Source organism: Tenrec ecaudatus, chromosome 12 (genome assembly GCF_050624435.1).
Source record: "Tenrec ecaudatus isolate mTenEca1 chromosome 12, mTenEca1.hap1, whole genome shotgun sequence".
NCBI lineage: Eukaryota > Metazoa > Chordata > Mammalia > Afrosoricida > Tenrecidae > Tenrec > Tenrec ecaudatus.
The window spans coordinates 120,101,082-120,389,439 of NC_134541.1; the positions used below are offsets into that span (position 1 = coordinate 120,101,082).

The following is a 288,358-nucleotide window of genomic DNA, read 5'->3' on the forward strand; positions in this document are numbered from 1 at the left end:
ATACAACTATTATCACCATCCATACATACATCAGTTGTATAAAGCACATTTGTACATTCGTTGCCCTCATCGTTCTCAAAAGAGTTGCTCTCCACTTAAACCCTTGGCATCAGCTCCTCATCCCCCCCCAAATTCCCCCTCCCTCATGAAACATTGATAATTTATAAATTATTATTTTGTCATATCTTACACTGTCTGACGTCTCCCTTCACCCACTTTTCTGTTGTCCGTCCCCCAGGGAAAAGGTTATATGCAGATCCCTGTAATCGGTTCCCCCTTTCCAACCCACCCTCCCTCCAACCTCCTGGTATCACCACTCTCAGCATTGGTCCTGAAGGGATCATCCATCCTGGATTCCCTGTGTTTCCACTTCCTATCTGTACAGTGTACATCCTCTGGTCTAGCCAGATTTGTAAGGTAGAATTAGGATCATGATAGTGGAGGTGGGGGAGGGAGGAAGCATTTAGGAACTAGAGGAAAAATTGTATGTTTCACTGTTGCTACACTGCACCCTGACTGGCTTGTCTCCTCCCTGTAACCCTTTTGTAAGGGGATGTCCAGTTGCCTACAGATGGGTCTTGGGTCCCCAATCTGCACTCCCCCTCATTCACAATGATTTCATTTTTTGTTCTTTGATACCTGATCCCTTTAAAACCTTGTGATCACACAGGCCGGTGTGCTTCTTCCAAAAGATGATATTCTTCCTCCTAAATTCATGAGTAGAAACTGGGGTGTAAACATTTGAGTATGCATCTAAGGTGCACCTGTTGGTCTCTCCCCATCCAGAGGAAAGAAGAGTTATGGAAATCAAAAGACACAGGGGAGCAATTAGTCCAATGATTAATGGCTCACATAATCATCAGTCTCCTCAACCTGAGGCCAAGAGAGCTAGAGCATGTCCAGCTGCCCCTGCAAACTGCTCTGAAAAGGATGACATTAAAAGGTCCTGAGAGAGTGGGAGAAAAATGTGGATCAGAACGTAAATTCATCAACCAGATCAGGCTTGACTGGAGGGATAGAGATTGGTGGGATCCTCAGGACAATGGCTCTCCGTCACCCTCAGTCTGAAACTGAACTCACCCCATGTTGGACTAAACCATTTCAGATCCAAAGGGCAGCATTTACCCACAGACAAACCTCAGAGGGTTAGGAAAGGCTAAATGGAGGTAGGAAACAGAGGAAAGAAGTGGGATAAGGGATAGCACCATTGAGGGGGCTCCATGAATAAATGGAATCAAAATAGGTAGCATGGTTGAATGTCAAGCTATGGTCTGCTCTGCAAACTTTTACCTGATTCAAAATGAAAAGTTATTTTTAAAATGTCGTCATCGGTAATGTGTAGCCTTGACCTGATTGAGGGCGAACTCTCCACCATAACTTACACCACAAAGTTATCGCTTGTTTTGACAAGAGGACAGACTCTTGGCACCTCTGAATTGTAATATCATTGACTGCAGATGGATTGGCAGGGGGTGAAAGGGGGGTAAGGGATGGTAAGTTTTTCTAAAAGATAGAGCTTCTGTTGCGTGACAGCAATTCTCCCAAGAAAGAGGAAAGGTGATCAGAACAAGTAGGCACATACTCCAACCCAGGAAGGTGGATCTTGATGGGGCTATCTAGTGTTGTTAGAAATGCTACAAGGGAAGTCTTTAACCAACAGACATTTATTTTCTCATAGCTCAGTTGGCTAGAAGTCCTAATTCAGAGAACCAACCACAGAGCAAGATTTTTCTCTCTCTGTTGTCTATGGACCTAGCAGTCCTGGCAGATGTCCTGTGTCTTTTCCTTAGTCTTGTGTGTTCTCAGGCCGGGAATCCTGGATCTAAAGGATGTGTTCAATTCCAGGTGCTTTCTTCTCTGCTTCCTTTCTCTCTTGGTATATTTTTGTTTCTTTGGGATAAACATGCCTGTCACTGTAGACTCCAAGCTTCAGTTTTATTTTCCCTTCTTTTTTCTTTTCTTTATTGTTAACCGCTCAGAACACTATTTATGTTTGAGGGATAAATATGGAAGGATTTTTTTCTTTTTTAAAAAACACACAGTCTCTCTCAAGAAATTAAATCGATAACACTATCCTGTGAAGCCCTCTACCCATGTAACTCTTCCTTTCCTTGTAGCTCTGATAAGAAGATGCAGGCCATGCCACATGGAAAACCACTTACGAGTGATGGGCTGGTCACATCGGTCACATCATTGGGCATCACACATCTGCCAAATTCCATCTTTGCATAACTAACCATCATGACCCAGCCCATTTGATACATATTGGGAGGGACACCATTCAATCCCTCTACCAATAGCATGTAGTATCACTGTTCTTGAGTCTCTCTACATTCTCTCTTAAACTGTGAGTCCCTGGACATTTACAAAGGAAAACGAATGCCTTCCTGGCTTATTATTATATCACCAGGGCCTATCGCATAGGCTAAATATAATAACTTATACAAATACTTATTTAATAAATTGATTAAAATGCCGAGTAACCTACTCTACTCCCAGGCACTGTTCTAAAAATAAAGCCAATTGCTGTTGAGCTGATCTGGGCTCCTGACATATGGATCCGATTAGAACTTTATTTTTTATGGTTTTTATTAACCGTGACCTTTTGGAGGCAGATTGCCAGTCCGTTCACCCCAGGCGCCTCTGGGTGGTTTCAAACCATCAACCTTTTGGTTTGTAGCTGAGTACTCAACTATTTTTTCCGTCTGTGGTGGTTATATTGTAGATCAACATTTACCTAGATGAAAAGTGTAGTCTTGGGTGAAAAGTCCAACCTATCAATAAATCAGTCAGTTCACAGCTTGATGATGCCTCCTTGGGGTGTGACTTTTTTTTATAAGAGAGAAACTGGAACCAATCTCTCTTTGTTGCCATTTGCCTTCCTCCTTGCTTGGATTCTGTGTCTGCCCCCAGGGGTGGCCCTACACGGGCCATCCACCCTAGGAGCCGTCAGTGCCTTGCTGTGCTCTCACTGGTCTCGGATCCACAGGATGCTGCACTCACCAACCAGCTTCCCACTCATCTTTCTCCATCATCAATCTATAGCTACGTGATCCTGAAGAGGGCTCCAGCTAGCACTGGACCCATGGAATTGAGTTGAACTGGGCTGGGTTGTCTTCATATTATAAAATTACTTTTTGATATAAAGTTCTTTCTTATACATAGATGCATGTCACTGGTTTTGTTTGTCAACATGACTGAAATAGTTAATGTTTATTGTGCCTACATTGCCAATGAACACATGTGGGATTAATTAAAGGGTGGAGAGATAAATGGCTCAGTGAGCCTCACCTCTCATCTTTTGCTCTTTGATCATCGAACCAGTGTGCAGCTGCCTTGCTTGTTCTGTGCTTCAGTTTGAAAGCTACGCTACCTGTGGGAAACCTAATCCGTGGACTGTGTCACTGTAACTTGAGTTACCTGCTTTGCCACACTATTGGAATTTACACTTTTTGAGCTGGGGACTGTTGGACTCTGTCATCTGGCTGACTGTTGGTGACCTGCTTTGCTGTTTGCTGCCTGTGCCTGGATAGCCTGAATTGCTCTACAGAGGACTACCCAGTGGCCCTCAAGACTTGAAGGACTGCCAGTGTCTCACAACTGTCTCATGAGAGTGAGATGTGCTGAGCCATTTGTACTACTTTATAAATTAATTAACTATTTCTTATGTTATATATCTATCTACCTGTATAAATATTATAAAATTGTTAGCATTCTGGTTTTGTTTCTCAAGAGAACCCTGTCTAACATAATTGGTACTGAGAGTGGTTCTAGAGAAATAAAATTATAAATATGGGCTTTTAAAATTGGCTTTCTGGCCTGATTAGTCTTAACAGCACTGATAATGCTATTTCTACACCCAAAGCATGGATAAGTCTTCCACTCTTACTAATCCATGGTGTGAAATAGCAAAGCTAATATCTATAGTATCACCACCGATGGATGAGGTGCTAGTTAAAGGAGAGGCTCAGAGTCATCATATCTTTGCTATTTTCCAGGAGTTTTGTCAGGACCACAAGTATACAGAAGCTGGTTGACTGGTCCTTCTTACAATGGAAAGTGTGATTAAGGAGAGGGATGGTCTCAGAGCCTCAGAAGCGCGCATCAGGTGCAGACTAACAGATTTAAAAGCTTCCATCTGTGCTACAAAGGAGAGCCTTCTCTCCTCTAGTAATAGAGCTGACATTGCTGAGAACCAGGTCCAGAGTCTCCTTATGTGAGTGGCTGAAATACAACATCCGCTGAATTGCAGATCTAGAGCAGTGTCTGATACCAAAGTGAGGGCATTGACTGGGAAAAGTTGGGACCCTGAAACATGGGATGGGAACATATGGGCTGATGACCCAGAAGAGGAGAATATTGAGACCCTAGAAACAATTGACCCACCCCAGTCAATAGATACACCCCTCCCAGCTGAAGGTATTAATTCACTATTAATAAAACAACCCACACTGGAGCAGATTAGCCAAACTATTCAAGCTGAAATGCCAGGTGGGGCTGCATCGGTAGCATTGCCTGAGGGAGACGCCTTACAAGATATTGCTGAGAGCCCCCAGGAAACACCCTCACCACCCATTATTTCCGCTAGACCCATCACAAAATTAAGTCTCAGAAAGCTCCTAAAGGTGAGTTTGAGATGATTATCCAAGAAGAAGCACGCTATACTCATAAAGACCAGCTTGAGTTTTCAAATACATAAAGCAGAAGCCTGGGCAATATCCCTGGTTACTAAGGGTGTGGGATACTGGTGCATGAAATGTAATACTAGACAGGTCTGAGTTTCTGGATATGGGACCTCTAAGCACAAATTCTTCTTTCAATGTCTGTGAGAGAGGCTAAGAAAGGATCTAATTCTTTATTTGGTTGGTTCGCTGAAGCATGGACTGCCAGATGGCCTAGATTAGACCAACTTGACGTACCTGACCTACCTTGGTACACTGTAGAGGAAGGCATCCAAAAGCTTAGAGAGATTGATATGCTGAAATGGATCTATCAGGATATTCCCGTAGACCCAAAAAGGGTGTCTCCTGAGGACATCCCCTTTACCACAGCCACAAGGAACAAGTTTGTGAAGTGGGCCCCAGCATCTCTTAAAACTCCTGTAATTGCTATTTTATGTGCACCAGGATTAACAGTTAGCACTGCCCTAAGCGAACTCTGACATTTGCCCATAATGGGGCTGATTGGTCCCCATGGTGGTAGAGGGCAGGTGTCAGCACTGAATCAACAGAGACAGGGTGGCGTGGTTATAACAGACAACAAGGTTTCCGTGGTAATCAAAGCAACCTGTCTCGTGTGGAATTATGGCATTGGCTACTTAGCCACAGTGTTCCTAGCAGTGAAATAGCTGGGAAACCTACTAAATATTTATGTGATGTATACAGGCAGAAGAATGCTGGATCAGGTGAACAGCAGAATAGACATTCACAATCACAATCAATTTCCAGACCTAAGCCAGTTTACAGAACCACAACCCCTTAAATGAGGGGGATGCCGGGTCCCTTTGAAGGAGGACCCTGCTACCTCAGTGAAGGTCTATACTGTTAGTCTTTCTTCTAGCCTTCCCCAAAGGGACCTGTGGCCTTTCACAAGAGTGACTGTTCATTGGGGAAAAGGAAATAATCAAACCTTTTGGGGATTACTGGACACTGGCTTGGAACTGACACTAATTCCAGGAGACCCAAAGTTTTTCGAAGGCTCACCACTCAGAGTGGGGGCTTATGGAGGTCAAGTTATTAATGGAGTTTTAGCTCAGGTATGCCTCACTGTGGGGCCCCTGGACCCAACCTGTGGTTATTTCCCCAATTCCAGAATGCATCATTGAAATAGATATACTTAGTAACTGGAAGTACCACATATTGGATCTCTGAAATGTGTAATAAGGGCTATCATGGTAGGAAAGGCCAACTGGACACCATTAGAACTGCCATTGGCTAGAATAGTAAACCAAAAGCAGTACCGCATTCCTGGAGGGAGATTGCAGAGATCAGTGCCACCATCAAAGACTTGAAAGATGCAGGGGTGGTGATTCCTACCACATCCTCATTTAAACTCACCTATTTGGTCTGTAAAGAGGAGAGATGGATCCTGGAGAATGACAGTGGATTATCGTAAACTTTACCAGGTGGTGACTCCAATTGCAGCTGCCGTTCCAGATGTGATTTCATTGCTTGAGCAAATTAATACTTCTCCTGGTACTTGGTATGCAGCTATTGAGCTGGCTAATGCCTTCATCTCAATACCAGTCTCAAAGGACCGCCAGAAGCAGTTTGCCTTCAGTGGGCAGGGGCAACAATATACTTTCACAACTCTCCCCAAGGGGTACATCAACTCGTCTGCCCTGTGTCATAATTTAGTCTGAAGGGACCTTGATCACCTGTCTATTCCACAAAATGTCACACTCGTCCATTATATTGATGACATTATGCTGATTGGACCCACTAAGGAAGATGTATCAAAGACTCTAGATTCATTGGTACAACATTTGCATACAAAAGGTTGGGAAATTAACCCAACAAAAATTCAGGCATTCTCCACATCAGTAAAATTTATAGGGGTCCAATGGTGTGGGGCATGTTGAGATATTCCTACTAAAGTGAAGAATATGCTATTGCATTTGGCCCCCACCCAACAACTAAAAAGGAGGCACAACACCTAGTGGGCCTTTTCGGATTTTGGAGGAAACACATCACTTGGGTGTTCTACTTCAACCTATTTATCAAGTGACATGAAAAACCTCCTATTTTGAGGGGGGCCCAGAACAAGAAAAGGCTCATCAACAGGTTCAGGCTGCCGTGCAAGCTGCTTTGCCACTGGGACCATTTGATCCAGCTGACCCAAAGGTGCTCAATGTGTCTGTTGTAGATGAAGATGCAGTGTGGAGTCTTTGGCAGACCCCTATTGGTGAATCACAGCATAGAACATTGGGATTTTGGAGTAAAGTCCTGCCATTCTCTGCAGACAACTATTCCCCCTTTGAAAAAACAGTTGTTGGCCTGTTATTGGGCCTTGGTGGAGACTGAACGTCTCACTATGAACCACCAAGTCACCATGAGGCCTGAATTACCTATCATGAACTGGGTATTATCTGACCCACGTAATCATAAAGTTGGATGTGCGCAGCAACACTCCATTGTTAAATGGAAGTGGTATATATGAGATCGGGCCAAAGCAGGACCTGAAGAAACAAGTAAGCTGCATGAAGAAGTGGTCCAAATGCCCACAGTCTCTACTCCTGTCACTGTACCTTCTGTCTCCCAGTCTGCAGCTATGGCCTCCTGGGGAGTTCCTTACCATACTTTAACTGAAGACCCAAAATGTCATGCTTGGTTTATGGATGGCTCTGCACGATATGCAGGTGCCACTTGTAAGTGGACAGCAGTAGCACTACAGCCCCTTTCTGGGATCTCCCTAAAGGACAGTGGTGAAGGGAAACTTCCCAATGGGTAGAACTTTGAGCAGTGCACCTGGTCGTTCAGTTTGCCTATAAGGAAAAATGGCCAGATGTGAGATTGTATTCTGATTCATGAGCTGTGGCTAATGGCTTGGCTGGATGGTCAGGGAATTGGAAGGACCATGATTGGAAAATTGGTGACAAGGAAGTGTGGGGAAGAGGTGTGTGGATGGACCTCTCTGAATGGGCCAAAAAAGTAAAGGTAATTGTATCTCACATGAATGCGCACCAAAGGATTGCCTCTGAAGAGGAGGACTTTAACAATCAAGTGGATAAGATGGCATGCACTGTGGAGACTGGTCCTCCCTTTTCCTCTGCCACTCCTGTTATCGCCTAATGGGCACATGAACAAAGTAGACATGGTGGCAGGGATGGAGGTTCTGCATGGGCACAGCAACATGGACTTCACTCACCAAGGCTGACTTGGCTACTGCCACTGCTGAGTGCTCCATTTGCCAGCAACAGAAACCAACATTAAGTCCAAGATATGGGACCATTCCTCGGGAGATCAACCAGCAACTTGGTGGCAGGTTGATTACATAGGATCACTTCCATCATGGAAGGGGCAGTGTTTTGTTCTTACTGGAATAGATACCTACTCTGCATATGGATTTGCCTGCCCTGCATGCAATGCTTCTGCCAAAACTACCATTTTTGGACTTACAGAATGCCTCATCCACCGGCATGGCATCCCACATAGCATTGCTTCAGATCAAGGAACTCACTTCACAGCAAGTGCAGTGCAGCAATGGACCCATGGCCATGCCCATTGAATCCACTGGTCGTATCATGTTCCTCATCATCCTGAAGATGCTGGCTTGATAGAACAATAGAACAGGCTCCTGAAGACACAATTAGGGCGCCAACTGGGTAGCAACAACTTGTGGGGCTGGGGCAATTTTCTCCAGGAAGCTCTATACGCTCTAAACCAGCAGCCAGTATATGGTGCTGTGTCTCCAATAGCCAGAATGCATGGGTCCAGGAACCAAGGGGTGGAAGCTGGAGTGGCACCATTCACTATTACTCCTAGTGATCTACTTGCAGCATTTGTGCTTCCTGTCCCAGCAACCCTGTGTTCCTCAGCCATGGAGGTCCTGGTCCTGAAGGAAGGAACTCTCCCACCTGGAAACACAGCATGGATTCCACTAAACTGGCAGCTGAGAATGCCCCCTGGCCACTTTGGGCTTCTCATGCCTTTAGATCAACAGGTCAGGAAGGGTTTCACTGTACTGAGTGGTGTGATTGATCCTGATTACCAAGGAGAAATTGAACTGGTGTTACATGATGGAGGTAAAGAAGAATATGTCTGGATCCAGGAGATCCCATAGGCTGACTCTTAGTGCTCCCATTGCCTGTGATTAAAGTAAATGGTAAATTACAGCAACCCAATCCTGACAGGACTTATTATGACCCAGGCCCCTCAAGAATGAAGGTCTGGGTCACCCCACCAGGCAAAAAACCACACCCAGCTGAGGTGCTTGCTGAGGGCAAAGATAGTACAGAATGGGTAGTAGAAGAAGGTAGTTCTACCTATTGGTTATGACCACGTGATCAATTGTAAAAGTGGGGTTTGTAATAGTCAATGTATTTTATTTATATGTGTTTCTTGAGTATCTTTCCTTTGTTCATGTATGATACATCAGATACAATTGGACTCTGTGTTTTCATGTATATGTATGATAGATGTTTGATGTTAAGTATAAGTGTGATTTCATTAATGTCTGGAAATTATATATGGCTAAAGAATTGTGTACAAGTGCCAAGTTGGCAAGCAGTGGATTGTGATAGCTAAGGTTGATTGTGCCAACATGGTCAATGAACACATGTGGGATTAATTTAAAGGCAGAGGATAAATGGCTCAGTGAAGCTCACCTCTCTTGCTCTTTGATCATCGAACCAATGTGCGGCCACCTTACTTGTTCTGTGTCTCAATTTGCCAGCTACACTACCTGTGGGACACCTAACCCAGGGACTGTGTCACTGCAACTTGAGGTTCCTTCAAGACCTTCTTTGCCACACTATTGGATTTACATTTCTTGAGCTAGGGACTGTTGGACCTTGTCATCTGGCTGACTGTTGGTGACCTGCTTGCTGTTTGCTGCCTGTGCCCGGATAGCCTGAATTGCTCTACAGAGGACTACCCAGTGGCTCTCAAGACTTGAAGGACTGCCAGTGTCTCACAACTGTCTCACAGGAGTGAGTTGCACTGAGCCATTGGTACTGCTTTATACTTTAACTGTTTATTTCTTATGTTTTATATATATATAATTATTAGTGTTCTGGTTTTGTTTCTCTAGAGAACACCCCTTCCAAGGACTTAACACTGTTCTGGGTGCTCATAATTTAGATGCAAGTAAGATATAACACCTGACCTCATGGAATTCTTTTGCTCTAGTTAGGGATAGGATAGAGATCTACTATCTCTCTATGGATAGAGAGATAGAGCGATATGGAGCCTTTGTGGCATAGTAGTTATGCATTGAGCTGCTAACCCCGAGGTCAGTGGTTGGAAACCATCAGCTGCTCTGTGAGAGAAAGACAAGACTTTCTACTCCCTTAAAGAGTTACAGCCTTGGAAAACCACAGAGGCAGCTCTTCCCTGCCCTGTAGAGTTGCCATGAGTCGGAATTGACTTGATGTCACTGAGTCTTTTCATTTATGTATATATATGGATATGAAATATATAATTAATGTATGTATACACACATGCATGTGCATCTGGACATGGTAAAATGTCAGGTATGCAGAAGTGTGATGATAAAGAGCAAAGCAGAGTGAGAGGACAGAGGGGAGGAGGGAGCGTTATTTAGGAGCATCGTGAAAGAAAGATTCTCTGAGGAAGTCACGCTTGGGCTAAGACGTAAAGGAAGAGTTAAAAGCTATAAATGGAGAGATTGGGCCCTGAGAATATCTGGCGGCAGCAACTTTTATGTAAATTAGAAATGATGTTGTAAAAGAAATGCTTTCAAAGAAAGACTGTCTTAGAAAAGAGCAGTCATGGGACAAGGAATCAGTGGATGAATCACAGGAAACACCTGGCATTTCTGCACTGATAAAGCAGGAAGGGGTTGGGAAGGATGGACAGGTGGCACACAGCTTACTGTTTTCATTTATTTTTTAATTAACTTTAAACATTTATCAATGTAGACATGCACACAAATTAAAAAATAAAATATTAAAGAAAAGACCATAGTGAAAAGCAGCTGTCCTTGTCTGACCTCACTCTGTTTCCCAAAGGATAAGCACAGCTATTAATGTCTGCCTCAGTTTAACTCTCCCCAATCTTTGCTTCTTCCAATATCCTTGTAGAATAGTTTTAGTTCCTCAATTTATCATCTTCGTAACTTTCAAAAGCATGTTTAAACTTCTAGTTCTCTTGCCACCGACTATTGGCAATATCTCTTGATGGCTCTCCTTGAAATATTAGGATTTTGTACACTCACCTTTCCTGCCTCATTTCCACCTCCCAACTTCGACTACTGTTCTAGATAGCAGGAAGATAATTGGCGTACGTTCAAGAGAGAGCATAGGGGTTTCAGGAAATGAACAAGGGTTTGTAAGGCTTAAGTTTAATATGATGTGTAGGTGTACTTTATAACCCTGGGTTGTTTTCTTCTATGCGTTTGATTCTTCAATTATGTTTTATTGACTATGCAAAGACATTCGACTGTGTGAATCCTAACAAACTATGGATAACCTTGAGAAGAATTCCAGAACATTTCATTATGTTCTTGTGGAACTTATACATGAATCTGCAGGCAGTTGTGTGAACAGAACAAGAGAATACGGCATGGTTTAAACTCCGGAAAGATCTGCCTCAGAGTTACAGCTTTTCACTAGAATTACTCATTCTGTTTGCCGAGCAAATAATCAGAGAAGCTGGATTATATGAAGAAGAATGTGATATCAGGATTGGAGGAAGGTTTATTAACAACCTCTGGTATGCATGACGCAAACATGCTTGCTGAAAGTGAGGAGAATTTGAAGGATGTGCTGGTTATGGTCAAAGACTGCAGCCTTCAGGATGGATTGAACTTAATATAAAGAAGACCACAATCCTCACAACTGAACCAACAGGTAACATCATGATAAATGGAGAAAAGGTTAAGTTGTCAAGGATGTTGTCTTGCTTGGACCCACAGTCAATGCTCATGGAAGCAGCAGTTAGATCAAACAAGACATTGCATTGTGTGAATCTGCTCCACAAGACCTCTTTAATGTGTTGGAACGCAAGGATGTTAATTTGAGGACTAAGGTGTGTCTGATGTACCCAGGGTCTTTTCAATTGCCTCATATGCATGGGAAAATTGGGCGTTGGATAAGGAAGACCAACGAAGGATCGATGTATTTGAATCATGGTGCTGGTGTGGAATGTTGAAATTACCGTGGGCTGCCAGAAGAGCAAGCAGATCTGTCTTGGAAGAAGTACAGCCATAATATTGCGTAGAGGCAAGGATAGTGAGACTTAGTCTCATGAGCTTTGTACCTGTTGTCAGGAGAGACCAGTCCCTGGAGAAGAGTAGCGTGCTGGGTAAAGTGGAGGGGCAGCGAAACAGAGGAAGGCCCTCAACAAGATGGATCGACATAGTGGCTGCACCAACGCGCTCAAACAAGAACAATGGTGAGGAAGGCCCCGGACCCGGCACTGCTTCGTCCTGTTGTACGTAAGGCGGCTGTGGGTTGCAACGGACTCACGACATCTAGTCACAATATAGGCTGGATCTAAAAGTATAAAACCAACAAGTCAGGACCACAAGGAAAATACCAAAGGGAATTTCACTATGGCAACGACGCCGCCCCCTGCTTTTCATTGTCTCCTTGACGTGCAAACAATATGGAAGCCTGACCTCCGAACATATTTTTCATTTTAACATATGTCTCAGCCTCCTTCCTTAAAAGAACAACATAGACAATAGGTGAGGCCGGGCTATATCACTGACTCCCAGCCTAGTCTCACTTCTCTAAGAGGGCTTCTATATCTTCGAGCCCACAGCCCCGCCATGTTTCCTTCTCATTCATGAACACCTTTCCCCTGCTAAGCCCATGTGCTTCAGTGACGTGGCTCCAAATATGAACCACGTGGACCACAGTCAAATCTTTGGAAGTGCCACAGATGTTTCTCCTATTTGAAACTTGTCCTCTCTTCACAGGAACCGATCATTTGTTTAGACTATATGGTTGAACTGTCTTGACCACAGCTGATTGGACAGAAAAGGGTCAACAGTGCAGGCTCGACCAATCAGATGATCTCTCCTAGAAATTCGAAATTGAGACTCAAGCTGCCACTTTGAGTTGGCTTCTTAAATAAAAGATGACATAAAAACTTAAAAGCGAGTCTTGATCTTGAAGATTCCAGAGTAGAGAAAGCAATAAATAATTATAAGCAAAAAGCAGAAACGCAAAATAGCATGACCCCCAAGGCTTCTGTGGTGTTCACTGCCTAGTTTCAACTCCTTGCTGAAGCCTCCTGATTCTATAGTCTCCCTTAGGTTCCTGGAAACATCCCCTCCTTTCATTATTCTAGCTCCGCTGAGTTTTTGTTGCTTACAGCTAACATGTTCTAACTAATATGATAGACATCTCATACTCTGTAATGGAATCCGTGCTGAGAGGAACCCCATCCTCGTGTTCTCCAAAGTACGGAGCAGACTGCCTTGCACCCAGCAGATACTCTAGAAGCATTTTTGAATTGAATCAAGAGGCCAGTAAATGACAGTAAATGATGCAAGCTCTTTTTTATTAAAAGCATTTTACTGGGGGCTCATACAACTCTCATCACAATCCATCCATCCATCCATCCAGTGTGTCAGACACATTTGTACCTTTGTTGTCATCTTCATTCTCAAAACATTTGCTTTCTACTTGGGCTCTTGGTATCAGCTCCTGATTTTTCCCCTCCTCCCCACTCCCCACTCCTTCATGAATCCTTGATAATTTATAAATTATTATTATCTTGTCATATCTTATCCTACCTGATGGCTCCCTTTACCTGTTGTCTGTCCCACAGGGAGGAGGTTATATATAGATCCTTATAACTGATTCCCCCTTTCCACCCCACCCTTGCTCTACCTTCCTGGTAGCACCACTCTCACCACTGGTCCTGAAGGGATCATCCACCCTGGATTCCCTGTTTTTCTAGTTCCTATCTGCATCAGTGTACATCCTCTGGTCTAGTGTGATTTGTAAGGTAGAACTGGAATTATGATAGTGGGGGGGGCAGGTAGGGAAAGTGGGTAGGATTTAAGAACTAGAGGAAAGTTATATGTTTCATTGTTGTTATGCTGTACCCTGACTGGTTCATCTCCTCCCCATAACCCTTCTGTAAGGGGATGTCCAGTTGCCTACAGATGGACTTTGGGTCCCCAATCTGCACTCCCTCTCATTCACAATGATATGATTCTTTGTTCTTTGATGCCTGATACCTAATCCCTTTGACACCTTGTGATCACACAGACTGGTGTGCTTCTTCCATGTGGGCTTTGTTCCTTCTGAGTTGGGTGGCGGCTTGTTAACCTTCAAGCATTTAAGACCCCAGACACTATATAGTTGGATAGCTGGGCACTGTCAGCTTTCTTCACCACATTTGCTTATGCACACATTTGTCTTCAGTGATTGTGTCAGAAATGTGAGTATCATGGAACGCCAGTTTAATAGAACAAAGTCTTCTTGCACTGAGGGAGTACTTGAGTGGAGGCCCAATGTCCACCTACTACCTTAATACTAAACCTATAAATATATGCACATAGATCTATTTTCCCATCATCATATATAAATATATTTACATATATACATGCTTGTATTTAGACCTTTATAAATGTCCTTTGCCTCCTGATTCTTTCCTCTATTTCCTTTTACTTTCCTCTTGTCCCACTATCATGCTCAGCCTTCATTTGGGTTTCAGTAATTCCTCTCAGTGACATTCCCCTTAATCAATCCCTACCAGGCCTCTTACACTCTGCTTGCCACCAATTTTGGATCACTTGTTGATCCCTTGTCCCTGGGTTGGTTAACACCACTACCTTTCTCCCTACCTCCCCTTCTCCCATGTCCCCCGGAGCCATCGTTCCCATTGGTTTCTCCTCCAGATTGTTTATCCAGGCTATCTTATTTAGATAAACCTGGAGAGATAATAATATGCATACACACACAAAAAAAAGACAAAGCAAAACAAAGCAACGAAAACAAAATGACAACAACAAAAAACTAATGACAAAAGGAAAAGAAAAACCTGTAAATAGTTCAAGGTCTGTTTGTTGACCTTTAGGAGTGTTTTCTGATCTAGTCTGATGGTGTGTCACACCCTGGCCCCAAAGTCTATTTTTGGTATTCCCTCGGGACTTCCTTGCTGTGCTCCCCTTGCTGTTCTGTTGCATGCCCTTAGTGTTTTGTCTCAGTGTGGTGGGGTCAGATCGGGCGGAATTCCCACACTGTGTCTCCAGTGTTGTCCCCTGTAGGGCTATGGGTCAGTGAGGGATGTTGTGTCTCATAGTGGGGCCAGCCATATGGTCTTCTCTGTGGATTGGCTGCTCTGAGCTGGAATATCATCCTCAAGGCTTGGTGGGCCAGGATGTGCTCCACTCTCTCTTCCTCCCCCTTCATTTGCTCCTGTGTGCTCTGATCAAACAAGTCTCTCTCCCTGAATTGCAGCTTCAGTGCTGTCCTCTGAAGTAAATTCTTCTGGGGGAAGGGGTGGCTGTCCACGTAGCTGGGACTGGGGCTAGCCCCTCAGACCTCTCCACTGGTTCCCTGCTTCATGCAGGTATGAGACACAGCCACTTCTGAGGTCAGGCAAGAAGGGATAAGAGGAGGTACCCAGAGATGCCCTGCCAGCCACAGCACGAGCGAAGAGCTCAGTGCAAGGGGAAAATCCTTCACAGGAGAACTAATCATCAGTTTCAAGCTCTCTGAATGCGTCTGGGTCTTCTCTTAGATGAGTGGGATCAGAGAGGGTCCTCAGCAAAGACAGACAGAAGTCTGACAAACAGGCCTGTGAGTGCTTTGAATCTCCTGGTCCCTGACTGATCTGGTGGGAGAGCCCTCTGGTGGTGAACACGGGCTTAAATGCAAATCTGAAGCTCCCATCCACACCTACACCTTCGATTGAATGAAAGGATGAGGTCACCGCTAGTAAGCTGAAAGACACCATCAGGAACTAACTGACTGCCTCCCTGCCCCCTCACTCCCACTCCAGGCAGGTGCTCTCACTTGCTCCGAATGCAGGTGCACAGCTTCCCACACTCGGTGATCAGCCCCGAGCAGGAATTACACAGCGGTAGCCTGCCTCACCCACCAAAGGTTCAGTCCACAGTATAAAGTTCTATTCGTGGAACACGTATCCTTTTCTTTTGCTTATATTAATGGCCTGCATCCTGACTCAGGACTTAACATACATCAACCTGAGCCCCTGACCTTTTCCCCTATGTCCCACCTGAATATTTAGATTCCTTCTACTCTTTTTTTTTTAAATAAGTCCTTTTATTGGGGGCTCTTACAGCTCTTATAACCATCCATAATCCATCGTGTCAAGCACATTTGTACATATGTTGCCAACATCATTTTCTTTCCACTTGAGCTTTTGGTATCAGTTCCTCTTTGTCCTCTCCCTCCCCCCACCCTCCCACCCTTGTGAACCTTAGATAAATTATAAATTATTATTATTTTCATATCTTATTCCATTCACTGTCTCCCTTCCCCTCCCCCCCCCATATCTGTTGTTAATCTCCCTGGGGCAAGGGGAAGGGAGGTTACACATCGATCATTTCAATTGGTTCCCCCTTTCTTCCACTTCTACCCCCACCTTCCCCCTACCCTCATAGTATCACTACTCCCATTACTGTTCCTGAGGGGTTTATCTGTCCTGGGTTCTGTGTATCAAGAGCTCTTCTCTGTACCAATGTACTTACTTTGGTCTAGTCGGATTTGTAAGGTAGAACTGGGGTCATGATAGTGGCTCTAGGAAACCACACCCTATCCTTCTGGACTTTAATGGCAGAGCTGATGGGTTAGAAGTGTACTTTCTCTTGTTTTACTAAGGATCTGGTCCAGGGGTCCTCAAACTACGATCCGCGGGCCACGTGCAGCCTGCTGAGGACTTTATCCAGCCTGCCTGGTGTTTTTGCCCCGTTTGTTTTCTTACCTCAAAATAAGACATGTGCAGTATGCATATGAATTTGTTTATAGTTTTTTTAAACTATAGTCCAGCCCTCCAACAGGTCTGAGGACAGTGAACTGGCCCCTCGTTTAAAAAGTTTAAGGACCCCTGATGGCAAATGGAATGACTAGGGTGGGAGAGATATAGCTCAAATCATGCAGTCTCTTCAACATGAGCTTGTTTGGAAACAAGTCCTTTTCACCCTCTTGGATTAGGGAAAACCAAGCAGATCCAATAGAGCTATTTTGGTCACTATTAATTAATTCATATTATTTCAGTTTCTGAGAGGAAGAAGAGAAATATTCACTAATTAAAACTATTCTCAGAGAGATCGACTTCAGTTTCCTGTTACACATGACATTTTTCTTAAAAAAAAAAGTCAGCAAAGAAGGTTTTATTCAGTGGAAATTTTTCCTTTTAAGGAAAAAAGTAACTTGTAGAAGATTTTGTATACCTTTGCCCATTCTCTCTTGTTATTTTCCAAGTGTGTCTTAGACTATGTCCCTAGAAAAACATATATATATGATAACACACACACACATATATATATATATATATATATATTATACACACACACACATACCTGAGCATCTCTGATGGTGTAGTGGTTATGTGTTGGGCTGCTAACTTCAGCTACTCTGCAGGAGAAATAAATAGTTGGAATCTCAGAAACCCATGAAGCATTTCTACCCTGTCCTCAGGGACTCAGTAGCAGTGAGTGTGTGATATATAGGCTTATCTCAAGGAAATAGTTCACACATAATTGTAGTGCTGGTAAGTCCCAAGTATGTAAGTCAGGCATTAGGCTAGTTGTTAGGGCCTGACAAGCCCAGTCTGATAAGTCACGTTTTAGGCTGCTGGATCATGGGCTGTGGAAACTGATGAATCCAAGATTGACCGGTAAGCTGGCAGGCTGCTGGATCACAGAATGTGAAAGCCAGTGGATGATGGTGGTGGTGGTGGTGGTGATGAATCATGTACAGTATCCAGATAAAGTAAGGCAGAAAGCTTTGCCAGAATGTCTATAGATAGTGAATGCAGGCCACATACCTAAAGAAATTCATTTCAACTCTTAGATGCTCATAGAAGATCACATCATGTAAGTAATCATATTATATCAAATTCATCCTAGGAGAGGCCTACACCATTACATAACTGCCAATCTAAATCATAGCAACCAAACCAGAGAATCAATATCCAGACAAGTTGACACACAGCTGTAACAATCATAGTCCACCCCTTATCACCTTGTCACCTGCACACAACTCATGAAATCTTGGCACTTGTACACATTTTAAAAACATTTGATGCACACACACAAGGAAGGAAGGAATCCTCATAAAGATTGTAGTCCTTTTTCTCTACAACTGGTCACGTGATCATAGTCATTATTTAAAACTACGTTCTTCCACCACCCATCCCATATTGCCTTTGCCCTCAGCAATCACCTTGGCTGGTCATGGCCCTTTGCCTGGTGGGATGCCAGAACCTCCATTCCTAAATGGTCTAGGCCATTAGTAGTCATGTCAGAATTGGTTTGGTGTAGTTTACCATTGCCTTCAATCAGAGGACATAGTAGTCCTAAGACACATTCTAAGGAATCTCTTGGATTCCAGATATTATTTTCTTTACTTCCATTACAAAAAAAATTGTATTTCCCCTTGGTGATCAGGATTAATCACACCAGGCAAACCAGTAACTCTCCTCTTTCCCTGTTGTTCTACAGCAGAGTTTCCCAAATTTATTTGGCTTACTACCCCCAGAATAAAAATTACTCAATTAAAAACTTTTGTACTATAATCCAGAATAAAGTGTAGGTATCTGATTTTGAATTCCTCGTCCCTAGTTTTTTTTCATTATCACTCAAAGGGGCAGTATCATCCACTTTTGGAAACACTGATCTATAGGCATGAATAGCCCAAAGTGATTGTGATTGGGTGGCATTCTTAACTCCCGGTTCAGGGAAATTAATATCATGGCTCCAGATGGAATTATTCTTCCATATGGATATAAGACCTCAAGACCTGCAGGATCACAGGAATGAGGCAAAAATATTGTGAGTAGATCACTAGAGGAGTAATAGTTATCGATGCATTTCCCATTTTCCTTGACCCATTCATCTGGCCTATTTGAGAAATAGCACCATATGCTGGACACTGATTTGGAGCATATGCATTTCCCTGTAGAATATTACCCCAACCCTGCAAGGTATTGCCACCTGCCTATTGCTATAATCATGTCTTAGCAAATCATTCAAGTTTTCCCTCAATTCAGCTGTTCCAGGAATATGCTAAGACCAGTGAATTCCATGAACATGGTCCCATTGGCACACTTTATTTGCTGTGAAGTGAGTCCCTTGATGCAAGATGATACTGTGCGGAATATCATGATGGTGGATAAGGCATCATGCAGGTCCAAAAATGATATATACAAAGACAAATTTGTATCCAGAATAAGTTATCTTTTCCAGTAGGAATAAAATTCTGCCCTTTCCAGGATAAGGTGCTTCACTTGCACCCAAGTTGCTGGCTGATTGTCCCAAGGAGTGGACCCATATTATGGAGTCAGGGGTGCTGGCAGATTGGGCAACCAGGAGTGGCTGTAGCCATGTTGCTCTAGGTGAGAGAAAGTTCATGTTGCTGAGCCAATTTATAACCTTTATCCATGCTACTTCTCTGTTCATGAAACCATTGGGCAATACCAGGGGGTCTGAGAAAGAGAGTTACTGGTTTTCATAGGTTATATCATCTTATCCATTTGATTATTAAAATACTTCTCTGCCCTTCGTGAGCATTCACATGAAACAAAAATATCTTCACTTCTTTCACCCATTCATAGAAATCTATCAATAAACTTCCTTGCCTCAAAATTTTCAATAATATTCTTTTCAAGTCACCATCCAACCAAACCATTGACCACATCCCACGAATCAATATGCAATCAGGAATATGGTCATATTATACTCCTGGAGCAAATGGATTGATAGAACACTTGAATGGATTTCTAAGATATGATTACAGCAACAGATAATATCTAGAAGGGCTGGGGGTTATATTCCACAGGGAAATGTATATACTCCCTTTCTTCTCCCAAGCAAAGTGAACAAGCAAGTTCCAACCTTTGGGAGGACTTTCCTTCATTACTGCCCTTCAGGGCGACCTCAGAAAGGAGTTTCAGTACTGCCTTTGTCTACTTGTGAATGGTGCCTGCATACCATCTAGAATGATCTACAAATCATAGGGAAGACCCAAAGAGATCATAGGTACAGACTGAGAGAGGGAGGGTAATGACAGGAGTAGAGACTAAGGGCATTTGGACCACTTTCTCATGCAACTTACTGTGCCTTCAGGTGCAGCTTAAGATCAATCTTGTGTATACCTCTCCATTTAATGATAGAATCCAACTTTATGGCTCTTTGAGTTAGACAACGATTTGTTGATGAGGGGCAGCTTAAGCCACATAATGGCGTGGAGAGCCATAGTTAAGTGTTCAGGTTGTACTAAGCACTGTGACTCATCAGTAGCAGCCTGCCAAAGGCACTAAACACCATCTCTATCTGCCACTTTAAGCACCACTGGATAAGCTGCGTCATATGGCCCAAGTGGCAGATTGGTTTACATGGCAACCTGAATCTGTTGTTCTTGGACTCACCCAAATCAAGCCATTCTTTGTTTGTTTGTTTTTATTGAATCTGTTCAATTGGCACATAATCCACATATCATGCAATTCAATAGTTCAATTATCTCAAGAAGAATTGTACAATCATCACCACAATCGATTTTAGAACATTTTCTACTTTCTTATATTCAAAGTTATTAGGTCCCCATTTCTCCCCGGCCTACCCTGCCATGCCCGAAGAAACCATTAATCCAGATACTGCCTATAGATTTAGCTATCCTATATTTCATATACAGAAAAACATACAAAATAACAACAAAACGAACAATAACAAAGTGAAACAGCAAAACCCAATAGAAAAGAAAGTAGAAAAATATGAAAAACTAGAACAAATTTTAAATTGGCCACTTTTGGAGTCACGATATATAAGTTAAAATAGCACATCCAAGTGAAGTCTATGTTACCGACCAGGAATTGTGTCTCATTTTAAGTTTTGTGAGGTTAGAGGCGGTAACTTATCTTTCACTTTAGATATGCCACACACCACAAGATTCCTGGAAATTTCACTTAGATGTAAGGTATCTGAATTTGGGTGGGGGGTTCATTTTCCATTTCTAGCATGCAACTGGTAATTCTAGGGTAGTCGTGTGTTAGTCTGGGTACTTTAGAGAAACAAATCCACAGAAACTCATGTGTAAGAGAGAGTTTTATATAAAGGGTAAGTGCACATCAAGAAAACATCCCAACCCAGTGCTGCCCAAGCCCACAAGTCTGCACATAGATGCTTCAGCACCCAAGGCTGCATCGGGGTAGGTCCATGTGGCTTCTCTTTGGGTATCTCTGGCAGGAAGTGAGCCTTGCCAGCTGAAGCAGGGAATTGGCTAAGGCAGCTGTACCCTGGTCTGACCATTAGAAAGCAAGAGACCTGATAACTAGAAAGACGAGGCTCACTGAGCCATTTATCCCTCTGCCCTTCAATTAACCCCACATGTGTTTATCAGCCAGGTTGGCACAATAAACATTAACTATCACAACATGCATATTTCTTACTATGTCCAATACTATCCAATGTAGTGAGCCAGTGTGATGCCTTGTGTACGGGAAAGGCAAACAAGATGCCCGTGACTAAATGATAATGACACAGTGTTGCTGAGTTGATACTTGGAGGCAGGACATGGGAGGTGTATTGCTGGCTCCGCCAGCTGAAAGCAAATTGCTTCTGCTAATCTTTCAAAACTGGAGTTGAGAAAAAGGCATTGGCTAGACCAATAGCTGCATACTTGGTCCCAGAAGATAGATTAATTTGCTCAAACAATGATATTTCACCTGAAATAGCAGCTGCAATTGGAGTTTCCACCTAGTGAATTTGCAGTCATCTACTGTCATTCTCCAAGATGCATCTCCCACCCCTTTTCCACAATCCAAAGAGGCAAATTAAATGGGACTGTGTTGGTGGTAGAATCACACTCCTACATTCTTCAAGACCTTGATGGTGGCACTAATCTCTGCAATCTGTCCAGGTACATGGTATTGCTATTGGTCCACTGTTTGCTTGGAATGGATAGTTCTAATGGATTTCACCTGGCTATTTCTACCATTATAGCCCTTACTGCACTTTCAGAGGTCCAATGTGGAGGTTCTGCCAGTTAGTGAGTAGATTTATTCTAACTGTGTGTTCTGGAACTGGAGAAATGGGTTCAGGGATACACTGGGCCTACTGTGTGATGGACTCCATTAGTACCTGGACCTTCCTATGCCCCGACTCTGACTAATGGACCAGAGTTATGTTTTGGGTTTCCTGGAATTAGTGAAAATTAAGATCCAAGAAATGGAGAGAATCTCAAAACCCTAACACCATCACATAGGATATGGCTAGTTGTGGTCCTTTGTCTATTCTATTTGGGATATTCCATATTTTTTCAGAATTTCTACTTCCTCCCCACGAAGAAGCATTTGTGAACTACGACATATATCTGCAATCAAATGCATACAGATGGACACATCTAGATGTTCAAATATACACTATACCTACACGCAAGCACCAAACTGTGCATTTGCAACCATCACCTTCATGTGGACTACAGCACTACATGCAGCAACATACCTGTAGTTTAATGTTTCATTATTTTCACAGCAAACCCATGGGTACTTAGAACTCATAGCTAAATTGAGCATAAAAGAAAACCAACACTGCCATCAAATTGACGCTGACTCTTGGAGACCCAATAGGACAGAGTAAAACTACCCCTGTTGGTTTCTGAGACTGTAACCTTTAAATGAGTGGAAAGTCTCATCTTTCTCCCATGGGGCTGCTGGTGGTTTTGAACTGCTGACCTTGTGGTTAACAGCACAACCTGTAATCACTATGCCACCAGAGTTCTCAGAAACTGAGGATAGCACAGGTACATGTACATTTCAACAAACACACACTGACACTACACAATCAAACATATGCATACATGTGCATCTATATCTAGCACCAAGAACCAAGTCTTCCAATGACCTTCATGCCAACATGAAAGCACAAAGCTACTTACGGCCTGGGTGAGTTATGCTTGATAGGACATTTCTATGTTTCTATTCCTCAGTCATTTGAATAGAGGCTTTCAGAAGTGCCGCTATGGGAGTGTGTGTGCCCATGATTATCTCGTATTAGATGCTTTTTCCAGTTAAATAAACATTAGGTGGTTATGGACACATCAGGGACTGAAGGTACAATCTAAACAGCTTCCGTTCCAAATACCTAATCACTGGTCATCAGTCCTATCATGTCATCGGGAAAAATTATTATAGAGACAATTCTGTGGACTGTCCTTATGCAACTCAGTACGTGCTCATCCACAAACCAGCGTTCAGAGCCCATTTACCACCAAGTCCACCCTGATTTATGGAAACCTCTCATATGTTAGACTGGAAGTGTACACCATAGTGTTTTCAAAGTAGATCAGCAGGGACCCCTCTTTTTTTTGAGGTTCCTCCGCATGAACCCAAACCTCTAACCTTTTGGTCAGCAGGCAAGCCCATTAACTGTATGCACCGCCCAGCGACTCGGTATGCCTTAATAAAAATTTAAAAAAACTAGCTCGGGGCTGATGTCTGTAACGCCGGCACTTTCCAGGTTTGCGATCTCTTCCGCACTTTGGGTTAATAAGTAGAGCAGACCTAACTTGCCGTGCCTCATGGGTTGCCTTAGATCAGCATGCTGGGAAAGCAGTCTCCCAGGCCCCTTTGAAAGAGTCTTCTCAGTGAGCACCCCCCATCTTTAACCTACCACATGATCAAATGCAGGGCTGTTCAAATAGATACTAGATGTTTTCAGAGGTCCAAATCTCACACACTCTAGCCAGATCCCTACAAGATAAACAGAAGAGTCTCTATACATTTAGCTCCTTGGGTCTCTTAAGAATAAACGATCGTTTGTACTTGAACAGTTCCGGGTCTGATCGGAGCACGTTGTCTCCGGGGTAATCCAGAGGCTCCAGAGAAAGGAGGGTAGACATATTGGTTTGTTTTCGGGGGAACCAAATTGAGACAGGCTATGTATGCACAGATGTGCCCGTGACAGCACCTTTTGCCTGTTCAAGTGAGCCATGGAGCCAGCCGTCTCTAGGATCCCCCGGCGCCTTTAAGAAGACTCCGTCTTTTGGTTCTTCTCTCTCCCCCATGGGCTCCAGAGGCGCCCGCAGCAAAAGGCAAACTTGCCTGGCTCATTGGTAGGGAGAGAAGTCGTGTTGGGTGGGAGCTGAGAGAGCGCCACAGTGCTTCTTCCCCTGCCCCTTTCTTTAACCCTTCGCGAGCGGAGGGACAGGGGCGTGCTGTGCTGCAGCACCAAGGAGCGGGGGCTCCGATTGCCCAGGGCTCCCGAAACTTTGCGCGGAGCGTGGGCTTGCCTGGGCAGAGCCAAGCCGGCTGGCTAGCCTGGGAAGCGACTGGGGTGAACGCTGTCTTCCCCACCCCAGGTCTCCAGGCCATCCTCTAGAGAGCAGAGGGTGCCGCAGCTGGAGAGGAGCTGTCCCTTCAGCACCACGGACCGTAAAGCTTGGGCATTCGGAAGGCGGAGGGCAACAGGCGGGGAGCTGTCCTTTCAGCACCGCAGACCTTTGCCCTCTGGAGGAACCACCCGGCCCCCTCCCCAGGATTCTCGTCTTTTCTCCAGTTTGAGCGGGGGTGTCGGGAGCAGGCGGAGAGCTTTCCTGGGAGGCTGGGGAAGCGGTGAACACTCTTCGCAGCGACTCGCCTCCCCGCAGTGCTATTTTTTGCCATCCGCCCTCACCCCCAGCACACGCGCTCGCACACACACGCACGCACGCACACACACACAGACCTCTCTGGATTTCTTTGCCTGGAGTCTCCTGGGGCTGCGAAGAGCTAGGCGCATCTCGAGCCAAGCCGGCAGCACCAAATACCGGAGCCATGCCCTGCACAGACCCTCATCTTTACCACGCTCGTGAGGATTGAAAGGAACCGAGGGACTCTCAGGAGGCAGCAGTGATGTGGACCAACCTCCTGGAATCGGCACCCTTCCAAGGGCCATAGGAGACCCAGGGAACTGGAGTGAGCTCCAGACAGGAAACCCCAGCTCTCCCAAAGTCCCCGTGGATGCTGACAAAAGGAGACCTGAATTGTTGCAAGAGCCTGTCCTAGGTTACTCAGCTGCAGAGTGATTTTTTTTCTCCTCCCCTCCACCCTGTGGCACCAACCCTCCTCCTCCAACTCCCAGCTGTCCAGGGTACCATGAAGAATTATGAGGATGTGTGACAGAGGTATCCAGATGTTGCTCACTACTGTGGGAGCTTTTGCAGCTTTTAGTTTAATGACCATTGCGGTGGGCACGGACTACTGGTTATATTCCAGAGGTGTGTGCAGGACTAAATCTACAAGTGACAATGAAACCAGCAGGAAGAATGAAGAAGTAATGACCCATTCCGGGCTGTGGCGGACCTGCTGCCTAGAAGGTATTTACAATTCCTCTCCATGGGTTCAAATAATTTTGTTTCTGATATTCTGGTGGATGTTTGCAGAGATGGAGGCGGTGATGGGGAATGAAGGAGAGTTTAGATTGTTGTTAAGAATATGCAGGTGTTCAGATACTGTTCCCCGCAAGACTGATGCTGTGTGGGATGAAGGGGTTGGGTTTTGCTGATTGTTTTTGGTCTGAGCTTCATAAGAATGATATTTCTTGGCACTCTAGGCAGCGTCTGCGACTGAGAATGTTTTAAAATCACAAATCCTAACATCCAAAAATCCCTAGGCAGATGGGGAACTGCTTTGATCTCTGGATTGTGGTGGGGTCTTTAGCTTTGCTTAATTGAATTTATTTGTCATCGTAGACTTGTTTGTTTCTTCTGAGTTTGGTCTAACTAGATATTTTCATCAACTTCCATTGCCAACCAGTCCCAGGGTGACATATCAGATTCCCCTCCTCCTCACACACATATGTTAAGAAAACTTCCTTATTAATACATCTTTCACTATTTTGCATCAAAACAGAACAGAACTGTTGGTATTTGATATATCCTCTTGTCTTCTTTCCTGCATGATTTCAAAACTTAACACATATTTCCATAAGATTGATATTCCCATAACTGAAACTTCTAAATACCTTCTAAATTCTCAAAATTAGAGGATGTATTCTAAATTAAAATTGAAGAAGACAGACAGACCAATTTTAGAATGTCAAGTCCTTGAGAGCCTGTCTCACTACCAAACTTGCGTTCACTACACCAAGAGTGGGAGTAAACAGAATAATTAAGATGAAAATCAAAGCTCTTTGTAGCCTGAGAGCCCCTGAGGGAAGTCACTAGATTAGAGACATAATAGGAAGTTTTCTCAGATTTCTAAGGAATCGAAGACGCTTGTTAGAATGATGGGCAAAGCGATCTAGGTTTCCTTTTACTCCTCTCTCCTGCTTGCCATTGGGTTTTCATGCCTGCATTCCCACTGGCTGGCATTTGTCAGGGTTTCTTGGGAACTTGCACTTATGCAAATCACTTAGGAAATCATGCTATGACATCACTTGCTAGTGTAATATTGCATCATTCTCTGGCCCTCTTCCCATGCCCTGACACCCTGAACAACTGCTCTGCTGACTGTAGCACTACTACAAATGATGTTGTAGCCATTGCAATTGCAACTGGTGGGAAACCCGAGTAGAAACAAATGAGTTCCGCTGCAGCAAAGACCACTGTACATGAAGTCAGAAGATGTAAGTAATGCAGCAAACAAGCCGGATGACGTTGGCTAGAACATTTACCCTTTCAAACCCTCAGTTAACTAATTTGGGAGGTGAATTAGTTTCTAATCAGTCATCTAGAATTAGTCCTATCCCAAACCCATACCATAACCAGTATACTAACAGAAATGTTATGACAATTATTTTCCCAATACTGACAAAAATTGCAATACTTGTGATCATTTCTGATCAGGGATGGTGGGGTCATTTAATCACCTAAGAGAAATTCCACCATTTCCTTTTCTCTGTTGATAACAAGGAATCAAGCTATTCCTTTTAAAGCTGTGCTTTGGTGGCTGTTTGAAGGTTTCCATGGTTCTAGGAATGACATGGATACCTAAGGTGTCTCCCAAGTGAAAATGGCACAGATAGATACCAGGTTCCAGTTTTTTCCAATTCTTCTGCCTCTTGTGTCCAAACCTGGAAATGCACAATTAAGGAGTGATTTTGGCATCCCCTGTAATGCTCTATGGGGAAACAAAAAAATCGATCAGAGAATTAGTGGAGCCTAAAATTCCAGAGCCTTTTTCAGAATTTACCATTGATGGTTGGTCTCATTTCAAACATCATGATTCACACCTACAATTTGTACACGGAACTGGAACTCCACCCAGGCATTCTGAGCTAAAGTGGGAAAAGTGAGAAAGTGAATCAAGCAGGAATTGGATCAATCTAATTCTTTAGAGAAAATTTGTTTGTCTCTCTAAAAATTGGCATAGCAATTTTTTATTACCTATATAGAAGTCCGAAGGAGCTGTGGCAGCATGTTAAACACAGCAAGATGCACAAATCTGAACACATTCACTGAATTTTTAGCTATGTATATACCAATATCATCAATATCTGGCTGAAATGTGAAGCCACGATTCTTCTTCATGTGCTGCCTACATCAAAGAATTTGCAGGAACCTCATACCCTGCTAGAATAAAGATGTATAGCCATCTCTATTGAGGCTTTCCTGCTTATCCTAAAGCCTGAACACCCTCATTTTTTTCTGCTCCTTTAAGAATCAAGGGATGACTAGGGGATATTTTAGCTCAATTTTATTATAGATCAAATTAGAAAAGGCAATTCTTCCATCTTCTTTTAAACTTGATTGCGTGATTACATTCATGTGGTACAACCATTATCACTGTCCTTTTCCCAATTATTCCTCTGTCATTTACATAACCTCAATGACTCCCCCCCCCCCAAATTTCCCTCTACCTTTCCCCTCCGATAATCAATAATAATCTTTGGTTTCTTTATATTTGTTTATTTCATATAGATGAGGCCATCCTACTGGTCTCCTTTTGTGACTGACTGACATTCTTCAGCATGATGTTAAGGTTCATCTGAGTGGTAAAATGCATTGGCCCATCCTTACTTTTAAAGAGCAATAGGAGAATGTGGATATTTTGGCCAAAAGGAAGAGCATGCTCAGGAGGAACATGACAGCTGTCAACAAATATCTGAAAGGCTGTCACATGGAAGAGAGATGGGAAATGTTCTGTTTGGCCCCAAGGGGGTAGAGGAGCTAGAGAAAACCAGGTATTACCTCAACATAAAGAACTATACACTGTGGACTGAGGAGCTTTAAGAGATGATGAGTTCTAACTCGCTGGAGATATTCAAATATAAGAAGAATGCATTGCTAGTTCTTAAACTTGTCTAACCATTGGAATAATACAAGAAGCTTAAAAAAAAAAGATAATCAGTTCCCACACCTAGATTCTTTGCTTTCATAAATCTGGAGCGGGTGCCTGGAATGTGAATTTTAAAGAAAATTTCCCAAGTTATTATGATGGGCGAGTCAACATTTATTGAGTCTTTATAATGTGCCTACGTGTGTTTAGGTATGTTGAGGAGGATCAAATCCCTTAAGTGAGAAAAAGGATGTTTCCAGTTTTCATTTCTATAACCCACAAGATTGTCATTTATAAGTAACAAATGTGGTAGAACTATTTTAAGAATTCCTTTAAAAAAAAGCTTTTCATCGCCAAAGGAACTCAGTGATGTAGATATCCTTATTGTTCATTTTAACTGTAAATTAGGTGGGGCTTACATTTCATATCATCCACTTTCTCTTCCACAGTTTGAACCACTCATCAAATTCCCCAGTAAGTTACCTTTCACCTATTCCAGGATGGCTCCTCTCCCCTCGATGGAGGGACCATTATTCTGCAGATACCGTTATTATCCTCAGTGTACAGGTAAAGAAATGGAGGCCTAGAGTTTTATAACTTGCCCAAGGCCACACATTTAAATGAGGTAGAGCTGGGATTTGAACGCCGGCAGTACTCGGGAGATGCCATACCACCCCTGGGTGCATTCGCTAGAGAACATTAATTCATGCTCCAGTGACTATTAGTTACTGGTACAAACCTTAGCTTGTGAGACCCATGAGATTTTCCATTACAAAGGCCCAGATTTCAACCACTCAGCATATTTGTGCAGAGTCTGCAGGAGCACAGGAGCCACCAGACATGCAAAGCTCAGAGGCAGCAAAGGACATGCTTTGAATGGGGGGTGAAATCGACCCATGTAGTGACACCCACATTGAGAAACCCAAAGAAATGCCTGACTCATTAATTGGAAGGCATGCAAGGCATTCATAAAGTAGGGCCCCAACCTGCTGTGTGTTTTCAATGGAAGCCTGTGAATTTGAATGAGAACATATTCAGTATGTGATTCTTTCATTAGGAAAACCTCTTGAACTCTTAGACACAATCAAAGCAGTGTATTTAGGTAGTAGAAAAATTCAATGGCCTAGTAGCAAGGGACCCTGGATAGTAATCACATTGCTGCTATGTTATATGGACTGTGCATGTCACTTTCCTCCTTCAGATCCCAGTTTATCCAATTCTAAAATGAGACTTTAGATAGCATGAAGGAGTAGCAAGCCCAATGGTCCACAAGGACTAAGCCAATAACAAAGTGGGAAACAAGAATTTCAAAGTCACCTTAGTTCAATTCTGTGTGGTGGGGGAGGGAAGGGGCAGGGAATAAAAATAAAGAGATGAATGGCAACTGAAACTTGTCTCAGTGTGGGGACAAGAAGGAACAATGAGGACTGTGACATATTCATGGTGAGCACAAGCCCTGTCTAAAGGTCAACAATTACTTGAGTTGATTTTTACCCTGTGGAAATGTACACCAAATATGATGCATTATCCCAAGTAAATAAAAGCCAGATATCCATATTCTTATATAAAATCATTTGATTAAAAATGCTATCAACAAATTCAACTTTTTTAAAGTACTGTGTCACCTTGCAATCCATTTTAGCCCATGGACTACTAGTTTTGAGCCCTGGAGAAGGGCCTAAGAGCCCCTTTTCATCCAAATTTCAAATAGTTGCAGATTGGATTCCTGAATTGCTCCTTATCAGCCAACAATCATTCTTTTGACTCATGAAACAGTTATCTACTAAGAAAAGAAAACCCTCTGAGGATTTTAGAAATGGGAACCAAAATTATGGAAAAGAGGTTTAAAAAAAAACCCCTGCTATTCCTACTACATATGGGCCTGGATAACACCAAACATCTGGCTGAACAACTGAAAAAAAAATTAGTCAGTCATTAGACGCTCCCCCATATTTTCTAATCCCCAGATGGTTGACACTTTTCAGCCAGATGGGGTCCCAGCTTTATTTATGTGTTCAGAAGCTTTTGGGGAAGCTACAAAGATGTGGTTGAGGACAGAGTTGAGAGGACATAACATTCGTTGAGCATTTTCCAGGTGCCAAGTTCTACATGCTAGGTGCTTTCCCTTATGTTTCCAGTCTCCCCCCTTCCCCCCTCCCCAGAATATAAACTCTATGAGGGCAAATATTCTTGTCTGTTTGGAAGACAGCTATATCCCTAGAGCTCATAATCACTGCCAAGGGGTTTTTTCTGTCCTTTCAGTCCTGATGATAATTGCCTTGGGTAAAGATGCAGAGGACAGCAGAATGCTCACTGTCTTCCATAGTTCTGATTGTCTCCTTGTCCTTTTATTTTTCTCCAAATGTCTAAGGTCCATGAGTCAGAAAAGAGAAAGGGGGGAGTTGTAGTCTTAAGGAAAGATGGGAATGAGTGGCCATAGTTGGGGGCATGATTATTTGTGGGGCTGGCCAGAGGTAGAGGTTAAGGTAGGACTATGACACATTCAGCCACAACAGGACCATGTAGCCAGACTGGTGACTCAACTGCAAAAGTACTATATGTTGGCAAATACCACACTCCAGCACACACACACACACACACACACCACTGCAGCTACCCTAGATTTTCCTGGGATATCCCTAGCCTATCAAGACCTGGCAAGTAGAGGGTCAAGAGGTGGCTCAGCAGGGGCCACGCACCCTAGCTTCAGTGCTATGAGATGACAGCCATCCTGACTGGCTGGTCTTGTGTCTACTAGTTGTTAACTATTTTGGCAGTTGTCATTTTGGGTGCAAAGACCTCTTCTTCCAATCCCAGACCCAGGCCCCAACTTTCTGATTCTAGGATTCCACTCATCTTAGGAGGTCGGTGCTCTGAAAATGCTATTCATTAATTTCATCATTTGAAATGTTACGGTTGGATTAGAGGAGAGGCCAATAACCCCATTTCCAACGTTGAGGGATCAGAGTGGGTTATTAGAATAAATTATTAGTGTATGTCGGCGGGGGAGAAGGGGGGGTTGATCCATTGTCGCCAAGTCGATTCTGAGCCGTAGTGACTGTGTAGGATAGAGCAGAGCTGACCACGGGGTTCCGGGGCTAGGATCTTCATGGAAGTAAGACTTCCACATTTTTCTCCTGCAGCAGGGCAGGTGGGGTCCAGCCTCTGATATTTCACTTTGCAGCTGGACACTTCACCAGGGTGCCTCAGGCAAAAATAAAACAAAGAAATCAAGCCGAAAGGGGATTGTGTCCTCTTAATCTGCTCAAAGAGCGATGTCTAAGAAGCTTACCTCAGGACCATCTGATTCTCTCTAGGGAATGTGATTTTATTGGACATTGCTCGTAGACATGTAGGTCCAGGTGCCAAATAGATTTTACGTGGTAGAAAATGGGAACAATGCCTATGAATGGTTTATTCAGTAGAGGTGCAAATGGTTTCTGTTCATTCGAGGAGAGAGCCCCAGCTGTTGTAAATGTATTGCCATTGATCAGTGATCTAGATAATTTATCACTTAATTTTGAATTTCTTTCACTGAAAAAGTACTCATATGGGGTGTGTATATATTGACCCCATAGAACAGAGCAGGATCCCTGGTGGCATAATGGTTACACATTGGGCTACTAATCACAAGGTCAGCAGTTCAAAGCCACCTGACCCGCGGTGGGAGAAAGATGGGGCTTTCCACTCCTGTAAAGAGTTACAGTCTCAGAAACTCAGGGAGCAACTCTCTTCTGTCCTATAGCATCGCTCTATGTAGGCATCGAGTGGATGGCAGTGAGTTTGGCTTTGGTATAGAACAGCATAGAAGTTTCCACAGTTGTAATTTTTACAGAAGCAGACTGCCACATCGTTTTTCTCTGCTGAAGCTGGTGGGTTTGAACTGCCAACATTTAGGTCAGCAACCAAGCACTTAACAAGTGCTGCTCCAGGGCTTTCCAACGGAACCCATTTTTCCGAGGTTAAAGAAAAGCCTATAAAACTCACAGGCTGTTTTCTCTCTCCTCCCTGGCTTGTTAAAAGACAAACCTTAGACACAAAAGGGCATTCAATAATTTTTGAGAGGCATCAACAAATACTATATAACAGCAGGGACTTGGGGATCAGGTAGTCTGAGATTCTTATTGGAATCCTGCCATTTACTGGCTGTGAGACCCTGGAAGCCACTTAATCTCGGAGCCTTAGTCTCTTTAGGATTGAAATGGGGAAATAAAATTGGCAAATAATTTCAGCTGTATCTGTTTTAGTTCCCTTGTAGTTCCTTCATACATCTAAATAATATATTGAATTTTTTATTGTGGTAAAATATACATCACAAACATTGGCTCTTTCAACCATGTAGAAATTCAGTGGCTTTAATTGCATTCAGCATGATGTTCAACCATCGCCATTGATTCCAATGTTTTTATCACCTTGACCCGAATCTGTGTCCCTACACAATTACTCCTCCTTCCACATTCCTGATAATACGAATAAACTGGTAAGTTTACTACCAGATTAACAGGGAAATTCCTGATAAAACTAATAAATGATACACTTGCCTATAATATTCCATACAAGCAGGGTCATAAAATATTTATACTTTTGTGAATAATTTCACTCTGCATCATATTTCCAAGATTAATCAATGCCACAGCGGGTATCAAAACTTTATTTCTCGTTATGGGTGAATAATAGTCCATTGTAGGGCTATCGCTCCCTTTGTTTAGGGATACATCTCTGCGTGGACCCTTGAATTGCCACCATATTTTGACTACTGGGAACAGTGGTGTGCAAGTATCGGCTTGAGCTCTTACTTTCATTTCTTTTGAAGATAGACCTAGGAGTGGAATTCTGGGGTTGCATGGTAATTCTATATTTAAGGGTATAGGAACTGCCAAACTGTTTTCAACACTGGCGGCACCGTTTTACAATTTCAATAGGAATGAATGAGGGTTCCTATCTCTTCACGTCCTTGCTGATCATTGTTTCTTGAATCATTCATTCCAGACAATCTCCATTGGCTTCCTGCCTAGACAACTTAGTGCCAGTTCAGTCTCCCCTCCTCCAGCTCCTTCCAGGATTTCTAACTCCTTAGTAAATTAGTTACTTGTGCTTCCCAGAAGAGTCATTCATGAGGAAGATTGAAAGTGCCTGGAAGAGAGACTGGCATTTTATTCCTGGGTCGGCCAGTTCAATTGCATTTCTGAGAACCCCAGAAAGAGAGAGAATGGCAACAGGGAAGTCTGTTTTCAATGACACAATTGATGAATCGAATGGTTCTGCTAAAAGATGGTTGAGGAAGAATAGCTCATTAGGAGAAAAAAAAAAATCCCTAGCCAGGGCGGCATGCTGTATGCCTAGATGTCACCCTACATTGTTGTCTGGCCTTAGGAGTGAAGCAGGGCTGACCTTGAACCTGTGCTTCACTCACCAAACCAGACACCTTGTTCCAGAATTGTGTCCATCCAAAGGAAGGAGAGCCTTTTATAAATGTTGACATAGTACAATACGAGCCACTTGTAGTCGCCAGTGTTATGAGGCCATGAGTTTTCATGATAGGAATCCAGGGAGATGGACAAATCTGAACCAGAGATAGATGGTCGATATCAGGGCAGTGTGCAGTGCAAAGGCCCCACCCAAACCCATTGCTGTTGACTTGATTCCAATCCATGGTGACCTCATGTGTAACAGATAGACCTGATCTGTAAACCTTTCTTAGTTATAATCTTTTTTGTTAGTGTGTTTTTTTTGGTTTGTTTTTGACTGGTTATAATCTTCACGAAAGCAGATCATTAGACCTTTTTCGCTGTGCTGCTGGGTGGATCCAAGTCATCAGTCTTTAAGTTAATAGTAAAGTGCAAAAACCCTCTGAGCCCCCGAGAAGGCCCAGTGGGCCCTTCGATAAACTATGTTCATATCTGCACAAGAGAGTAAATCTGCAGATGCCTGCCGCCCAAAGAGTGCTGACAATCAGTGCTAGGGAGAGAAGCAGGAACAAGGACCAGAAAAGATTTGCATTCTCATTAAATGAAGTGACATGTTGGCTTTTTTGTCTAACTGCTTGCTGCCATAAGGTAATGGAGGAGCTAAAATCCAAAAGAGGAGGAAAAATAGAGCTTTGATGAATGTACGCAATTGAAAGTTTTAAACACAACCGGAAGGCTTAACAACCAAGGTGAGTGGGAAGTTATGAAATCTTCCCAAATTATCATTAAGCAAATACTGGTTTGGTATAATAACATTGGAAGCCAAAATGAAACATTTTGTATTTTAACTGCACTAGGTTGACACTCCTCAATAAATAGGATATATGTCCTCCATGCTTTATCTCTGAGATTCTACATTCAAGAATCATTGATGTATAGATTACCATATGATTATGTCTGAGGGGTTGGAAAATTACACTCTGTGGCCCAAATCTGATATCCTGCTTAATTTCAAATGGCCCATGGGTTAAGAATGGATTTTTATTTATGAGTTAACAGATTTTATTTTTTTGGAGCAGTTTTAGATTTGCAGAAAATGTAATAGGTAGTACAAAACCTATGGGTTCTGACGATGCAAAATATCAGGGGATATATGTGATATCATTACAATATCATATAGAACAGCTTCACGGCTCGGAATCCTTGCTGAGTTCTCCCTATGCATCCTGCTCCCTTCCGCCTCACCCTGAAATCCTGAAAATGATTGTTAGTTTTACTGTCTCTATAGCTTTGTCTTTTCCATAATACAATAAGTATGTCACATTTCAGAGTGATTCCTTTCACTAATCAATGTGCATTTAAAATTTCTCCAGGCCTTTTTGTAGCTTGATAGCTCATTCCATTGTGCTTTTCAATACTCTAAAGAGGTCTTGGGCAGCAGATTCACCCAATACAATGCATCTTTTGATCTGCTGCTTCCATGAACATTGAATGTAGATCCAAGCAAGACAAAATCCTTGACAACTTCAAGCTTTTGTCCATTTATCATGGTGTTGCCTATTGGTCCAGTTGTGAGGATACTGGTCTTTTTTGCATTAAGTCGTAATCCATACTGAAGGCTGCAATCCTTGATCTTCATCAGCAAGCGCTTCAAACCCTCCTCACTCTCAGCAAGCAAGGCTGTGTCACCTTCGCAGGGTGTTACTAATCCTTCCTCCAGTCCCGACACCACATTCTTCTTCATACAATCCACTCCTCTAACGATTTGATTGGCATGCAGATTGAACAAGGACAGTGAGAGGACACGGCCCCGATGCACTCCTTTCCTGATTTTAAACAAGGCGGTATGCCCTGGTTCTGTCTGCACAACTGCGTCTTGATCCATGGACAAGTTCCACAGGGGCACAATGAAGGGTTCTGGATTCCCCATTCATCTCAAAGGTATCCATAGTTTGCTGTGGTGCTCACAGTGGACACTGGGAATACCGGAATAATGTTGGCTTGTGTTTTATTGATTAGACAAAGGCGCTCAACTGTGAGGACCAATTCGTGGCCACCCTGTGTATGGCAGAGTTGATGTTTTCTAGACCATCATTTTTATAGGAGCAGCTGACCAGGTCCTCCGCCCAACCAGTCGGTGGATTTGAACCACCAATCTGCAGTTATCAGCCAAGTGCTTAGTCCTTGTGCCACCAGGGCTGCTCCCCTAATCTTAGTGATGAGAAATGAAGAGCACCTGCTCTTCAATGCTCAAAGCTCTCAAAGTCTCAAAGCTCTGAGTGTGCAAGAGGAGTCCCGTGGGCCTAGTGCTTATGAGTTCAAAACCACTAATGGCCCCACGGTTCCAAGAAGAGGCTTTTTACTCCTGTAAAGAGTTGTCATCTTGGAAACCGACAGGGGCAGTTCTCCCCTGTCCTATAGGGTCACTGTGAGTCAGAATGGAGACTCCATGGCAGTGAAGTCTTCGTTATTACTATTATTATTATTATTATTAAAGTGAATTTAAACATATCCATGATTTCAAGGATGGCACGGCACCAGGTAGTATTCTATTGTGTTTTGAGCTGGAGCTAACATCAAAGTACCCAATGACAAATTAAGTGGCAGAGCGAAGATTCAAACCCAGGCCTTTTCAATCTGACAACCTACGTTCTCAATTCTGACTCTATTGCTCAGTATCTTCAAAGTATGCTCTGTCGATCCCTGCCATGGGGGTTGGAACGTCTGAAGTCCTTTCAAAGGTTCTGCTACGTCACAATGATTTTCACAGTAATCATACGGTGCTATTCGTCTTTGGCACTGTGCTGGTATATGCACTGATGATCCAAAAGTCGTGTGTGTGTGTGTGTGTGTGTGTGTGTGTGTGTGTGTGTGTGTGTGTAAAACTGCTAGCACCTTAGCACAAATGCAGTCAGTGGAATAAAACTGTGCCTGAAATCATTGTATTCCTTACCATCACACACTTACGGTGGTGGCAAGCCAGTTTCACATTAATATATCCTTGATAAAGCACTAGGAAAGTATTAATTTTATGACATCTTGAATTTTTAATACAAGTATGTATCCTCCAGGTCATTAAAGAGGGGGTGCATATAGAGAACTTACATCGCAAATCATACACAGGACAGGGTGCGATCAAACCATACACAGGACAGGGTGCGATCAAACCATACACAGGACAGGGTGCGATCAAACCATACACAGGACAGGGTGCGATCAAACCATACACAGGACAGGGTGCGTTCAAACCATACACAGGACAGGGTGCGATCAAACCATACACAGGACAGGGTGGTGCCTGGAGAAGGAACATTCACAAGGAGCTTGAGTTGAGGTGGCAACCTTTGTTATTTTTTATGAAACACTGTATTTACTTAAAAAAAAAAGACTGACAGGCAAATTATGGCTATCCAAACTTGGGCATTTGGGAGAGATTTTCTCAAAAATGAGCTAAGTAAGTCTGGAACCTCAAGGCAATCAAGCAGCAGTATTTCTTGCCCATAAAAAAATCCAAGGTTTCGGGTGAAAGCTATATTTTGGAAAATGTGTACCATCTTCCTTGAGCAAATGTGGGTTTTTGTAATTTTGTAGCAAAATGTGCCAATCATTTGGGACATCAGTGAATCAATATTTTTTGAATGGCCAGTGCATGGTGCTACAAACACAGAAATAGTTCTTTTAAAATGTCCCAAGTGCAGGATTGGAACAATGGGGAAAAAAATAACTGATTTCTCAGATTTCACATTGCAAGGAGTTGATTTGGGATGTGATATCAAAGAAAAGACATGCTCAGCGGAGGTTCAAGTCCACCTGCATGCACCATAGAAGAAAGACTTTCTTGGCTCTACTTGCAAAAAAAATCAGTCATTGAAAGTCATACAGTGTAAAGTTCTACTTTGACACCCTTAGGGTCACTATGAGTCGGAAGAGGTTGCGAGGAAATAGGAACTCACAACAATGAGTACGAGAAAGAAGAAAACTTTCTGAAATTGATTGTGGTGATGATTGTCCAACTCTTCTTAACATTATATAACATTGATATATAGTATGTCTATCAATGTAAAGCGGGAACCCTGGTGATATAGTGGTTAAGAGTTGGGCTGTGATCTCTATGGTTGGCAGTTCAAAACCATAAGCTACTCAACTGGAGAAAGATAAGGCTTTCTACTCCTATAACAGTTACAGTCTCAGAAATCCACAGGGGGGTCCCTGTGAGTCGGCACAGACTCGATGGCAGGGAGTTTTATAAAAGGAAATGAGTCCTGGAAACAAAAAGACATCGAGAACTGCTGCTCCGGCTCTACTTGAATTCTCTTGATCCCATTTCAAATGGTCCAGAAGAGAAACTGCTGTCAGAAGATTCCCTTCTAGTGCTTCTCCAGTGGGAGTTGAAATATGGTCCCGTGGTGGGTTCTGGTTGCTCTGTTTTTGAGTTCTCTGTAGTTGCAGCTAAGCTAAACCATTGTTCAGCCATTGCTGGGATATAAAAGGCAACATAAAATTTCAGCAGGCATGGAAAGAGGTGTCTTTGATTAAAACGCAACCCTGCTGGGACAGGGTTTGACAAGGCCTGGAGGATTTATGGTGTCTGTTTCTCTGTTCACGGACACCAACGAAGCTCAGTCATAACTCAACAAAGGATTGAAAGCTTAAGCTCTGTAGTGAGTTTCCATACAAAGTAAGGCCATGACAACTGAGCTACGATTCGTCAGATTTTTGGTGGGTGGGGAATTAATTTTATAAATTGACCAACTTCTAGCTCATAATTAACATAAGCTATATGAGTTCCAGGACAGGCAAATCTATAGTGACAGTAGCTGGATGAATAATTACCTAGGACCATGGCAGGGGAGGTTGAGGGGAAATGGGAAGCTCACATCAACGCCGATGAGAAAGAAGAAAGGCTTCTGAATTTGAGTGAGGTAATGATTGCGCAACTCCCCTTCTTATTGCGGAATGATGACACGCCGTGCTACGTTAATGATCTGCCAATAAAACGATTTAAAAGTCAAAAAGAAAGAAAGCTATATGTGAAGATGGAGAGTTTGCAGAATGGAAGGAACGGTGGGCGGCCATTGGATAAACATTTCTCTTGGCCAATCCCAGTGCTAGTGATGGGGATACCAGGAGAAGGACTGGGTACGCTGCCACAGATGTCTTTTTCTCTTTGTTGTTTTGCAGCCTCACGCCCATTCCTTCTTCTGAAAAAACCACCCTGCTTGTCTTTTGAGGTTGATCATGTCTCATTGTTCATCACGTGGTGTTGGTGCAACTGACCCCAGGGCAGACTTTCAGGATGAGCATATGGCCTAGGGGAGAACTTGGAGATTTGATGAGGTACCTGGAGTTTATTCTAAGGAAGCGGTTCTCAACAGAGGACAATTTTGTGCCTCAGGGAACATTTGGCAATGTCTGAGATTTAAATACCGTATATACTCGAGTATAAGCTGACCTGAATATCCGCCGAGGCACTTAATTTTACCAGAAAAACTATATGAAAAATGTGCTGAACACCTTCCCGCCATGATCGCTGAAGACAAATGTGTGCATAAGCAAATGTGGTGAAGAAAGCTGAAGGTGCCTGGCTATCAAAAGATATAGCATCTGGAGTCTTAAAGGTTTTCAGATAAACAAGCAGCCATCTAGCTCAGCAACATCAAAGCCCACATGGAAGAAGCACACCAGACTGTGTGACTATGAGATGTAGAAGGGAGCAGGTATCAGACATCAGAGAACAAAAAATCATATCAGTGGTGCCCACCTTCCCAATGTGATCACTAAAGACAAACGTTTGTATAAGCAAATGTGGTGAAGAAAGCTGATGGTGCCCGGCTATCAAAAGATATAGCATCTGGGGTCTTAAAGGCTTGAAGATAAACACACAGCCATCTAGCTAAGAAGCATCAAAGCCCACATAGAAGAAGCACACCAGCCTGTGTGACCACGAGGTGTAGAAGGGACCAGGTATCTGGCATCAAAGAACGAAAAGTCATATCATTGTAAATGAGGGTGAGTACAGAGTGGAGACCCAAAGCCCATCTGTAGGCAACTGGACACCCCCTTACTGAAGGGTTGCGGAGAGGACATGAGCCAGTCAGGGTGCAGGCTAGCAACGATGAAACATACAACTTTCCTCTAGTTCTTAAATGCTTCTTCCCCCCACTATCATGATACCAATTCTACCATACAAATCTGGCTAGACCAGAGGATGTACACTGATGCAGATAGGAACTGGAAACACAGGGAATCCCAGGCGGATGATATCTTCAGGACCAGTGGTGTGAGTGGCGATGCCTGGAGGGTGGAGGGAAGGTGGGGTAGAAAGGAGGAACCGATTACAAGGATCTACATATAACCTCCTCTCTTGGGAGTGGACAGTGGAGAAGTGGATGAAGGGAGACATCAGATGGTGTAAGATATGTCAAAATAATAATAATTTATGTATTATGAAGGGTTCATGAGCGAGGGGATATTGGGGAAGGAGGGGGGAAATGAGGAGCTGATATTAAGGGCTAAAGTAGAAAGCAAATGTTTGAGAATGATGATGGCTGCAAATGAATAAATGTGCTTGACACAATGGATTGATGGATTGTGATAAGAATTGTACGAGCCCCCAATAAAATGATTTTTAAAAAGGCTAAAACAATGTCAGGGATTTTATAAAGGAAGCAGGACTGATTTTAATACTGATCAATTGCTGTTGGTTTGCTATTCATTTTGGGTTCTAGTGAATCCCTCTAAGAAGTGGTTAGAACTTTAAATACCAGGATTTTAAAAAAATAGGCTTCTTCCACTTGTGATTCCTATGATATCAGCAGTGAGCTAGACCATATGTTGTAATCACTTCTAATAGGCAGATTTATTTAATCTTCGTAGCAACACCGTGAGCTTGAAAGTACTATTATCCTCATTATACGAATGAGGCAATGGGATGCATATAAATGTTTGAGTAACTTGCCGAAGGTCAAATATCGAGCCTTTGCAGAGCCGACATACAAACCTAAGTCCCGTGAGCCAGAAATGTTTTTCTGGACTTTATTGTAAAATAACTTTTCAAATGGTAAGCGTTTTATAAATTAAAATGAACTAGCAAAAGAATTGATATTTTATTTTACCTGTTTATTTGTTTTTAATTTTGTCTCTTACAATATAGAGGCTTATGAAGAGCTCAAATTAACACTTGCATATGTAAAACACCGTAATTGAAATTTTCCAGTTCTACTGATTTGACATTACATTAGTCCATGCAAGGCATTTTTTACATGATGATAATGATGGTGGTGAAGCAAGTCAAATGTATTAAGTGATTATTGTTCCAAGTCCAAAAGAAATGTGCTAAAAACTCGGCTGATGCTGAAGTAGAGATGATGTAATATATATACTATCATGAATGGAGTTGGGGGCAGTGCTGTTGGTATTTAGTGAGGGCAGTTAGCCATCCTATTTGCCGTAGTCACAATTTGTACTATATGTCTTTTAGACTAAAATATCGGACTCCCTGACCTTCCCACGTAACCACCGAACTACTTTCCTGGACTAAGAAAATCATCCAAACAACAACAACAACAAAACACACAAATCTGATTAGACCTGAAGGGCGAACGGGCATTAGAACAGTGGTTCTCAGCCTTCCTCAGGCCGTGACCCTTTCAACAGTTCCTCATGTTGTGGTGACCCTGCCAACCATAAAATGATTTTCCTTGCTGCTTCATCAGTGTAATTTTGCTACTCTTAGGAATTGGGTGACCCCTGTGAAAGGGTTGTTTGACTACCAAAGGGGTCGTGACCCACAGGTGAGAACTGCCAAGTTTGAGAGATGGGAAGTGTGCTAGGAAGCAGGAACAGCATAGCTCTAGTCTGAAGGTTAGAGACAATGTACTTTAACAGAGAAGCCAAACATTTAGTGAGGAATAGACCAAGGTGCAAATTGCCGAGAGAATGGGCAGACAGTGACAAGATTTGCAATGGGAGAAGTCGGCAATAGTCATAAGCATAGTTGAAACACATGTCAGTAAAGTGGACTTTATCCTGGGGCAAGGAGGATACTTTGGAAGCTTTAAGATAGAAGCTTAACAGTATGACATGGTTAGATATTATGTTTTGAAGTCCATCCTGCCTACAGGAGAGAGAGTGGACTGGATAGTGGACAGGGGATATTTAAAAGCCATTCTGGAGGCCAATGTAATGACCTAGGAACAAGAATGAATGCTCATTGTAGGGAGATTATAATGATAAAAGTTGGAATCAGTAGAATTAGAATTGCTCGATTTTGAGTGTGAAGGGTAATGAAAGAACTCACTGCCATTGAGTCGATGCTGACTCGTAGTGACCGTATCTGACGGAGTAGATGTGTAGGCTGGGTTGACCACATACACAAATCCAGATATACATATATATATGAAAGTGCTTTGTATCAAAGAGTTATTGTATATTAAAGAAACATCCCAGCCCTGTTCAAATCAAGTCCGATACTAGCCCATAACTCTGATACTAGTCCACAAATCCCTCTTCAGACTCAGCACATGCAATGGTGCAAAATGCAGGCAGCTTGCAGGGCAGTGAGTGCAGAGTCTTATGGACCTAGTGGTGGCGGAAGCATCTTCAGGACTGCGGCAGATTTCCACATGATTTCAGGTGGCTTGTCAACAGGAAGGGGAAGCAGTGAGAGAGTGTGGTTCTGCCTTCGAGGAGAAAGAGGAAGAGGCCTTGGAGATTCGTTTATCTTGGCAGCCTTCCAATAAAGCTGCAGCCTGATGGACAAGCTAAATTCCACCCACATGTTCCTATGGGAGCCCTGTTGACACAAAAGAAACTAGCTAGCATAACTCACCCCTACATTCATACCTTCAAGTTGACATGAAATTATGTAACTGCCCTGGAGGTTTCCAAGACTGTGAATCTTAGAGAGTAGGAAGCCTCAGTGTTGCCCATGGAGTGACTGGTAATGTCAGGCTGCTGACCTTGCTTAGGAGTCCAGCTAACAGTCTAATCTGCAATCCGTTACAAAATCGGGGCGTCGCCAGGTTGTTTATTTTAACTGTTGGATGGACAGTGATATCTTTTCATAATGGAAATTTTCTAAGGAGAAATAATGAGTTCATTTTGAGTATGTAGAATTGGAAGTGTCCTTTCTAACTCTTATGTGGTGGTATAGAGAGGATAATTGGATCTGTAGGCCAGAAGTCATAAGGAATTTCTTGTCTAATTATTTATTTATTTATATATATTTATATTTATATATATATATATATATATATCCAGAAAACAGTCCACCATGTACATTCAACCTCTGCGAATTCTAGGATAGGCAACTTATGAAAGATGTTTCAAGAAGGCTCTCTGTGACAGATTGCTAATGTTAGAGTCAACATGAAAGCAGGAGGGGGCTCCCGACCCCATTGGCCATGGAGAGGGTTTATTGGGTTGTGGAATGCAAGTGAGTAGCTATCATTGCAGGCCCTCCATCTGTCTTCCCTCTTTCCGTCTGGGTTCATAGTTAAAGAATCCTTTCCTAATGGTAACCTTTTGAAATGTGAAATGATGGTTTCTGGCTGATCTCCATTCCAGCCCAGGGCTGCTGCTTGAAAGTTATGGGCTTGACATTTCTGACTTGTCTTCCATCTCCGGCTCTCAACAAAACTTTGAAAAGGGCAGTGTTGTTTTCACCCTTTAAATGTCCATCACGCTAATAAAAGAATGCCACTCATAATTGTGTGACTACACTATGTGAGGATGAAAAGTGTGCTAGGGACAGACGTTATGTCAGCAGCCAGACTCAATCTGTTCTGGGGAATTGGGGGACATTTTGCCTAAAGTCATCATAGTACAATAATACTGTTGTGTCCGTTAGAGTTCATTCATTTGAAAATGACAGAAAACTCAATTTTAATTGACTTATGGAGAAAGTGAGGGCATGAGGGAGGGGAAAGAGAAAGAGAGAGAGAGAGAGAGAGAGAGAGAGAGAGAGAGAGAGAGAGAGAGAGAGAGAGAGAGAGAGAGAGAGAATAGCTTTTTTTGGTTCACATAACAAGGTATTATTTGGTTCTGGGGTCCAATTTCCATGGACCCCATTCCTTTAACCATTTTCTTCCCTGCCTCCTTTCTGTTGACTTCATTCCACAGTAATGGATGGGAGACTAATGGATACAAGATGGCTAATAGCAGTTTTCAGGGCTATGTTCTTTTAAATTTAAATCCAGAAGAATAATATGAGTTTCTTTCCCAGGAAGCAAAAGTTTCATAGCATTGCATTGGCTCTGCTGAGGTCAAGTGTTCATCACTGAACCAATCACTATCAACAAGGGGATCCAAAAGCTGATTGGTTTAGGTCTAAGCCATGTTCTCCAACCTTGGGGTAAGACAGGAGTATAGCCCAAAGATAATTATGATAATAAAACAATGAAAACTATTGATCAGTGATTATATGTCAGGCACCACTGTAAGCAGCATGCATGCTTAATTAATTTGATCTTTGTAACAGCCCTATAAGTTAAGTACTGTTGCTATTACCTTATAAATTATGGGGGAAATGAAGGTACCATAAGGTTAAATGACCTGCCCAAGGACACATATCTGGTAAATGACAAAATTAAAGGAATGAAGACGTATCACAACCATCCCAAGACTCATAGTCTTTGTAATCCGAGTCATTTTACTAATGTGGTCATAAGAACTTCCCCTTACTGAATGAAGGTAGTCTAAGGTACTTTACTCTATGCAGTCTCTATGAGATTTTTCAGATGTCCCGCTTTTTACAATTTTTCCTGCGTCCCTCAGTGTTTTTAAAAAGTCCTGATTTTTGGAAAGAATGCACGACAAGCTAGGGTATACGGGTTTCGGCTGCCATGTGGCTATTTCACCAGGATATGAGTTTTATCAACGGTGTCCCGCTTTACCAATGTTAAAATCTGGTCACCTTTGGTACATTGCTCAAAGACAAACAGTTTGGATGTGGATGTTTTCTAGAAGGGCCAGAGCACTTCGAGAGCCTGCTCTCATTTATCTGACTGTTTAGTGATTCAGAGACAGGCCCTGCTACCTAGGTGGTAAACTAGGCCCCAAACTAAAAAGCTTTATTGTTTTGTTTGTTTGCTCATGATCAGCAATGATTTTCCTTAGTTAACCTGAAAACTGAGTTAACATAAAATATCAGTCCACGAGTCTTCAAAGTGTGACTTCCAAATGAAAGAATACGTGCTATGTGAATTCCGGTTTCATACAGAATACCACTAAGACTGCCTGCATAACTGGTAGGCTTCTTACTGGTGTCACCTTCTAAGAAACTCCTTTTCTGTCTGCTAACTTGGAGGTGAGTAAATTGGCTGGGTTGATCCAAGCTACACACCTGCATTGCAAGTAACATCATGAAGCCTCTCACCAGAGTAACCCTGTGGGGTCACCATAAGTCAAGACCATCAAAACATTCTCAACGGCAATTTATCTGGTTTTCTCACCATGGCCTCTGCTCTTAGCCACTATGCTATGATACCACCTAAGTTAGGATAAGGTGACAAGATAAACATAGTAACTCAGCAGTTGACAGAGGGGGTTTTCACATCTGACATCATGTTTTTTCTCAGTAATGTTATGAATGGTCCAGGGCCTAGAAAACTCAACACCATTTTACAATTAGAGAAATGAGACTTAGGTTAATTTAAAGAATTGCTCCTAACCGTACAGCAACTAAGGCAGATAGAAGAAATGATGAAGTCAGAAAGCTGAGAGAAAAAAATAAAGGGCAGCTCCAAAAGACAGAGTAAAATATCATAATGAAGTGTGCAAAGATCCAGAGTTAGAAACCCCAAAAGGAAGAACATGGTTAGCATAACTTACACTGAAAGAACTCAAGGAAAAAAAACTCAAGCTTCGAGTTGCAATCTTGAAAGATTCTAATGGGAAAATTATTGAATGATACAGAAAACATCAAAAGAAGATGGAAGGAATACACAGAGCTGCTGTACCAAAAAGAACTCGTCGGCATTCCACCATTTCATCCAAAAACGGTTGCAGCAATAGATGGACAGGAAGCTGAAAGAGGTGCAGGCCAGATTCAGAAGAGGATGTTGAACAAGGCATATGATTTCTGACATCAGATGGATCACGGCTGACAGAAGAGAATATCAGAAATTTAGTTGTGTTTCATGGACTATGCAAAGGCATTCAACTGTGTGGATCATAACACACCATGGATAGCTTTGGGAAAAATGGGAATTTTAGAACACTTCATTGTGCTCCAGGGGAACCTATACATGGATCAGGAAGTAGCTGTTCAAACAGAACAAGGGGATATTACATGGTTTTAAATCAAGAAAGGTGTGCATCCTCTTATCATATTTACTGTCTGTATGAGAAGCAAATCCTCAGAGAAGCTGGATTATATGAAGAATAACGGAGCATTGGGAATGGAGGAAGTTTATTAACAACTTGCAATATGCAGATCCACAACCTTACTTGCTGAAAGTGAGGAGGACTTGAAGCACTTGCTGATGAAGATCAAGGATTGCAGCCTTCAGTATGGATGACAGCTCAATTTGAAAAAGACCAAAATCCTCATAACTGGACCAATAGGTAATATGCGTGAATATACATGGAGAAAAGGGTCAAGTTATTGAGGATTCACATCTTGCTTGGATCCACAATCAAGACTCAAGGAAGCAGTAGTTAAGAGATCAAAGGATGCATTACATAACATAAATCTGCTACACAAAATCTGTCAAGTGTTGAAAAGCATGGATGTTACTTTGGGGACTGAGGTGAGCCTGATTCAAGCCATAGTATTTTCAATCGCCTCATAAGTGTGTGAAAGTTGGACATTGAATAAGGAAGACCATGGAAGAATTGATACATTTGAACGATGTTGCTAGTGAAGAGTATTTAAAGTACTGTCAAAAGAACCAACACATCTGTCTTGGAAGAATTACAGAGAGAATGCTCCTTACAGACAAGAATGGCAAGACTTCATCTTATGTACTTCGGACATGTTGTCAGGAGAGACCAGTCCCTGGAGAAGGACATCATGCTTGGTAAAGTGGAGGGGCAACAAAAAAGAGGCAGGCTCTCGACAAGATGGATTGACACAGTGGCTGAAATAATGGGCCTAAAAAGAAGAACCTTTGTGAGGAGAGCCCGAACCAGGTGGTGTTTTGCTCTGTTGCACAGAGGGTGGTTATGAGTAGGAACTGACTCGATGACACCTAACAACAATAACATCATAAGCAATAAAATCCAAATTCCAAGAAGGGAATAGAGTTAGAGCTTAAATTTTGGATACTTGGTGCTCAGAAAGCGAAGTATGACAGTGGAGCCCGAAATCTATTTGCAGGGTCCTCACCTGGATTAACCCTCTGGCACCTCTTCTCTGCCTCAAGTCCTTGCATGTGAATATCCTTACTAGCAAACACAGAGTATTGTGAAGTGGGTTCTTATAGTTGTAGTTAGGTTAAAATGTAGCGCTGTATCATTTTATCTTGCTTTGGGCCCATTGTAAATCTGTTCCAGTTTTAAAATTTTAATTATAAGCACAATATATGTCAACAAAGCTATCAAACTCTACAATAACATACTAACAACCACAATTAAGCTATTTTTAAAAACTAATTGTTCTTAGATTAGGGCAATAATTAAGTGTAAGCTCAAAATCCATTCATGTACATATGGTTTATATATGTCCCTGGTTCACTTTAGAGACAGTTTTCTTATTTTATTTGGAACATTATAAATCATTTTAAAAGAATTAAAAATATAGTTGGGAAAAGGAAAGTATACATGTATAGGATGGCATTTGACACTAAAATACATGGATTGTTGACTTGTACAGATTAAAACTTTAGGAACCAGACATTATTTACACAAACAATGAGAATTGAGAGATATCAAAAGACTTTTACTAATGCTCATTCACAAAGCAGACCTATGTCTGCTGGAATAAAACATTTAATAAAAAGTCAGAGACTCCAGACACTATCTTTTTATACCAGGGCACCATCCGCTTTCTTCACCACACTTGCTTATGCATCCAATTGTCTTCAGTGATCTTGTTGGGAAGGTGAGCATCATTGAATGCCAGTTTAATAGAACAAAATATTCTTGCATAGAGGGAGTACTTGAGTGGAGGCCCAATGTCCATCAGCTACCTTAATGCTAAACCTATAAATATGTGCACACAGATCTATTTCCCCATCCTCATATATAAATATACTTGCCTATGTGCATGCCTTTATTTAGACCTCTATAAATGCCCTTTGCCTCTTAGTTCTTTCCTCTATTTCCTTTTACTTTTCTCTTGTCCCACTATCATGCTAAGTCTTCATTTAGGTTTCTGTAATTCCTCTTTGTTACATTACCCTTGATCATGCCTTACCAGACCTCCCATACTCTCATTACCACCGATTTGGATCACTTGTTGTTCTCTTGTCCCTGGGTTTGTTAACCCCACTTCCTTTCCTCCCACCTCCTCCTCTCCTACATCCCCCCGGAATCATCGGTCTCATTGTTTTTTCCTCCAGATTATTCATCCAGCCTATCTTATTTAGACAGACCTGCAGAGATAATAACATGCACAAAAACAAGACAGAGCAAAACAAAGCAACAAAAGAAAACAAAGCAAAAACAACAAGCCAATGACAAAACAACAAAGAAAAGCCTGTAGTTAGTTCAGGGGTCTTAAAGGCTTAAAGATAAACAAGTGGCCATCTAGCTCAGAAGAAACAAAGCCCACATGGAAGAAGCACACCAGCCTGTGTGATCATGAGGTGCTGAAGGGATCAGTTATCAGGCATCAAAGAACAAAATATCATAACATGTGTGCTCACCTCCCCGATACGATCACTGAAGACAAATGAGTGTATAAATAAATGTGGTGAAGAAAGCTGATGGTGCCCGGCTATCAAAAGATATAGCCTCTGGGGTCTTAAAGGCTTCAAGGTAAACAAGTAGCCATCTAGCTCAGAAGCAACAAAGCCCACATGGAAGAAGCACACCAGTCTGTGTGATCACCAGGTGTCAAAGGGATCAGGTATCAGGCATCAAAGAACCAAAACTCAAATCATTGTAAATGAGAGTGAGTGCAGAGTGGGGACCCAAGACCCATCTGTGGGCAACAGGACAACCCCTTACAGAAGGGTCGCCGGGATGAGATGAGCCAGTCAGGGTGCAGGGTAGCAACGATGAAACATACAACTTTCCTCTAGTTCCTAAATGCTTCCTCACCACCCCCAACTATCATGATCCCAGTTCTACCTTACAAATCTGGCTAGACCAGAGGATGTATACTGGTACAGATAGAAACTGGAAACATAGGGAATCCAGGACAGATGATCCCTTCAGGACCAGTCCTGAGAGTGGCAATATCAGGAGGGTGGAGGGAGGGTGGGGTGGAAAGGGGGAACCGATTACAGGATCTACATATAACCTCCTCCCTGGGGGGATGAACAACAGAGTGGAAGATATGATGAAATAATAATTTTTAAATTATCAAGGGTTCATGAGAAAGGGGCAGTGGGGAGGGAGGCGGGGAAATGAGGAGCTGATACCAGAGGCTCAAGTATGAAGCAAATGTTTTGAGAATGATGATCGTAACAAATGTACAAATGTGCTTGACACAATGCATGGATGTATAGATTGTGATAAGAGTTGTATGAGCCCCCAATAAAATGATTTTTAAAAGAAAAGTCAAAAAGAGAGAGGAAAATAGCACATACGTGTTGTTTTGAAGTTGCCATTTGTTGAGCACCCTCAAAGCAAGAGATGTAAACCGAAGCTTGATGACTTCCAAATTCGTAACCTGGGATACTAGCCATCATCTCCTTCTTATACTAGGGCATTTCAACCTTACGGTCAAGGGTAGATTTCAGTTCCTTTCATCTGCCAAAGGTGTGTTTAAGGTAAAGTCCATTTCGATTAGTGTCGTTTCCAAGTTGGCTCCTTCTGGTGTGGCCTATGGTTGATGTTACGCATCTCAAATGGAGAGTCTAAAGTCCCAGTTGCCTATAACACTTGGCCTGGGTCACCAAGGCCCGGAGAGAAACTCTGTCCAAAGTCTTCAATTGGGAACATAATACGGTATGTATTCTTCCATGGGGATTCTATGTTAATAACGTTCAGCATTTTTCCCAATGGCAAGTTGCCCTACTAGGTTGACCCACCAACAGAAGTGAAAACACTTTCTCTGAGACATACATGCGCCCTCACCCGCCATCTCCACTTCTGGTCTGAATGACCTCTGTTCTCTGAGCATCCTTGTAGGAATATGTGTTGATTTGAGGTGTCCATAGAACAACGTACTTTGGCAAGAGCTGTTTGTTCTCCTCCCTCTCTACCCACAACATGAGAAACTGACCCCAAGTGAGGCGAGACCTCCTCCATCAAAGTGGTTTTTAAGATGTACAAATAAAGGGGTGATATATGGATGATGAATATTATTAGGCAGACGTGTTGCTGACGAGACCAGATGATATCACATAACCTGAGAACAGACTCTTGCCTTTGTTTTTATACTTACTCTTATAGTAATTTTCTCATACAATTATTGTCCTTTTGTGATTGACTGACTTTGCTCAGCATAATGGTATCCAGGTCCGTCCATATCATAGAGTGTTTTGTGGTTTCATCACTGTTGTTTTAGGGAGGCATGGCATCCCATTATGAGTTTGCATGAGAGTTTCTTTGCCCATACAGTTTTTCTACTGATGGATGTTTTGGGCTGTTTCCAGGCTCTTGCCATTGTTGTTTACTGTGCTTCGATGAACAAGGAAGAGCATATGTCTATTCATGTTGTGTTTCTTATTTCTTTGGGGTATATACCAAACAGAGGCCTTTCTGGGTTATATGGGATTTCTATTCCCGGTTGTAAGCAGTACCATATGACACCTCAGTACCACGACACCTAAAATCAACAGATATATTCCTAACATGGTTGTACATTTACAAACCCGACAGAAGTATATGAGTTCTAATCTCTCTGTATTCTTTCCAGCATTTGTTATTTTCTGTTTTGGTTTTTTGTGTGGCTTTTTTGTTTGTTTTTAATTGAGCTATCACTGCCTTTCCTCTCCTTTTTATGCTTTCTACATCAATATTTTGCTCATAGAATCCTCCAGTATCTCAACTTGAGGCTTGGATCTTTCTTGAGTTTTTTCAGTTTGAGAAATCCTGAGCATGATCTTCCCTTTTGCTTTTCTAACACCAGGTTTTGTAGATTTTATTGTAATATTTTACTTTATCTTCTTGAGCTATGTTTGGAATCTCCTGTTCCGGTCTTTTACTTCACCATTTATTCGATTCATTTTAGCTACTCAATGTTCAAAAAAAAAGTTTCAGAGTTTCTTCTGACATCTGTTTTTGCTATTTTATTTCTTTCCTGTCCTTTTAATAACCTTTTACTTTCTTCATGTATGCTATCTGTTGAGTAGTAGACCTTAGAGGGGGGAAATATTACTGAATAGAGTGATTTACACCTAAGTAGAAAACTCCAATTTTGATTAAAGTTTTCATTATTGCTTTCTAAAAATTCATTCTGTCTTTTGTCAGGTAGACTAGAGAAACAAATTCATAAACATGCATATGTGTGTAAGAGAGTTGTATATCAAATAATAATTGTATATTAAGAAAACATTCCAATCCCGTTCAGATCAAGTCCATAAGTCCGATACCAATCTATAAATTCCTCTTCAGACATATGAAGCACATGCAATGACACCAAATGCAGGAAGATCACAGGCCAATGGGTGGAAAGTCTTGTGGATCCAGTGGCAGTAGAAGCATCTCAGCTCTGGGATGGGTCTCCACATGGCTCCTCCTGCTCCGGGCTCTGGCTGCATCAGTGTCGTTCCATAAGCAATGTCTCACAGGGAGTGAGTGAGTTCCCCCTCCCCCCAGGGAACTATTTATCTCCTTAGCAGCTCCAAATGAGGCCATCAAGCTGCCACACAATTGACAGGATAAATGCCACCCCTTCACTCTTAAATCTCAAATTGACAGCAAATTATGTAACCACCACAATGTTGTATTAGCTGAAAAACAAAAAAGGCAAAAATTAAGATTTCTAACTTTTATAATGCATTTAGTTGTCTCTGTTAGAAAGAAGCACTTTGCCGTGAATAAGTAGATACATACACCCATGTTCATCATAGCACTATGCACAGTGGAAGAAAAATAGAAGTATCCTAAGTGTTCATGAATGGAGGAATGGACGATATGGTATATGCACACAATGGGTTACTACCTGGCATTAAAGGATAATGATGAATCTATGAAACATCTTTAACGTGATTGATCTGGGAAGACATTACACTGAATGAAATTAGTCAATCACAAAAGGACAAATATTGTGAGACCACATTGTAAAAATTCAATAAAAAGTCTTCACACTAAGGAAATATTCTTTGATCTTATCAAAGGTGAGAGGGTAAAGAAAGGTAAATGAATGACCAGAGGGCAGACACATGCTAATGTGGGTTAAGGGGAAGAAAACATACGATAGGAGGAAGGTTGGCAAAAAAAATGATGGTAGGAGGGGAAGACAGAAAGGGGAGTGTAAGAGTTAAAGAGAAATACTGTTATAACTACAATCCTGCAAAAACAATAATCTACAAGTAGATGCATGGATAAACATGCAAGCTGAATGGGTGTGGGAGGGAAAGTGAGAATCTATGCAAGAATATAGGATCTGTGCAGGTACCTTTCCCTTTTCTTCCAGTAAGTTCACGAATGTGGTGGAACATTGAAAATTAGAATAAAAAGAATGTTTGTCCAGCTGACCTCTGAGGACACCATGGTTAGGAGGAGGACAGGAATGAATCTGTTCATAGGAAATGAAGTTAGAGTCTGTAAATAATTGGGAGCTGAGTCCCATGGCCAAGGTTTCACTCTAGAAATTTTTACTATTTCTTTTTTTTGAGAGAGAGAGTGTGTGAGTGAGTGAGTGCAAAATTTTTACTATTTCTATTAGCCCTTTGTAAATCTGTCATTTAAGTAGAGATGGAATTTGTTGAAACAAGGAGATAGACTGAAAGTGTAATGGAAAATTAGACCCTGACAAAATGTTTTGTTAAAGGACCCTGAAGAGGTGACAACCTCAGAGGGCACTAAATGAGTTTGCTGATAATGCTCAGTTTTGTAGTTGAACCAATTCTTTGTCATTTTTGCCATGCTCCCCCTCTGCCAAGCGCCTGCGCACACCAATCCATGGTTTATCTTTGAGAAGCTGTACAGTCCCCTGAAAGCTGGAATGCTGAGTGCCTTTCATGGATGTCTACCATGTCTATTTTGAAATTATTCTTTCCTCAATAAAAAAATTGAAAAATGTCTTGTAGAGGGTCGGTCAGCTAGCGTTCTCACTAACTTTGGTCTTTAGTGTTCAATGTGTCAAATATCTTCGTGAGATGCTCTGTACATTAAGATGGGATATTCTCAAGGCGGTACTTGACTCTAGTGGACTTGCTTTCATTCTCTACAGCTTCTATATGAGCAACTGGTAGTCTCTTCCCCAGCTGGCCACTAGTCTTGTTCTAATGGATGACATTGAGCCTCTCTATCATCTCTTTTCACAGATGTCATGCGTAGGTCCGTGTGTATAGACATCATTTGTGTTGTTGAAGAAAAATGCTCCGATGAATAGGTCGTTGACCTTGCAAGAGTCTATCGTCCAATTTCTGGTATCATTTTAATTGCCAAAGCCACATTTCCCAACAGCTGATTCCTTTTCATTTTCAACCCTGAATTCCAATGATCGATAAGTATCCATACATTTTTCTGAATAATTCAGATGGAAAACCTTGATAAGCATTTTCAGTGTCATCACTTTTGGTGTTAGTAGTTGGTATATACTTAACAATAATTTTGAAAAATTCACGGTCTTTGAGTTAATCCCAACTCATAGCAACCCTATAGGGTAGAGTAGAATTGCCTGCTGTGGGTTTTGGAGATTCTAACTCCTTATGGGAGTAGAAAGCCTCATCTCTCTGGTGGTTTCAAACTGCTGACCTTGCAGTTAGAGAAGCCCAACACATAACCCACAATGCCATCGGGACTCCTTAAATTTAATACTATTACTACTAATGAGTCTTCCTTGCAGGAATTTTCGCTATTATCCTATCAGTGACAGTGCTGTACTTTAGGATGAATTTTCAAATGTTCTTTTTATTTATTTTTTTTTACAAAGAAGGCAACAGTAGTCCTCTTCAATTAGTCATTCCCCATACTGTTGTTGTTAGGTTCCGCCAAATCCATTCTGAGTCATGGCAACACTATGTGCAAGGAAAGGCTCACTGCCTGATCCTGTGCCGTTCTTCCAATGGTTATTATGCTAGAGCCCGTTGCTGCGCCATTGACCATTGTGTCCATCCAGCTCATTGAGGGTCCTCCTCTGTTCACTGACCTTCTACACTACCAATAAGATGTCCTTTTTCAAGGATTCATCTCTCCTGAAAACGTCCAAAATATGTGAGATGAAAGCATGCCATCTCTCTTCTAAGGATAATTCTGGCTGTACTTCCCAGATACATTTGTTTGTTTTTATGGCAGTTTATGGTGTTTTCGATATTATTCATTAACCCCATCATTCAAATGAATCGAATGTTCTGTAGTGTTCCTTATTCATTGTCCAACTTTTACATAAATGTGACACTGTTGAAAATGCTATGGCTTCACTCTTGTCCACTGATGACAGACTTGTAAACACATAGACCACTGTAGAAGGTGATATGGCGACACCGAAAACAGATGGAAATTGAGCTACCAGATGACCCAGCAATAACATTCCTGGGCATAGACCCGAAAGAAATAAACAGATCACAAACAGACATTTGCGCCCCCATGTTCATCGCAGCACAGTTCACAATAGCAAGAAGCTGGAAACAGCCTAAATTCCCATCATAGAAGAGTGGATTAAAAAAGTTCTGGTACATACACGCAAGGGAATACTACACACCCCTGAAAAATAGTGACAAAACACTCAACTCATGGCTGGATCTGGAAGACATTATGCTGAGTGCAGTTAGTCAAGCACAAAAGGAAAAATACTATAGGAGTCCACTGAGGAAGGAACAAGCAGCAGAACAGACACAAGCTCAAGCTTGCAGGCCATTCAGTCTTCTGGCTGGGGACCAGATAGCCTGCTAAAGAGCTGGACTAGTGCCAATGAATCACACACCAGATAAGTGTAGTGTAGGTCACTTAGTTAGAGGGTGCCTCCTAACAGTGGGGATCAAACAGTCGGAGGAGAGGGGGAAATGCTGTCTGCTGTGTGGTAGTCATTTGGATTTGGGATGAGGTCCCTCAGAGAGGAAGTCCTGTCAGAAGGATGAGGCTTACTGATGGGAGGGGCAGATCAGGAAAGGGGAGAGGAATGGTCAAGTTTGGGTGAACGTAGGTGCATATCTGTTGAGGGGAGGGGAGGGAGGACTGACCGCTAGGTGGGGGAAAGAGAGACTAAGGATGCTCTTGAGATCATTAGATAGGAAGGGTCTTCAGTGGTATTGCAGCAGGAGTTCAGAATTGACCCAAGACATCTGGGGGTAGCCCAGGAAATCAGGCCAGGTGCTGCAAGATACTGGGACACTGAATCCTGGATCTTCAGGGTGCATATCATGTTCCAGAGGCTGCAGCAGTGAGACCCCAAATGGGAACTCCATTGGATGAACTGGACTCTACCCCAGACACACTTGTAAGCTGAGGATTTAAGACAGAAAACACAGAGTGTCTGAGATAGGAGAAGACAGCAGTACCAAGTGTGGTGTACTGTTGGTTGATGAACAAGGTCTTGGTACATTATTACCCAGCATGCTGAATTAAGATACGTATTACCCCGGCAATCCTGTGTTAGCCACTCTGTTATATTCTGCATATGCTTGTTTATAGTAAGGTGTACTTCAGAGATGCATCGCTATTGGGGATCACCCTCTTGAAGATGTGTTATTTGTTTCTTTATTTTTCGCTAAATGAAACCCAGGGATGTTGAGCCTACTTGGAAAGAAAATATAGCAAGGTTTGAGGGGAAGAGGGAGATGGATGGGTGGGGAAGATAAGAGGGAGATGACATCAAGAAGTTCAGGAAGTAAAAGCAAGTTTTGGAAAACATGTATGATTATGGAAGAAAGTATGTAGCTATGTTAGACATGATTGAACTATAGGATGATATGACATCTGTATTGGCTCCCAAGTTGCAGCAAGTTAAAAAAAAAAGTCAGATCCAGGAATGAGGTTTGGGCTTGCACTAAATCCTAGCTCCAACTTAAGAACAATCGGTTCTTATATCATGGCCCTGCTTGATACTCACCTTCATGAAATGATCGCTGAAGATAGAGTACTAAAGCAAGGTGTGGTGAAGAAAACAGATGGTGCCCGGCTATCAATTGCCTTTCAATCAGAATAGGGTCTTAAAGACTCGTATTTAAATAAGCAGCCATCGAGGAGTCAACTAAACCCACATGGAAGAAGCACACCAGCTTGTGTGATCCAAAGATGACAATTGAAAAATTCAAATATGGTGAAGAGAATAGCATCAGAGCAGAAATGATGAACACCCAATTTGTGGAGCACTATGGGGGATGGTGGAAGCCCAAAACTCATCTGCAGGGTATCTAGTCAGACTGAGCCACTGGCAGATCTGCTCTCGCCACAGGCAAGAGTCTCTAACAGACTTACTATCAGGCAGAAACCATTGTATTTCTGATTATGCAGGATCAAACTCAATACTTGACTGGTTGGTCATCCAATAGATGCGACCTGAATCTGTTTTGGGTGCAAGTATCTCTTACTGGTTCCATGGAATTTCTCCCTTGGCTTTTTGAATGTTGCTGGGGGTCTCTTCCTTCTTACACATTATTTGTACTTTTGTCTGTATACTGTTATGCTTTTAACCTTACCTCTTTGGCATAATTTTGTTTGTTCTTGTTTTCTGTTGGGTCTCCCAGTTGTGAAGCACAGGTGGAGTTGAGGCATAATGATAATAACTGATACAAGGGGATGTAGGTTATTCAGGGGCTGGAGGGTCAGTAGGGAGGGGAAGGGGATTTGGGGAGTAAATAATGAAGAAGTAAGGGGAAGGGAGCACTAGAACTGATTGTGATCGCATGATTCATCTTAAAGGTGTTTTAACCATGGGAGGTGATCTAAAATTTAAGGTGGGGTGATTGTATTATTCTCTTGATATGATTGAAAGATTAAACTATTGAATTATGATATGTAAATTACATTCCAATAAAACTGTTGGAACAAAAAAAGAGAAAATGTCATGGTTTGAGTCAGATACATCTTAGTTCTCAAAGTGACATATTTGTTCTTCAACACTTTAAATAGATCTTGTTCGCCAGTTTTGCCCAATGCAATATGTTGTTTGATTTTTTTGACTGCTGCTTTTCTGAATGTGGACTGTGGAGCCAAGTAAAATGAAATGCTTGACAACATAGTCTTTCATCCATGTATCATGATGTCATCTACTGGTTGAGCTCTATAGTTGTTTTCTTTACATTGAATTGTAATCCATACAGAAGGGAGCAGTCTTTCCATCCTCCTCAGTAAGTGTTTAGTTCCTCTTTGATTTCAGCAAGCAAGGTTGTGTTCAACTGCATATGGACGATGGTTCATGAACCTTCCTCCACTCTTGAGTCCTTCTTTATATAGTGCAGCTCAGCACACACATTGACGTTTTAATTTTGGGGGGGAAATAGCAAATACTTTAATGAAGTGCCATAGTTAGAGGAACATCTTCATTGGGGTTAATGGGAAAGTCGCTTCTTTATCCCAACCCATGAACAGCAATACAGGGAGTCAGTCACTCTTTGCCAGACCTCAGGCCTCACATTGCACTACGGACAGGCCAGTCAGCGTACAGCAGTCACCGAGATGCACGTCAGCTAAGGCACGGGCACTTACTGACATATTGCCCAGCCAAAGGGAATGCGATTTGGGGTTCACATCAGTCTACTTCGCCTTCACCAGGGTGGTCCATGTTTTCATTATTCCACATTGCAACATAGGATCTTCTACGTCCAGGGATGGGAAGATGTAAGCAGATAAGAGGAAATGAGAGAGCATCTTCCCGGGAATGCTTGGCACCCAAGTGTGATGGGAGTGGAACTCAGGCGGCCCACTCCTGTTTCTGCAGGGAGAGTTTTGCTGTGGACCACTCACCATCTGCTGCCGAAGCCTGGTAACCCAAGAGCCTCAACTGGACAGTGAAGGTGATGTGAGTTCACCATGCTTTGGAGGAAATTCTTGCCCAGGATGCTGGAGAGGCCACTTCAACAATGTTGGGGACTTCTGTCTCTGGAGCTCCTGCCTCCTTATCCTCAAGCCTTGGTTCCTGGCTCTTGCCTGTCTCTTGGCTTCCCATGGTGTGTCAGGACTGTCCTCTTTGGGGGCAGGATCAACACTCTGCTGGAGCCGTAGATAAACTTCCACTTTCCACCCATTGGTGCTCAAATGGACTTGCTGGCACCATTTTGGCAAAGTGTTCCAATGAACCTCAGTAACCAGAGGCAAAATAGTTGGTGAAGGAAGGTCTGGTTTTGTACTATTTTTTTGGCGCACTTTGGCTTGTTCGCTTGTTTGAGGAAGATGAACTCCTATTTCTTTTCCTAGATTTCCTCGGTTTGACTGGTGGTAGAAGAGCACTTTGTTCACTTGGTTGCTCTCCATTAGGTTCCTCTTTAACTGGAACCAGTGTGAGGAAGAAACTCTCCTCGCCCAATTCCTTTTCTAAGTACCATATATACTCGAGTCTAAGCCGATCCAAATATCAGCCGAGGCCCCAAACTTTACCACAAAACTGCATTAGAAATGTGCTGAAAAACTCGGCTTATACATGAGTATATATGGTAATTCTGTTCCAGTTCGAGGTAATTTGAGGATTCTATTTCCAGGGACGCACAGGACATGACCAACTCAGCCATGCTAAGGGTGTCTGTGTTTCCCCTTCTTAACCTCCAGATTGACTTTTAAAACTACACAATATGCCTTTGTTTGCACAGAAACTGCCTCTTTGTCTGTGTACAGGCTGTACGCGAACACAGTGCGAATTGTTCTAGATTCCCTATGCTCCCCATCTTCCCAATGTTATCCGTAGTTGGTTGTTATCAAAATGGCTGAATACCTTTGCATAGTCAATAAAGCAGAAGTAGACATCTTTCTGATATTCTCTGTTTTTAGCCAAGATCCATCTGACATGAGCAATGATATCCCTGTTTCATTCTTCCATCTTCTTTCTGTATTTCCAGCATTATTCAATATTTTGCCCCTATAATACTTAAATATTTCTACTCTAGGCTTGCATTTTTCTTCTGTTCTTTCAGCTTCAGAAATTGAGAATGTTCTTGCCGTTGGGTTTTCTAACTCCAGGTCCTTTCACATTTCATCGAATACTTTGTCTCCTTGAGTTCCCTCTTGAAATTTTCCGTTCAGCCTTTTCATTTCATTTCTTCCATGTGCTTTAGCTACTGTGCGCAACGGCAAGTTTTCGTTTCTTCCAACGTCCATGCTGGTGTTTTCTTTCTTGTATTTTTAGTGACCTTTTGTTTTCTTCATGTCTGATGTTCTCAATGTCACCCCACAATGATCTGCTCTTCAGGCATTAGAGTTCTGTATCAAAGATGTTCTTGAGATGGTCTTTATGTTTAGGTACAATAGACTCAAGTTCATATACTGGACCTTGTGAACTTGTTTCAATCTTCTTCAGCTTCGTCCTGAACTTGCATATGAGCGCTTGATACTCTGTTCCAGTATCAATGCTGGTCTTGCTTTGTCAGATTGTATTGTCCTTACCTTTCCAGAGATGTAGCCAGTTTGATACCTATGGATTTCATCTGGTGAAGTCCAGGTGTATAGTCACTGCTTATATTGTTTAAATTTTTTTAAAAGTTGTTTGCAATGAAAATGTTGTTGGTCACAAAGAAGGGGGTGAAGGGAGACGCCGGACAGGGCAAGATATGACAAAATAATAATCTATAAATTATCAAGGGCTCATGAGGGAGGGGGTAGTAAGGAGGGAGGGGACAAAAAGAGGACCTGATGCCAAGGGCTTAAGTGGACAGCAAATGCTTTGAATGTACAGATGTGCTTTATACAATTGATGTATGTATACGTATGGATTGTGATAAGAGTTGTATGAGCCCCTAATAAAATGTTTAAAAATATGTTGTTGGTCTTGCAAAGTTCTATTATGTGCTATCCTGTTTAGTTTCTATCACCAAGGCCATATTTTCCAACAACCATGGCTTTCTCTTTGTTTAACATGTTCACATTCCAATTGCCTATAATTATCCACAGGGAACAACTCTGGTTAATTGCTTTATCATTTTGATTGCATGTTTGACCAATTTCAGATGAAGTTGGTAAAATTCTTTAGTTCCGTCATCATTGACTTCAGTAGTCGATGTGTATATTTGAAACCTAGTCGTAGCAACTGTTCTTTTTGTAGGTTTATAGCTATAATCCTACTGTAGACAGCATCACACTTCAAGATTGATCTTTAAATGTTCTTTCTGGTGGTGAATATGATACCATGCTTGTATATATCCCGGGGTTTACACAGCTCAATAACCTGTATTTTAGCAGATTCTTGGGTTTATTCTTGCTCTCCTTAAGTGAACAACTATCGGGGTTTTACCATGAAGTCTGACAAATTCAATTTGTTTAGAGAGGTTTTCTTTATCATTCCTTGAATATGTCTACTGTTTGTTGTCTAAACAAAAACTTACTGCCCTTGAGTTGATGTGGATGGATTCTGACTCAAAGAAACCCTATAGGACAGAGTGAAATAGTCCTTTAGCATTTCTGAGGCTAAAAATCTTTATGAGAGCAGAAAGTCTCACTCCCCCCCCCCCTTTGGAGGAACTGTCAGAATTGAACTGTTGACCTTGCAGTTAGGAATCCAACTCATAATCCACTAAGCCACCAGGGCTCAGAATCAATTCAATGGCAGTGAGCTTAGGTAGAACAACAACTGAGGTTCCTTAAAATAATTTAAGACAAGCAAAAAGAAGCAGACGAATTCAGTGGTCTTAAGTGGATTCTGACCCGTGGCGTCCCCGTATGTTGCAGATAGAGCCACTCCATAGGGTGGGGGGCCATAATCTGTGCAGAAGGAATTCACCTGGCATTTTTCACAAGGCTCCATTGAGCAGGTTAGAACTCCCACCATCCACATCAGTCAAATACAAACCATGGACCTCGGAGTTCCTTTGAAGTCCATGAGTCCCTTTGAAAACAGGAGCTTTGAAAACCACTTGGGCCGCCAGGGCTCCTTGATAATTACCTAGCTAACCAAACATTTTCATCTCTTACGGAGGTTTACAGTTTGGGATATTTATTGAAATGACAAGCTGCTTCTGCTTATTAATTAGATAATGGCTTTCATATTAACAAACATTTTTGTTTTCTAATAAATCTTTTTTGAGTGTATTTTATTTTTGATACTATAATGCCACAGTTGTTATGAGTCAGGATTGACTCAGTGGTAGCAGATGGGTTGTAATGCTGAAACAGATTTACTAACATATAATTTATCGTGTTTTCTTTTATTTGTCAATAAAATCGGTCCATACATTTACTGCAAGGGTTTTTTTTTTGTTTTGTTAAGTTTTTGATATTAGAGTGGTGGTAGCTTGATAGAATAATTTACTCTGAAACAGGTTAAATTACATGGAAATTTTCCTACAACATCACTCAGACCCAGGCCTCTTCAAAAGTAGCTCTTTGACAACTTCTTTTATGTCTTATATGGATTTTGGTCTATAGCAGTCCTTTGGAGTAATTTTGTCCTCAGTAAGTCACTTGCTTCATATTAATATATAAATATTTTGTTATCGGGTGGGACAATGTAATCGCTTATAGATTGCATTTCCCCCTCTCAAACAGTCTTTTTTGTTCCCCTTTATATTTTCATTTTGCTTCCAACTTCATTTATAATTGGTGTCAATTTCTCCAAGATTGTACCACTCAGCTGTTTGTCTTTCAGTCTTCCATTCATTCTCGTGGGGCATCATCTCGTTCGGTGACTTTATTGTATTTTTTTTTTTTTTTTTGTAAAGAGGGGAAGAACTCTGTGAAGGTGGTTTGCCAAATGTCATTTTGAGCAAGATATATTTGTTCTTGGAAATTTTTTAAGCTTGGATTTTGAGTTTCGATTTGTTGAGTTTGGCATGCGCTGACGAAAAAGCCTTGTTTGGGATCTGTCTACCAGTGTCAGTGACAGATGTACATAAAGAAAAATTTACATCAAGAAAATGGCTCGCACCGTTGACATGGGCCAGTTCAAGCCCAGACAGGTTCAAGCTCTCTAAGTCAGATGGTAAGCTGGAGACCTTTCCAGACTCCATGAATGCAGGAAGATCACAAGCTGGTTGCTGCAGAGATAGATGAATGTAAGATCAGCAGGTCAGGTTTGTGATCGGAGTGACCAATGAATCCAAGACCAGGAAATCAGATGGCAGGATGCTGTTGGATCCGACAATCAGCAGGCAGTAAGGCAGGCTGTTGGCTCCCATCCAATGAACCTGGGGTGGATGAGTCAGATGCAGGATCCAGACCCAACAAGAAGCAAACAAGTTTTTCTACAGCGTCCACTTCTACGGGAATAGGCCAACTCTTGAGGACCCTTCCTTTCTATTGCATCGGGGCTGTGACCTGAGTGAGGGGGTTGCACTCCACCCTAATCTTCTTACAATTGACTGATCGCTCACAATAGCTTCCATTAAGAATTGAGCACATTGTGGTAGGCCACATCATGGGGGATTACTGGGAATTAACTGGCAAGCCACTGAGAATCCTGACATGTCAAGTGGACACAAAACCTAACTATCACAGGATCCAAGCTGCCACCCTGCAAAGACAGCAGACCTCCCAGCTATGTGGCATTTGTCAGTGGGATTTACTAGCTTTTGACTCTGTGCCTTACAAAGTCGTCGATAAAATCATTTTAAGAAGCTGTCCAAGAACATACCTCACCGATCACCTGATCACCATCAGAAGACTCGCCTGATTGTACACTTGTTTCAGTCTCACTGAGCCCCATCAAAAGATGAGCCTCTAATTACTGGCTGAATAAACATTATTCCCTGATGTCCTTGGATATCATTTCATAGAGATGCAAAGTTTTAAATCTGTGTCGCTTGTCCCCGTGACTGGGAGAATGGGAAAATCCGTTCTTCTTTGAGTTCATGGTACGGTGGTGACATGCATGTTGCTTTGATGCTGGGAAGCTACGGTAACAGTATTTCAAACACCAGAAGGGTCACTCAGGGTAGACTCCTTTCAGCAGAACCCCCTGACTCGGGGAGATCAGGAAGAAACTCTTGGTGATCTATTTCTAGAATTAACAAATGAAAACCTTATGGATCACAACAAAACACTATTCGACTTGTTAGCCTTGGACCCATCCTCAGGAGGGAGGAGTAACTAAAGGAGGACAGCATGTTGGTGAAGTAGAGGGCCAATGAGAGAGAGCACAGGAGACCCTCAATGGGATGGAGTAGCACAGTAGCCCCAATGCTGGACTTGTAACCGTCTGTGTCACCAGGGCACTTTATAATCAGCATAGCCACTGTTTATTGAACATACATTATGAGCGGGCACCGACTTCAGTGCTTGACTTATATGATCTCATTTAATCCTCACGGAAACCTAAGAGAAAAAAACACCAGTAACAAAAATTGTTATCATTTCATTGATGCCCACTCATGACAATTCTGTGTGTTACAGGGTAGATCCTCGCCACCTGATTTTCTTGGCTGTAGCTTTTAATTAAGGAAGATTTCCAGGCTTGTCTTTTGCAGCTCCGTTGGGTGGGTTTGAGCCATCAAACTTGAGGTTGGAGACGTCCTATTATGACTCTCCCCATTTGCAGATGACAAACTGAGATCGTAAAGGATTAAGTGACTTGCCCAGGTAAATGATGCGGTGGGATGTGAGCCCAGGTCTCCCTGATTTCTTAGAAGCATTTTCTCCCTTTGTTTCGGAAGTGGAGGCCTTGGCAGCTGTTTTCCAAACTTAAACATTGAGCTTCCCGGGTCCCTTCCAAATGTGTTACACAGTTGTGCAGAAGGTCAGTCCTGGGGAAGAGAAAACCAAAGTTCGTCCCCCGTCTGTCTACCTCCCTGAAAGCTCTGTGGGCAGCTAGCTCTCTCCCAGCAACACCCTCTGCATCCTGTCTCATGGGCAGAGCCTGTCAGCGCTTGGCACAGCCTGCTGTCTCCCCGGGACATCTGTGGCTCACTACTACTGTGAGTGATTCTATTTTCCACACATCTTCAGCTCGTTAGAAAGCAAGGCTCCTGTTTGTTGGTGGTTATTTGCAACCTGAAAGCTGAAACACTTCAAAATGATGATTGAGCTGGTTCACATTGGGGGAGAATCAATCACACACACGCACACACACACACTACTCTCTGACACTTCATTAGTGACGATTAATCTGGCGCCTGTTCCAATGGCTGCAGTGATACTGTCCACGCAGGGGCCACCTGACTCACGGTAGTGGTGGCTGAGGCAGCAGGTTCTCAGGCACCGCGGAGCACCTTCCCAGGGCCACCCAACCAGCTGTTGTTGTGTCAGTGTCCTGTGGAAAGGCTCTGTCACCTAGGTCATAAAAGACCTGAAATAAACAGCATTTACCCTAACAGGGCTCTACAGAAAGGAGCGAACTTCCCCTCTCCCTGTCTATGGATGTGCCTGAGAACTTCCTCAACATTCCTCTCAGATTTTCCCCTTCTGGTCTCCAGCCAAAAGAAATCTTTAAAAAGACACATTTGGCAAGAAATCTGCAAAAAGTCCCTTCAGATTGTTATGTGACGGTGGGGGAAAGACATACATATTTTTTAAGCTCTAAAAAAAGCACCTTAGCATTTGTAGGCTTTTATAATTCTGAAACAGCTGAAATGCTAAAACTTTCAAGTTGGCAAGATTGAAATTGAAATCTGCAGAGCCGGTTCAATTTGACAAGAGTGGGAGCTGCGGATTTTGATGAGCTGGTGGGCATGCGTGATCATCACGAAGGGTGGCCACCCACTCCTGGGGTCCTGGTCTGGCTTTCTAGCTGCCTGCAGAACTTGATGTTGAGACTCACTCCTGGTGCAACCGTGAAGGCTGCCCAGTTGTGCTCAAAGCTGGTGGTAGCACATAGAGGTTAAAGATTCAGGCTGTGGAACCAGGGAGCCTGGTTTCATAATCACACTTCCACTCCTTATAAACCATTGGGTTTTGTTCAAGGGGATTAGTCCCTCTGTGCTTTGATCTTGCCATCTGTAAAATGGGGATGCTGTGGGAATCCAGTGATTTAATTCTTGTTAGTTGCTTAGAACTGTACCAAGAACATAGAAAACATTTGCGGTATTGGCTATTATTTAGGAAAAAGGAAAACAACTCCAAAGAAAGGTCTGGGGTGGTGACTAAGAAGAGTGGAAATCTCAGTCTTGGGAAACTGCAAACATTTGGAATTTACCAGGGCAGGGATGAGGTCAGGACAAAGCCCATCACAAACCTATATCTACACTCTGTCAAAATACCCTGGGCTACAAATAGTTAATGTACTTGGCTGCTAACCAAAAGGTGTGAGGTTCAAGTCCACTTAAAGGCACCTTGGAAGAAAGACCTGGAGATCTACTTCTGGAAAATTAGAGGTGTTCTGCATTGACAACACACGGGGTTCCCATGAATCAGAAGCGCCTTCTGGTAACTGCTCGCTATATGCCAGAAACTATACTGGGACCCCAAAATAGCATTTCATTTATTTGTTGATTTATGCTCACCTTGATCCAAAAAAGAATGTAATCCTAATCCTTGGAACAAATAAATACCATTTACCTTTTCCACCTCTGGGGTTTCTCAGGAGGCTTTTTTTCTCATGCATGCTGGCATCGAGGCAGGGGCTTACGTAACTGCATAAAACAGAAGGAAGCTCATCAGCAACATATTGCTGTGCTGAGAGTTACAAGGTGGTACATGCTGGGGGAGTGATTGTGTAAAAATCATGCCTCTTTGGGGTTTGCTTCAGCAAAATAAGGCTCATAAGCATATTTACTGTTTCTCTGTGTTTTGGGAGAGGTTTGAGATTGGGTAATAATACTCAAATGAACATGATTTCCACATTTTGTCACATTTATCCTACCATGGAGTGCCCATGGAGACTACATGTGCTTCACAATATTTATCAAGATCCATAATATATATATTTTAAAAATTTAAACACTCAATAATTCAGCATGTATTTCATTAGCAAAAAAAGTTTACAAATCCTTACAAAAAGTACTTCAGTGATAAAAGGGTTAAGAGGCTTTCCAAGTACACAAAATAAAGACCCTACATAGGGTTTCTGACGCTGTAAATCTTTACAAGATCAAACTCAAAGAGTCTCCTCTTTCTACGGAGGAGCTGCTGGTGGGTTTGAACTCCCAACCTTGTGGCCAGTCAAACAATTGCCAGACAGGGCCACCAAGATAGACTAATTTAAAAATTGCACTAACAAAGCTAGCATGGCTGCCACATCCTTCAGCGGGGACTTGTTAACGATGCCGAAGAGCTTCCACAGAGCCCACTGACAAGGCTGGACTGGAAAGAAGACGATCTACTTTCAATGACTCGGTCGATGAAAACTCGTCGGAGGATCATCAATAGTTTGATCCCATTGTGGCGTGATTTAGGGGCCAACTCAACGGCAGCTGGTAATAACCAAGAAAAATGTGGGAACCACTTCTCAGGCCAAGAACGAGTCTAAACATGCACATCATAATGAACTTTGCTCCTGGTTCACAAGGTTGAGTGTAAACCAGATTTCCTCGCAGCTCTGAGACTGAGGGGAAGCCTAGACCTTAATGTTTTCCTACTTCACAAACTCACTGCCATCGAGTGGATTCCAACTCTTAGCAACCCTATCAGCCAGGGCAGAACTGCCCCCGTGGGTTTCCGAGTCTGTAACTCTTAGTGGGAGTAGAAAGGCTCTTCTTTCTCCTGTGGAGCTCACGATGCGGGCAACCCCAGTGGTGCTGTAGCCAGGCCAACCTGGGCTCCCAAGCAAGTTCTGTGGCATGCCCCTGGGCAATTGCCCTCTCCACGCCTGAGTTTCTTCATCCATGTAATAGAGATGGCAATTGTAGTCATGATGATATTTTGAAGTGAAATAATATATGTATCACAGTGCCGGACACTCAGTAATTGTTCAGTAAAGAGGGTTCAGTCGTAGCCAAAGTAAATAAGTAAATAAATAACAAATAAATAAAATTTCAGAATTAATAGATGCACACCACAGTCCTTGCTACCAAGATCAGATAGGAACGGTTCCATCCCCAAAGGGTGATATTTCATATAAAAAACTCGGTATTCAACGTGGGCTGGTGGCAAAACCCCCAGAGTAATGTTACACAGCAGTCAGGTGCACACCAGAAGTAGACAGATTTAGGTGCATGCCCTAGCTCTGTTACGTATTAGCTACATGACACATCACTTTCCTGGGAATAAGATTCTTCTATCATTGGGCAAAATATTAAGATTCTTCTATCATTGGGCAAAATATTAATTCTTCCTCCTAGGATTGTGCTAGGAGTCCTGGTGGCATGCTGGTTATGTGTTGGGCTGAGATCCACAGGGTCAGCTGTTCGAAACACCAGCAAGTAGCTCTTCAGGGTAATGACTGGGCTTTCTACTCTGCTCCTGTAAACAGTTACAGTCTCGGAAACCCAATGGGGGTCGCTATGAGTCAGCATTGACACGATGGCAGTGGGTGAGTGAGGGTTGCTATGGAAATTCAATGAGATGATAATTGGCAAGCACTTAACATAACCCTCGGCAATTGATTAGCACTCAATTCAGTCATGTGGTTATTTTCTTGGTGTCAGCACAGTAATTCGGCCTTGCTGGTGTGGCTTGAAGGGGCCCTGGTGGCACAGTTGTTTAAGCATTGGGCTGCTAACTTAAAAATTGGTGGTCCAAACACATTAGTCTCTCTGAGAGAGGAGCCTGTCTGCACCCAAAAGGATAGGCCATGTTGGAAACCCTAAGGAGCAGATCTATTCTGTCCTATAGGGTCGCTCCAAACCGAAATCAACTTGACAGTGAGCTTTTCTTTTGACGTTGGTCTGGTAAGAGCCGGAGATACACTTCAGAACAATGACGTCTGTATGCAGTGGTTGGTCTGCCTGTCCTGCAACCCTTCTCAGATAATGCTCCTCCTCCACCCTTCTGATAGTTATTGCTGTCAATGCATCTAAAGATCATAAGCTCTGGCAGCTATTCGAGTGAAGATATTTCATCTTGCCAAGTGAGCATAAAGTGATAGGCTTGTCCAATCAAGTGGGGACTGGAAGACATAGCCTTTAGAAGTTTAGAAGGAGACAGGAGCTTTGTAAGGAGAGGGTTGTGTTGGTCAAGGCCAGATGCACAGGATTGAGATTTGTCTTAGTAGGGAGTCATAGGTAAGGAGAATTGATGCGTAACGCTTCTTGTGAAAGGAATGCTGAAGTTACTGGGGATTGCTAAAAGAAAGAGCAAGTCCGTTTTAGGAGAAACACAAATCTTCAGCTTACATATCAGGAAAGGCAAATCTCCAGAAAAGGACATTGTGGTTGAGAAAATGAGAGGTTGGCGAAGGTGAAGAAGGCCATCGGTGAGATGGGTTGACATAGTGGCCCAAACTCGGGACTCAAACAGAGCAAAGATCATGAAAATGGTGCAGGAAATTTTTTTTTGTTACACATAAAGTTACTATGCGTTACAACTGATGCAATGGGAGCTAATGATCAGATTGGAAGTCACCTCAGTCTGGGTTCAAATTTTGCTTTCACAACGTACTAGCTGGGTGGCTTTAGAAAAGTTGCTTATCTAATCTACCCACGAGATCAGTTAGAAAAGTTCATTCTTATCTAAACTCTCTGTGCCTAAGTTTCTTCACCTGTTAAGGAGACAGAGGAACTATGGATTGGCATATGTAAGATGTGCTGAGCAGAGAGACACAGAAAAGCTGATGGCAAGATGGGGATGGAGGAAAGGGTGAAGAAGACTTGTGGATATGCTTTACCAAAAGAATGTGATTTGGAGCAAAGGCAGACTAGAATGGATGGGTTTGAGGAAGACCCAGTAGGGAGACAGAGACTGGAGGAAAATGAGGAGTAAGCATTGACAAGGTAAGGGTATGGGGGCGACAGGCGAGACGGGCTCTTGAGCCCAGGTGGAACTGGGCAAGCGGGGGAGGAAGGCATTCAGGATGAGGATGAGCAAGGTGGCAGCTATCTTTAGAGCTGGGAGAAAAGGCTTTGAATATGCATATGTACTGTCCTCCCACTGTACCAAAAGGCTTGATTTTTCTCTATCCTTCCTGAGGGGAAGTCATGAATAGGGAAAAAGAGTAAGCAGGAATCCTTGCAGTAAGTTCAGTGTATGCCTGTTTCTTCTGGGGTCAGGCTCCTGGCTCCTTTAATCCCTCTTCAGGGAACCAAAGACCCCCATCTAACCCTTTGTTAAATTCAACTATGTGTTTAGGGACAGTGGGTCAGCAGGAACCGGGCGTGGATTCCTTTTTGTCATCAATCAGACTAGGTCTTCACTCACAGCATGTGGACAACCAGAAATGGAAAAGGGTGCTGGCGAATCCCTGCAGTATCAAGCTCACACTGCTTCCTGCCCTGCCCTGCACACCTCTTCTCCCCTCTCCCTCCTCCCCTGCCTCTCTCCTCTTCCACCTCCTCTGCTTCTCCCCCTTTCCCTCTCTCCTCTTTTCTAGTTCCCTCTTTCTTTCTCTCCCACAAATCTATATACAGTTTCTGTCTTCCAAAAAGAAAAAGTGAGTAGGAGGACAAATTGTTTAACAGCAACGCAGCTATTTTAACAAAATGCTTTGTCCTTTGAGTCAGGCCTAAGAAATTTGCCGGAAATCCAAGCCACGCGGAAGATATAATAATAATTCTGAAAAATAAATTAGAGAAAAGGACCTAAATTGCCCAGACAACATGAAGAACAGAAAGAAACAGATGTGGAGGCCAGGTGTGTGGGAAAGAGGAATAAAAGTGTTTGATTAGAAGGCCTGAAAGCAGCAGGAAGAAGGCAAAACATAATATTGAATCACTGGATCTGAAGTCTGTTCTGTGCCAAACATCTGGCTATCAGGAATGTCTGGGTGATTCCTTGTGTAGATGTGGTCTTCCAGATTTGGGCTACTCTGGATGCAGGCTCCTGGTCGCATCGAGAGGTCCTTGTCCCTTGTATTTAAAGACCCTGGAGCTGTCAAGGAAGCATTTGAAGGCTCTGTTGTAGGAACCGGAATCTTAGCTTTGATCTCAGCTCTGTCCCCAATTAATTCTGTACCCCTTGTGGCCCCAGTTTCCTTCTTTACAACACAAGAAGATTGAACTAGATGAACTTGCTAGTACCAGTTACTGTTGAGTTGATTCCAACTTATGGTGACCCATTTGTGTCAGAGTGGACACAGGGTTCCCAGTGAATGATTTTCAGAATTAGATTACCAGGACTTTCCTCTGAGGGGCCTCTGAGTGAACTTGAACCGCCAGTCTACTGGTTACCAGACAAACACATGAACCTTATGCACCACTCGGGCACTCAGGGTACACTCAAAGGCCCTCTGACTCTGATGTTCAGTTTCTTGATCTCTTTACTCTTGCTGTTCTATTTGTTAGCCAGTTAAGGTTATGGACTCGAGAGCTCCATTGCCTGCATTTGTACCTGGAGATTGTGAGATAGTTGAGCAAGTTACTTTGAACTCTCGGGAGTCTCAGTTTCCTCAACTAGACAATGGATAACAATAGGCTGGTCATTCTATACTCCTTCCACTCAAGAAAACTTGAAGCTAATGGAATAAAGTATTGTTACTAGGGTTCTGGTTCATACATGCACAGGTTTATTCCAAACAAAATATGTTGACACTTGCTTCTGTGACCTATTGATAGCTGCAGACAAGTTCTCACAGCAAAACAGTTGTCTTAACCTCTTTGGCTATAAAATCGATAAAGACCATGAGTGAGAAAAACCGGGACAAACTTAAGGGTCCTATTGCAGGGCATACACACACTATCAAATATAACAAAGGAAACGCTTACAATAGATGACAGAATAGATGATGGAGCTCACTGAAAATAGGACACTTAGATGCATCAAACTATTTCATCAAAAGAAATCCCTCTGTGTTAGTCCAGGTTGACTAGAGGAACAAATCCAGTGACACTCATATACATGTAAGAAAGAGCTTTATATCAAAGAGTAATTGCTTATTAAGAAAACATCACAGTCTAGCCAGATCAAGTCTGATATTAGCCCATAAGTCCGATGCTAGTCCATAAATCACTCTTCAGACTCAAACAGTTACATGCAATGATGCAAAATGTAGGAAGATCACAAGCCAGTTGGTGCAAAGTCTTGTGGATCCAGTAGTGGTGGAAGGATCTCCAGGGCTCTCGCAGGTCTCCAGAAGGTTCCATGTGGCTTGTCAATAGGAAGCTGAAGCAGAGAGAGAGTGTGACCTGCCTCCAGGAAGAAAGAGAAGTTCCCAGAATTCCTCATGAGAAGGCCATGGCAACAATGAAGCATCATCAGCCTGTGACCTGATTTACAGGCTAGACTCCACCCTTCACTCTTAACATCCTCATCTTGACATGAGATTATATAACTGCCACACCCACGGAGTGGGGGGAAAATTGACAATGACACAATGGAAACGGAACTAATCTCTAAAATCTATAGAAAACTGCAACACCTAATAAGAAAAAGATGAGTAACCCAATTAAAAATCGGGCAAAGGACATGAGCAGAGAGTACACCCAAGATGACATCCAAATACCTAACAAGCATATGAAGAAATGCTTACAACAACGGGTCATCTGGAAGATGTAAATCTAAGCCATGATGAGATGCTACCTTACAACACTGACAGCCAAGCTGATAAGACCAAAACAAATAACCGAACAAAAGACACACAGAAAAAAATAATCACACGTTGGAGACTCTTGCAGAGAGATGGAAACCCTCATAAACTGCTGACTGGAATGTAATCATTTTCAACCACGTTGGAAAGTGATGTGGTCCTACCTCAAATAACTGAGAAAGAGAGATTTCATACGATCCAGAAATCCCTCTGCTGGACTTATAGCCTGAAGAAGTAAGAAGCATAACATGAACAGACATGCACATACATGTTTACTGCAGCACTGTTCACAACAGCAAAAAGATGGGGGAAAAACCAAATCCTGATCAGTACCAGAATGGATAGAGATACTTTGCTACATGTACACAATGGAATATTAGGCATCTCTGAAAAACAATTATGAAACCATAAAAACCTCATGGCATGGACGGACCTGGGTACCATTATGCTGAATGGAATTCGTTCATCACAGGCTAAGAACTATTATATTAAATCATTGTGATAGGGGGAAAATACACGTTAGATACTTTTATATCAAAGGGAACAGAATTTGGAGTGTATGAAGGAATGGTAGAAATGGGAGAGAAGATAAAGCAGCAGGCAAGACTGTGATGGGTGTTATCTTGGGTGAAATGGAAGACAGTCATTCACAAGGGGGAGAAGAGAAATCGGGGAGCAGGTGAAGGGTAAATTATCAGGGAGTTCAATGACTAGTTTAAACTGTTAAACACAAAGTTGACGTTCTGAAAGGTAACCCCCCCACCTACCCAATATCATGTGTCATAAATATATATTTAAAAGTTTAATCACTGCAGTGGTTTCAAAGGGGATCTGCAGAGTCAGTTAAATTCCAGGCAAAGACTTCAGCTCAGAAAACAATGGAAACTGTTTGGGGGGATTCCAAAGGCCACAGGAAGGCCATGGAAGACGTTTTAAGAAAATGGCAAATTGTGTTGTGAGAGAAAAAGAGACCAAGGATGTTGTGTGAAGAGCTCATTCTTCAGGAGCTAGCCTACGAGAAGTTTGTCACGAAATCTTGCCCCATCCACCCCACAACCGAGCCCCTGTACCTTCTGACTTTTTGGTTACTGAAACTCTGGGAACATTGGAAAGAAACATGATTCAGTCCCTTGAGGATTCTCAAACTGCCACTTGACAGTGTAAGTGAAAAAGCAAACCAGAATTCTTCCCTGAGGAAAGGGTTAGAGAAATACAGACAGAGGGTAATGGAAGAAAGAATAGCTTCACATTGCTATATTTTTGTTTCATGAAATAAAGGTTTCTATGATCTGGTAGCAATACTTTTTGCACTTACCTTTCTGTATCTATAAATACCCTAGCCTGTAAATCTAAATGTATAACTATAAAAGGCATATCATAGACACAGTTCAGAGTTTACAGTACGTTTCTTGTGACGCCCTTTACAATCGACAATGAAATGGTCAGCCACTGATATGTGGCGGTTGCTCTTCTCTGGTTCCATTTCAGTTCCAATGTGAGGTTGCTGAAGACCAGACAGGTGAGATTACCTGCCCAGCATCAACCAACGGGTGTTTCTGAATTCCTGTTGACCGCGTGTCTGGTTCTAAGACCCATACTGGAATGTTATGGATGGAAAAACATCTTTGAGATCTTTCTAATCCTCTTTCCACTTTTCTCCATAAAACTGACCTCCAGCCTTTCTCTCAGCCTCCAGGATGTGTTTTCCTTGAAAATGATCCTTTTGCTGATACCAAGGGCTCAAGGAGAAGGAAAATGTTTTGAGAATGACGCCGGCAACAAATGTACAAATGTGCTCGACACCATGGATGAATGGATGGATTGTGATAAGAGTTGTATAAGCCCCCAATAAAATGATTTTTAAAAGAAAAAACAAAGATTCTTTCCTTATCTTCCCTTCTGAAAAAGTTTGTGGCTTCTGACAAGACTTCTCACAATGTTAACGCGCTGCACTTGATCATAGGTGAATATAGGTAGCAAAATTGCTCTCTATTGTTCATCGATAATCTCTTAGAGGGTTCAGAGAGGACCTCGGGAAAGGGCACCAGTCTCCCCTTCAGGCAAGTGGGCAAGCACTGTTAGTTTGGGAATGAGAAATCCCTATAAGAAGGGGCATGGCACTATCCCTGCTGGCTGCAGCACTGCCTTGTGCCAAAGTCATGAAGGTGCCAGCTGCTGCTCATTAATGCTGCCCACAGGCGGAGGAAGAAGCCTGTTGGCTCTGGTGGGGCAGAAGGTCTGGGTTCCAGGGCACTGGAGGAGATAATTGACTTAATAGCCAGGGGATGCCTGTCAAGGAGGTCAGGTGATTTCCTCCGCTCCAAAGAGTCTAGGTGGCTGTTGACGATGGAGCTAGCGTCTTCTTAACACTTTGTAAAACAACAAATAAATGCTGTAGAAGCAGTATGCTGAGGGTGAAAGAACGATGGGGTGGAGGAGGCCTGGACTTGTGCCCTGCCAAGGTATGAGCTCTGTGACTGTTTATCTGGTAAAACTAGAAACAACCACAAACTCTGCCTGCATATTTTGCTGGCCTATTATGAAACTTAAGAGGTTGCTGTTTGCCCCCCGGCTGGTTTTCCGCTTGTCTACTCATATCAGGGTGAGTGGTTTGAGCCCTAACAGCTGGGCCATTGAAGGAAGACCCAGTGATTGTCTCCATGAGACAGAGCCAGGAACACCCAATGGGGTAAACATGCATCAGAAATTGAGAGTTAAATGAAATAGTGTGCATAAAAGGACTTTGAGAACCATCAGGCACTTGGTTTGTTCACTCACTGAATTAATTCACGTGATTGTTATTAAGTATTCAGATGGTATCAGCCACTGTGGTGAGTTAGGTAAGCACGGTGACACCCTTCGATGTATGTGGGGCAAGGCAGGTATGCCATTGCAGAGGTTTCTCAGGAGGGCGTTCAGAGGCCCCACCTTAGATTTCTACCTGCCGGTTTAGCAAGAAGTCCAATTCTTTCTTGAGGTCCTCTGTCAAGTTTCCAAGACTCTCCTTGGGGTCAAAACCAGTCAAGCTTATTGGCATTGAGTCAATGCTGACTCACAGGGACGCTAGACAGGGTAGAATTGCCCCTGTGGGTTGCAGAGACAACTCTTTACAGGAGTAGAAAGCCCTGTCTTTCTCCCACAGAGTAGCTAGTGGTTGCGAACTGCTGACCTTGTAGTTAGAAGCCCCTAATATAACCAGTATGCCACCAGGCATTACCCACTACAAGTAGTCTTCAGTTCTGCTTTCTCCAGGCTGGCATCCTGAGTGGGAGCCCAGATACACCTCCTGGAGCCTATAGTATGTCGCAGCAGCCCGCAAGAATGAGCCTTATCTCTCCCGGGCCACTTTGCATCCCCGCTGGGACCAGCAAAGCACGAAACAGATTCCAAACTCACTACTACTGGAGCTGATGTAGGTTATCTCTCAGTCTCCAGGGAGAGGGCAATTTCTATCATTCCTTAAAGTGTGAAAAATAAAGCAACTCACATGGACTGAGTGATTTAGCAATTTGTGGTTTGGGTGTTGCTCTGAGCATACATTAACCCGCCTAATGTATAAGTCATAAAACAACTACAAGAGGAAAGTATTTGATAAATATGTCCTCGTAATTTTATAGATGAGGAAGCTGAAGCCCCAAGAGGTTAAGTAGCCTATTTGTCACAGCTAGTACGTGACAGAGACAGGACTTGGATATAGATTGTCTGGCTCCAGAATCATCAACTTGAACTGCCATGCTTTATTGCCGCTAAGGGGAAGAGATTTTTGAATGAGGTGTCTCACACCAAAATACGACTAGGCTCCTGGAAGATCTGATTCATGCCCGTGTCTGCACGGATGATTGTACGGGGAAAAAAGTCCCAGGATCCACTAGCCTCCAGCTGTCATTCCCTTTCAATGACCTAACAGGGTCCGGAAAGTCAGGGCCCATATAGCCTTCTTCCACCTTCCATATGATCCTCGTACAACATTATCCAATCCCGTTTGTCCAGCGGGTTCCCATATCTTTGCCTCTTGGCCTCTTTTTGTTTATTTGTCCTCCAAATGCATAGCTCTTCCAGAAGCAGACAGCAACTGTTTCTCTGGCAGAAAACAAAATTAAATCTGTTCCTCCCTAGACACCCACCTGTGCATCGCAAATTAATCAATTACAGTTTGGATAAGGAGAAGTCAGGGGACTGCGGTGAGGTCACTTTACCTCTGAAGACACTCCTGGGCCATTCTCTGGGAAGGAAGTTTTCTGGGGATAGGAGCTCACCTTGGTGGATGCTTCAGATGAGTGGGCGTCTCTGATTCCCACCCCCCTTCCCTCCCCTCTTCTCTTAAGTGAAAGTTAGAAATGAATTAGCCCTCTTCATTCCTCAATGTACTTGAAAACTACAACTAGGTCTTACTAATTAAATTAGCTTTATATTATGAAATCAAGTGTTCAAAGTATCATCGGTGGGAGGGAGAAGTGGCTCGATGCCTACATGAGCTGTTGAGATCCCAACGACATGATGTCCTGGGTGAGAAGGAGCTGTGATGGTCATTCAGTGTGCTGTTCAGATCGGTCTGTGACAAGCTGAACAGATATTCTGGTGACAGCAAAGGTCACCAACCCTGGCTTCATAGGACTTTCCCCGGGGAGTGGTTTAAAATGCTAATATCTGTCCTCCTCTCGAGGCACTTAAACAGGACTCTTGGGGAGCAGCTTGCTTTGGACGTACTTGTGCTGTTCTAGTGGGCAACAGGGATGAGAAGTATGGTGCTGTAGAGCTTCGTGTGGTTATTAGTAGTCATCAAGTTGATTCTGGCTCCAAGACACTCTGTGTGTGCACAGCAGTGCAGCTCCATTGGGCTTTCTGGGCTGCAATCTTCAAACAAATCAATCAATTTTATTGTGAATCAGGGAAAGCGTACAGAGCAATTAGTTTTGCATGAAGCAATTTGTCTACATTTCATTTCAGATCATTGATCACAGTCCCCACCGTGCAACATCAGTAATCCCCCTTCCTCCCTGCATTCCTGTTTCCGTTGCTTCGTTCCTAACCCTTCCCACCTTCTGAACTTGGTCCTGGTACAAACACTGTCCTTCTGATGTTAAACGCTTGATTGTTTTCAGGAGTCCTTGCTTCCCTATAATATGGTTCACCTTAAAGACTTATTGTTTAGCTTAAAATTAAGCCAAAAGGGTGAATTCAGTTAAAGGTCTTTAAGGGTCACGAAGGGCAAGTCCCAGGAACTCCTTCAGCCTCTATCTAACTAGCAAGCTTTGTCTTTTTAAAAATGATTTTGAGATCTGTTTTACATTTTTCTCCTACTCCCCCCAACACCTTCCAAAGTGATTCCTTTGATAGCTGTTGGCAGTGTTAGGTAGTTGGGCAGAATCTAGTACTTTGGGTCTCAGGGGCAAAGAGTTGGAGGCACTCATAGTCCATTAGTCTATTGGACTAATTGTTTTCATGTGTCTGATTGTTTATGTGCTTCTCCCCTCAGGAGAGGGAGAGGCATGTATGTGCACCTTCAATGGCGGGTCATCGGCTTTTAAGGCTATAATAGCTACTCAACAAAGTAGGAGATCGACATTGGCTTTGTGGACTATGTTATGCCCTGACCTTGTGGCCTACAAGACTGTGGTCCTGAAGTCTCCTAGCCTAGTGACTCATTCCCTTCAGGTGTTTGCTTATATCTAAGAAGTGTTCATAACTTTGTCCCATGTGTACACTACTATATTCATAAGTAGATTTTCAGCACATGTAAATATATATATAAAGAGTCTCTGCAAAACATATATATATATATATATATATATATATATGTATGTATGTATATACCCTTCATACACCTGGTCAGTTTTCAGATCAACTCATGTATCCAATCTTAGTGTGATAGGTAGGTTTATTGTGCCAACCTGGCCAATAGGAACATGTGGGATTAATCAGGTCACATTTTGATTGGAGGGCAGAGATAAATAACTCTGCAAGGCCCACCCCCCTCTCTCTTGCTCTCTGGTGATCAGAGTATATTGGAGTATGCTGGAGCATGCATGCTGCTGCTGTAGTTAGTTCTCTGCCTCGACCTGTGAGCTACACTACCTGTGGGCCAGGCCAATCTGTGGATCGTGTCACCAGAGCTTAAGATTCCTTCGAGACCTACTTTGCCGCACTGTTGGTGCACACATTGGATTTGGTCAGCTTGCGTTGCTTTTGTTCAATATCCCATCCCAACCTGATTCTATAAGCTCCCGAGCTACTGACTGTTGGTGACCCAACCTGCTGCCTGCTGCCTGTGGGCAGACTCGGCTTGCCTTGACCCAGGGAAGACTCTTCTTTGACTTTGGAGCCAGCAGCCCGCCTAAGTTGAAGGATTTCCGTATATTAACTGTTCCACAGAATTGAGTCGAACTGAACCCTCTGTACTGCTGTGTGGACTAATTAGCTATTATGTTCCTTCCCAATGTATAAATCTATCTATCTATCTATCTATCTATCTATCTATCTATCTATCTATCTATCTATCTATCTATGTAATCATAAGCGTCCTGGTTTCATTTCTCTAGAGAACCCTGCCTAACACACGTAAACTTTTATTAGTTATTGTAGGATTGTGTATATATAATAGGACTTGCCTCTGCTACCTTTAACTCTCATGCTCCTACCACTGTTTTCCTTTGCCTTGATCACTTTGGGGCACCCTCCACTTTTATTGCCTTCACTTTATTGGCATAACAGTTACAAAAGGAGCTGCTAACCTCAAGGTCAGCAGTTCGAAACCACCAGCCGCTCTGTTGGAGAAAATGGAGGCTTTCTACTCTTGTAAAGAACTACAGTCTCAGAAATCCACAGAGGCAGTTCTGCCCTGTCCTATCGAGTCACTATGAGTCAGAATGGACTCAATGGCAGTGAGTGAGTGAGTGAGGTCTTGTTAGTCATTTCTCTCCCATACCTTCCCATCCCTGGTAATAATCAAGGAATGTTTCTTTTTCGTGAACCTTTTCTTGATGTTTTGTAATAGTTATGTTATGTACAATATTTGTCCCTTTGTATTGACTAACTCTACATAACATGGTGTCCTCCGGATTCTTCCCTGTATGGGGTGCTTTATAGATTCATTTTTATTCTTTAAGGTTGAAAAGTATTCTGTTGTATTTATGTACCATAGTTTGCTTATTTATTCATCTGTTGATGGACATTTAGCTGTTTCCAACTTTTTGCTGTAGTGACTAAATGAGGTAGTGGGGAGATAGATAATGACTTTTTCCTTGCAGGTTATATGAGACTGCTGGATCACATAGAATTTCTATTTCCAACTTTTTAAGGAAGTGACAAACCATTTCATGGAGTCTTATATTTCTCCAGGAGGATACGAGGGTTCCAGTCCCTCTACATCCTCTTCAGCATTTGTTGTTTTATATTTGTTGGACTTTGCTGTTTGTATCTTGTGTTAGTCTGAGTTATCTAGAGACACAAAGCCAGTGATATAAAATATCTATATAAAGTTATATATACATATATGTATATAATTATACACACATTTATTTATAGATTGATATATATCATTATATATGTGTATATGTATAATTTTATATGAAGAAAATTACTCTCACATTTGCAGAAGTGGTTAAAGCCAGTCTATTTCAAATTCATGCACCAGGTGGTGAGCTGGAGGATTTTTCCTAACTGAAGTAGCTACAAGGGCCAAAGAACCAGGAAGCAGGAAGCTGGCCAGCCAGTAGAGGCAGAGGTAAATAAATCCAAGTACAGCAAGTCAGGCTTGTGACTGCAGAGCCTAATGAATCCAAGGTTGGCAGGCAACATGACAGTCCAGTGATAGCTCCCAGGGTCAGTGGGTCGATAACCAGAAGTAGGATCAGGACCAGCAAGAAGAAACAAGCTAGTTTCCCCATGGTATCAATTTATACAAGAGTAGGCCACACCCCTAATGAAACTTCCTTTCAATTACATCCAAACTGTAGCCAAATTAAGGAAGTGGTACTCTACTCTATCTTCCCACAGCTGCTCCCCACAACTGATGGAATCATAGAAGATCCCAGCATGGTGCTGATTGCATATTAGATCGAATCATGAAAGAATTCTGGCCCAGACAAGTTCACACAAAACCTATTACATGTGGGGTGAGATGATACCTCATTATTGTTTTAATTTCCATTTGTCGAACAACCAATGACATCACATGCCTGTCAACTTGTTGTACTGCGGTGGCTTGCTCATTGCTGTGATGCCGGCAGAGATGCTGCTGGTATTTGATGTACCAGCAAGGTCACCTGTGGTTGACAGGATCCAGTGCATTGCTAATTCCTGGTGATTGGAATGTGAACAGTGGAAGCAAAGAAGGAGGCTCAACAAAGACTAAGACAGACTAGGATGAAGGAAGAAGTGGTGCACCCCTGAAAACTGAGCCCCTGAAAACCCTACGTGTCACAGCAGAACATGGTTTGATGTAGCTCCAAAGATGAGCCCTGAAAGCTGGGAAATCAACCAAAATATGACGGGGGAAAAACAGCCTCCTCAGAGTGGAGCTGACTTTAGTGGCGGAATCCAAGTTTTCACGGCCTTCATTTGCTGATACTGTATGATAAAAATGATAAATACCCACTGAGAGTTGGAACATGGAATATATGAAGTATGAATCTAGGAAACATGGAAGTGGTCAAAAATTAAATTAAGTGCATAGAGATCACTGACCTGGGCTCAAATGCACTGGAATGTGCCATTTTAAGTCAGAAAATAATATCATACACTATGCTGCGATTGTTGAAGAGGAATGGCATCACATTCATTATTTAAAAAGGATATTTCAAGATCTCACCTGACAGTTGGAACCCTGATGGCATGGTGGTTATATGTTGGGCAGCTAACTGCAGGGTCAGGAGTTCACAACCACCCGTCTGAAACTGATCAAACAATCCATTTTGATGTATTGATAATTACTGGTCGTTGGAATGTGAAAGTTTAAAACAAAGAAGGAGGATCAGCAGGTGGAAAATATAACCATGATAGAAAGGCTGTAGGAGATCATAGGATACAATTTGTCATGATCGCTGACTTTTGCCAAAACCCCTTTTCCACAACATAAACAGCAACTATACGTGTGCTGTAACGACAACAGAATTCTCTTTAATATAACAAGAGAAAAGAACACGTGGACTTTGCCATAGAGCATATACAGGAATCAAATTTACTGCATCTGTGGAAAGGCATGATGGAGAATCTCAGTATCATACAGATTGATAAGGGGGAAATAGGGACTCATTGTGGAATAGGCTATCCATTCCTCAGATGCAAGTTCAAGCAGACGCTGGAGGAAATGAAAACAAGTCCACAAGAACCACTCTAAGACCTTGAGTATATTCCATCGAGATTTAGAGGCCATTAGAAAAATGGATTTGAGACCTTCAATACTAGGGCAGAAAACCATCTGAGGTGTAGGGTGACTTCACAGGATAGCATACGTGGAGAAAGCAAAAAGTAATTAAAAAGATGAGAAATAAGGAAAAGTCCAAGATGAAGTCAGGAGAGATTTAAGGTAGCTCTTGATTATAGAATAGCTAAACTGAAGAGGATAATTGCTTATAGAAAAGATCTGAACTGAAGATTTTAAAAGATGATTCAAGAAGATAAAAAAAGTATAATGATTTGTGCAAAGAACTGAAGTTAGGAAACCAAAAGAGAAAAACAGGGTCGGCATTTCTCAATCTGAAAGCGCTAAATAAAAAAATCAAACCAGTCAAGCTTCAAGTTACAATATGGAAGAATTCTATGGACAAAATATTGGGAAACTCCATCACATCAGGAGAAGATGGAAGAAATACACAGTCACTGTGCTGAAAGAACTGATCTTTGTTCAAGCATTGTAGGGACTCTCATATGACCACGAGTGGAAAGCATTACAGAAAGTTTCATTGAAGTAATGGGTAAAAAACAAGGTTCCAGAAAAATGACAGAATACAAATTGATACAATACTAGCAATGCTTACATGTCTATGAAAAAAATTACCCAACAGATCCCTGGCCAACCAACTGGAAGTTGTCCATATTTGTAATCATTCCAAAGAAAGGTGAGCCAAAAGAATGCAGAAATTATTTAACAATATCTTACACATCACATGCTTTTAAACTTTTACTGAAGAGAAGTCAGACAAGATAGTAACAGTACCTACCCAGGGAACTGCCATATATTGGAGTCAGATTCAGAAGAGGACATGTTCTCAAAGCGAACACAATTTGTAGCACTTTCTGATGAAGCTCAAAGACTATAGCCTTCGATATGGATTACATCGCAGCATAAAGAAAATAAGAATCCTTATAACTGAACCAATATGTAACATCATGATAAATGGGAGGAAATAATTGAAGTTGTCAAGGATTTAATTTTACTAGGTTCCACAATCAGTGCCTATGGAAGCAAGACTTCAAGCAACATATTGCATTGGGGGATTCTGCTGCAAATATGTGTTTAAAGTGTTAAAAAGCAAATCTATCTATGAAGACTAAAATGTGTCTTACCCAAGCCATAATATATTCTATTGCATGATAGTATGCAAAGCTGAACAATGAATAAGAAATCAAAGAAGAATTGATGTCTTTGAACTACAGTATTGACCAAAAATATTAAATATATCCCTAACTGAACTTCCAGAAGAACAAACAAATCTGTGTTGGAAGAAGTACATTCAGAATGTGCCTTAGAAGTAGGAATGGCAACATTTGGTCTCATGTACTCGGGACATGTCATCAGGAGAGACAAATCCCTGGAGAAAGAAAGACATCTTGCTTGGTAAAGTACAGGGTCAGTGAAAATGAGAACGACCCTTGACAAGGTACACTGACACCATGGCTGCAACAATGGACTTGAACAAAGAACAGCTGTGAGGATGGCTTACGAGTGAGTACTATGTAGTTCTCTTGTGCACAGGGTTGCTCTGGGTTGGAACTAACTCCACAGTATCTAACAATAACTATGTTGTTGTTAGGTGCCAACTATACTGGCTTATAATTGCAAGCATTTTTTCATGTTTATTGGCCATGTGAATGTCTTCTTCTTTTTTTTAAATTTATTTACATTTTATTAGGGGCTCATACAACTCTTATCACAATCCATACATATACATATACATACATCAATTGTATAAAGCACATCCGTACATGCTTTGCCCTAATCATTTTCTTTCTTTTTTTTAAATCTTTTTATTGGGGCTCATAAGGCTCTTTTCACAATCTGTACATACATCACATGAGCAAAGCACCCTTATACATTCGTTGCACTCGTCACTCTCATAATTCACCTTCCACTTGGGTTCCTGGAATCAGCTCGGTTTCCCTTTTTTTCCCCCCATCCCCCTCCCTCCCCGATCCCACCCCTGGTCCCTTGATAGTTTATAAATAATTATTATATCTTATCTTATACTCCCCGGCGTCTCCCCTCACCCACCTCCCCCTTGACAATCTCCCAGAGAGGAGGTTACACATAGATCTCCGAGATCGGTTCTCCCTTTCTACATGCCCTTCCCTCCTGGTGTCGCCACTCCCACCGCTGGTGTTGAAGGGTTCGTCTGTCCTAGATTCCCTGTGCCTCCAGATCCCCACTGCACCGCTGTACATCCTCTGGTACAACCAGGTCCGCAAGGCAACGTAGGATTGGGGTCATGATGATTGGGAGGGGAGGAAGCGTTCAGGAACTAGAGGTAGGTTTTGAGTTTCATTGTTGTTACACTGAACCCTGTGTGGCCCATCTCCTCCTCACTACCCCTCTGGAAGGGGTGTTCAGCTCTCTACAGGTGGTCATTGGGTCCCCAAATGTCTTCTTCTTTAAAAAAAATCTTTTTATTGTGAATTGGATGAAGATTTACAGAGATGATCATCGGTTTTACATTCAACAATTACAAAGAGGAAATAGAGTAGTTGCAAACTCCCAATCTGAGAGGAAGTCAGGTAGATTTAACTTGAGTGAAGGGGAAGGTCATGTACACAGCAAGAGCGTGGTTGGGGGAAAAAGGGGATAGAGGCAGGGGAAGACATTGGGAGGAATGCTAGGATTAACAAGCAACAGAGGTAAATGTTATACACACAACCCTGCAGCCATGGTGATCTATGAGCAGATGTATGAATAGACATGCTTGCTGAATGAGGGTGGGAGGAAGAATGAGTGTTTGCCTACAAATACATACATATATACATCCATATATCCATAAATGTTGGAGAGCATAAAAGGGACCAAGTTATCAAAGAACAAAACAATCATATCATTGTGAATGAGGGGGAGTGCAGAGTGGGGAGCCAAAGCCCATCTGTAGGCAAGTGGACATCCCCTTACAGAAACGTCGCAGGGAGGAGAAGAGCCAGTCAGGGTGCAGTGTAACACTGATGAAGCATACAACTTTCCTCTAGTTCTTAAATGCTTCCTTCCCCCCGCCTCATCATGATCCCAATTCTACAAATCTGGCTAGACCAGAGGATGCACAATGGTACAGATAGAAACTGGAAACACAGGGAATCCACTACAGATGAACACCTCAGGACCAGTGCTGAGAGTGGCAATACTGGGAGGGTAGAGGGAAGGTGAGAGTAGAGAGGGGGAACCAATTACAAGGTTCTACATATAACCTCCTCCCTGGGGGATGGACAACAGAAAAGTGGGTGAAGGGAGACATCAGTCAGTGTAAGACATGACAAAATAATAATAATTTATAAATGAGCAAGGGTTCAAGGGGGAGGGGGAGGGCAGGGAGGGGTTAAAATGAGGAGCTGATACCAAGGGCTCAAGTAGAAAGCAAATGTTTTGAGAATGATGAGGGCAACAAATGTACAAATGTGCTTGACATAATGGATGTTGGATTGTGATAAGAGTTGTATGAGCCCCAAACAAAATGATTTTTTTAAAGTGGGGGGGGGACCAAGTTATGAAAATGTCTTAGTCATAATCAAACACCTTAAAGGACTCCATCACTGGGGGTGAGGGCTCAGGCCCATAGCCTCAGGGGAACCCCAAGTTCCATTGGCATAACAGAGTCCACAAAAACAAGGTACGATTAGACTCCACTTTGGTGAGTAGCAACTGGGGTCTTTTCAAAAACTTGTGAATAGTCATTTAAGGTGCAACTCTGGTGCTAGTGGACTGCCAAAAAAGGAAACAAATCTGTCTTGGCAGGAGTACTGCCAGAGGGCTCCTTAGAAGCAAGGCTGGTGAGATTTTGTCTCACTTACTTTGGACATGTTAGCAGGAGAGACCAGTCCCTGGAAAAGGATATCATGCTTGGTAAAGCAGAAGGGCAATGAAAAAGAGGAAGACCTTCAACATGAAGGATGGACACAGTGGCTGCAAGAATGCAATCAAACATAAGAACTATTGTATGAACGGCATAGGACCAAGCAGGGTTTCCTTCCGCTGTATATGAGTCGCTGCTATTTGCAACTCAGCAACACCTAACAACACAACAACACAACAACATGCTCTTTCCCTCTCTGGGAGAAAGAAGAGTAATGAAAATCAGAGACATGTGAAAGTATTGCCAGAGTGCCCCATGGATTGGGTTCTCTCCCTTGCCCAGTTAAGAATAATAGGACAGAGAGCTAAGCTTACCGTGCAAACAAAGAGATGTATTAGAGAGGTATCTGGCAAGTGTAAATGTGGTGGGGATACTAAGGCAACACAAGCCATGGAGAACAAGGGAAAGAGACTTTTTTTTTAAGGTAGCTTAGGTGGGAAGGACATTATTTTATTCATGAGCAGAGGTGGAGAAATCTGTGAATTGGGCCCACATGGGTGAGTTTATGGTCATTGGGTGTGCACCCAACAGATGTTCAAAAATGGAATCCAAGGTAAAGGCTTCTAGATAGGGTGTAATCACATGTTCTGGGATCATGCTTTGCTATGGGGCATCTACCTCCTTAGGTTTGATTCCTCTGCCAGGGTATTCTTTGCTTTGGGGTTCAACTCAAGGTCATGGGTGCCTGGTCTGCTCCTGTTCCTACAACTCGTTTAAGCTGGTAAAATGGGTGAATGCTACAGAGCGAGAGTGGGGAACTCAAATACAGTATTCTTACAGAGGAGAAAAACGCCTGATTCTTGTGGAGAGCAGAGAAAATTGAACATCATATGGGCTATTGTAATATGCCACAAGTTAAAAACATTAACTGGGTGTTGGGTATGATTGAGTCCATATATGTTGACTTGGGGAAATGCCTCAAAGATATCTGAACTTAGAAAATGAAGGTAGAAGCATCCAGCCTCTTTCCTAACCTACCCCAAAAACAATTAGTCCAGCAGGTTCATGACCCATTGCAAAAATCAGTCTGCCTGACTCTAAGGCCAAAATAAGTCAGTGGTGCTAAGCTATCAACATCAACTATAAGTTGGCTCACATTAAAAGGTCCTGGATATAGTGGGGAGGAAAATGTTTAACAGAAGTCAAAATCATAAAAGATATCAGGCTTGGTGGTCAGATCAATACTACTAGAACCCCCCTAGATCATGGACCTTAGTCATCTTTCAGGTCTGGAACTGAATTCTCATGACTCAATTTTCAGCCAAATAGCAGGTTTATAATAACTCTAAAGAGGTACACCAGCTTTAGAATAATCAGCCATTTGAGATCAAAAGGGCAACACTTACCCATGAAGTTCAGAAGACAAGAATAGTTAGGAGAGAAGGAATGGGAACAGAAATATAGGGAGGAAGTGGGATAAGTGATGTTTTACTGAGGAGAGTGGTAGGCTGGGTTGTCGATAGAAACATAACCAGCGACATCCATGTATATTTTAGAAGGGCGGTGGCAGGGAGGCAAAAAAGAGGAGCTGAGACCAAGGGTTCGAACAGAAAGCAAATGTTTAGAAAATAATGATGGCAACACATGTACAAGTATACTTGATACAATGGATGTATGGATTACTATAAGAGCTGTAAGATCTCCCAATAAAACAATATTTTAATTTAAAAAGAAGGAATTTTACACCAAGAAGTAAATTTATATCAAGAAGGCTTACCAGCTCAGTCCAATGCAAGCTGGCCCCTTCTTCAGACTCATGTGGTTGCGCCACCATGATGCAGAATTATGAAGCAGAAAGCAGGGTGATCAAGGACAGGTGGGTGCAAAGGGGCATGGATATCATGGCAGGGCACGACAGTTCTCCAGGTGGCAACCCTGGAGGCAACAAGGGGCCACCCCTGGAGGCAGACAGAGACCCAGCAAGGAAGGAGGTGAAGGACCAGAGACATTCTCACTGCCTCGTACCAAAAGGCCACACTTCCAAGGAGGCATCACCAGGCTACCAGCCTGATGGACAGGTTGGACTGCACCCCTACCTTGTTCTAGGTGACAAAAAAAAATCAAACCACCAGAAGAGCGCTAAACTGGGTATGAATTGCTGGCTGTAACACTGATGATCTGATCACCTGAATATTTCCTTTGGTGAAGTGTATTCATGTATTCTGCCCATTGTTAAGTTACATGGCGTTTTGAAGTTTTCTATAAATTTTAGAGAAAAGTACCTTGTCTGATATATTGTTGATATTAAAATTTTCCTAGTCTCTGGGATCTCTTTTTACTCTTTCAGTGAAATATTTTGATGGGCATAAATATCTAATTGTTAGGGGTTCCCTGTCACCTAGTTTGCTTTCTGCTGTTTGTAAAAAAAAGTTCTTTTTAATAACAAAAAAGTTTTTTAGATTATATGTTTAGGTCTTTCATTCATCTTGAGTTTGTTTTTGTTTATGGTGTAAGATATGTGTCGTATTTAATTTTTTCCCAAATAAAAGTCCATTTTTTTCATTGCCATTGGTTAAAGAGACTGTCCTCCCCATTTAGTGAGTTCCGGCACTTTGCCAAAGGTACTTGTCCAAATGTGGATGGATTTACTTCCAGGTTAACCTTCAGTTGTCTTCCTTGATTTTATGTGTCTGTTCTTCTACCGGTGCCCAGTTGCTTTGACGACCGTGTCTGTGTAGTCGGGAAGTATGAGGCCTTTTACTTTCTTTTACTTCAGCAGTGCTTTGCTTCTCCAGGGTCTTTTTCCTTACTGTGTAAAGTGGATGATTAGTTTTTTCCAGCTCTTTAAAGAATGATTATGGACTCTGACTATGAATTGTAGATCTCTTAAGGCAGTATTGATGTTTTATCATGTGAAGTCTTCCTAGTCATGAGTACAGTGTATTCTTCCATTTATGGAGGTCTCTATTGGGTTCTTGTAATAGTATTTTGTGATTTTATTTACATAGTTCTTTTGTATCCTTTGGGTGGTTATGATAAATTATATTGTTTTCTGTATTTTCTTTTCAGTGTTAGTGTAAAGAAATTGGCATTTGTACATTGATTTTTGGATTTGGGTTTTATACCCTTACATTTTGCTGAATCTTTCAATTATATCCAGTGATTTTCTTTCTGTGTCTCTGGAATTTTTAATGTCTAGAGTCATATCTACTGCAAATAGAGATTATTTTACTTCTTTGCCAATTTGAATTTTCTGGAATCTTTGCATATGCAGTTCACCAGGTCTTTTAATTTATTTTTTAAACATCATTCTGGTGTGTGGTTATGAATTGCTAACCTTTAATTTAGCTGTTTAGTGCAAGCCCTAGGTGCTATCCTGGGCCTTCTTTTACTATAAAAGCCAGAATCAGAAAAAAATACGTATCTGAATTTAGGCCTGTAAGCAAGAAAGGACCTAAGAGAAAGTTGAGCAATGGGTTGATCCACTCACTCCGTGTTTTGTTTGTTTTGTTTTGAGAAAGATTTCATGAGAATCTACTTTACACCAGGTTGGTCACAGTGCTTCACTATTCTCAGTAGCCTGTGCTAACAGATGTGAGCCTGAAATTGCCTGCTGTTCCTGAGACATGTTGGTGGTTTTTATATTTGTCTCTGTCTGTTGGTTAGGTGGTCGTGGAGTGCATAACATTCCCTGTGCACTCGTTGCAGTTGTTGACGATTCAAAGGTGGCTGGATCATGTGACCATAGCCTGTTCTGAGAAGGAATTGGTGACGAACCAAGTTTGCTTTCTATTCCCTGTCAAAGGAACCCTGGCGGTGTAACTAACTACAAAGTCAGCTGCTAACCACAAGGGGCGTGGTTTGAACCCATCAGCTGCTTTGCAGGGGAAAGATGAGGCTGTCTACTCCTGTAGGCTTGAGAGTCTCAGTAACCAACAGGGGCAAGTCTATTCTGCCCTACAACGTCACTGTGAGTTGCAATCAACATGAATTTTCGGATTTTGCTAGTCACTGTTAAGGTCTCTTTCTCAAGGTCGGCTTTTGTGCTTGTCAGGTCATGTAGGCCAATGATGGAAACCGTCGCCTTCCAAGACCAGTTGGCCACAAAGGGAGGGAAAACAATGTTGAAGACCCTCAGTCCACCCACCAAGAGCCCATCTCTGTCCCAGTGGAGGGAGCTGGAGTCTTTATGTCAGAGCAGCACCCAAGGTCAAGTTATTCAGTGACCAGGAATTATGTGTGGGCTGAGTCTTTTCCAGCCCTGTGGAGGCATGGAGCTAACTTACTTCTGCCTCTCTTAGGATAACCTGTCTTGTGTAGGCTTAGTCAAGTTTACCTCCCCACAGTGGGAGCTCAACCATGCAGGGATGGGAAAGGTGGCCATTGTTTTTGGGTAGCATTAGATTAAGTCTTGAGGCCTGGAGGGTGTGGGGAGTCAGGGGCCAACTCACCTTTCTCTTTCTCCCAGTCCCAATGATGGGAGCGCTGGAGGAGAGGTTGCCTGGCAACATCTTGTGGGGCCACAGATAATTCACCTCCTGTCCTTTCAATGGCTCCAGAGCAAACTTCTGCCAGCATGGCACAGTCTTCTCTACAACTGTGAGTTTCAGAACTTGGGTTGTTCTCACCCACCCCCCCACCTCCACTGTTTTGAGATCTTTGCTTAAAGAGAGTGGTTACAGAGCATCTGGCTTCAAGACTGTGTTGGTCTGGGTACATTAGAGAAACAAATCCACAGAAACTCACATGTATAAAAGCAAGTTTTATATAAAGGGTAAATGCACATCAAGAAAACATCCCAACCCAGCGCTGCCCAAGCCTGCAAGTCTAACATTAACCCATTAACCCATAGGTCCAACACCAATCCTCCTCCATCTCACAAAATACATGCAATGACGTCAACTGCAGGAGGAAAGCCGAATCAGAACATGTAAGCATCTCAGTGCTAGCAGGGGTCTCCACACAGCTGCTCCAGCACCCAGGGCTACATTGGGGTAGGTCCATGTGGCTTTTCTTCAGGAAAGTCTTACAGGAAGTGAGCATTGCCAGCTGAAGCAGGGAACTGGCTAAGGCAACCGCACTCTGGTCCAACCATCAGAAAGCAAGATACCCGAGAATTAGAAAGACAAGACTTACCAAGCCATTTATCTCTCCGCCTTTCTATTAATCCCACATGTATTTATCGGCCAGATTGGCACAATAAACATTAACTATCTCAAAGGTCATGTTTTGCCAGATGCCTCTGGGTGGAGTTGAACTTCCAACCTTTTGCTTAGCAGCTGAACTCATTGACTGTCTGCATCAACCAGCGACTTCAATCCAACCCTCTTTGTTGTTAAGAGCCATTGAATCAATTCCAAATCAACCACCACTATGTCACTTCATCTCATCTAGGGCCTTCCTCTTTTTGCTGCTCCTGTACTTTAACAACATGATGTCCTTCTCTAGGGACTGCCTCTCCTGATAACATGTCCAAAATACATAAGCCAAAATCTTGCCCTCCTTGCCTCTGAGGAGCATTCTGGCTTTCCTTTTTCCAAGACACAGTGGCTGGTTCTTTTTGCAGTCCTTGGTATTTTAAATAGTCTTCTCCAGCACCATCGTTCAAATGCATTGGTTCTTCTTCAGTCTTCCTTATTTATCTTCCAACTTCCACATGTATATAAGGTGATTGAAAAGACCAGGGCTTGGGTCGGACGTATCTTGGTCTTCAAAGTAATATCGTTTCTTTTCAACACTTGAAAGAGGTCTTGTGCAGCACATGTACCCGGTGCAATGTGTCATTTGATCTCTTGACTGTTGCTTCCATGAGCCTTGATTGTGGATCCAAATTCTTAACAACTTCAATCTTTTCTTCATTTATCATGATGTTACCTATTGGTCCCGTTGTGAGGATTTTGGCCTTTACACTGAGCTGTAATTCATAGTAAAGGCTGCAGTCCTTGACTTCCATCAGCAAATGCTTCAAGTCTGCCTCACTTTCAGCAAGTAATATTGTGTCATCTGCATTCCACAGGTGGTTCATAAGCCTTCCTCCATTCCTGATGCCCCATTCTTCTTCATATAATGCTGCTTCTCTCATGATTTTTTCAGTATACAGATTGAATAAGTTATGGTGAGAGGATGCAACACTGACTCACACCCTTCCTGATTTTTAAACCGTGCAGTATTCCCTTGCTCTGTTTGCATGACTGCCTTTTGATCCATGCACAGGTTCCACATGAGCTCAAAGAAGTGTTCTGGAATTTCCATTCTTCTCAGAGCTAACCAGAGTTTGCTATGATGCACATAGTCAGATGCCTTTACATAGTTAATGCAAGGCAAGCAAAGACCTTTCTGGTATTCTCTGCTTCCAGTCAAGATCCACCTAATGTCAGCAATGATATCCCTTATTCCACATCCTCTTCTGAATCTGGCTTGAGTATCTGGCTGCCCCCTGTCAATGTACCACTGCAACCAAGGTTGAATGATCTTCAGCAAACATATACTGGCCTATGATATCAATGATATTGTTCTATAATTTATGCATTTCTTTTAAAAAAACATTTTATTAGGGGCTTATATAACTCTTATCACAATCTGTACATATACATACATCAATTGTACAAAGCACATCTGTACATTCTTTGCCCTAATCGTTTTCTTTTTTTTTCTTTTTTTACATTTTATTAGGGGCTCATACAACTCCTATCACAATCCACACATATACATACATCAATTGTATAAAGCACATCCGTACATTCTTTTCCCCAATCACTCTCAAAGCATCTGCTCTCCACTTAAGACCTCTGCATCAGGTCCTCTTTTTTTCCCCTCCCTCCCCGCTCCCCTCTCCCTCATGAGCCCTTGATAATCCACATACTGTTATTTTGTCATATCTTGCCCTATTCGGAGTCTCCCTTCCCCCCCTTCTCTGCCATCCATCTCCCAGGGAGGAGGTCACATGTGGATCCTTGTAATCAGTTCCCCCTTTCCAACCCACTCACCCTCCACTCTCCCAGCATCGCCCCTCACACCCCTGGTCCTGAAGGTATCATCCACCCTGGATTCCCTGTGCCTCCAGCTGCCATATGCACCAGTGTACAACCTCTGCCCTATCCAGTCCTGCAAGGTAGAATTCGGATCATGGTAGTTGGGGGCAGGAAGTATCCAGGATCTGGGGGAAAGCTGTGTTCTTCATCGGTACTACCTCGCACCCTGACTGACCCGTCTCCTCTCCTAAACCCCTCTGTGAGGGGATCTCCAGTGGTCAACATTTGGGCCTCGGGTCTCCACTCTGCACTTCCCCCTTCATTCACTATGGTATATATATACACACACATATATATATATGGTATATATACACACATACACACACACATATATACATATATATAATTTGTGCATTTCTTTTGAGTCATCTTTATTTTGATTCGGTACAGATATACGGATCTCTTCCAGGCTGATAGCTGTCTTTCAAATTTCCTGATGTAGAGGATTGTGTTAGTCTGGGTAAAGCACAGAAACAAATCCATGGATACACATATGCATAAGAAAGAGTTTTATATACAAGAGGAATTGAACATTGAGAAAACATCCCAACCCAGCCCAGTCCAAGTTCGTAAGTCCGATATTAGCCCATATGTCTGACACCAATCTATAAAGTCCTCTTCAAACTCATGAAACACATGCAAAGAAGCCAAATGCAGGACGATCACAAGCCAGTGAGAGGGTAGAAAGTCTGTGGGTCCAGTGGTGTTGTAAGCACCTCTGCACTGGCTGGGGTGTCTCTGTGGTTTTTCCGGCTTCAGAGGTCTGGTTGCATCCATGTGGTTTGTCCGGCTCAGGGCACTAAGATAGTTCCACATGTCTTGTTAGCGGCAATGTCTCCCAAGGAGTCAAGTAGTAAGAGAGAGTCTCTCCTGCCTCCAAGGAGGAAATCCTGGATTTCCCAGAATTCTCAGGAGAAGGCCATGCGCACACAGAGGCCTCATTGGCTATGATCTGATTGACAAGCTAGACTCTACCCTTACATTCTTAATCCTCAAATTGACCAAATGATTATATAACTACTACAAGGATTGAGTGCTTTTAATACTTCAATAGTTTGCTAAAACATTTCCATTGTTATTCCATCAATGTCTGGAGTCTTGTCTTTTGGCTATTGCTTTTGGTGCCATTTAGACTTCTTCCTTCTGTACCATAGGTTCTTGCTCATAGGCTACCTATTGAAATGGTTGAATGTCAACTAGTTATTTCTGGAACAGTGACTATGTAATTCTTTTTATCTTCTTTTGATGCTTCCTGCATTGTTCAATATTCTTCCCTTAGAATCCTTCAATGTTGCAGCTTGAGGCTTGCATGTTTTTCTTGAGTTCTTTCGTTTTAAGATATGCTGAGCAAAAATTTCTTTCATTTTGGGGTTTCTAACTCTAGGTCTTTGTTAGTCTGGGTGGACTAGAGAAACAAATTTTATAGACACTCATATGTGTATAAGAAAGACCTTTATATACAAGAGTAATTGAATATTGAGAAAATATTCCAGCCTAGTCCAGATCAAGTCCGTAAATCTGAAATTAACCCATATGTCTAATACCAATCTATAAAGTCCTCTTCAGACTCACAAAACACATGCAATGACACCAAATGCAGGAAGATCGCATGCCAGTGAGTGGAAAGTCTTATGGATCCAGTAGCAGTAGACGCAGTTCAGCGCTGGCAGGGATCTCCACGTGGCTCCTCCAGTTCCCAGGGCACAGGGTCTATCAGTGTAGCATCTCTCAGGGAGTGAGCTAAGAGAGAGAAAGAGAGAGAGAGTCTCCCGCATCCAAGAAGAATACAGGAGTTCCCAGAATCCTCAGTAGAAGGCCATGCCCACAAAGAAGCCTCATTGGCTATGACCTGATTGACAGCCTAGACTCCACCCCTTCACTCTGAATCCTCAAATTGACTCCAGATTATGTAACTACCACAAGGTCCTTTCATATTTCTTTATATTATTTTACTTTGTCTTCTCCAGCTGCCCTTTGAAATGTTCTGTTCAGCTCTCTGACTTCACCATTTCTTCCACTTGTCTTAGCTACTCTACAACTAAAGGCAAGTTTCAGAGTCTCTTCTGGATTCACTTTGATCTTTTATTCTTTCCCTTCTTTTTAATGACGTTTTGCTTTCTTTGTGTATGATGCTTTTGATGTCTTCCCAAAGCTCATCATGTCTTCTCTCATAAATGTCTGATGTACCAAATCTGTTCTTGAGATGTTTTCAAAATTCAGGTGGGGTAGACTGAAGGTCATATTTTGACTCTCATGGCTTCATTTCTTCTTTCTTCAATTTCAAATGAACTTATATATGAGCAATTAATGCTCTGTGCCACAGTAGTCCCGTGGCCTTGTTTTAGCTGCGAATATTGAGCTTTTTCATCATCTCTTCCCACAGATGTAGGCAATTTGATATCTGTGTGTTTCATCTGGACAAGTCCACATGAATACTTTCCATTTGTGTTGTTTAAAAAAGGTATGTGCTATCTATGAATACATGGTGTGTCTTGCAAAATTCTATCATGCGTTCTCCCACTTCATTTCTATCACCACTTGCTTTCAACTCCTTGTTTCCAACTACTGTTGCTTCCTCTCTGTTTCCAACTTTTGCATTCCAATCTCCAATAATTGCCAATACATCTTGATTGGTAAATATTTATTTGATCAATTTTAGACTGAATACTTTGGCAAAGTTCTTCGATTTCTGCCTCACTAGTTTTTGTGCTTGGTGCATAAATTTGAGTAATAGTTATATTTACTGGATTTCCTATACAGACTGACATTTTCCTCTCACAGACTGCACTGCACTTCAAGATGGAATTTGAGATGTCCTTTTGACAATGAATGCAATGTTATTCCTTTTGACTGTGTCATTCCCAGCCATAGTAAACCACATAATATTTAAATTCAAACTTGTCAGTGGTAGTCCATTTCAGGTCACTTACACTATCTTTATGTGCTCTATATAATTTTTGTTGATTCCAAGTTTTCCTAGATTCATACTTTGTATATTCAAAGCTCTGATTATTAATTGATGTGTACAGCTATTTTTTTCTGTTTAAGTCATGCCTCATCAGCAAATAAGAGTCCCATAATGATGTCATTATGGTTGGCTCTCCTTTAAGAGGGAAGTTCTTCCTCAGTCATATTTTGTATGAATTCTGACCTAAGGTGTTCACCTTCTGGCACTCTTTCTGACAGTGTTCTGCATCTATTCATTAGGTTTTCAGAAAATGATGATTTTTATGCTATCCCTGGGTTTCAGTGGCTCTCAAAGTAAGCAGACTCTTCCTTCTTTTTCAAAATTGTATTATTATTATTATTATTATTCTCAAGCTGTTTCTGCTTAGGCCAATTCTTCCAGTTGGCTTCTGTGCCCCATTGACACACTCCCATTGGTGTCAATGTGTTCTTGCTTTCTGGATCGGTAAGATGTTGTGGGCTCATCTTGTATATTTCCTGCTCTAGTCCTTGAAGCAGGTATTTTCCTAAGGATCCACAGTTCCTTCTATTGGGAATGGTTTTAGAAATCAAGATATAAATGCTATCTGAGCTCATGGCTACTAGACTGCTGTCTTGTGTAGTTCTCTCAGAGAACAGAGCTTAGAAATATGTAGGTGTACACAAACTGTGTATATAGGTATGTCCATAATTATTTTTATATTTATTAATATGCACTTATATTAAGCTAAGCTTACGTTAATATTATTCTCTCTGACTCAGGATTTATTCTAGCTTTTCGACTCCTTGAAAATAGATATTTTAAAGACCTCTGCTGTAGAAAACTGTTAACTTATATAAACTTTTATTTTGGGAGAAAGAACGTCCTTCTTCTGTCATCAATCGGTCTTTAATCCAGCTGGTTATACACATACAGGTTAGAATGGTGCGTCCTAGGTACCATTTCTCATGCTAGATAAGGGTTCTTACAGTCTCTTTATCCCAAAGAGATAAAAATAAATGTACTTATGGTCACAACTCATCCATTTGAAGAATCAGAGCACATTAACAGAAAAGAACTCCAGGTGGAGTGCTATGGTTGCTTCTATATGTTTATTCCTTGCTTCATCCTCTTTTGAACTATGACTAGGGCCTTTTGATCTGAGCTGCTTCCAAAGTGGTTTTTAAGTCCCAGATACAGAGTTAGACTTTTGTTCTCTATTTGAAGGTCATGGACGTCATGGGGCAAGTGATCTGTATACAAGGATCACAAACATAGGGCCTACAGAAGCCAATGGGGATATAAATGAGAGAAGGGGGAAGCTAGGAACAACAGAAAATTGGAATCTGCATGGCCTGGCACCGGAGATGACCCCATTGTTGCCAAGTCTTCTGATCTTTCAGAAGGAGCCAGAAATTCAGATTTTTAAAAAATGAATGCCTGTGATTTGGGGTATGATTGGCAATCTTTCTAAAATCCTGTAAGAGCCAACCAAAATATGCCCACTGGCAGGATGAGTCCACCAGAGAGCCAGTTTAGAACCTTGGTATTTGTACTCCCTCTCACTGACAGATAAAACATAATAACTAAGTTACAGAGGATCCATGAACATATTTTTATATTAAAAAAGAGGTCTTGCCTACTACAAACGTTTGGTTGTATTAGCTCAGCTTATCTTGCAAAAGCCTTGCTTTCATTCCTTTCTTGGGTTGATGAGTTTCTATACAAGCTGGATTCTAGATGGCCTGAATTTTGAGGAATTAATACTAGGATTTAGCAAACCATTAGAGACCAGACAACGGAATCAGTCCATTTTTCCATGTAGCACTGGGAGGAATGTAGTGTCTCACCGTTATAAAAAGCGTGTAGTCAAGTGAGTGCTCTGTCTGCCAAACAAAGATGTGCCTTTCATTCTCTACAAAGGTTCCTTTGATTTTCTGATTTATGACTCTATTTCTCAGGGCTGTGGGGATTGGCTGGAGACATCTTTCAAGACAGAAAATGGGGCTGGAAAATTTGCGACCATCCAGCAGCATCAGGCCTCCGAATTAAAATCATACTTCCTGACTTCATTCTGGCATATATCCTGCATTCTCTCATCCAAGAGAGCAATTTAAATTGGCAACAAGAATGGAGACATTAATGACAATTTTGTAATGCTTTAAAGAGACAATATATATATATATATATATATATATATATATATATATATATATATATATATTTCTGTTCCTCTGTGCTTCTATCTGCATCTGTCTTCTGGCTCTCAGAGATCCCTTATTGCAGAAAAAGGCCTGGGTTTGAAGGTCATTATTTGAGTAAGCAGAATAAATGGACATTGCAAGGTCTTTATGGGCCTGGCTGCTAACAGGAACGTTGGAAGTATGTGTCTACCAAACACACTAAGAAAGAAAGGTCTGGTGACCTACTTGTAAAAAGTCAGCATTGAATACCCGGTGAAGCACAGTTCTGCTCTGACAAACATTGGGTCATCATACATCAGAATTGACTCAATGACAACTGGTATCTCTAGCACTTCAGTTGATTATTCCTCAAGGACTCAATCTGAGTATCTAGTGAGGTGACATAGGTAGGAGGTCGAGATCAAGGCCTTGCATCCAGTAAACGTCCGTTTTCCTTCCTGCTATGCTAATACTCAGAGCCCCATGGGTCTCAGGAAAAAATTTAAAGCAGAAGAATTCAAAGTCACTCTGGCTTCCATTTTTATTCCATATAATGGCCTTCTGGTTTCTGCTGTTTGCTTCTATCCATTTTCCGCAGTGTATCTTGCATAATCTATTTAAAAGATACACAAGGTCAAAAAAAAAGATTCACAAGGTCATGCTACCTTTTCAGCTTAGAATTCTCCAATAGTTTCTCATGGTTCTAAAAAACAAACAAACAACCACCACCAGCAAAGTAATCCTTTCTTTAAAAAAAATGTAATCATTTCATTGGGAGCTTTTACAGATATAACATTCCATGGTTCAGTCCCATTAAGCAGTATCGTACAATTGCGATCACAATCGGTTTCAAAACATTTTCTTTCTTCTTGAACTCCTGGATATCAGCTCCCCTTTATCCCCTCCCTCCCCAATCCTACCACCCAGGATCCTTATAATTTTTATCCTATAACAATTTTTTGGTCATATCTTACATGATCCAATATATCCATTCACATACAATTTTGTTGTTCGATCCCATCGAGTGAGATTATACAGTCGCCAATGCTATCAGCTCCCTATTCTCCCTCCACCCCCTCTCTTCCTGTACCCACAGTGAACCATTACTCTGGTTACTATTTCTGAAGGATATGTACTCTTGGCTTTCATGTACTGAAGCAACTTAAATATACTCATACAAATGAATATAAACATATATAACATGATTAATGAGGTAAAACAAATAAAAAACATGATAGTAAAAAGAGATATTAAAGAACTAGAGGATAGTTATGTAGTTCATCAGTGCCATACTGCACACTGGAGCTTTCATCCCTTCTGTGTGACCTTTCTGAGAGGGACTGTCCAATTTTCTTACAGGAGGGTTTTGGGGTTAAACTACATCCATACCTCTTCACATCAATTTGATTGCTTGCTTTTGAACTTCTGATGCCTCTTCCTGTCAACGCCTCATGATCACATAGGCTGGCATGCTTCTTCCATGTGGACTTTGTTGCTTCCCTGATAGATGGCCACTTGTTTAACTACAAACCTTTAAGATCCCAGACACTATATATTTTAATAGCCGGGCACTATCATCTTTCTTCACCACATTTGATTGTGCACTCATTTTGTATTCAGCAATCATATCAGGAAGATGGGTATCATACAATGCCTCATTGTTAGACCAAGTCACTCTTGAACTGAGGTGAGATTTAAGTAGAGGCCCCCAATCCATCTGCTTCCTTGTTACATTTGCATATATATATACATACTTAAATACACATATATTTATATATCTTGTGTATATATTTTTTTCTTTTTCTTTCCTCTTTTCTTTTTCCTTCACTCTACCCCATTACTATGTTTACCCATTGTTCACCTCTCAGATAAAATTCAATTGATTAAACATGACCACAAAAGCTATACCCTCCTTGCCATCAATATTAGAACACGTACTGTTCCCGTGTTCCCGGTCACATACCCCCTTCCCTCCATGGCCCCCAGGACCCATCGGACCATTCTCTGTCTCCATAAGATTGCCTGTTCCGCCTATCTTGTATATATAAAAACCATAAAGAATAAATAAATAATCAACATACAGATAGTCACAAGACTAACTGGGATCCTGACATATAGCAGATAAATATCTCTGTTAAACAGAGAAAAGGACATGTTTTAAACCATCAGTCCAATCCCCCTTTCTCCCAGAGCTTCAGATCCTGGGTCTCACTTACCTAACAACTCATACACCCTTTTTGTCTTTACCATTTGTGTCTGAAAGGCGAGCATCCTAAACATCCCCATTGCTATTCCTGCAGTCAGGGATAGAGTTGTCTAGTGGCCCCACCCCCACCAGTTATACCTTTAGACTTTAAGTATGCCCCTATGTGAGTATTCCTGAACCAGTTGAGGTGGGGTGACAAGTGCCCGCCCCCCCGAGTCAGAAGTCTACAATCAGATACTTTGGAGACTCCATGGCTGTATTCCCATCACTGGCCGGCTGCACTCTCCTCTTGCTTTGCCCCCGTGCAGGTAGGGTCAGCCAGCTGCTCTCCGGACCTGTATCTTCAGGGCTGTCCTCTGCAGCGCTGTCCTCTAGGGAGAGGATGCAGTGTCTCATGCTGAAGCCAACCCTGCGGTCATCTCTGGGAATGAGCTGCTCCGAGCAGGAACACTGCCCTCAAGGATTGGCACACCTGAATAAGGTCTACTCTCACTTTCCTTTTCCTGTGGAGATACAAACAATACCCTACCCTTGGGTTGGTTAGTGCCCTGACAGCCCCCCCCCAACTCCATTGCCTTTATTTTTCTTCCCCCACCCCTCTGTGAGCCTTAAAGGCAAATGGGGGGATGTGAGTGGGGGGAGAAGATGCCAGAATAGCTGGTCCTCAGCCTGGGGATTGTGTGTGTGCCTTTTCCCTCGTGCCATTCTGCTGTTTGAACTTACCTCAGTGGACCCATGTTGTACTTGACTTTTTGTGCTTGGCTAACTTCACTTAGCATAATATCCTCCAACTCTTTCCATAAAATGAGTTGTTTCATAACTAATTTTTAGGGATGTATAGTATTCTATTGTATGTATATACCAGAAAGATTTTTTATCCATTCATCTAGTAATACAAATTTAGGCTGTTCGCAATTTATTGTTATTGTAAACTGTGTAGCAAAGAACATTGGAGAGCAGATGTCTAGTCATGGTCTACTTCTTATTTCTTCTGGGTATATGCCCAATAATGGAATTGCTGGGTCATATGGTAGCTCAATTTCCATCTGAAAAGCAAACCTGCCTTATCAGAGCCCCAGATCTTACTACTCAAACCATCGCCCTTGGAGCAGTATGGGCAGCACTAACTGGGAGTTTGTTAGAATCCCAGATCCTGAACCCATCCTACTGAAACAGGCTCCGCATTTTAAGTTTATTAAACTTTGGGCTACCAGGATCCATATCAGGGGTTCTCATGCCTGTTTCACATTAATTATCTGCGGAGTTTTAATACACCCTTATGCCTGGGCCCCATCTACTGGTAATGGATTTCAAGAATTGATCTTTTTTAGAAAGCCCCCCCCCCAAAGTGGTTATAAGGTGCACCTGGAGCTAAACACATTCATTTTATATATTTGTACCTTGTTTACCCCTCTCTAGTTTCATTTTTCTGCCCCTCTCCAACCTCACTCATCTATCCAGTTCCATTGGCCTTTTGTTCCAAGTTGACAAACTCTTAGGTACCTAATCCTTAAATTGCTGCTACCTAGAAGGCTTTTCTTCTGGTGACTGTCTTCTTGTCATTTGGGGCATTGTTTGGGTGACAAAGTCTCTGAGCAGCCTTCCTGACCCAAGGTCATTTCTACCTTCCACCTTCTCTGTATTCCATCACGCAACTTAATTTTCTTAGCAGCACTCATCACAGTCTGCATTTATCTTGTGTCTGCATTTGTTTCAATATGGAATGGCTATTTTCTTTCCTTAGAATTTCATCTCTATGAAGACAGGGAGCTTGTGGGTTTCATTTATCAGCAGACTTAAAATAATAGATAAATTAAGCTTTGGGCAAGAACTTTTTTTTAAAAGGGGGTGGGCGGCTATAGACAGATACGTTTTTCCTAAAATTAGATTTGATATTTCAAACATTTATCAAAGTAGTCATCATGGAAAAAATTGTAGGATGTCTTTATACATGTTCGAATAGTGGTTTTGTTTTTTTCTTTCCAAATTATATTCGGGAATGGGCACCATCATCTTTTTAACACTTATGAACACATCAGTTGCCCTTAAGTCGCTCCTAACTCATGGCAATCCCCTGTATTTCAGAGTAAAATGGGGCTTCCTAGGGCTTTCATGGTCAGATGGCTAGTCTTCTCTTAAAAGATACATCTGATTGGACTCAAATGATCAACCTTATAGTTTGTGGCTGAGTACTTCAAAGTTGGTGTTTTCCAACTATTGTAGTTTGTGATCTATGAGTAAATGGATGGATAGGCACACGGATTGAATGAATGTGGGGAGAGAGTGTGAGTACACCCATGAATATAGGTATACTTGATAGAAGATATTTATACATGTGTGTTTATTTTTGCTGCAAGCATATCCATGAATGTGGTGGAACATACAAGGGACAAAGTTATGAAAGCGTCTTTGACACACAAAATACTTTGAAGGAAGGAGCCACTGGGCCAGAAGGATCAGGATCATAGTCTCAGGGGATGCCAAGATCAATTGGCATATCAGTTCCCGAAGACAAGAATTCTATATTCTACTTAGAAGCCAGGGCCTTAAAATGCTCATGAGCAGTAATCATCTGAAGTGGAATGATTGTTCTCTTCCGGTCTGGAGGAAAGAAGAAGAATGAAAATCAAAGATACATGAAAACCATTAGTCCAATGACCTGATGGATGATGACAAATCTCAGTGTTCATGACTCTGAGAGCAGAAGAACCAGAGGGTGCCCAGCCACCACTGCCAGCTATTCTGAAAAGGATTACATTAGAAGATCTTGGCTAGAATAGGAGAAATATGTGGACCAAAATTCAAAATCACGAAACAAACAAACATAAAAACAGGCTGACTAGTCAGCGTGTGAGTGGACATGTAGGGCCCAGATCGCCTGCTGTGTCAAAAAGTGGTGGCAAATGCAGTTACATTAAAAAGAAAGCCAAACAAAACAGGCTTACGAGTCAACTAGAGATAGGAAGAATCCCCTCAGGCCAGGAAATGAATTCACCCCGAAAGAGGTATACAAACCTTACAATAACCTATAATTTGAGGAAAGAGGGGAGGGCGCGGTCAGTATTTACCCAAGGACAAAGTTTAGAAGGGGAGAGACAAAAGGAAGAATGAAATAGGTAGCATCGTGAGAATGTAGCGTAAGTGATGTCACATTGTGAGGACTGTCACTAATGACATGAAACAAAACGAGTATGACTCTCACAATGGACAACAGATCGGCGCTCTCAGCTTTCCTCTAACCCACAATCAGACATTTAAAAAATAAAAATTAAATGTAAGATCCAGCACACATCATAACAATTTTAAAACTTTTTAAATGATAGTGTAACTGACCTGGAGTAAGCCTCCAGTGAACCAATCCCTCTGACTGTAGTTGAGGGATGGGAGCAGCCGTCTTATCAGACAGAGCATTGTCAAGTTGATGTGGCAGATATAGTTAGGTTAGTATGTAGCATATTATTATTTGATCTCCCTTTTGACCCATTTAAAGTTGTTTCAGTTTATTAAAGAAAAAAAAAAGAAGGAGAAATACATGTGGATTAAATTTCTGGTGAATTCCCTCTGACTAGAGACCAGAGATGTGAATCGGCTTCCTATTATGCAACATGCATTGGAAAGTGAATTCTCTGAGATGCAGTTAGTTTGAAATGTAACACCTTATCCTTTGATCTCCCCTTTGACCTATTTTAAATTTGCTCTAGTGTTTAATGTCTTCTTCTTTCTTTTCTATTGAGGTTTTTCTCTGTTTCATTTTGCTATTGTTAGTTTGTGGGGTTTTTTTTAATGTTTTCTATATACGAAGTCCAGGATAGGAAAATCTATAGAGACAATAACTGGTATGGCAGGGGAGCTTGCAAGGAAATAGGGAACTAATAACAAGGAGTATAAGAAAGAAGAACATCTTCTAAACTTGATTGTAGCAATGACTGTACAACTGTGGCGGTTACACAATTTCCTGTCAAGTTCATAAATAAGAATGAAGGGATGGAGTCTAGACTGTCAGTCAGGCCACAGTCTGGTAATCCCTCCTTGTCAGCATGGCCTTTTCATGAGGATTCTGGGACTTTCTCTCTTCCTCCCTGGAGGTGGGACACACTCTTCTCTCTGTTTCACATTCCTGTTGACAAGCCACATCCAGCCATGCTGATGGCAGCCAGAGCCCTGGAGGTAAGTCCACTGCCATTCCACCCGCTGGCCTGTGATCTTCCTGTATTCTGCATCATTGCATGTGCTGCGTGAGTCTACAGAGGATACATGGGCTAATATTGGACTTATGGGCTAATATCAAACTTATGAACATAATCTGGACTGGGCTGGGATGCTTTATTGATGCATAATTACTTCTTGATATAAAGCTCTCTCTTACATGTATGAGTGTCAATGAATTTGTTTCTCTAGTCACCCGGTCTAACACAAAAACTCTTCTTATTATGATTGAACTACTGAATTGCATTATATGTGAATTATGTGTCGGTAGAATTTTTTTAAGTCGCCCTCCCGCCCCTGCCAATTGAAGTGTAGCACATTTACAAAGAAATGACGGGCACAGTCACTGCCATGTGTCAATGCTGACTCATAGCGACCCTGTAGGGCCGGAAGGAACTAACCACCCTGTGAATTCTGAAAGTGTCACTGTTTACAGGCTGGTGGTTTTGAACTGCGGACTCTGTGGATGACGGACCAGTGGGGAGCCAGGGCTCCGGTTCAGTGAAATGTCATAAAGTGGAAACAGCTCAAAAAACAGCACCTGACGGGCCCCCAGAAATCTCTTCTGTGCTTCCTTTCATCCACGACCAGATCTGGTTGTGGACTAACCTGGTTTCTAGTGGCATAGACTCGTTTTTGTTAATTTGCTTGTTTTAAGGTTTTACTCAAGCAGCTCCCTCTGTGGACCAGTGACCTGTGCCTGCCAAGTACTAGATGCTCAATTCATGCCAGTTGAATAAACTAATTAGTTCATTAATGAATGAACTGCCATCAGTAAACTCCATGCACATCATTTCTGGAGAATTTGTAGTGGAACCCCCAGAGAGTGAACTGTTACATTTAAGGTTAAAAAAAAAAAAGAGAGAGAGGGAGATGAGGTTGACTCCAAGCTAATTTCATCCTCGTTTCAAAGTCAAATCCATTGGTTGGCACATCTACCAGGTCTAGTTGGCAGGAATCATTTGATAAAACTAATAAGGATCACTTTCTTTGCTCTCTGTCCCTGGTGTTGTTCAGCTCGCGAAGCCATAGCTCTCTGCCCACTAGCAGGACATTATCATACCACTAGCCCTTGCTTGCCTGTTGCCACTGGCTCGTGACTGCCCTTTGGACTTTCTTTGAGTGTGACTGGCTCTTATATTTAGTCTCATGGCTGCCCGGGGCTCTTATTCTTCTTTCTGGGCTTTTCCTTTTTTTTTTTTTCCCTCTTGACTGATGAGATAATCATGCCGAGCAAGATGAGGATGCAGAATGGCAGTCTCACAGGCAGAAAGCCATGAAACAGCAGTTTCCTACGTAGAAGGAGTGTAGGAGATGGAAAGAGAGTGTTCTGCACCAACCCCCCAAAGGTAGACCCCCTGGCAGTCTGCAAATTCTTTCTTCCCCCGGATGATGAAATAGCCTTCTCTCCATTTTTGCATCTGATACCCCATTCCTCTGCCCAGATGACTCGTTCCTGTAGCGTGGAGCTCTCAATCTAGGACAGGTTAGGAAGAAAGACGTCCCGATCACTTCTAACACTTAACCAATGAGAATTCCACAGATCGCAAGCATCCCATCCTATTATGAATGGGGCTGAGGACCAACTTCATGGCAGCTAACAATATGCTTTCCCATCCTTTACACTTTTCCATATGCTGTGTCTTTTGCTACTGATCCCTGGTTGTGTAGTGTTCAGTGCTTCCCTTCGAACCTTTGACCCCACAAGTAGCTCCCTGGGAGAAAGATGTGGCAACCACTTCCATACGGATGTGCAGCATTGGTAATGCCAGTGCACCAGCAGTGGGAAGAATAAAGAACGTCTCAGTTCCCAACAGCAGAACTGGGTGGCAGGGAGAGGCAGCGAGTCACTCCAGGCTTCCTGACACCTTGTAGAGCAACTTCGCTCTGTACAGAGTACTGTCGGCCATGAAACGTTTGGGGCTTGAGGAAACCGCCAGAGAAGCTTCCAGCTCAGGTTGTGCCCTCCTGGAAGGCAGCCACATTACTCATAAGTCTTGGTCTTGCACACAATTCTTAGCGCAATGCCTGTTAAGTGAGAGGATGAATTACAGTTCATGTGCCTTCACAGCGGGGTGCCTGATGCCTATGGGGACTGGGTGGAAATCGTGCCAGAACATGCTGTGCTAGTGACGCTTTCTCCAAAAAGTAGGAAGCATGGTCTTAAAGAATAGACCAGATAGTGTCTCATCATAGAAAGGAGAAGGAGGCCTGTCTGAGGAGGTACCATTTGAGCTGAGACCTTACCACGAGGAAGAATCCATCTCCGTGAGAATATGGAGGAAGTGTGTGCCAGGCAGAGGGAACAGAATCAGCTAAGATCCCAAGCAGGGAAGAGATTCTATTTGCAGCTGTTGGAAACAAGGTAGCAGAGGGATAGGAATGAGAGCCAGAAGATGACAGGGGTCAGATCATGGAGTGCCCCATAATATCTGCTAGGGAGTTAGTTCTAAATGTGATGGTAAAGCATTCAAGAGTTTCAAAGCAGAGCATGATGTGAATATTTTTCTTTGTGAAATAATACTATGGCCCAACAAAACCCTTTTGTAGACAGTAGTACAGTCCCTCACAGAAGGGTCACAAGGAAGAGACGAGTCAACCAGGGCACAGTATAGCACCGATGAAACACAGAATATCCCTCTGGTTCTTTGAGGCTTCCTCACCCTCTACTATCATGACCCCAGAACTGCCTTTCAGTTCTGGATAGACCGGTGCATGTACACAGTTACAGCTAAGAGCTCTTGACACATAGAATCCAAGTAGATAAACTCCTCGGGAACAGAATTGGGAGTAACAATACCAAGAGGGTAGGGGGAAGGTAGGGGAGGAAAGGGGAACCTATCACAATGATCGATGCATACCCCCACACATACCCTGAGGGGGCTGAACAACAGAAATGTGCTTGAAGGGACACAGCAGTCATGTAAGATGTGAAAATAATAGTAATTTATAATTTAACAAGGGGCAGCGAGGGGACAGGGAGAGGAGCTGATACCAAAGGCTCAAATAGAAAGTACATGTTTAGAAAATGATTGTCAAAAGAACTGTAGGAGTCCCCTATAAAATGATCTTTTAAAAAGAATAATAAAATAATACTATGGAAAAAGAACAAGCAGAGTTGGAAGTAGGAGATTATTGGCACCATTCAAGGAGTTGGAGGTGATTTGAACCCATGTGAGGAAAATAAGGGTCCCAAAGAAGAACATATAAGGGTGCTTCCCAGAGTTTATGGAACAGTGGAATGAAAAAATAATGAAAAATTTCCACAAACCTTTGGAAGCCCCCTCATATTTTGGAGATTGAGTTGACATACTCTACTGATAGGTTGGATTTTGGAGCGTGAGGCGTAAATGTGAAGAAGTCAACTTTTCGGACATAGGGAAGACCCCAGTATGAAAATAGCTATGATCTGAAATACGTTCAGTGGGCTATTCTCCTGATGATGTTGGAGCTCTACTGGAACCAGACACGACGCCTGGCAGAGTCCCTCAAGAGGATAAGTACCACGGATTCCTTAGGATTCTACTTCTTGGGTCCGCTCTCTAGCATGGACAGATGGGAACCAGATTCTCAGGACATTCTCCATCTGTTACCATTTTCTATATTGGCAAGTGTCAAGATCCATAGGTTGCCTTGACAGTATTGGGGGAAGGTTACAAGCCAAAGCCCTACAGCTAGACCACCTGGGTTAAAATCCTCACTCTTCCATACTTAGTCACATCCCTCGCTGCTTTCCAAATTTGAGTCATGTGACTTGGCCTCTCTTTATCTCAATTTTCCCATCTGTAAAATGGGTATAATGTTAGTATCTGCCCTAGGAAATCATTATGAGTTACTATAAGAGAAGTGTTCCATTCTCGGCACAATTTAAGGGTTTGAAAAATAAAGGAAATGATAGTGCATGAAGATCCAAGGTTGATTCGATGCTTCTACAAATTAGGACTCTTGTCCTTAGACCAGGCGTTTCTGGCCATAGCTAATTACCATGTCTTTCTTGGAACCTGAAACTTTGGGGGCTGATTTAGAAAAATGTTAAAAGCAACCTTCACCAAATTGCTTTAAATAATAAATCAGAGCCCCAAGCAAGGACATATAGTACTAAACATTTGTGCTGTGCTGTATTATTTTTAGGTGTGATCAAGTTGGTTCCAATTCACAGCAACCCTCCATAAAACAGAACAAAACACTGCCTGGTCTTGCATCCTCTTCACAGTTGTTGCTATGTGTGAGCCCGTTGTTGTAGCCACTGTGTCAGTTCATCTCATGAAGAGCCTTCCTCTTTTTCATCCACCCTCTACTTGACCAAGCACGATGTCCATTTCCAACAACGTGTCCGTCCTGATAACAACGTTGACTCTAGTGTGTCATCAGTATTGAAACATTTTCATTGGTATTCCATTAATTCCCGGGGCCTTGGTTTTCACTAGTGCCTTAGTGCAGCTTGAGTATGTCTCTTCAATACCATTGGTTCTCAATCATATCTTTGTGACCTCTTGAAATGGTGTTTAGTTGACCAATTCTTTTGGTACAGATTATTGTATCTGAGCATCATCTTTGTATTCCTTCCATCTTCTTTTGATGTTCAATATTTTGCCCATAAAATTCTTCACTATTGCAACTTGAGTGTGTAATCCAGCTCACAGCTGGATGGGTCCTAAGGGATGGTTGTGTCATTGAAGGGAAGACATTAAGAGGCAGACAAAAAGGTTTGGGGTGCTTACCTCCTCCCTGAAGCCAGGTCTGGGTGGAAGAGAGAGAGGATCTATTCTTTCACCAACTTATATAGTCAAGGGCATGCAAGCCCCGGCCAATGACAGGTAACCACATATGTAACCAAGTGAGCAGTATTTTAACTTTCCTGAGTTCATTGGGGGAGTAACCTAACACCAGAATTTGAGGCAGGTAAGGGAGAGTGACAGAGCAGGCAGAACAATGGCTACATGTCTGCACCTGCAGATGAAGCTGCCGGCCAGAGAGCCATCAGCCACGTGCGTGTAAGAGGTAGCTTTAAGGCAGCACTGTTATGGGAGGTTATCGTGGGGTGATTGTTAACGAGGAGAATGTGACTGTGGCTCATGTCCAACTCACAAGTGTGAAGGCCTCCCTCGACCCAGAACCCTGGCCTCCCAGGCTTCTTAATTATTTTTCTTGAGGTACAGGGTTAACTTCATTTTATTTTTTAAAAATCATTTTATTGAGGGCTCATATAACTCTTATCACAATCCATACATCATCTATTGTGTCAAGCATATTTGTACATTTGTTGCCATCGTCATTTTCAAAACATTTCCTTTCTACTGGAACCCTTGTTATCAGCTCCTCACGCCCCTTCATGAACCCTTGCTAATTTATAAATTATTATTATTTTGTCATGTCTTACACTGTCCGACGTCTCCATTCACCCACTATTCTGTTGTCCGTCCCCCAGGGAGGGGGTTATATGTAGTTCCTTGTGATTGGTTTCCCCCTTTCTACCTCACCTTCCCCTCATAGGATCGCCACTCTCATTATTGGTCCTGAGAGGTTTATCTGTCCTGCATTCCCTGTGTTTCCAATTCTTATCTGTACCTGAATACATCATCTGGTCTAGCTGGATTTGTATGGTAGAATTGGGATCATGATGGGCGGGTTGAGGTGTGGGGGAGAAGCATTAAAGAACTAGAGGAAAGTTGTATGTTTCATCGTTGCTACACTACACCGACTGGCTTGTCTCCACCCTGCGACCCTTCCGTAAGGGGATGTCCAATTGCCTATAGATGGGCTTTGGGTCTCCACTCTGCACTTCCCCTCATTCACAATGATAAGATTTTTTGTTCTGATGATGCCTGATACCTCATCCCTTCAACACCTCGTGATCACACAGGCTAGTGTGCTTCTTCCATGTGGGCTTTGTTGCTTCTCAGCTAGATGGCCGCTTGTTTACCTTCAATCCTTTAAGACTCCAGATGCTGTATCTTTTGATAGCTGGGCACCATCAGCTTTGTTCACCACATTTGCTTATGCACCCACTTTGTCTTCAGCAGTTGTGCTTGGAAGGTGAGCATCATGGAATGCCAGTTTAATAGAACAAAATGTTCTTGCATTGAGGGAGTACTTGAGTGGAGGCCCATTGTCCACCTGCTACCTTAATACTAAATGCATGTATTTATGCACAAAGATCTATTTCCACATCCTCATATATAAATATATGTACATATATACATTCCTGTATTTAGACCTCTTTAAATTCCCTTTACATCCTAGCTCTTTCCTCTATTTACTTTTACTTTCCTCTTGTCCCACTATCATGTTCAGCCTTCATTGGGTTTCAGTAATTCCTTTCTGTTACATTATCCTTTGTCATGCCCTACTAGGCCTCCTACACCCTCCTCACCACCGATTTAGATCATTTGTTGTTCCCTTGTCCCTGGGTTTGTTAACACCACACTACCTTTTCCCCCACCTCCTCATCTCCCATGTCCCCCGGAACTATTGGTCACATTGTTTTCTCCTCCAGATTGTTCATCCGGCCTGTCTTATTTAGACAGACTTGAGGAGATAATAATATGCACAAAAACAAGACAGAGCAAAACCAAGCAACAAAATACAACCAAACAACAACAACAACAAGCCAATGACATAAAACAAAATGAAACAAAACACAAGAAGAAAGAAAAGCTTGTAGTTAGTTCAAGGACTGTTTGTTGGCCTTTAGGAGTGTTTTCTGGTCAAGTCTGATGGGGCGCCAAGCCCAGGCCCCAAAGTCTATTTTTGGTATTTCCTGGGGACTTCGTTGCTCTGTTCTGTTGCACGCCCTTAGTGTTTTGCCTCAGTGTGGTGGGATCAGATCCGGTGGAATTCCCACACTGTGTCTCCAGTGTGGTCCCCTGTAGGGCAATGGGTCAGTGAAGGATGCCATGTCTCATAGTGGGGCCGGCCATATGGTCTTCTCTGTGGATTGGCTCTTCTGAGCGGGAATCTCTTCGTTAAGGCTTGGTGGGCCAGGATGTGCTCCACTCTCTCTTCCTCCCCCTTCATTTGCTCCCACATGCTCTGATCGGACATGTCCCTCTACCTGAGCTGCAGCTTAAATGCTGTCCTCTGAAAGAAATTCTTCTGGGGGGAAGGGCAGGTGCCCACATATTTGGGATTGAAAGACTAACATTTTCTGTTGTCTCTTCCCACAGATGTAATCAATTTGATTTCTCTGTATTCCATCTGGAAAAGTCTGTTTCGATATGTATAGTGGTCATTTATGCAGTTTAAAAATCATATTTGTGATGAAGAAGTCATCAATCTTGAAAAATTCTATCATGCAATCTCTTGGTTCGTTTCTATCTGCAAAGTCATATATTTCACTTACTGCTCCTTCCTCTTGTTTCCAACTTTTTCATTTCAATCACCAATATTATTAAGTTATCTTGACTGCATGTTTTATGTATCTTGGACAGAAGAAGTTGATAGATTTTAACTTCTTCATCACTAGCTTTCTTGTAGGTACATAAGTTTGAATACTTTTTGTATTAACTGGACTTCCTTATAAGTGTATTATCCTATCACCTATAACATTGCACATCAAGTTGAAATGTTCTTCTTGACAGCAGATGTGAGATTGGTCCTCTTTAATTTGTCATTCCCAGTGTGGTAATCCACATGACTGTAAGACTAAAGTGGACATTATTAGTTTCAGTTCATTTAAACCTACAATATTAATTTCCCCCTATTTTTGTATCATCCTTTAAAACATTAACAGTTTGCTTGATATATGATTCACATATCACATACTTTAATTATTTAAACATATTAAAAGAGTTGTCCGATTATCACCATTAATTTTAAAACATTTTCTTCAGTCTTGTACTCATTACTATTAGCTTCTCATTTCATCCAAACTTTGTCTGCTGTAACCTAAGAAACTATCAGTCCAGTTCCTATCTCTGTAGATTTATCTATTCTGAATTTCATTTAAGAAAAACATACAAAAATAACAAGAGAGAACAGAGGAACCTTGACTTAAAAAAAAATAGAAATGAGTAAAATCCAGAACAAATGTAAAATGGATCAAAGGGTAGGACAGATGAGAAAGTGCTCAATGTTCCCCTAACTACATCTACATTACTAACTACATCTGCATTACTAACTACATCTGCATTACTAACTATATCTGCATTACTAACTACATCTGCATTACTAACTACATCTGCATGAGTCCACTTTCTAATGCGCTCGATCTGAGGGCAAGTCTATTCACAGCCCTGGGCAGCTGTCAGCGTGCTCAGAATTTAAGATCTAATACCATTCCCGCATCTGGTCTTGGATTTTATTATTTAAAAGGATACCTATCTTTCTGCATTCCATTTCCAGTTTTCCTAGATTCATACTCTGTATATGCCGCATTTGGATAACTCATGGCTGGTTTTAGCTGTTTCTTCTCATTTTGACTCATTGCCTCGTCAACAAATGAAGGTCCTGAAAGCTTTTCCCATCCACGTTATCAAGGTCAACTCTATTTTGAGGAGATTGCTCTTTCCCAGTCATATTTTGAGTGTCTTCCAATCTGAGGGATTCATTTTCCAGCACAATATCTGACAATATCTTGCTGTTGTTCATAAATGTTTCAGTGGCCAGTCTTTTGGAAATGGACAGCCCATTCCTTCGTAGAATTATATCCTTTGTCTGGAAGCTCTGCTGAAAGCTTGCCTTTGGTGACCCTGCTACTACTATTTGAACACAGCTTCCAGGATCACAACAACATGCAAGCCCCCACAACTTGACACACTGACGGACCACACAGAGGGGATGTGCTGTATCACGCAGTAAGAGGGGTCATTCAGCTTTTATATTTTTTATTTTTCACTGTGCTGTGTTAGGCAGTGAAAAAATTCAGCCCATTGCTATGTATGTTTGAGCCACAGCCTCCCGACTAGGAGGCTGAAATCTCAACGATCTGAGTATGAACCAAGTTCATTGTAAGTTTCCACTCAGATGGCCCATGAGTTCCTCCAGCTCTCCTTCTCTATAAGTGAGCTCAGTGTCTCTTCCCTTCCTTGCATTTGTCTGCCTTGATGAGCTTCATCATACAGGTGGAGCAGGAGGTTCCAAACAGTTTGCACGGGGCTAGTAACTGAAAAGGTGGCTCTTCAAACCCGCCTAGTGGCATTGCCATAGGATCAGCAGAGTGATCTGCTACTGTAGAGATTACAGCCAAGAAGATCTTGTGAAGCAGCTCTATTCCATAAACCATGAGGTCACCCCAAGGTGGAACTTACCTGGTATTGCAAAACCACCACCATGACAACATGATGCTAGGAGGCCAAAATTCACAGCCAGACGACCTTGCTCCTACACTCATCTCTGCCGTGCTGTAGCCAGGTTTTCTTTGAAAAGTTATTCTCTGTGCCTCTGTTTTTGCATCTGTGAAGAATTAGGCAATGATAATAATATGCTTCTTATAGTTTTGGGGGGGGTGATCAAATGAAATTATGTCCTGGAATGAGTAAGCACTCAAAACATATTAGCAATCACAGTGTGTATAACAATTTATCCATTTTAAAATAACAATAACTGAAACATTTCCTATCCTAAGACCTTCGGCTATATGAACTCATTTAACTCCCATACCAGTCCTCTGAGATAAGCGCTATTATTATCTCTGGTTCTGCAGTGAGGAAAGTAGCTCAGAGAGGTAAGGCAATTTGCCTAAGGCCACACAGCTTGAAGTAACAGAGCTGAAATCAAAACCCAGGCACCCTGGCTTCATACAGTCTTATGAATGTTTTAGCTTTGTAATTTAAAAAAAGTATTTACTCTTCTGCATCTTTCAGAATGAATCAAAAGTTGAAACTGACCAGAAAATTAAGTTAGATGTCTCCTACTATTCTAAAACAGAGTTTCTTTCCACACATGCCTGATATGGGTTCCTGATATTCCAACCAGAACCAGCAACATAATTGATGGGTCTAGTGCAAAATGAAAAGACAGTACCCCTTATTCAAAAATGATTAAGAACGTCAAGAGAGTGGGAGCAGAGCTCAGTATTAAATCAAATCCAAGGTCCTCTTAAGCATGACCTTTGCATGCATGCAGAGGTCATCCTCCCATGCAGCCAGCTCTGCGGCAGAGGTACAGATCTCCTCACCCTTGTGTTCAGCAGCCAGCTGCTCAGAACCCCATGCTTGTTGCCGAAGGCTGTGAGCGGCCTGGACCTTTAGTCCCAGTGCACCATGATGCCACCAAAAAAAAGAAAAAGGTAGGTATCCCTGTCCTCATGGATAAATATAGAGAGCTGGCCCTTCCTCCGTCTCTAGCAAGTCTAGGATAAAGCCCAATTCTTTTCTCCAGAACATATTAGCCATCAAGATATTCTTTGTGTGGGGGCTGCTACAGCCTTCACAGTATAGATATATTTATGTCCTCTCTGTTCCCATAGACTCCCCATCAGACATGTGGTAGCTTCCTTCTGAGACTGTAAGTTCTCCAAAGACTTGAGCCTCCTCCTCCTCCTTCACCACCAACCACACACACCCATTTGTACGCCTTCCTGGAGCTTGCCACACTCAGAACACTCGGATCGACATAAAATCGGAGAACAGCAGCTGTGGGCTTTGAGCATTGTGTGCGTGAGGTAGCAGAATCTCTGAGTCTGCAAGGCTGTGAGTTCCTTGAGTCCCTGTACAAAGAACCTCTGCTTCCTGGGGGATGTTTTTATCTTCTTAGGATTACTACAATATAGGAATGGTCTTGCCCATCCAAAAGACCAACGAAAATGACTTCAGGCGGGAGCTTCTCATCCACTGGCCTGAACTAACACTCCCCTAACTCAGCATTCCCAGCTGCCATTCACCCCTGCTCAGAATGACTATTATCTTTTTGATTGTACAAATAGATCCTTCTTTATTCCAAAAATATTTATCGAGTGAAATCAAAATGCCAGGATCTGGATATTTGATGGTAATCTTTCCATTTCCATGTTCACTAATCATTCAAACAGGCAGATAGTGTGTAGCTTGTGGAATCAGTCCACCTGGGTTAGAATCTCAGCCCCCATGACTTCCTAGTCTTTGTTGTATTTTAATAGTTTAATGTGCATATCCTTCTCATATCATACAAGTTAATTTTTCAATCATATTAAGAAAATGTGTGCAATCACCACCACAATCAATTTCAGAGCATTTTCTTCTTGAATTCATGGTTGTTAACTCCCTATTTCCTCCACCCTTCCCTGCCCAGTCCCTGAGCAATTATCAATTCCGTTACTGTCTCTATAGACTGACCAATCTTGAATTTCGTATACAGAAAGTCATACAAAACACAAACAAGAAGCAAACAAACAAAAATGCCCAATGACAATGACCAGACAAAGCACTCACCTAACTGCATCTACCGTCTTCAACTTTGCAATGCTTTTCTCATAGGAATTCTATGCACATCCTTGGACTGTGTTCACAGGGGACTCAACAGCGATTGAATGCATGTGGGGACCCTGTAAGTAGATTTGGGGCTCTCACTGTCCTTAACAACCTTCTGAAAACTGAGTGTTCTCAACTTAATTTCTGATTTTATTTCCTTCTTCAGATTTGGGTTTTATTATTTAGAATCCTTAGATGACACAGGATGTTGTGCTTCTTCCATGTGGACTTTGTTGATGCCTCCCTTAGATGGATGCTTGTTTTAAGACAAGCCTTTAAGACCCCAGATGCTATTCTTTCTCTCAGAATTATTTTTGGACAGCATTGAAATCATTGAATACTTATCCTGGGCCAGGCAACACCATCATACTGCTGACTCATTCTGTATCTTTAGCCAAGATGAACATATGTCTGCATTTCACTTGGTGGCATACTGGGTTACATGTTGGGCTGCTAATTGCAAAGTCAACAGTTCGAACACACCAGCTTCCCAGTGGAAGAAAAAGGAGGCTTTCATCTCCCATATGGATCACCACCATTGAAACCCATAGGGGTAGTTCTACTCTGTCTTATAGAGTCTCTATGAATTGGAATGAAATCAATGGCCATGAATATTATTTGAGCTTATGATCTCACTTACCCATTCTGAGACAAAGGTCTTTTCAAGTCCAAGGGAAGGGCATTGAGGCTGTCAAGGTGTGCTTCCTCAGCTTTCCAAACACACCTGTCACTTCAGCTTTGACTCTAGTCATCGCTCTCGCCATTGTCATCATGGCGTTCATTGATAGCACTTACTGAGCAGGGGACCTCCCTGAGTAGTGCAGATGGTCAAAGGGTTACAAGGATAACAGAAAGCTTGGTGGTGGGAGTCTACCCAACACCCGTTCAGAGAAAAGCTCCACGAGGTACTTTCAAAAGGTCCCAGCTCCAAAACTCTATGGAGCATTTCTACTTTGCACACATGGGTTGGCTATGAGTCAGCGGAGACTTGGCAACCATTTCGTTTTGTCTTCTGGTATTGCACATATGGAATTCATTCTTAAGTGGTGCAAACAGCTAAGTGCTCAGCTGCTAAGCAAGGGGTTGACTTTGAGTCCACCCAGAGGAAACTCTGAAGAAAGGTCTGGCGATCTATTTCCCAAAAAAATCAGCCCTTGAAAAATCCCACGGAGCATGTTTAGTTTGGGGCCTATCAGGATTGGCCATAAATTGGAATTGATTCGATAAGAGCTGGTTTGCTACAGTCGCTTGACTGAGCATTTGGCATGTGTCCGGCAGTATGTTGTTGTGCTTCGCGGGCATTCTTTCATTTCACCCCAAGGCAAACTGAGGTGGTTACGCTAATTACCCATAATATTATGAGGAACAACCTGAAGTATAAAGAGTGGAAGTAACTTGCCCAAGGTCCTCCAGCCTGGGAGCCATGTAGAGACAAAAATCTCGGGATTGTCTAACTTGGGGTACCCAGGAACCCTTTGCACCTCACCCCAGCCTTCAAAGCCTCGAGAACAGAACAATCCTCCTTCTTCACCTTCTCTATCCATCCCTGCAGAAGCCCTTGCCCTGGGGTAGTCAGTGTGGGATTTGCCAGTTACTGAAACCTGCCCTATGCCTTCTCAGTTCTGGCTGAGGACTGGGCTCAGCCTCTTTCCAGACCCAATCCTAAGGCCCAAGCCCTCTGAGAGCTCATAGAACCTGAGCATTCACTGTAATTCTGAATGTGCATTCCCTGTTTTAATTTGTGCCTTCTCTCCAGTGAGACGAAAGCTCCCTGGAGAAGGTCACAGTTTGCTTCTCAACGTCCTGCCCCAGAGCTAGGATGGTGTGGGGAGCCATGTTGCTCACTGGGGCATCCACTGATTAATCCATCTGTGACTGCACTGTGCTGTGGGCACCTTCCCATCCTCCCACAGCAACCCTAGCTGAGGCATCTGTGCCTCCATGTCACCAGCAGCGGGTCCTGAGCACTTGTCCCAATCAAGATTGTACCTCAGTAGCCCTTGCCTGTTAGTGTAACATAATTCTGCCCTGTGTTTCTGCCATCCCCAGGCATAACCAATCCATTGTCCTTGAATCAGTCCCCAGCCATACCAATGGCAACTTCATGGACCTGTGTTCTTTAAAATGCTTAATGTCTGTAAGTTCCCAAAGTAGATCATTGGTCCTTTTTCCTTAAGTGGTTCTGGGTAGATTCAAAACCATCCAATTTTGGGTTAGTAGCCCAGCATTAAGCCATTTTCATCACTCAGAGTCTCCCCACACCAACTATGGAGGACCCATAGGGAGGACAAAGGGACCTCCGTTAACATTTCAGCTAAATTACTTGGCTAGGTCACCCTTGCTTCACTGTCCTGAGTGGAAGTATCTTCAAGTGTGAAATATGGATAAGAACTCAAAGGAAATCATTTGGGGAATTCCCACTCTATTACTGACATTACAGATTTCATGACAAGTAAAGTCAGCTTTCCATATTGGAACCAGGGATTCCTGTGAATTATGAGAACCACTAGTGCCCCACCAGCCGGCATCAAAATGATCTTTATTAATATTCCTTACATGTGAAACGTTTGAGCGTCATGCTGAATACTTTAATGAGATTACCTTATTTTGTTAGCCATTCTATTTTCCCATTAAGGAAATTAAAGCTTACTCATTTCACCAAGGCTACACAAGCAACATGGGGAGATTTTTCAAGCCTTGGGTTGTAATATTGAAAGATTCTATGGCAAAATATTAAAGGACACGGGAAGAAGTGAAAGAAGATGGAAAGGAGACACAGAGTCACTATGCCTAAAAGAACAAGTCAACATGCAACCATTTCAGAAGGTAGCATATGAACAAGAAACAATAGAACTGAAGTTAGAAGTTCCAGCTACACTGATGGCATTAGCCAAAAACTAGATTCCACAAATTGATGGTATAAAATTGGACTCTTTCAACAAGCTGATGATACTGGAAACAGTCAACATTCATCTATGCCAAGAAACTTGAAAGACAGATACCTGAACAACCAACTGGAAGAGATCCACATTTGAATCATTCCTAAGAAAGGTGACCCCCCCCCAAAAAAAGAAGGAAAGGTAACCCAACAGACTGCACAAATTATAGAGCAATATCATTAATATCACATGCAAGTAAAAGTTTGCCGATGATCATCCAACAATAGAATAGGAGCTGCCAGAAATTCAGGCCTGAGTCAGGAGAGGATGTGACACTAAGGATATCATTGCTGACGTCAGATGGATTTTGGTTGAAAGCCAACAGGATCAGAAAGAAGTTTACTTCTGTTTGATTGCCTATGACAAGGCATTTGACTGTGTGGATCACATACTATGGACAGGCTTGAGCAGAATGGGAATTACAGAACACCTCATTGTGTCCATGGATCAAGAGACTGCTGTGTGAACAGAACAAGGGAAGACTGCATGGTTTAAAATCAGGAAAGGTGTGCATCAAGGTTGTAAACTCTTATCGTACTTACTCAATCTGTATGCTGAACAGATAATCCGAGAAGCTTGATTATATGGGGAAGAATGCAGCATCAAGGTTAGGAGAAGACTTATTAATAACCATTGATATTCAGATGCCGCAACCTTGCTTGCTGAAAGGAGGAAGACTTGAAGCATTTGTTGATGAAGATCAGGGATTGCAGCCTATGGTATAGATTGCAACTGAGCCTATAGGTCACATCATGATAAATGAAGAAAAGGTTGAAGCTGTCAAGGATTTTATCTTGCTTAGCTCCACAATGCTCATGAAAGCAGCAGTCAAGAGAGCAAAAGACTCATTGCATTGTGTAAATCTGCGGCACACAAGACCTCTTTACATTTTTGAAAAGCAAGGAAGTTATTGTGAAGCCTGAGGTGGGCCTGACTCAAGCCATGGTCTTGTCCATTGCCTCATATGCAAGCAAACATTGGACGATCAATAAAAAGCTGAAGAAGAATCGATGCATCTGACTGTTGGGACTGTGTGAGAGAACTTTATGTCAGGAAGTGAGAGACCTGCAACTTTCTGCTTCTCAAGTAGTTCTTTGCTTACTCAGGTTCTCTTTCCTCTCCGTGTAAAGTTGGTGATTACTTTTCAATTTCTTTAAAGAATGAAGTCAGCGTCTGTGTCAGAATTGCATTCTATTAAAAGTTGTGTTGGATAGTATTGACATTTTCACAATAAGAAGCCTTCCTCTCCATAAACATGGGACATTCTTCTATTTCCGTAGGTCTCGTTGGGTTTCTTATGGTAGTGTTTTGGCGTTTTCTTTGTCCAAATCTTCAGTTTCTCTGGTCAAGTTTGTTCCTCAGTATTTCGTCTGTTGTGTGCCTATTGTAAATGACATTACTGTCTTGATTCCCTTTGTGGGGCCCCATTTGTTAGTATAAATCCGTCAAATTGATTGCTCTGTGTTGATTTTATACCCTGTCCTCTTGCCAGATAGCTTTATTGTTTCCAACAAATTTTTAAATAGAATCTCGGGGGTTTTCTACATATAGAAGCATATCGTCTGCAAATACAGTTTTAGTTATTCTCTGCCAGTGTGATGCCCTTGATTTCTTTTGTTGTCTCATAGCTCTGGCTAAGCCTCCCAGCACAATACTGAATGAAAGTGGTGATAAAGGGCATTATGTCTGGCTCCCATTTGCAAGGAGAATGCTTTCAATTTCTCTGTGTTAAGCCAGATGTTGGCCACTGGTTTTTCATATATGACATTTATTGTGTTGAGAAATTTTCCTTCTATTCCTATGGCTGTTTGTTTTTTTGTTTCATTTTGTTTTGTTAATCAAGAATGGATGTTGGATTTTTATTATCAAATGCCTTTCTGAATTAATTGATATGAACATGTAGTTTTGTTTTTCATTTTATTTATAGGATGGATTACATTGATTGTTTTTCTAAAGTTGAAAGATACCTGCACACCTGGCATGAATTCCACTTGACCATGATGTGTTTTTTAGTTGTTGACGTTTTGTTGAATTCTATTGGCCAAGATTTTGTTAAGAATTTTTGCATCTATATTCATAAGAGATATTGGTCTATAATTTTCTATTCTAATAATGTATTTGCCTTGCTTTGGTATCTGGGTTATGCTTATTTCATAAAATGAGTTCTGGAGTTTGCAATCCTTTTCTATATTCCGGGATAGTTTGTGAAAATTGGTGTCAATTCTTCTATGAATTTGAATTCTTCTATGAAATCATTCTCCTTGCCAATGAGAACCAGATAGGATGTCCTTTATCACCACTTAGTCTTGGTAGAATAACCCCAGCGAAGCCATTTGCTCCTGGACTTGGATTTTGTTAGAAGTTTTTTAATTATCTGATCTATTTCCTCTTTTGTTATGAGTCTTTTGAGGTTTAATAAATGAGGCTTTGTTAATTTGAGTAGATAATGTGTTTCTAGAATGTGGCCATTTCATAGTTTTCAAATTTGTTGACTACAGACATTTGTATGTAATATGGTTTTGTGTTATTTTGTGTGTTTGATTGTTTCTATTTTTATGTGTGTTAGTTCAAGTAGACTAGAGAAACAAATTCATTGACATTGAGAGAATTTTATTCCCAAGAGCAATTGTATATTAAGAAACATCCCAGCCCAGTCTAGGTCAAGTCCATAGTCTGATATTGGCCCATATGTCCAATACTAGTGCATATATTCCTCTTTAGACTCATGCAGCCATGAAATGATGCTGAATGCAGGAAGATCACAGGCCAGTGGGTGGAAAGTCTTGTAGATCCAGTGGCAGTGTAAGCACATGGCTCCTCCAGCTCCAGGGCTCTCACTCCAACAGTGTGTCTCCATGTGGCTTGTCAACAGGAATGTGAAGAAGAGAGTGTGTGTCCTGCCTCCAGGGAGGAAGGTAGGAGTTCTCAAATCCTCTGGAGAAGGTTATGCCCACACAGAGGCCTCATTGGCTATGACCTGATTGACCGGCTAGTCTCGACCCCTTCACTCAAGTTGACGGGAGATTATGTAACTGCCATATTGTTACCATTTTCATTTCTTAGTTGTGGTATTTGCATCTTCTCCTTTTTAATTGTGCTAAGTTTGACCGTGACTTTTCAGTCTCTTAATCTTTGCAGAGCATCAACTTGCCTGTGTTGATTTTGTCTATTATTTTTAGCTGTTAGAAAAATGTTCTTCCAGGATTTCACGTACTATTTTCTCTGGATTTTTTGCCATCCCATTTCAGCATCCAAGTGAGATGTAAATTGCTCCTCTTGGTAGTGTCTCACATCATTCTTAAATTTTCTTTAGCCTTTTTGCTTTTTAAGAGATTATTCTTCAGGTAGATTGGAATTATGAGATTTGTCCTCAAGCTTATTCAGCTTTCCGATGCTTCAAGTTGATTTTTATGGGGGGTTTGATCAATAGGATCTTCATTGGCTGATTTTTTTATGTAGATGGCCAGGTCTTTCTTCCTGGTCTGAACATTCCGCTGGAAATTGTTCAGCATCATAACTATATACAAACACTCACTGACAGTTGAGTGCTGGCTTTACATGAGTTGTGTTGGCCAGCATCAAACCCAAGTCTCCAGCACAGAAGGTGAGAATTCTACCACTGGATCAGCCCTTTCCCATGGTTACACTGTGGAGCCAAAGTTGCCCAGTAACACTGGTCTGAAGTTTTGCAACTCAGAGTGAATGTCCCTGTAACAGGTGGGAGCAGGGTGGCTTTGGACACATCCTGGCTGCTCTGATCACATGAAAAAACAATGCCAAAAGCAAACCCGCTGCTCCGGGTCCATTGCAGGTCAGAGTAAAACTGCCCTGGTGGGTTTTCAGAGGCTGTGCATCTCTTGGGAGCACAAAGACTTCTCTTTCTCCTCCAGAGCAGCCAATGGGTTTGAACTGCTGAGCTTATGGATAACAGCCCGATGTAGAACCAATTATGTCACCAGGGCCAAATGAAATATTGCTTTTCATTATGTCCCTTGGACCATGGTGATATGTGAGCTGTCCAAGCAGGCTGGAGGGATATTGTGGTAGATAAGCATTACCTTCCTCTTCCAGGCTGGCTTGGGAAAGCCCAATAGCAAGGACCACCCAATGCTTTGAGTGGCACCAACTATGACTGGTGTGTGGTAGCTGGACATGGCATTAATAATAGCTTATCAATTTCCTTTTCTCCATCATATCTTAGCTTATTATTCCTTGTCAATTACAGCTTACCTGTTCCTTATCAATCATATCTTAGCTATTTCCTTTTCAATCCACATTATATAGATAAAATTTCTACTACTTCTCTGTCAGTTTGTCCTACTATGGTAGCTTGTGTGTGGCCGTGATGTTGGAAAGCTATGCCACTGGTATTTCAAATGCCAGCATGATCACTCAAAGCGAACAGGCTGCAAATAAGCTGCCTTAGAAGTACAAGCCATAATGCTTCTTAGAAGGAAGGATGGTTGGACTTCATCTCAAGAACTTTGGACACCTTATCAGGAGAGACCTTTTCAAAACAGCTTGGTGACATATAATTACATATACAAATAATCCCATATAAAATTTGATTTTTAAGTATATTAAAATTTTTCAATTCATTACCACAATTTTAGAACCTTTTCTTCATCTTGTATCCATTAATATTAGCTCCCAGTTTTCCCAAATCTTCTGAGTCATAACTCTAATACACTATAATCTAGGTGCTGTCTTTATAGATTTACCTCTCCCAAGTTTCAAATAGCTAAAAGCATTCATGCACGCACACACATACACACAAAACAGAAAGAACATCCCCTCCCCCAGAACTACAACAGAATAAAGCACAGCTGAACCTCAGTCTTAAATATAACAGAATGTACCATAGTAAAAACTAGAACAAGTAGAAAAATGGATTTAAAATCTTAACAAATGGTAAAATGTTCAGTTTTGCCCTAACAATGTCTGCAGTCCTCCACATCCCAATGCACTCTGTCTGGGAGCCACACTATTCATTTCCTTAGACAATGAACCGAGGGAACTCAGTGGAGAATTAGTCCATGTTGGGACTCTGTACATGGATTGGGGCTTTCATGATCATTTATAGCGTTCCTTCCTTCCTTTTTAATCTCCCTTCCTCTCTGCTACAGGTGGGTTTAAAGTAAAGTCTGGTTCATTTAGTGGAGTTTCCAAAGTGAATCCTTCCAAAGTGTGGCCTATGAAGGATGTTGTGCCCCTAGAAAGGGCGTCTCAGTTACCTATAGCATGTTGCCTGGCTATATAGTAACTTTGTTTAAAAAAAAAAAAAAGCCCTGATCAGGAACATAATACAAGGCATGTTCTCCCACTGGGGGGTGGGGGTGGGGTCTATATAAGTAGAGTCGGGGGGTGGAAACAGGAGGCTTCGAAAAGTTCATGGAAAAAATGACATAAAAGGTAATGTAATTAATACGTAATGAGATTTTCCCACCACCTTCTTGAAGTCCTCTCATAATTACAATATAGTCTAGAATCTTGGACTATGTATATTCTGCTATTGTGTCTCCACTACCTGACTAAATACTAAAATTCTAACTAACAATCTCCCTTTGCTCACTGGTATAAAATAGTATCCTTTAAAGTTTGTGTTAAAAATAAACAAAGAACTTTTTTTAAATGATGATCTGAATTGTAAGCCCAACTAATTCACAACAAAATGGTTTTTAAAATTATTACGAAGCTGGTGTTTCTGGTCTTGGGTATCCTATATCCGTGTTGGCATCTGCTGAGATATTCCCTAGTGCCAAGGAAAGGCTCAAGAGGTACAAAGGACCAAACACTGGGGGAAGTATAAGTTAATATATCGGGATATTGACTCACCACATAATATGAGGGGGCTTCAAAAGTTCATGGGAAAATTCCATTATATCTTAAATCAATTTTTTCCAGGAAGTTTTTGAAGCCCATTCATATTTCTTTCATCTTATTCTTCAAAACACTTGAGATCTGCCTTACTCAATAGCCCAGGCCGCCTTCATCCTGAGTCCCAGATGTCAGACTCCAGAGGTGGGGAGGAACAGAGTGAGAACTTTTAGCTGAACACAAGTTTTGCCCGCACCTAACAGCAACAACATTAAGTTTGTAATAACATTATGAATAACATTCAAACAAAAGTCAAAAGTGTTGTGTGAATTGCCAAAATGCAACACAGAGATACACACTGTTGAAAAATTGGCCCTGATGGACTTGCTCAATGATACACGAACCTTCAGCTTGTAAAAACTGCAGTCTCTGCAAAGTGCAACATGATGAGTGTGCTTCATAAATGTCATAAATGTAATTTTTAAAGTTGAGCTGTTTTGTTACTTAAATGTTGCCCTAATCGAAGCAGGAAGTCTTTGCTTAAGGGGCATTAAATTCATTTTACTGGTGGTGGAACAATTTGGAGAGGGATATCAATAATGGTTGTATAACGCCAAGAGTATAATCAATGGCACTGAATTATACATGTTGAAGTTGTTGAATAGGAGAATGCTTTGTTGTGTATATTTTTGCCAAAATTGAAGAAAACAATAAGTACATGAATAACAATGCGTACAAGGAAGAGGGAAATATTCCAAAATTGATTTTGGTAAAGATTGTACAACTTCTCTCAATATGATTGAACTATTCAATTGTATGATATGTGGATAAAGTACCAATAAAACTTTTAAAATGTTTCATCACAGTAATTTTATTTTTAAATATAGAATGAGGTCTTCCATGTTGATCTGCAACTGCTCATAGTGACACAGAAAGGGGTAGAGCTGAAATGTGAACCCTCATCTGCTTTGCTCATATTACTTATATCCCCATGTACACAGATCACGGCCCACAGACAAGTGTATGTGAAATATAATTGTATTCTTCTACAAGGGAAGTGGATCTCCAAGTTGTATCCCTATGTTTTCCATCTCATTTCCTGGCGACACTATTAGCACGTCAAATAGGCCACACATCCAGTCATCCTTCACATCCTCGTTGTTCTCCCATACGCTACGCCCAACATACCCAGCCTGGGCGGCTCTGCCTTCCGATTTTATTTCAGCAGACTACAGTGACTACACCCAACTCCAGAGTTACAGCCCTCACTCTTGAGCGGGGAATAGGGCTGGAAGTCATGGGGTCTCATCTCAGGTGCCTGGGACATGTTATCAGGAGAGAACCCTGGAGAAGGGCATCATTCTGGGCAAAGCAGCGGGACAGTGAAAAAGAGGAAGGTCATGTACACGATGGATAGACACAGTGGCTGCCACAATGGACTCAAACAGAACAATTGTGAGGACGGCGCAGGACCAGTGGTGTTTAATCCTGTTGTACAAGGACGCTATGAGTCATAACCAACTCATTGGTATCTAACAACAAGTTGAAAGTGTGTTTTCTCCTTTTTCATGATGAGAAGGAAGTTTCTTCCAGCAGCACATGGACTGTTTTCTCTTTTTAAAAAATTATTAATTGGGAGTTCATATATCAGATCATTCCATAATTGGACTATTTTCTCGCTGTGCTCTTTTATTGCCTTTTGTTCTGGATTTCCTATCACATGTATGTTATTCTCTTTGAAAGGGTCCCACAGAGTTCTTGGATTTTCCTTGTCAATTTTTTGGTTATTTTTATGGACTGTTCTCATAGATTGGTATTGAGGATTTTGTCTTCAAGCTCCCTAATTCTGCCTTCCATTGTTTCAATTCAATTCAACCACTTTGTTCCTTTATGGAATTGTCTATCTATAAAATCTTAGTGTTAATCTTTAGGAGTTCGATTTGCTATTTTTGCATGGTTTCTAATTTTTTATTTATTTTGTCAGATTACTCTTGTACAGTTTTACTGAAATCATATACTGTTATCTTTTTTTGCTTTATCTCTCCCCAATTTTTAAAAAAATCTGTTGAGAGTACATCAGAAAGATCCTTTTGAATTTCTTTTCTGTACCTAAGCTCTGGAATCAAAGGAGAGTCTCAGATGCCAACAAAGGAAGTGACGGAAACAAAGGAAGTTTAGAGAAGAGTATGGATTTGCCCTTTACTGTTATGCAAATTTGTTCTCACTTTGACATGATTAAGCCAACTATTGCTTGAAACAAATTCTTCATTACCTTCACTTGCTGCACATGGAATTTTTAAATCATTGAAAAAGCTTGAAACCTATTCTTGCACAAAAACAAGGCTAAAGAAAAGCCATCCACACCTGTCCCATCTTACCTGTAAATTCCACTTATGGACTATGTACAAGAATGGATTGTGTTCATCCCCGCGGTGTGGTTTTCCCCACTCCTTTACTTATTCATTTGTTTATTTAGCAACTACCATTCAGCTCACAGTCAGCCAGACACTGGGAAGACAGAAATATTCTCTTGGAAGTCAGAATGCTGTAGAATAAGCAAGCATCATTAAACCCATAATTATTTGGAATATATTTCTCAAAAGAGAAGCACAGGGTCTCATGGGAATAAGTCATTGGACAGTATCAGCCCAGGGACATAGGTATGGTATGACGTTGAAGACAAGAAGGAAGTGTTCAAATGGAGAGACGTACCAGGTAGAGTGAGTATTTGCAAAAGCCTGGAGATCGGTGCAAAGCCTATGAAAGGGGAGCATGATGTGAACAATCTGAACACCGGCAGGGATCACACCTCACAGAGCTGTGTAGGTCAGGTTAAGTATTTTTGTCATTATCCAATGGGAACCACTTGTCTTAGGGTCCTTTAAATGGACCACACACAAATACCGACTGAATAAATTCTCAGTTGCATGTGGCAAACCCAGGTTTGATTCCCAACTAATGTACCTCATCCTCGGATGCTGCTCATTTGTGTGTGGAAGCTTGCAAGTTGCTATGGTGCTGAACAGGTTTCGCTGGAGCTTCCAGACTAACACAGACTAGGGGGAAAGTCTGTTGATCCATTAACAAAAGTCAGACAAGAAAAACAATAGTCCGACCTGGAACTGATTATGAGAATGTTAGAGGCAATTTTTTCCCCATTGTGTACGGTGTCACCATGAGTTAGGGGCCAACTTGATGGCAGGTAACATGGGCAACAGTATATAACAGGCATCGTGCAAGAAGTCTGAGATCTGGTGGCACTTACATCCTATTGGGAAAAAATAAAACAAAATGCCAGAAAACAAACAAGGCAACTGTTTAATAAGATCATTGGCACACTCACTTGTAAACATAAACTCCATAAAGGTAGTGTTTGGACATGTTCAAGGGAGGCAGAGACCTGAATGCTGAGAAGGAGCCGCTCTATCAGGGGTCAGGAGAGCGTGTTCCAGGCAGAGTGCAGCCAAGCCAAAGGCCTAATAGCCATAGGCCAGGACTTGTAGGGACAGAAAGAGGCCAGTGTTTCTAGAGTTGTGAGAAAGACTAGTGCTTGGAACCACATCCAGAAAAGTTCAACCAACAGGTTTAGTGTGGGGCTCCGGCCTTGGGGTTTCCTGAGATCAGCCAGCACTTAGAACCATGGGGCAAGACCAGAATCGTGCTCTGAGGACCAGGCTCATCTCAGGGCCTGATTAGGAATCACAGAAGTGGCAGAATCTCAGGTTCTATCCCAGTTTACAGGTTCAGAATCTGCATTTTAGCAAGGTCCCGAGAAGCAGCTGGTGGGTTCAAACTTCTGACCTTGAGGCTAGCAGCCCAACACATAGCCCACTACCTTATAAGAGCTCCCACAGAGCAGGACAGTCATTCAAAATCCCATTGTTCTTAATTACAACCCTCGTGTTTGCTTAAAAGTTAGGATGCTGTCTTGATTCTCTCCTTCTGAATAGGTCTGACTAGAATCTAGTCTAACTGATTATGTTCTGCCCACATTTCAAAGGGATCAGACTGGCTTTCAGTGATTCCTTGGAAGACTCATTTCCATTCATGACCCTCCGCAAGCAATCAAAAAAATGTTAAAATTAAATCAAATTGTGTTTCTCGTATGCAGAACGCCCTTCAAAGTGTGACGCATATAAGCCTTTCAACTTCTTACCATGGTCGCTAAGGCACTCCGGGAGAGGTGCCTGCCACTCGTGACTTGATCTTCTTCTGGTAGCTTTGCTCCATCTATCCTGATCATTTCTCTTGTTGTTCCTGAACACACTAGTGTTTTGGTTTTGTTTTGTTTTTTTAAACATTTTATTAGGGGCTCATACAACTCTTATCACAACACACTAGTGTTTTTCCTTCCTCGAGAACTTTGCACGTGCGATTACCTCTGCCTAGAAAGCTCTTCAAATCACCTTGCTTGTGTAATCAATTTAGCGATGCCCACCGGCACTTGTCATTCGCTGGGTTAATTGTTTTCGTGGTCACGAATGGCTCTCTGTTGAATAAAATGTGTGGTGACCTTCAGAAGAATCAGCCACCAGAAACCACCTGGGGCAGGTCTACATTGACACATAGGTGGTCGCCAGGGGGCAGAATCAACTCCAGGACAACGGGAACTAGTATCACCATCTGAAACGACCCTTTTCTTTTCATTGATATGCTTCTTCCATTTGTTTACTTGTTTAATCCGGATCGCTCCCTATAACGTACAACAGCCTGACATTCAGAACCGAGTCTGTTTGGCTCACTGACAAACTCCAACTCCTGAGACAGTGCTAACACAAAGCAGGCACCTCAGCGTACAGCTGTTGAACCAGAGTGAATCAGGATGTGTCCCACCAGCATCTTATTATATCAGAAGAGGTGATAATTTTCATTCACACTTTGACTCCTGGAACTGCCTTTATTAAAAACAGTGAACCATTTCCCATCGTTTTATCTCAAGTGCTTCATCTTGCTTAGAGAGACAGCGTTCAATGCAGGATCCTCCTTATCTGTGAACGCGTTATCCAAATCCCGCCATGTGCAAGGTTGTGTGCCCAAGCAAACACTGTCTTAATGAGAAGATATGCCTTCGTGACCTGCCCCTTTACAAAGTCAGTTCTGATGTTTAGACAATGCCCTTTTCCCTACTGAATGCCTCAGATCTGCACACACGTGGATCTCTGTCTGGTAGCCTCTCTCTGATTGTCAGCCGTTGTCAAAATCTGACAAAACAACACAAATATGAGGCAAAAAGACTGTAAAATGAGATTTCAGAGATATCAAAATATGAAAGACATTATGAAAGGGGTATAGGAAGGGTCTCGGAGAGCTGATGAGCGGTGGAGTGCCACAGGCACGTGGCAACCTGGCAGAGGGTGACAAGCTAACACGGGGAGAAAAGAAAGTTACTGAGAACAATGCCACAATAGGCTGTTCAGACTATTTGAATATCAAAGGATCGTTAAAGGCCCTTGGGATAATTAATGATGCATTCTAATATATAGAAATATATGTATATATGTAATTTTTAATGAAATGACTCACTTTATGATGCTGCCGTGAAAGTCAAATGCAAAGTGAAGGGTTTTCTGTCATGGGACTCTATCCAAAAAAAATTTTTTTTAAAAGATGGCTCCCCACGTCAACATGGATTGCTTGTTATTCACCCTAGTGCATAGTTAGAAAACATATGATACATAGCCATATTTTCAGATATCATCATTTCACTTTCAAGATAAAGTTGGGGGCAAATCTTTAGATTCATTATTTCATGTGGACCCATGGTCCCAGTCGGTGTGTGGTACAAATGCTTAACCTATTTGCTGCTGATTGAAAGGCTGGCGCTTCCAGTTCACCAAGAGGGATCTCAGAAGCCAGGTCTGGTCATTCAATCCATGGGAACTGGATGCTATTCAGTGAGGTAGTCTTGTTTGAAGGCAGCTTGTGTGTCACAAAAGAGTTTAAGTTCGTTTCACTTTTATTTTTTCTCCTTTTATAGTCATTCAAGTCGGTGTTTAGGTCTGGTAGGGAAGGAATCTGGAAGGTTACTAAGGTATGACCCTTCTCTTTTTGGGAAAAAAAATCACTTGAATTATTTTACTTTTACTTATTTATTTCCCCTTTTTGTTTGTAGAACAGAACGCATAGCGGGGAAAACGCATTATATGTAGCTGCACAGTCAATCTCCTCAAAACAGTGCCCGTATCCCATGAACCACCTGTAGATGAGAGTCTTTCTTGTTCTTCTTGTTTTTCTTCTCCCATCCTCCGTCCCTACTTTCCTGCCCCTTCCCTCTCTCCCTCCCCTCCCCTCCCCCTGCCCTGACTTCATCATAGTCTGGAAAGTTTTGTCTATTTTTATCTTTTTCTTTTATAATAATGATGTCATAAAATATTTATCTTTATGAGATTGACTAACGTTGCTGAGTATAACGTTCTTAATTTTGTCCAGGCAGGCCATTAATGTGTTTGGCAGACTTGTCATTGTTTTTTAAGAATGCATGGTATTCCACTCTGGGTTTACATGAATTTGCTTATCCATTCATCTACAGATGGGGTTTTTATTGTTTCCATCTTTTTCCTGTTACAGAAATTGCTGCAATAAATATCTGTGCACATAAATGTCTGTTCAGGTTTTGTTCAATATTTCTCTAGGGTATATACCAAGTAGAGGTTGCAGGACAATACGATATTTGTATTTATATTTGTCTAAGGAAGCACCATCGTGATTTCCATAGTGGCTGTATAATTCTGTAATCCTACCAGTCTCTCCACATCTCTGAAGAATTTATTATTTTCTGTTTATCTTAATTTTGCTAAATGTATCAGTGTGTGTTGGCCACCTGGATATCATCTTTAGTAAATTGTCTCTTCATGTTTTGTGCCCATTTTTTTGATTGGGCTATTTGTATTTTTCTTATTCAGGTGTTCTAGTTTTCTATAGATTTTTTAAAATTATCCTTTTATCTGATATATCATTGAGAAATATTTTCCCCAATCCATGTGTTCTCCTTTCACTTTTTGATGAAGTCTTTCGATATACATAAATGTCATATTTTAGAAGGTCCCAGTCTTCTCGTGTGTCTTCTCTTGTATGGGTATTTTCCATTATGCACCATAGTGTATTTATACCTTGTATTGAGGCCTTTAAATTTATCCCTATTTTTTTCATTGATGTTCTTCATGGGTTTATATTTAGGTCTTTAATGCATCTTGAGGTCTTTTTGTCATGGTGTGAGGTATGGGGCCTGTTTCAGGAAACTGGTTTTTAAGATTCTTTATGGTAAGTAAATTAACCTGAGATCTCTGGTGTTCAGCCTTAGCTGCAGCCTGGAGTCATCTGGGGAGCGTTACAAAATCCAGATACCCAAACTTATCAACTAGAATCTCTTGTGGGTAGAACTCAAGCACCCTATTTTTAAAACTCCTTCCCCTTGCCTAATAACTCCAATATGCAGCTGAGGTTGAGACCACTGTTTTAAAGCATGCTTATCCTAAAATCAAACAAACAAAAACTACTGGAACACCAGGAATCCAACATTTTTCAGTCACTTTTGCTTTCTTAACCCAGTCCTCCCAGATCACAACAAATTTGATATTTATTCTCCTTTCCTGTTTTTTCAAGGCAAGTTGATCACAAAAGAAACTGATGATACTGGAAATTCTGGTTGGCCTTAAATTTGGGGTTTGTGAGCCTAGAATGTGGTTTCATGGGCTGGACTCATGACTGGAGGATTTGACAAGCTCTGGGAATTGGGTTGGCCCTGGTTCTGGGCTGGACCAGGTTCTACGTACTGAAGCTGGCCTGGGTGTACTGGTTCAGAGTACCCACAGTCCCACTGAGTACATGATACCTGTTCAGAGGCAACTCAAAAGGAATGTCTCTTTGATAGGATGAGTGGCTTCATAGCCACCAAAGTCGGCCCCTGGCCCAGTACTGTGGGTTGGTCACAACCTACAAAAAGTGGATGTGAGGGTCTCTCCTAGGAGATCCACTGATGGGCTTGATGGATGGCCTCCTCTCTATCAGAGCGGGACGTAACTAGTAGAAGAGGAAAGAGCCCTATTTCTGGGACATCCTTGGCGTTGCTCTCAATTTAGGATTTCTTTTCAGGCCTGGAAGTTTAGATTGAGCCTTAGATAACACTCTCATTTCCCCAAGCCTCTCGGCTTTGGGCCCAATATTTCTTGTCTAGCGATCAAAAATACTAAATGCTCAGTTGTCTTCCAGATAACTCAGAAAAGCTGTGTCTGGCCCTTGGCTAAACTTTGCATTGAAAGTGAACTATAGGTCTATTCCCCCTGGGGGCGGGGGTTCCTTGGGATTTGTGCCAGGGCTGACCCTACATGTGTATGTTCTCCAGTGGGTCTCCCCGTATGCATATATGTCTATGTGAGGGTAGACAAAAATAACACTGTCTCGAGTCTACTGCTGTTTCCTCGCATTCCCACTCCCAAGCTAGCAATAATAATAATATGAACATCTGCCCTCTATGAGCCAGATTCATGGTGTCCAACACTGCTAAGAAGACTTTTGCTAAGAACTTCGATTCTGATCTGACTGATATTGGTTTTATGCCTCAGTTTCTCCACCCATATGTGTGTGTGTTGGACAGTCTCAGAAACCTCCAGGAGGTTGCTATGAGTCTGCATTAACTTGATGGCAGTCCGCTTGGTTTGGGTTTACAGCATGCATTGTGCCATGTGTTACTTTTTAAAACACTTGACCAATGTTAACTCTAATCATCATCAGATATTATGGTGTGCCATCAAACTGAATCCAACTCATGGCAACCAAATGTAGGGTCCTGAGACTGTAAATCTTGATGGGAGCAGACAGCTTCATCTTTCTCTCATGGAGTGGTTCCTGGGTTTGAACTGATGACTCTGAGGGAGCCCTGGTGGCCCAGTAGTTATGCATCAGGCTGCAATCAGCAAGGTTCCACTAGAGGCTCCCAGGGAGAAAGACGGGTCTTTCTACTCCAGTAAATAGTAACTCAAAGAGGCAGTTCTGCCCTTGACAGCATCAACGTGATGGAAATGGGGAGACCTGAGGTTGTCTGCCCAAATCATAGCTCTCAGCTCCACCCGGGCTCCTTTGGAAACCCTATAGGATAGGAGAGAAGAAACTCGCCCCACTGGGTTTCCAAGGCTGGAATCTTACAGAAGGATATTATCGCACCCTTCTCCCTCAGACCAGCTGGTGGATTCAAACCACCAGCATTCGCTTAGCAGCTGAACACTCCACCACTGCGCAAAACAGGGCTCACCACCTTCCCATGAGAGATGAAGATTCAGAGTCACAGAAGTTGAGCAAACTATGCAGCTAGCAAATGGCAGAACTGGTCCTCAGATCCATCATCAGAGCCCATGTTCCTCAACCCTCTTTTTAAAACCAGTTACCCCAAGTCTGGCACAGAGGACATCTAAATAATGTCTAAGGCACTTGGGTATTCAGCACACCCAATAATCTGGAGATTCCCTACACTGGACGGATGGAGGGATCGAGGATCGGGGGACTATGTAACTGGCCCCATGTCACCCAAATAGAAAATAAGTAAGTCATGGAGCAGGGATTAGAATTGAGATCCGGTGGCTCCAAAGCTTGTGCTACCAAAACGTCATCGCACTGCTCCCCTAGAGGACAAGCCACGCTCCGAGTGGAGGGCAGCCTGGTTTATCCAGATTGTCAGACCATACTAATTTGTAAAAACCCACAGTTGAGAACTTCAGGAGACCACCCTCCCTCCATGAGTGTCGGTAACGTTGGGCTGACGCTCGTGGCCTACACTGATGGGATCTGAAAGGAAATGGTCAGAATGGAGCTACTGAACCCCACATCCAGGTGAAGTAATGAGGAAACACTGGTTTTAACCTCACTTCGACTGGAGACATAACTTGAACTGGGGCATCAAAAATACAAATATACCATATTCCAGACTCCCCAACTTGCTGGTATTTTGGAAGCTACTCAGGACCATGTAGATCTTTTAGGTTACCACAAACCTGGCTCCTCAGGTTGCCCCTTGGGCTGATATTAGTCTTTGTGCAACTCTAGACATTTTAGACTCTTCGTGCTATAGGAATTTCTAGAAGGGCAGCAGATCGGCCCAATGCAAGAGCTGCAGTACACCCTTTCTCCACATTAGCTCCCTTCTGTTCGCAGATCAGGGTCATTCCTACTTCAGAGCTGGAAAGCCCTTTCCATGGCTGTTCACGCAACTGACTCCTTCTCTGTATTCAGTTCTGACATCAAATATCCCCTTTTTAGGAAGGCTTTCCCTGACTGTTTGCCCCACTCAGTGCACAGTCATGATCACATGATCATATGATCACATCATCCTGTCTAGCTTCTGTCATAGCTATCATGTTCACTTATATACTCGTCTATAGTCTGTCTCTCAAACAGCAATGCCAGTGCTGAGGACCAGGATCTTGTCTGTGACTCATTCTCGGCACACCACAAGTGCTTGATGAAGGAAGGAAGGAAGGAAGGAAGGAAGGAAGGAAGGAAGGAAGGAAGGAAGGAAGGAAGGAAGGAAGGAAAAAAGGGAGGAAGGGAGGAAGGAAGGGAGGGAGGGAGGGAGGGAGGAAGGAAGGGAGGGAGGGAGGAGTAGGCAGAACAAAAGTTGAATCAACCAGTCTTCATGGCCCAATGTGCCTGCTCCATTTCAGGTGCCAATCACCTATTACCTTTAAAAACTGGTTCTACTTACCATTAATCCTCTTTCTGGTTTGCCTTATTCCTAATTTCTACAAGTGCCTTAGCTTAAAGCTGTGGTGGGGTGGGGTGCCTGATTCTGCATCCTTGCAGAGTATATATTTTTAACTTTCGTTTGGTCATATCCTCTGTAGTCTTGGAGCTAGTCCAACCCCACCTTATATATTTTTAGATTTACTGATGTTGGTAAATACGTATGAAGAAAACGTGAGAAGAGCAGCATGATCCCAATTTTCTAAAACTACTTATACGTGAAAGTTGGGGGGGGGGTGGCTTCCAGGAACATACAGAACAGCGAAATAGTCATTTCTGGGAGACACCATGTGCTGCTCAAAGGAATGGTCAAGGTCACTTGGCGAAGTGATGAGTGTCTGACTTATAGCGCTAGCAACTTCATTTTCCACGTGGCATCTCCTTCAGGGAAATTATTCATTCCATTTCCTCTGATATGTCTTTATTGCTCTCACCGTGGCACCAGTGTGTCTCTTTTGACCCTGAAATATCTACCCAAAACAAGAGTAGTCATAGCTAAAATTTACTGATTTTTTATGATGTGCCAAGAACTGTACTAAGTGCTTGCCTCATAGACTGATTAAAAGAGTTCTGTATAAAGTATTTAGAATATTGGCTGGCACCATATCTCTTAACTGCCTCCATTAATCCTGGTGACAACTCTATGAAGTTACTATTATTATCTCCATTTGGTAGATGAAAAAAATGGGCTCTTGAGAGGTAATTCACTGTCAGTGCCACAGTAGTAGGTGGATGAGTCAGAATGCTTACCTAAGTGGGACTCCAAAGACTAGCTCAAGGGTTACAGACTCAAATATCTTCAGGGCCAGGCAAATACACTAGTCACCCCTTATCCACAGCAGAAATGTTCCAAGATGTGGGTGCTTGAAACGGTACATAGTACCACATCTTAGACAGACTGGGGTTTTTTTCCACTATGAATACACGCATACAATGGGTAGCCAGGGGCCCCAGGTAGACAGCATTAACCCAGTGAGCACCAGCAGGGTGGGGTGCAGCTACTCACCCACCTGTGTTATCTAGGTTGACACCCAGAAAAGGAAAAGGAAACCAGATCCAGAACAGAGGGGGGGGGGGGTCCTGGTAGACTTCCTCAAGCTACTCAGAATGGCATGTGATTGAAATATTTTGGGACCTCAGTTGACTCTGGGTATCTGAAATGGAAAGCACATCGTGGATGGGTAAAATATTGAATGGTGCAAACACATCAAAAGAAGATGGAAGAAAAGAAAAGAAGATGGAAGAAATGCACAGAGTCACTGTAACAACGAAGAATTTGGGATCTATATTCGACCATTTTAGGAAGCAGTGATGGTCAGAAACCGATGCTATTGAAAGGAAAGGTCCAAGCTGCACTGACGTCATGGCTGAGAAAGGTTCCAGGAGTTAACGGAATACCAGTTGAGATATGTCAACCAATGGCTGCCACCCTGGAAGCACTCACTGGTCTATGCCAAGAAATCTGGAAGAGAGCTCATTGGCCAGCTGACTGCAAGCGGTCCATATTTGTGCCCATTCCAGAGAAAGCTGACCCAATCGAATGTGGAAATTACTGAACCGTATCATTACTATCACATGCAAATAAAATTTAGCTGTAGAGACTTTTAAGACAGTTGCAACAGTATCTTGACAGAGAACTTCCAGAAATGCAAGCTGGATTCTGAAAAGGACGTGGAATGGGGGCTATCTTCACTGACATCAAAGGAATAGTGACTGAAAGCAGAGAAGAGATACCTGGGAGATATTGGTCTGTGTGTTGTTGGCACTGTCGAGAATCTGACTGTGTGAATCCTAAAAACTTATGGATCACATTGTAAAGAATGGGAATTATGGATCACTGAATTGTACTCATGCAGAACCAGTGCATAGACCAAGAGACAGTCATTGCCGCCAAGGGAATGGTACCTAGCTAAAAATACTTCCTCAGTCTGTATGCTGAGCAAATATGTTTAGAAACTGGACTACAAAAGGAGGAGTTCGGAACCAGATCTGGGGAAGACTTATTAACAACCTGTGATATTCAGCTGCCACAATCTTGCTTACTAAAAGACAAAAGGACTTGAAACACTTACTGATGAAGGTCAAAGACTACAACTTTCCGCATGGATTGATAATACCTCAAGAAGGCAAAAACCCTCATAAATGAACCAAGAAACAATATCATGGTAAATGGAGAAAATAATTGAAGCTGTCAATGGTTTCATTTTGCTTGGGTTGGCAAACAACCTCTATGGAAAGCAGCAGTCAAGAAATCAAACTATCAAGTGCTTGAAACCGTACCAGGTGATGGCATTCATTCTATGTAATGTAATCTTCACATCAAACAAGATCATAGCATGAAAATAGTAGAAACTTTAATATGTAGGAAATACACAAATTGCACTACAAACATCATTAAGTTTGGACAATTAACATTGTATGAACTGATGGCATATTGAAAGAGAAGATATAAAAATAATAGAGGATGACCTTGTATGAGATTTGGTACAAAAGGGCTGATAATGACAAGAAGAGCTTTTTGGTTCAGGGAGATGGGAAATATACGAATGTGATTGGGAGGATGTTGGGAAAGGAGAGACATGGGTGCCAGTGTCTCACCACTCTCTCTTGGGAATGGGTTGCACTGAGCCATTTGTACTGCTTTATAATTGCTCATTTCTTGTATTATACATCTATCTGTACATGATTTAACAGTTCATTTCTTGTGTTATATATCCATCTATCTTTATAAATATATATAATTATTAGCAATCTGGTTTTGTCTCTCTAGAGAACCCTGTCAAACACATTTTGGTACCAGGAGTGCTTCTAGATAAATAAAATCATAAATATGGGCTTCTTAAATTGGCTCTCCAGCCTGATTAGTCTTAATAGTTGATGAAGATGTTTTCATATGAGTGAAGGAATAGTGTGAAGAGAGGTTATATGTGGAAGTGAAAAGAAAATGAAGAGGAAGGTGAAGATTTTTGTTCAAAAGAAATTATATTTATATAATTTAATTATATAATTATAAATTATATTTGAAAGTGACAACAAAGTTATATGTTGAGAATGTAAGTTGTGAGACCAGAGCTGAGAATTAAAACACTATTTTGTAAAATTTTATAAGATTAAATTTAACTTTTTGTCAGCAAAAATTTTTTAAGATTTCTTGGTCATTTCAACTGATATAGAAAAACATATTAAATAAATCAAAAGATGTTTTACATTGGGCTAATGTGTTGCACAAGATGCAATTAAAGTTTCAAAAAGCAAAGATGTCATTTGTGTATTAAGGATGACCCTGAATGAACTGTGGTATTTTCAGTGACCTCATATGATGCAAAAGGTAAGCAATGAATAAGGAATACTAAAAAATTAATGCCTTTCTCCAGAGAAGTAAAGCCTCTGTGTGTGTGTGTGTGTGTGTGTGTGTGTGTGTAAAGCTAATAACTCACCATTTCTAAAAGGAGTGAGGCTAAATTCAGATAGGTTCCAAGTCTATTGGGTCAGATGTTAAGCAATAGACTTCTCTTGACTCCCAGATCTGTAGGGGCTGATGAATCCAAGATAGTCAGGAAGATCATGGCTGGTGTCTCCAGAATCAGATGAATTAAAGGTTCGCAGGTCGGATGTAGGCCTCTGATGACTCCCAGGATGGGCATGCAATATGAAAGGCCATTGCCTAAACTCCAAAGAGCCAGAAACCAATGAGCCAGAAGCAGAACCCAGACCCAGCAAGGAGCAAACAAGCTCTTTACATTGTCTTTTCATATTGAAGTAGGCCATACCCCGAGGAAACTTCATGGGGGCTGTTGCCTAAGTAAGGTGGTTACATTTCACCATAATCTTCTTACATCAGATCTCATTATGGAGGGATTACACTGTGTTATATCACATCATGGGAGATTACTAGCCTTTTGCCCCTCTAATTGTTGATTTTTTTTTTCAATCCATTTTGTTAGGAGCTGTGATAGCTGGTGTCAGTTTGGGACTTGAGAGGATTAAGAGTCAATGGACAAAGTCTAGTCTGTCAATCAGGTCATAGCCAATTAGAACTCTTTGTGGACATGGTCTTCCCCTGAGGATTCTGGGAATTCCTGTATTTCCTCCTTGGTGGTGGGAGACACTCTCTCCAGACTCACACCCTGGGAGACATTGCAGCTGACAAGACACATGGAGCTACACTAGTGCCCTGAGCTAGAGAAACCATATGGAGACCCCTGCCAGCACTGGATCAGCAAGACTTACCATCCACTGGCTTGTGATCTTCCTAAATTCAGTGTTATTGCATGTGTTTCGTGAGTCTGAAGAGGACTTTATAGATTGGTATTGGACATATGGGCTAATATCAGACTTATGGACTTGATCTGGACTGGGATGTTTTCTCAATATTCAACTGCTCTTGTATATAATGCTCTTTTATATACATATGAGTAAGTCTCTGAATTTGTTTCTCTAGTCTACTTGGACTGACACAGGAGCTAATCCAGACATCATACCATTCCATAGTTCAATCATATCAAGCAGTGCTGTAGAATTGCTACCTGAGATAGTTAAGGTGTATTGTGCCAACCTGGCCAATGAACACATGTGGGATTAATTGAAGGATTGGGAGATAAATGGCTCCATGAGGCTCGCCTTTCTTGTTCTCGGGTCTCTTGCTCTCTGATGGTTGGACCAGGGTACAGCTGCCTTAGCCATTTCCCTGCTTCAGCTGGCAAGGCTCACTTCCTATGAGACAACCCTGAGGAGAAGCCACATGGACCTACCCTGAAGCAGTCGTGGGTGATGGAGCAGCTGTGTGGAGACCCCTGCCAGTGCTAAGATACTTACACACTCACTGATTCGGCTTTCCTCCTGCAGTTGGCCTCATTGCGTGTGTTTTGTGAGATTGAGGAGGACTTTCTAAATTGGTGTCTCATATGGGCCAATGTTGGACTTATGGGTTGGCATGCTTTCTTAATATACACTTACCCTTTATATAAAACTCTCTCTTATATACATATGAGTTTCTGTGGATTTGTTTCTCTACTCTACCCACACTAACACACTAACCAAATCAGTTTCAGAACAGTATCTTCCTTCTTAAACTCCTTGAAAGAAGAAACTAATAATAGTAATAATATAAATATTTTTTAAAAAGTAAAGGTAACCAACAACATTTAAAAAGCCAGGGGAAACTTCTGTCATGGAACAAGCAAGAAACATTTATCCTAGAACAAATTCAGATTATGTCCAGAGGGAGTTCAACTGATCATAGTATTCCATGGGCCATGAATCCTTATTCTAGTTGCTGTCTCTATAGATTCACTGATCCTGGGTTTCATATGCCAAAAAAACATAGAAAAACATAACAAAGAGTCAAGAAGGCTACCAACAGTGGAGAAATACACAGAGATAAACCCCAATACAGAAAAAGAAACTAAAACACACACAGAAAATGTTTAAAACCAGCTCAAGCCCAAAGGATATCAGAAGGCAGAAAAAGTGACAAGGTTTTAACAGTTCAAGTTGGATTTATCATTTTAATCTACTATAGTCCTCTCTACAATGCTCTCTGATAACCAGGTTATTCCCACCCCTTAATTATGGTTAGAGGAAAATTACCAGAGGCTTATTCCATGTGTAGATCCTACAAAAATATTTTGGCCTTCCACTATTATCCATAGCACACCAGAATCTCACAATTTAAGCTCTGATACTATTCTACCCTTCAGATTTGGATGATATAATTTACAATCCTTGGATCATGGATATTGATGTGCTTCTTCCTTGTGGGCTTAGTTGATGTCTCACTTAAATGGCTGCTTGTTTGGAAACAAACCTTTAAGACCACACATACACTATTCTATCAGATAGCCGGGCACCATCTAATTTCTTCACCACACCTTGCTATTGTACCCATATCTTCTGTGTTTTCTTCTTGAGGGTGAGTACCGAGCAGGATCTTGTTGTAAGAAATAATTATTGTCAGATCAGAGCTAAGACTAGGCCTTAAACCACCGAGAATACTCTTCCAGCCAAGTTAACACAAAACCCAGCTATCACATACAGTAACTGCAACAAGGAATGTAGGGGCAGCACAAGACCGGGGTTTGTTTCTTTCTATTGTACACAAGGTTACTGAGTCAGATCCAATTTAATAGCACCTAACATCACCAACACTGCCATGTAGACCCAGGAGAGTTCATACTAATCTAAAAGGTGCCATTCATGTTAGCCTGTAGGATAATGTTGTCATAGGGAAATGTGGGAGAGAGCTCCTCACTTTTCAAGAGAAACTAAATCTAGGTGTGCTTGTGAGAGATTCTTGCTGCCGCAAGAGGGTCCTGATTAGTTAGAGTGGTTTCTTTTTCAATTGAGAAGTCTCCCCAGCCAAAGAGGAGAATGTACACCCTTTACTGAAAGGAACCAGGAGAATCAGGACTTTAAATCATGTGCCCCCAACAGGGGGGTTACTTTTCTTTTGATTTATTTTCTAACATGGAAGTTATCCCTCTAGATAGGAACCCAGGGAAACATATGATTACCATCCATGTAGGTACAGAGGAGAGGAGTAGTGGGATGATCCCCAGAGGCATGTTTGGGGGTCCGTGAAGACAAAAGATCTCAATTGAACCTGAGCTTCACAGACCGCACTTATTTGGGTAAGCTGAAGTGGTTTAGGCTCTTCTTGTCAGTTGTACCTAGATTTCATCTCCGGATAACTTCTGCTAGCTTCTCGTGTTTTGCATTTCACGAAGAAGGGTTGCCCAGTAGGCTTGCCCAGTAGGCTTGCCCAGTAGGCTATACTATGAGAGATCCAAGGAGAAGGCTGAGAGGAGTCTGACTTTCCCCCTGTTCTTTGGACAGGAGTCAATCTCAAGTTCATACATGGAAGTATATCTTTTGAGGGGCTTGAGTCCAAGTGCGATACTCATGTTGTAGTCTTGTTTGTATGTAGTGAGATGTAGGGACCATGTACTAACTACGTTGGCTTGGGATACTAAGATGCGTGTAGAGCAGGATTGGCAACAGCAGTAAAGGGGAAAAGGAATCAGCGAAGACAACAAATTAGTCCTATGAACGAGGATGAGTACAGACGAGGTGATTAACTGGTCAAGCCACTCAAAGTTTGGTAACCAGGAAATAAGCCAGCTTGGAAGATTGACTTCTCAAAACTCCAAGGACTCTGGGGCATTTGGCCATGTGGGCTTTTTAAGTGCCTTGTGATGTATCCCTCTACGTGTCCCATGGTATCCATTCAAATACAAGAGGTGTTAGGAGTTAACTACTGGCTGTTTATAAGGGGGAGGCTTTGGTTTCCAAGGGAAAAATGAAATGTTAAAGCAAGGAATAATACTAAGAAAATGTAACATAGCAACCACCATAAGGATACTAACAAGCAGGAAACCAAGTGCCCACACCTTGGCTGCCTCCTGATCTTAAGCCTTGAGTCACTCTCTAGTGTGGTGTGATTAGCTCCTTCAGTTACACAAATACTTAGGCCTGTCAGGGAGCACACAGCCCCACTGATCTCCAGCTGAAGCCCTGGACAGTCTCCTCTTCCTCCAGCAGTGCCGCTTTTACTCCGGAGTCGTGAATTCATGGCCTAACTCCTTGAAACTTGGCTGTTAAGGATTAAAGAGGGTCCTTCCCCCTTCAGCTGCATGTTTTCCCCTCTCCGACTTTTAAGTAGCACATTATCTCCAGGCTGTAAGAGGCGCAAAGGTCTCTCAGGTGGGTAGTCTTCTCTGGAGAGGGGTCCTTGTGAAGAAGAAAGGAAACAGCAGAAGGGATTGATTGCAAGTATGTCCTGAGGTGAACAACTGACCCTTCTTGTTTAACTCAGGGTCCTTAAGCAGGGGGCTCCCAGAGATTAATTTAAACACGTTTAGTTTGAGTCTTCTTCTCTCTGTCATGGCTATCGAGTTGATTCTGACTCACATCAATCCGATCAGACCAGGTACAACTGCCCGGGTGGCTTTCCAAGACTAACGTTTTCTTTTTGTAAACAGTTGCATTGGCAATTCACCCACAAATGATACTGTGCAATATCTCATCATGGGAGTAGAAGGCCTTGTCTTTCCCCCTTGAAGCAATGAGGGCCTGGTGGTTCTGGTTAGCCACCCACCGTGTGGCCGCTACGCCATCCGTGCTCCTTCGATGGTGACTGAGGTGCTATGCTCATTCTTAAAGGGGGCCTGGGTAAAACCTGAATCTAGGCTAAATGAGGGTTTGGGGGCTGGTACAACTCTTATCACAATCCATACATCAGTTGCGTCGGGCAGGTTTGTACATACTTTGCCCTCAGTCTCTTCTACACATTATCCTCTAATTGAGCCCTCGATACCAGCTCTTTTGGGCATTGTATTTTTCCCCCATTTAAAAATTATTATTATTTTTAATCATTTTATTAGGGGCTCATACAACTCTTATCACAATCCATACGTACATCAATTGTGTAAAGCACATTTGTACATTCATTGCTCTCATCGTACTCAAAGCATTTGCTCTCCACCTAAGCCCCTGGCATCAGCTCCTCATTTTTCCCCTCCCTTCCCCCTGCACCCTCCCTCATGAACCCTTGATGATTTATAATTTTATCATATATTGCACTGTCTGATATCTCCCTTCACCCACTTTTCTGTTGTCTGCCAACCCCCAGGGAGGAGGTTATATGTAGATCCTTGTAATTGGTTCCCCCTTTCCAACCCATCCTCATTCCACCTTCCAGTATCGCCACTCACACCACTAGTCTTGAAGGGATCATCCATCCTGGATTCCCTGTGTTTCCAGTTCCTGTCTGTACCAGTGTACATCCCCTGGTCTAGCCAGATTTGTAAGGTAGAATTGAGATAATGATAAGGGGGAGGCGGGGAGGAAGCATTTAGGAACTAGAGGAAAGTTGTATGTTTCATTGTTGCTACACTGCATCATGACTGGCTCGTCTCCTGCCAGAGACTCTTCTGTAAGGGGATGTCCAGTGGCCTACAAACGGGCTTTGGCTCTCCATTCCACACTCCCACATTCACAATTATATGATGTTTTTGTTCTGATGATGTCTGATACCTGATCCCTTCAAAACCTCATGATCGCATAGGCTGGTGTGCTTCTTCCATGTGGGCTTTGTTGCTTCTGAGCTAGATGGCTGCTTGTTTATCTTCAAGCCTTTAAGACCCTAGATGCTATATCTTTTGATAGTCCAGCACAATCAGCTTTCTTCACCACATTTAATTATTCACACGCTTTGTCTTCAGCAGTTGTGTCGGGAAGGTGAGCATCATAGAATGCCAGTTTAAAAGAGAAAAGTGTTCTTGCATTGACGGAGTACTTGAGTGGAGGCCCAATGTCCTTCTGCTACCTTAATACTAAACCTATCAATATATGCACATAGATCTATTTCCCCTTTCTCATATATAAATTTATTTTCATATGTGTATGCCTTTATTTAGACCTCTATAAATGCCCTTTGTCGCCTAGCTCTTTCCTTTATTTTCTTTGACTTTCCTCTTGTCCCACTATCATGCTCAGCCTTCATTTGGGTTTCAGTAATTCCTCTTGGTTATATTACCCTTGATCATGCCCTACTAGGCCTTCTACACCCTCCTCACCACCGATTTGGATCAGTTGTTGTTCCCTTGTCCCTGAGTTTGTTAACACCACTACCTTTCCCCCCACCTCCCCCTCTCCCATGTCCCCTGGAACTGTCAGTCCCATTGTTTTCTCCTCCAGATTGTTCATCCAACCTGTCTTATTTAGACAGACCTGCAGAGACAATAACATGCACAAACACAAGACAGAGCAAAAACAAGCAGCAATATACAACAAAACAACAACAAACCAAGACCAAAAACAAAACACAACAAGAAAGACAAGCTTGTAGTTAGTTCAAGGACTGTTTGTTGGCCTTTAGGAGTGTTTTCCCGTCCACTCTGTTGGGGCACCAAACCCTGGTCCCAAAGTCCACCTTCGGCATTCCCTGGGGACTAAATGACGGCTTTCACATAAGTTAGGCTCTCTTGCTTCCAAGGCCCTTCCTCCTTCCATCAGACACACTGCTCGTTGCTGTTAATGTTTTAAATGAGTCCTGGGACCTCCCAAAGGGGGCCCCGATCAGCTCTGCCCCTGACCCGGGTCTACTCCTCATTTCAGGCCTCTGTTTCCAAAGGCAACAATGAAAACCGCTCTTTGAATTGAGCCTTCTGGGTATCTTTGTTTTCCTGCTTCGCCTCTTGGCCCATGTATGTTTTAAATGTGAGAGATTCTCCTGTGCATGCTCCTCTCTATCATTTGGGTCTTTGAATATTGGGAGTACTCTGCCCAATGAAAGCCACATTCCCTATTTTAGCATTCCTGAGTACTTCTGGGTGAATAAAAGTGTATTGTCTGGAGGCTGAATATAATCTTCTCAAGTAGGTAGAGGGGTTTGAAATATGGAGTCACATAAATCATTCATTTTCTTGGGATCCCCTGATATAGGGGAAGGTGATTCTTCCAATTAAACTAATTTCACTGCTATAGAGCTGCTGCCAACCCATAGTGATCTTTTAGGACAGAGTAGAACTGCCTCTGTGAGTTTCTGGGACTATAATTCTTCCAGGGGTAGAAAACCCCCTCTTTCTCCCACAGGTAAACTAATTAGAGGTTGAACATGGGGTAGGGACCTACACAAACTGTGTCCTGTTTCTGCTGTCCCCTTTGGGAGCCATGAAAAGGAGGCTGAAACCTGGCTTGAAGGCACACTTCAGGTGTGCAGTAGGAAGACTACCTCTTCCCACAGGTTGCTGAGGGCCACTGCCAGCGTCCAGGTTCAGAGGGCTGAACCAGCACAAAAACTTCCTAAGCCATTGGCTCCAAAAGCAGAGATCCCTCCTGGTGAGGAGAAGGGAAATTTAGGCTCGGAAGACTAGGGGGCATTTAAAAATCTCTCATTCTCCCCTGGAGACAAGGCAAAAAATCTTCAAATTTGAGTTTGTTTGTTTTTTCCCTCTTTTACCAACCACCCTCTCCCCTTAAAATGTCACACTATAGAATGACATTGTACAAAGTTCTGTTTGCCACAAATACAAGAATGTTTTAACCCAAAAACTTTATCCCCCACTTACCTTCTCCTAGTATAAAGCAAAACGAGTTATAAGATGGTATTATACTTTTAAAAACCCTCTATTGGCTGCCATTCTCCATGTCCTAGAAGCATGCAGGGCAGTAGTAAAATTCCATCTTCGCCTTTTATTTCATTGGGTCATAGATCTCCAAATTGGGGCACTGTGGTGGCATGGTGGGTTGCACGCTGGGTTGCCAAGTGCAAGGTCAACAGCTCAAACTCACCAGCTGCTTCTCAGAAGAAAGAGGAGGCATCCTCTTTCTGGAAAGATTGATGGTCTCAGAAACCTCAAAAGGACAGGTCTAGTCTGTCTTATGGGGTCTTTATTACTCAGGATCAATTATTAGTTATTAGTCAGAATTCAACACCAGTGGGGTTATGGTGGTTTGGTTTTTCATCTGAAATAAGACCAAGTGTTAAGAATATGTTTAAGTGGGCTATAACCTAGAGTACGCTGTTACTCTTGGTCCCCAGATTAAAAACAATGAATGCACACATTTATTGTATTAAGATATTTTTCTCACTGGCTTTGAAATACTAGTTCCTGAGCCCAAAGTGATTATCAAATGGGCTTTAAATCTCTCCCACTTCCTGGGCCAAATCCTGACCCTTCCCCTGCTCCTAGTGGCTTGCCACCTTATATCTGAGACTGGAATCAACTGCTAAGGTCAAGATCACTTCCCCCAGAGAAAGGGATTCAATAATGCCAAGGGATGGATCCCTCAGGAGTCAACTCACCAATCGCTGGAGCAGAGCCTTAGTTTTAAAAGATCCCTTTGTGGTTGCCTACAGCAAGAAGTGACACTCCGTGTGGCTTCTCAACCCGGGATGAAGACATTTCAGTATCAGCATACCAGCAGGAAACTCGAGGGCTCAGGACCTCAAATCCAGTTCCCTGAATAGTGGGTTACCCTTATCTTCATACATTTTAACAAGAAAGTTATACACAAACATAGGGTGTTCTGGGAGACATTTGCATAGATAGGGGCTAATTAACAGCCATGGAGGGCCAGCTGGTGAGTCATGTTATGGCCGCCAGAAAGCATGTTTTCAGCCTGTGGCCTCAAAAGGTCACTCTAGTTCCACATACAGCACTAGTGCAGCCTACATGAAGCAGTTTTTAACCATTTCTCGTTTGTTTTAGTTACTTTTCAACTTAAGGTAACTTCTGCTAGAGTCTCGTGTTTCTTGGTGCCATGCAGGGGGCTTGGCCAGGATGCGGCATTGTGAGGCAGGCACAGAGGGGGCCGAGAGGGGCGGCCCTTTTCCACTTTTCTATTACGGCAACACAGCGTCTAAAAGAAAACAAGAAGATACATAGCAAACCACCGTGGGTTGAAAATATGAAAGAAAACATCCTGCGATCCAAATTTGTCCTCTTGTTGTGAAGTGCTGTCTAGTCAGCTTTGACTTTGACTTTGTACCCAGAATGAGACCCTGCCTGCTCCCGGGCCATCCTGCGACTGTGGTGATGCCTGAGCCCATGTTGGGCTGCTGGATCCATCCATTTCCTTTACTCTTCCTCTTGTCCATTGATTCTCTCCTTCACCGAGTGTGACCTCCTTTCCAGAGACGTCTCTCTTGCTAATTAAGGTACCTAAGTCATAAGTTCTTTTTGACCATAAATGTCTCACCTTTCCCTTTGAATTTGTCATTCCTGACATAGTAAACGATATGATTTTCTGATTGAAATTGACCATTACCAGTTCACTTTAGCTGTACAATGCTTAGCAGAAGGAACCCAGGTGGTGGTGTGGTTCTGTGTTGAACTTCTCACTGTAAGGTCAGCAATTCGAAACCACCAGCTGCTCCGTGAAAGTAAAACGAGTCTCTCTGCTCCCCTAAAGAGTGACCGTCTCAGAAACCCACAGGAGCAGTTCTGCCCTGTCCTAGGGGGTCATGACGAGTCAGGATCGACCCAATGGGAGTGAGTTGGTTTGGTTTGAAATGCCTACTGTGTCACTATGTATGCATTCCGTTTTAAAATCATTTTATTGGGGACTCGTACAACTCATCACAATCCATAAATCCATCCATTGTGTCACGCACATTTGTACATTTGTAGTCATCATCATTTTCAAAACATTTGCTTTCTACTTGAGCCCTTGGTATCAGCTTCTCGTTTTTACCCTGCTTCCCCCACCCTCCCTCCCTCATGAACCCTTAATAATTTATAAACTCGTTTCCATGTTCACAATGACTAATGTCTACCTTCACCCACTTTTCTGTTGTCCATCTACCTGGGAGGGGTTAGAGGTAGATCACTGTGATTGGTTCCCCCTTTCTCCTCCCACCTTCCCCTTCCCCTCCTGGTATGGCTACTCTCAATATTGGTCCTGAGGGGTTATTGTACTCTGGATTCCCTGTGTTTCCAGCTCCTATCTGTACTAGTTTACATCTTCTGGTCTAGCCGGATTTGCAAGGTTGAATTTGGATCATGATAGTCAGGGAGAAGAAGCATATTAAAACTAGAGGAAAATTGTATATTTCATCAGTGCTATACTGCACTCTGACTGGCTTGTCTCCCCCCAACGACCCTTCTATAAGGGGATGTCCAGGTGCCTACAGATAGATTTTGGGTATCCACTCCACACTCCCCATCATTTACAATGATATGATTTTTTTTTCTGGGTCTTTGATGCCTGATACCTGATCCTATCAACACCTCATGATCACACAGGCTGGTGTGCTTCTTCCATGCGGGCTTTATTGCTTCTGAGCTAGATGACTGCTTTTTTATCTTTAAGACCCCAGATGCTATATCTTTTGACAGTCGGGCACCATCAGCTTTCTTCACCACATTTGCTTATGCACTCATTTTGTCTTCAGCAATCATGTCAGGAAGGTGAGCATCATGGAATGCCAGGTTAATAGAATAAAGTATTCTTGCATTGAGGGAGTACTAAAGTAGAGGCCCAATGTCCATCTGCTACCTTAATACTAAACCTATAAATATGTATACATTGGCCTATTTCTCCATCATCATATATGTTTACATATCTACATGTAGAGGAAAGAACTAGGAGGCCAAGGGCATTTATAGAGGTCTAAATAAATCCATTTTAAAATTTTTGACAACTTCCAAATTTTCTACCTTCATACTTCCATGTTCATACTTCCATACATCCCGTGCTCCCTTACTAACGGATGCTTGCAGCCACTTCTTATTTTGAATCGTGCCCCTTTAGCTTTGCTCCATCCATGTCACTAAAGTAGACTCTACATCACAGAGCAGCTCTTCCTCAGTCGTGGCTTACAACCTGAGAGGCTCCCCTTCTGGTACTGTGCCACAAAATGCTCTCCTGCTGTTCCGAAGGGCTTCCTCGGTAATCGCTCCACGTTGGAGTGCGTATTCCGACTTCCTAGTCTGTTCTCAGTCTGGAAGTGCTGCTGACAATTGTTCGCTAGGGGTGACCTGGTTGTATTTGAAATACCGGTGGCATAGCTTCCAGCAACACCACAACATGGAAGCCACCAAAGTGCAACGAACTGACAGGTGAGTCGTGGAGACTTGCCCTGCCTGGAAGATGGACATTGTCTGCTTTAGAAGCACCAGCCTAGATTGTGTTCTCTTTCCCAGGAGTACCCACGCTTCTCTTTGCGTTCCATTTTGCTCGCACAAGGTTTCTTTGACTACACAGGACAAAGACCTTTAGACCAGGGCTCAGCAAAGGTTTTCCTAAAGGACCAAACCCCAAACTCTACCCTATTGGCAGTGGGTAGAGTCTGACTCATAGCAACCCTGTAGAGCAGAGTAGAACTGCCCCACAGGGTTTCTTGGATGTGGACCATCTCCTACTTTAAACTACTAAAAGCTGGTAACTCTACTGATGTTGCTGATTCTAAGTCCTAGTTTCAAATCATCGAAAGAAAAAAAACCCCACCTTGTATAAGCTTCATTTGATCAGCATATGCGGGCATGTAGCTGCTTATTTCCAGAATGGTTCTAAGTGTTCTGTTTTAGTAGTATTCGTATTTCATCTTCAAGTGAACCTTCCTATTAAACCTTCTGTAAAGTACATAAGATAGCTAATACAAAGATCATCCCACCCCCACTACCCTTGCTGTGCTCTGTAGCTCCTGCTATATCTCATGGGAGAACCATAGGTGCCGGAAACCCCTCGGAAGCTAACTGTCACATTGAACAGCACTGGATGAACCACATAATGATCATCAAGCGACATGGTAAAATGTATTGCTTAAAATTCTGGTAACTCTTAAAGAGAGTGTAACTCATGATATAGTTCTTAAAAGCTTTGAGCCAGTCACATCTGCACTGAGAATGTACCATTTCTGAGCTGTGGCCTTGGGCAAGCCATTTATTACTTAAAATTTCCTCTTCTGTAAATCAGAGATGATAATATCAGGTTCCACATAAGATTATTTTTTGAAAACCAACGAGGACCTGGCATGAAAAGTGCTTAGAATGGCATCTGAGATATTAAATGCTCAAGGTGTTATTTATTATGATTTGTTATCTGTTGGAGCAGCCAATGAGAGGGATGAAACTGTATTGGCTGAATAAGGAAAATGGAGGTCTGTTTCTAATAATTAAAAAGTGATGGGTTCATCTTTCTTCTATGTATTTTCTTGAGTTTTATCCAGAACCGATACCCTTCCTTTGTTCTGAGTCCCTTTGCCTGCTGAGCAGGGCATCAGAACTAAGGGTACACTCTACATAGTCTGTCTCATCCACCATCAAATCCAGGTGGCTTGCAGCCCTGCTTATAGATTACATACATAGCACCTTACTAATAGACCTAACACTAACGGCTGCTAGTCATAGTGTATCAAGTGGGACTGTCCCTGGAAAAGGACATCATACTTTGACAAGTAAAGGGTTAATGCAAAATAAGGAAGACCCTCAGGAGATAATTGACACCGTGAATGAAGGAGTGTGTGCAAACCTAAAGATCATGAGTATGCTACAGGATCAGGCAGTATTCCGTTCTGATGAACATAGGGTTAGGTTGAGTCTAGACCAGCAGTTCTCAACCTTCCTACTGCCGCGGCCCCTTCATACAGTTCCTCATGTTGTGGTGACCCCCAACCATAAAATTATTTTCATTGCTACTTCATCACTGATTTTGCCACCGTTATGAATCAGGCGATCCCTGTGAAAGGGTCCTTCAACCCCCAGAGGGGGTCACGACCCACAGGTTGAGAACCGCTGGCCTAGACAATGAGCCTAGGTGGCACCTAACAACAGCATTCATAGCATAATGATTAAAAAAAACATGGTTTGCAGTGTACGTTCAAGTAGCAATTTTGCAACTTGCCAGCTGTGAAACCTTGAACTCCTCTGTGATTTTCCTGTGTCTCATTATCAAATGCTAATATTAATAGGCCTTACTTCCTAGATTAAAGAACAATATTAAATAGGAAACGAAATATAAAGTTATAGCTCTGTGTTTGGCCAATTGGAAGCACTTAAGCACCAATAATTATTATGATGTGCCCACTAGAGTTTTGCAAGGAATTCCTCAGAGACACAAATAGTCCAATGGTTACTGGTTCAAACCCACCCAGAGGTTCTTTGAAAGACAGGAATGGTGATCTGCTTCCCAAAGTTTACAGCCTTGAAAACCCTATACAGCACACTTATGCTCTGAGACATGAGGTCACCGTGAGTTGAAACTGACTCCTCAGTAACTAGCTCCACCACTAACCGAGCTTATCAGAAAAGATCACATCTTCATATACTTGACTTTCTTTACTTCTTACAATAACATCTCTGGAATCTAAGGCCATCTCTGTCAGATTCTGTACCTTGGCTGCTTGTCACAATACTACACTGCCTCAGATCCCCGTGCTAGCTTCCTAGACTAGGACAAGGACCCTGAGAAGCAATGCTATGTGTGGTGAGACGTTTCTAAACTGTCATGTATAAGAGCTGGCAGAGCCCAACCATCCCAGGAGTTGGTTAACTGGCTAGTTAACAAACACCTGCTGATTATCAAACACCCACAACGCGTTAAGTCAAGCTGTTGAAGATGAAAGAAAAAAGGCAAAAGGTTGACATCTTCCTCCCGCCCAAGATGTACCAGCACCCATTTTCTCACTCCTGCAAGGGACAGTGAACGGTGATTCTGGATGAGGGGAGAGAAACATGGGGGGTTCCTGTGGTCAGATAGGAGCATTACTTAGGAGAGGGTGCTACTTCTGAATGGGAAGATTCCGGTTCAGAATTCTGGCACTACCGCCTACTTGTGTGATGTCTAGAAAACACGGAACTACAATAATATATGTGTGTCACACACACATGGTTGATGATTGAACAGCTCTTTTCACAGTCAAAGTCCACAAATAACTCTTGACTCTTCAAAACTGAACTGATAGACCACGGTTGACCAGAACCTGACTGAAAGCATAAGCTGTTGATTAACACAGATTTGGTATATTTTTATGCAGTATATACTGTATGGTTACAATAAAGTAAGCTACAGAAAAGAAATGCTATTAGGGAAGCAGTAAGGAGACACATTGCAGTATTGTATTGTATTTATCAGTTACATGAGTTCAGGTGGTCTGTTGACAAGGTTAGTCATTTTCGCATTGAGTAGGCTGTGGAGGAGAACAGTGAGGTGTTGGGTTTGTGTCTCAGGGGAGGAAAAGATGAGAGTGAGGCAAGCTTGGTGTAACTATGGAAATACATTGTGATTTCTGTCTGGCTCTTTTTGAGTTTCTTTTTCTCAATGTTTCTATAAGGTATGCTGCTGAAAAAGATCCTCTCAATTCATAAAAGCTGAATTTAAGGGGATTTATTTTTTAAAAGGAAAACAATCATTTTATCTGGATGCAAGAAGTCACCAGTCTACTCCAATTAAAATTTTTCCCATAGATATAGCTTGTGAAACAAAACAAAAAATTAAAATAAAGTCATTTGGTTAATTTTTGGGTTGAGGTCACAAAGAGAATGCATTAGGGGTGGGGAAACAAGTTTCTATCAATAGAATTCTATTCAATAGAATCTATTGGGTAATTGGATAGAGAGAGTTGCAGTAATTGGTTCTAAGAACTGATTATAGGGGTTCTTAGTCACAGCGTATAGCTTTCAGGTGGGATCATTAATGATCAGTGGTGAATGTGCACACAGCGTTAGCAGGCAGCTCACGATCGCTGTACATTCACTGGGCACAGGGTCTTATAATAGCTTGCTAATCAAACGCTTCCAGTGATCTGGGAGAGTTCAGGAAAGGCTAGTTTCAAGACCCTTCCCAAGCAAATTTCACACGGCATCTTTTTCAGGAAGAAATATTCTTTTGGCTATTTCATACCAAAGACAAGGGTGTTAGTGTTCTTTTCCTTGGCGTATTCAGCATGGTATTTCCTTCACAGCCCATTGTAACCCAGCAGGGAAATTACCTTCTAGTTGTATTGCTTTTATCGATTAACATACCTGAGGAACAGGAGCGTGTCGGGGAGATAAACATATGTCAGGGAGATAAAAAATGGATGCTCGGGCAGGCAATTGGATAAAAAGAACATTCTAATTCAGTAGAACTGAGTTCAACTTAATTCTATCGTTTGGATTTTTTAAAAAGGCTTTATTACATTATCCTTCCTAGATGGTAACCTTTCTCCTTTGCGTTAGTCTCAGTGCCTGATCATATAAAGGTCCACTATTGAGAAAATGCTGCATCTAAGTGTCCCTGCACACCTCAAATGCCTAGTTGTGAAGAGTCAACTGTACAATAAAATATTTGCCAATTCATTGATTTTCACCTGTACAGTTCCGTGACTTTGATCATGCTCATGTGTACAACTTTCCTTTTCCACATGATCCCACCGCTGGCAGCAGTAACCGCCTCCTTGGCATGGACACGCTTGTTCATTTCCCCTCCCTCCCAACACTAACTAACTCACTGCTGTTGAGATGATTCTGACTCATAGTGACCTCAAAGGACTGCGTAGAACTGCCCCTGTGGGTTTCTGAGACGGTAACTTTACAGGAGTAGAAAAGCGCATCGTTCTACAGAGGAACAGTGGCTAGTTTTGAACTGCTGACCTTGTGGTTAGCAGTTCAGTGTGTTCCCCATCACACTAGTAACCACCAATAAACATTTTTCTGTTTTTGTCTTTCTCAAGCAAAATGGGTATGACTAGTCACCTTGCCTGTAAAATAGGAAGATAAATAAATTTAGTTAGATTCCACCTCCTTTGCCCTTCACTGATTGAGGGTGGGGAAAGAAAATGTAACACAGCCCTCACAGTGAGTGTATATACTTTATAGAGCTTCATCCTTCTAAATAGGTCGCAACATCTAGGAAATGGGAAATTTCAGCCCTAAGTGTTTGTTTTGGTTTGGTTTTGCCTTTACTAATGTCTTTCTTGTGCCTCAGAGGAAGGAGCGGACGGGCCAATCTAACAACCATGAGACGAATCTTCATTGTGGGAGTAGAGAGCCGGATGGGGTCTGGGAGCTCTGTCCTCTGCTCTGGCTCAGGATCATATTTGTCTCCACAGGGGCTTTCCGAGGAGTGTGCAAGAAGATTGATCACTTCCCTGAAGATGCTGATTATGAACAGGACACAGCAGAGTATTTACTGAGTAAGTAGTTCCCTGCTTGGGTGGGGGTGGAGGGGAAGTTCTCCTGCAGTCCCCCAAGTATCTCTGAATTTGATGCCTCAGTTCCCATCCATAAGTAGAAAGGTGTTTAAGTCACCTTTGAGGCCAGAGACTTCCAAGTCATTCTACTCTCTAAGGATCATTCATTTGAGTGAACTAAAAATGGAAACAGAAAAATAAAAAGTGTCAACACTGAAAGGTTCTTTTTAGTTTGCATGGGGGAAAACATAAGGATTTTCTTCAACTAAAATACATGTACTCACTTTTCCCTAGAGGGTGGATTCAAGGTGCTAATGGACAAAGTGCTAATGGGTAAGATCCTAAGTGGCAAGACCTGGGAGAATAAATACTAACCAAAATGTATCTCCAGTTTGACTTCCAGTCAGCTTTAATCCTACTGGGGTGGAACCAAAGTCCCCTTAGGACTTTCTCAAGGTCAGGAATCTAGATAAAGACATGGGCCTGCCACAGCTGTGGAATGTGGGAGGCAGTCAAGTGTGGAATGAAGGGCTCTTGAATCTGGTTAACACGGGCTTGTAACCTGCTTTGACTTCCTCCTTCCTGCGTTGAGCTCTTGGCTCATTGCTTTACCTCTCTTATCTCTTAACTTTCTTCATTTGGGTTCAAAATAGGGATTGCGAGGTTATCTGACTTCAAGAAACTTATCAAAACTGATGCACGTTGTATTCAACCCTGGACATATAAGAAGCAATAAAACTCACTGCCATCAAGTCCAGGCTGACTCATAGTGACCCAATAGGACAGAGTAGAACTTGCCTGTGAGTTTCTGAGACTATTAATGGAGTAGAAAGCCCAGTCTTTCTCCCTTTCGAACTACTGACCTGCAGGATTGCAAGATCAACATAGCCCAACATGTAACCACTATACCACCAAGAAGCCATGCAATTGATTATTGTTTCTTGTTGTTGTTGAACTCTTTTGACTTCGTGTACTAGAATGGGAGAAAATGTACATTATTTCCTCATTCACATAATCTATTGAGGACTTTCTTATGCTTGTAATACGCAGTGCACTTTATGTACAAATTATGTACAAATCTTTTCATAACATGAATCTGGACACTCTATTCTCATTCATCCAAAAATACTGGAAATGTTCTGTCCGTATAACAAAGGTGTACTTCGACAATACGTAAGATACTTTTGCCTCATGTACTTGAATGGGAGATGCTGTGTATTGTTTTCTCATTTCTCATAAGCATATTGAGTTTTCCCTCATCTGTGTAATACAAAGACTACATTCAAATATGTAAAACTCTTCTGACATCATGTACTTGTATGGGAAAAATTATACATTGTTTTCTTTTTTTCTATCCACTCATCCATTGTAATTCCTTCAATGTATCATCACTTAGCCCACTTCCTCCAGGTGTTTCCTGTTTCTAGTCCTCCTTCCTACCTACCTCACCTGAGCATTGCCCTTGGGTAGGTGTTGCCTTTTTTAAAAAATTTTAATGGTTACTAAGGTGTGATTACTGCGCTATTTTTATTTTCCCCAATATAGGCCCAGCTATTGTTTGGCTGAAAACTGAGCCAAGCAGATGAGTGTAGTTGCTTACATAAAGGTTGACAAGAGGGCCATATTTTGGGGAATTCCACAAGTCTATCTAACCAGTAAGCCTGGACTCTTTTAAGATTTCAAGGGAGAGTGTTTCCCCATATTTTCTCCCACTCCATACAAGACCTTCTAACGTGATCTTTTCCAGAACTCTTGTGGGTAGTGGTTGCCAAGCACCATCTTGTTCTTCTGACCTCTTGAGGTATAGAGACTGATGTAAGTGTGGTCCATTAATCCCTTGGACTGATTGTTTTTATGTGTCTTTGATTTTTATTAGTCTTTGCTCCTTTGGATTTGGAGAGACTAATAGTTGCCTTTTAAATACCCACACATACACTTTAAGACCCCTATCTCTACTCACCAAAGTAGGAAGGAGAATTTTATCTTTGTGAACTCTGTTAAGTCAATTGACCTTGGTACCAACCAAGTCCCTCATGACTATGGTTCTCAGCCCCTAGCCCAGAGACTCATTTCTTCAAGGTTTGTGGTTATATCTAAGACGTTTTCATACCTTTGTCCCTCCTTATATATTCTATCATGGTTGTGGATGTATTTGCAGCAAAAGTAAATACACATACACAAACATATTATGTCAAATTATATATGTGTGTGTGTATTTGTGGGTGTACTCTTACTCTCCCTCTCATATCGGTTCAGCCTCTATCCAAGGATCTACTAGTATATCACTATTGCAGGATTGTGTGTATAACAGTATTTATCTCTATTCCCGTTAATTTCTTTAAACCTTCCAGGGTCTTTCCTCCCCATTATTTTTTGCCATTGTGTCCAGCACATTTGTACATTTGTTGCCATCATCATTTTCAAAGCATTTTCTTTCTACTGGAGCCCTTGGTATCAGCTCCTCATTTTCTCTCACCCTTCTTTCATGATTTCTTATACTATTTTCTGTAGGTTGTTTTGTTTTTTAAATTTCTTCCTGGTGTACAATCCCAATGAGACATCAGTTGCTCTTCATGATAATGCCCCACATAAATCTTTTTTAATTTATTATTAATTGGAAGTTAATACATAAATCATATGATTTCATAGTCAATCATGTCAAGCAGTATGCTACAAGTAGTACCACAATCAGTTTCCAAACATTCTTTTCTTTCCTGGACTCCTTGACATCGTCTCCTTTTCACTCCCAATTCCTCCCACCGAAACCCTTAATTCTACCTGCTGTCCCTATAGGTGCATCAACCCTGGGTTTCATATACTGAAAAACAGTAAAACATATAACACAACTTCAAGAAGGTGACCCCCAATGACATCGCACCTCAGACATAATATGGACAAGTGAAAACAAAACAAAAATACAGAAAATATTGAAAACCCAATCAGGTCCAGCATGCATGAGAGGAGAGATCAACTGACAGTGTTTTAGCTGTTCGCGCCAGGTTTATCCTTCTGACCTAGTATACTCATCTCTCCAAAGCATTCTTAAAAACCACTTTCCTCCCATCCCTCAGTTATGGTAGAGAGCGATCACTAGAGGCTTATATCCTATGTAGTTCCCACAAATAGATCTTGGAGGGCTCCCATTGTCACCCACGGCCTTCTGGATCCCACATCATTCTTAGGCATTCTTTGGATACCTATGCTCGCTTTGAAGACCATGTTCTTTGAGGTGATTATTTCTTTCACTGGTTGTAGCCAAGGGAATTGTCTTTAAGCTCAAGACTTTGGTTTTCCATTTCTTTGACTCGTTTACTCTGCTCTGTCACCATGTTGTCTGATTCTGTTAGCTTGTTTTTATTCTGTAAATCCATTTGGTGAAGGGTTTCTAGTTAGTATTCTTTCTATTGTTCTCTTGAACATTTCCTCCGTCCTTGAAAATACCTGAATATAATTCTTCTCGATTCTATTTCTGGTAACTCTAGGGCCTTCAGAATATTCCTTTAGATCTGTGTGCTATTCACTTGTTTGCACCTGTTTTTCTTGCTTTCTTGTGGGTGTCTTGGTTGATTTCAATGGACTGCTGTGTCTGCATCATCAGGTTGCTGCTGGTAATGTTGAGAGGGCTTCTGGGGAATGTTGGAGTAGTTGGCTTTGTCTTGTTTGGATGCAGGGATAGCTGTAGCCTTCCTCTCAGGGTCATGAGCATGGGGACAGCTTGGGCCTTCCTTGCTGGCAGGTAAGCATGGTTGGGGACTTCCTTGTCAGATTGTAGGGCCACCATGGCCTACCTTGTTGGGTCATGTTATATTTCAGATTCTCATGAGATATTATGAGTGAAACATGAAATTCCTGAAAGTGTTCAAAGAGCTAAAAAAAAATATTGTCAGAATAATTGCCACAAATTCAGCAGAGGTCAAAAGGATTTTTTCAAAGATGAACATAATATGTTCAGAGAAGTCACCTGTTTCTAATATATCACACACAATGACTATTGTCTAATAGGCTTACCTCTAAAAGAATGGGCTCTGACTCCTACAGTGAAAAGATGGCTACGGATAAATCACACAGTTGATGATGCTTAGATAAAAGTGATGCTAAACAAGAAGCAATATGGAAATATATTAAATAACAGTTTTATTGTTTTTGTCATGTATTATTTAATATTTTTCATTGATACTTTAAAACGCTCTTATAATACAATCTAGTTTTGTGTATTTCTTTTATTGTTTTTATTTAAATATTAACTTATGAAATAATAAGCTACCTTTCAGTATATCTTTTTTGTACTTAAAACAGTCATTAGGACAATGAACCAGTTGTTAAATTATTTTAAGCCCACCACTGGTTAAGACTACCTGAAAACCTTTTTAAAAAACTGAAGCGAACGTCTTCCTGAATCACTGAAATGTTGAAATCTGTTCATGAATGCTGCCCCACATAAAACATTTATTTCTTTTTTTTAATAAATAATTTTATTAGGGGATTTTAGAACTCTCATAACAATCCAAACATCAATTTTAAAAGCACATTTATATATGTTGCTTTCATCATTTCAAAACATTTTCTTCTACTTGAGCCCTTGATATCAGCTCTTTTTCTCCTCCCTCCCTCGCTCTCCCAGCTTGTGAGCCTTTAATAAATTATAAATTGTTATTATTTTAATATCTTACACCATTTGCTGTCTCCCTTCATCCACATGTGTGTTATTGGTCCCCCTAAGGAGGTGGAGGGGTAAATGTTATATGTCAGTCATTGAGATCGGTTCCCCATTTCTCCCCCTTCTTCCCCCACCTTCCCTGTACCCTCATGGAATTGCTACTCCCATTACTGTTCCTGAGGGCTTTATCTGACCTGGATTTGTGTGTTAAGAGCTCTTATTGGTACCCGTGTGCATGCTCCGGTCTAGCCAGATTTAAAACAACATTTCTTAGATCAAATGTTTGGGGGGGGGGGTTGTTTGTTTAAAGTTATAAAATTCACAGTTTCAAAGTAGCAGTGGCACACACCCTCCCCCTCCCACATAGTTATGTTTTATAGAAAGTCAGCAAGGCCAAGAGATGGAAGACTGACAATCTTAACACATGAAGAAATTGTGGGTGGAGTCCTTGAAGCTGGTGGAAGAGGGCCGTTTATGGGCTAGCTACTGAAGCTGGTGTCTCATAGGGTTTGGCATTTTCCATTTTTAAACGTACATCTTTACTTTCAGCAAGCTTTGGGCCCAATGGGAGATGAAAGAAAGTGTTGTGTAAAAATCAGTTAACTCACAGAGTTGATCTTTTCATCATTCTTTTAAGCAAGATTAAAACTCGTTAAGATGATTTTATGGAATGAGCTGTAATGGGAGGGTGAGGGGTGAGTCTTAGAGTTATCAGTACTATCCAGAGAACAAGGTCTGTCCAAACAACGGTTCGGTGCGGGGATTTTCTGGACAAGTCAAATTCAAGGCAGAGGGATCAGCTCAAAAATTATGATACTGCCTTTTGGAAATCCAAAGAGGTAAGTTTCATAGATTTTCTTGAAGAACACGGGATGACCATGGAGCTTATTAGTGAGCAGTTTTAAGAAAATTAACAGCTTCGGGACAATGCACTTGCTCCTTCTTCAAGGGTCACAAAGACTTTCTAACAACATTTTCATTGGGAAATCTTAACCCACCCACTATATAGCCCTGATCTTGCCCCTTGAGTCTTCTGTTTCCAAAACTCAAAGTACATTTACAAGGAACACAATTTGAGTACCTCTAGGCTATCAAAACTGCCTTTTTGATGTGGCATAAGCAAAGTAGTCTTCTTAGGGGAGGGGTAGAGAAATACAGCCACCCCTTCAGAAATGTACTGGCACTTGGCACATGGCAGATATGTCAAGAATAATAAGCTTCCCTTTTTGGTGTTTTTATGTGATAAAGGTTCCTAGGAGTTTTGTTGCAATACTTTCTGACTTAGCCTCATGTTTGGTGCAGACATGGTAGATTTTAAAGTAGTAAAATGCTCTTAGAAACCAGTTGCCCTCAAATTGCCTCTGACTCAGGACAAACCGTGGTGTGGCACAGTCGAACTTTGCTACAGAGGGTTTTCAATGAGTGGGGGGTTTTTTGTTTGTTTGTTTGTTTTGCTTTTTTAAGTCAGTTGCATTGCTTTCCTTCTGGGTTGCCTCGCAGCAGCTCCAGCCTTTCCGTTAGCAGTTCCCTGTGTTTCCCAGGGCCTCTGAAACACCTCCTACTGCTTCGTCAATACACAAGCCCTCTCCTGGGGCTCGCAGACACTTTGGGCCTTTCCATGATCTACAAAATAAAGTTAATCCTCTGGGCCCCTCCTCTAATTCTTGGCCCATGCCCATTCTAGAGGGCAGTGCCTGTGTCCTTTGGTCATTAAATATACCAGCCAGTACCTCAGCTGATATCCCCAGCTCCGGATAGGTAAATTTGTTCACTTGGTGATGAAATAGGTGTGGTGTTAGATTGTTCATGCTGCGATGACAGAAAAGAGCACAAGTGAGTGGCCTTGGCCTTGATGAACAAAAGTCTATTTCCTAGGAGGCTAGAAGTCGACATGCAGGGTGTTGCCTTCGAGTGACAGCTCTCTGTGGAGAAGGCAGTTGCGGAGCCCTTTGACATAATCCGCATGTCTTGGAGATCTCTACCTGACATCTATCTTCTGCCATGTGTCAACTTTTATCAGCGCATAACCTGCTTCTTTCTGGCACCAAAAGTTCATTGACTTATGGTACACCCCAAAAGACATAAAGCCCATTGCCATGGAATTGATGCCAGCTCAGGAACCCCATCAGAGTTCTAATGGTTTGGTGGTTAAGTTCTCAGCTACTCACCCGAAGATTGGAACTCACCAGTGACTCTGTGGGACGTAGAGACATGGTGAACTGCTCCTGTAAGGGACCTCATGGGCTGTTCCACCCTGTCCCATTAGGTTGCTATGAATCAGAACGCACTCCGTGGCGTACAGCAACATAGTGATAAAATCTCATTGGTAACAAAGAAAAGTTCCATTTCCAAAAGGGATTACACCCTTGGGTATCGGAGTTTGGTTGCATATTTTGGGCATGGCAGGAATTGAACTCCTATTACAGGCTAGGCTCTCTAGCAGGCAAATCTAGGTGTTCGGGGAATGGAGGGGCGGTGGAGACCTGTGTTTTGATGAGTAACGAGTAACAGTTCTTGTACGTGGGGCCAGCTGCATCATTTGCAGTGCCGGGTGCAAAATGAAAACCCCTGACCCATGATTTTAAAAAGAGGGAAACTCAATTTCCTTTCTTCTCCCATGTCTCTCTTAGCCTGTCACGGTGGTTCCTAGTTGTGGTTTCACGGTACACTCCCTTGGGCAGAGGACTCACAGAATGTGTGTAGATGCGAATTATTCTGACTCTTCCAAGTCTCTGCCCAGACCCTTGTCAGGAACAAAAAGGTAGCAGTGGCCACTGGGTAAAGGCAGGGGGCAGTGAGTGGCTGAGAACGGTCCTGGGGAGGTGGGGAGGCGGTGGGAGGAAGGGTCCTGGTGAGTTGGGCTTCTGAGTATGCAATGATCTATCTTAATAATTTCTAGATTGCCATTTCAGAGCCTTACACCTTAAGCTCCCTCCTCCCTCCTAGGCATAGCCTCTGAGAAAATGCACTGGTAGCAGGATCGTGTTAATGGCTGGTGTGGACGCTGTGCTCCTACTTATGTGTAATTTCCCCTTGGAATCTTCCTGCCATGGAGGGTGGGTCCTGGGGACTGGATCCGGAGCAAGTAGAATCCCTTTTTCCCCTCTCTCCGCAGGGGCTGTGCGGGCCTCCAGTGTCTTCCCCATCCTCAGTGTCACGCTGTTGTTCTTCGGTGGCCTCTGTGTGGCAGCCAGCGAGTTCCACCGCAGCAGGCACAACGTCATTCTCAGCGCCGGCATCTTTTTTGTCTCTGCAGGTGAGTATCTACCTCTAGACCCGAGATCAGAACAAACACCCAGCCAAAGTCGGGGCCACGGAGAGAAGACAATGCTATTCCTTCTAAGGAAGGAGCAATAAAGTGTTCGACTTGTGTTAAAAATAAGGACGCAAAGATTTTAATTCGAACCAAAGATGCTGAAACTTTCTCTAAACTTGATTGTGTTCACATACTAAATCTAGACTTTTGAGAAGTGTGCTTGCTAGTTAACCACTGTGTATAATGTTTCAAGTGCTCAAGTCTTCCTATCACTCAAAACATTTCTGGGAAGAAGTGCTCATAAGTAAGTGTTCTCAGAATCCATAGCAACCCTGTCCAGAAGGTAAGGCAGGTGGCGAGCGGGAATGACGATGCTTCCTCTCCTTCTCGTCTGTCCCTACCTAATCTCCCCCTCTTTTCTCTGGGCTCTGCCTCTCCTTGCATCTCCTTGCCATCTCTCTCAACCTCTCTCAGACTTCTCCCTGCACGTCTGAGGAACGTTTTCAGGGAAGCAAAGAATGAGGCAGAGGCAGGAAGGGACTTGACCCTGTTTGTTGATGGGATTAAAATTCGCTACCATGATGGCAAAATATCGTTTGGGATGGAAACAAGGAGGAGGAAAAAATGATGGGCAAGAGTGTGGGGGCGGGGGGGGGGCTATTGCCATCTCCTGAGTTTCAATCCTGCTCCATCGGGGCAGCTTCTGGCAAGTCACTCATTCCTCATACCTGGGTTTACGGAACTATAAAATGAGAAATACTAATAGCACCGACTTGGCACCAGTAGTTGAGCCACGGTTACTAACAGGAAGGTTGGCTCTTCAAGCCTACTTAGAGCCCACCCTGGGAGAGCACTTGGCAATCTGCTCCCAGAATGATTACAGACTAGGAAACGTTCTTGAACATTCTACTGCCACCATGGAGTCACTGTGCGTTGGAATCCACATGATGGTCTGAAACAAGGATCACACTAAGCATCTACTTCACAGGATTGTTGTGAAGAGACTGAGTGCCAGGTACAACATTCCACGTTGGCACGGGAAAGGCAATGACAATAGAGTTCCGATGTCTGGAGCCTGGCATGAGGATCCCTGGGAGACCTTGTTTAGGTTGTTTCCTCGCTCTAGACCCCCTTCTATCAAAGGGAGAAGTTGGACTCCATCATGCTGTGAATCTCTGGGAACCAACTCAAGCAATAGACCTAAGAGGAGGTCACCATCTTGCTGCAGAGGGATGTGGTCAGCTCATCGGCAATTGCGCTCATCATCTGTGGATAAGGGGGAACAGCTGGCAAGCCCAGGGACTTGTTGGATTTCAAGCATGCTCTAGTCCCTGGTGGTTGCATCCACACCTCCGGGGCTCTATTGACCCAGAGAATGATGTGTGTTTGCATGGGGGTTTTATAACAGGAATGATTCATTATTTGTAAGGTTGTTAGGGAAGAGTGTGTCATGGCCACTTTCTGCTCACAAGAGGTATTGTGGAGATGGCAAATAAATGAAATACCTGGAAATGATGAGGCCCTGAGACAGTGGGGAGAGCCTCAAAAGAAGCCACAACCTTGGAGCCTAACTCGAACCATCTACACCCCGATAACCCTGAGAGCCTGAGCTTAACCACCAGTAAAATGAAAGTATTGGAGGTTTTATGACCCTCTGAATATCCTTTTTGCTCAATCACACTATGGTTCTGTGGTTCCAAGCAAGTAATCCACAATGCTATATGTGCCTGGCACCGAGTCTAAGCTCTGAAGACAAGCTGCCTAGTGCAAATCTCAACTCCACTGGTTCCCAGATGTGTAACTTCGCACAAACCTCTGGGCCCTGGTTTCTTCATCTGAAAAGATGGAAATCATAATGGCCCCTCCTTCTAAGGCTGTTGTAAGAATTGTATAAGCTGGAATATACAAAATAAGTTGGAATATACAATATACCATGTGCTTGGCACTTGGCATGTGCTCAGGAGATAATCACTACTATGATTTTCACTGGACCCTTTTATTTTCATGCCAAACCGGTTCATACACAAGTTCAACAGGCTTGCACTGCCCCCTTGCTGTGTATGGGTAGGGCTTGGGGCTAGGAGAAGGGGTCATAGAGCATAATGAAGACAAGCTTAGTCCCTGTCTTAGTTCACAGTGTGGAGTCTGGGGAAAGTAATAGGCGACTCACATCTTGTTCTTGAAATGTAAATTAGCACCATGCTACTGAAATATAAATCTGCTTGGGGCTAAGAGACCACCCTGCCTTCAAATCCCACCTCCACCATTTCTTAGCTGTGGAGACTTGGGATATAACTGAGCTTCTTTTTTGTCCCTGCAGAGACATCGTTTCAGGGCATCCCAAACTATCCCGTCAAGATTTCTCTCCTAGCAGAGGAGACAGGAAGCACGCCCTTGGGAACTCACAGGGCATCACCAGAAACTGCATGTCTTTGAAGGCGCTCTCCCATTGAAATGGAAATATTTATGTGAATGCCACTTCCTCTTCTTTATTATATTTATGTTCATTTCGATATAAAAAGAACATGTCTTCTCTACTAATCTTCAAGTCAAATTGAAACTCCAGGAAGAGGAGCTATTTTTCATTCTGTGGTTTCCTGCAGCCTGATACCAGGCTAGCTGTGTGTCAGCGCCCATAGTTAGAAGTTGTGATTACAGTCTATACTGCCTGTCCACAGAATACCTACACTAGGTGTTGCCAAAAGGATATAGGCCTGAACCAGACCCTCACTGAGCCTTCTAGGGGCAAGTCCTAGGTGGCATATTAGGGGTCATTTTAAAAGATTAGGCTTGATATATATATATATATATACACACACACATATATATATATACACACACATATATATACACACATATATATACACATATATATACATATATATACACTTTTATTGGGGGCTCTTACATCTCGTATCCTAATCCATACATTCTTCCAATGTGTCAAGCACATTTGCACATAGGCCGCCATCATCATTGTCAAAGCATTCTCTTCCCACTTGAGCCCCTGATATTAGCTCCCTATTTCTTTCCCCTCCGTACCCTGCCCGCCCTCCCTCACAAACCCTTGATAAATTATAGATTATTATTTTCATATGATAGATCGTCTTCTGTTGCCCCTCACCCACTTTTCTGTTATTTGTCCCACTGGAGGGGGTTATAGATTGATACTGTGATCAAACCTCCCTTTCTCACCCCATCCTCCCCTAATCCTCCTGGTATCGCTACTCTCCTTGTTGGCCCTGAGGCAGTTCTCTAGCCTGGATTCCCTGTGTCGCGGGCTCTTATCTGTAGCAGTGTGCATGCTCTGATCTAAGATTAGAAACTCTTAATGCACGTGTCTGGAGCAGTGGAGGCACCATGGTGATGTGTTCAGCTGCAGACAGAAAGATTGGGAACTAGAACCCACCCAGCAGTCCCACAGTAGAAAGGGCCTAACTGCCTCCTTCTATAAAGAGTCCATCCATGAGAACTCTGTGGGAGCAATTTTACTTTGTTACACGGAGTGACTAGGAGCCAGAATCCTTTGCATCAGATTCTACTTGAGGGCACCCAAACAACAATAAGGATGCACACACACCAGCCAATGAGCACGGCAGTACAGGAACAGAATCCTGGGGCCCCTGTCATCCCAAGGGGCTGGACTATGGGGAGATCTTTGGGACCTCCAGGGGAAGTCTACAATGCAAAGGGAATCCAGAGTAGACTCGGAAGACTCCAGGAAATCGTTCTTTTTCAATTGGTTTGGGGAAGTGTCAAGAGCAGCCCCCTTACTTAGCGCCCCCTGTAGATAGGCATCGGTCATTGTGTTGGACTGTGGCAGCTTGCATGCTTCGGTGATGATGGAAACTGTGCTTCTTGCATGACAGATAACATCATGGTCACCTGTGGTGGACTGGTTTCAGCAGTTTCCAGAGCAAAGCAAACTAGGAAGAAGGCCAATGTATTTCTTTGAAAATTGGCCAGTGAAAGTCTCATGAATAGCACTGTAACATGGCATTGGGCAAATCCACTGTTCCAGACTTCTTTAACGTTTTAAAAAGCAAAGATGTCATTTGAGGACTAAAGTATATCTGACCTAAGCTAGTTTCAACTACCTTATAAACAGGTGGAAGCTGTTCAATGAACAAGGAATACTGAAGACAAATTGATGCCTTTGAAGTGTGATGTGTTCGGCCTGGTTGACTTGAGAAAGAAATCCAGAGGCACTCTAGATAAGCGCTTTATATCAAGAAGTAATTTCATAACAAGAGAACATCCCAGCCCACCCATCTCAAGTCCATAAGTCTGACACTAGTCCATAAGTCCCTCTTCAGACTCACACACCCGCATGCAGTGATGCCGAATGCAGGAAGATCAACGGCTGGTGGGTGCAAGGTCATGTGGATCCAATGGCAGTTCATCACAGGGCTCTGGCAGGTCTCAGAATGGCTCACTCGCAGGAAGGTGAAGGCAGAGAGAGAAAGGCAAGTTGCCAGGGGCCTCTTTATGATAAGGCTACGCCCACAAGGAGATACAAGCAGGCTGTGACCCGATTGACAGGTTAGACTCCACCCCTACACTTTTACATCTCAGGTTGACATGAAATTATGTCACTACCACACGTGGTATTGGCAAAGAATAGTAAGCACACCATGGACAGCCAGAAGAACAGATAAATCTGACTGGGAAGGAGTGTAGCCAAAAACTCCTTAGCAAGTGAGGATGGGGAGATTTTATCTCACAGACTTTGGACATATCATCAGCCACTGAATAAAAAGACAGCATGCTTAGTAGAGTGGAGGGTCAGTGGGGTGGGGGAGGGAGGACAGGCAGACCCTCGACAAGAAGGATTGACACAAGGAGCTACAACAAGGAGCTCAAACATAGCAATGACATGAGGAGGACATGGGACCAGGCAGTGCTTTATTCTATTCAAGGGATTGCTGTGCATCAGAACTGACTCCATGGCACCAAACAAACAAAATAGACGGTTTAAATTTGGAGATAGGGAAATGGCATCTGATATATTAATCTCCAGGCATCATGTTGGCTAAATGCTCTGGTGGCGGGCCGTGGAGCAGTGTCAAAGTGATATTTCCCTTGGAAGGAAGAATGTGAGACGTGTCCAGAGGTGATCACACCCCTTGGATGCTATGATTTCGTTCATTCCATCCCGTGGGAAACAATTTATCTCCAGCCATCTGAGCAGCCATTTCCAATATTCTAGTCTGTAGGCTTGAGAAAGCTAAATATGCAGCCCTTACACCTGATGGACTGCAGCTCTGTGTTCTCCAAATCCTAATTCTCAAACAACCGCTGATTTAAAGCATTCTTATCCCCTGCAAATTTTTAAAAGACTTAATAAGCCACTCTCCCTTTCCCATGAGCTCATTAGTGCCTCCAACTTCAGATCTAGACCCAACCAAGCGCTTCAAACTCATTGTATGCAAGTATCTAATTTTCTCTAAACCTGTCTCTCATATTTTATCTTAAGATGCCACCTAACTCCCAATCATTCAAGCTTGAACCCTAGGGATAATCCACCCCTTCTCTCACACTTCATAACCAGTGGTCTTTCATCTCTTTGATCACCCCACTCACGTTTCAGGGTCCCTCTGAAATGTCTTCTCTACACATCCAGGGTCCTTAGTCTTCCCTTCCCCTTTTGCCACATTTTGCCTTAGGCCCCCAGTACAGTCCACTCTGCATTTGGCTGTACTTGCATTTATTTCCACGCCCGTTTCTTATAATAATGGAAAGGATGCAAAGTCAGGGTCCTATATCTTGTTCGTTTTACTATCCTCAAGACTTGGAGCTGAAGATTAAGGGTTAATAGAGTAAATTGCTTGTAAAAGAAAAGTAAATGTATTCTGAATTCTGGCCACAGTTACTGTAAAAGACGGATGTATTCTCTCGCTGCGTGCGCACTGCCTGGGACTAAATAGCAGAATTGTTCATTTCTCAAAATGCAAACCCTGCAGGAAGAGCCCTGCAGCTGGGTTTCCCAGCCGTAATCCATTCTCCTCCCTCCCCACTTCCTCACGTTTGCTATAAATGTTTCAGGACTTAAAGTGGTATTTACCTCCGAGGCTTATAAACAATTATGGGGTTTTTTTCTCTCCTTTTCTCTTCTCTTAGGGTTAAGCAACATCATTGGCATCATCGTTTATATATCAGCAAATGCTGGAGACCCCGGGCAGCGGGATTCCAAAAAAAGCTACTCTTACGGCTGGTCCTTTTATTTCGGGGCGTTCTCCTTCATCATCGCGGAGATTGTCGGAGTGGTGGCCGTACACATCTACATCGAAAAGCATCAGCAGTTACGTGCCAAATCCCATTCGGAGCTCCTGAAGAAATCTACTTTTACCCGCCTTCCACCCTATAGGTATAGATTTCGAAGGCGGTCCAGTTCCCGCTCCACAGAACCTAGGTCCCGAGACCTGTCCCCCATCAGCAAAGGCTTCCATACCATCCCTTCCACCGACATCTCAATGTTCACCCTCTCCCGGGACCCCTCCAAGATCACCATGGGGACCCTCCTCAACTCTGACAGGGACCACACTTTTCTACAGTTCCACAACTCCACTCCCAAAGAGTACAAGGAGTCGCTGCATAATAACCCAGCCAACAGGCGCACCACGCCCGTCTGAACTGACTTCTGAGCTCCGCCCTGTGCCCAGCACAACCTTGGGGGAAATGTACAGAGATGTCTCTAAGGTTGCATGGCATGGTCCTAGTGATGGTATTACATTTTTTAAAGAATAAAACCAAATGGATTCAACCCTTGCCCACTGTGCGTCCCCTACTCTCGAAGCCCCAGCCCTTCCAGTGCTCTCTAACTTTTCCAGCCAAGCCCATGATGTCATTCCTCTCTGTGTATTTGTGCCATGTCTTCTCTTCCTTCATGACAGGGGGTTAGCGGGTCAGGGTGGGGGGAAGTCTCTCATGATGCTTCCCTCCTCAGAAGAGGACTTTACTAAAAGTCATGGGTGGCGTCCAGGGGGAATTCCCGTGTCCCCATCAGAGAAGTCATAGTTGTGCCCATTATTCACCCACATAAATCCTCAGGAAACCAACCACCCAGGTCACCCTGAGCGAGGCATTCATCTTTACATGTTAGAAAAACATGACCAGATGTCGGAACCCTAAAGCAGCTAATGTCATAAGCACTCATGTTATTAAAGGTTTTGCCTTGTTGTAACCAAACGTTCTGGGGGTGTTTTCTTTCTTCGGGGCATTTCCAAGAAAAACTCCTTCCCCTGCCATTGAATTGGGACATCTCTCCCTTAGAATGTTGCTCAGACACGTTGTATATCATTAAAAGGGCCCTTCTTTAACCCTTAAATCCAGCAAGGGTCTAAGTCTGTATGTTTTTCCCAGAGGCTGGGTGTTTAAAAACTGGTTCTGGCTCTTAGCAGCCCCGGAGTCTTGGACAAATCACTTAACTTTTAAACTGCACTGTCCTCATCTATGACATGGAACATGCTAATAGTATTCAATTGAGATGTAAAGTTTACATAAATACCATATGTAAAAATATTACAAAGAAACAAACAAAAGACAGCCTCATCTTTCTACTGGTAAAAGACTAGCACATTGTAAACTAGGTGCATATATGTGTGCATACAATTCAGACTGTATGTGTGTACATATGTGTGCATGTGTGTATATGTATGTGTTGCTGATTCATAGCAACCTCCTGGGGGTTTCTGAGACTGTTTACAACAGTAGAAAGCTCAGTCTTTCTCTCGAGGTGCTGCTGGGGGTTTCAAACTGTGCACCTGGAGGGTCACAACTCAAAGCATATCTACCACCAGGACTCCTACATACATCTACATACACGTATATGTACACATATACATGCAAACACAAAAATATATACACAAGGAGGCTTCAAAAAGTGTGTGGACCCTCATGAAGAGATCACTGAAGCTTTGAGGGCTATAGCTAAGTGTGATGAAAAATCAGATGGTGCCCGGATATCAGAAAAAAATAGTGTGTGGGGTCTTAAAGGCTTGTACAGAAAGTGACATGTGAACTAAGTCCACAGGCATGAAGCACCCAGCCTGTGCGATCCAAGGATTATAAATTATGAAATCCAAATCCAGAGGAGGGAACAGTATTAGAACTTTAAAATTTTGAATTAAAATTAGTTTCCAGAAGTATACAAATGAGAGTGGAATCCCAAAATCCATTTGCAGGGTTCCCATGAGGCTGAAGCCTCTGCTGAACCCCACTGACCGTAGGGGTGTGAGCACCCTTGCTGACAGACAGAGCGCATTGTAAAGTCAACTGGGGCAGGTATGGTTAGGTTAAAAAGTAATACTTTATTTTTTATCTCCTTTTGACCCATTTTAAAGTTGTTCCAGTTTTTAATATTTTCTTTTCCTTTGATGGAAGTTTTTATTTTGCCATTGTTGTTGGGGATTTTTCTTTCCTCGTTTGTATTTTGTGTGTTTTTCTGCATATGAAATCCAGGCTAGGTAAATCTAGAGTGACAGTAACTGGATTAATAATAACCTAAGGGCGTGAAGGTGGAACTGGGGGGAAGTGGGAAGCTAAAAACAGTGACTGTAAGAATAATGCAAATGTTCTCAAATTGATTGTGGTGCTGGTAGCACAACTCTCCTTAATATGACTGAACGATTGAATTGTATGCTATGTGACTCATATGCTAATAAAACTATTTTTTGTTTATGGAAAATCGAATGAAAATATAATGGAATATAACACCATGAAATTTTGAAGTCCCCGTGTATATATGTGTGTATGAGGGGGCTTTAAAAAACTTCATGGAAACATTTCGTTATCTTTCATTCCACTTTCCCATGAACTTTTGAAAGCCTCTCAAATTTACACACACACATGAAGTTTGTAGGAAAATGGAACTAAAAGATTATTCACAGATATCTGTGTGTGCATGCATATGTACATGCATATATAGGAATGTGTACACACACATCTATGTTGCTAGGTGCCATCAAATCGGTTCCCATCATAGCAGCCCTCTGTCAAGCAGAGTGAAACACTGTCCATGAAAGTGTTCCATCCTCACAATTGCCCTTGTACTCGAACCCATTGTAACCATTGTGTCAATTCATTTTGTTGTGGCCCTGCCTCTTTTTCACTGCCCCTCTACTTTAACAAGCATGATGTCCTTTTCCAGGGACAGGTCTCCCGGATAACATGTCCAAAGTACATGAGTTGAAATATCACCAGCCTCACTTCGAGGGAACATTCTGACTATAGACTTCGTCCAAGACAGGTGTGTTTTTGCTTTTGGTACTCCATGGTACTTCCAGGATTCCTCTCTAAGATGATAATTCAAATGCATCGAGTTTTCTTTAGCCTTCCTTATTCAATGTCCAACTTTCCCATGCACACGAAGTAATTGAAAATACCATGGTTTAGGTCTAGGGTGTCTTAGTCCTCAAAGTAACATTCTTCCTTCTCCACACTTTCCAGAGGGCTTGTGCACCAGAATCACCCTATGCAATGAGTCTTTTTGATCTCTTGACTGCTGCTTCCAGGAGCACTCAAGCAAAATGGAATCCTTGACCACTTTCATCTGTTATCTGTTGACCATAATGCCGCCCATTGGGTTAGTAGCGAAGGTTTTGGTTTGCTTCACATTTAGCTGCAATCTTTGACCTTCATCAGCACGTGTTTCAAGTCCTTCTCACTTTCAGCAAGCAAGATTGGATCCTCCTCATATCGGAGGTTGTTTATAAGTCTTCCTCCAATCCTAATGCTGCATTCTTCTTCCTATAATCCAGATTCTTTTATTGTTTGCTTAGATACAGATTGAATCATTATGATGAGAGCTATAGCCCTGCTGAACATCTTTTCTGATGTTAAACCACACAGTATTCCCTTGTTCTGTTCACACAACTGCCCCCTGATCCATGTCCACGGTCCACAGGAGCACAATGAAGTGTTCTGAAATTTATTTGTATGTGTGCACACAAACTCATTTCAATTAGCCCTCGGAATAACCATATGTAGTGAGGATTATGATTCTCATTGGGAGATGAAGAAATACAGTCAACGAGAGTAAATGTGTAAGGTGGCCAATGAGCAGAGCCAACATTTACATCCAAGATTTCAGCTTCCTAAATTGAGTGACTTCCCCATTATTCTAGCATTTTCCAAGCTTCAATCGTTTGAGTACGGTCTCTGCAAGCCACGTTGACAATTACCTAATTTTTCATTGAATTGATTCACTTTTTACTTCAGTGAAGACACTTTATATTACTACTGTTGGAAGAAAACTGATATCAATTTCCAGGGCAAAGCAATAGATTCAAAATAAAATAATCACCCTACAAGCTAACTGTTGCCTGTCCTGAGTTGGAGGCTGGCCCCCTGCTTCGGTAGAAAAGATATTACTGATGTGGTAGACAGGTGCTAAAGACAAAGAGGTTTTCCTTGGCTGCATCAGAAAGATCAAAGGAGAACTCCAAAGGGGATAACTTTCTCACTGTGAGAGTCCACACTTTGCAATACTGTAACTGTACATCATGTCAAATTGTCTTGTCCCCACTTGGGGACAAAGTGTTCCCAACACCCTTCAAGACAGAAGGAGCTGAAAACTAAAGCAAATAGGTGGCAATTACTGTAAAATGGAAGAAACCATCGCCTACCACCCTGGGACTTAGGAGGTTGTCAAAATCATGACATCTGGGAGGTGGATCTGGGGTGGAGAAAAAAAATTTCCCAGGGAGTTAATTAGATGAACACCTGCTCTGGAGGCTCAATATAGACCCCATCTGCAAAAGCCAACAAGCTGGCAGAAAGAAATAGGCCTTCCACCCCTGGGATCGTGCCCTGTATCATCTCATCTGCTTCCTGCGCAGCTTTGGCACATAGATGCCTCAGAATGCCTCTGCTGAAGATTTGCTAAAGTGGACTCAGCTGGCTGGCGTCATATAAATATTAAATAATCCCTCCTGATAACAGCCAGGATTCTAGCCAATCCCCGTCATTCTAAGGGGAAAATATATGCATATTCACTAGGCCCACCCTGTGGGTCTAGCACTGTACCACGAGCTTTACTAATTTTGAGTCATTTAAAACCAACCCTTTGGGCCCATGGTTCTCAACCTTCCTAATGTCGCGACCCTTTAACACAGATCCTCATGTGGTGGTGACCCCCACCCCCAACCATAAAATTGTTTTTGTTGCTACTTCATCACTGTAATCTTGATACTGTTATAAATCAGGCAACCCCTGTGAAAGGGTCTTTCAACCCCCCAAATGGGTCATGGTCCACAGGTTGAGAACCACTGATTTAGATGGTACCATTGTTAAACCTAGAATACAGATGTTGAAGCTGTGTACTCCAATTCATGTCTGCCTGACTCCAAAACCGATGTGACAGCCATTCACTAAGCCATTTCTTGGCCACGATTTTCCAATGTTGAACCCTATCCCTGAGTCCTTTATCTCCTTCTCTCCCAAGCGACTCATTGCTGCATCCACTTCGGGGCCACCAATCTCCAAGACCACAACTCTTGGTTTCTTTTTCATGTCTTGCGGCTGTGTGGTCCCTAGAGCGGATTTCTTTCCAAAGTCATCTCTCTCTATTTGCAACTCTGAGGAGAAGGGAGATCATATGATATATCTACAAGCACACAGACTCTGCAGTTGTATCTGTCTGAGTTCTGGTCCTGGCTCCACTTCTATAGACCAGGAGACCTGGGAGAAGATCGTTTCCCCACTTCTCAGCATCATCACCTATCAAATGGGCACAAAGGAGTATTTCTTTGATGCATTTATTGTGAAGATTAAATGAGTTTAGAGACATAAAGTCCTTGGAACAGTACCGCAAATATAAGTATAAGCCATTATTCAGTACATTTCTTATATTCACATTTTGCTTATCTGGGCTCTTTCTCACCTAGACGATCTTACTTTCCAGATCTTATCAATACACATCTCTTCTCAAACCAGGCTAGTGTGCACATGCTACCCTGAGGGTACCAATACTGTGACTTGCCAGCAAGTCTGCTACAACATTCAGTGACTGGTACTATAGCTTGTGGGTGGCAGGTGGGGGGACATGGCCAGTCCTGAACCATCTTCATGATTATTTATATTTTTCAGTTCATTGTAGTTACTGTATAAATCAATATTATCGAGGTGTCCCTAGTTTTTTATTGTTTTCAACCTTGTTTTGGACATGTGATCACTAGGGATCATTTCCCGAACAAGACCTTGAGAAGGGAGTCTGCAGAGATGAGCAAGGCCTTCAGCAAAATGAATTGCTACAGTGGCTGCAACACAGGGTCCTACAGCAACAATTGTGAGGCGAGCAGAGAACTGGGTATGTTTTGTTCTGTTACATGTGGGGCTGCCGGGATTCACAGTGACCCTGTGTGAAGCAGGATGAATGAAATGCCGGTGACATCCTCACAATTGTTCTGATGTCTGGGCTCATTGTTGCAGCCACTGGGTCAATACATCGTTTTCTTTACGTTGGGATTTAATACATCTACCATATCATTCCATATTTCAATCATGTCAAGTAAAAGGTACAATTGTTACTACAGTTTCCAAACATTCTTTTTCTACATGGACTCCTTGTACATCGGCTGCCTTTTATACCACTGCCACCACGATCCCACCTCCCACTGAACCTTTTATTCTACTTGTTGTCCCTATAGGTTAATGCCAGGTGTCATATACCCAAAAATGGAAAAGCATAGGCGTTAGGCAGGGTTCTTTAGAGAAACAAAACCAGGACGCTTATGTTATAGATCGATAGGTGATAGATAGATAGATAGATAGATAGATAGATAGATAGATAGATAGATAGATAGATAGATAGGTTTATATAGCAGCTAATTAGCACATACAGCAGTACAGAGGGCTCAGTTCAACTCACTTTCCTGGAATGGTTCATATACTTCAACTCGCGCAGGCTGCTGGTCCAAGGTCAAGGTAGCAGAAAGCATAATATGCCCTTAGGCAAGACAGGCAGAGTCAGCCCAGCAGGGAGCAGCAGTTAGTAGCGCAGGGAGCTTAGCAAAACAGGTCCCATGGGCTCTTGAGCTCAAACAATGTATGTATGAGCGTGGGGAAGCAGGTCTCCAAGGAGCCTCAAGCTCAAGCAACACGAACCATGGGTTGGCTCGACCCACATCACGTGGTTGAGGCAAAGAACTAGCTCAAGCAGCAGCACACTGGTCCAATCACCAGGGAGGGAGTGAGACTGGATGCAGGCCACAGAAAGTATTTATCTCGATTGCCTTCCAATCAAGCTGCGACCCAATTAAACTCAACCCCCATGTTCCTATGGAGGCCTAGTTCACACAATAAACCTATCTTGACATATAGCACAGCTCTGAGCAGTGTCTTACATTGATTGACATACCTCTGAGATACACTCTAATATGGACAAGAAACAATACATTTTATTGAGGGCTTTCCTCTTTTTCACTGCCCCTCTACTTTACCAAGCATGATGTCCTTCTCCAGGGATTAGTCTTTCTTTTTTTTTTTTTTTTTTTTTAAACAATTTATTAGGGGCTCATACAACTCTTATCACAGTCCATGCATATACATACATCAATTGTATAAAGCACATCTGTACATTCTTTGCCCTAATCATTTTCTCTTCTTTTCTTTTTTTTTTTATTTTTTTTTTTAATTTTTTTTTTTTTTTACATTTTTTTTTCTTCTTTTACATTTTATTAGGGACTCCAACAACTCTTACCACAATCCATACATATACATACATCAATTGTACAAAGCACACCCATACACTCCCTGTCCCAATCACTCTCAAGGCATTTGCTCTTCACCTAAGCCCCTTGCATCAGGTCCTCCTTTTTTTTTGGATTAGTCTTTCTTAATAATATGTCCAAAATATGTGAGATGAAGACTCACCATCCTTAGCTCTCAGGAGCATACTGGCTGTACTTCTTCCAAGACAGATCTGTTTCTTCTTTGGAAGTCCATGGTACTTTCAGTAGTCTCCACCAACACTAAGGTTCAGGCATACCTTAGTCCTCAAAGTAGCATCCTTGCTTTTCAACATTTATGCAGCAGATTTACCCAGTGAAATGTGTCATTTGGTCTCGTGACTGACGCTTTCATGAACATTAATTGTGGATCTAAACAAGATTAGATCCTTGACAACTTCTATCTTGTCTCTATTTATCATGATGTTACCTACTGAACCAGTAGTGAGGATTTTATTTATTTGGGTTTCTTTACATTGAATTGTAATCCATACTGAAGGCTGCAATCATTGTCTGTCAATATATTGCACTGTGGTGGCTTGTGTGTTGCTGTGCTGTTGAAAGCTATGTCACTGGTATTTCAAATACCAGCAGGGTCACCCAAAGTGAAGTGGCTTCATCAGAGCTTCCAGACTAAGAACAGACTACCAAGGAGGAATAGTTTGTCCACTTGAATTAGCCACTGAAAGGTCAATGGGTAGTATGAGAACATTGTCAGTTACTGAAATAACAAAATTATGAAAAAATATATTCCAACACATTTGGAACCCCTGAAGAAATGGACAAATTTATAGAAATATTATGTACCTAATATAATACAGGCAGAGTTAACTGATATTAGATGCAAGTAAAAATTTGCTGAAGATCATTCAACTATGGTTGCAGCAGAATACTGACCAGTTGCTGACAGAAATTCAGGCCAAATTCAGGAAAGAACGTGGCACAAAGGACATCGTTGTTTGTGTCAGACACTTCCTGGTTAAACACAGAGAATACCATTAAATGTTAACTTGTGTTTTACTGACAATGCAAAGACATTCAACTGTGTAGATCATAATACGCCATGGATAACCTTGAGAAGAGTAGGAATTCTAGTACATGCTATCGTGCTCATGGAAAATATGCTTATGGATCAAGAAGCAATTTTGTAAACAAATAAGGGACTATCGTATGGTTTAAAATCAGGAAGGGTGTGCTTCAGGGATATATCCTCTCGCCATACTTAGTCAATCTGTATGCTGAGCAAATCTTCAGAGAAGCTGAACTATATGAAGAATTTGAGGAAGGTGATTAACACCTTGCAACATGCAGATGACACAGCCTTACTTGATGGAACTGAGAAGGACTTGAAGCACTTGCTGCTGAAGATTGAGGATAACAGCCTTCAGAAGGGATTAATGCTCAGTGTAAGGCAATCTAGAATCTTCACAACTGCACCAATAGGTAACATCATAATAATTTAGAAAAATTGAAGTTGTCAAGGATTTCATCCTGCTTGGATCTACAGTCAGTGCCCTTGGAAGTCAAGAGATCAAATGACTCACTGCATTGCATGGCATGCATTGCATTGGGTAAATCTGTTATATAAGACCACTTTTTAAAAGTTGAAAAGCAAGCATGTTTCTTGGAGGACTAAGGTGTGCCTAACTCAAGTCATTGTATTTTCAATCACGCCAAAGGCATGTGAAAGTCGGGCCTCAAAATAAGGAAGACACAAAAAGAATGTTTGTATTTAAATTATGGAGCTGGTGAAAAATATTGAAAGTAACATGGACTACCAAAAAAAATCTGTCATGGAAGATGTGTCAGTCTGAGTACTGTAGAAAAACTAATCCACAGAAACTCGTGTATAAGAGAGTTTTATATAAAGGTTACGTGCACATCAAGAAAACATCCCAACCCAGTGCTGCCCAAGTCCACAAGTTTAACATTATCCCATATGTCCGACACAAATCCACAAATTCCTCCTCCATCTCACAAAACACATGCAATGATGCCGACTGCAGGAGGAAAGGTAAATCAGTGAGTGTGTAATCATCTCAGCACTGGCATGGGTCTCCACATGGCTCCTCTAGCTCCAGAGTTGGCTGCCATCAGCATAGTTCCCTGTGGCTTGTCAACAGGAATGTGAAGCAGAGAGAGAGAGTGGTCCTCCTCCCAGGAGAAAAAGAGAAAGTTCCCAGAATCCTCCTGGTGAGTGTTCCCTTCTGACCTGATTGACAGGCTGGATTCCATCCCTGCATTCTATTTATCAGTTGACATGAAATTATGTAATTACCACACAGCCACAGTAGTCAAAACAGACACGTAGCCCAAAAGAAGATAAGAGAACTCAGAAGTAAATCCACCCACCTATAGGCAGTTGATCTTTGATAAAGGGTCAACACTTGTTAACTAGAAAAGAGATATCTTCTTTAACAAATGATATTGGCTGAATATCCATTTGAAGAAACATGAAACAGGACATGTATCTCATACTGTATACAAAAAACAAACCCAAGATGGTCAACTACCTAAACCTTTAAAGACCAGCAAAGAAAATAAGGACAAACATAGAGATCCCTATGCATGCTTAAATACACGAGCAAAGATAACTGAAAACATACAAACATCAGAAGACAAACTAGATGACCAGGACTTAAAATTAGACACTTACACAAAAGATTTCAACAAAAGAGTGAAAAGAAAACCCATAGATCAGAACACATCAACAAGAGAAGAAGAAGAAAAGGCATCCAATTTAAATCCAGTGGCATGAAAAGATAACTTGATTAAAGATGACATTTAGGTAGCTGACAAATACATGAAGAAATGTGAACATTAGCTATTACAGAAACAAATGAAAGCAACAATCAACCACCTTATCCCATGTATTGATGCCTCTGCATCCAGAACAAAGAATAATGAAAAAAATCAAGATGCATGGAAAGAATAGTCCAATCCGAGTCGCACAAACCTCAACCTCTAAGAACCTGAGAGTAAGAACTAGAGAGTGCCTGGCTATCACGACCAACGTCTCTGAAAGTAACTACATTAGAAGGTTCTAGATTGAGGAGGAGAAACTTGTGCAACAAGACTTAATATCATAAAAATAACAAGGCTTTGGGAGGAGACCAGCCAGTCAGTGTACAGTGTAGCAACACACAACTTTCCTCTAATTCTTAAATGCTCCCCTGCCCCATCATGATCCCAATTCTACCTTACAAATCCAGCTAGACCAGACGATGTACACTGGTGTAGATAGGAACTGGAAGCACAGGGAATCCAGGACAGATGATCCCTTCAGGACCAGTGGTGAGAGTGGCGATACCAGAGAGTGGAGGGAAGGTGGGGTAGAAAGGGGAACTGTAGGCTTGAAAATCACTTTCAGATGTCCTCCAAATTTTTCTTCATCTGTTTCCCCTGTTACAGACTCTTCCAACATCAAACTATAGCTTGGATGATTTTCTGCCAAATGCAGCACCTTTTACTTGCCTACACTGCAGCTCATTCTCATCAGCTCCTCTGCCCACTCACACAGCCTGGTGAGATCTTCCTGTGGCTGATCACCAGCAGCTTGGCATTTCACTCCCTGGCACAGGGAAGTGTCATCAGTAAGTAGGGAGCTATTGCCATTTACCCCTCCAGATCATTTAGGCAAATGTCAAGTGAGACCATTCCCAGCACCGGCACTTCACTGTTTTCAATTAATGAATTCGCTAACTCATAATAACTTGACCAAGGCTCTTGGTTGCAAGCCAAGGAAACCAACTGCGGCTAACTTAAGCAACAGAGTTTAGTCTAGTGGAGAATATCTCCATAGCAGCATACTGCTTCTGGAGACAGATAATTCTTCGTTGAGAGGAGCTTTCCTGAGGTGTTTAGCACCACCCTTGACTTACACTCTCCAGACACCAGTAGCACACTTCCTTCCCCAAGGTGTGACAAGCAAAACAGCTTCCACGTGTTTCCAAGTGCCTCAGAGTAGTGGGTATAGGGGTAGATGTGGGAGGCAAAGGTCAATCCCATATGAGAACCCCTGGTACAACTAAGAGGAATCCTCAGAACATAAGCCTAGAAGGAATGTCAAGCTCAGTTGTTCTGGGGTTCTAGATAGCCAGAGTTAACAGCCCTCATTCCACCACGTGTGTGGCTCTCGACAAGTTATTTAACCTCTCTTTAGTTCCTCTTCTACACAATAGGATAGTTAAGACAGTTTAGGTTATACAGTGGGAATTAATTCTGTCAAAATATCAATAGTTTTAAAATTCATGCAACATTGCTCACTTACGGAGACCTAAATTGATAGCGGCTCCATCATGGAAACATTGTTGGTCAAAATGGCAAAGGGAAATGACAAGCTGGATATAAAATGTTTCTACTTCTAAGTGATTCCCATCTTTCTTTCTCATTCATCAATAGAAGTTACATGGCTATATCAAATTTGAAGAGGATGGTAAAGTGATAATCTAGCATATGGAAGGACTAGAAATCATCAATAAAAGGCACTAGTAATAATAATAATATTAATAATAATAATTTTATAAGTGGATTGGGAAATGTAAGCTAATCAATACATGAAAAGTTATTGGACAGTAATTCATACATATTAACTGTGAATAAAAATTGTTATTGTTGTTAGGTGCCAGAAAGTCTGCTCTAACTCATAGCCATCCTATATACAACAAAAGGAAAACACTTCTCCGGTCCTGCAGCATCTCACAAATTGTTGTTATGCTTGAGCCCATTGTTTCCCCATCATGTCAATCCCTCTCTATAAGGATTTTGCTCTTCTGTGCTGACCCTCTACTTTACCAAGCCTGATGTCCTTCTCCGGGGACTGGCCCCTTCTACGAACATGTCCTAAGTACATGAAACAAAGTCTCCTCATCTTCACTTCTAAGAACCATTCCAGTTCTACTTCTTCCAAGACATTGTGTTCATTCTTATGCTGTCCACGGTAATTTCAATATTCTTCACCAACATTATAATTCAAATATAGCAGTTCTTCACTTGTCTGCATTGTTCATTGCTCAGCATATCTATTTAAGGCCATTTTAAATACCATGGCTTAGGTTAGATATACCTGTCCTCAAAGTCATATCTCTGCTCGTGAACAATTGAAAGAGCAATAAATTTGCCCAACGCTGCTACCATGAGAACTGACTGTGGATCAAAGAAAAGTGAAATTCTCGACAACTTCAAACTTTTCCATTTACCATGATGATGTTGATTGATACCGTTGTGAGGATTACATTTTCTACTTCATTGATCTTCATCAGCCAGTGCTTCGAGTCCTCTTCACTTTCCGCAAGCAGGGTTGTTAATGAACTCTCCTCCAAATCGGATGCCATATTCTCATTCATACAGTCCCTTACTTAAGGTTAAGAGTTTATAGATATTCTTCATGCTGACAGAATATGTATTTTCACACCTGGATTAGTGCCAGGTGGAATAACTGGCCTAGCTCCATAAAATTCGCCATCACAGTATTCAGGAGACACTTGCTGAGTACATGGATATGTATTATTTTCATAACTCATTATTCCTATTATGTGTCATGGTTCCCAGTTATTCAATCCGGCTCTAATCTAGATGTAAAGCAATATTTTTAGACAGGAGGAATATCTACAGTCCAGTTTCAAGATCATCTTGGAAGTAACGGAAATAATTTAGGAAGCTATGATTTAGTTTGTCCATAATGACAACTCGCAGCCAAGACAACTCGCAGCTCCTTGACCATACCTACAATTAGGCTATCCTCAGACCACCATAGCTACTTGCTCCATGGGCTGGAAAAGCGCACTGCCGCCTTCCAGCCATCTCACATTTCCTCCTGTGTGATAGCTCTCTGGGGCCCCTGGGTCTAGGAGGTTCTTAGTACCGGAACCTCTCTGGCACCTCTCAGAGGCCTCTCACATGTGGATGACTCACACAAAATCTTGTGCCTTTTAATCATCTCAATGCGCTTACATTTTATAAAGGAAAAGAAAGAGACCAATAAGTCATTGCTGGTATGAAAGAGGGGGAAACCGCCTAGGTCTAATACTTTAAAGCAATTAGTTGGGACAACCAGATTCTAGCTCTGGAAGGTAGTACTTACGGCAAACACTGAAACTGCACCGCTGGCCAAACATCTGACACCCATCTTGTAGTTAACTTTACCATAAAATCGGCTCAAAAATGCAAGTCGAGCTCATTAATCTTAACACGCGATAGCACTTCATGAAAATTCCAACTGCACCTTTCTTGCTTTCACTGATGAAAATTTATCTCTGATATGTTCAAAAAGCATTCTTTTTTTTCCAGTTATTTTTTCTTTCTCCACTTGGCAGAAAAAAATATCACACATTCGGCCTTGACCCATGGAGGCTCTCAAATATGAAAAGTATATCATTCACTTGATGAATGAGCTCTCACAGCTGGCAGTGGCAACAGCAGTTGTTCATAGGAAGAGCTCAGTGGGCCCCTTCAAGTGGTGTCCAGTGCAAGAGCCATACCTGTCGTCCTAGAGGCGCCTGTGGGATAGAAGAGGAAGCACATTATGCAAATGGAGACCACTCTACCTGTGATGGTCAGATTATCCGTCAACTAAGCTGGGCCAGGACTCTCAGTGGTTTGGCAGTTGGGGCCTCTCTCATGATGTGAGCTAATAAGATGCAAATGACTCCTTGATAGGATTGTTGTGAGCACCCATGCACTCGTGGGAAGACTAGTATGGCGGTCAACCCTTTACTCGGGACACAGCCTGATGATGTTTGCTTTGGGGTCGGGGGGTGACCTGCAAAACCAAAAGACCCCATCAAACTCACTGCTCTCAGGCAAATGGTGGCTCAGAGCAAACCCCTTTGGGTTTCTGAGACTGTAACTGTTTAGGGAGTAGAAAGCCCAGTCTTCCTTCCTTGAAGCTGCTGGTGGTTTCGAACTGCCTACTATGCAGTTCGCAGCCTAATGCATAACCACTATACCACCAGAGCTCCCTCTACGCCACATCATATATATCAGTAAACATTGTGGGAAACTCCCTCCCCTTCTTCCTGCTGACTGGAATCTTGCATCTGACTTTTGGGGATGGGGGCTGGGGCTATTGGCCCACCTTGTTGCCTGTTCATCCTGGGAGCCGTTGGCGGACTGCCATTGCACCTAATGACCTTGGATTCATTCAGCCTCCACCAGCCTGCTCCCTGGTTTGTGTTACAGCTTCCTGGTGCAACAGCCCCAGCAAAAAATGTGAGTCAGGAATGGCCTCTGGCTTAGCGTCTGACACACACACTGAAGCCCAACTGGGCTTGTCTGCTTCTGCAGCTGTGTTGACTGCTCTCTCTTGATACAAATTTCACGTGTGTGTGTGTGTGTGTGTACACATATATGTAAACATCACTGGTTTGCTTCTCTAGAGAATCCAGCCTAACCCATATCCTGAAAAGATAATGTCTGACATAGGGCAGAGCTTAATACTACCCAGTTCCTTCCAAGTCTGTTTGGCTATGACACTTCTTCGTGATTTACATTAAGCTCTTGTACCATGAGGCTTCTGAAAATTTAACACTTTCATTCTTAAGTAATTAACAGTAAAGGATTTGAAATATTTCACAGCATTGGGTGTAAGTATGCCTTAGGGATTGTTGTTGTGTGAAGTGCTGTGCTCATGTGAAACTACTTGGTATGGTTCTTCTATCCACAGTCTCTGTAACTCCCATCAAATAATTGGGTGGGGCATGCAAATAGAGCACATGGGACTAACATGAAGAGATTGATCGGTTTGGCCGCTCCACTGAGTATGAAGTGAGCCATCTTGGAAGCAAGTAAACAGAATTCCATAAGGTCCAAGAAAGAGGAGCCAAGTATATGTCTGTGATCCCTGCAAGAAGAGGTAGCAGCTTCAGGTGTCTCCTGGAAGGACTAAAACTGAGTGCCTTTGGGTAGGATTCTGACTTTCAGAATGAGGTGCCCTTTGGCCCTTTTTCAGTGTTAAACAGTATTTGTAACAGTTGCCTGAGCAGAGCAGAGACTAAGAGTTTGTGTTACTGCGAGTTCACTGAGGAGAGAGGGAGGGAGAGACAGAGACAGACAGAGAGACGCCTGCTGGCATAGCTGAGAAGAAGCACTGAAGACAAAAGAATTGAATCCTGAATGTTCCTATTATTAACTTCCCTAATAAATCCTCATAATCATGAATGTGGTCTGTGATTTTTATGTCACCACTGCAACAGATTATGAAGCTAGCATAAAGGTAGAATGCGGTGGGAGGGAAGACTGGTGTTCCAATAGGAGGGCAGAGGCATGTTGGACTTCTTGCTCAAAGAAATCAGCCTTGGGCTGGTGTGGACTTGGATTCTCCTTTCCGCTTCTGTATCCGGAAGGGGTCAGACATGACGCCCAGGCCCTTTCCTCAGGTACCATCAAGTCAGTTCCAACTCATAAAAACCCTGTGTTCAACAGAGCAAAACACCAGCCAACCCTGCCCCATCCTCACAATTGTGACTGTGTGAGCCGTTGTCGAAGCCACTGTGTGAATCCATCTTATTGAAGAACTTCCTTTTTCCCTGACCCTCTACTTTATCAAAACATGGACTGCAATAGAATAGTGTCTGATGTAGTGCTGGAAGATGAACTCTCTAGGTTGGAAGGCACTGAAAAAAAAAACAGTGGACTCAAATATACCAATTATGAAGATGGTGCAGGACAAGGCAATGGTTTGTGTGTGTATACACACACACACACACACATATGTGGTTGAGGAGCTCTGGAGTCACAGTGGTTCTACATTTGGCTGCTGACCACAAAGCCTGCAGTTTGAAACCACCAGCTGCTTACAGGGGGAAAGACAGGGCTTTCTACTCCCACAAAGAATTACAGTCTCAGAAACTCATATGGGGCAGTTCTACCCTTTCCTATAGAGACACTATGAGTCAGCATCCACATATTAGCAGTGAGTTTTGAATATATATATATATATATATATATATATATATATATATATATTCCACCAGAAGTCATAGCTTAAGAAATTCTCCCTCTTTTCCTATACCTATAAGACCAAGAAAAATGGAGAGCAGAGCTTAACCATTTATACCAGGAGAAAATAGCTGAGAATAATTATTTTCTTATTTATCAGACACATAAGGAAGAACAGATTTTACAACAGGTGAGACCAGCTTGGGAGCTGCGGCTTTGTTCGCTGGAGAGGGGTTGTATAGTTGGAGAAAAGGACCCATGGACGGGGTCAGTGGGCAGGCTTCAGGGAGCTAGGAGATATGGTAATCCACCTTGGTAATCCACCCACCCATTGTTGACATCCCTCCTTGATGTTTCATATTGTTGGACAGTCCGTGTAGAATTACCTTTCATCTGATTCCATCTGTCAGGATGACTCAGTAGTCTATCTCCTGGCATGATGACTCAGAAGTCTATCTCAGGGTAACCCTTCAATTCCAGAGATGAGTGTTCCATGGAAAACCCCACCCACCAGAGCTGAACTCAACAGAGGGCTATGAACAGTGCTCCACTCCATGCTGCTCCGAGGTGCCAGCTGTCCCAGAAACCCTGCAGTTGATTTGGTGGAGATCGGCATCTCTAGCCAACCCATGGCCACTATGTTCTCTAGAAAAGCAACACTAATGATGCTTGTAGATATATAAAGAGATAAATTTATATCATGAAAGTGGCTTACACAGTTGTAAAATTGGATACGCCTAGTCTGGTTCAAGTCCATGGGTCAGTTGTTACACTGGAGGTTTTACCTGATTCACATAGCTACAGGGGCTGATGAACCTGGAAGCAGGTCAGGAAGCAGGAAGATTCCTGATGAAACTTCCTTTCAATTTCCTGAGGGCTAGGACCTGATTAAGGGAGTAGAAGTCCCCTCTAATTGTCCCACAACTGTTTGGTGGCTCACAGAAAACCCATCATGGGGAGACTTCAACTGCCAAACTCCTGAGAATCCTGGCCCAGCCAGGTTGGCATGAACCCTATCACTGCCACTGTCCTTTGTTTAACCCAAAGAGTCGTTCATCTGCTGTAAGCTCTTAAAAGAAAGTTCTCTACTTTCGCTCTTACAGGCCAGTGGAGCCATCATACTTTAAAGGGAGCAACCTGGGTTGTTTCTATGCGTATCTCACAGTCACCTGAAAGTTATCCTTTTTGACTCTTAAAGACCACTGTCATTGCCTCCCCTTCCCAGAGAATTGAGGTTTATTTCCTCCAGAAGATCTCAGAGCATCACAACACAAAAGCCTTTTGTGACTCAGAGGAGATTCATTTTCCCAAGAGTCATACCACTCATTCTGTGACCCAGTGAGCCCGCTAGGACAAAGGAAAGAACTCTAATTGTTGGCGTGGCGTCCGCTAAATAAACCAACGCTGGGTTTTCTTCAGAGAAGGATTTCAGCTCTCTGGCAGGGACTTTGCTCACAGATTCTACCTCTCTGTCCCCTTGTAATAGGATAGAAAAGAATATTTCTTTCACTTGTCACTAATAGACAAATGATGGATGCATATGTTGTACTTGGAAAAGGAAACAAATGTGGATTTTGTTTTGCTTTGTTTCAGTACAAGGATAAATGCTTAAGATTCAGGAAGGCAAAATCAACCAGTACAGCCTAAAAGAGGAAAGAAACGGTGATCAAATCAACGCCAAGGAGGCTGATCTTGGTTCCATTTAATGGCTAAGTACAAGGCATCCAATGGTGGCCAGGTGAGATTGACAGCAGTTTATTAATCAGAAAACGTCACAGTCCAGGCAGGACGAACCCTGCATGCCATTCAACTTTACACAAGGATTGCATCCAGGAATAGAAAGACAACTTTGCAGTCACAAAAGGTCCCACAAAAGAGAGGGGATGTTTTGTGTGTTTGAATGATTGTGGGCTCACGGGGAACAAAAGCCAGCTCGGTTGGGGAATGGGTAAAAAGCAATAATCTAGCATATAAGAGAACCAGCCAGATGGGAGGCCTTTGCTGCCACGTGGGCGGGACACACATCTGGAAAGATCAGGTACATACACTATAAGGTCTTCGGAGCCTATGAGGCTCGAGTATGACAAAGCCACACTTGAAATTTAAGCCTTACAATACAAAAGCAATTAAAAAAAATTTTATTGGGGGCTCTTACAGCTCTTATCATGATCCATACATATATCCATTATGTCAAATACATCTGTACATATGTTGTCATCATCTATTTCAAAACATTTTCTTTCTACTTGAGCCCCTGTCATCAGCTCCACATTCCCCCCCTCCCCATCCCTCATGTACCCTTGATAATTTATAAATTCTTCTCTTTTTTTCATGTCTTACACTGACTGCTGTCTCATTTTACCCAATTTTCTGCTGTCCGTCCCCCTGGAATAGGAGCCATACATCAATCACTGTGATTGGTTCCCCCTTACTACCCCGCCCCCCGTACCCTTACTCTCCTAGTATTGCTGCTCCCTTTATTGGTCCTGGGGTCTTTATCTGTTCTGGATTCCTTGTGTTGCGAGCTCTTATCTGTACCAGTGTACATGTTCTGGTCTGGCCAGGTTTGTAAGATAGAATTGGGGTCATGGCAGTGGGCAGGGGGCAGAAAGGGAGGGAGCATTAAAGAACTCTGGGAAGGCTGTATGTTTCCTCTGCTCTACTGCACCCTGACTGGCTCTTCTCTTCCTTGTGGCCCTTCTGACAGGGGGTGTCCAATTGACTACTAATGGGCTTTGGGTCTCCACTCTGCCCTCCCCCTCATTCCCATTGATAAGATTTTTGTTTGTTTGTTTTGAGTTTTGGGGGGGATCTTTGATGCCTAATACCTGATCCCATCAACACCTCATCATCACCCAGGCAGGTGTGCTTCTTGCATGTGTGGGCATTGTTGCTTCTCAGCTACATGGCCGCTTGTTTATCTTTAAGCCTTTAAGACCCCAGACACTAGGTCTACAAAAGCAATCTTGGCCAGTGTTCAATGGGGCCCAGTTTTCTGGAATCTGACTCAAACCGCTGTCTTAAAGAGATGTGTGAAATGCATTCTAGTGGGTGTTATGGAGCCAGCATCGAAGGGCTTGTCATGGGAGGTGACAACCCTGTCACTGGAGGTACTATTCGATAAGCCACATTTAGTGAGCATAAGCACTTTTCCATGCATGCTGAATTTTTCTACTGCCACCTTGGTTATACAAGGGGTTCTGCCTCTCAGAATATCCTTCTTTGTCTGGTTCCACATTAGAGTTGGCCAAAAGAAGTTGTGCGCAATGTAGGAGGCAGAAGTGAAAGCAGCAGCCATTGAGTTTGACTTTGGCTTGAGGTAGTGAGAGTCAGATGCAGAGGTCCTTGCAGTTTCCCTTTGGACATCCAGCTCTTCTTCCTGAAGACTGGTCCTGATAACCAGCAATGACTGCTGGGAATTTTCAGGAGTTACACAGAACCAACCATCTCCCTTTGTAGTTCCACTCCTACAGCGAAATATGACTGGACTTCCCAGCTAACCTGCCAGCTCTGACTCATTGACACATATCACTGAGGCAGGATAACTGGTGAGTGCCTTTCCCCAACCTTCCTATGTTCTTTGTTGAATGTTTCTCGGCCACCCGCCTTGAATCTCTCCCATAATGGAGTTGTTATTGTGACCTTCTCTACAATGGGATGGAGTGCTGCCTAATCATGTACCAACCTCATAATCAGTCGTAGATCATTGTGACCCACAGGCTTTCACTGGTTGATTTTCAGAAGTAGGTAGCCATTGCTTTCTTCCTTGTCTTAGGAAAACTCAGCTGAGACCTGCTTAGCAACATAGTAGCATGCAAGCCTCCACTGATAGATGGGTGGTTTGCTCCCCATTAGGTACATTGGCCAGGAATCATGTCCAGCCCTCCTGCACAGAAGGATATTTTGCTACCATTGAATCACATCCTAAGGATCCCCTCCTCCAAAACACTTACAGTGATTCTGCTTTTCTGATTCCACCCTGACTGATACACCATAGACGACTATTAAAAAAAAAAAGCATTCGTGGTGTTATAAAAGTTTTAAGTCTTGAGCTGCGTGATGGTTAAATGGGGGATCTCTATATATAAATTTTCTGCTTCAGATGTGTGCACTTTACCATGCTGTGTGCTACATTGCAAATAGCTTTTTAAAGAGTGACTTAAAGGATTTTATCATCCAAATCAATAAAGTCGAGCAACAATAAGGAGACGTTGAATGCAAACCTACCTGCATGGGTCACAGCCTCCTACTCCTCACCTTGCACTCTACCGTGACCCTGCTGTTGCTGCAGCGGCTGCTGGAAATGTGACCTTCCCTCAAAGCCTGCAGCCTTTGACCATAAAGGATCATGATTACGAAGGTCCTCAGACTGGAGAAAGATCTTTGGTCTTCATTACGGTTTATTTGTGACTCTTCCCGTGGTGGTTTCAGAGAGAGGGAAAATAATGCCGAGAGCAATTAGGCCCTCCTAATTGCAGTCATCACTGATTGCTTGTATTAAAAACATTTGAGGAAGTGGAGCAATTAGAGCTTTGGGAAATATTTAAAAACAACGTGAAAAGAGGCCTCGTAGTGCAAGGACACAGAAAAGCATCCAGGACCCTTGCCCAGCTGGAGGGAGACCCTTAGCAACTCTGCGTGTCTGAATCACCCCCCCCCCATGAAGTGGGGGAGGGGACACAGCAGTCTGAGAAGGAAAGGGGAAGTTTCTCCTCACTCTCCAGACACAGCTGTGACTCAGTCTACGGAGGGGCAATTTAGGAGAGAGACATTTTGCAAACAGTGATTAAGGATGATAATAATAATACCAAGGACATGTTATGAAAAAATACATATGAGGGTGCTTCCAGAAGTTGGAGGAAAATGAAATGAGAAGAAGGTAATCGAATTTTCCACCAACTCTTTGAAACTCCTGGTACATACTTGATCCTACTACATTGTGGTGGTTGCATAATCTGATGTCACTTTGGGATGTGAGAGGATTAAGAGTGCAGGGGTGGAGCCTAGTCTGTCAATCGGATTATGGCCAATGAGATTTCTGTGTGGGCGTGGCCTTCTCCTGAGAATTCTGGGAACGCCTGTATTTTCCTCCTTGGAGGCAGGAGACACTATCTCAATCTACTCACTCCCTTGGAAGTTCTTTACTGACAAGGCTGACTCCCTTCAAGACATCCCTGAGAAGAAGCCACATGGACCTACCCTGATGTAGCCCTGGGTGCTGGAAAAGCCACGTGAAGACCCCTGCCAACGCTGAGATGCTTACAATGTCACTGGATCCAAAGACTTTCTACCCACTGGCCTGTGATCATCCTGCACTCAGCATCACTGAATGTGTCTCATGAGTCTGAAGAGGACTTTATAGATTGGTATTGGACATATGGGCTAATATCGGACTTGTGGGCTTGGACTGGACTGGGTTGGGATACTTTCTTAATGGACAAGTACCCTTTATATAAAACTCTCTTATACCCATATGAGTCTCCCTGGATTTGTTTCTCTAGTCTACCTAACACATACGTCTTGATAAGAAGCTACATACAATATTGTTCCCATTGTAAGGATAGAGGAAATGAGGTCTTTGTGACCAAGTTGAAATTTTTCTCAAGGTCACATACAGTCAGTGACAGACCCCCAACTTGAACCAAATCGAGTTGATTTCAAAGCACATTCCCATAACCAAAATATTAGTCTGTGTCTTCCTTTTTTAAAAAAAAACCCTGGATTCCTTTAGCCACCAAGACTCCAGCAAGTTCGGTGTGTTTACAAGATCGCATCATCCCCAATACCCATTCCCATCCACCCTTAAAAGCCTACTTCCAAATTCCTCTTGCTCTTGTTCAACAACTGCTCTTGATCAACCTTATCCCCCACCAACTTCTGCCTAGGAGCTGGGGAGGACCTCTTACTCCTTCCCCCTCACAGTCCCTAAAAATGAAGTCTCCGCATTCTGTTACTCTCTTCCCAATTAAGATGTGGGCTCCAAGGTATTATGTCTTATCCTGAAATTCCAACTTTGAAAAATTCTAGTCATTTTCACTGCTCATCTCTAAAATTCAACCCCAACTCACTCTTTCTTCTGGTCCCTCCATCCCCCACTATCCTTACCCTAGAACGCCTCAGTCCCCCGCTGTCCTTATTCTAGAACAAAAGCTCCACTAGGCAGACATTTGGGTCTCTCTATATTGCTTGCTGTAACTCTGAATCCTGCATGAATGACTAGCACCTAGGTGCTCAATAAATGTTTTCCAAAAGTTTTATTTTATACAACTAGAAGTGCACTCTCTCTGTTTCTAGACAACTCCTCATATGTGTGCTTCTTTCTAAATTGCCATAAATGCATCTTCTGTACTTCTTTTTAGGGGCTCCCAGGGGCATCATGGGAGAAAGATGAGGCTTTCTACTCCTGTAAATAGTTACAGTCTCAGAAGCCCACAGGCAGTTCGACTCTGTCTTTTAGGGTCACTGTGAGTTGGAATCAACTAGATGGCAGTGAGTGAATGAGTGCCCTCATAATTAAGCATTCAGCCACTCCTCAAGAAAGAAAAAGACTCAAAGACGTGGCACATTAACCACTGTCGCCTAGGAAACTCTACGGGGGAAATTCTACTGTGTTCCACGGGATTCACTGTGAGCCCCAGAGACTTGAGGTCACACAACAGCAGCAGCGTATTTCTTTTTCCCATGAGGCTGTTTGCTCAGGTAAAGATTTATAGGTTTGGAAACCCTATACGGGTTTGTTATGAGTTAGAACCACTTGATGGCAGTAGGTGTTCGGTTCCCTAGAATCTTATTTCCAGATCTCCAAAACTAGTCCAAATAAGTTCAGTTGACCCTTCTTGGAGCATAATAAACATTTGCATTTCTAAAGCCTGACGTATAGGATTATCAACTCTCTATCACTGGCCCAGTTCTCACATATAACTGCATGGTCTCCTAGAAGATGTTTCCCCACATGTGCATGATTTCCATCATTAAATAAGATGAAAACTTTACTTCCATCTCCTGCTGCATAAGGCCTCTTCAAAGTGTGGAAGAGCAAGGATGACGCTCTGAAGGCAAAAGTGTGCCTGACCCCAGCCATGATATTCTCCTCTGCCTCATAAGCATGGGAAATTTGGACAAGGAATAAGGAAAATTACAAATAATTGATGCATTGAATTATAATGTTGGAAAAGAGTATATTTTAAGTCTTGTAGATTGCCAGAAAACAAACCTAGCCAGAGTGTTCCTTAGAAGTAATGAGAAGACTTTTCTCCACAGTCTTTGGACATGTTATCATGAGAGAGCAGGCCCTGGAAAAGGACATCAGAATTGGTAAAGTAGAGGGTCAAAAAAGAGGAAGACACTCAATGACATGGATGGACATAATGACTGCATCAATAGGCTAAACTATAGGGACAATCGTAAGGTTAGCACAGAGCTGAGCAGTGTTTTGCCCTATTGTACATAGTCAGCTATGAGACAGAACCAGCTCAAAGGCTCCTAACAACATTGTAACAACAAGTTGGTATTGGTACCCCTCAATAAATAGTGGCCCAGTAAGGTAGAAATACGAATGGTCTCCTTAGCTCCTACTGATGGTGATGGCAGGCTGGGTAAGGGTTTTTATTAAGACGCATTAAAGGGAAGACTGTGTGGTGAGTGCCTGAGTAGCTTGGAAATGAGAGGCTTTGCACATTGATGCGGAGAGGGTGTGGGTGGGAATCTACAGAGTAGGAAGGTGCTGGTGAATGAAGGAACAGATTGTGAGGGAGGGAGGGCAGTTGGTAATAGTAAAAGTAGCATAGGTCATGTGACTCAGAAATGTCTTAGAGCTGAGATATCTTTTTGTTGGTTGTTTTAAAAAACCAATTCTTATTGATTAATATATTCCAGGTACCATACTAAGCCCTTTAGCTGCACTGGTGCAATTAATCATCATAACAATGCTGTGAGGTAGGAATCATCATCATCTCCATTTTACGAATGAGGAAACTGAGATCTAAAGAGGTACAGTAATTTTCTGAGTCTTTTAGATCGTAAGTAACTGAGCCAGGTTCAAGTCAAAGTCCATTTATGTCCACTGCACATGCTTCTGAACATCATATTGCATTGATCAGTAGTGGGAGAGTAGTGAGCTCTATGGTGTCTGCACTTTACTTCCATGATATTCTGAAAATAAACTCCTTAGTGCCTACAATAAACCAAGTACCATTCTCTGCACTGAATACATAAATAGTGTGATAGTTAGGCTTTATGTCAACTTACCTGGGTCAGAATTCTCAGTGGTATAGCAGTTATGGTTTAATAATTCCCCAATACGGGGATCTGCTCTTCGGGTGGAATGCAACCCCTTACACAGGTCACAGTCCTGATGCAGTAAAAATAATACGTGTCCTCAAGGATGTTACCTAGTTCCTACATAAGCAAATGCTGTGAGGAAGCTAGCCTCCTACATCCGTCTGACGTGCAGTTCTTTGTACTTAAACCATCAGCCATGCATATTTCCTGCTGAACCTGGGAGCTAACAGCAGCCTGCCTTCTAATATGCTTACCTTGGATTCATTTGACTCTTCAGCTATAAGCCTGACTACTGCCCTTGGATTTATCCCACCTCTGCATCCAATAGCATGTGGTCTTCCTGAATTGTCTTCCCATTGCCTAGTTCATCAGTCAGTTCCCACAGAGATAGTCAGTAGACACCTCCAGCCTAAGATCTGAGGCATGGACTTGAACTGGATTAGACGTATCTACCTCTACAATTGTGTGAACCACTGAACCATTTTCTCGATATAAATTTAGATAGATAGATAGATAGATAGATAGATAGATAGATAGATAGATAATCGCTAGTTTGGCTTCTCTAGAGAACTCTGTATAACACGCATAGTGTTTAGGAAGTCCCCTTGGTGACTGGCTCACATGGAAAACTGAATACTAACATGCATAGCCTTTTCACCCCAAATTTCATGGAACAAATCTATATTCACATGATACAACAAGAAAGTACCATCAGAAGGCCAGAAATGTAAGTCAAAGCTGAAATCCGGGCTGCAGACAAGTTACAGCGCAACAAAACTGGAGAAACCATCACAGCAAAGCATGCAGGAGAAGATACAAGTAGGGTAGGAATATGTCAGAGGAATGCCAAGTTCAGGGTCAATGCATCCAAGAATTGGCAGGGCCATGAATGCTAGTCGATGTTATTAACTGGTGACATAGATCAACTAAGCCAGCCTTGGTGGTAACCAATGAGAAATAGTAGTGTGTACTCACAGGCTAAAGCTTTGGTGAGTAAAGTGAATTTAAGAATCATATATCCAGATGCATCATGGGAAAAATTGTTAGCATCAAAAATAAAGAGATCTGATGAATGCCCAGAGGAAAGAAAAAGGGTTATCTATAATAACTAGAACTTATTGTGGGCACCTTTAAAATACTGGTGATGCTCGTGGGTGAATTTTGGATGACCACTAGCAAAATCAATAGTCCAAACCCATCACCTGCTTCTGTGGAGCAAAAAGAGGCTGTCTGCTCCCATAGAGATCGACAAAGCCTCCAACACCCTACAGGGTCGCTATGAGTCTAATTGACTGCATGGCCAGTGGATTTGGGTTTTTCTTGCGGTTAACTGAAAAGCTGGGGCTTGGAGTCTACCCAAAGATACCCAGAAGAAAGGTCTGGTGAACAATCAGCCACTCTGCACCCAGAGGGTTGCCATGAGTCAGAATGAACTCAACTAAACGAATTTGGTTTTACAGGGGTTGGTCAAAAAGCATGGCTATAAAGTTACAGTCACCTTTATTTAACAAAGATTTCAAAATGCGAAGCTATCGTTGCTCTCAGCACATCCTGTCTAAGTCTTTGTGCTTCTACAGGCAGTATTTACAACTCCCGTGCCCTTCCCTGAAGAATTCAGGGGGCTCAAGCCATGTTCCTTTCAGATGTCCTTTGAACTTGGTGAACAAAAAGAACACTAAAAGAGCGAGGTGAGGGATGTGAGGTAGATAGGAAAGGTGTCCAATTGAAATTCTCATAGGAAATCTTTTGCTAACCTTAAAGAATTAGCAGGTATTGCCCAATGAAACACATAACACCCAAAGTCATGTAGGCAAAAAAAAAAAATGCTACCTGACTTTTCTTCCATTTCTCACCAGTGCAGCTTTTTCTTTTTCTTTTTTTAAATCATTTTATTAGGGGCTCATTCAACTCCTATCACAATCCATACATATATCAATTGTGTAAAGCACATTTGTACATTGATTGCCCTCATCATTCTCAAAACTTTCTTTTCTGTAAAGTTCTTCACAATACACTCCCATGATCAATCTCCTTTGAGAAAATCTATGATGTCACTCCTTTGGTATCGTCCAAAAGTAATCACCCTCACTGTCTGAGCTGACCTCTCTGCCCTGCATTTAACTGGTCCAACAGATCCCCTTGGAAGCCACTGTGACCCCTGTTTTTGGAAGGTATCCAAAGGCAATCAAAACAAGGACATTACTGAGAAAAACTTGTCTATGGTTATCTACTGATCACAGAGACATATTTTTTTAAAATAAACTTGCACAAATGGATTCACAGGAGCAATACTTTTTGACTGATCCTTATCGTTTGAATATATATAACAAGAGAAAAAGAGTGAGGTTAAAGATATGGGGACACAATAAGATATATTTCACACCCACTAGGATAGCTATTATCAAGAATAAAGTGTTGGAGAGGATGTGTGGAAAATGGAACATTTGTACAGTGCTGGTGATAATGTAAAAAAAGTTAAGTGTAGAATTACCATATGGTGAAACGATTCCTTTTATGTGACCCCTTTCCTTGGATCTTTGGGGAAATAGCTTGAAAGTTCCCTGACCCCTACCGCCCAAAACCTTGATTTACCCTGGTTTCTGCCATAAAGCTTGTCAATTGGGTCCAGCTTATTCCCTGAGAAAGATGTAGCCAACTTGAGGGACTGAGCTAAAGCCTTCCCTGTCACTGGTAAGTACCTTGCAAGGATTTGGAATGTATCTTGTAGAGGCTGGTCAATAGACTATGCAAATGAAATGAGTTGTAGCCTATTGTGAAAAAGAAAGTGTTTATGGCTGTTCTATAATGGATTGGTCATCGCATGGGCCAGGTGGGAGTGCCCTGCCTTGAAATGACAGAGTATGTGTATTTAAGTAGCCAAACCCACAGGTGAAGTTTGTAATTCTGAAGGAAGCAACAAGCCCCCTCGTAGTCCATAGTGACAGGTAGCAGGGCCAAGAGAAGCCTATCCTGACGGAGCTGAAAGAAACCTTGTATGAGGGGAGCAGAGGAGGTCTGTCCTGAGGAAGCCAAGGGGAACCTGTCCTCCAAGGAATGAGGTGAGGTCCGCATGGTCAAGAGTAGCTGAGAGGGCTGTCCTAAATTGAAAAAGGGATACTTTGTCTACAAGCTTCCCAATTCGGATTCCTGATTTGTAGCTTATTTATCCTGACCCCAATTTATACTTTATTCCCTAATAAACCACTTCACTGTAAATTTATCTACCGAGTTCTGTGTGATCCTTGCAAGGGGATTAGTGAAACCAGAAGAGAAATCAAGAGTACTATGGGGGAATGGTTGATATGAAAAATTATAAGAAGGTTGGAGAGTGGAGGCATGTACAACCCTTGTGCTGCTGCGATTCTAAATATCTTGAAGTTAGACAATTTCGGGGGCTACTAGCACTGCTACCATTTTACACCACTGCTATGGTTACTGGGGGTTAACCGGCTGGCTCCACTCACGTCAGTCCTGTGCACAACAAAATAAAACACTGCCTCTTTCTCTGCCGCCCTCTTGGTGTCTGAGACCATTGTTGGCAGCCATTATTGTGTTGATCTATCTCATCAAGGATCTTCCTAGTTTTCCTTTTAGCCTCTACTTTATCAAGCATGATTTCCTTTGCCAGGGACAGGTCTCGCCAAAAAGCATGTCCAAAGTATTTGAGGCAAAGTCTCATCATCCTCACCTCTAAGGAAAATTCTGGATGTATTTCCAACATGACAGATTTGTTCATTTGGCAGAACATGGCACTTTAAATATTCTTTGCCGATACCTTAATTCAAATATATCCATTCTTTTCTAATCTTCTTTATTCATTGTTCAGTTTTCACATGAACCTGAGATGATTGGAAATTCCATGGACTGAGTCAGGCACACCTTCTTCCTCAAATGGACATCTTTGATCATCACCACTTTAAGGGCTTTGGTGCAAAAGATTTTTCCAATGCAATAAGTCATTTGACTCCTTGAATGTTGCTACCATGAGGGTTCAATTGGAAATCCAAGTAAACTGAAATCCTTGACAACCTCAATCTTTTCTTCATTTATCATAATCTTGTCTCTTGCTCCAATTGTGAGAATGTTTTTTTCCTTCCCATTGAGTTGGACTCCATAGTGCTTCAATGCTTCTTCAATGTTAGTAAATAAGGTCTGTCATCTGCTGTGCTGACTTAGTGTTACCTATTTTCTTTGGGTTTTGATAGTCATTGCAATGGCTACACATGACCTCACAGACAAAATTCGTGATTAAAGAATGCATTGATTAAGGAAGTTAAAAGTTGGCATGCCAGTGAGAAATGCTTCGCATAGTTGTTTACCGGGACATGTTACAAAGTTTCAGGTCAGGACATGTTACAAAGTTTCAGGTCCCAAAAGGCCACCCACTCCTGTAAGCCTGAACCCAAAGGCACTGAGCACCACCAACTTTCATGGGTCGGCAAGTCCAGTTTCCCCAGTTAAGCACCCCAAAGCACCCTGCTCTGAAAGCCAGCTTCTAGTACAAAAGCATTCATTCAGTTTGTTCTATGGCTTGGAAGTCCATCACTCTGTTCTATCCTCTGACTCCTGATTCTTCTGCTGCTGCTCCTCTGATGGTGTAACTGTCATCTTGACCCAGGAGGTTCACGACACTGGGAGCTCGGGTCCAGAGGATGCACTCCACTCCTGGCTCTTGCTGGTAATGAAATTTCTCCTTCAGAGGGCTCATCGTATACACAGCAGGATGGCACTGCAGGAAAATATGCCCCCCCCCTCAAAAAAATCCCCAAAAGCAAGAGCAAAATAAAATAGTTTTTCTCTATAGAAAATAAAGTAGAAAGTAATAAAACCTAGATCTGTTTTAAATGGGCCACAAGGGAGATCAAATAAGATATTAAATTTTCACCTAACCACATCTACCATTGTGGTACTTACATGATTTCCTGTAGACGTTGAGGGTATGATGAGTGAGCCTATCAATCAGGTCTTAGTCAATGATGTCTCTGTGTGGCTGTGGCCTTCTCATGAGGATTGTGGGAAGTTTCTCTCTCTTGATTCTGTCATCAGAAAAGAAAGGCCTCTCTCTCTCTCTCTCTCTCTCTCTCTCTCTCTCTCTCTCTCTCTCCCCATACCCCCGCTCTTTCTTTCTGCTACACATTCCTGTTAACAAGCTACATGGAGCCATGCTGATGACAGCCAGAGCCCTGGAGCTGGAGGAGTCACATGAAGACACACGTCAGCGCTGAGATGCTTCCACTGCAACTGGATCACAAGACTTTCCACCCACCGGCCTGGGATCTTCCTGCATTCAGTATCATTGCATGGCTGAGTGAGTCTAGATAGGAATGTATGCACTAATATCTGGCATATGGGTCAATATCTGACTTATGGACTTGATCTGGACTGGACTGGGATGTTTGCTCGATATACAATGGCTCTTTGATCTAAAGCTCTCTCTTATACACATATGAGTGTCAATGAATTTGTTCCTCTAGTCAACTAACACAATCATAATCCACTTTCCAGTGCCCTTTGTATGATAGCAAGGCTGATCTATGGTCAGAGCAGATTCTCTGGAGGCTTAACCATTGTGTGCACCCTGCAAATGAATTCTGGGCTTCCCCTGTAACCTCATAATAATCTACAAACCAAGTGTTCACAATTTAAACTCTGATACTACTCCCTTCTTCAGATTTGATTCTGTTATTTACCATCTTTCGGTCATGCTGCTAGTCTGCTTCTTCCTTGTGGACTTGGTTGATGCTTCACTTAGAAAGCTGTTCCTTTGAAGAAAAGCCTTTAAGACCCCGACATCCTTCTTTCTGATAATCATCTTGTTTCTTTACCACACTTCACTATGGCACACATATCTTCAGTGATCTCTTCATAGGGGTGAATATCAAGTAGAGCCATTTCATAAGAATTAATTGTTCTGAGATTGGGGCTAGAATTAAGTGTGAGCCCCAAATCCATTCATATATCTATGGTTTATATATGTCTCTGGCTTACTTTAGAAACATCTTTGTCATTTTATATTTAGACATGAACATTTTCAACAAAATTCTAGCCAACAGAATTCAACAAAGCATTTTATATATATAAGTGTAATTTATACCAGGTATGCAAGGAAGTTCAATATTAGAAAAATTGTTCTGTAATATGCCACATAAACAAAACAAAGGAGGGGAGAGAACATGATTATAGTAATCAATGCAGAAAAGGCATTTGATAAAATTCAACACCCATTCTTAATAAAGAAAACACTTAATAAAATAGGAATAAGAGGATTTCCTCAATATAATAAAGACCATCTATGTATGAAAACAATGGCACCTCACACAATAGAGAAAAATTGAAAACATTTCCCCTTCTTCTGGGAGCAAGACAGAGTTACCTTTTATCACCTGTGTTATTAACTATAGCCTTGAAAGTCTTAGCCAAAGCCCTGAGACATCAGAAATACACATGTAACATATCCAAGTTGGCACAGAAGAAACAAAACTCTTTATTTGCAGATGATAGAATAATACAAATAGACACTCCAAAGATTCTGTTTAAAAATAGCTGGAATTAATAGAAAAATTTGGTAACATAGTAGGAAAGATCAATAGACAATGGATTCTTATACATTAAAGACAAGGACTCTACAAAGGAAATTTAAAAAACAAAACCATTTACAATAACTACTCAAATGATAAAAAAAATTTTTAGTATATGTGCTGCTGAAGCGAGCACTTTTTTTGATAAAATATTTAAAATAAAGCATAACAGAGTAACAAATGACTTGCACAGAGAGAACTATAAAACATGCCCACGAGAAACCAAAAGATACTTACACAAATGGAAGAATATCCCATGTTCATGGATAAGAGGGCATAATATCATGAAAATTATCCATATTACTGAAAGCACTCTACAAATTCAGTGCAATTCCAATTCAAATCCCAGCACAATTCTTCAAGGACATGGAAAAATGAATTATCAGCTTCATATGAAAAGAAAGAGACCTAAGAAAGGCAAAACACTACTATAAAACAAAAACAAAGTAGATGGTTTTGCACTCCCCAATTTCAAATTTTATTATATAACCATAGTAAACAAAACAATTTGGTAATGGTACAATGATAGCTACATAGACCAATGGATTAGAACAGAGAACCCAGAAATACAAGCCAGCACCTATAGACATGTGAATTTTAATAAAGGGCTAAAATGCATAAAATGAGGAAGAGTAGTCTTTTCAATAAATGGCGCTGCATAAATTGGATCTCTACCAACAAAAGAATAAAACAGAATCCATAATCCACTATATGTACAAAAGCAAACTCAACATGGATTAAAACCTAAATGTAAACCCTAGAGCCATAAGGATTGTCAATGAAAAATAGGGACAAACTTAAAGGCCTTAATAAAAATTCAAACTCACTGCCAGCAGTTGATTCCAACTCATAGTGGCCCCTTTGAACAGGGTAGAACTGCCCCTGTGGGTTTCCAAGACTGTAACTTTTTATGGGGGTAGAAAAGCTTGTCGTTTTTCCATCGAGGGGCTGGTAGTTTCAAACTGATAACCTTGAAGTTAGCAGATCAACGTGTAACTACTACACCACCAGAGCTTCTGGATGGCCCTAGTACAAGATACAAATACACCCTTAAACCTAATGAAAAACACCCATGCTACAGAAGAAAACTAGAGGACCGGGACCTTCTAAAAGTACATTGATGTACATCAAAAGGCTACATGAAACGAGTAAAAGGAGAACCCAAAAATGGGGGTGGGGGGAATTTGGCAGAGAACCCACATATTGGGAAAAAATATTTGGCAGTGGCATGTCTGATAAAGGGCTAATATTTTTAATCTATAGAAAACTACAGCACTTTAAGAAAAAAACCACAAATCACCCAATTTTTTAAATGGGCACAAAACATAAGTAGACAATTTACTAAAGATGACATCCAGGCAGCCAACAATCAGATGAAGAAGTGTTCGAGTTCATTAGCCATGAGAAAAATACAATGAAAAACAACAACGAGATATAACCTCACACAGACACTTCTAGTAAAATTTAAAAAGGAGAAACAGACAGTAATAAATGCTGGAGAGGATGTGTAGATAGATTGGAGTGCTCATACACCGCTGGTGGGATTGCAGAATTGTACAACCACTGTGGGAAACAGTATGGTGCTTGTTTAAGCAAAGAAAATAAAAAATACTTTATGATCTTGCAATCTCTCTAGTTGGTATGTGCCCTAAATAAATAAAGAAGAGAATATTAACAGGCATATGCATACCCATTTTTATTGCAGCAATTTCTATAATAGCAAAAAGATGAAAACAATCAAAATCTCGTCTGTAGAGTAATGGATGAACAAATTCTGGTACATATCGAATATTATACATCCTTAGACTATACAATGGAATATTATACATCCTTAGAAAACAATTACTACTCTGTCAAAAAACGCATCACATGGACAAAATTGGAGTACATCATATTCAGTAAAGTTAGTCAGTCTCATGAAGAAAAATGTTTCATGACACTGCAACTATAGAAGAAATGAGAAAGAAAAATGGTTTTCCCACCGAAGCCTAAAGCAGGGACAGGAAAGGGGGGTTGGGAGGGACAAGGGGATAAGGAGCAAGGGTGAGTAGTAAAAGAAAAATAATAGTAGAAAAATAACATATATAGAAGGTGTGTTTATTAGGGTACTGTCACTGTTTTGATGGAATTGGAAGTGTAACTACACATAGGATGTTTTTCTCTGTGTGTGTCATATTGTAAAAATAAAAGGAAAGAAAATAACAATTAAAATTATTTTTTTTTTAAAGAGAAGACAATACTCACCTTCATGAAGTGATCACTGAAGATGTGCTGAAGAAAGCAGATGGTGCCTGGCTATCAATTGGAATAGTGTCTGGGGTCTTAAAGGCTTTTACTCAAGCAAGCAGCCATCTACATGAGGTGTCAACGAAATCCACATTGAAGAAGCGCACCAGTCTGTGTAATCCAAAAACAATACATAACAAAATCCAAATATGATGAAGGAAAAGGTATCAGAGCTTAAATTGTGAACACCCAATTTGTAGAAGACTTGGAGGACAATGGGATTGGAGGACAATGGATGCCAATCAGATTAAGCATCTGGAAGATCTGCTCGGGCCACAGTTGAGGGAGGCGAACAGCGCTGCTGTCAGACAGAAATTACCGTAAACTTGATATGGGGGATGGAACTACGGTACAATAGGATACCTCGTCAGTTGACCTCCATCTTGAACCAACCTGAATTTGCTCTAGGTTTAACTATTTCTCGCTTGTCTCGTGACAGAAAACGTCTCTCTGGCTTATTTTAATATTGTTAGTGGTCTTTTCTTTCTTCCTCTTTGTTTTCCTTTGTTTTTTATGATTTCTGATATGTTTCCCAGTTTATGAAACACAGAAGGGTTGGATGCATAGAGACAATAACTTATCGGGGATGGGGGAGTGGTTTGAAGGGAATTGGGGAGCGAATAGTAAATGGGGGAGCGGGAGGGAGCACTAGAACTGATTGTGATGATGGATCTACAATTTTTCAAAAACAACTTGACTATAAAAATAAAACTTTTTAATTTCAAGAGAGAAGGGTCACAGTCTTAAACCCTTTCCAGATTCCTTACCCATCAGACCTAAGCACTGCTCTGGGAGGTTATAAAACGGAAAAGGGGAACTGAAGCTGACTTAAACTATACAGCTAGTTTGAAAAAAGAAAAAAAAATTCTCAAATCAAATCCACAGTTGGTTTGGCACAAACTAAATGCGGAGCAGTCAAATTGAATACCGACACTGTCTGCCACCGAATAGAAGCCTCTCCCCTGGGCCCCCGTGCTTTTGGAAACACCATCCTGGACCGGATCAGAAGGCTGTGAACAGCTTGAGAGAAGTGGGGTCTTGAGTGAAGAACCAGGCAATGCCTCCTTGCCTTTTCCAAGCCTCTAGCTTCAGTGCTCCTGAAATGGACCCCAACTATGCCTGTGCCACCGATGGCCCCTGTACCTGTCCTGACTCCCGCAAGTGCAAAGAGTGTGAGCGCATGTCCTGCAATTGTGACCAGGGCTACATTTTGGCACAGGAGCACGGGACAAATGCTTCTGCTGTACCTGATGGGAGAGAGTCCTACCCGGATGTAAATAGAACAACCTGTGCAAGGCCGGGGTTTTCTTTTTCATGTAACCCTAACTGTTTGCTAAGTTCTGTTTCCTACAAAATACATGAATTAGAGTCATAAAGGTTAGTGACTTAAGAAAAGGCACATTGTATGATCCCACTTATATGAAAAGTCGAGAATATGTTCACAGAAAAAGTTTATTAGTAATTACTGGGTGAAGTGGAAGGGAAGTGAATTGTTGTTGAAAAGGTCCTTTTTAGGATTAAAAACTTTTAGAAATGGTTGATGGTGATAATTTCACAACATGGTAATCAATGTAACTGAAATGTCCACTTTAAAAGATTAGAATGCAAAAGTTGGCTGCATAGTTTACCACAAACCTTTTGTATATAGAAATTAAGAAGTGTTGGAGACGATATGGAGGAATTGGAATGTGTATCCACTGATGATGTAAATATAAAGCTGTGCAGCCATTGTGGAAAACTTTTATAGTTCTCAAAAAGCTAAATATGGAATCGCTGTGTGACCCAGGAATTCCACTCCTAGATATGTACTCAAAAAGTTCAAAGTAGCTACTCATATAAACACATGCACACGGATGCTCACTTCAACAATATTCACAATACACTACAGTGCAGGCTCCAAATGCCCCTCGTCAGATAAAGGGGAATATAAAATGTAGTCTACTTGGATACAACGATGGCATTTTATTCAAAGGAAAAATACAGTCATCGCGTATGGATGAATCTTGAAAACATTGTGCTGAGCAAAATAAGTCAGTTGCAAAGGGACGAATATTGCATGATATCATGTATGTGAAATAAGCAGGCATATAAAACCAAAGATCATTAGTGGTAACCAAGAGTGCAAGACAGAGGGAAAGAAGAGCTCTTTTAATTAGGCATTGCATTTATATTAATGATGGTGCAATGGTTTCAAAAGTAATAGTGAGAATGTTTTCACAGGTTGGAAAATGCAAATAATGTTGTGCAGAATTACACCGGTAGAGATTTTTGAGATGACATGTTTTTTTGGGTGTGTGTATGTATAGGTATACATACCACAATAAAGTAACAAGAAATGTCTTGTTGTGTATATGTGTGCGGTAGTTACATAATCTGCTGTCAATTTGAGACTTAAGAGTGAAGGGGTGGAGTTTAGCCTGTCAATCGGGTCGCAGCTTGATGACCTCATTTGGAGGGGCTAAGGAGATAAAAAGCTTGCTGGGTGTGGGGCACTCACTTGCTCCCTGCCAGCCATTACTGACGACGAGCCTGATGGAGCTATGCTGATGCAGCCAAAGCTCTGGAACCAGAGGGCCACGTGGAGACCCCTGCCAGCGCTGAGATGCTTACACCACTACTGGATCCACAAGACTCTCCACCCACTGGCCTGTGATCCTCCTGCATCCGGCATCATTGCATGTGTTGCATGAGTCTGAAGAGGAATTTATAGATTGGTATTGGACATATGGGCTAATATCAGACTTATGGACTTGATCTGGACTGGGCTAGGATGCTTTCTTAATATACAAGTACTCTTTTATATAAAGCTCTTTCTTATACACACATATGAGTCTCCCAGGATTTGTTTCACTGGTCAACCTGAACTAACACAATGTGTATGTATACATACCACAATAAAACAAAAATTAAAATTTAAAAAATTTAAAACTAACTTCTACAAAGGAAGGTGTGAAGATGGTGTGGACTGGGACAGTGGGTGGTGAGAGCTTGCATGGAGTGGTGATGGTATAAAGTGACTAACAGTGACCTTGTAATGGGATTGCTGAGCAGTAAGGAGGCCTGTCTGAGATGCAGTACCATAAAATTTTAATGACACACATCTGCACAGTTGGGAGAATTTCACACCTGGACCATTTAGCTTATGGGCCACAAGTTCAGAGGCCCCAACTATTAGAATAGGACACCCACCATGGATATCAACAATGAGAGCTTTCTGCAGGATGACCTAGGAGACACCTGCTCCTCTTTCTTGCCCACATGAAATGAGCCATCTTTCCCATCAACAAAAAGCAGCTGAGGACTTGGCTCACTATTCCTCAAGCAGAATTTCTGAAAATAAAAATATCTTCTAAACCTGCTGCCTAAGCATCAGGCAGGGGGAAGAATAAAAGGGGCATTTTCCTGTAATTAAAACTGAATTATTCACAACCTGTTAGACACTCTTTCTCCTCTGCTACAGAATAGCACATTTTTCTTTTTGCCATGTCCTAAATGCATTTTTCACCAAGTTGAATGTTTGGTGCAGAATCTTCATTTTCCAAGGCAAGCCAGTGACCACGGCCCACGGAAAGCTCAACCCTGAACTGCTCAGAGGGACCAGTTTTACCTGAGGCCTTAACCCTTCTCTCCACTAATTCCCAAAAGGCTCGTATATGAGGAGAATTCCTCAATTGTTGTGAGTGACCTAGATTCATTGAACTGAGCCAAAATGGAGACTGTATTGATCAAGGTAATTGACTCTTGGGGAGGGATAAGAAGAAGCTGTCATCAGATTCAATGAAATTGGGAACTCAGATACCTCTAGCTCTTAACGTATCATGCGACGCCTCTCCCTGATCTCAACACTCCCTGATAGGTGTTACTTTCTTTTCTTTTTCTTGCATTCTTTGTTCCTGACGAAGCTAGAAACTTGGCAACAAGTTGTGGCCAAGCTCACATCTCCTTGGCTTTGTTCCGTGCAAATTCAGAAAGTCTTAATAAACGCTCTGTTCATTTGGCTCAGGTCATACTCAAAGGTGCAGAGTGTGTTGTGCTTGATGATATCAGATCCAGATAGGTAGAATGGAAGCAAGAAAAGGATCCCTAAAGAAGGAAGCTGATATGCCCCCTGAACAAGTCCAGGACCAGCAAAAGTGCAGATGTTCACATCCATGGCAGCTCTCTCTGTACATCTTCTTGGGAAGTACTTAAGTTCTGACAGAATTTCAGTGCTTGGACACAGCTATAGACACATCAGAAATTCTCAATAAAGGCTTTTTGAAATAAATTAATAAGCTGGAAGCAAGGTGCAGAATATTGCAGACTTTCCATGTAAATCTTAGTGGCACAAGCTCACCTAAGGGATCCTCAGATTTTCGTATACAGAAGAATTTTCCTGGTATTCTTGGCTATATCATCATTCCCAGTTGCCATCATCACCATTTGTCTGTCATTTGTCAAACTGTGGTGGCTTGTGAGTTGTTGTGATGCTGGAAGTTATGTCATTGTGGCAGCTACTTAATCTCGTGTTAACCTGAAGGTATAAGAGTGAGGGGTGGGGCTATAGTAGATAGGGTTATTTTGTTTTGTTTTGTTTGCCAACATGGCTCCCATAGGAACATGTGGGCAGAGTTTAGCCTGTCAATCAGATCAGAGCTTGATTGGAGGACAATTGTGATAAATGGCTTTCCTAGGAAGGCCTCTTCTCTCTTTCTCCCTGGAGGTAGGCCACTCTCCCTCACTGCTACATCTTCCTCTTGACAAGCCACATGCTGAGACCAGTGAGAGCCATGTAGATTCTTCTCCCGCCACTGGAGCCACAGGACTTTGCAACCACTGACCTGTAATCTTCTTGCATTTTGCATCATTGCATGTGCTGTGTGAGTCTGAAAAGGGATGTATGGACTAGTATTGGATTTATGGACTTGATAAGGACTGGCCTAATATACAATTACTCTTTGATATAAAGCTTTCTTATACATATATGAGTGTCTCTGGAGTTGTTCCTCTAGTTGACCCAGTTTAACACAGTCACTGATATTGCAAATACCAGCAGGGTAACCCAAAGCGAACAGATCGATTTCTATAGCACTTCCAGACTACGAAAAAGGAATGAGCCTTCTTTGTCGGAATTGAGAAAGAATTCCTTAATATCTGAGGACTTAGCCTCTGACGACCTTATAAACAGTCGCTGAACATTGTGTCAGTGGGAGAAGATGAACCATCCGTTTGGAAGGCAAAGGTGACCATACGGACCTGGGTGAAGGGAACCTTGGGGACTTTCATATATGGATGGAGAAGGACACCAAATGAGAAGAGACAGCCACAAACATCTTTTCATCATTAGAATTTGGGATATGGGAAATATTGTTCTAGGAAAATTGGAAGTCATCAAATGAAATGGAATGTATAAAGATCAATATCCCGGGTACTAGTGAACGTGGTCATATTATATCTACCCACATACAAGTAAATTCAGTCAACACATTTATTCAAATTTAGGTACTAACCATTTTTTTCAGGGTTTGTCTTTGCTAGCAACAGTTTTATTGGCATGTATTTTTTTTCTTTACTATGGTACCTGTGACATTCATTAAAATTTACTCCTGTTGAGCCCCAGCGAAAACTTCAAAAAATTTCAAAATACTGATATAATATCACTCAACTTCTCTGACTGAAGTCCACTACAGTTGAACTCAAAGGAAATAACTACAGCATTCCCAAATATTTGAGCATTAGAGAGTTCTTTTTACATTGAACATGGCACAAAAAATAAAAATTAGAAAATATTTCGAACCTAATGACTAGGAACATATTACATATCAAAACTTGTGGGGAAGAGTTAAGACAATCTTTAGAAAAATGTTACAAACTTCTTACATAAAAGGAAAAAATATTTTAAAAATATAATGAGCAAGGCATATTTTCAGTAGTTTTTTTTTAATAAATCATTTTATTGGGGCCTCTTATCGCTCTTATCACAATCCATACATCCATCCATTGTGTCAAGCACATTTGTACATGTTATTGGCAAGTAATTTATATATCATATAATTCAATAGTTCATTCATTCAATTCTATCCAGGAGAATTGTACAATCACCCCCAATTCAATTTTAAAGCATTTCTCCCATCCCCCAGGGTTAAATCACCTTTAAAATGTGTTATACAATCACAATCCGTGTACTAACCATTGAAGTCCATGAATATGTATAGCAGCTGTTCATATGATTAAAAATGGATATTTGCAATGAAGAAGTTGTTGGTCTTTCATAATTCTATCATGGTCTTTAGTTACATTTTATCCCCAAAGCCATATTATCTAACCATTGCTCCTTCCTCTTCGTTTCCAACGTTTTCATCACAATTGCCATGAATTATCAATGCATCTGGATTGCATGTTTGATCAGCTTCACACTGAAGGCTTTGGAAAAATTCTTTAATTTCTTCATCACTAGCTTCCATGGTTAGTGCATAAATTTGAATAAATGCTGTCGTGACTGAATTTCCTTGTATGTGGATACATATAATACCATCACAGTTCACATGTTACTTCAACACAGACCTTGGAATGCCCTTTTTGACGATGAATGCAACACTGTTCTTGAATTTGTCATTCCCACCATAGTAAACCATATGACAGATTCAAAATGGCCAATACCAGTTCATTTCGGGTCATGAGCACCTAGGATATGGGTCTTTGTACATTCCATTTCATTTGATGACTTCCAAAGATACTATTCCAAATGTGGTCAGGGTGTGTATGAGCACAATCAAGTACTCTGGAATTCCCCTTCTTCTCAGCGCTATGATCAACACAGTCAAACACCTCCTGTGTTCATTTGCCCCGATGACATGTCCAATTCAAGTGAGTCAAAATCTTTTAAAAAAAGAAAAATTTAAGATGTTGTATAATCAAGTCTGGCTGCAGGATAGATTGGTAGATGGGGAAAGCTGACTGCAGAAAACATTGGGTGAATGTGACATTAATTTATCATTGGATTCCTCATCTACCAGAAAAAAATAAATAGAATGAAGAAGTGTATGTAGAGTGTCTTGTGACTTTGTGGCATGATAACAAAGGAATGCAAGCAAAAGCCTTTTAGCCTCTCTGAGGAGTGCTGTAAGGGGAAGAGGGAAAATATTGCAACTAACCCAGATGTTCCCTTGGGAGCCTTTTGGCTTCCCCAGGTCCCACGGCACTGGTGCCAGGACCCTTCTCCCACACCATTAACTTTCAGATGGAGAACTGGACAAAGCTGGGGGACACTTTAGTAAGTATGGCTTCCCTGATCACATTTGGAATAGTAACTTTCTCCTCACCAGTAGTTCCCTTTCGTCAGTCACCTATTCCTTATAGCAGGAGTAGAGGCTACCCACGTGCCAGGGAAAGGATCCATTGGCCTTCTTGGAAAGGTTTAGAACAGCCTACAGGAGGAGACCAAAATAGACAGTGTCCTGCAAGTCAGCTGGAGGGGTGGGGGCTGCAAGGCAGAGAAAGCAATATAGAAGCTGAACCTTTATAAAATGTACACGAACAGAGGTCAAGTCAGAAGGTAAGAAAGAAAATGATGGTGGCCAGCCTAGAGGGACTGAGGAAAAAGGAGAGACTATATGTTTTGGAGATGAGTGTCAGGGGAAGCCAGCCCCTAACACATCATTACGGGTCCGGTAGGCGCAATTGTACAGCGATAATAAGTAAAGATCATAGTAAAGTTATAGAGAGCATGAGAGATAGAAGTGAAGTATTGAAATAAATGGAGTCAGACACATTTCATGGTAGCATGCTCACCTCTGCCCCGCTTGATGGTCCACGTGGAGGGAGAGAGAGAGCGATTTAATGCTAACCCAGGCTTTTTATCTTCTCTGGGGACATGCAAGCCCCCTAATTACAGGTGAGGACATACATCACAGGAAGGGGGTGTGCTATAGGTAATACAGTAATCAGAAGGGGTGGTCTAGGGACATACACGCAATAGGAAGAGGCATTGGGGGTATACATGGGACAAGATGGGCGGACCCTAGATTCAAGATGGCAGCCTAACCTTGGTCATCCTTGGGCGGGTTTGACCTCAGGGGTCTCCTACAAGGAAACAGACAACTACTATCCTTATCAGAAGGGAGTGGGCCCTATTTGTTGTGGGATAAACAGAGGTGACTACTTGCTCTAGATGGCAGATAGCTGTCAGGGGAAATAACCCCTGACCTACTTCTGAGACCTCCACGTGTAGTCATTCCCAAGCAGCTGTCTGGCATATATTTGGGGGAGACAGCTTGGGAGAAATCCTTCTGTATCCCACAGATGAGGGAGAGAACACTCGGACTGATGCAGGCAGAGGAAGTATGAGATTGCCTGGTGAGAGTAGAAGCAGTAAACATGGACTTTGGCAAACATTGGGTGGCCCATTTGACGCTGATTGTTCCTTTTAGAAAGAAATGTCTGAAAGAAAATCATACATTCTAGAAGTTACAGGAAAGAAAGTCACTTGATCTTTCCTACAGCCCACGAATCAACAGATCTACACTCGTCAAGGCACGCGAAGTAATTAGTAGAAAAGGATTTTTCTGAGTAAAATACAAGCTGAATGGCCAGCTACTTTTGACTTTCCTTTCTAGATTCAAATGGCAGTTGCAGGCTGCCCTCTGGGTCTTGATCAGCTCGACCTCCCTGGCACCATGCAAGCGATGAGGTATGTAGTGATTCTGTGGGTACAGACCAGAGGGCAGTCTGGAAGAGCCAAGCTCATGGAACCATGAGCTGACTCCATCAGCTGGGAATGCAAAACAGCCAACACTTCCTTCCTTGTGGTAAAGACTAACACCAGTAGGTACTTGACCCATTGAAAGTTCCTGTGCCTTGTTGACTAGGAAAAGAAACAAACTCACTGCCATTGAGTCAATAACTCATAATGGCCTCCCTGTGGGTTTCTGAGACTGTAACTGTTTACAGGGGTACAAAGCCCAGTCTTTCTCCCTCAGAGTGGCTGCTGGTTTCGAACTTTGGACCATGTGGATCGCAACCCAATGAGAAACCACTACAACCCCAGGGTTGCTGTTGACTAGGAAAGTCAATCCATAGTCGCCATTGAGTAGAAAGAGAAAGGAAAGAGTGAAGACAGCGATGAGTTTTTTCAGAACACTGTCATAGTTTAGACTTTAGTGGGAACTAGGGGCCAGCTAACGATCATAGTGACATAGTAGGTTACACATTGAGCTACAAACTGCAAGGTCAATAGTCTAAATATACCAGTTGAGCCACAGGGAAAAGATGAGACTTTCTACTCTTCTAAAGATTTCTATTCTCAGAAACCTCCAGGAGCAGTTCTAATCTGCCCTACGGGGTTGATGAGTTGGGTCTGACTTGATAGCAGTGAATTTAGTTTGGGGACAAGCTGCCTGAAAACAACAACAAATAAACTCACAGCCATCAAGGAAGGAGGTGTTGGCAATTTTGCACTAACTCAAAAGACATTTAAAAGCGAGGGGCCCAATAAGCCATATCCTGTCAAGAATCATAACCCTGTCCTAATGCATATTCAGCACAGTTCCTTGGAACTCTGTTACATATTCATAATCCCCTCCATTTACTTCCTGGTGTACACATACAAAATGACAAATCCCCTTGTGTCAAGAGCTTGTCTTCGTTACTCTTGCTTTCTCCTTGCTCCTTGCTTGATCCGCCAAAATAAAACTTTCCTCTTTCACTGTCACCCAGTTTCTATCTTCGTTTCTCAGCTACCCTGAGTGAGACCTGGGTTGGAAACACAGTCACCTAGACCCAGGGACAAATGGTTTACAATTTCCAACCTTGTTTGAAATTGTTCCATTCTTCTAGGTTCCCCTGGAATTGCTGGTAGCAATGGGAGATGCCACCCATTATGGTCCTAAATTGCAGGGCTTATTGGACAAAATGTTAAGGTTTGGAAAAGCAGCTGTCATGTAATTTCCTGAAATTGAAGTGTCATTTGGGAAACAAAATGGGGAACCCGGCACAGAGTCATCTCCCTCCTCCCTAAACCTCCATTCCACGTTTCACATTTCTGAAGATTTGCAAAGAGCTCCTAACTAAGTCTCCTCTCGGAAACAAAGGGCTGGAAGCATATGCCCCCAAAAGAGGGGTGTTTTTGTTTGTTTTGCTTTTCAAACACTATCCAGAGACACGTAAGACAAGAATAGCCAGGCCCAATGGATGAATTCCTCTCCATGGAGAAGAATGGCGAATTGACTTTACTGAAAGTCTCAGAACCAAATACCAGATGAAGCATTTATTCATCTTGGTGTTGTTGATAAGTGCTATAGAGTCATCTCTGACTCATGGAGCCACTATTACAACAGAAAGGAACATTGCCTGGCCCGGTGCACATTTGTTCTTATGGTTGAGTCCATGGTTGCTGGCACCGTGTCAATCCTCTACCAAACTTGCTGCTCCTCTACCAAACTTGATGTCCTTCTCGGGACTGGCCTTTGCTGATAATATGTCCAAAATAAGTGAGACAAAATCTTGACATCCTTCCTCCTAAGAAGCAATCTGGTTGTACTTCTGGCACGACTTATTTGTTTGTTCTTTTGGCAGTCCATGGTACTTTCAATGTTCTTTGCCAGCACCATAATTCAAAGGAATCCGTTCTTCTTGGGTCTTCTTTAGTCAATGTCCACTCTCACATGCACATGAGGCATTGAAAACACCATGGTTCAAGTCAGGAACACCTTAGTCCTCAAAGTAACACCCTTGCTGTTCAACACTTCAAACTGAGCCAGCAAAGGAAGTCACTAAAGTCTTATTAGCAGTGTGTTGAATTCAAAAAGTAAGGCTGAAGTTGCATGCTACATGGGAGCCTCTATCAAAGAGTAAAGTTAAGAAAAAGAATAAGACAGATCATGAGATAACTCAAAGTTTTGAGCCTCTTCACTCCTTGGCTTTTGTCCTACTTGCAATAAAGATTTCAGGCAAGGAACAAAATTCAGACCGGAGTCATTAAAAATGTTGAACAGAAAGAGTGAGCTTTGTTTTGGGTCTTGGAAAAGAAAAAAAAGAAATAGTGAGTTTACTGAAAAGAAGACTTTTGGAAAAGAATTCCAAAAGGCCCTTAGCATGTCTAAAAGACCCGGTGGAATATAGAGCCAGAACTTTTATTCCATTCACTAATAAAAGACCTGCCACCATTCATTCACTCTCTGGCAGTCTTCTGCTATTGGCTGCTTCTCTGTAGTGTACCTCTTCTTTTCAGGGATGTGTGCCCCTGCATCCCCAGACTGCATGCCATACCTTTCCAGACCCAACCGCAAGAGTCGTGTCAGTCATTGTGAGGGTAGTGTAAATATCCTGTCTTTATCCACCTAGCCTTTTTACTTGCTCAGGTCTCTTCCATTGATAAGAAAATGTGTCTTATCTGCCCATCATCTTCCGTGGTGCTGGAGAAGTTTGTGGGAAAACATATCTCGACCTCTCCTTTGGGTTATGATTCCTGTCTGTGGTGATTACAAACTCTGTTGTTAATTTGAGACCTAAGAGTGAAGGGGCCTGTCAATCAGTTAACAGCTTGATGACCTCATTTGGAGGCGCTAATGAGATAAATATCTCTCTGGAGGTGGGACACAGGCTCACTCTCTAGACATTCTAGCTGAGAAGAGACATGGAGCTGCACTAGTGCCCTGAGCTTGAGGAACCATCTAGAGCTCCCTGCCAGAGTTGAGATGCTTACAATGCCACTGGACCCACAAGACTTCCAACCCACTAGCCTGTGATCTTCCTGCATTCAGAGTCATTTCATGTGTTTCACATAAGGGCTAATATCGGACTTATGAACTTGATCTGGACAGGGCTGGGCCATTTCCTCAATATTCAATGGTTCTTTTATAGAAAGCTCTTATTTATACACATATGAGCATCTATTACTTTGTTTCTCTAGTCTACGCGGGACTAACGCACCATCACGGTCGCATCTTTTGCCTTTGCTCATTCTGTCTAGACAACAATAGGAAGCCAAGTGGCCATAACAAGAGGTGTCCACATTAAGGTTATTAAAGGCATTAGTCTGAGGAAGAGTAAACAAAATTAAAGCTCATTTGAGTTACTAAAGTATGATCCAGATAGATCTAGTACTTATGTAAATGACCTAAAATTATTGCTCTGTCTCAACCTTCATTCTTAAAGTCCAAGTTCCTTTGCAGCCTCCAGATGGTGGTTTGGCCCAGCAAAGACTCCCCCTCCAGCTCAGGTGGATGGAAACTTTCACAATGCCACTGCCGTTCAGCACCAGAGGGAGAAATTAACCTCTCTTGACATCTGCGATGAGAACCTGAAGGTGGGCTCAGACAAAGGCCCATTACCCATCTGGGTGTCTCAGACGACAAACTCTTCAACTGTGCTCGTTTTGGAAACCGTCAGAAGTCATATCTTGACCATATCACTTAGACGATAAAGTTTTTTTTGTCCCTGTAAAATTCCTTCAGGGTTGGTAAGAAAGCAGGGGAACGGCGAAGATCTGGAGAGAGCATGTGCAGAGTCCATGACAACATCATGGGACTACATTTCCCAGAACTCTTTGTTCCCCATGGAAATTCCCAAGAATCTTGTGAACACAGGAACCTTTACAAATGCTTGGTGTGTGTGGTGGGCACAGGGCTGGTGCTGTAGGAAATGTAAGATGCTGCTGCTAAGGTTTTCTTCTTCCTAGGGATCTCTGAAAAAAATTGTTTTACAATTTTCTTGCAATTGTCTTCTAAAATGAAATCTTTCTGTTCGTTAAACAAGAACCTGAATTCTGGTAACAAGGACCATATTCTGAAATTTAAAAATAGATTTGTCCAGACAACACCTCTCAGGGATTAGCTGCAATTAATTAGTCAGAGAAGCCTTTTTTTATGAAACTCGTGTGACAGTGGACTTTTTGCTACTCACATATAATTGGGTCTAGAACTCAAATGTTTTGCTTCAACTTTACCAATAATTCTAAGTTAAGTGAGCAGCAAGTAGAACAAGTGAAAACTCAAGAAGTCTTCCTTAGAATAGACCCCTCCTGGCTCACGTCTTGACTTCCTGATTTAGTACGGTTAAAAGTGCATTTACAGCCATTCAGTTGGTTACCTTCCTCCGTGTCTTCACCTGTTGTCGCATTCTATATTTTGCGATATATATATATATTGCTGCTGTCGTCTGTGCATGGCTCTTGAGTGCTGACCAGACCACGCAGAGCAACAAGGATGCTTTCCGGATCACATAGAACAATCACTGAGAACTGACTGTGCGTTTTATAAGACTGATGGCCTGAAGGCGGGTTCTAAGTCTCAAGGGGGAGAGTTGTAAGGATCATAAAACTTATGAACACCAGGGAAGAGTCTGTACTCTGAGACACCTAGATGGTTAAATGTCTTTGGCTGGGCCCACCAGCAGGCTCTCAGTTGTGTGGATAGTAAACTGAGAGGGTTATAAACCATGGTCATCGAAGCCAACCTTATCCAGAACGACTGATACGTTGGCTTTTCGAAGGCCAGAGCTAGAAGAGTCTAATAAACCTCCGACCTCCTGAGCCTTTTGATGTGCAAGTAGTAGGAAGTTGCACTTGGGTGTGCAGGCAGGAGGAGACAGCACTTGACAAATGAAAAATTGTTTATTTCCCCTTGGTGCATTTCCTCATTGCTCTTCTGAGTGAATGGCCCACTCATTGCCAGAGTTATGACCCCTCTGTACATCTTATTGGAGCCCTGGTGGCATAGTGATTACATGTTGGGCTGCACTATCAGCAGCTCGAAACCACCAGCCTCTCCTCAGGAGAAAGAGAGTGTTTTCTACTCCCATAAAGAGTTACACTCTTTGTAACTCACAAGGGCAGTGCTACTCTGCCCTATTAGGTCACTATGAGTTAACATCGACTCAATGTCAGTGAGTTTGATGTTACCTGTACTTAACACTTGTAAGATAAAAATCCAGTGTAAAAATGTTGCAAGCTGTGGAGTCGAGGAAGCACTCCCATACAGTTGTGGCTACTGTGAGGGTGGCTTCTGGAGACTAGTCTCTCTTAAAATTTAGTTATCTGCCCCTCTGTTATCTGCTGGAGACAGAAAGGTGTGTGGTCAACTCCTTGGAGATGCCCAACTGCGGCAGTGTAGCTTTACAATGCTGGGCAAAGTCCCATGTGGAAGAAGCACAGACCCTGTTGTGGAATGGGCACTTGCTGAGGGGTCACCTGAGTTGGCAGGACCACACAGCAGCACTCTCCTTGGCCAAAGTCTTGTCAGGTTCGCTGCTGCTGCTGCTAAATGTTCATTCACCCCCCTTAATGGGGGAAAGAATGCATATACAAGTGTGTAAAATGATTGTAAACTTGACGCGTATCATGAATTCACAAATAATAATAAGCCAGCTAAACATAATGTTCTTTATTTTAAAGAACATCTGGTCAGGTAAGTCTTCCAATATAAGTAATGATTCACTTATTCACTTACCTTTCATAGAAAAATGATGTCCTCAGAACGCTTTGTGTATTATCAGCCATGTACCATAGCAGAGAATTAGTAAAATGAGGTGCAGGCTAGGAAAGCAGACAAGAAGGAAAAGATAAAATTTAACCGGTGCATATGCACTATAAAATAATAAGAAGAACCCTTTCCTAAAGGAAATGATCTCTCAATATGTGGCCTGCCTAACAGAGTAGTGCTTGAAGCATATCTCTCACTCCTTTTTATGGCCAGGAGAACTTGAATGTATCAAAGTTCTTTTTTTTTTCCATAAAAGTTCCTGCTTTGTTCTCTGTGAGTTCTGAACCTCAAACATGTATCATTTTATTTCTCCATCTTGCATGATGATGCAACTGGCCAGAATGTTTCCTAGAGGCAAGGATGTCACGACTTTATCTCACATACTTTAAACCTGTTGTCAGGAGAGACCAGTCCCCGGAGAAGGACATCGGGCTTGGTAGAGTGGAGGGCAGCGGGAAAGAGGAAGCCCTCAAGGAGGTGGATTGACGCCGTGGCTGCAAAGGTGGGCTCAAGCAGAGCACAGCCGTGGGGCTAACGTTTCATTAGGAGATTGGGAGTTTGGGTGGCATAGTAGGTCAGTGCTGGGCTGCCAACAGCAAGGTGAAACCACCAGCCGCTCTGCAGGAAGAAGACACTGTTTGCTACTCCTGTAAAGAGTTAGCGTTGGAACGGAAATCCACAGGGGGAAATTCTACCCTGTCCTCCCAGATTGCTGTAAGTCAGAAATCATCCAATGTCAGTGAGCTTGGGTTTTTTGTTAAACGGATTTCACAGTGTTTATAAATTCTACTCCAAATGTCTTTTCCTTTTCCTATATGTGCAAAGCAAAGACAACCCCCATCGAAATTCTCTAGAGCCACTGAACCCCTCAGGAATTCTCCATAAAACACAAACAAAAGAGCTGTACAAGTCACCGATAAAAATGTTTTTAAGAAAATGAGAATGTTTGCACAATCTGAAGAATGTTATCAATGCCACTGAACATTATGTGTAGAAATTATTAAATTAAATATGTTTTACCATAAATATGTTCATTAGAAATACAATAAAATGTCTAAAAATAAAAACAAACAATTAGAAAAAAACACACAAATGAAAAGCAACAAGAACAAACCAGTGGCTGTCAAGTCCACTCCGACTGGCACAACGCCAGGTGTGTCAGAGTAGAATTAAACTCCGTAGAGTTTTCAGTGGTTGGTTTTGGGAACTGGATCCCCAGGAAGCCATGTCACAGGGATTTCAAAGGCCAGCAGGGTGACACAAAGCAAACAAGTTGCAGCAGAGCTCGCAGACTAAACACAGGCTAAGAAGAAAAATGGACTGTGCGCTTCTGAGGAATCAGTCTCTGAAAACCTTATAAATAGAATTAAAACATTGTCAGATACTGAAAACCTCATGAAAAGAAGTAGAACATTTCCAGAGGATGGGCCCTTCGAGTGGGAAGGCACTCAAAATATGACTGACGAAGAACGGACTTCTCAAAGTAGAATCGACCAAGCTGCTGTAGATGCTGTGAAACGTTCAGGAGCGAAACTTTCGCGACCTTCATTGGCTGATGGGACACAGTTCACGGTGAGAAGAAACAACTGCAAACATTGATTAATAATTGGACTTTGCAATGTCCCAAGTACTTTTGTAATGTACCATGTAGGAAACTTGGAAAACTGGAACTCGTCAATTATGAAATGAATAAAAGCTGGCATTCTATGTATAAGTGAGCTGAAATGGACTGATATGAGCCACTTGGAATCAGAAAATCATATCATTTACTATGTCAGGAATGAACCATCAAGAGGAACGACATTGCATTCATTGTCAAAAAGGGCATTTCAAGATCTAGCCTGAAAGTGCAACATTGTCTGTAGTAGTATAATATCTGTCTGAATTCAAGGAAATTCAGTCAACAAAACTATTATTCTAATTTGTGGACCAAATGCAAAAGCTTGTGATGAAGAAATCAAAGAATTTAACTAGTCTTCAGTCTGAAATTGATCAAACATGTAATCAAGGTGTATTGATAATTATTGGTCATTGGAATACAAAACTTGGAAACAAAGAAGGACCAGTACTTGAAAATTATGATGTGTTAGTCTGAGTTGATTAGAGAAACAAATATATATATATTTGTTTATATATATATTATATATATATAAAATAAAGAGGTATCCACCAATGAAACAAACAATATTCCTCAAGTTCCTTGAGGCTTCCTCACCCTGCAATATCATGACCCCAATCCTGACTCTCACTGCAGGCTAGACGGGAGCATGTACACTGGTACAGTTAAGAACTCATGACACATGGAATCCAGGTCAGATAAACTCCACAGGAACAGAAATGGGAGTAGTGATACAGGGAGCACACGGGGAGGAAGATGAAGGGGGGAAGAAACTGTGGGCGAAGGGAGACAGTGATAGGTATAAGATCTGAAAGTAATAATAATTTATCAAGGGGACATGAGGGAGGAGTAGGGAGGGAAGGTAAAAAGAGTTCCTGATACCAAGGGCTCATATAGAATGTAAATGTTTAGAAAACAATGATGGCAACATATGGATAAATATGCTTGATACAGTTGATGTATGCATTGTTATAAGAGCTGTAAGAGCCCCCAATAAAATGATCTTTTAAAAAAGGAAAGAAAGAGTTATATATGAGAGCAATTGTATATTAAGAAAACATCCCAACCCAGTCCAGATCAAGTCCATAAGTCTGATATTAGCCCATATGTGGAATATTAGTCCATAAATGCCTCTTTAGACTATGAAGCAAATGCAATGATGCCGAATGCAGGAAGATCACAGCCAGTGGGTAGAAAGTCCTATGGATACAGTGGCAGTAGAAGCATCTCAACACTGGTGCGAGTCTCCTCCAGCTCTCTGAGTGTCTCAACAGCAGGAAAGAGAAGACAGGGAGAGTGGGTCTGGCCTCCAGTGAGCTATTTATCTCCATAGCGCCCCCAAATGAAGTCATCAAGCTGCGACCTGATTGACAGGCTAGACTCCACCCCTTAGCTCAAGTTGATAGAGTATGTAACTGCCACACATGACCTCTGCAATGGAAATGACGCTGGAGATAGCATGACAGAATTTTACAAGACCAATGGCATTTGTAGCAAATACTTATTTCAACAACACAATGGAAACTATACAAGTGGACTTCTCCACATGGAATACACAGAAATCAAGTTGATTACCTCTCTGGGAAGAGATGATGTAGCTCAATGTCAGTAACTAAAACCGGGTCAGAGGTTGACACAAATTGCTCATATGTAAGTTCAGGTTGAAGCTGAACAAAATGAAAACAAGTCCATGGGAGCCAATAGACAACCTTGTCCCACCTGAAGTCGAAAACCTCTCAATTTGATGGATTAAACGCTAATGCCAGAAGGCCTAATAAGCTATGGGATGATGTCGGCAGCATCATACATCAACAGAGTAAAAAGTCATTAAGAAGACAGCAAAGATAGAAAAGAAACCAGTGGATGTCAGAAGACACCGTGAAACTTGCTCTAAATCGTACAGTAGCTAAGTCACATAGAAGATAAAGAAAAAGAAAATTCCAAAGGGCAGCTCAAAAAGATAAAGTAATATATTAGAGTGAAAATGTGCAAAAACCTAGAGTTAAAAAACTATGCTCAGGAAGAACAGACTCGGCATAAACTGAAAGAACTCAAGGGGGCGGGGGATCAAGCCTCACGTTGCAATATTGAAAGACTCTATTGAGCAATGCAGGAAGCATTAAAGGAAGACGGAAGGAGTACACAGTCATTGTACCAAAAAGAACTTTTCAATCATTTAAGAGGTAGAATATGAGTAAAAACCAATGGCGCTGAATTAGTCCAAGCTGCGCTGAAAGCATTAGCCCAAAACAAGGATCCAGAAACTGATAGAATCACCAATTCCAATGTTTCAACAAGCTAATGAAGTGCTGGAAGCACTCACTTATCTATGCTAGGAAATTTGGACAGCAGTTACTTCATCGACTGTTTGGAAGAAATCCATATTTGTACCCATTTCAAAGAAAAGTGGCACACAGAATGTAGAAATCAAAGAACAATATCATTGATAGCACATGCAAGAAAATGTTACTGAAGAGCATGCAGACATGGTTGCAGCAGGACATTGATAGGAAGCTGCCAGAGGTCCAGGCAGGATTCCAAAGAGGATGTACATGAAACAAGGATATCATTGCAGACTTCCAAAAGAGCTTGGCTACAAGCATAGAGTATCAGAAAGATGCTTACTTGTGTTTTACTGACGATGCTAAGGCATTGGAGAGGTCAAAATCAGTCAAGAGATCCAAAGATGAGTTGTATCAAGTACATCTGCTGCACAAGGCCTCTTTAGAGTGTTGAAAGCAAGGATTTTACTTGGGGAACTAAGGCACTCCTGACCCAAACCAAGCCATGATATTTTCAATTAACTCCTATGCCTGTGAAAGTTGGACACTGAATACAGAAGGCCAAAGAAAACTCGGTACATTTGCATTGTGGTGCTGGAGAAGAATATTGAAAGTACCATGGACTGCTAGAAGAACAAACAAATCTGTCTTGGAAGTACAGCTAGCGGTAAGGATGGTAAGACTTAGTCTTACATACTTTAGATGTGGTTAGGAGAGACAGCCTGAAGAAGGACGTCATGTCTGGTATATAGAGGGCAAGTAGAGAGGAAGGCTCTTAAGAAGACCGCTGACACCTTGGCTGCAATAATGGGCTCAAGCACAGGAACAATTGTGAGGATGGCACTGGACTGGGCAGTGTCTCACTATATTGTACAAAAAGTTATTGTGGTTTGGAACCAACAACAACAAGGCATTCGACTGTGTAGACCACCACAAACTATGGATGGCCTTGAGAATTATGGAAATCCCAGAATACAACATTGTGCTCAGGAGGAACCTGGACATGGATCAAGAAGCAGTTGTGGGAACAAAGGCATACTGCGTGGTGTAAAATCAGAGAAGATGTACATCAGGGTTGTATCCTCTTACCATCCTTATTCCAACTGTAGGCTGAGCAAATCATCAGAGAAGCTGTGTTACACGAGGAAAAAGGGTACGATGGCATTGGAAGAAGGCGTATTAAAACCTGTGATATACAGATGACAACCTGGCTTGATGAAAGTAAGGACTTGAAGCACTTCCTGGTGAAAATAAAAAATTGCAGCCTGTAGTATGGATTACAACGCAATGTAAAGAGAACCCAAATCCTCACAATTCGATCAGGAGGTAACATCATGGTAAACAGAGAAAAGAGTGAAGTTGGCAAGAATTTCTTCTTGCTTGGATCCACAATCAATGTTCATGGAAGCAACTGAGAAAAGATCAAACAACCGTTGAATTGGGTAAATCTGCTGCCCACACCCTCTTTAAAGTGTTGAAAAGCAAGGATGTTAATTTGAGGGCTAAGGTGCACCTGGCCTGAAACACGATGCATATCATGCTATTTTCATTCATGTCATTTGCATGTGAAAGTTGGACATTGAATAAGGAAACCTGAACAAGATTCAATGTGATTGAATTTTTGTTATGCTGCAAAGAATATTGAAAGTACCATGGACTACAGAAAGCAAACAAAACTGTCTTGGAAAAAGTACAGCCAGGATGCTCCTTAGAGGCAAGGAAGGCAATACTTGGCCTCATTTCTTTTGGACACGTTGCCAGATAGGGACCTGTCGCTGAAAAAGGAAACCATGCTTGGTAATATGGAAGGGCATTGCCAAAGAGGAAGACCTTTGACAAGACCGATGACAGTGGCTGTACCAATGAACTCAACTGCAACAATACTTGTAAGGATGGCACGGCACTGGGCAGTGTTTTAGTCTGCTATCCAGAGGGTCGCTAGGAATCAGAATAGACTAGACAGCACCTAACAACAGGCCACCAGGTTTTTCTCCTGAGCTTGCTTGGGATAGACTCGAAGCTCTAACCTTTTGTTGAGTAACTAAGTATCTTAACTATTTGCCTCACTTTGAGACTCCACATCTTTCTTACAACTTTGCCATTCTTCCAGGATCCCCAAACCCATTTGTTTCTAGAATATGCTTGTGCTTTGTTTGGACCATCAATGGGACGGTGATCATCTTGTTTGGTCCCCCTTTTCACTCTCTCCTGTGTGACAGAGTGGCCGACAATCATAGGAAAGCATTTAAATTTAAATTCAGTAGAATCAAATTAATTGGGCTGTGCAGTCTCTCTGGATATCTTGTGCACCTGAAGCTCAATAGTGCTTATGCTCAAGGTTCTTTAGGCTTTGCCAATTTGAGAGGCAAGTGATGTACTCTTGGTCCACATCAACATTGGCATAAGTCACCAAAGGAACCACGTTGGTGTCTGTAGCCAAAGTTCTCATTATAATAAGACATATTTCCCTAGCATTTCTCTCTATACCCAAAAGGAGTGGGTGAAGCTAATTGTGCAGGATAGTCAAAGGCTTGGGGGGAGGTTTGTTTCTCAGCTTTTTTTTTCTTTTTTCAAATAATAAATCCTTTTATTGAGGGCTCTTACATATATTATAACAATCCATAAGTCAATTATATCAAGCAGACATGTACAAATGTTTCCATCAACAATTCCAAAATATTAGCTTTCTTCTTAAGTCCTTTGATACCAGCTCCTCTGGTATCCTCCTTTATTCCCTCCCTCTCCCACCCTGCCACATCACAAACCCTTAATGAATTGTTGTTATTATTATTTATACACATCTTACACCGCCCATTCTATCCCTTCAACTATAATCCTGGTATCCATCCACCGTGAGGGGGATTATTCCATCATCATTGCTATCTGTTCCCCCCCTCCCTCTACCACTTCCCTTCCCATACCCTCCTGGAATCATTACTCCCATTGGACAATCAAATATCAGTGATTTATATGCTTTGAATACCGAAGGGTTGCTAAGGAAACTTAAGAACTTATATCATTGCCGTAACTCACCTCACCGCCCCCAAGCCCCAAAACAAAGCCTGTTTCTATCAACTCAGTTCTGACTCATAGTAAAACCACCCCACAGTTACCCTAAAATCTGTTGTTCCTTAATTAAATGAAAGATATTCTCTAATTAAATGAAGCTTCTTTGTTCATCCCGTCATATAAACTCTAAGCTGTAAAGTCATCCTAGACTCCTCTTTCTTCAAATGCGTTAAACTCTGTTGGCTTTGACCTCTGAAATACTCCCCCCTTCTCTCTCAGTTTCCTCCTTCTCCTTTGCCACCATCATCTCTCATCAGCACTATCACAATAGTCTGTTTTATGTATTCACTGAAAAATATTCTGAATTGCAAAAGCATGAATACATTATCATTTTTTAAAATTCAAACAATACAAATAACTTAAAAATTCAAGAATTAACCATGGTAACCAGTTGAGAGTGTTACAAATACGTCTCGTGCATATCTAAACGGGAAAAGAGTTCCACTTCTTGCAACTTTTTGTCATAAAGGATAACATAAGTAGTTTGCATTTTCTTCTTTTTCTGCTTAATAGAGAGATTTTCCATGTGAGAACACTTTAATTTTGATTACTACATTTTATTCCAATGAACTCCGGTGGCATAGTGGGTAACATGTTGGACTGCTAACCACATGTTCAGCAGTTCAAAACCACCAGTGACTCCTCAAGAGAAAGATGCGATTTTATTCTCTCATAAAAATTTACAACCTCAGAAATAGCCACAAGTGAAGTTCTGCCCTGTCCTATAAGGTTGCTATGAGTCAGAGTCAACTCAATGGTAGAGTTTGAGTTTTTTTGACATTGAATTTCGTGGTGTGACAGGCACCCTCTGAGATGGTATTCACTGCCTTCTGAAATCATTTTCCCTTGAATAACTAGCTTCTGACCAACAGAATATGGCAACATTGAGGTATGTCACTTTTGCCTTTAGATTACAAAAAAATTGTAACTTCTGTTTTCCTAGAAGACATTTTCTGTTGGCATTAATGAAACAAATGCCACTCATGTCATGTTGGGGAAATTCACAATAAGAACTGAGGGTGATCTCCAGTGACGGAACTGAATTCTGCTATGGACGTTAGTGAGCTTGGAAGCAAAACCTTCTTGAAATGAGTCTTCCAATGAGAGATCCTAGCCCTGGGCAACAGTTAGATCTCTTCTTTATGAAAGACTGTGAGAACAAGGCTAACCTGTCCCTAGATGTCTAATCCACAGAATCAAATGGTAAGATAGAAATGTGTGTTTTTATAACCCTCTCCCTAGGGGACGGATAATAGAAAACTGGGTGAAGGGAGACATTGGACAGTGTAAGACATGACAAAATAATAATAATTTATAAATTATCAAGGGTTCATGAGGGAGGGGGTGCAGGGAAGGAGGGGGGAAATGAGCTGTTACCAATGGCTCAAGTAGAAAGAAAATGTTTTCAGAAAGATGATGGCAACAAATGTACAGATGTGCTTGACACAATGGATGGATGGATTGTGATAAGAGTTGTACAAACCCACAATAAAATGATTTTTAAGAGAAAAACATGTTTTGAAAATGATTATGGCAACATATGTACAAATGTGCTTGACATAATGGATGGATGTGTGGATTATGATAAGAGCTGTAAGAGCCCCCAATAAAATGTTTGGGTTTTTTTTTTTAAGAAAGAAAGGTGTATGTTTTAAGCTGCTGAATTTAGGTATAATTTGTTACACTGCAATAAGTAGTTAGTAGGCTTGGTGTGGGTATATCATATCCTATATAGCGATTTAGCCGGTCATAGTCTTTTAACTGGTCTCTTTGCTCAAATAAATCATTTAAGTTTCTTCTAGAAATACTTTCTAAAACACAAATCTGATCATGTTCCTCTTTGGCCTCAAAACTTCAGCTTAAGTGGTTAAGGTGATTCCAAGAAAAAGGTCAACTGGATGAGCATTCCTGTTCCGCCTCCTTTGTAACCTGTCCTCAGAGAGAGAAAAGCAAACACAAGGGTTCCTGAAAGAAACTCAGATGACAAAACAACTAGAAGACACCTGGGCTATATGAGATTCCAGAGATGAAAAGAGAAGCAAAGATTTATGGATCCTTGAGAAGAAACAAATGGTCAACTTAAAGGTTCTAGCAAATATCGTTGGTGGGGACTCCCCAGTCTGGCTGACCCCAGAATAAATGCACATGTAAGTACCCTGTTTCCCCAAAAGTAAGACACCCCTGAAAATAAGAGCTAATTACAGTTTTGCCTCTCGCTGAAATATAAGGCATCCCCCCTGAAAATAAGACCTCCCCCAAAATAAGGGTTTGTATTGTTATGATGATGTTCCAGAAGATGATGACATGACTGTCATCAATGACAAATGAGTAAATGTATCATAGATTGTTGTACATGGAAATAATGGCAGTAACAAGAAATTCTTGATACTGTAGGATTCACAGTTTGTCTGGCTATGCTGGTTTGTGATGACAACTACTACCGTACCATATACAGGTAATAAATTTCCTTTTTATTTTTTTGGTACAACAATAAATGTGTACCGTATTCTTCTTCATGGAAAAATAAGACATCCCCTGAAAATATGACCTAGCACATCTTTGGGAGCAAAAATTAATATAAGACACTGTCTCATTTTCAGGTGACTGATCATACCGCAATTTGAGGGATGAAGCGAAAACTGCCTGTCCCCGTAGATTCAGAGAGAAGAGTCCAGCCACCTCCTGTACGACCCCGGAGAAGTGAGAGCATTTATGAGCTCATGGCCCACTAGCACAATAAGAAAGCCCTTTCAAAATGATATTTTAAATTAAGTGGGAAAAAATAGTAGCAACAATAATAATAAACTTAAAGTCCTTTCTGCCAAAAAATCATCACTCTTAATCAGCATTACTTTGAAGACTTTAATGCAAAGCAATATAATTTTTAAATCCATGTAAATTCTGGGGGAAGGAGAGATGTTAAAATAATTACTACAGTATGTGATTGTATGGTTTGAAAATTCAAAAGGATTTACCCAAACGATGTGAAATCATTGTTGTTGTCAGGGGCCTTTGAGATGGTTCTGAATCACAGCTACCAGATGCACAACAGAAAGAAATGCTCCCTAGTCCTGCTTCATCCTTACAACGATCATGCGATCATGCTTGAGCCCATTGTTGAGCCCTGGTGGTGTCGTCGTTGGGCACTGGGCTGCAAACCGCAAAGTCGGCAGTTTGAATCCACCAGTCTTGCCATGGAGGGAAGACCGGCTTTCTTCTTCAGTGGAATTAACAGTTTCAGAAACTCTCAGGAGGAGTTCTATATTGCCCCCTGTCCTACAGTGGTGCCATCTGTCAGAGTCACCTGGACAGCAGCGAGTTTTTTAAAAATAGTTAATTTGGGGTAAAGTGAATGATATCAGTTAAATAAAAATAAATAAATTTTCTTTCATGCAACCAGTAGCCTATAAAATGTAGAACTATTAAAATAGTACCATTTGTGGTACATAAAATAAGGTCCCCCATTATGGGGGCTCACACCATAATCCCCTAAATTTGTGAGTGTGATCTCTTACATAACCAAATGGGTTTGCTTGGAGGTGAATGAATTCAGTGTCTGGAAATGGAGACATTATGCCAGCTTATCCAGGGGAGCCCAGTGTAATTACGATCCCTTATAAAAGAGATGTAAAGTGAAAGCAAAGTAGGAGATGTGAAAACAGGATGGAGCTAATGTGAGAAATGGGCCAAGAGCCAGGAAATGCTGGCAGACTCAGAAACTGGAAAAGGCAGGGAACAGGCTCTCCAAAGAGAACGCAGCCCTGCCAACACTTTGATTTCATGACTTCAGACCTCCCAAACGATACAATAATACATTTTTATTATTTTAGTCCATTAAATTTAGGATCATTTGTTGCAAAAGGAAATTAATGCACCATTTAAACTTGTAATAAAACTATGATACCTTTGCGTAAACTATTTGTTAAAGACACAGGATCTGTTTGAAGAAAGCCAAAATCTTATTGAAGGGGGCATATAACAAGATCTGAATTAACAGGAAGAAAAGTCACATCCCTAGATGGCAAAACTTGGTATCTTAAAATTGAGCTCCCAACTAGGATATAACTAAGTCCATTGCAATCAGAATTCCCAGAGAGGTATTAAGAAGGAGGGGACAAGGGGAGGAAATCAAATAGCTAAAATTATTTTAAATTTCAATTTGGGAACATTAGTATCCAAGAATCCTCAAAAATAAATAATAAGACACTGAGGGCAAGATGGCAAACTAGTCAGACGTGCTAAACAGACCCTTACAACCAGGAAAGAAGAGACTAAATGAATGCCAGCAGTAGGAGTGGCGACACCGGGAGGGAAGGGGGTGTAGAAAGGGAGAACCGATCTCTGAGATCTATGTGTAACCTCCTCTCTGGGAGATGGGCAATGGGAAGGTGGGTGAGGGGAGACGCCGGGCAGTGTAAGATAAGATATAATAATTATTTATAAACTATTAAGGGACCAGGGTGAAGGGGGGAGCGGGGAGGGAGGGAGAGGGAGAAAAAGGGGAAACCGAGCTAATTCCAGGAACCCAAGTGGAAGGTGAATTTTGAGAATGACGAGTGCAACGAATGTATAAGGGTGCTTTGCTCAATTGATGTATGTATGGATTGTGATAAGAGTTATATGAGCCCCAATAAAAAGATTTATTAATAAAAAAAGAAGACACTAAATGAAACAGATACAGATACCAACTAGGATTATATAAATTGAGCGAATCTGTGAGAAGGAAGACAGATGGGTAAATGTTTGTCAAGCTTGACCACTTCATGACCACCAAGTCCAGCCACACCCATACCTCCAGCAGCCACACCCCCTAGAAGAGAAATCTGCTAAACATATCAGAAGACAGGTGATGTGTGGCTGGGAGCTCACCAACATCCAACAATAAATTAAATAAAAATATGAAAACACCACAATGTCTCACAGAAAATGAGTATTTCAGTTTACATAAATAACCATGTCAGAGTGGCTGAAACAAACCATTAGAATACAGAGCCAGAAGCCTTTCTTGATAATAAAATTAATTAAGACTACCTGATAAGGATTTTTTTCTATGCTATTTTAGTCTCCTTCAACAAATTGAGAGAAATATCAACAAGCCTCCATAGAAAATTAAGGAAATCACAGTAAAACTTTAGAACAATTCAGGAAAACACTATAAGAACAACCTGACAACATAAATAAAAATTTAGAAACACTAGAAAACATCAAATAGAAATTCAGAAGATTAATGCTAATATTTCAGATGGAGATAATGCATTGAAAGAGATCGACATAAATGGAATAATATACCATACTCATGGGTATGAAGACAACGTTGACAAAATTCAATACTATCCAAAGACATCTACAAATAAAATGCAATCTAAATTCATATCCCATCAGCATTCTTTGAAGAGATGGAAACATTGATCACTCACTTTACATGGAAAGGAAAAAGCTCATAGGTAAAGAAAGTGCTTCTAAAGAAGAACAAAGCAGGTAGTCTCCTGCTCTCTAAACTTACTATATAGTCATCATAGTCAGAGCAGCCCGGGAGTGGAACAATCATACATACATTGTGCAATGCAACAAAACTGAGATCCCAAAAGTACCTCCATCCATCTAAAGACAGTTGATCTTTGATAAAGATCCCAGACACAATAAATGACTCAGAAATCATCTAACAAATGATGCTAATAAAACAATATACATTTGCAGAATAATGAAACAGGATCCACATCTCACACTACATAGAACAACTAACTCAAGATGGGCCAAAGATGTAAAGATAAAGCTTAGACCTAAAAAGATCATCAATGAAAAATTAGGTACCAACTAAAGGACATAAATACACTATTAAACATAATGTAAAATAAGCAATAGAAAACAAACTAGATGACTGGGACGTCCTAAAAATTACACATTTATGATCATCAAAAGATGTCACCAAAAATTTTTAAAAGTGAAGAGGAAATATATGTACATTAAGTTTCCAATGATCTCGTCTGACCATTGACCAGGGACATGACTAGGCTTGCTTATCATGCAGCATGCATTGGCAAGTACATTATTGCAGGTTAAAATCTAAACATTTATCATTCAATCTCCCTTTTTACCCATTGTAAATATGTTCTAGGTTTTTTTTAATGAAACCATCAGAATGGTATTTAAATTTATTTAGGATCATTGTAGATGAAAAATAAACAATTATTATAGCTAACGTATATTTTTTTAATTCATTTTATTGGGGCTCTTACAGCTCTTTTTATTAACATTTTATTAGGGGCTATGTTCTAGTTTTTAACTTGTTCTACTTTCTTTTCAATTGAGGTTTTTCTCTTTTTAATTTGTTGTTGGGTTGAGTTATTTGGTTGTTAGTGGTGGTGGTTTTTTGGTTTTGTATGTTCTTTTCTATACAAAATTCATACTAAGTATATCTATAGAGACAGTAAATGAATTAATGGTTTCTTGGGGGTATGGCAGAAAAGGTTGGGGGGAGATGGGGAGCTAATAGCAATGAGCACAAAAAGAAGAAACTGTGCTAAAACTGAATGTGGTAATGATCATGCACCTTTTTTGACAGGATTGAATTGTATAATATGTGAATTATGTGACAATAAGATTTTTTAATTAAAAAAATAAAGATGTCACCAAAAGAGAACCTAAAAACTGGGGGAAAGGCTTGACAATGACATATTATAGAAGGAATTAATATAAAAACTAATTCAAATAGGCAGAGGATTTGAAGACATGTAGGGGGGCCCACACATTAAAAAATGCTTTCAATCATAAGCCAGTCAAGAGATGGAAATAAAAATGCCAATGTGATTTCACCTCAACCAGCATTAATGACCAAGTTCAAAAACCAACCAATGCGAAAGAGGTTGTGAAGAGATGAATAACCTCATATACTGCTGGTGGGACTGTAAGATTATGGAAAAGGTTATTGTACCTCTTCAAAAAGTTGGGAATAGAAATACAATATGACACAGCAACCCCTCTGCTCCATGACACAAATAAATATACATGCACATCCATGTTCACTGCAGCACTATTCACAATAGCAAAATAATAAAAAAAAACACCTAAATGCCCATCAATGGAAGAATAGAAAAACAAACTTTGGTACAAACACACGTGCACAAAATGGAATATTAAACAACATTCAAGAATAACCAGAAAAATTTTTTTAGAAAAAGAATAACCAGGAATCTGATAAACACCCTCTAACATGGATGAACCAAAGGATATTTGTTGTTTTTGTTGTTAGGTGCCAGTCAGTTCCAACCCATAATGACCCTATGTGAAAGACAAGAAAGCATTGCCTGGTCCTGTGCCATTCTCACAAGGGTGCTTATGTTTGAGCCCATTGTTGCAGCCATGGTGTCAGTCCATCTCATAGAGGCCCTTCCTCTCTGCACTGCCCCTCTAGTTTTCCAAGCATGATGTCCTTCTCCAGGGACTTGTCTCTCCTGACAACATGTCAGAAGTGTGTTAGTTGAAGTCTGGCCACCCTTGCCTCTAAGGAGCACTCTGACCATACTTCTAAAACAGATTGGTTTGTCCTTTTAGCAATCCATGGTGCTTTCAATATTTTTCCCTTGTACCACAATTCAAAAGCAAATGGTCTTATGCTGGGTGAAATTTGTCCACCACAAAAGGACAAACATTGTATGGGACAACTATTATGAAAAGTCAAGGAAATGTTTGTGGTAGTTACATAATCTGGTGTCAGTTTGGGACTTGAGAGGATTAAGAGTGAAGAGGTGGAGTCTAGTCTGTCCATTGGATCATATCCAATGAGGCCTCTGTGTGGGCATGTGAATTCTGGAAATTCCTGGATTTCCTCCTTGGAGGCGGGAGACAGACTCTCTCTCTCTGCTCACTCCCTGAGACAATACTGACAGGACACATGGCGCTATGCCCTGGGAGCTGGAGAAGCCACATGAACCTACCCGATGTAACCAGGCCTCGGGAGCTGGAGAAGCCACATAGAGACAGACTCCTGCCAGCACTGAGATGTTTACAATGCCACTGGATCTACAAGACTTCCAACCCACCGGCCTGTGATCTTCCTCCCTTCAGTGTCATTGCATGTATTTCATGAGTCTGCAGAGGACTTTATAGATTGGTACAAGACATATGGGCTAATATTGAATTTATGGATTTGATCTGGACTTGGCTGGGCTGTTTTCTCAATGTTCAATTGCTCTTGTATATAAACCTCTTTCTTATATGCATATGAGTCTCCCTGGATTTGTTTCTCTAGCCTACCCAAACTAACATAATGTCCTCACACTAAAAGGAACATTTTTTGATCATTACCAGGCACAGGATGATAAGGAAGGCAGAGGAAATCACAGGCTAGAGGGAAGAAAACTGTTAACATAGGTGGAGGAGAAGACACTCTACAACTTAATGAGAAGCAACTGGGGTCTTAAAAGTTTGTGAGTAGTCATCTAAGAAGAAAGAAGGGTGAAAACTGAAAGATGCATGGAAACAATTGGTCCAATTGACTAACAGACCACACAAATATCAGTCCCCACAACCCTAAGACCAAAAACTCTAGATGATTCCTGGCTACCACAGACAACTGCTCTGAAAAGGATCACATTAGAAGATCCCAGGTAGAGTGGAAGAAAATGTGAACCAAAACTCAAAAACATAAAACAAACAGGCCCACTCATCAACTAGAGACTGGTAGGACCTAAAACTAGGACCTTTGGTCACTGTTCAGGGCTGGAACTGAACTCACCCTGTTTCAACCATTTAACATTTTAAAGGGCAGAATTTATCCAGTGACAGAAGGTTAATAAAAAATAAATAATTGTTAAAAATAAATAAATAAATGAATAAATAAATAAATAATGAAAACAGAACACATAGGAAGAAAACAGGATAAGCAATTGTATATTGAAGGGATTTACATGGGTGAGTTAAAGCAAAATGAGTATAAATTGCTGAATGTGAAACTAGGGATCTGCTCTTAAAACTTTCACCTAATTCACAATAAGAGGTTTTTAAACACCTGCTTGAGGTTCAATGTTGTGATAAGATGATGTCTATGCTCCTTCCTACAAGGAAGCCTAGTTCATACTATTATTCAAATTTATACACTAACCAGTAAAGCCAATAGTGAAGATACTGAAGAATTTACCAACTTCTTCCATCTGAACTGATTAAACATGCTCATTGGTCGCACACTGTTGCGTAATATTTTCAGAACTTCTAAATAGAAAGCTTGATTAACACTGTGATCTGGTGGAACAAACTCCATTTCATCCATTTGGGAAATTTAGGGACATCTAGAATGAAGTTTATCATCAATCAACATTTCCTCTTTTTTGAAATGAGAAAACCACTCATACACTTGAGTTTTTCCCATAGGTGCTGTCCTTGTAAGCTATATTCAACATCACAACAGCTTCTGCAGCATTTTTGATGAGCAGGAAACAAAATTTCACAGATGCACGCTGTTCTCTTAAATCAGTCATCACAAAAAAAAATGAGGTTTGAGCAAAACTTCTTTTACAAAAAAAAAAAATTCACTGTGACCAGAGAGAACCTTCCCGGGTGATGCCACCGTGAGCACTAACTTAGAACAAGTTTCTCCATGCTCGCCTAGCAGGAAAAATGCATACTAAGAAAGCTCCACTCTGCCCAGCACAATTTCAGGGTTTGGGGAGAGTACCCCATTGTAAAACTGTCCCTGTGGGTTTCTCAGGCTATCAATCCCTATGGAAGCAGAAAGCTTCATCGTTCTCCCTTGGAATATTTGATGTATTCAAACTGCTGGTCTGTGGTTATCAAGCTGAATGAGTAACTCACTAGGCCTCCAAGGCTCCTTGAAAATCAGAGAGTAATAAATAAATAAATAAACAGTAGAAAAAAATGAGAGGGTTGATGAATAGTCCAGAAAACACCTCACTGGCTCTCTAGGAAGTTCCTCATTTTTCTTTTTTTACATGAGATAGTTTCAAAAACACATTTCCATGTCATCCTCTCAGAAAAAAATAGCTATAAAATTCTTTTGTTTGTTTTATATGGTGATCAGTTGGTGTCCGCTGCTTTAGTACTAAAGGTATCAGGAGAATGTCGCACAAGCAAGAAAGGACAAGCTTGCAAAGGGAATGCCATGAATAGGAAAATCTTCTAAAAAAGAAAAAATCCGATTCGTGATTTTTTTATGCAGTAGAAATGTGAGAGAGCAGATAGTTGTGGTAGAAAAAAAACAGTAAGTGACTTAAAGGGAAAGCTCAAGAAAATATCCCATAATACCCTCACTTCTTTAGAATAAAGAGATAAAATATTGAGAGAAAAGATAAGAGGTGTGAACGGTAGATATGTCAAATCAACACATATCTATCTTTTATGTCTCTTATCTCAGAAGGAGAGGACAGAAAAGATATAATTGTAATATTCAGGAATTTAGCAAAGGTTTTGCTTCAAAATCAGAGATATCAGGATTTGAATTTGAGCTGTGCACATTTTTTAACTGAGGGTATGTCAGTTCTTTGGTCTTATAAAATGGGTTAGACTAACAGTAGTGATCTCTTACAGTAACTAGGGAAATTATGTGAGCCCTATTAACACAGCTACACCCTGAGCTGCTAACGGCAAGGTCAGCAGTTCTAAACCACTAGTAGACAAGGCTTTCTACTCCCATGGAGTTACAGTCTCAGAAACCCACCTGGAAAATTCTACTCTGTTCTAGGGTAGCTATGAGTTGCAATGGATTTGATGGCAGTGAGTTTGGTTCCATTTTTAATCATTATAAAATAACCATCACCGATAATTATTGTTAGAAAATCCAGGTGCAAATCTGACAGCCAGGTAACCTTGATTTTTTTTTTATATTAATAAAGGTTTTCAGGCCAATTGTGCAGAGGACGCCAAAATACAGATGCCTTGTCAGCCTTCCACATTGGCTGACTTGCTGCTGAGACCACTGCTGTATGCATGACTCAGGCTGTTTGTGGTTTCAGTGGAGGGTGCACCTCTCCGTAGGGATCATTGGAGAATCGCTAAGAGTCAACAGGAGGGAAGTCCCTGGGATTCAACATCCTGCTTCAGCTGACGGGCTCACAGATGATCGTGCCAAGAGCTTCGCACCAAAAATAATGAGTTTCTCCCCTGGTTTCCCAATCATCAAGATCGCTCTCCCACAATCCTCTTGAAGGTGGAAAAGCATGCCAGCAAAGCTTACCACAGATGTAGTTTTAAAATAGTCCCTTCAGAAGCTACAATTAAATCCTAATTACAGATTCTTGCCAATTAGGGAAGGAGTTACCCTCCCTAGTGGGCAAAGTCCCCAAACTCCAAAGACGGGAAAAAATGTCCTGTTCTTACCTTTTCCCCCCACAACCCACTCTTGCTTCAGTGGCACCTTACTTACACACCTCTGCTATTTCCTTGTAGCCTTGGAAGAAGTTGCTTAACTTCTAACCTTGATGAGTCATCTACAAAAAAATATTGCTGATAACACTGGTCTCACAATGTTGTTTGAAGGATTAATGCTCAGTCTTGTAGCATTAAACAAATACTCTCTGAACTACTACATTCAAAGCTCTGGGGTTACACTCCAAAAAATATCAAACTCATTACGATGGAGTGGATGCCGACTCATAGTTGCCCTTTAGAACAGGGTAGAATCACCCCAGTGGGTTTCCAAGACTGTAACTTTATGGGAATAGAAAGTCCGGCTTTCTCCCTTGGAGCGACTGGTGGCTTCAAACTGTTGACATTACAATTAGCAGCCCAATGCATAAACACTGCCACCAAGCCTTCTGAATTAATACCTAGGAGTTTCAGGTCTGGCGGGAATTGTTAGGTGCCATTGAGTTGATTCTGACTCTGTACAACAGAAGGAAACATTGCCTGGTCCTGCACCATCCCCACAATAGTTCTTGTGCCTGAGTTCATTGCTGCAGCCAGGTGTCAGTCTATCTCATTGAGAGCCTTCCTCTCCTTCGCTGCCCTTCAAGTTTTCCAAGCATGGTGTCCTTCTCCAGGGACTGATTCCTCTGACAACATGCCTAAAGTATATAAGACAACATCTTACCATCTTGGCCTCTAAGGAACACTCTGGCCATCCTTCTTCCAAGACAGATTGGCTTGGCCTTAGCAGTCCATGGTCTACTTTCAAAGTTTTTCTCCAGCACTTTAATTCAAGTGCATCCATTCTTCTTCGGTCCTCCTTATTCAATGTCTAACGCTCACATGCACGTGAGGCTGTTGAAAATACCAGGATTTGAGTCAGGCTCATGTTAGTCCTCAAAGTAGCATCCTTGCTTTTCAATAGTCTGTAAAGGTCTGTACAGCAGATTTGCCCAATGAAAGGCATCTTTTGATTTCTTGACTGCTGCTTCCATGTGCAATGACTGTGGATCCATGCAAGACAAAATCTTGACAACCTCAACCTTTTCTCCATGTATCACATGTATCAGAATGTCACCTATGGGTCCAGTTGTGAGGATTTATATCTTCTGTACATTGAGTTGTAATCCACATTGAAGGCTGCAGTTCTTGATCTTCATCAGCAAGTGATTCAGGTCCTCCTCACTTTCATCAAGCAAGGTTGTGTCATCTGCATTTCTCAGGTTGTTATTTTCCAATTCCGGTGCCAAATTATTCTTCATAGAATCCAGCTTCTCTGATTATTTGCTCAGCATACATATTGAACAAATACAGTGAGAGGATACAACCCTGACTCACATCTTTCCTGATTTTGAAACGCACAGTATTATTCCCTGTTTCTATTTGCACAATTGCCTCTCGATCCATGTACTATTCTTCTCAAGGTTATCCATAGTTTGGTATGGTCCAAAGAGTCGAATGCCTTGGCATAATTATTAAATCATAGGTAAACATCTTTCTGGTATGCTCTGCTATGAGTCAAGATCAATCTGACATCAGCAATGATATCCCTTGTTCCATGTTCTTTTCTGAATCCAGCCTGAACCTCTGGCACCTCCTTGTCAATGTACTGCTACAGCATTGTGGGAGGGTCTTCAGTAAAAGTTGACTTGCATGTGACATCAGTGATTTTGCTCTATAGTCTGAGCATTCTGTTGAGTCACCTTTCTTTGGAATGGTAACAAATCCCAGTCAATTGGCCAAGTAGCTGTCTTCCAAATTTCCTGGCAAAGAAGGAGTGCTTCCAGTGCTTCATCAGTTTGTGGAAACAACACTTTTCTTTGTATTCCATCAATTCCTGGATCCTTGTCTATGACAAATGCTATCAGTGACGCTTGGACTTCTTTCTTCAATCCCATTGGCTCTTGCTCTCAATACTCCCTCCTGAAACAATGGAACATCAACCAGATCTTTTTTGTATAGGGACTCTGTGTGTTCTTTCCATCTTCTTTTGTTACTTCTTGAACCATTCAATATTTTGCCCACAGAATTTTTCAGTATTGCAATTCAAAGCTTGAGATTTTTTTTTCTTCAGTTCTTTTCAGCTTTAGATATGCTGAATGTGGTCTCTCTTTTGGGTTTTCTAATTCTAGGTCTTTGCACATTTCACTATACTATTTCACTCTGTCTTCTTGGGCTGCCCTTTGAAAATTCTATTCAACTCTTTGACTTCATTCTTTCTTCCATTTGCTTTTGCTACCCTATGATTAAAAAGCAAAATTCAGAGTCTCCTCTGACATCTGCTTTGGTCTTTTTTTCTCTCCTGACTTTTTAATGACCGTTTGCTTTCTTCCTGAATTATGTTCTTGATGTCCTACCATGGCTCATCAAGTGTTGTATCATTGGAGTTCAATGCATCAGATCTTCTCTTGAAATTCTGATGGGATAGATTCTTGTGGACTTATTTTAAATTTCTTCAGCTTAAATCTGAACTTCTATCTGAGCAACTGATGGTAACTCACCCTTGGCTCGGTTTTAGTTGCCGACATTGAGCTTTTCCAGTGTCCCTTTCTACAGATGTAGTTGATTTCTGTGTATTCCATCGGGAGAAGTCTAGGTGTTGTTGAAAAAGAGGGTTATGAACAAACTGGTGCACAATTCTATTATGAGATCTCCAGCTTCATTTTTATATCCAATTCCATATTTTCCAACTACTGTTCTTTCCTCTTTGCCTCTAACTTTTGCGTTCCCATTGCCAAGAATTATCAATGCATCTTGATTGCATGTTTGATCAATTTCAAACTAAACTTGTTATTAAAATTCTTCAATTTCTTCATCACTAGATTTTGTGGTTGGTGCATAAATTTGAATAATAGTTGTGTTGATTCAACTTCCCTAAAAGCAGATATATATAATCATATCACAGATAGCACTGTATTTGAAGATCGATTTTGTGGTGACTTTTTTGACAATGAATACTACACCATTGCTCTTGATTGTGTTATTCCTCGCTCAGCAGATTGAATGATTTTCTGATTTCAAATGGCCAATACCGGTCCATCTCAGCTCACTAATGCCTATAATACTGATATTTATGTGTTCCACTTTGTTTTAGACGATTTCCAATTTTCCTAGATTCATATTTTGCACATTGCAAGTTCTCATTATTAGCAGATTTTTTTCAGCTGTTTCTTTTTACTTTAATCCATGCCCCATCAGCAAATGAGGATCCTGAGGGGCCCCCTTCCACAGGTTTTACTCCATTCACGTCACATGGTTAACTCCACTCCGAGAAAGCGGCTCCTTCTCAGTCACATTTTGAGTGCCCTTGGACCCCACGGGCCCATCATCTGGCACTCTCTCTGACAATATTTTGTTTCCTTCATGAGTTCTTCAGTATCTTACAGTGTTTTGAAGCTATGCATAATGTTTCTAAGCTATGCATACGTTTTTCAGTGGCTACTTCCTCTGTAGTGGGCAGCCAAGTGCTTCTTCACTGTCTGTTACTGTAGATACTCGTGAATAAGCCGAGTTTTTCAGCACATTTTTAATGCTGTTTTTGTGGTAAAATTAGGTGCTGCGGCTGATACTCAGGTCAGCTTATACTCAAGTATATATGGTATTAGTCTGGTGTCCTGCTGAAACCTCTTCACTGTGGGTGACCCTGCTGGCATTTGAAATACCAGGGACACAGCTTCCGGCATCACAGCCACACACAAGCCACCACAGTATGACAAACTGACAGACAAGCAGCGGGCTTCTAGATGAGAGACAAAAAAATGTAGACAAATAAATAACTTCAGAAGGATACATATTAACAGGATAAAAAGCAAAAAGGGAATAGGTTACACATCGCATGGTCACAGAAAGCTTTTCAGAGATGATAGCTGTTGAGGCTTACATGATAAGTTGGATGTGGGAGCAGCTGGGGAAAGGACTTGGTACCAGAAGCTGTCAAAGGAAACCATAAACACAAAGCTTCTGGAAGGAAAGATGCATTTAAAGAGCAGAAAGGAGGGCAGTGGGGCGAGGGTGAGGAGGCCAGGATTTGCCTGGAGTTTGGCTGAGACCAGATTATATAAAATCGTGTGGGCCTTGGAAAGTACTCCACATATCCAAAGGAATCAAAAGACCAGTAACGTAGCCTGAGGTAAGAGAGAGGACATGTTACTGAAGAGGAAATCGGAACGAAATGCAGAGATCAGATGAGATACAATTTCCCTGGCTGGATGAGGGTTCTCTGGAGTCCCTTCATGGTGTAACTAGTGAAGCACCTGACTACTTCCTGAAATGCTATCAGTTCATACCCACACATAGGTGCCTCAGAAGACAGACCTGCCCATCAGTGTCTAAAATGTCACAGTTATGAAACCCCAAGGAGCACTGTTCTACTTTGCAACACATGGGTTGCTTGAAGTCAAAATTGATGATAGATGATTGATAGATAGATAGATAGATAGATAGATAGATAGATAAGAATGATTAATCCCAAGTGATTATTTTATAGATTATAGGAACAAAGCAAAAACTAATCTCTGTAGGCCAGACAGGAGGCTGGAGACTTCTGCAGACTTGTGTGCCAAGATACATAAGTCAAGTGATTGAAAAGCTACAGAATAAACAAAAAGTGGGGTCTGTCGAAATATGTGTTTGTAAGTTGAAGCTAGAACATATCCTAAGGAGGTTCCCTCAACTGAGTATTTGTGTTGCATGATGGTGAGAAATTACGTTGCATGACATTACATTATGGAATAACAACTAGACTAGAGTTTGACCATGACTAGGAAGCATAGCCTGGTCAAACTGACATATGAAAGTAATCATCGCAATAACCATAGTGAGATGTTTGAATTTAATTATCTAACACAGTAATATTTAACATTGTCTACAGATTGAAATCACCCAGGAGACTTGGAAAAATACTGATGTCTATGCCTCACTCTTATTAATTCTGATATAATTTGACTGGAGTACAGCTTGAGCACTTGGAATTTTTAGAAGCTCTTCAGTGATTCTAATTTCCAGGCAAGACTGAGACCACTGGAATGAGTAACGAGAGGAGAATTTTAAGCAAGAGATTGGCACAAGCTGAATTTCCCTTCAGAGGGTTACTGTGGCCGCTGCATAAGTACAAGACTGTCCCAGGAGAGTACCCAGTGCATAGTAGGTATCTGGTGCTTTGTTTGCTTCCCTTCCTGCATCCTTGCAACCTTGCAGAAATTGGAGTTTCTAAATATTGTAGAGGGGAAAACTCAACTAGGTATTGAGAAATAAGTACAAGCACTGTCCAGGTGATGAACAAAACTCATTCCTAAGTGTGTCTTTGAGTAAAAGTTGTAGGCAAATTGGAACTTATTTAAGCTTGACTTTAGTTCAAGCAGACTTGCTCTTCCCATAGTGTGGCCTGAAGTGATCGGCCAAAATGGTTCGATACTCACTTGACCCAGAAACCCCACAAAATCATGCAAATCAAGAGGGTCGAATCTTCAGGTCCATTTTAACAACACCCATGAAACTGTCCAGGCCATCTGGCTATGCAGATCCAGAAAGTCACCAAATATTTGAAAGACGTCACTCTGCAGAGGCAGTGTGTGCCCTTCCGAGGTTACATGGTGGAGTTGGTAGGTGTGCCCAGGCCAAAGAATGGGGTTGGTCCCAGGGTTGGTGGCCCAAAATGAGCGCTGAATTTTTGCTGCACATGCTTAAAGAAGCAGAGAATCATGCTGAACTTGGGGGTTTAGATGTGGATTCTCTTGTCATTGAGCACATTCAGGTGGACAAAGCCTCAAGATGCACTGCCTGACATGCTCATGGTCAGGTCAATCCATACATGAGCTCCCCCTGCCACATTGACATGATCCTGACTGAAAAAGAACAACATGTTCCTAAATCTGAAAAGGAGGTTGCACAGAAGAAAAAGATCTCCCAAAAGAAACTAAAAAAGCAAAAATTTATGACTTGGGAGTAAATTAAGCTTAAAATAAAAGTTAACCAGAGGGGGTTTTTTTTGTTTTGTTTTTAAGGCTGGAAATCCTTTGAATCATTTAAAAACTAAATGCACAATAAATGAAAGTTGTAGTAATGAACTGTTTTTGTTTGCTTGTTGTTGGTTTTTGCACATAGGGATTGGCTCGAGGAGCTCTGCCGGTACAGTAGGTGAAGTGTACAGCTGCTAACAGAATGGTCTAGCAGTTCAAACCCACCAGCTACTCCCTGGGAGGCAGATTAAGCAGTCTGCTTTCATAACGAGTTGTAGTCTTGGAAACCATATGGCACAGTTTTACACTGTCCTATTGGGTCACTATGAGTCAGAATTAAGTTTAGTTTGGCTTTGGTTTTAGGGCTTGGTTTGGGCCTTTGATAGTGAGGACAGATTTACCTAATATGAAAGGGCAAGTATGAGCTTTCTAGAAGCAAGTTGGACTTCTGCCATGGGGGTGGGGAGTAGGGGACAGGGTGGATTTATTGTTTCCAGCCCGCTCTGCCTCTAGTTAGATGTGTTTTTTTGTTTGTTTGTTTCGAGCTTTGCGCCTTCTTTGACATCCCTGGGGACCCCCAGCTCCCAGGAGACCAGCTCTAAGGAACATTCAGAAGCAACTTGGTAAGTTTATTTTGATGAAATACAATAATTATCATGCTTAGCAGCTGTTGCTATATAAAAGAAGAAAAACCTGGGCTTGAATTTACACTGTTTGTTCAACATGTGCCCCACCAATCTGGTCCAACAAAATCAGACGTGAAATCCACAGAACAAGCAGAGCAGGAAGTTAAGATGCAAATCATATTTTGCTTCAAATGAGCCCAATGAATGCATAATTTTCCACAAAGAATACTTTTGTGTCAGGATCCTTTTACCAAGAACTGCCGTTCTTGGGCTGCAGCTGGCAAGCAATGGCTGATTGTCCATTTCAGACTGCAGGGAGTTCTGCTTGTCTAAGGAGGATCTCTAGCAAAGGCAGGAAGAGGACAGAGCTGCTCTGTCAGTCGTCTTCCAGAACATTCTCTAATAAATCTTCCTGTGCTTCCCAAGCTACCAATCCTTGCCCTCGGGATCCGTGAGACTGGATGTTGAAACAGCAGCTCCTCCATTCAGAAGGGAGTTTTCTTCTCTTTCTCCCAGCACTTTTTTCTATGCTGTGAGAGTCATTTATTCCATTTGTCAAGACTCTTTTGGTCTTTAGTGAAATGAACTGATTGGGGGGACGGGGGGTCTACAGAGGTATTCTTTGTCCTTGGAATATGATTTTGGCACACTGGATCTAGCTGGAGGGGAAAAGGGTAAGGAACTGGTAACATACGTGTAAAGGGGCTGCTGAGCAGCTCAGTGGATTCAGCTTTTGTTGCCAGGTGTTTGCCAGGTATCCCTTTCTTCCATTGTATGGTTTTCTTCAGGTATAGATGAACAATGACTGACTGGGCCACTTGGGTTGGGCTCGAATTGGTAGGCGTGGTAAAAGGAAGTACACAGGCGTGATGCCTCTGAACTGAGAAAGGGAGGGGAGGGACTAGGGCCAAGTAGACTTGAAAAGCATGGGACATCAGAGATCACCCCAAGTCAAAACGCTTGTTGTGAAAGTCATAGAACAAAAGAGCTGGAGGGATGAGAGACAGCAGTCCATAAGGAGTTTGACAAGCACACGTTCTATGATCAACTGAGCGTGGAGAGTCTCTGACTAAAGAGATGAAGGGTTGAGGATGAACACTCTCTATTGGCAAGCGCTGTGGGAAGTGAGGTAGGATCAGAGCAATCACCGCAAAGGAAAGCCGATTTTCAGTTCAACAAGTTCATGGAGGAGGTGAAGCTATTACCATTGGAGAAGGTTTAGGGGAGGAGAGTGGTGAGGGATTTACATCAACAAAGCAGGAATCGAGAGGTTGGCTTTCCTAGTGGCCAAGTCCTTCGCAGCTCACGTGGTACCTCTTTGATCTCTTTGTGGAAAATCGCTTTGTCTCCACACTTAATACATAGTATTTCATCCGGTTTATTTCCCTCATAGTACTTACTACTCAATGGCATGGCGGCCGCACCAATGCGTGCAAATATACCAATAACCTTGAAGATGGCACAGGACCATGCAATGTTTTGTTCTGTTATATGCAACCTCAACATGAACTGGACACATACAAAAACAACGTTCTGGATATACAATGTTTTGTTCTGCATATACAATGTCAACACAAACTGGACACAGCTCAAAGGCAACTGAGAACAGCAAGGATTTAATAGAAAATAGCATTATGTTTTCGACTTCTTTCTTGTTGGACTCCCCAATCAGTAACCCTCACCATCAGTAGAATGAAATGCCATATAACTAAGGATCTTGTTACTTATCCACTACTTTGTCCCCAGTGCCTGGCATATGGTAAGCACTCAATAAATACCATAAATATATGTTGGATCAACTAGTTAATAAATGAATCCATGAATGATGACTATCAATAAAGGAATTAATAAGCATCCCTACGAGGTTGAGGGAAGAAAGCATAGATGTCCACAAAGCTTAAACACTTTGTGAAGTGCTCTGAGATAACGAGATGTGTATCCTCATGTGATTAGCATCCCTCCAGGAGTCAGACATGGTTGTGGAGTTTCCCAACAACTGGACTCCTGGGACAGATCCTTCCTGACCTTGCTGCTGTGTCCTGGGAAGTAAGCTTTTAGGAGAAAGTAACTCTACCCTAGCACCTCCCACATTAGAATTGTTTGCTCCAAGTTCTGGCCTAAAAATACTCCTCTCTGATATCAAGGACAAAATTTATAAACATGAAAGTGGTTATTATGGTTTAATCACAGGCTTGGTGGTAGTGACTCTTGGCAATCTCTCTGGGGTATTAACAAGAGCAGAGTAAATATGCCATGTAGGTGGTATTTTTAGTCCCACCCACCCTTCCAATCCAAATGGGAACATCCCTGCAGAAGATCCTTGTAACTTCCTGGGCACCATCCCAGCCCATGCTTCCCCAAAGCCATGGTCATGGAGGCTAATGGTGGCAAACATTAAGTAAACTACCTGGAGCACAGTGGAGAAGGTAAGTGCTATTTGGGCCCATCTCATTTCTTTTCAGGTGAGCACTTAAGTCTGTCTTGCGGATCAATAAATGAACCAAGACCCCTTGGCCCTGTGATTGGTCACATATCCTTTCCTCAGGATATGGCTTGGCTAAAAATTAAGAGTATCTTGTTGGAGTAAAATCTCCTGGCCCTGGAAGATCCTCTTTTTGCCAACCCTCTTCCCCAAGTCTGTCAGCTTCAAAACAAAGACAAGAACACCATGATTGAACCCAAGAGCCATGAACCCAGCAAGAGAGTTTCAAACTACATGTATCCTTTTCAGGGACCACAGATTTTAAACAAGAAGCTTACTGAAGGGTGATAAGTATTATGTTGGACAGGGCTGGGGCTGGGGACTGGACTGCCTCACCCCATGCCCCCAGGATGAGGAGGATACATCAGTGATCACTGACAACATATTAGGTGCCATGGTATCACATTCAGTTCTCATAATTGCCCCGTGAAATAGATACTGATAGTCCCATGCTTCTTAATTTTGATTGCATAACATTCCCAGCTTCACATAGCAAGTGGGACTTTGAACTTGAGCAAGCTCTCTCGAGAGTCTGTTCTCTTACATATGGCATGGTTTTGTCTGAGTGGCCCATTGTAGTCTCCACAATAGTTTATGGTCTACACAAAGTGTTGTTTAGGGCCCTACACCAACTATGTGCCTCATCCTGTTTATTTTCACTAGTGAAACAAACTTCTTTCACTTTAGGACATATCTTTATGATATAGCTGGCACTACCCTTACCTCCAGAAATGACCTGTGACTCTAGTCTGGCCATTCAGAGTCTTGCATTCCCCTGACTCCAATAATTGGATGGGTGGATGGATGGATGGATGGATGGTTATGCTGCTGTTATGCTGGAAATTCTGCCACTGGTCATTCAACATTGTGGGTTTCATGATAGTAGTAGTAAGGTCACTTGGAGCCCATGGGTTCCAGCAGAGCTTCTGACTAAGAGTAGAAAGAAGAGCCTAGCGATCTACTTCCAAAAAAGATATTCAATGAAAAGCTTTTGAATGAAAACATAAGACTGAGATCGTGCTGAGAGAGCCTTCATGTTGCAACACTTGGATCAAACATATTTGATATTGTGCGGATGGGATAAAAGTTTAATTGAGTTATTCATAGGGTTGCTATGAGTCAGAGATGACTCATAATAATAATTATTAATGTTATCATTAATAATATCTAATGATAACAACAACATGGTCCTCCAAGTGCCAGTACAAATCCTCTACTGATTTGCTGGGTGACCTTGGGCAAGTTATTTACCTCTCTGAATGTTTGCTTAAAGAAAGGATACATTAGATCAGTGATACTTACAGGTGGGTGAAGCATTTTCAATTCAGTGTTAGGACTCTTTCCTTTCATGAAGAAGACCTGGGTTCAAGTCCCAGTCAATGTACGTGATGGACAACGTCCATATGTTGCTGTGAACTGGAGCACGTTTCAGTGAAGCAGAAGGTAACCTGAAAGGAACTTTTCCAAGGTCAACATTGACTAGAAAGATTAGTCTGGCAGTCGTCGTCCCCAAAACCAGTCACTGAAAACCCTATGGAGCACAGTTATACTTTGACAAACATGTGGAGTCATCGTGAGTTGGGATTAACTCAATGGCAACAGGTTTCTTTCCTTCGTTTTTAACTATGGTCTAGATAAGTATCTCAGCTTCAGAAGTTCAAAGTCATTCTGTTGTTCTGTACCATTGGTCTATGTATTAATCATTGTGCTCGTACCAGACTGTTTTAACTAGTATAGCTGGCTAGTGGGTTTTGAAGTTAGGACAGGAAAGGCCTCCTAATGTGTTCCTCTTCTTGAGAAGGTCTTTGCTATCAAGGATTTCTTCCCAATCATAAGAAGTTAGTGATTAATTTTTTTCCATTTCTTCAAAGAACAAAGTTAAGATCCAGATCAGAATTGTGTTGCATTCGTAGATGGCTTTGGGTAGTAGTTATAGTTTCACCATATTAAGTCATCCTATCCATGAACATAAAATATCCTTCCATTTGTGTAAGTAGTAGTGTCCTATAGTTTTCTTTATACAAGTTTCTAGTTTCTCTGGCTAATTGAATTCTAAGTATTTCTCTTTTTTTGTTTGTGGCTGTTGTAAATGGTAGTATTTTCTTGATTCCTTTTTAAGAGTTCTCCTCATTAGTATACAGGAATTCAACAGTTATTTATATGTTACTATTGATCCTGCAACACTGCTGAATCTCTCAGTTGTTTGTTTTTTAAAAATTGGTAGAGTCTTTGGGGTTTTCTATGTATAAGATCATAGCATCTGCAAACAGTGAGACTTTTCTACTTTGAAAGTCTATATTCTTTCTATTTATTTTTGTTGTGTAATGGCTCTAGCTAAGATTTCCAGTACAGTGTTGAATAAGAGTGGTGATAAGGGGCATCCTTGTTGATTTCCCGTTCACAAAGGTAATGATAGGGAATCCAGAAATAAAATCGTCAACCTATAGATAACTGATCTTTAGCAAAAAGTCAGAAACTTTAAATGGGAAAGAGATAGTCTCTTCAACAGATGGTACATGAATTGGTTTCTAAGTGTAGAAGAATGAAACAGGATCCGTACCATATCTTATATACAGAAATGAACTTAAGATGGATCAAAGACTTAACATGTAAATCCCAGAGATATGAAGATTATCAATGAGAAAATAGGAATAAAGTTAAGGGCTCTATCGCAAGACATAGACACACTAGCAAATGTAAATGAATGAAATGCACATAGCAGATGACAAAATAGATGACTGGAATCTACTAAAGGTAAGGCACTTATGTTTATCAAAAGAGTAAAAAGAGAAGCCACAGATTGTGAAAGAACTTAGACAACAACACAACAGACGTGGGACTAGTCTGAAATCTATAGAGAACTGCAAGTCTTCAAGAAGAAACACAAAAGCAAGCAACCCAATTAAAACTAGCCAAGGGCATGATGAACCCACAGTTCACCAAAGATGACAGCCAAGTGGACAACAAGCACGTGAAGAGTTGCTCATGATCACTAACCCACCGGTAAGTGCAAATCAAAACAATGATGAAGTACCACTTAACACTGACATTCACGGCCAAGTTCAATAAAACAGACAATTAGAGAGATTGGAATGCTCATCCATTGCCAAAGGGAGTGTAAATGTATGCAACCACTGGGGAAAGCAATATGGTGCCATCTCAAACAACTGGAAGTAGAAACTCCCTATGATCCAGAAATCCCTGTGTTGGGTATATATATCCTAAAGAAGTAAGAATCATAACACAAACACACATTTGCACACTCATGTTTAGTGTAGCACTATTCTTAGTAGGTAGAAGATGGAAAAATGCCAAATACCCATAAGTAGAAGAATGGACAAAGAAATGTGGTACATACACACAATGGATTACTAAGCAGGGTTTAAAAAACAATGACGAAACCATAAAGCGTCTCGTGAGCTGGATGGATCTGGATAACATCATACTGAGTGAAATTACTCAATCAAAAAAGGACAAATATTATATGAGACCACCATTATAAGTAAAAATATATATTTTAAAAATGAGAGAGAGAGATTCGGACCAAAGGGAACAAACTCTGAAGACTAACAAGGGCAAGAGGACAAGAAGGGAAGAGAAAGTCAAGGACTAGATTTGGGATCAGTGTTAGCTTTGGTGTAATGGACACCCGACAGAAGAGAGAAGAGAAATCAAGGAGCAGATGAAAGGTGAAAATGTTTCTGAGGCGGCAGGTGGAGAGGTGAAATCTTTATAGTTTAAATTGTTGAATACAAAATGAAATGCAACCCCTCACCTAATTTACAATTTTTAAAGCAGGGTTAAAAAGAATATATAAAAAATGTTCTGCTGTGACATTCTCAGGGCAACAGACACTCATTTCCAATGTACTAAATAGGAACAAATTGTTGAGAAAGGGTAAACTACAAGGAAAGGGACAAGGGCGAGGGAAGCTTATTCGTTAACAGATATTACCCCTCTGTCTAAATAATCAATATATAAGCCATGGTGTAAGTAATAAGAGTGATGCTTTTATTTCACTTAAATCATCCCAAAGTCAAAATTCACAGCCAACAAGTCAATTCTGACTCATAGCAACCCTATAGGACATCGTAGTAAAGCCTCTGTGTGTTTCTGAGATCGTTCATCTTTTCAGGAGTAGGATGTCTCATCTTTATCCCAATGAGCAACTATGGTTTCGAACTACTGGCCTTGCAGTTCACAGGCTAACACATAATCCGCTATACCACCAGGGCTTCTGCTTAAGTCATAGCGCAGAAATATTTTTCTAAACAAAAGAGTTAAGGACAATCATGATACATAAGTAAAACAGAGCTATAAAACAAAAAGGATATCTCACTTTCATTTAAAAATACACAAATCCCAATATGTTGAAATGATTCTAATTCACAGGAAAAACACCAAATGTTGATGGTAATTACCTTATGAGAATGGGATTTGGGCAATAATTTTAATTTCAATTTTATACATATCTGCATTTAAATAAATCTCCTCTTAAGACTTTAATATTTTAAATGTTAAAATTGGGGAGTGATAAAAAACTAGCTAATTCAAGCCCCCCAAAAAATGTTGCTAAAATTCCAATAAATAAAAAAGACAAAAGTAGATGTGGTTTAAAATTTAAAAATGAAAGTCAATGCGGTAAAGTTTTACTAATCATATATTCAGAATGAAAAATAAATCCTATGTGGTGAAAACTTAAATACTGGCAATGTGAGAGTATAATCTCTCTTATACTTATAGAAGAAAATATGAAAACAAAAACCAAAGTATAGAGACATTAAGGAAGGTAGAGGAAGCTAGGCTGCTGGGAAAAGACCCTAGATTCAAACACGTTCCATAAAGATCCTTTTATTAAGCCTTAACCATGACAAAGACAAGCCACACATAATTATCCAGATGAGGGAAGCCATCAGCATACACACTGTACAGAGGCTGAGCCGGCCAATTCACAGTCGTGGTTGTCATTATTTATGATAGAGGACACAGGAAATTATCACAAGAGCATCATTGGTGGTCGTCCAATTCATCACTATTGCAGGTGGAAATAGCTTTACTGCAAGTTGAGCAAATAGATCACAGGATTGGCTTGAGGTTCTGAACACCTAACTACGTTGGTGGTTAGGGTGTGACCCACGATTGTTTAACCGAGTTAGTCATTTGGATTCCAACTTTTAACTCAAGGTAGATAGTGTGCATCTGATTAACTACTTTCAATAAATGCCCAGGCAAGTTCCCTAAATTTTTTGTGGGAGGGCTTTTTTCATGCCAGTTAATCTTTGAACCAAACTTCCTGAAAGCACTCTGCCCTTCCCTGGGCTTGCCCAAGACGTACCTAAGTATAGCCACATTGTTTTTGTTTAATGGTCAGCAAGCAGTGAGTAAATAACATTTAAAAAAAACTCAAAGAGCATCTGAACTCACATCAAGACTCAGAAAAGAGTTAGGGTTTCCACTGCAGACAAGCCTTTCACAAGACAAATGCTTTAGAATTGAAGTTTGAATGTAAAACCAACTGTTAGTAGCAGTTAAGCGTTGAAGTTTGTGTGCTTGTTGTTTGGGGAGCTTTTTTTTCCCTTGGTCTGGATCTCCCCAGTCCCAGTAAAGTCAATTTTAGTATCACACTTTGTGCCACAACCACCTTTACTCCCTTCTCTTTGTTTCGTAACCCATGAAGCTCAAATCTCTGTCCCCAGGTGACTTTTTGAACATCTCTTGTGGCACAAGGTGTGTCTCCTAAGGTAACAAAACCACATTCTCCTTGGTTAAGAGCAATTGAGCTGGGGCTCCTGATCCAAAGATTCAATTTTGTCTCTAGCCAAATTAGCTTTGCAGAGCCCTCTGAAACCTTATTGCTCAAAGGAATGTAGATTTGCCCTCAGTGATAGTTAATCATTGAGCTAATCTATGGTTCCTAGTAGTTTGGCCAAACAATTGTCTAGTTGCTGTCCCATATGTAATCTAGTGTAACAATCAATCCATTGGAAAGTGAGTTTCCTTATGGTGTGTTCTGCCTCCAGAATTAATATTTTGGCAGGACTTTCCTCCCTTTTTCTCTCTTCCCTCTGTACTCTTACCATGGAAATCTTGAAACATAAGCTCGTGGAACTCTCCAGTAGGACACCTGCCTATTAATACTGACCTTGCCAGCCCCCAAAACCATGTGAGTCAGTAGGAGCCCCCAGCCCTCAGTCAATTCCTTGAAGTAAATCTCTAGATGGGTGGATGGATAAATAGATTGGTGGTTAAGTGAATGAATGGCTAGATAGATAGATGATAGATAGATAGATAGATAGATAGATAGATAGATAGATAGATAGATAGATAGATAGATAATTTCACTAGTTTCTTTAGAGAATCCATACTAAGACACCAACTAGAGCTAAATTCAAATCCCAAACAAGTTACCTCTCTAAAATCCCATTTCATCTTTTGTGAAGTGGGGGGAATAAGAACCACCCTAGTAGAACTTTTATGAGAACTCGAATAGCAAATATTCAAGCAGATCCAATCCTCACCTTTTGCAAATGGTTAAATCCGGTTTGAAGAACTGCCCGGCATGACACAGCAAACATGCAGAAGGGTTGACTGAAGGGTTTTTCTCCCCAGCACTTTTCATTAAGTCAAACTGTTTGGGGATTATATTTTTGTGTTTGTTGTCTTTTAAAAATATTGTTACTTACTTGCCTTCAGACTTTCTAATGTGTAAATAATTTTAGAGGGAGGCTGTCACATTCTCCAAAGAACTATTTTTAGGACCAATTCAAATGAGACATCATGAAGTTTCAATCCCATACTCCCCATCTCTTAGCTCTGCTTTCTTTTATGAGAATTCCACTCTCAGGATCAAAACTGAAGTTCTTTGAAATCTGGATAGAAGTTTTGCTTTCGCTCAAAAGCAATAATGAAAGGAAAACTTGTGTTTTGTCCTCCCTTGGGGAGAAGATGGAAGGGATAACATAACCTTTATTGTCATTTGAAGACACAGAATAAGAGTAAGGCAATGAAATAGACATTTTTACGTAAAATGAATGAAAATTATATCAAATACTAAAAATGAACAAAAGAGCCATTAATCAGCCAGAGACTACCACCACCCTACAAGGAAGCTTTGAAACCTCTAATTCCTAACTCTGACCCTGAGAGGGGAATTATCATTTCAAAAAAAGCAGAGCCAAGAGATGAGGAGTATTGGATTGAAACTTCATGATGTTCATTTGAATCAACTGAGCTAGATAGTTCTAAATTTATGAGCCAATGTGTACTTTTAAACCAGGTTATTTGGTTCCTATCTGTTGTCATGGGGGGAAATCCTAATAAATATACCTACCCTCCCCCATCTCTTGCAGAAAAATCTTTCAGGCTTAATTTCCATGTCTCAACCAGTGGCCTCTTCCCACATCCATCCTCCCTCTTTGAAGACTAACAGCGACATCCCAGAAATTTCATGTATTTCTTTCTTTGGAAAAACCCAAAGGCGGGCATGCTCATTGATGGATCACTGGGCAACCGGAGTGTCATCCAGTGAGTAATTTACCAACCATATCTCATTCTAAAGGCAATAATTAACCAAAAAGTGTTCATCCACATTGTATTCAAATTCAAATAACTGATCAGTCAGGCGTCTACCTTCAACTTGTCCATTATCCAAGGAGGGCTAATAGTACCTATCAAATGACAAGACACTGCCCTGTCTGTCTTATGTGGTTCTTGCTGTTAATTGGCCTTTGAGTCAGCCCCCAACTCATGAGGACCCCAAGCACAAAAGGCTACCCAACCCTGCTCCATCCTGTGATTTGTTTGGGTTCCTGGCTGATTTTAGTTAGCTTTTCAGAGGTAGGTAATCAGGCCTTTCTTCGTAGTACATCTTAGTCTGGAAGCTTTACCAAAACCTGATCAGGACCATTGCAAGGCAAAAGCCTCCACTGAGAGATGAGAATTAAACATGGAACTCATATATATATATATTAGTTCAGTGGTAGAATTCTTGATATATATATACCACTAAACTAATATTATCCTCAAAACAAAAAAAGATGCAGAAGGCTATGGATGACAATGGAAGCCCAAAATCCATTTGCAGGGTCCCCACATGGATTAAACCTCCAACCAATCCCCTTGGATCATAATTAAGGGATGTGAATAGTCTTGTTATCAGACAGAGAGCATCGTAAAGTTAATTATGGCAGATGTAGTTAGGCAAAATTTTATTATCTTATCATTTGATCTCCATTCTAAAGCTGTTTCAGTTTTTTAAAAAAACGTAAAGGGGAAATCCACATGGGTTCAGCCCCTGGTGAATCCCCTCTGACCATGGATCCAGGATGTGAACAGCCCGGATATCGTGCAGAATGCATAGGGAGTGCACTGTTGCAGATGCCGTTAGGTTACGTTTCAGCACCCAATCATTTGCTCGCCCTTATGATCCATTTAAATGTGTTCTAGTTTTTAACACTTTCTGCTTTCTTTCCAACTGAGGTGCTTATCTGTTGTTAGTTTGGGTTTTTCATATTTAATGCTTTTCGGTATATGAAATGCAGGATAGGCAAGTCCACGGAGACAGTAACTTCATTAACAGCTCCTTTGGAGGATGCGGGAAATGGGGCGCTAATAACAATGAGTACAAAAATGAAGCCAATGTTCTAAAACTGATTGTGGTGAAATTGCACGGTTCCTCTTGATGTGACTGAACTATTGAATTGTATGATATGTGAATCACATGCCAATAATTTTTCTTCAAATGGAAGCGATGTCTCACATGGCAGGCAGTCTTCTGTGTACATCTGAGGACTGCTCTCCACTGGCTTCAGTCCTTGCCATTCCCTGTAGCCTTACCACTGCTGCTGGGTTACTTCCAGCCCTGGGAATCACGCTGCTATTGATAGGCTGTTCTTCCACCCACACAGGTGTTACCTCTGGGTCTCTATGCTGCTTTCACTGACCTCTGTGGCTCTCAGTTGCCTGCATCTCTCCCTGGTTGGTATGGAAATGCTTGTCCTTTCAGTATTCAGACTTCTACAAAACTAAGAGGTTCAAGCCCTTGATAACATCGTTATTTTATTTTGCACCTGCAAGTCCTCGAACACAGTGACTTAGAATATTGGAAGGAGTTTTTTCTAATTCCATCACCCAGGGAGGATCAGCATGCTAACCTGACCTGGACCTGTGATCGCTGCCCCGAGCCCTGCCATGAAGAGCAGGGAGCAGTAACGAGAATTGCCTTCTTTGAAAATGGTGATAATGGGGATCTCTTTTGGTGCTCAGGTACACCCGAATTCTACTGGACATGTCTAAAATTTTCTTGGCCCAAACTATAATCTTGCTTTTCCTCCTGGGTCCAGATGATTGAAATGGGGGTGAAAAAATGAATCCAATATCTTTTAAGTATTGACCACAATGTCATGTAGTTAAGGCAGCTCTGTTTCCTAAAATTAACAAAAAGACCCCCAAGAGAATATTATCTAACTGAACAGAATAGAATGCTTGAATTCTAGGCAAGAAACCTTCATACACACCGCGTGTGCGCACGCACGCACACACACACACACACCATTACTTTTTAAATATTTGGAAGCTAACTAAAAAGTATGTTTGCATCTTTTTTTCTTAATAATGTGTCATAAGCATTTCTCTCTTGTCATAAAACATCTTTCAAGAATTCATTTTATTACATTACATGGTTGCATGGTAACGTAAATTTTCCTCTTGTTGGCCATGTAGACAGCTTCTTGGATTTTGTCTGATTGATTGTTTTCGTTCTTATAAGAGCATCATTGATAAGCAGCAATGTATAATCTGTTATTATTGCTTGGTTTATTTCCTCAGCGTCCTAAAAGTGGATAGCCTGGGGAAAACTTTCATGCTCTTAGTTATATTGCCAAAATGTTTTTCAAAAAAAGGTGTTGCCAGTTTGCATCTCCATCAAAATATCAAAGAGTAGATCTTACTACAATTTGAGTGATCTTGTGATTTACTTATTCTTTGTTAGAAAAAGGTTTTGTTTTTTACTTTGTACTTACTGCATCACAGGCCAAGTTAAACTTGTTTTATTATACTATTTGTGTACATACCATAAATCTATGTCCTTTGTCATTTTTTATATTTGTACGTTATTGATATTTTGTTTTTCTTACTGGTTTCCAGATTATTTTCAGTAGTATTTTATTTGTAGTGTTTTTTGTTTTTTTATTTTCCTTGAGGCATATTTGATTTATACTTGAAGAGTATTATGATTTCCTCCATGATTCTTATCTTTAAAAAGGTTCTCCTTATGTCCTTGCAATTTTCCTAAGTACCTTTTTGAATTGCTATAAAGTAGAGCACAAACGTATTTTCCTTTATATTGTTTTGTTTGGGGTTTTTTTTCTGTACTTGAAAGAAAGCTTTCTGTCCCCAGTATCCCATAAACAATCACACATGTTTCCTCATAGTTCCTTTATGGTTACATCTTTATTAACATTTTCTTGAATAAAATAGAAGTAATAACATTGTATTATAAAAATAACATCTTGCTACAAAATATGTGTCTATTGTGTGACATTTGCAAAGATCCCTGGTGTTAAGCCCTTGGCTGCTAACCCAATGTCTGTTGCTATGCCCTAGAAGAACTATGTGGCCGTCGACTTCCATAAAGGTCTGCTGTTCTCATGGAACACAGCTCAAAACTGGACTATACTCACATAAACGCCATACCAACCGTACCTTACGTTCTAGGCATTAGATAAACTATTGATGTTATCAATGTAATTGCCTTATACCCTAGGGCAGTAGTTGTCAACCTGTGGGTCGCAACCCCTTTGGAGGTCGAATAACCCTTTCATAGGGGTCACCTAAGACCATGGAAAAACACATATTTCCAATGATGGTCTTAGGAACTGAGACACCACATGTGGGGGTCCGTCCATATGCAGATACACCCACATACGAGTACCTGGCATGAAGACTGTTACCCATGCTACACCATGCTTCAAGACAAAGTTTCATTTATTTGTCATTAGAAATATTTATTTCATAATATATAATGGCATATTATTTTGTGATTAATCACTATGCTTTAATTATGTTCTATTTGTAACAATGAAAATACATCCTGCCTATCAGATATTTACATGATGATTCATAACAGTAGCAAAATTGCAGTTATGAAGTAGCAAGGATAATAATTTCCTGGTTGGGGGGTCACATGAGGAACTGTATTACAGGGTCACTGAATTAAGAAGGTTGAGAACCACTGCCCTAGGAAGATGATTGACAATGTTTGTTGTTTGTTTGTTTGGTTTGGTTTTTGTTATTGGCGGGGGTATTGTTTGTTTTTGTTTTTGTTGATGGTATTGTTCTTATTGTTTTGGGTTTCTTTTTTTTTCATAATGTGATCAGCAAAGTAAACTAGTCATTTTTAACCTTTGGAGAAGCAGATGGATTCTGGGTTCCCACTTAATTCTAGCGCCAACCCAAGAACCAAGTTCTTGTAACATGGCCCTGCTCGATAATCGCCTTCATGAAGAGATCACTGGAGCTACAGCCCAGTGTGGCGAGGGAAGCAGATGGTGCCCAGCTATCAACTATAATAGTGCCTATGTTCTTAAAGGCTTGTATTCAAGCAAGCAGCCATCTAAGGGAGGCGTCAACTAAGTCCACACAGAGGGAGTTTACCAATCTGCGTGCTCCAAAGATGATGATAAAAAAATCAAAATATGATGAAGGGAAAGTATCAGAGCTTAAATTCTGAACAGCCAATTTTTAGAAGGTTATAAAGGACAGTAAGAACCCAATATCCATCTGCAGAGTCTGTAGTCAGACAAGGGGCCCCAACAGTTTTACTAATAGAGATTATTGTAAACTTGATTGGGGTGAATCCAACTATGGTGTAACATGATACTTGTTCAGTTGACTTCCCTCTTGACCCAAACTGAATTTCTTCCAGGCACAAATATGTCTCGCTTGTTCCATGACAGAAATTTCTTCTCTGACTTTTTAAATATTGTTGGTGGTCTGTTCTTTCTTACTCTTTATTTTTATCTTTAGATTATTGTTGTTTTTGTCTTTCTGTTTGGTTTGGTTTTTATTGTTTCTATTGGGTTTCTCAGTTTATGAATCATAGAAAGAGTGGAAGCATAGACATAACCGATGCAATGGTTTCTCGGGAATGGGGCGGGGTGGGGAAAATGAGAAGAACTAGGGAACAATCAGTGAATGCAGGAGGAGGTAGGGAGCATTATAACTGATTGTGATGATGTTTATACAACTCTTTTTAAAAGCAAATTAACTATGGAAGTGTATGATGTGTGAAAATTACATAAAGAAAACTGCTTAAAAAACAACAACAGAAGAACCCAAATGACTTACAGTTAACAGGAGTGAGAGAGGAAGAGTTTTTGCTTAGGGGGCATTGAGGTTATTTTAATGATGGTGGAACAATCTGGAGAGGGAGATCAATAATGGTTGTACAACATGAAGATACAAAGAGTATAATCAATGGCACAGAATTATACATATAGAAGTTACTGAATTGGAGAACGTTTTGTTGTGCCTTTTCTGCCATAATTTAAAACAAAAATTACACTAATAACAAGTACAAAAGAGAAGAAGAAAATTCTAAAATTTATTGTGGTAATCATTGTACAACTCTTCTTGATACGATTGAACTATTGAGTTGTATGATAAGTGGACCAAGTGCCAATAAAACTGTTAAAAAAAAACAAAGATTTGTTATTGCATGACCTCATGGTGCAACGGGAGCACGTCTGACTCCAGATTTGTTGTTGTTGTTGTTGTTAGATGCCATCAAGTTGATACCAAGCAGTAGCGACCTTATGCCCAACAGAGTGAAGCATTGATGGGTCCTTCGCCATCCGCATCATTGTACCTATGCCCGCAGCCATGATGTCCATCCATCTCACTGAGGGTCTTCCTCTGTTTCACTGACTCTACTTTACCCTTCTCTAGGGCCTGGTCTCTCCTGACAAATGTCCAAAGTATTGAAGTCAATGTTTCACCACCCTTCCCTCTAAGGAACATTCTGGCTGTGCTTCTTCCAAGTCAGATCAGTTTTTCCTTTTATTAGTCCATGGTACTTTCAATATTCTTCTCTAGCACCACAATTCAAAAACATCTTTTCTTCCAAGGAGTGTCTGGTGGTTTTGAACTGGTGACCTTGTGTCTAGTAGCCCAACTCATGAGCTATTATGCTAATGGGGCTCCATGAGATTTAGGCTTGTCCTTCACAAATTTTAATGTGCATCCTAAATCACCTGGGAATCTTGTTAAAATGAAGTTTCTGGTTTAGTTGGTCTGGGTTAAGGCCTGAGGGTCTGCATTTCTAGCCATTTCCTGTAATGAACTGATACTACTGGGGTATGGGCCACACTTTGAGAGAGGATTTATAATTATCAAAATCATGAGGTTAATTTCTGCTTAACAGAATGAGATCCAGGTCTGCTGCCTTTTAATCTAGTTATGTTTCAATTGGGCTACATGTAATTTAATAAGGTAATCATAAAATATATCATCTGACGTGCATTATTTTTAAAAGTAAAAGGAGACACCATTAATATTTACAAGCTATAAAGCAGAAATGTCCAAGGCAAATAGAGACTTATGGTTAGCCTGGGTTTAATATAAGTGGTAATTACCTTCAAATGAACAAATAATTCAACATTTATTTTAGAAATAAACTGTTAGGAAGATGTGCAGTGCTTAGTCCCAGAGGAAGCCAATCCTTAATATTTTGCAATTGCTAGAGATGTGTGAACACATTAAATAAATAGTGAGGATCAGAGAGATAGATTTAATTTATGTAGTTGTTCAAAAAGCTATTGATAAGTTTCTTCAGTGGAGACTGATAAAGATGAGTCACTAGGCTGGAGGAATGTTTTCTGCTGATAGGAAACTGACTTGGAGCTGAGAAACAAAAACAAGGGATAAGCAGGCGCTTATCTCATTGGAGTAAGTGGCAAGCCTGCTGCAGTCCTAGTAGAAAGAAAGAGTAATAGGATTGGCTCTAAGAAGCCAAGAATATGCACTTGGTTTAAAATAAGGAAATGAGTGAATTAGCAGGCAGTTTCAAGGTGTTGCAGTTTACGGATGAGTGAATGGGAGGCAGGAATAAATGCCAGATGAGATAGCTGCATGAATAGGATCAGACTTTTTTTAATGAAAGGAAAACTAACTTCAAGGCAAATGCAATTAAAAGCAAAATGCTTGGCTTGTCAGTTCAACGAATATTAGGGATGAAGTGTGTGACTAAAGGGAATATTCTGCAGAAATTGCAATAACATAGTTTAGACCTGAAGTCCACAAAACCAGCTGTACATCACCATTTATATGGAATGTCTGCAAGCCACCAAGGGCCAAAGTTTCTACCTGGACCTGCTGGTGGCCAACAAGTTGATTCAAACTCATGGCGACAACAAGCGTAACAGAGTAAAACTGTGCTTCAGAGAGATTTCAGTGGCTGCTTTTTTTAGGAGGACAGATACTAAAACCTTTCTTCCAAGGCAACTCTAGGTGCACATGAATGACCAACCTTTGCTTAGCAGCCAAGTGTGTTAGCCATTTGTACCACCAAAGGACAGGATCAAACGCTTAGATAGTCTCAGATGTTGTTTGGGAAACTTCCCACTGGAGACTCTAGCATATAACTAGAATTGTAATATATAGCAAGAATTGAGAATGAGTGAGTCAACTCATAAGAATGATTGAAAATTAGGGTTAATATTTGTTAACTAAAGAAATTAATTTGTGTAGCATAAGAATGATTGAAAATTAGGGTTAAGTGGAGAGCAAATGCTTTGAGAATGATTGGGGCAGGGAATATATGGATGTGCTTTATACAATTGATGTATGTATATGTATGGATTGTGATAAGAGTTGTATGAGTCCCTAATAAAATGTAAAAAAAGAAAAGAGGAAAAAAAAAGAAAATGATTAGGGAAAAGAATGTACAGATATGCTTTATATAATTGATGTATGTATATGTATGGACTGTGGTAAGAGTTGTATGAGCCCCTAATAAATTGTTTTTTAAAAAATAGAAAATTAGGGTTAATATTTGTTAACTAAAGAAATTAATTTGTGTAGCAGAAAACCACAATTCTCTCTCCCTTTCGCTTGCTCGCTCTCTCTCTCTCTCTCTCTCTCTCTCTCTCTCTCTCTCTCTCCTCCTGCCTCTCTCTCCTCTCATGGTGGTGAAAACATACCCCAAATATGCCAACACAACTTTCACACTTACAAGTCAATAATATTAATGACATGGGTCCTGCTGTACCACTTTTAGCATGATCCTCAGCGGACACATTTCATCATGATTAACTCAATGCCAAACAACAACAAAAGCTTCCCCTCTCCCCTTCCTTACCACGCCTCCAAAATTCCACTGCCGTGTGTCAAGTCCAACATATAGTAATCCTATATTTCAGGGTGGAACCATTCCTTCTATTTTCTAAGACTATAAATCTTTACCAAACAGACAGCCTCATCTCTCTCCCAAGGAATGGCTGGTAAGTTTGAACCACCAATCTTGCAGTTCATTGTGCTATGCTTAATCCACAGTGCCTCCAAGGATCCTTTCCCACTCCTAACGGAGTCCTGTCCATACAGTTAGGTGAAAAGCAGACTGGTAACTGAGAGTTTAGTGCACGGGTCCTCAAACCACGGCCCACGGGCCACATGCGGCCCACCAAATGTTTCTGCGCCATTTGTTTTTTTACTTCAAAATAAGATATGTGCAGTGTGCATAGGGATTTGTTCATAGTTTTTTTTAAAAAAAAACAGAGTCCGGCCCTCCAATGGGTCTGAGGGAGAGTGAACTAGCCTCCTATTTAAAACGTTTGAAGATCCCTGGTTAAGTGGTTCAAACCTACCCGTCACTCTACCGGAAAAAGAGGAAGCTATCAGCTTCCTTAATCACTTACAGGTTCGGCAACCTGACAGAGGCTCACTTCGAGTCTGAATTGACTCCCTAGCAAAAGGTTGAAGTTGTCAAGGAGTTTGCCTTATGTGGATCCACAATCACTGCTCGTGGAATCAGCAGTCAAGAGGTCAAAAGACTAGTTGCCTTAGGTAAATCTGCTGCCCAGACCTCTTTAGAGGATTCAGAAGCAAGGATCTTCCTTTGAGGACCAAGGTCCTCCTGACCCAAGCCGTGAGATTTTCAGTTGCCTCGTATGCATGTGAAAGTTGGACATTGAATAAGGGAGAGCAAATAAGAATCGATGCATTGGAAATACGGAGTTGGCAAAGAATACTAAAAATATCATAGACTGCCAAAAGCCCGAGCAAATTTGTCATGCCAGAAGTAGGGCCAGAATGCTCCCTATAGGTCCGGAGGGCAAGACTCTGTCTCATGTACTAGCAGCAGAGACCGCCCCGATAAAATGATATCATACTGTGGAAAGTGGAGGGGCAGTGGAAAAAAAGGAAGGCCCTTGACGTTATGGATTGGCACAGCGGCTGCAACAATGAGCTCAAATGTTAAAACAATCGTGAAAATGGCGCAGGACTCTTTAATTCCTCTGTCCATTGAGTCACTATGAGCCCAAACCAACCCAATGGCACCTAACAACAAATACAAAGAATACGGATCAGTACCAAACTGGCCCCCATGAAGCGGATGTCTGCACACCTCCATTCCAACTTCTCTGACAACACCTTTCTTCCCCATTGAACTCTCTACTTCTCTGCTGAGTCCCATAATCCATGGCAGTGAGCACGCAGAACTCACAGTCCATACTCAGGCCTGTGGCTTATTAGAAAAGTCACAGCTCACGACCAGGATCAGGAAACACACAGATAAATCAGGACAGTGTCCCTGAAGTGGAGAGCCATCTCTCCCCTTCTCCAGTGCAGAACAAATCCCAACCAGGACAGTTTTTTCAGCAGCTTCCTGTCATCAGTCCTCTGGGCTATCAGCTTCTTTGCCACCGGCCACTCCACTACCGCTTGGTGCAGCTCATGGCCCCTGAAACACCCTGCTCAGCTCTCATGACTGGTATCTGCTATCGGGGCTCTCCACTGCCAGGCCTCCTTGCCATTGTTTTCACTACCATTTGCCTTTCTGCTGCTAACTGGACTACCTCCTGGCTTGTGTAACAGCCTACTGGCCTCATGCCATGAGCTATCAGGAAAAGGCTTCTGTTCTGTTGGCCTCCTCGCTCCTAACTGACCCAGCGAACAGTCAGCAGAGCACTTTCAGGACCACTCGGTTCCCAGGTTGCTCTATTTCTCTGCCAGCCCAGGTCTCAGCCAGCACCTCTTTGAGCTGCACCTTTTCCAGCTAACTGGCTCAGCTCCTTGCAATCAGAAAGGCTCCTAAAACTTCCACATCTCAGCTACTTAAATATCTCACTCGCTCACTGCCATTGAGTTGATTGGTGGATTCTGTGTTGGGCTGTTCATTGAAAGGCGAGTAATTCAAAACCACCACCTGCGCTCCCAGAGAAAGGTGAGGCTTTCTACGCCTGTAAAGACTTACAGTCTCAGAAATCCAAGGGGAAGTTCTACTCTGTCCTACAGGATTGTTATTAGCATGTATCTCAGTCCTCATCAATTACAAGGTGCGGCCTGCCTCACCAGACCAGAGTTTAACTAATCCATGAGAAGTCAATCAACTCAGGTCTTGTACAAAAATATTTTCTGCCAGCAGAAACCACTCCACCCTGGACAAAAGTATTGTTATTTCTAGGGTAGAAAGCTACGTGGGAAGTCCCCGATCTTGCTTTTCAGAAGAACTAGGGCAGAAAGAACAACTCCTTGGGCCTTACAGGAATCAGCTCCCAAGTTATTTTTTTCCCAAACAACCAAGGCGCAAGGCCACATAAAAGACGTGTTACAGCATAGCTTTATACCAAGGAGTGGAGCATTGGATTATATAATAGACATACCTTTAAGTTTATAGATTCTACCACTCTGTCTTTCAAAGTAGTTTTGTTAGGTTTCTGTGGTGGTTTGCCTTGGCTCTTGCTGAAAGAATTCACACAGAAGAAGTACTTTTGTAAGTCCAAATAACTTTTATGAGGGAACAGAACATTTCCGGTATTACAATCTCCAAAAGTGCACATATTTCTGGAAAGCATACAAGGCTGCGTGGGGACTGCAAGGGAGCTCGAAACTGAAGGTGTCTACTTCAAGAGAACGGGAAAAATCACGTGTAAAGTAGTCCAAAACAGGAGCGTGAAATCCCCAGAGGCCAAGCGAGTGAGTGGGTGCCTCGGCCCTCCCTTTTTTCCCCTCCTGCATTGCTGGAGGCGGCGTGGTTGAGTTTATTAACCAACCTTAATGGCTGAGTTCAGGTGCACCTGTTGTGTGTCACAACACCAGTGCCTAGGTGTTTTCTCATAGGTGTTTGACGATGCCTGACTTCTTTCCGACCCCTTTATTGTGGCCCTGCCCAGCTATTTTCACTAGGCAGGCTTTTCAGGGAGACAACCCCCCTTTATTCCTATTCTAGCTACCTGTCTGTGTGGCCGATTTCCACTTCTGCCACTAGGGCATAAACACTCCTTGGTTCCACATCATTGTTGACAATAGACATATGATTTGAGACATGTTTAATTTGCTAACCCCTTGAATTAGTTAGAAAAAAGTATCCCAAAGCTTACTAGCTTAAATAGTGAACATTTATTATACTGCACAATTTCTGAAGGCTAGGAATTCTGAAGTGGTGTAACTGTGTGGTTCTGTTTCAAGATCTCTTAGGAAGTTAAAGTCAAGATGTTGGCTGGGGTTGAGTGGAGTCATCTGGAGGTTTTCATGGACTAGAAGATCTACCCCCAAGTTCAATTACATGGATGTTGACTGGAAGCCTGTTTCTGATGACAGTTTGTTTTTCTTCCCCTCACAGGGCTGCTGAGGACATGGCAGCTGGCTTCCCATAGAGAAAATCATCTGAAAAAGAAAGCAACCGAGAGGTAAACAGGAAAGGGAGCGGGAGAGATATCAAAACAAAAGCTGAAGTGGTTTTCATAACTTACATTCTGAAGTAACACCTCGCTGTTCTGCTATGATCTAATCTATTGCTCATACAGGCCCGCCCTTCTAAATTATTGTAGATGGAGAATGAAACAAGGGTATGAATTCCAGGAAATGGGAATCATTCTGACTCATACTGAAGGACGGCTATCACATTGATTGTGATTTTAATATGCTTTTCCTGACTAAGCTGAGCATCTTTTCTTTTGTTTATTGGTCATTTTGATTCCTTCTGTGTGTGTGAATATTTTATTTCTTTCTATTGAGTTGCATTTTTCTATTGATTTTGAGGACTGCTTTTGATATTCTGGATGTGAAATTTTTCTGGCTAATATGTTGCCTTTTCACACTTCCTTATCATCTCTGAATAAACAGAAGTTTTACATTCTAATTCTAGTCAAATATGTTGATATTCTAGCTTATGGCTAGTAATTTATATTTTATTTAATAGATATTTCTCTGCCTTAAGTTCAACAACATGTTTTCTCATATTATCTTATACAAGCTTCAGTTTGTCTTTCAAAAATTAGGTCTATAATCTTTCTAGAATAACTTATTGTATAGGTATGATGTAGGGGGTCTAATTTTAATTTTTTTCCAAATTGATTGCTAAGAAATTTTTCCAAATCACTGATAAAAAAGAATTTCCTTCCCCAACGTTCTCCTACACCACTCTTGTCATAAGTTAACTATGTATATTTGTGAGTGTTTCTGAGATTCCTTTCTTTCTATTGCTCTATTTATTAATTCTGATCATAATAAAGCATCTTGTTGGCTGGTACAACTTTATAATAAGTCTAAAGAGCACTGGGAGCAGAGTGGCTTATGTGTTAGGCCACTAATCACAAGGTCAGCACTTCCAACCCATCGGCATGAGGAAGATATGGCTTCCTGCTCCTGTAAAGGTTTACAGCCTTAGAAACCCGTAGGGGCAGTTCTACTCTGTCTTATATGTTTGCTGTGAGTCAGAATTAACTCAATGCATTAAGTTTCCTTTCATAATTAACTTCAGTATCTTATACAAGTCATCCAACCTTGTCTAAAAAAATAGAGAATAGAATAATGTAATTATTGCTCTAATAATGTCTAGTCTCCTGGAAAATATTTGGTCTTTGCTCTTGGGAATCCCTAAATCCTGGCATTTCTTTAAACTCTAAATTAAATTCTACCAGTATCAAGAAGCTTGTCCAGGAATAGAATCCCTCATATGACTATTTCTGAGAGAATGGATTCTGTCTGTCAAGTGATTCACCATACATATAATATATAATTTATTTATTCTTGTACCTTATATTTTCCATTCTAGAATACAAACATCTCAAGGCCAGAGATGTTGTCATATATAGGAATTACATTTTATTCCCCTTTGTTTGGTTAACACAGAATCTGCATATAGTAAATATTTAATAAGTGCATAATAAATAACTAAATTTTTAGGTATCACAAATAATGAATGAATTAATGTTGATTTCTCAGATCAAGAAGCAAAGTCATATAAATTCAAACTCCTAAGCAGGATTCATTAAATATCAAGAAAGAAGTAAGAGGAGATTCAAGATGGCATACAAGTAGAATTACCCGCCAGGTGCTCCTGCTGCCAGACCAGAAAATTAAGAGGTAAGGAGGGCAAGACTTGGAAGCTGGGTGCTAAAAATAGATTGAGTGTACTAGGGTCCAGCTCAGACCTCCTCCTTTGATTTTCACACACAAAGTGATTCGAGAACACAATGAAATGCTCTAAATTCATTGTGTCTGCCTATGGGCTTCATTAACCCCATGCCAGATCCAGAAGGATGGCGTCTGCCACCCCTTCCTGAGCCCTAGTCCCACAGTGAGCAGTAATTTCCCCAGCCTTCTGTCAATAAGTGGTCATAATCCCAGGTTTTCAGAGAGCCTCTAAGAGCTAGCCACAAGACCCCACACTGGAGTTCCCTGATCTGCTAACCACCCTGTGCTTGTAGTCTGGGGCTTAGCAACTCCTCTCCCCTGCCAGGAACAAAGGGAATACATCAGCCATCCCCTCTCCGCGTCTCCCAAGCTCCCCACCTGTCAGCATGTGTAATGACAGAGAATAACTTGTAACCATCAAAGAGCCGATGGGATATTTACCTGTGTCATAACACAATTCCACAGAGCACAACCAGATATCCAGAGGAAAATTCAGTTCCAGTTGACCCAAAAACCCTCTCGGCTGAGCTAGTACCCTGCCCCTTGGGGATAGCGTGGAACAGACCAAATACCAGGGCACTCCACAAGCCCAATATAGAAAGAGGGAAAAATTCTTGGTAAACCACTTTCAATTCCAGGATGTGGTCCTTTGTGTAACTTTGAATCTAGGCCTGCCAAACTCTGTCCTTCAGCATACATTAACATAATGAGCTAATATCCAGAGAATAGCCTAAGGCAATGGTTTTCAACTTTCCTAATGCCGAGACCTGTTAATACAGTTCCTCATATTGTGATGACCCCATCCATAAAATTATTTTCATTGCTACTTCATAACTGTAATTTTGCTACAATTATGAATTGGGTGACCCCTGTGAAAGAATCATTTGACCCCCCCCCAAGGGGTTTTGACCCACAGGTTGAGAACCACTGGTCTAGGAGGTTTTAACGCAGCCCAGGGGCACACCTATAGTCACAAGCCTCACCCAGACTCTAAGGTAAGGTGACCAGATTTTAACATTGGGAAAGCAGGACACCATTTATGGGGGGGGCGAGGGAGGGAAGGTGTTCTTCATTAAAAATTTGGTCTACATGGAACAAAAATTTTCATAGAATGCAAAAATAATATTGTAATATTTTTTAATTTCAACATAAGTATAATTTACAAATATAATACATTAAAACATTATGTATAGTATTATTTTGTTCCTTGGCATATTTCTCATTTGAGTGAATTTTTTTAGTAGATTGCTGTCGTTGTTTAAAAGGTCATGAAATTGTTCACAAGAATTTGTTAAATTATATTTCACACATAAAATGGCTTTCAAAGTCTCAACACTTAATTGTGACTTTTCTGATGTCCACATTTTATTTACTGTAGAAAAAACGCGTTCAGTCACAGCATTAGTTCCTGGAAAGGACAGGACATATGCCACAATTTCTAGTGAGTTATTGTATGGAACATGGTTTGTTTCAAAATGATGAAATATTTCTAAACATTTGTTCTCTATTGTGATTTTTGCTGATGCCCAAGATTTAACTTTTCATTATCAATATATTTTTAATAATGATACCTCATTAAAAAGATCATTTTTTGAAATATTACTATATAGGAAAATTTGAGTAATATGATCGATTGATTTTTGCACACCATTCCAATTAAATTCTTGTTTTAATGTAACCCAATGAAAATGTTCAATATCATTGTAATGTACCGTCTACTCTTCTAAATAATCTATGCAGTTAATATAGAAATTTTTAACGTGATTCATTATAGCTGCACAATTTATTGCACCTTGTTCTTCTAGCTGGCTTATACAATTATGGATAGTTAACGGAAGAAAATTATTTTTCTAACCGCTCTTGATATTGAAATTTTAAATTATCAACTTCATTTGCGACTTCAATTACCAAAATTTTGTCACCTTCAATAAGTTTTATAGCATTTTGAAAAAGAGATGCTTGATTGTGTACAAACTCTAGCCAAATTTTTGAAGATTCTTTTTCAAAAAATTCTTCTAAAATTCTAGGACATTTATCCTGTGATAGGAAGTAGGACTTCAAAGGATCGTATATTTTCAAAATTCTTGCGACAGCTGGCAAAAGAGCTAACAGCGCGTTTTACTGTATCCAAGTATTTTCTGATATTCGACTTCCGCAGTTTCACAAAATTCTTTAAGCATTTCAACGTGCACAGTGTATATATAGAAATAAGAATATATTTTAATAACAATAATTTCCACATGTATGGGCAACAAGTCAGCAGCTGTTTGAATGGCATTATGTATTATGTATATTCCCTTCCTGTTCTCCCGCCATTCCCTAGCTTGTCGTGCATTCTTTCCAAAAATCAGGACTTTTTTAAAACGCCACGGGACGCGGGACAAATTGTTAAAAATCAGGACTGTCCTGCCAAACGTGGGACGTTTGGTCATCTTTCTCTAAACCATCACCCTCCCACCCCCCACGGGCCACTGAGTTGCCATAGCCACCTGCCTACAAAGCAATCTAACCCACCACCATTACCTAATGGGCAATACTCAAAAACACTCTTACCAGTCACACAGAGAAAGAGTCCAGGGCCTGTTGGTTTCCCAGAAATATGGCACCAATTCTTCAGAAATGGCATGCAAACAGCAACAAACCAAACCCCCTCAACAAGAAACCAAGAAAGACAAAACACAACAGTGGAGATAATCACACTCCTCATAGAAGAATCAGACATGGGTCTATAAAAAAAAGGAAGAAAAAAATCTTCAGAAGGCTGCTCAGAGTAATACAGAAGATGAGGTAAGCAATACATAATAAGGATGAAATGATAAAGATGAAGTCCACGATAGAAGGGATGAAGTCCACGCACCAATGGGAAATACAAGGACTTATGGATGAGCTCACAGATCTCACAAACAGACTAGAAAAGGCAGAGAATCATACCAGTAATCTTAAGGACAATCAGGCAGACTTCATCAAACAGGAAGGAGAGACAAACAAGATAATCAGAGAGGTGGAAGAAAACCTGAGCTCAATGACAGGTGCTATTAAGAGGAACAACATTTGAATAATTGGTCTTCCAGAACAAGACACAATGAAGAAATCAACAGCTAAATTAGCGAGGGAATTTCTGGAAGCAAACTTCCACACACTGCTGAACAAGAATCAGTCACTCATACAGGAAGCAGAGAGGACACCAATTAGAATAAACCCCGGGAAGAACTCACCAATTATCAAACTTCGAGGAAAAAGAGAAAAATTTAAGAGCAAGAGAAAATGAAGTAATTACATACAATGGTGCTCAGGTAAAAATATGCTCAGACCTATCAGCAGAGACCATGAAGAAGAAAAGTAGAGTAAAATCTTCCAAAAATGGAAAGAAAAAAAAAAGAAATGTGTGCCTAAGAATCCTCTAACCTGCCAAACTATCTATTAAGATTGGTGAGGTAAGTCTTCCAGAACAAGGAAAAATTCAAAAATTCAAAAAAATACACCATAAGGCACCCAAACCTGCAGAAAATCCTTGCCGACTCACTATGGTTGGAAAACCAACATCCAACAAGCACAAGCAGGAGACCACCATAAAACCCAACTCCACCCAGAAGCCAATGCACCAATAACAATTACCAATACAACATCGCCTCAGAGGAAAAAGAAGACCAGACTGAAGCCCCATACACAAACACAGCACAATGATATAAGGGAGATAGGAAAACACTCAACACAATGAATCCAGAGATTGAGTTAATAACTCTGAATGTCAACAGCCTCAATTCTTCCAATGAAAGACAAAGGCTAGCAGATTGGTTAAGGAAACATAACCCATCAATCTATTGACTGAGACACAACTTAAGCTCACAGACAAAAATAGGCTAAGTATATAAAGCTGGTGGGAAATGTACCAGGCAAACGGCAACCTAAAAAAAAAAAAAGCAGGGGTTGCAATCCTAATCTCCAGTAAAACTGGGAACCATAACAAGAGACAGAAGGGGCACAATATAATGCTCAAAGGATCAGTAAACCAGAAACCAGTGAACATAAAAAATATATACACCCCTAACGAGAGACCTACGAAATTTTTCAAACAAACTATACAAAAGATGAAAAAGAAATCACAGAATTAACCATTGTAGCAGGTGACTTTAACACACAACTATCAGAGAAAGGTAGATAACTGGGAAAGAACTTCAACAAGGAGATTACAGAGCTAATCACTACAGTTAAACAACTGGACCTGATAGACATTTATAGAGCTTTCCATCCAAATTCAAAAAAACAACTCATTCTTTTCAAGTGCACATGGTTCATTTTCAAAAATAGTCCACATGGTGGGATACAAGTCAAACCTAAGTAAATGCAAACACATAGAGATTACTCAGATGTCCTTTTGGATCACCGCGCCATAAGGCTGGATATCAATAAAAGGACGACCAGAAAAACAAGGACAAACAATTAGAGATTGAATAACGATCTTCTGCAACACAAATGGGTACTGGCCTAGACTAGAGAGGAGCTGAGGAAGTCCCTAGAAACTAATGAGAATACAACATATCAAAACCTATGGTATACTTTAAAATCAGTTATCAGAGGTAGCTTGATAGCAACAAGGGCATATATAAAAAGAAAGAGAGACTTATGACTGATATGCTATCACAAAACCTCCAGCAACTAGAACAGAGTCGACAGAACAACACCTCCAATAGCAAAAGAAAAGAATTAATAAAAATCAGGGCAGAGTTAAACCAGTGGAAGACAAGAGAACTATTCAAAATATGATGCAGCAAAAAGCTGGTTCTTTGAAAGGATCACCAAAATCGACAGACCCACTTGAAAACTTAACCAAGGAAAGAAATGAGCAAACATCAATAGCCAGGATGAGGGATGAAACAGGGAAAATCACAACAGATCCCAATAAGATTAAAAAAGATAATCACTAAGTTCTATGAAAATCTGTATTCTAATGAATTCAACAACGTGGAAGATATGAACGAATATTTGGAAAAACAATCCCTCCCTAAATTATCCCACATAGATAGAGACCAAGAACCTCAACAGACCCATATCAAAAGAAGAAATAGATATGGTTATCAAGAAATTACCCATGAAAAAAGCTTCCGGGTCAGATGGCTTCACAGGAGAATTCTGCCAAGCATTCAGGGAAGAGCTGACACCAACACTCCACAAACTATTCCAGAGAACAGAAAAGAATGGCAACTCCCAAACCCATTCTACAAAGCCAGTATAACTTAGATACCCAAACAGGGCAAAGATCCCACAGGAATAGAGAACTGCAAATCGATATCTCTAATTAACACAGATGCAAAAATCATTAACAAGATATTGGCTAATAGACTACAAAAGTATATAAACCATATCATCTACCATGATCAGGTAGGATTCATCCCAGAGATACAGGGATGGGCTAACATCCAAAAATCTATCAATATTATATACCACTTTGAGAAGAAAAAGTATAAGAATCACATGATAATATCAATAGACACAGAAAAAGTATTGAACAACATATAACACCCATTCCTAATTAAGACACTCAAGAAGATTGGAATGAAAAGGGAATTCCTCAAGTTGATAAAACTTATCTACAAAAAGCCAACATTATAGTTAATGGAGAAAAGATTAAAACAAACCCAATGAAAAGAGGGATCAAACAAGGATGCCCCTTGTCCCCACTTCTATTCAATATCATACTAGAGGTCCTAGCTAACAACACAAGACAATGGAAGGACATTAAAGGTATCCAACTGGGGGATGAGGAGATAAAACTATTGCTATTTGCAGAAGACATGATTCTATACATTGAAAATCCCAAAAGCTTCACAACCGGACAACTGACAGCGATAGAGGAATATGAAAAAGAGTGGCAGGATACAAGATCAACAAACAGAAATCTATTGGGTTGCTATATACATTGGACAAGACCATGAAAGAGGAATCAAAAGGCGGTACACTTCACAATATCTGAGAACAAATAGAAATATCTAGGATTATGTTTAACAACAACAATAAAAAAGACTTATACAAGGAAAACTACAGGACCCTATTACAGGAAACCAAAAGCAACCTCCACAAAAGGAAGCATATCCTATGCTCATGGATCAGAAGACTCAATATAGTAAAGATGTCAATTTTACCCAAGGCACTATGTAACTCTACCCTGATTCAAATACCAACAACTTCCTTCAAAGAATGTACAAATGTGCTTTACACAATTGATGTATGTATGGACTGTGATAAGAGTTGTATGAGCCCCTAATAAAAATATAATTTAAAAAAAGAATTGGGAAAGCTGACCACCAATTTCATATGGAGAGAGAAGAAGCCCAGAATTAGCAGAGAACTCCTCAAGAAGAAGGTCAAAGTCGGAGGGCTGCCTTTACCTGACTTCAACACCTACTACACAGCCACAGTGATCAAAACAGCATGGTACTGGCAAATGATAGATACTCAGACCAATGGAAAATAACAGATAACCCAGAAATAAAACCACCAGCATACAGACAATTGATCTTTGACAAGGATCCAAAAGGCATCAAGTGACAGGCGGATGCCCTCTTTAACAAGTGGTCCTGGAAGCAATGGATATCCACCTGTAGAAAAATGAAACAAGATGTGTACCTCACCCCATGACAAGAACAAACTCAAGGTGGATCACAGACCTAGAAGTAAAACCTCAAACTATCAGGACCATCAATGAAGGAACTGGAATAAATCTAAGAATCTTGATACAAGGAATATATAAGCTAGCTGCAATAGGGAGGGGTACACAAACAGGTGAACTTGAAATTGACAAGTGGATATACTAAGAATAAAATGTCTGTGTGCGTGCAAAGATTTCACCAAGAGGGTAGCAAGAGAACCCACAGACTGGGAGGAGATTTTTAGCAAAGACACAATAGACAAAGGGCTAATTACTAAAATCTATAATACCCTCTTAGCCTGCAAAAGGAGGAAAACAGTTAACCCCCTGAGGAAGTCGGCAAAAGAACTGAAAAGAAATTTCACTAGGAAGGAGACCCAAATGGCCAATAAACATATGAAAAAAATGCTACCAATCATTAGCCATCAGAGAAATGCAAATTAAAATAACCATGAGATATCATCTAACACCCCTGAGGATAGCCCAACTCAGAAAATCAGAGACCAACAAATTTTGGAGAGGATGTGGCATAATAGGAATTCTCCTCCATTGCTGGTGGTCTTGTAGATACATACAGCCTCTGTGGAAAGTGATCTGGTGACATTTAAAGCAAATGGAAATTGAGCTACCTTATGACCCAGCTATCCCTCTACTGGGCATATACCCAGAAGAAGTAAGAAATAAACCACGACCAGTCATCTGAGCTCCAAAGTTTTTTATGGCACAATTCACAATAGCAAAGAATTGGAAACAACCTAAATTTTCAATGATAGATGAATGGATTAGTAAACTCTGGTTCGTACATACAATGGAGTACTATGCATCCCTAAAAAGCACTAATGATCACATGAAATTTGTTTCATGGGAAGAGTTGGGGGAAATTATGCTAAACAAAGTTAGCCAATCACAAAAGGAGAAGTACAACATGAGTCCCCTGAAGTAAGTACAATCAGCACAGTAGTTATAGAAGAAAAGCCACTTATCTCACACTATATGGGTTGAAATACCCGAAGTCTGGTAGAGGTCGGACAAAACCCAAGGAGGTACATGTTATTCCAACCAAAAGAAGGGGGAAGGGGACAGGGGAGGGAGAAGAGGGAGGGAGGGGGATGATGGCACAGGGGAGCAGGGCACTAACCACCCAGGGGAAGAGTATTGCTTATGTCTCCACAGAATTGGCAGTGTGCATGCAGACCCCACCACGCACACCAAACCTTGAGGGCATAACCACATGGAGAAATGCACAAAAAGACTGGGCTACAGGTCCCACCCCAATCAGAGCCAAACTGACCCCTCCCTAGACATACATGCTACAGAGGCCAACACTAGACCTACAAGTTGTGGGGAGGGGCCAGCATGCCACGCCCTCATGGAAACAAACCAAGAAGGAAAAAGAGAAAGGGACCGTCTAGACCCCATATCAGCACTCCAAGCTTGGAGAACGACGTCCCTGCACGGAGCTGCTAAGGCACAGAGAGGAAGGCAGAGCTAGCAACAGCTCAAGACAATGTTGTCCCCTCACTGGAGAGCATACCATGACAGAGGACAATACTGGGGCCACATGGTGACACTCCCACCAACCGCCCCACAGCGGGGCGACCCCAGAAGGGAACAGAACAGAACAGCAATGGGAGCAAAGAAAAGACACAAAACCCCTAAAAAGTCCCCAAAATAGACTTCAGGCTAGGAGGGGCAGCTCCCAGAATTCCCCTAGGACAGGTGGGGAGACAGTCATAAGTCAATGGACAGGACTGGAATTATGTATGTTTTTTTCTTGTTTTTTTAAAACATTTTATTAGAGGTTCATACAACTCTTATCACAATTCATACATACATCAATTGTATAAAGCACATCTGTACATTCTTTGCCCTCATAATTTTCAAAGCATTTGCTCTCCACTTGAGCCCTTTGCATCAGGTCCTCTTTTTTTCTCCTCCTTCCCTGCTCCCCACTCCCTCATGAGCCCTTGATAATTTATAAATTATTATTTTTGTCATATCTTTCCCTGTCCTACATCTCCCTTCACCCCCTTTTCTGTTGTCCATTCCCCAGGGAGGAGGTCACATGTAGATCCTTGTAATCGGTTCCCTCTTTCCAACCCACTCTCCCTCTACCCTCCCAATATCACCACTCACACCCCTGGTCCTGAAGGTATCATCCGCCCTGAATTCCCTGTGCCTCCAGCTCCTATCTGCACCAGTGTACTTCTGATCTAGCCAGACTTGCAAGGTAAAATTCAGATCATGATGGGGGGGGGGGGGGGAGGAAGCATTTAGGAACTAGAAGAAAGCTGTATTCTTCATTGGTGCTACATCGCACCCTGACTGACTCATCTCCTCCCCTAGACCCCTCTGCAAAGAGATCTCCTGTTATTGTTGGGTTGTCGACTTACATAAAATAGGCGTGGGAGGCAAGCTGGAGGAAACCGATGGTCATGGAGGGGCTGGGGGAAGAAGGAGGTGGAGGAAGGGAGTGGTGAGCAAATAATGCCATAGATAGGGAACAACTCGGGATTTAAAATCAACAACAAGGATGTAGCGATCCCTGGGGGTGTTGGAGCAACAGCAATCTAGCTGAGAAGAATTACTAAGAGGCAGAAGTAGGGTGAGTATGATGGTGGAGCAGGAGGAAGGTGAAAGGAACAGAGGAATACTCTAGGAAGCAAAGATATGGATAGAGGTATAAGCATAGGTGTGTACACATGTTAATACATTAATTCATAACAATAGAGGTATTGGCCCATGTACATATGTTTATATGGCAATACATTGAGATAGTGGACTGACATTGGGCCTCTGCTCATGCCCTCCCTCAATGCAAGAACAGTTTGTTCTAACAACCTAGGATTCTGTGATGCTCACCCTCCCAGCACAATTGCTGAAGACAAAATGGGTGCATACGCAAATGTGGTGAAGAAAGTAGATGATGCCTGGGTATAAAAATATATAGCATCTGAGATCTTAAAGTTAAGATCTTGAAGTTAAACAAGCAGCCATCTAGCAGAGAAGCAACAAGCCCACATGGAAGAAACACACCAGCCTGTGTGGTCATGAGGTGCTGCCAGGACTGGTTAACAGGCATCAGAAGATCCAAAACAAACAAACAAATCATATTGTTGAGAACGAGGTGGGTCAGAGCAAAAACCCAAAGCCCATCTGTAGACAATGGGACATCTCCTCACAGAGGGGTCACAGGGAAGGGAGGAGTCAATCGGGATGCAGTAAAGCATGGATGAAATGTGCAATACTCCTTTGGTTCCTCAAGGCTTCATCAGCCTCCACTATCATGACCCCAGTCCTGACTTTCACTGCAGGCTAGACCGGAGCATGTGCACAGGTACAGATAAGACATAAAAGTTCACGACACACAGAATCTAGGAACAGGAATGAGACTAGTGATACCAGGAGGGCAGGGGAAAGGTGGGGAGAGAAGGGAAGGAAGGGGGAAGTGATCAAGATGATCACATAATCGCACCATCAGCACCCTCCACTGAGGGGGACAAAAACCATGGGGGAAGGGAGACAGCAGTCAGTGTAAGATATTAAAATAATCTATAATTTATCAAGGGGCTACAAGGGTGGGGGGGGAATTGAGGTGGGATGGAAAGAGGAGCTTATACCAAGGACTCAAAAGAAAGTGAATGTCTAGAAAATAATGATGGCAACGTTTGTTCAAATATGCTTGATACAATTGATGTATGGATCATTACAAGAGCCCTCAATAAAATGTTTAAAATAAATAAATACATAAAAGGTGAAGTAAAGAAAGAAAGAAGTGCTTGGAAAATGCAATCCTTGTGATAGAAACAAAGCTGATAAAATTTTGCAAGACAAATGACTTCTCCCTTGCAAATATTTTTTATCCACAACATAAATGGCAACTATACACATGGACTTTGTCAGATGGAATACATAGGAAGCAAACTGAATCCATCTTAGAGAGAGATGATAAGAGAAGTTCTCTCTACAGATGTTTCAATTGGATGAAGATGATAAGTCCAAAAAAAGCCAAGGTAAATCGTGGAATAGATCCCCAACTGCTTATATGCAAGTTTACGCTGAAGGTGAAGAAAATTAAAACAAGTTCACTGGAACAAAAATACAACCTTGAGTATTCTTATCATTTTTCTGTGTGCTTAAGGCAATTTCGACTCATAGAGAACGTATGCACACCAGAATGAGCACGGCTCCGTCCTGTGTGGTCCTCATAATTGTTATGTTTGAGTCCATTGTTGCAACCACTGTGACAACCCATCTCTTTAACCAGCTTCCTCTTTTTTTCTGACCTTCCACTTTACCAAGGGGGGTAGTTATACTCGAGTATACGCCGATCCGAATATCAGCCAAGGCACCTAATTTTACCACAAAAACTGCATGAAAAATGTCCTGGAAAACTCAGCTTATACACGAGTATATATGGCACATAATCTGGTGTCAATTTGAGGATTCAGAGTGAAGGGGTGGAGTCTAGGTTGTCAATCAGGTCATAGCTAACGAGGCTTCTGTGTGAACATGGCCTTCTCCTGAGGATCCTGGGAATTCCTGTATTCGTTCTTGGAGGCGGGAGACTCTCTCTCTCTCTCTCTCTCTCTCTCTCTCTCTCTCTCTCACACACACACACACACACACACACACACACACACACACACACACACCTCACTTCCTGTGAGACATCCCTGTGGAGAAGACACATGGAGAGAGGCTAATGGAGCCAGACCTCTGGAGCCAGAGAAGCCACATTGAGACTCTTGCCAGATCTGAGATGCTTGCAATGCCACTGGATCCACAAGACTTCCTACCCACTGCCCTATGATCTTCCTGAATTTGGCATCATTGCATGTTTTTCATGAGTCAGGAGAGGAATTTATAGATTGGTATCAGACATGGGCTAAGGTCAGACATATGGACGTGATCTGGACTTGGCTGGGTTGTATTCTCAATATTCAACTGCTCGTGTATACAAAGCTCTTTCTTATATACATATGAGTGTCTATGAATTTGTTTCTCTAGTCTACCCGGGCTAACACACCAAGTATAATGTCCTTTCCAGGGACTGGTCTTTTCTGATAACATGTGCAATGTATGTAAGACAAGGTCTTGACATCCTCAATCCTTCTGGCTCTCCATGATGTTGTCAATATTCTTCACCAACACCTTAATTCAAAAGAATAAATTCCTCTGAAGTCTTACTAATTCAATGTCCAACTTTCACATTATATGCGGTGATTGAAAATATCAAGACTAGGCCCTCAAGGAGATGGATTGACACTGTGGCTGCAACAATGGGCTCAAGATTAGGAACAATTGTGAGGACGGCACAGGACTGGGGAATGTTTCATTCTGTTGTGGATAGGATCACTATGAGTCAGAACCAACTTAATGGTACCTACCAACGACAACAGCATAGCATTAGGTGCACTTTAGTCTTCAAAGCAGCGTGCTTTCTCTTCAACATTTGAAAGGGGTCTTTGCAGGAGATATGCTTAGTCTAATTCACTGATTTCATCACTGCTGCTTCCAGAAGCAAAATGAAATCCATAACAACTTCAATATTTTCTCCTGTCACCTATTGTCTATTGGTACAGTTGTGAGGATATTTATTTTCCTTATATTGAGTTGGAATTGATACTGAAGGCTTTCGTCTCGGATTTTCATCAGTATGTGCTTCAAATCCGCTTGGATTTTGGCAACCAAGGTTCTGCAATCTGCATATTTCTGGTTATTAATAAAACATCCTCCAATCTTAATTCTGCATTCTTCTTCAAAATCCAACGTCTAATTGTGGTAGTGATTGTACAACACGGAACTATGGAATGGTATGATGTCTGCATTAGCTCCTAATAAATGGTTAGGGAATAACCCTTTAATACAATTAAAAACAACAATAAAATAGTACAACTTCTTAAGATTAGTTGCTTAACATGTCTGGGTGAACACAAAGGCATGACTGTTCATAGGGAAAGGGGAGAACTGGACTCCAGTTGGGAGGGAAAGTGACTGAAATGCCTTTAGGGACCCTAGGTGGGGGGGCCCGAATGGGCCACATTGACCAGGGCTTCTGGGCACAACCAGGGGGCCCAGGCCATGGAATACTGGGGCATTGAATCTGGGACTTTAAAGGAGCATGGCATGCTCCAGAGGCTGCATCAGTGAGATCAAATGTGGAAAATCCCCTGGGTGAACTGGACTCTACCTCAGACACACTTGTAACCTGAGGAGTTAGGATGGAAAATGCATGGTGTCTGAGGAAGCGGAAGACAGTTGCACCACGATCATTGAACTGCTAGTAAACAGTTCTTGTTACATCAATGTCCTATATGCTATATTAAGATGTGTATTATTCCGGAAAATCTGTGACTGATATTCTCAGTGATTATTATTGTAAATTTCCCTGGCAATTAACCCCCATTGTTTGTGTAAATAGCATTCAGCCACGAAATGATTGCTTCTGTACAAGGAAATAATTCATGTACTTCAATATGGAGTTAGTCTACATGGACCCAATCCCTCTCTCAGCAAGGCTTTAAAAAATTAGTACCAGGAGCTAATGAAAAACAATATTAATGGAAAATTGTTATGCCCCAGGGGGATGATCTATCAGACTCTCTACCATAAATTAACAAGGAGGTTTTGAATGGCAGATTTAATGGCAGATTAAAAAAAAAGCATAGATCCAGGAAGGGGATTGGGGCTCACACGAAAACTTAGCTCCAATTTAAGAACAATTAGTTCTTACATCATCGCCCTGATCTATACTCACCCTCAGGAAGGGAACACAGAAGACATGGGTGCTGTAGCAAAGTGTGGTGAAGAAATTAAATGGTGCCCAGCTATCAGATAAAATAGCATCTAGGGTCCTAAATACTTGTTTCTATACAAGCAGCCCTTAAGTGAGATGTCAACTAAGTTTGCATGGAAAAACGCACCAACATGGTAAATCATAAATCTAAAGTCAAAGGAGATGTGGAAGCCACATAATTTCATGTAAACATAATAAATAAGTGTAGCGGTCGAGTCTAGCCTATCAAATCAGGTCACAGCCTGATGATGCCTCCTTGTGGGTGTGGCCTTCTCATGAGGATTCTGGGAACTTCCTCTCTCTCTCTGCCTTTGTATACCTATTGACAAGTCAGGCAAAGACTTGCTGTGACCAGCATGTCTCTCTGCTTCACCTTCCTGTTGAAGAGCCAAACTCAGAGAGCTGGGGGAGCTACATGAAGACCCACACCAGAGCTGAGATGTTTCCACCACCATTGGATCCACAAGGCTTTGCACCTACCAGCCTGTGATCTTCCTGCATTTTACATCATTTCATGTGACTGCATGAGCCTGAAGAAGGATTTTTGGACTAGTCTTGGACTATATCAGACTTAAGGACTTGATCTGGACTGGTTTGGGATGTTTTCTTTTTCTTTTTTTTAAAAATCATTTTATTAGGGGCTCATACAACTCCTATCACAATCCATACATACATCAATTGTGTAAAGCACAATTGTACATTCACTGTCCTCATCATTCTCAAAACATTTGCTCTCCACCCAAGCCCCTGGCTCAGGTCCTCACTTTTTCCCCTTTCTCCCCACTCCCTCCTCCCTCATGAACCCTTGATAATTTATAAATTATTATTTTGTCATAGCTTGCTCTGTCCCACGTCTCCCTTCACCCACTTTTCTGTTGTCCGTCCCCCAGGGAGGAGGTCACATGTAGACAGACCCCTTGAAATTGGTTGGGATGGTTTCTTAATATACAATTACTCTTTGATCTAAAGCTCTTTCTTATTCCTATGAGTGTCTCCAGAATTGTCTCTCTAGTCAATCCAGCCCATCACAGGAGGGAATAGTATCAGAGCCTAAATTATGAGGACCTGGGTTGCATAAGGCTATGGATAACAGTGGAAACCCAAGATACATGTTGGAGATCTACATAGGAAATAAGCCGCTGGGGATTTCCCTCTGTCCATACTGGAAGGATGGCAGGAAAGTGGTTACAAAGTAGAGTGCACTGGAGAGATGGCTGCAGAAAATCAAAATGATAGACCTGATGTGAACGGTTAAAATCTTGTCAGTTGATCTCCGCTCTGATGCACATTAGGCCTGATATGGTTTTCAATATTTTCTGAGTTTTTTGTTTTTTCATATCGGGTCTATCTCAGATGTGTTGTGTCATTGGAGGTAACCCTCCTTAAAATTTTGTTATATGTTTTTCAGTATACAAATCCAGGATTGATGAACCTATAGGAACAGCAAGTAGAATAAGGGTTTCTGGGGGGGTGTAGTGGTGGTGGCGGCAGGGGGGTAATTGTAAAAGGGAGCTGAGGTCAAGGAGTTTAGGAAAGAAAAAAACTGTTTTGAAATTGATTGTGGTAGCAGTTATGCAATACTGCTTGATGGGACTGAATGATGGAATAATATATCTGTATTAACTTAAAAATGGGTTTGAAAAAAAAGTAGAAGTAAAGTAAAACAAAAACTTTGGGGCACGAGCGGAAATCCAAATGGCCAACAAACATACAAAATGTTCCCGATCACTAGTCATAAGGGAAATGCAAATTAAAGCAGCTATGAGATACTACCTAACACCCTCAAAGATAGTCCAATTCAAAAAAATCAACAAGTATTGAAGTCAATGTGATGAGATAGTAACTCTCATCCACTGCTGGTGGTTCTGTAGGTATATGCAGCCATTATGGAAATCATTTTGGTGGTCCTAAAACAAATGGAAATAAAGCTACAATATGACTCAGCAATCCCCCTACTGGGCATATACCCAGAAGAGGCAAGAAGCAGACCACAGCCACACATCTGTGCTGCAATGTTCATTGTAGCATGGTTCACAGTTGAAAATAATGGGAAGCAACCTAAATTTCCATCAGCTGACGAATGGATTAAAAACTCTGGGATATACATACAATGGAGTACTATGCATCCCTAAAAGGCACTAATGACCACATGAAGCACATCATCACATGGGAAGATTTGGAGTAAGTTAAGCTAAGTGAAGTAAGCCAAACACAAAAGGACAAGTGCAACAGGAGTCCACTGAGGTAAGCTTACAAATCACAAGGAGCATATGGGAAAAGTTACCAAATGCATGAATTCCCAGGGCAAGGTCCAAGCATGCTGGCAGGCGTCAGACCCAACGGAGGGGGGTATATGGCAACCAACTAAAAAGGAGGGAAAAGGGAAGATAAAGAGGATGTGGGTACTGGGGAAATAGGACACCAACCCACACACAGGGAGGGTATTGTTTATGTCATCACAAGAAAGCAAGAAAGGGACCAGACCTCAACTTGGGGTGCCCAGCCTCAAGGACAACATACCGGCATGAAGCAGTGAACTAACACAAGGTTCTGCAGGGCTGGCCCCAGTCCCATATACATTGACCCCCCTTCCCAAAAGAATGTACTACAGAGGACAGGACTGAATATACAGGCCGGGGAGAGTGGTGGGTCTGCCCAAACCACCTGGGAGCAAACTAAGAGAGAGAGAGTGGACCACATCCTGGCCCACCAAGCCCCAAGGATGGCATTCCTGCTCAGAGTAGCCAATGCACAGAGAGGACAGTAGGGCTGGCCCCACCAGGAAACATGAAGTTCCCTCACTGACCCACAGCACTACAGGGGACAGCACTGGGGATACAGTGTGGGAATTGTGCCAGGCCTGGCACCCCCTATACCAGAACATAACACAAAAGGAGCATAACAGAGCAGCAAGGGGAGCAAAGCAATGAAGTTCCGAGTCTCCTGAAAATAGACTTCGGAATCAGTGGGCAGGGCTTAGCACTTCACCAGGCCTGATTGGAAACTATCATAAGCATCAACAGACAGACCTCGAACTATTTATAGGAGCTTTTTTCTTTCTTTCTTTCTTTTTTCTTTCTCTCATGTCTATCCATATAAGATAGACAGGATAAACAATCCCGAGGCAGAAATAACAGGCCCATGGCTCCAGGGGTGGGGGTGGGAGGACATGGGAGAAGAGGAGGTGGGAAAAAGGGAGTGGGGAGCCAACAAACCCAGGAACAAGTGAACAATAAGAGATCTAAAATTGATGGCAGGGTGGTTATAGAATACCTGGTGAGGTTTGATCAAGTGCAACGCAAGCCAAGAGAAAGTACTGAGAGCTGAATGAAAGCCAATGATAGTGAGACAGAAGGAAAGTAAAAAGAAATAACTAAGAGGCAAAGGATATTTATAGAGGTCTAAATATAGGCATGCACATATGTAAATATATAAAATTATAATGATAGGAATATAGGTCTATGTACATGTATTTGATTATTAAGTATTAAGGTAGCAGATGGACATTGGGCCTCTACTCAAGTACTCCCTCAACGCAAGAACATTGGTTCTAATAACCTGGCATTCTGTGAAGCTCACCTTCTCAACACAATCACTGAGGGTGCATAAGAAAATGTGGTGAAGAAAGCTGATGGTTCCTGGCTATCAAAAGATATAGACTCTGGGGTCTTAAAGTTAAACAAGTGGCCATCCAGCAGGGAAGCAACAAAACACACTTGGAAGAAGCACGCCAGCCTGTGTGATCACAAGGTGTCCACAGAATCAGGTATCAGGCATCAGAAGATCCCAAACAAACAAATATATCAATGGAAATGAGGGGAGTCGAAGTGGAGACCCAAAGCTCATGTGTAGACAATTGGACATTCCTCACAGAAGGGTCACAAGAAAGGAATGAGTCAACAAAACCTTCATCCAATTCGTCAAGGCTTCCAAAGTACCCCCACTAACATGACCCCAGCTCCACCTTACAAATCAGGCTAGGCTGGAGCATGTGCACTGGTACAGATGAGAGCTGTTAACACACGGAATCCAGGGCACATAAACCTCTCAGGAACAGTAATGGGAGTAATGATACTATGAGGGTAGATAGAAGGAAGGCAGTGGGCGAAGGGGGAGAAACGGGGAACCGACTACAATGATTGACATATAAACTCCCCACCCCAGGGGGATGAACAACTGAAACATGGGTGCAGGGAGACAGTGGACTGTGTAAGATATGAAAATAAAAATTATCTACAATGTATCAGGGGCTTGCAAGCGGAGGGAGGGGAAAGAGAGGAGCTAATACTAAGGGCTCAAGCAGAAAGAAAATGTGTTGAAAATGATTAGGGCAGCATTTGTAAAATGTGTTTGATACAATTGATAGCTTGTTATAAGAGCTGTAAGAGCCCCCAATAATTTTTTTAAACTTTGGGGGGGGGGAAAGAGATTATTGCAGCTATAATTAAGCTAAAACTTCACATCTTACCATTTGTTTTCTCTTTTTTTTTTTTTTTTTTTTTTGCACACTTGTTCTTTTATTGACTTGAGAAGGAGGATTCCAGATCACTGGGTCCATGGAGAACCTGGACCCTGAGCAAGAGGCATCCGGGAACACTGCATGAAACTTTGACACTAGGAAAGGTGCGTGTCAGGGCTGTATCCCTTCATGTATTCAACCTGTGTGCTAGGCAAATTACCAGAGAAGCCGGGTTACATGAAGAAGAGTGTGGCATCAGGATGGGAGGAAGGCTTATTAACCACCTGCAGTACCCAGATGACAGAGCCTTGCTTGCTGACAGTGAGGAGGACTTGAAGCCCTTGCTGAAGATCAAGGACTGTGGCCTTCAGTGTGGAGTATAACTCAATGTAAGGAAGAAATACGTCCTCACTACGGAACCAATAGGTAGCATCACGGTGAACGGAGGCCCGGTTGACATTGTCATGAACTTTATCAGTGCTCAGGGAAGCAACAGCCAAGAGGACGGAGGGCACATTCCATTGTTTTCTCTTTTGACTCATGTTTAACTTGTTCTGGTTTTTATTAATGTCCACTTTCTTTTAGATTGAAGTTTTTCTGTTTTGTGTTGTTGCTGCTCCTGGGTTTTTTGTGGATTTGGTTTTCTATCATTTTACAGAGGCAGTAACTAGAGTCATCGTTCTATGGGGCTGTAAGTAGAAAGACTGTGGAGCAGGTGAATGGGGAGCTAATAAGAAGGAAGAAATGATCTAAATTTCATTATTGTGGTGATTTGACAACTACTTTTAATATATTCAAACCAGTGGATTGTATCATACACAAAAAACAATAAAATGTTTTTTAAGTTACAGAAAAGAGATTACTTGCTCAAATATGCAAGTAATAAGTTGAGTGAGAGAACACAACCCTGACACACACCTTTCCTGATTTAAAGCCCTGCAGTAGTTCTTGTTCTGTTTGCCCAGATGCCTCTTGATTCAGGTGCAGGTTCCACATGAGCACAGTGAGGTGTTCTGGAATTCCCATTCTTCTCAGAGCTATCCAGAGTTTGTCATGATCCACACAGTCTAATTAATGCCTTTGTGTAGTCAATAAAAAACAAGGGAACATCTTTCTGGTGTTTTCTGCTCTCAGTCAAGATCCATCTAACACCGGCCATGACAACTCTTGGGCCGCATCCCCTTCGGCATCCAGCTTGCAGCACTGTCAAAGCACTGCTGTGACCTTTGTTGAACAAAAACAAAGCAAATCCAGCAAAACATGAAGATTCAAGAATTTCCACTTTCTGTTGAGTCAGCCTTCTTTGGAACTAGCTAGGTATCTGTCTTCCAAATTTCTTGGCATAGGTGAGTGAATGTGTCCAGTGTTTCATTAGCTTGTTGAAACCTTTCCATTAGTATCCCTTCAGTTCTGGGAGCCTTGCTTTGCAAGACTGGCTTCAGTGCATCTTGTATTACTTCCTTCAATACCATTGGTTCTTAATCGTACGCTTTCCATTGGAACAGTTGAATGTAGACTAGTACTTTTTAGGGTACTGATGCTGTGTATTCGTTCCATCTGCTTTTGATGTGTCTTAGATTGTTAAATATTTTGCCTATAAAATCCTTCAATACTACAACCTGAGTCTTGAAGGTTTTGTGTTGTTGTTGTTTTTCAAGTCTTTCCGTTTGAGAAATGTGGAACATGTTCTCTTTAGGCCTCTTAATTGCTGATCTTTGTAAACTGCATTATAATGCTTACTTTGTCTTCTCTAGCTACCCTTTGAAATTTTGTATTCTGCTGTATTACTTCATCATTTCTTCCATTTATTTTAGCTACTCTACATTCAAGAGTAAGTTTCAGAGTCTCTCCTGGGATCCACTTTGATCTTTCCTTCCTTTTGACCTTTTTCACGACCTTTTGCTTTGTTCATTTATGATGTTCTTAATGTCTTCCCACAGATGATAGGGTCTTGTTTTAATTTTTTAAGCTTCAACTGAACTTGCATATGTGCAGTTTATGGTTCTATTCCACAATGGGTCCATGGTGTCCTATGGGCTGATGATATTGAGCTCCATTGTTTCTTGCCACAGATGTCGTCAATTTGTTTCCTGTGTACTGTCTGGTGAGGGCCATGCGAACAGTTGCTGCTGGTATTTAAAATACTGGCAGCATGGCTTCGAGCACCATAGAAACATGCAAGCACCACAGTATAACAAAGGGCCATACAAGTACGAGCCCCTTGAATTAGACACCATCTCAAGAACAGAGGTGACAAATGGAACAGAAACGAGCGAAAACCAAATAAGTTGTAGCTTCACAGAATATCAAGTGAAACAGTTCAATAGGCTGATGAAGCACTAGAAGCACTCATTCACTTGTCTATGCCAAGAAATCTGAAAGACCTGCCTAACTGACTGGAAGAGATTCATATTTGGGCCCATTCCAAAGAGAAGTGGTCCAAAGGAATGCAGAAATTATACAACCCTATCATTGACCTCCACCACACATCTGTCAGTTCGTCGTCGTACTGCGGTGACGTGTGTGTTGCTGGGATGCTGAAAGATATGCCAACAGTGCTTCACATTCCAGCGGGGTCATCCGAAGGAAACAGGTTTCAGCAGAGCTTCCGGGGAAAGAGCAGATCAGGAAGAAGGAACATGCTGAGTCATTAGCAACTGAAAACGTTATAGCAAATATTGTCAAATACAGAGCTGGACGATGAAGACTCTCAAGAAACTGGCTTGAACACTGGCTGCATCCAAGGACTCAAACATAGTAACAAGTTTGAGCTTCGTGCTGGACTGGGCAGCGTTCCCTGGTGCTGTGCATGGGGTCGGTCTATGAATCAGAACCAGCTCGACGACGCCTGATCAACGATTATTCACGTCACGGGCAAGTAAAATCTTGCTGACGATAATTCAAACGCACTTGCAGCGGTACACCAACAGGGAGAGAGCAGAAAGGCCCGCTGCATCAGAGGATGTGGGATGACGGGTGGCATTTCTGATGGAGCGTGGCTAAAAATAAAAATATTTTTACTAACGTTTTATTGACTATGCAAAGGCATTCAACTTTGGGGGGCATACCAAACTATGGATAACATTGCAAACAATAAGAATCCCAGGCACTGAGTTGTGCAACCTGTGCATAGACTAGGAGGCAGTCATCCACACAGATAAAGCGCACCCTGCCTCGTTTAAAATACAGAAAGGTATATGTCAGGGCTACATCCTTTCACCATACTTATCCAATCTGTATCCTGAGCAAATAATGAGAAAAACTGATCTATATGAAGGAGAGCATAACAGCAGGATTGGAGGAGCGCACATTAGTGACCTGCAATATGCAGATGACGCAACCTTCCTCACTGAAAGCCAAGTGTACATGAAGCATTTACTAATGGAGATTGACGACTATAATCTTCTGGAGGGATTCTAACTCAAAATATTAAGAAAACAAAAATCCTCACAACTGGACAAGCAGAGAAAAGATTGATGTCAAGGATTTCATTTTGCTTGGATCCAGCAGTCAAGAAAGAAAACATTGCATTGTATGGGGCAAATCTGCTTCTAAGAACTCTTTAAGGTGTTTCAGAACAAAGATGTCACTTGAGTGCTCTGGTAAGCCTGACCCTACCTGTGGTATTTTTAATAACCTCATATGCATGTAAAAGCTGGGAAAGGAGTAAGGAAGCTTTCAGGGGAAAAATGATGAATTTGAATTACAGTGTTGGCAAAGAGTATTGAAAGTACCAAGAACTTCAAGAAGAATAAGCAAATCTGTCTCAGGGGACGTGTAGCCAACCTGTGCCTGGTAAGTACAGATGGCGAGATTTCTTTTCCTGTGCTTTGGACATGCCATAAAGGAGAGACCAGTCCCTGGAAAAGGACATTATCCTAGGGAAAGCTGAAGAGCAATGAAAAAAGTAATATATTTTTTCATATATTTCACATTTTAATAAATGGGAAATATTATCTTTTTTAAATCATTTTATTGGAGCTCATACAACTCTTATCACAATCTATACATACATCAATTGTGTAAAGCACATTTGTACATTCATTGCCCTCATCATTCTCATAACATTTACTCTCCACTTAAGCCCCTGGCATCAGTTCCTCATTTTTTCGCCCTTCCTCCCTGCTCCCTCCTCCCTCATGAATGCTTAATAATTTATAAATTATTATATTGTCATATCTTACACTGTCTGATGTCTCCCTTCACCCACTTTTCTGTTGTCTGTCCCCCAGGGAGGAGGTTATATGTAGATCCCTGTAATGGGTTCCCCCTTTCCACCCCACCCTCCCTCCACCCTCCTGATATCGCCCCTCTCACCACTTACTAGATGGATTGACACAATGGCTGAGATAGGCTCAAATATAAAATGTCTGAGGATGGCACAGAACTAGGAAGTTTGTTGTTGTTGTTGTTGTTGTTTCTGTTGCACATGGGGTTGCTATGAGTCAGAGCTGGCTCGGTGGCATCTAACAACAAAAATAGAACTATGTGCTATTCAGCTAGCTCTATGAATACCTTTCATTGACTCCGTTCATGAACTGAAACCTTAAGATCACAAGCAACCAAACAACCACAAGCACTTGCACATACCTATCCCTCCTACGCTCCCTTTTTGTGGGTATGAGGAACGCCCGAGGTTTACTTGTTAAATCAGATACTATATAATAGAATTATTCATTCAAATGTTATCCTTATCTAACACTTTGCAATGATGCACCCAGGTAACACTGAGGATCAGGACATAAAAGCAATTGTTTTCAAACTCTATCTACTTGGTAATGGAAACTTTTTCTTTTTTTTTTCCCCAATAAAATTCTTTCAAAGGCACCACACTGAAACACATAGTACAATGTTTGAGCTTTTACAAGGGTTGAAGTGGAGTTGAAGGGATAAAACTTAACACTTACTCCCAGCCTCCAAATCACCCCACAATCTTAGGACATAATCATATCATTTCTAGCAAGAAGGGCATGGCTTGAGAATTCTAAGCTCATCAAGTGTGAAATTCTGGGGCATTTTGTAATGGAAACAGCTCTTAATCTTTTCTCCCATTCTCATTGACTCTCTCTCCTCCCTGGTTTCTCTTTCCCCCCCCCCTCCTTCTCTCCTCATTTCTCCTCTCTTTCAGGCTAATTTTCTAGCTGGTAAATTATCCTTGGGATGATTTGGGAGGATGAACTCTAAAAATTGTCATTTGGGGGAAATATAAGCTCAAAAAAGTAGAGACAATTTTGAAGAGTCAAAGAGAATGCTGAATGTTAACAAGAACGCTACAGCTCCTGTCAGAGTGGGCCTTCCCTCTCCTGTCAGCTCAACAGTTAAAATTCAGCTTCTCCTTAAATACATTTATGTTCTAAAATTTCCTGTCTTCCATAGAAAAAGGCAAAGGTGATTTCAGTTAAAGCCAAAAAAGCAGCAGTGAATTTGATGTTTAACAGCTCTCAGCTCACTATCCAGGCAACTCTAGAAAAAAACATATTCTTTTTACATTTTAATTTTAAATTTTTTTGAAGGGCAAAATGAATCCCTTTGTTCGTGTTCAAGAAGAATTATCAAATGAGCCTCTATCTCTACCCTTAGGAAAGATATTGAAGGCCAAAAAAAAAAATTCTACCATGTGCAGTAGATACTGCCATCAAACCCTATGGATTTCAATATTACAGGAATAAAGCTTGTCCGAGGTCAGGAATTCCAAGTGGTTTTCACTGTTATTGACTGTACCACGTGCTTTTCCATGATCACAAGGACACACTTTTGAAACAAGAGTAGCAAGGATGGAAATTCATTCACACTACGTCTCAATTAGGATCCCTTTGCCTCCAAGTGACAGGTATCCATCTCAAATCACATTTCCGGTTGTTGGCTGTCCTCAGTCAACCCCGACTCAAGAGGCCCCACGGACAACTGAACAAAAGGTTCTGGTCCCCCGTCATCTCCACAATCTAGTCCTTTGTCATCTCTATGTCCTTCGAGGGCCCTTAAGCCTAGGGGACCCACTGGCCAGCCCTATATTATACAGCACTCTGTGATACATAAGATTTCCACTGGTGAATTTTCAAAAGTAGATCACCAGGCTGATGTATGTATATGTGTGGATTGTGATAAGAGTTGTATGAGCCCCTAATAAAATGTAAAAAAAAGAAAAGGTAAAAAAAAAGAAAATGATGAGGGCAAAGAATGTACAGATGTGCTTTATACAATTGATGTATGTGCATGTATGGATTGTGATAAGAGTTGTATGAGCCCCTAATAAAATGTTAAAAAAAAAAAAAGTAGATCACCAGGCATTTCTTCCAAGTCTATCTACCTGAAAATGCCCCTGAAATTTGTACAGCTTTTGTGGCCCTGATGTTATGTGAACTCCCTATCTCATACCCACTACCAACAAGTCTATTCTAACTCATAACTATCCCATATAAAATTTCTAAGACTCTAAAATTTTAAGGCGAAAGAGCATCTCTTCTTTCTCTGGTGTAGCAGCCTGTAAATTTAAATGGCCAACCTTGCCGTTAGCAGTCCAGGAAATACCCACCTATCCACTAAGAGCTCCTTAACAGTGTCAGGGCTTCCAGAATTCTAGCAAAACACAAACCACCACGGTACAGCAAACTGACAGATGTGTGTCCGCAAATAACATTATTGTTGCTGTTCGATCCTATAGCATTGGTT

The 288,358-nt window shown here is 41.7% G+C and overlaps 1 protein-coding gene across 1 annotated transcript; it reads left to right on the forward strand.

The window, feature by feature from the left end:
* Positions 1-24,966: 24,966 nt before the first annotated feature.
* Positions 24,967-168,130, forward strand: CACNG3 (calcium voltage-gated channel auxiliary subunit gamma 3). The gene is made up of 4 exons (XM_075528382.1): positions 24,967-25,177; positions 153,505-153,588; positions 161,358-161,498; positions 167,619-168,130. Exons 1-4 carry the CDS (start codon positions 24,967-24,969, stop codon positions 168,128-168,130), a joined length of 948 nt encoding a protein of 315 aa, XP_075384497.1.
* The last annotated feature ends 120,228 nt before the right edge of the window (positions 168,131-288,358 follow it).

Excerpts from the sequence above, each read along its gene's own strand:
- CACNG3 (XM_075528382.1), top strand. The coding sequence starts at position 24,967 with ATGAGGATGTGTGACAGAGGTATCCAGATGTTGCTCACTACTGTGGGA. Across the intron at positions 25,178-153,504 it reads GCGGACCTGCTGCCTAGAAG|GGGCTTTCCGAGGAGTGTGC; the intron begins GTATTTACAATT and ends TTGTCTCCACAG. Across the intron at positions 153,589-161,357 it reads CACAGCAGAGTATTTACTGA|GGGCTGTGCGGGCCTCCAGT; the intron begins GTAAGTAGTTCC and ends CTCTCTCCGCAG.